This window comes from Myotis myotis, unplaced genomic scaffold, assembly GCF_014108235.1.
Source record: "Myotis myotis isolate mMyoMyo1 unplaced genomic scaffold, mMyoMyo1.p scaffold_m19_p_6, whole genome shotgun sequence".
NCBI lineage: Eukaryota > Metazoa > Chordata > Mammalia > Chiroptera > Vespertilionidae > Myotis > Myotis myotis.
In genome coordinates, this window is record NW_023416368.1 from 37582482 (window position 1) to 37832785 (window position 250304).

General features: G+C 45.7%; 6 protein-coding genes and 1 pseudogene across 45 annotated transcripts in view; 3 read left to right on the forward strand and 4 right to left on the reverse strand.

The window, feature by feature from the left end:
• Window positions 1-3832, forward strand: part of SMURF1 (SMAD specific E3 ubiquitin protein ligase 1) — an 86258-nt gene extending 82426 nt beyond the window's left edge. For 4 of the 13 annotated variants that reach the window (XM_036315689.1, XM_036315690.1, XM_036315691.1 and 1 more), the window contains one exon: window positions 725-3832. In XM_036315689.1, coding sequence (XP_036171582.1) covers window positions 725-824 — 100 coding nt within the window. In that variant the 3' untranslated portion in view covers window positions 825-3832. Of the gene's footprint in view, window positions 111-724 lie in introns of those variants that run through there. The other 9 variants (XM_036315685.1, XM_036315693.1, XM_036315684.1 and 6 more) reach the window with 5 other exon arrangements.
• An 18022-nt stretch (window positions 3833-21854) lies between these two features.
• LOC118657633 (transformation/transcription domain associated protein) lies at window positions 21855-134669 on the reverse strand. 21 transcript variants are annotated; one of them, XR_004968062.1, is made up of 74 exons: window positions 134537-134669; window positions 132097-132257; window positions 131623-131672; window positions 129045-129155; window positions 126955-127059; window positions 125901-125984; window positions 124515-124571; window positions 122859-122984; window positions 120820-120897; window positions 120541-120629; window positions 119439-119535; window positions 118328-118466; window positions 113807-113885; window positions 111473-111707; window positions 110445-110811; window positions 110259-110356; window positions 109448-109642; window positions 108848-109039; window positions 106653-106818; window positions 103307-103563; window positions 100829-101029; window positions 98368-98519; window positions 96197-96396; window positions 94403-94620; window positions 94093-94290; window positions 93234-93494; window positions 92349-92510; window positions 90956-91052; window positions 88993-89114; window positions 88523-88693; window positions 84249-84317; window positions 81752-81805; window positions 81607-81627; window positions 79830-79949; window positions 79282-79401; window positions 78474-78638; window positions 78205-78386; window positions 77833-78031; window positions 76869-76997; window positions 73498-73764; window positions 71535-71741; window positions 70360-70518; window positions 70133-70267; window positions 68759-68869; window positions 66487-66633; window positions 64994-65207; window positions 64349-64474; window positions 63625-63771; window positions 61985-62184; window positions 60595-60716; window positions 60067-60280; window positions 56617-56796; window positions 55784-55930; window positions 54357-54476; window positions 53853-54140; window positions 53553-53690; window positions 52759-52871; window positions 52181-52316; window positions 48968-49159; window positions 46852-47080; window positions 45990-46255; window positions 44483-44583; window positions 40107-40308; window positions 38711-38875; window positions 35745-35835; window positions 34380-34579; window positions 33400-33661; window positions 30193-30418; window positions 28984-29201; window positions 26936-27120; window positions 25995-26198; window positions 25714-25908; window positions 22439-22870; window positions 21855-22361 (listed from the first exon to the last, which is right to left on the reverse strand). XR_004968062.1 is itself a non-coding variant. In XM_036311887.1 (73 exons), the coding sequence occupies exons 2-73, from the start codon at window positions 132194-132196 to the stop codon at window positions 22586-22588; spliced, it is 11655 nt and encodes a 3884-aa protein (XP_036167780.1). In that variant the 5' UTR covers window positions 132197-132257; window positions 134537-134669; the 3' UTR covers window positions 21855-22585. The 21 variants fall into 21 exon arrangements, 20 of the variants coding, with proteins under 20 accessions (XP_036167780.1, XP_036167781.1, XP_036167783.1 ...); XM_036311887.1 differs by having other exon boundaries at window positions 21855-22870; window positions 110259-110353; XM_036311888.1 differs by having other exon boundaries at window positions 21855-22870; window positions 92364-92510.
• Window positions 134670-138711: 4042 nt separating this feature from the next.
• LOC118657674 lies at window positions 138712-141134 on the reverse strand (annotated as a pseudogene).
• A 22-nt stretch (window positions 141135-141156) lies between these two features.
• HIGD2A (HIG1 hypoxia inducible domain family member 2A) lies at window positions 141157-142106 on the forward strand. Its single transcript, XM_036312003.1, has 2 exons — window positions 141157-141383; window positions 141715-142106. Exons 1-2 carry the CDS (start codon window positions 141230-141232, stop codon window positions 141879-141881), a joined length of 321 nt encoding a protein of 106 aa, XP_036167896.1. The 5' UTR covers window positions 141157-141229; the 3' UTR covers window positions 141882-142106.
• Window positions 142107-144501: 2395 nt separating this feature from the next.
• CLTB (clathrin light chain B) lies at window positions 144502-167251 on the reverse strand. Of its 2 annotated transcripts, XM_036312001.1 has the most exons (6): window positions 166659-167251; window positions 161754-161800; window positions 149939-150056; window positions 149637-149748; window positions 147486-147539; window positions 144502-144935 (listed from the first exon to the last, which is right to left on the reverse strand). In XM_036312001.1, the coding sequence occupies exons 1-6, from the start codon at window positions 166843-166845 to the stop codon at window positions 144764-144766; spliced, it is 690 nt and encodes a 229-aa protein (XP_036167894.1). In that variant the 5' UTR covers window positions 166846-167251; the 3' UTR covers window positions 144502-144763. The 2 variants fall into 2 exon arrangements, with proteins under 2 accessions (XP_036167894.1, XP_036167895.1); XM_036312002.1 differs by lacking the exon at window positions 147486-147539 and having other exon boundaries at window positions 166659-167228.
• Window positions 167252-183228: 15977 nt separating this feature from the next.
• FAF2 (Fas associated factor family member 2) lies at window positions 183229-223662 on the forward strand. Of its 5 annotated transcripts, none has more exons than XM_036312705.1 (11): window positions 183229-183384; window positions 199245-199313; window positions 202809-202943; window positions 204937-205013; window positions 208373-208511; window positions 210079-210164; window positions 210261-210352; window positions 213154-213331; window positions 214203-214386; window positions 215068-215211; window positions 220758-223662. In XM_036312705.1, the coding sequence occupies exons 1-11, from the start codon at window positions 183322-183324 to the stop codon at window positions 220938-220940; spliced, it is 1350 nt and encodes a 449-aa protein (XP_036168598.1). In that variant the 5' UTR covers window positions 183229-183321; the 3' UTR covers window positions 220941-223662. The 5 variants fall into 5 exon arrangements, with proteins under 5 accessions (XP_036168598.1, XP_036168602.1, XP_036168603.1 ...); XM_036312709.1 differs by lacking the exon at window positions 220758-223662 and adding an exon at window positions 219608-220072; XM_036312706.1 differs by having other exon boundaries at window positions 183230-183384; window positions 214215-214386; window positions 220758-220940.
• An 11417-nt stretch (window positions 223663-235079) lies between these two features.
• Window positions 235080-246195, reverse strand: RNF44 (ring finger protein 44). 3 transcript variants are annotated; one of them, XM_036313193.1, is made up of 11 exons: window positions 246021-246195; window positions 240440-240591; window positions 240053-240263; window positions 239496-239663; window positions 238955-239119; window positions 238695-238856; window positions 238486-238616; window positions 238135-238222; window positions 237927-238048; window positions 237689-237788; window positions 235080-237494 (listed from the first exon to the last, which is right to left on the reverse strand). In XM_036313193.1, exons 1-11 carry the CDS (start codon window positions 246024-246026, stop codon window positions 237432-237434), a joined length of 1368 nt encoding a protein of 455 aa, XP_036169086.1. In that variant the 5' UTR covers window positions 246027-246195; the 3' UTR covers window positions 235080-237431. The 3 variants fall into 3 exon arrangements, with proteins under 3 accessions (XP_036169086.1, XP_036169085.1, XP_036169087.1); XM_036313192.1 differs by having other exon boundaries at window positions 238955-239128; window positions 246021-246193; XM_036313194.1 differs by having other exon boundaries at window positions 238955-239128; window positions 240053-240233; window positions 246021-246191.
• Between the last annotated feature and the right edge of the window lie 4109 nt (window positions 246196-250304).

The window sequence follows — 250304 nt, forward strand, 5'->3', positions numbered from 1 at the left end:
ATGTGTGTGTGTGTTTAATATATATATATTTTTTTTAATATATTTTATTGATTTTTCACAGAGAGGAAAGGAGAGTAATAGAGAGCCAGAAACATCGATGAGAGAGAAACATCGATCAGCTGCCTCCTGCATGCGCCCCACTGGGGACGTGCCCGCAACCAAGGCACATGCCCTTGTCCGGAATCGAACCTGGAACCCCCGAGTCCGCAGGCCGACGCTCTATCCACTGAGCCAAACCGGTTCTGGCGTAATATATATTTTTATTGATTTCAGAGAGGAAGGGAGAGGGAGAGGGAGAGATAAAACACCATCGATGAGAGAGAATCATGGATCAGCTGCCTCCCACACGCCCCCTGCTGGGGATTGAGCCTGCAACCCGGGCATGTGCCCTGACCGGGAATCAAGCCGCGACCTCCTCATTCATAGGTCCTCACTCAACCACTGAGCCACGCCAGCCAGGCTGCTATGTGTTGATTTTTAAATCTTTGCATTAGAAGCAGAAAAGTACAAAGGGGAAGTGTCCACGCACCACTCCCCACCCCTCAGAACCAGGGAACAGGGCCTTCCCCTCCTCCTCACCCCACCCCCACCGAGGTGCACACTGGCATGAACTCACAGCTGGCTGGCGGCGAGGATGCTCTGCCTGCCTGCCCGCCCGCCCTTGCAGCAGGACCTAGGGCCAGACTCTCCCAGCAATGACTCTCGCCCTTTTGTCCTGTTCCAGCTTTAACCGGATCGACATTCCACCTTATGAGTCTTATGAAAAGCTCTACGAGAAGCTGCTGATAGCGGTGGAAGAGACCTGTGGGTTCGCTGTGGAGTGAAGAGCAACCAAAGGCAACAGATTCTAGCTCACGACCACCAGACCAAAGCCTGCCGCTTTCTGCGCGCCGCCTGCCAAGCGGGCTGAGGCACGGGATTCTCGAGGACCTGGGGGGGCGTCTCCCCGCCGCGGTGTTGGGGAGCGAGGGGCAGGGGACTTTGGTTCATGGCTCCCACCCACCTTTCCTCCTTATGACAGTACTCCCACCCCTCCATCACCCATCCAATAAAATGCAGCCAGGTTTAGCCTGGCTTCGCTCACACAGGATATTCTGCTCCAGTTGTAACATCTGGCCATAGGCTCACTGCCCTGTGGTGTTTACAGGAGGATCTCCCCGAGTCATGAACTGAGCTCAGCCTTCTGCGGGTTTGGACCTGGTAGCTACGCTAGCGATTCTGCCTCAGAACAGTCCTGAGGCCCCTTTCCAGTTCAGCAGCTCAAATTCCAAATCTCACGTCCTAGCAGCCTGCTCTGGTCACAAATTAACTCCCACCTGAAAACTTACTGTAATATACATGCTCCCTGCGACTCTGCCAACGCAGGAGATTCAGTCCCAAACGTGCTTCCCTTTTTGAAAGTAAAGGGACAGGGGCGGCGTTAGCTGGAGGCCAGGGCCTTTCTTTCCAGCGTGTCCTGGTTGAAAATTTTGTTTTGCGGAGAGAAAAATGACCTTTCCTTTTAAGAGTCCTTTTTGCCACATTATCTACCCAGTTTGAAATATTTTCCCAGTAGAAACACCACGTAACAGAGCTCCCAAGCTGTGGCTCCTGCCCCGCAGAGAGTTCAACTGGGCCATTCGGATACTAACAAACTATTATGCGGAAATTACTAACAGCTACACTAATAAAGCAAAATTCTGTTACTATAGCTGCTGGTTTGGTGCAGACGAGCCTAAAGAGGAGCGAGGGAACAAGTAACCTCAGTGACCGAAATCCACCCCAAGTTACTGTTTTATAAAAAGAGGGTGTGGGTGTGACCCTGACAGCAGAGGGAGACCCGCCCTGACCCATTTCCCACGCCAGGTGGTGCGGCTGACAAATGCCACTTGATTGACTTGCCCTGATGTCTTCATGTCATGAGCAAGGCCAAAGCACGCCGAGACCCGAAGTTCCTAGTGCCGTTTTCCAGTTTGCACAAAAGTCTGGACAGTGTTTTAACAAGCAGCTTGGTTCCAGAGAGCTGAGCTCCGTGAAGAACGGCAGCGGCCTCCGGTTTTCCCGTCTGGTTTTTGTTGTTTTTGTTTAGAGGCAAGTGCAGGGTCATGCATTAGCGAGACGTTTCCCTGTTGAAATTTCGCTGTTGAGGCTTCTGAATTAGCCGTTGGGATCCGGCTGTGGGTCAGTGGGTTTGGAAGGAACGTTTGGCCAGCTGTCCCGCTGTTCTGCTGTCACTGATGCTGGACCGTGGGGTGTGGAGGCACACTTGCTTCTGCATTTTGCGGGGTTCCCTTGGCTTGCCCTAGAGGCAGTCTGTCATTTGATGTGGGCATGCACAGACCCTCCCCCTGCACAGAGGTTTGTCCAGTTTATGGATTCTGAGAGCTGAGCCTCTGGGCTACTTTCTGGGCCTCAGATAGAAGGGATGTCACGTGTGACTTGCTGTAGAAGGAAAACGTAGTCCAGTCACTAAGTCCCGGCCGAACTGTGGGCTTTGTCTCCAGGAGTTCCGCTTGGTCCCAGTGGGGCTTGTCCTGTGCCTCATTTTCCACGATGCTTTCTGAGGGCATCCTAGACGCTCAGTGATTCCCTCCGGTCCTCGTAATCTTCTGGAAGGAGGGAATGGAAAGTACAGACCTCCCACCAGGTAGGTCCTCTCTCCTGTGAGCCTGCCCGGTGGGAGGAGGAGAGGACATCCGTCAGGGCTGGCAGGCCTGGCGGCGGAGGTAGGACCTTGCCTATGGCGGGAAACAAGGGTCCAGAGGTGCGAAGGACTTGGAGGCAGGAAGGTTGCATTTGACTCCTTTATAACCGCCTTCCTGCCATGGGAAGGAGCCAGGGGACCATCCTCCAAATCGGCACCTGCCGGCCCCGCCTGTTCTCACCGGTCAGGTGTCGCCTCAGTGAGATCCAGAGGGTCATGTCTGGTCCTCCAGGAGCTGCTTGGGACCCGTAAGGCCTGGGTCTCTGCTTTTGTACTTACACTTGCCCGTGGGCGCCTCGTCAGCTGTGCTGCGAGAAGCCTAGAAAGCAGACCTTCCCAGAGCTCCAGTTTACTCTTGCCAAACAGGCCTACCTGTCCGTGGCATTGCACTTCTAGAACCTTAAATATTGACAACTGTTTGGGCCTTTCGAACCACCCCAAAGAACAGTGTAGCACGCAGTTGGTCAGAGCTCCCACGACTACACTCTGGGTCTGCGGGAGCCCCTCACCCGCCCGCTCTCCTCTGTCCCTTCTCGGCTGTGCCTCTGCCCAGACGCTCCGCCCGACTCTCAGGCTGGCCCTCACCAGCCGTCAGCAGCCGACCCTCAGGGATGTAGCAGACCACCCCCTGCCAGCGCTTTAGGTGGGAAAGCGAAGGGGTTGCTGTGGGGAGAACCCGCCTGCCCGAGGGGGTGGTGGCCCCTGGGTCCCCATTCAGGTGCGATGGTCCTCGAAGCGGAGCGTCAGGAGGGGCCTGTGCAGAGCCAGGGCCCGCCCCACCCCGCAGCCAGGTGCGCGCCGCACGGCAGCCTTCCCGAAACATAGTATGAATTTTTAAAATTTGTTTATTTTTGTTTCTCAACCACTTTATAATGTATTTAATTTATTTTGTAATGTCTTGTTTTTAAGTATTGCTGCTATCCTTGTTATTCTTCCCACTGTTTTTATTGCTGATTTATTTTGTGAAAGTTGTACACTAATGTTCTGTTTTATGTCAAAATCGAAAGTATTTAAAGAAATACTAGTTCTATTTAATGTGGTTATGGAACCAGCTGGAAACACGAAACAAACAGCGACTGTACAGCAGGCTGGACCCGGGAGGGTAGGTCCATTTTGTTACATATGCAATAAACTCACGACTTTACATGATCGGCATCTGTTACTTTGCTGTGGAAACGAGATTCCAGTCTCCTGCCCGCCCCTCGAGCAGGGCGGTCAGTGGTGACGAACACGGAGGGCCGTGCTGAGCGCGCGGCAGGCGCGGCCGAGCGTCCCGGGCTGTTGACTTCTCTTTCACAGCTGGTCGGGTGTGTTGGTTTGGGTTTTTATTTTTATTTTTAATATATTTTATCATGATAAACTATGCATCACATAATATGTATCAATTGAAGCATAAGTTCATGAATATATGACCCAGTGGCATTACATACATTTCACAGTGTTGTGTAACCATCACCACAACTATTCCCAAAGCCTTTTCTTTCCTTTTTATTGAACTGATTGGGCTAACACTGGTTAACAAAATTACACAGGCTGCAGGTGCACAATTCCACACACACCCCCTGCTCCCTGCACTGTGTGCTCGCCACCCCAAGGCAAGTCCATCACCCTTTGTCCCCCCTGTGCCTCCACCTCCTCTCCCCTCCCCCAGCAGTCACCCACTGCGGTCTGTGTCCATGAGTTTTTCTTTTTTCTTTTTTTTTTAAATATATTTTATTGATTTTTTTACAGAGAGGAAGGGAGAGAGATAGAGAGTTAGAAACATCGATGAGAGAGAAACATCGATCAGCTGCCTCCTGCACACCCCCCACTGGGGATGTGCCTGCAACCCAGGTACATGCCCTTGACCGGAATCGAACCGGGGACCTTTCAGTCCGCAGGCCGACGCTCTATCCACTGAGCCAAACCGGTTTCGGCTTTTCTTTTTTCTTAATCTCTCCATCCCTGACCCCAAAACCTTCCTATCTTCTCAAACTGAAACTGTGCCCATTACCAATAACACCCCTCCTCTCCTCTCCCCCAGGCCTCGGTAACCTGTGTTCTACTTCCTGTGAGTTTGCCTGTTCTTCATATAGGTGAAATCATACAATATTTGTCCTTCTGTGTCTGATTCATTTCACTTAGCATAATATTTTCAAGATCCATCCATGTGAGAGCATATATCAAAGTTTACTTTTTTCATGGCTGAGCAATAAATACTCCATTGTAGGGATATACCACATTTTGTTTTTCCATTCATTTAATGAACACTTGGTGTGATACGTTAATTTTATGTGACAACTTGACAGGGCCATGGTACCCAGAAAAGATTACAGACAGATATCTTGAGTCTTCTTTAATTTATTTTAGCAATGTTCTATAGTTTTCAGTGTATAAGTCTTCTGTCTCCTTGGCTAAATTCAGTCCTAAGAATTGTATTCTTTTCAATGCTAGTTTAAATTGAATTGTTTCCTTAATTTTCTTTTTGGATTGTTCATTGTTAGTGTATGGAAACAGCTGATTGTGGTTTGCTGATTTCATTTGTAGTTGTCAAGTGGATATGTATGTTCTTTGGGGTTTCCTGCAGAAGGATCATGTCTGTAAACAGACCATGTCATTCCTTCCTTCCTAATCTGGATGCCTCTCGTCCTTTCCGGCCTAGTGGCTCTGGCTGGCCTTCAGCACTGACAGTGCTGATAGAAGCGGTGAGTGTGAGCACCTGCTCTTCGGAGAGCTGTCAGTCCCTCACCCTGGAGTGTGATAGCAGCTGTGGGACTGTTCATCTGTGGCCTTTCTTGTGTTGAGGTAGTTTCCTTCTGTTCCTAGTTTGTTGGGTGTTTTCATCGTGAAAAGGTGTTCAATTTTGTCAAATGATTTTGCTGCATCAATTGAGATGATCATTTGTTTTTCCCCTTTATTCATTTATATGGTATGTTACATAGATTTATTTCGTATTGAATAATCCTTGCATTCCAGGAATAAATTTTGCTTTGTCATGATGCATTATCCTTCTTATGCTGTAGGATTCAATTTGCTAATATTTTATTGGAGATTTTACATCAATACTCATGAGGGATAGTAACCTATCGTTTTCTTGTGGTGTCTTTGGCCTCATAGACTGAATGAGGAAGTGTTTCTTCCTCTTCAAGTTTCTGGAAGAGTTTGAGAAGGGTTGGTAGAATTTACTAGTGAAGGTCCTGGGCTTTCTTGGTTGACAGGTTTTTTACTACTGATTTAATCTCCTTGCTCATTGTAAGTCCATTCAGATTTTCTGTTTCTTCATGATTCAGTCTTGTGTGTTTCTAGAAATTTGTCATTTGTTGACCTATAATTATTCATAGTACAGTTGACCCTTCAACAAAATGGGTTTGAACTGCATGCATGGATCTACTTCCTGAATAAAAACCACACATTTTATTGGATAAATATATTGAAAAAAATTTTTGAGAATTCCTTAACTACCATGAAGCAGTTGTATCGATTACACTAGAACATTATAAAGCAATCATATTGCTGCTTCTTTGTTATCAATGGATAAATCACCATACTGTCAGTGAATATAAATTTTTTCACATTACCTTTTCATTTTTATGTCTAATGTTAGTAATACCTATAACATTTACAGTATTTTACATGACAATATAGATGTGGTTACTACTCATAGATAATTCATCTTATAAGCAGACAATGTAAACTTAGAGTATTGATAAATATATACAGTAATGTAAATGAGTTTCTCTTATGGTTTTCTTTTTCTTCTTTTTTTTTTTGGCAAAGCTTCCCATGTAATCTTTCCTTTTTTTAGATACATTTTTTTAATATATTTTTTATTGATTAAGATATTACATATGTGTCCTTGTCCCCACGTTACCCTCTACCCCCCCACCCCACCCACCCCCGCTCATGCCCTCACCCCCCCGTTGTCCATGTCCATTGATTAGGCCTATATGCTTGCATATAAGTCCTTTGGTTGATCTTTCCCCCTTACCCCCACCCTCCCCTACCTTCCCTCCAAGTCCCGACAGTCCAATCAATGCCTCTCCGTCTCTGGATCAGTCCTTGTTCATCAGCTTATGTTGTTCATTATATTCCACAAATGAGTGAGATCATGTGGTATTTATCCGCTCTCCAGTTCCATCCATGCTGTGGCAAATGGTAAGAGTTCCTTTTTCTTCTTCCTCTTCTTAAAGAATACCTTTCAGCATTTCATATAATGCTGGTTTGGTGGTGATGAACTCCTTTAGCTTTTTCTTATCCGTGAAGCTCTTTATCTGACCTTCTATTCTGAATGATAGCTTTGCTGGATAAAGTAATCTTGGTTGTAGGTTCTTGCTGTTCATCACTTTGAATATTTCTTGCCAGTCTCTTCTGGCCTGCATGGTTTCTGTTGAGAAATCAGCTGACAGTCGTATGGGTACTCCCTTGTAGGTAACTGTCTTTCTCTTGCTGCTTTTAAGATTCTCTCTTTATCTTTTGCTCTTGGCATTTTAATTATGATGTGTCTTGGTGTGGTCCTCTTTGGATTCCTTTTGTTTGGGGTTCTCTGCGCTTCCTGGACTTGTAAGTCCATTTCTTTCACCAGGTAGGGGAAGTTTTCTGTCATTATTTCTTCAAAAAGGTTTTCAATATCTTGCCCTCTCTCTCCTTCTGGTACCCCTATAATTCTGATGTTGGTACGCTTGAAGTTGTCCCAGAGGTTCCTTACACTATCTTCATATTTTTGGAATCTCTTTTCTTTTTTCTTTTTCGGTTGGGTATTTTTTGTTTCTTTGTATTTCAAATCTTTGACTTGATTCTTGGGATCCTCTTGTCTGCTGCTGGATCTCTGTAAATTATTCTTTATTTCAGTCAGTGTATGCTTAATTTCTAGTTGGTCCTTTTTCATGTCCTCCATGGTCTCACTATACTTATTGAGGGATTCATTAAATTTATCGGCGGTTTCCATAAAATTCTTGAAAAACCTTATAAACGTGGCCTTGAACTCTATATCCAGTCATTTGCTTTCCTCCATTTCTGCCATTTGTGACCTGTTTCTTTGTCTCCGCATTTTGGCAGCTTCCCTGTGTTGATAGAGTGGCCCTGTGCGCCAGGTGTCCTGTAGGGCCCAGTAGCTCAGCCTCCCCAGTTACCTGGGGTGGACACTCTTGGTGCACTCTTGGTGCCTTGGTTGTTGTAGAATCACTGGGAGGAATTGACCTCCAGGCCAATTGGCTGTGAGAATCAGCTGTGTCTAAAGTGGGAGAACTTCTGTGCTGAAGACACCCTTCTGGGGCAAGACTTGCTTCAGTGGGGCTTTGGTGCTCACTGAGTCTGCTCCCTGAGTGTGTCCCTTATGGATCTGAGGAGTTGCAGTCTGGATGGTCCCCCTCTGACCACTGGGTACAGTGGCTCCTGGATCTAAGGAGGTGCTAATTCAGCCTCTGCCTGAGGCCACACAGCAGGAGCCACGAAGAGGCTCAGCTGTGAAGCAATGCAAGCCGCTGCGGGGCCTTGGGCCTTCTCTTGGAAGTTCCGGGTCTGCCTGGCTCGGCTGCAGTTAGGTACATTCACATGCAAAAGCCTCTGCCGCAGCCTGGGTGGGGCGGGGTCTCAGGGAATCAAAGGGCGGATCAAGGAGCTATGGCTGATTCTCCGCCCGGAGTCGCGCGTCTCAGTGTCCCAGTAACGGCTGCAAGCACCTCTGAGGGAAAGCCGCCTTCAAGTTCGCCCGCTGCCGGACAGCCCAGCTTCTCCCCGTATGAGTCCTGGGTCCCCAGAGACTTCCCGGAACCGGAGTTCAGAGCAGTCGGGAGCTTGTGATTCAAAAAGACAGCCGCGTCCTCAGGTGCCACCCCCTTTCCTCGCGCGCGCGCGAGCCGCCGTACCTCTGCACTTCACCTCTGCAGCGCCTCTGGCTCTCAGCGTGCTTTTCTTTCCTTCTAGTTGTAGAATTTACACTCAGCCAGCCTTTCTGTTGTTCTGGATGATGTTTGCTCTGTCCTTTGCGGTAATTTTCAATTGTTGTGTGAGGCGACAATTTCCTGGTGTTTACCTATGCCGCCATCTTAGTTTCTCCCCCTAGATACATATTTTTATTGATTTCAGACAGGAAGGAAGAGGGAGACGAGATAGACATATTTTTTTTAATTAAATCTTTATTGTTCAGATTATTACATTTGTTCCTCTTTTTTCCCTCCATAACTCCCCTCCTCCCAGTTCCCGCCCCACCCTCCGCCCTCACTCCCCACCCACTATCCTCATCCATAAGTGCACGATTTTTGTCCAGTCTCTTCCCGCATCTCCCACACCCTTCCCCCCCCAAGAATAGTCAGTCCATTCCCTTTCTATGTCCCTGATTCTATTATGATCACCAGTTCATTCTGTTCATCAGATTATTTATTCACTTGATTCTTAGATTCACTTGTTGATAGATGCATATTTGTTGTTCATAATTTGTATCTTTACCTTTTTCTTCTTCCTCTCTTCTTAAAGGATACCTTTCAGCATTTCATATAATACTGGTTTGGTGGTGATGAACTCCTTTAGTTTTTCCTTATCTGTGAAGCTCTTTATCTGACCTTCAATTCTGAATGATAGCTTTGCTGGATAAAGTAATCTTGGTTGTAGGTTCTTGGTAGTCATCACTTTGAATATTTCTTGCCACTCCCTTCTGGCCTGCAAAGTTTCTGTTGAGAAATCAGCTGACAGTCGTATGGGTGCTCCCTTGTAGGTAACTGAGTTTCTTTCTCTTGCTGCTTTTAAGATTCTCTCTTTGTCTTTTGCTCTTGGCATTTTAATTATGATGTGTCTTGGTTTGGTCCTCTTTGGATTCCTTTTGTTTGGGGTTCTCTGCGCTTCCTGGACTTGTAAGTCTATTTCTTTCACCAGGTAGGGGAAGTTTTCTGTCATTATTTCTTCAAATAGGTTTTCAATATCTTGCTCTCTCTCATCTTCTGGCACCCCTATAATTCTGATGTTGGTACGCTTGAAGCTGTCCCAGAGGCTCCTTACACTATCTTCGTATTTTCGGATTCTTTTTTCATTTTGCTTTTCCGGTTGGGTGTTTTTTGCTTCTTCACATTTCAAATCTTTGACTTGATTCTTGTGCTCCTCTGGTCTGCTGTTGGGAGTCTGTATAATATTCTTTATTTCAGTCAGTGTATGCTTAATTTCTAGTTGGTTCTTTATCACAACATCGAGGGTCTCATTAGATTTCTTGAGGATCTCACTATATTTATCGGCAGTTTCTAGAAAATTATTGAAAGACCTAAAAAGTGTGGTTTTGAGCTCTATATCTTCCATTTCTGATATTTGCGTCCTGTTTCTTTGTCTCTGCATTTTTTTATGTTTTCTTGGTGCACCCCCTAGTGGTCTTTGTGCGCAGTCTTGTAGTTAAGCCTTGATTGTTGTAGGTAATACTAGGGGGGATTTGACCTCCAGGCCAAGTGACTGTGAGAATCAGCTGTGTCTGCAGTGAGAGAACTTCTGTCCTCTAGGAAGGTGCTAATCTAGCCTTTGCCTGAGGCTATCGGACAAATGCCTCTGTGCAGGGCTTGGTCGGGGTGGGTCCCAGGGGATCTACAGGGTGGGTGGAGCGAGCAATTATGGCTGCTCTCAGTCCTGTCCCCAGGGGCTCTGCCTCTCAGAGTCCAAGCAACCGCTGCAAACCTCGGAGAGCCTTCGAGTTCCGACCGAAGCCAGACAGTCCCGCTTCTCCCATTTGAGTGTGGGTCCCTAGAGACTCGCCCGGATCTGGAGCTCAGAGTCTGAGACTCCCTCCCGATTGAAACAGACAACCGCGCCCTCAGCCGCCAGCCTGCTCCGCGCGCACCTCCGCACCTTAGTATTTGACTTTCAGCACTGCGCCTCCTCTGAGTCTCGGTATGCTATTCTCTTTCCTCCTAGTTGTAGAACTTCCACTCAGCCAGCCTTCCTGTGGTTCTGGATGATGTCCGTTCTGTCTTTTAGTTGTATTTTTGAAGTGGTTGTTCGAGGCAGCAAACTCCGGCGTTAACCTATGCCGCCATCTTGGTTTCCTCCAGAGTCCTTCGAGATAGACATATTAATGATCAAAGAAAATCATCAATTGGCTGCCTCCTGCATACCCCACACAGGGGATCGAGCCTGCACCCTGGGCATGTGCCCTGACTAGGAATCGAACTGAGACCTCCTGGTTCATAAGTTGATGCTCAGCCACTGAGCCACACCAGCCAGGCTCCTTTTTAAAGATTTTTTATTGACTTAGAGAGGGAGAGAAACATGCATGTGAGAGTAGAACATCTATCGGTGCCTCCTCCACACTCACTACCTGGGAATGAGCCCGCAACCTGGGCATGTGCCCTGACCAGGAGTCAAACCAGCAACTGTTCAGTGCATGGGAGGATGCCCAACCAACTGAGCACCACTGGCCAGGGCCCTTGTGATTTTTTTAACACTTTCTTTTATCTGGTTACTCTTTTATATGACCACAGTATATAAGACATTTACAAAATATGTGTCAATTGACTGTGTTATTGGTAAAGCTTCCAGTTAAAAGTAGGCTATTAGTAGTAAGTTTTTCCACACTGCTCGGCTGGCCTGGCTCAGTGGTTGAGCGTCAACCTATGAGCCAGGAGGTCATGGTCAGGGCACATGCCTGGGTTGCAGGCTCAATCTGCAGTGTGGGGCATGCAGGAGGCAGCCAATCAATGGTTCTCTCTCATCATTAATGTTCCCCTCTCTTCCTCTTCCTCTCTCTCTCTCTCTCTTTCCTCTCTCCCCTCTCAAATCAATAAAAATATATATATATTTAAAGTTATCTGCAGATTTTCAACTACACAGGGGTTAGCGCCCCTAACCCCTGCATTGTTCAAGGGTCAACTGTGCTCTCATAATCCTTTTATTTCTGTAAAATGTATAATTACTGTCCCCTCTTTTCTGATTTTAATTTTTCTTATTGGCTAATGGTCTGTCATTAGTCGATTTATGTGGGGGGTTTTTAAGAACCAACCCTTGGCCTCAGTGACTTTTCTGTTGTTTTTCTCCTCTCTATTTTATTTATCTCTGCTATATTATTTCCTTCCACTGCTCGCTTAGAGATTTAGGGTTTTTTTTTCTTTTTTATCTAGTTCCTTAAGGTATAAAGTAGACTGATTTGAGACCCTCTTCTTTTATAATGTAAGTAAGCACATACAGCTATAATTTCCTTCTTACTACAGTTTTTAGTTTTGATATGCTATAACTGCATTGTCCTTTATCTCAAGACATTTTCTATTTTCCCTTGTAATGTGTTGCTGAATTTACACATATTTATGAATTTCCCTTTCATTACTGATTTTATTCCATTGTGGTAAGAAAAAATACTTTGTATGGTTTCAATCTTTTAAAACTTCTTGAGGCTTGTTTTATGGCCTAACATACATTCCATCTGGAGAATGTCCCATGTACATGTGAGGGTATGTGCGTTGTGCTGCTGTTGGGTGGAGTGTTCTGTGTACTGGCCTGTGTTATTCGGGTCCTCTTTTCCTGACTGATCTGTCTGGGGTTCTAACCTATTAAAAGTAGGGTATTGAAGTCTCCTACTATTATTGTAAAGCTATTTTGACCTTCAGTTTTTCAGTGTTTGCTGTGGGTCTCTTTGAGTTTATCTTAGTTGGAATTTGAGTTTCTTAAATATGTATGTCCGTTTTCTTTTCTAGCATTTCTTGCAAGGCAGGTCTGTTGGTAATGAGCTCCCTCAACTTTTATATCTTATTTCTCCCTCATTTTCAAAGAACAGTGTTGCTGGGTATAGAATTCTGACAGGTTTGGGTTTTTTTTCTTTCATCAATTTGAGTAAATCAACCACTGCTTTATGGCCGCCAAGATTTCTGATGAAAAATTTGCTGGTAATCTTACTGACAATTCCTTGTGTGTGACAAGTCTTTTGTGCTGCTTTTCAAGAATCTCTTTGTTTTAGCCTTTTGACAGTTTGATTATAATGTATCTTGGTGTGTCAGTGAGTCTGTTCTACCTGAAGTTTATTGAACTTCTTGGATTTGTAGATTTGTGTCTTTTACAAAATTTTTAAAGTTTTCTGTCATTTTATTTTTAAGTTGTTTCTTTCTTCTGCCGGCTTAAACATGCTTTTGAACTCCTCTAAGGAATTTTCATTTCGGATTGTTTTCCTGTCATTGTCTGCATCTTTCTTTAGTTCTTTGAGCAGCTTTCAGATAGTTGTCTTAGTCTAGCAAGTCTGCTGTCTATGCTTCCTCAGTGACGATTTTTTGTGACTTTGTTGAAAAGTGAACATTTGAATCTTATAATGTAACTCTGGAAATCAGATTCTCCCCAGATTTTTTGTTTGTTTATTTTTTCCCTTGTTAGAAGTGTCTCTGAACAGCCAAGGTGAAAAAGCTTAAGGTTTTCTCGGGTCTTTCCTGTGCCTGCATCTCTCCCTGGGTATAGGAGGTTGCTAACACACACACAGTATCTCGCCGTCTCATAGATCAGGATCCTGGCACAGCTCCGTTTGGTCCTGCGCTCTCAGGGCTGCACCAGGGAAGACCCTCTCCAGCCCTCGGGTTGTTGGCAGATTCATTTTCTTGCAGGTTTGTGACAAGGGTCCTGGTTTCTTACTAGTTTTTGGCTGTGAGCCCACCGTCAGTTCGTAGAGGTTGTCCGTGAAGTTGCTTTTGAATATCCTGATCCTTACATGCTGGGCTCCCCAAAGGGGAAAAAATAGAACAGCCGAGGCTGCTCTTTTAAACCCCTTGGAAGCTTCTTTACCTGGTGGGGGAGCAACACGGCTGCCTGTCTCTGTGTCTGCACCTCCCTGGTCAAAAGCAGCGACCGGAACACAGAACCAGAGGCTTGGAGGACAAGGTCCTTATTTTCTACCCAGGCTCCAGCAAGGTGGAAAAGGTGGGATGAGGAACCTCTTCCTCCTGGTTCCCCCATGTTTCTTGAGCCCCACCTTCTCCTCCCCTTTGGGGAGCCCAACATGAAGGATTAGGATATTCAAAACGCTCTGGCAGGGCTTTCCTACTGTCGCAGCCACAGTTAAACAAGTCAGTGTGCCTGCCCGTGCCCACGCCTGCCCTGCTACTATCTTGATGACGTTTTAAAAGCCTGCTCTCTTGGGACTCTCTAGTCTGTTCCTCCATCCTCTCCCCACCACCATAAACCCCGGCCCTCGCACAGCTCCCGTCGTCTGTACTTCACCTGGCGATGAGGTGCAGCTACGTGCACACTGCACATACACCTATAGATTGCTTTTCCTTGCCCATGCCCTCAAGAGGGCAGAGATAGGACCTGGGACTGAGCTCTGGCTTTGTACGGTGGCCTTGCACATGTGGCCTGGCCTGTGCCGCAGCTTACTCTTCTGTAAGATGTGGACCACAGCACCTCTCTCCCAAGAACACTGCGCCACTTCAGTGTGTTCTTGAGTGAAGTGCGGGAACCGGGCGTGTTTGGCAGGGCTGCTGGGCGGGCACTTGTCAGAACCAGGGCTCTGGGCAGAGACGCAGCCCTGTGCCCTGCTGTTTGAGGTGATGCGTCTGGCAGAGGCCTGAGGCCCAGTGGACAGTCCTCAGGACCCAGGTTCCTGAGGAAGGAGCACTGAGCTGTGATGGGCCAGGACCCAGGGTGGGTGCCCAGGATGGACCCACGGCCCCGCAGGCTCAGGTCCTCTGTGTCCATCACCTGTGTCCCCAGTGGCCAGGCAGAGCCCGGCACTGAGGCCTGGTCCTCCCCTCCAGACACCGTCCTTCCCGACATTCAGGACCTGGACTAGGCCCCCACCCCCAGGAACTCTCCTTCCACGGTCTCCTGGGCCCCACACGCTCCCCCACCCACAGAAACGACTACACCGGCGCTGGATTCCACTCTGTCCACACAGCCTTCCACGGGCCAGTGACAGACCCAGAGCCTCTGGGCCCCCTCAGCAAACTCTGCATGAAGTAACTGGGAGGTTTCTCCTCTTTCAGCTTCATGGCTTTTAGTTTAGAGATGATACAAAGGTTCAAATTAGAATCTGGGTAGAATTTTTCTAGAATAATGATAACAGCTACAGAATGTGAATCTTACAAGGTAATTGTGTCCACTCCATTCCATTTGTAGGTAGTGCTAATACAGAAGTGTTACTATTAAGTCCACTAAAGCAATCCATAATACAGCAGTAATTTTTTGTCTTCTGAAATAATTTTGACCATTTTCTCTTTTAGTTTTATTGCTGTTATTGAAGTGATTACACAGTAGCTCAAATGAAAGCTTCATAATGCTATAATTTTTAGGAAATGATTTATAAATGTACAGTTATAAAATGTGATCTTATTACAAACTTATTTCCATCTTATTTGGCCTCTGGCTAGTATAAAAACAATACTTTTGTTTTGCTACGTAAGTATATTCTGTTGTCCCAGAAAAGAGCAATTTCTTGTCTCTCTTCTAAAATAATGTTCATTTTCTCATTTCGTTTCACTTGCCTACACAGCAGCATCATTTGGGGAAACTGGCAACTTGGTCTCTGTCCCCTTTCACAAACCAGAGAGAGCAAAGCGGACGGAACGTAAGCTCATATACAGAAAGACCTAAAGAAGTGCATATCAAAAAGCTGTTAGAACTAATAAATGAATTTACACCACACCTTCCTAAGGAGCCTTTTTATGCATTTTCACCTATTCACTCCCCGTGGCAAGGGAACAATAAGAACACATAAGAAGAACACATGTTCTGGTGGACCAGGTAGCTCAGTTGGTTGGTGCATCATCTCGTACACCAAAAAGGATGTGAGTTCGATCCCCGGTCGGGGCACCTATGGGTGGCAACTAATGAATGTTTCTCTCCTACATTGATGTTTCTGTCTCAAAAAAAAAAAAAAAAATCAATAAACATAGCCTTGGGTGAGGATTAAAAAAAGAATGTGTGGTCTGGTATAAAAATTAATAATACTGTAATGTGTTATAAGTTCATAACAAAATATATATTAATAGCACAATGGTAAGAGAGAGATGGAAGGTTACTGTTGTCAGATTCTTACATTGTAGGTGAAGTGGTAAAACATCATTTGAAGGTAGACTGGTGAGTTCAAGATGAACAGAGTAACTAGATAATTCACTAAAAAGAATGCAGCCCGCCTGGCGTGGCGCAGCGGTGAGCACCGACCTGGGCACCAGGAGGTCACGGCTCGATTCCCAGGCAGGGCACATGCCCGGGTTGTGGGCTCAATTCCCAGTGTGGGGCGTGCAGGAGGCAGCCGATCAGTGATTCTCTCTCATCATTGTTGTTTCTATCTCTCTCTCTGAAATCAATAAAAACATTTTAAAGTAAAAAAAAAATATGAAAGACAAGAATTTATATGTTATCCAGAAACATGTAAGAAGTTTAGTACATCATAACTAGGTTTCCTCACACTACGTTCACAAGGTATAGGAGCAAAAATAGATCTGAATTATATTTGGTGGTATTTTATTTAAGATTTTCATCTATATGTGTACATGATATAGGTCCATACTTTTTTTTGTTTTGTTAATCCTCATTCGAGGATATTTTTCCATTGGCTTTTAGAGAGTGTGGAAAGGAGGGAGGGAGGAAGGGGAGAGAGAAACATCAATGTGAGAGAGACACATCGATGGGTTCCGTCCTGCACCCGCCCTGGCGGGGCAGGGGGATCAAACCTCAGGTAATTAGGGGCTAATTTCAAAAATATATAAGGAACTCATACATCTTAACAAAAGGAAGACAGACAATCCAATTACTGGTAAAAATGGGCAAAGGACCTAAGTAGACACTTCTCCAAAGAGGACATACATAAGGCTAAGAGTCATATGAAAACATGCTCACAGTCACTGATCATCCGAGAGATGCAAATCAGAACAACAATGAGGTTCCACCTCACACCTGTCAGAATGGCTATCATCAACAAATCAACAAACAGCAGTGCTGGCCAGAATGTGGAGAAAGGGGAACCCTCATGCAATGCTGGTGGGAATGCAGACTGGTGCAGCCACTGTGAAAAACAGTATGGAGTTTCCTCAAAAAATTAAAAGTGAAACTATCATTTGACCAGTGATCCCACTTCTAGGAATATATCCTAAGAAACCAGAAACACCAATCAGAAGGAATATGCACCCCTATTCATAGCAGCACAATTGACAATAGCTAAGATCTGGAAACAGCTCAGTGCCCATCAGTAGAAAAGTAGATAAAAAAGTTGTGGTTCATTTACACCATGGAATACTATGCAGCAGTAAGATAGAAGAACCTCTTACCCTTTGAGACAGCATGGAGGGACCTGGAGAGTATCATGCTAAGCAAAATAAGCCAGAGAAAAAGATAAATACCCCATGATCTTATATGTGGTATCTGAGGAACAAAATAGATCCAGAGACACAAGCATGGAACAGACTGAAGAATCTCAGGGGGAAGGCAGCAGCGGAGGGTGGAGGGCCATTGACTGGGGAACTTAACATGCATAGCCCACGGACACACACAGTGTGGTGAAGGCCTGGGAGGGGTGGGTGAAGGTGGAGGGGGTCAATGGGGAAAAAAGGCGGGACATCTGTAATACTTTCAACAATAAAGATAAATTTTTTAAAAATTAATAACAATCGTCTATATCATCAGCATTTAATTTTAAAAGAACATTTAACATCAAAACTTTTCATAATAAAATAGTATAATTTTGATTGTCCTTTCTGAATACCTCACTTTGGTAAACTGATTTTTTTCCTACTGATGGATAAAAACTTTAGCCCCAGCTCACAGTGGTTCATAATCCAGTCTTTGTTACCCCTGGTTTGACCCTCTTCCCTCCCCCACCCCCCCAATTAGCGGTTCATTAGCCAGGACAGCCGGTGCCCATCAGTACACCTTCCTCTTCCCTCCTGAGGTGCCCACCAGCCTGTTGCAGACTGCCTCCTGTTCCCCCATGTTTCTTGAGCCCCACCTTTTCCTCCAGACCCAACTCATCTCCCATATCCCCTTTTTTATATTATTTGGTTAATCCTCACCCGAGGATATTTTTTCCATTGATTTTTAGAGAGTGTGGAAGGGAAAGATCGAGTAAGGGAGAGAACCATCGGGGTGAGAGAGACACATCAGTCGGCTGCCTCCTGCATGCGCCCTGACGGAGCCAGGAACTGACCCTGTAACCCTTCAGTGCGCAGCCCGCTGCTCCAACCACTGAGCACACAGGCAAAGGCTATTTAACAGGCTTAACTCGCTTTACTTTTCTTGTATAAAATACAGCCCCGACTCGGCACAATTCTCTCCGGTCCATCCATGCGGTCCCCTACGAGCGGGTGGTGCTTGCTCACCCTGTGAGGCCGACCACTGGCACCTGATCTGACTTCCAGCCTCCACCACTGTCCCGGGTCCAAGACGGCACCAGGAGAGAACCCTGGACTCGCCTCCTCCCCTGTCCTGGGTCCAAGACGGCACCAGGAGAGAACCCCGGACTCGCCTCCTCCCCTGTCCTGGGTCCAAGACGGCACCAGGAGAGAACCCCGGACTCGCCTCCTCCCCAGCACACGGAGTCAGCAGCTACGCCAGGAACAACGTCCCGTGAGAAAACCTAATGGCTGAGCTAGGCCCGCTGGCCCCGCCGCCCGGCTCAGCCACAACCATCCGTCCGGGGGAACTGAAACACTGTTTCTCCTGAGGAGCCAGGGGTCTGAACCCCACATTGAGTTCCCCAACTCTTAACACCTGCACCTGAAAGACCAGCCCCCAGAACACCTAGGTTTCAAAACCAACATCTCCGGCCCATGAGACAGCGAGGCACATAATGAACTAAGAAGTGGCTCCGCGGGGCCAGGCGTGCACTTACCTGCCAGCGCCCCCCAAGGTGTGCAGACTTGACGAACAGGCTCCGTCTCCAGGCATCAGCGTGGGGCTGAGGGGCAGGCACCCAGTAACACATCCAGGGCTGCTGGCCTGCGGCACCTCCCGGCTCCCCCACCCCACCCCCAGGCTCCTCAGCAGGTGGGCGCCTCCCTCTCTCAGCGCCAGCCGTTCGCCACACCTGGGCTTAAGCAAGCAATTTGCTGACCATCAGCTGCGTTAAACTGGGAAGGAGCCTCCTCTTACTGGACTCAAGGCTTCACCAACTGTTCTTAAACTATTTCGTCTTATTAAGTCTAGAGAGACTGAAAGAAATGATTTAAATAATTATAAAAATCCTAAGGAACTGATTTCCGTAGGTTCTGCTGGGAGAGAACAGGGTTTGGTTGGGACTTTGAGTCTAATTGTAGGAACTGGGTGAACGGGGATCAGCGGGTCCATGGCCCAGCGTGTATGCGGGAGCTGCTTGTTCCTGTGGCTTTGCCAAAGGCCGGCCTGGGTCAGCGCTGGGGGAGATTCCTGGGGCCAGAGACCCTCCTGGCTCCCTCACCTTTGCCCATTGTTCCACGGACTGCTTCCTTGATGTGGGAACTGCTTTTTTTCCCTAAATGCAAATTGTTACACTGCAAATTGCTAATTTCATTAACCAATGTCACCCCAATTAACTTAATAAAAAATACTCAATTAAGCCCTAGCTGGTTTGGCTCAGTGGGTAGAGCATCGGCCTGCAGATTGAAGAGTCCCGGGTTCAATTCCAGTCAAGGGCACATGCCTGGGTTGCAGGCTCAATCCCCAGTTGGGAGTGTGCAGGAGGTAGCCAATCAATGATTCTCATCATTGATGTTTCTCTCTCTCTCCCTCTCCCTGCCCCTCTGAAATCAACAACTATATATATATATATATATATATATATATATATATATTTTTTAATCAAAAATGTTATAGCCCTAGCTGGTTTTGCACAGTGATTAGAGCATCAGCCCACAGACTGAAGGGTCACAGGTTTGATTCTGGTCAAGGGCATGTACCTGGGTTGCAGGCTCAATCTTGGCCCCAGTTGGGGCACCTGCAGGAGGCAGCCAATCGATGTGTCTCTCTCACGTGGATGTTTTGTCTGTCTCTTCCCCTGCTTTCCACTCTCTCTGGAAATCAATGAAGAAAATATCCTCGCATCATCTTCATGTCCTTGGCCAGGCGGCCCGGCCTGGTGATGGGGACCACTCCTTGTCCTCAGTCATGCCTCTGTGAGCTCCGTGGCCTTGGCCCCAACCCAATTGTTACCTTGGCTGGCCACAACCTCTCTCCCTCTCCCTTCTTCTCCCTCTAAAATCAATCTCTAAAATCATTTTTTTAAAAAGTTGGTTAGAGCATCATCCTGATACACCAAGGTTGTGGGGGTTCGATGCCCAGTCAGGGCATATGTGGAGGCAACTTATCGATGATCCTGACATTGATGTTTCTCTCTTTCTCTCTCTCCCTCCTTCTCAAAAAATGTAAAAAAATATATAGATAGATAGATAGATAGATAGATAGATATAATCACATAACCTTGGGTAAGGATTAAAAAATAACCTTGGGTAAGGATTAAAAAAATAAATGTCTATGCCCTGACCAGTTTGGCTCAGTGGATAGAGTGTCGGCCTGCGGACTGAAAGGTCCCAGGTTCGATTCCGGTCAAGGGCATGTACCTTGGTTGCGGGCACATCCCCAGTAGGAGGTGTGCAGGAGGCAGCTGATCGATGTTTCTCTCTCATCGATGTTTCTAACTCTCTCCCTTCCTCTCTGTAAAAAAATCAATAAAAAAAAATATATATATTTTTTAAATGTCTAATAACAACAGTTAACACCTTGAAATCGTGTTTGGAGAATCAGGCATATACTGTGTGTGGGGGTCGCCCATCAATGAGCCGTTTTCCTGACCTTCCTCATCCCTGAGGCCCAGCTCCCAGCGACGCCATGTTCAGGTGAGGAAGCTGCGGCTCACAGTCCTGGAGCCACTGGCTCAGATGCGACTGCAGGTCCTCGATCCTGCCACTTACAGATGGAGCCCAGATCCCCCCGCCCCCGCCGGCTGTTCAAAGGTTGCTTTTCCCAGGAACCAGAGTCAGCGTCCCCGGGCAGGTGTGGGCGAGCCCTTCGCACCAGTGCACGGACTCGACTCCCTTTACCCGAACGCCATTCCGAAACCACCACGCTGCGCGCTCCTCCCAGAGCACAAGGCACACGGGACCCCAGGCTCGCAAAGCCCGAGCACAGTGAGGACCGGAGGCACCTTCTCCCCGCAGCCTGCCGCCCGCATGGCACCTACTAGCTGCCAGTCTGCAGTCACCTGTCATTCTAGATACCCGACCGGCTCCTGTCATTCTGAATCCAAGACACCTTCTCACAAAGACAACTCTCCAAGTAACTGTAAAATAGTTTACAACTAGCTCCACAAATAAAGGGAAGAGTCCAGTCAAATGGACACCTGGCCCCTTGACCTCTCCCATGTTCAGGTAGCTCCGTGACTGCTCTGGGACGGTGGGTGAGCTACACATGCTGAGCTGGAAGTCCCTTCTCTGTAAAGCAGGGGCTGCCACCTGGGGGCTGCTGGGCCCCCTATGTCTGAGGACTGAAGACATACGTCTAAGGGCACCCGCCGCTGAGGATGAGCTGGCATCCCAGGTGCATGGATTATGCTCCTTGGACTGGATTGTGGTGAGATTTGAGTGAACACAGCTGCAGGCTTCACCCCACCCCGGCCTGGGGCACGGGGACTGCCTGGGAGTCTCTGGCCTGAGGCGGCCGAGTCCTGGCCCTGAAGGAGGCCTGGCTGACTGGCCCGCGTTGTGTGGCACTTCCTCCTGGGGCAAGTCCTTCTAAATCCAGAATCATAATTTTAGGACTAAAGTAGCAACCACCAGGCCTCTGCCCTACTGCATATTTCTCGTCCTGTGACATTCCAGCCTCGCCCTCTGCGTGCTCCAGGGAGCAACTCCTCAGCTCCATCCACTCCCCACCCGAGGTGCTGACACACGGGGCGAAGGACAAGGTCTAGTGGAGGTGAGCGCAGGGAGAGGCTTCAAACAGGGAAACAGCCCTGCAGGGGCACAGCGGAGGCCTCGGCACGGGGCGCTGCTGTCTGCAGCCATTTCCCCCGCTGCACACACAGGTTGTGGCAGCCTGAAGCATGGAAACAAAGCTGAAAGAGACCAGATTCCTGGGCACACCGGTCAGGACCAGCATGCCTCAGGGCCATCACAAACATGCGCAGCGCCTGCTTCAGACCCGGCTCCAAGCCGAGAACCTGCCCAGGAAGGACGCGTGGAGCAGGCGCGCTGGCCGGGAGCGCCAGCCCCAGGGGCCAGAGGAACATCCGGGCACAGGAAGCACCTCACAGAAACAGGCATCTTAGCACATAAGGGACAACACCTCCTTTTATAAAATATTTATTCTAAAAAAATCACACTGTACAAATTTAGATAGAACATTCTCAATACTCATATTTATAAAAATGTGAACACAGACGAGCTAACAAACTTCTGTTGCTGCTTCTTTTTAAATTAGGAAGAAGTGATTTTTTTTTCAGGTACAATGATAGCAAGTGTCTAGAAGACATTCAAAGAGCTGGCCGACAGAAAGCGGAAGTCACCTGCCGGCTCCCCCGGGGGCTCGGTGAGGTTCCCAGTGCTGGCCACGCAGCATGGAAGTTTGTGCTGGGGTGAAGCCAGCAGGGTGTGTTCATAATTTCCCGTGGCTCTAACCAGGCGGGTTTCTGTGCAGCTGTTACAAAGGTCTGTACAGAGCACGAGCTCCCGCCAGGCGTGACTTCTGAAAGTTAAAAAGGACATTCCGAACTGCTTCCTACAGTTCAGTCTGTCCGCCCGCAGACAGAGGGGCGATGCTTTCACCTACTCCAGGCCAGGGAATCTTGGGTTTCCTGAAAGGTTATTTTAAAAGCTTCGAGTTTCAGCTCCAGCATTTCAAGTGGCCTCACCTCCCTCGACCCTGACTCACCCTCTTTCTCACACCGCGAGCAGGGCCACGACTGTACCGCGGAAGCCTGGAGGACCCAGCATCACATGGACAGGGCAGAGGAGGCGCGGGGAGGCCAGTGCGGGAGCCTGAGCGGCGGCCTTCACCTCCGAGGTGGGAGTGGCCGGGTCACAGCCAGGGGTGCCAGGCGGGGTCCATGCGGCACAGGTTGTCCAGGCTGTTGGCGGCGGCCACCAGGGTGTTCACTTTGCTCTCCCCGCCTTCAAACTGGGCGAGGTTGTGCAGGCGGGTCATGATGGCGGTGACAGCTTTCTGCACCAGGGAGACCAGCTGCTGACTGTCCATGTTCTCGGGCTGCCCGGCGGCCGAGAGAGGAGAAGAGGTGTCCTCCTGTGTCTTTTTGTGCCAAGCGATGATCTCGTCCCGAAGCACAGTTTTCAGGATGCCGTCCACCTGTGCGAGAGAAAGAAACGCTCACGTTCAAGCACGAATGACCAGCGGGCAGCTTCCCGCTGAGAGGCAGCTGGACCCAGCGGGCCTGCATCCCAGGAGCGGAGGAGTCCGCAGCGGGCTGGGCTCTGCCGACGCTGGCTTTCCGTCGGCAAGTGTAGTCCAAGCAAGCCTGGTGGCCACCCGGGGAGTCAGGGCTGAAGAAAGAGGGCACGGGAAGGAGGAGCCCACATGGCAGCTCTGCCAAGGGCATGGGGCCACTGGAACTGTGTCCTCAACGGAGGTGGTGTCTGAGGTGCGTAAGGCCGGAGGGAGAGCGAGTGCCTGGGGCGAGGAGACCAGAGGCAGGCCTTCGGTACTGAGATCACCAAGAAAAGACAGAAGGCAATTCTAGAGAGGGACTGACTACGAAGCCTGCACACCTTCCTGAACTGAGATATCCAACAGTAACCCACTGTCACAGTCCAAAGAATGCAGAGCGCCCAGGACTGTTCAAAGCAACTTCACACGAACATGTTGACGGTTTTATCCCGCGGTATTAGGTGCTAACAGCATGTGTTTTAGAGGAGATTCCCATACAGAATGGTCTGTTTTACTCACTGCAAAGGCATTCACTACATTTAGGCTGTGGAGACATTTTGCCGAGTTTGGAGAAGGCCCAATTTCTTCCCATCTACACCAGCACAGCCTATACACTGAGCAGCGTGTGGCGTTACTCCAAGCTGTAACAGGCCTTTAAAATAAGGAGCGCCTTATTGCCAATTAGTCAGCACGCAACAAGTGCTGGCGAGGATGTGTTCTATTGGTGGGATTGCAAACTGGTGCAGCCAGTATGGAGCTTACTATTTTCCTCCAAACATAACAGATAGATCTACCATATGATGTAACAATTCCATTTCTGGGTATTTATCCAAAGATATCCAAAACACTAATTCAAAAGTATGTATGCACCATTGCATGTATATATGCATATATAGATGTTCACTGCAGCATTATTTACAATAAGCCAGATATATGATGCAGCCCAAGTGCCATTGATAGACAAGTGGGTAAAAAAGTAGTGGTGCATATATACAGATTATTAGCCACAAAAAAGAATAAAATCTTGCCATTTGCAAAAACACTGATGGACCTAGAATGTATTATGCTAAGTGAAATACATCAGACAGAGAAAGACAAATACCACAGGATTTCTCATATATGTGGAATCTAAAAAGCAAACAAAACAGAAACTAACAGATACAAAGGACAAACAGATGATGGCCAGCTGGAATGGGGGTTGAGGGGCTGGTGGAAAAGGTGAGAGGATTACGTAGTACAGGCAGGTAGTTACAAAACAGTCACAGGGATGTGCAGCACAGCATAAGGAATGTGGCCGATAATACTGTAGCTGTGTATGTTGCCAGGAGAGTACTAGACTGACGGGGTGATTGCCCCGTGGGTTATGTAAATGTCTAACGGCTATGCTGTACACCTGAAACTCACATAATAGTGTCATTTGTAACGGAAAAATAAATGTAAAAAGTAAATAAGGACTCTTCCTTTCTAGAGGTTTCAAACTGAATGCCATTCCCAGGAGTTCCCTACATTGGTTTCCAGAGGACAGCCTTTCTGTCTACCCGAGAGCTTCACATCTCAAGCCCTAAAACATAAATGGATAACAGTGAACTGCTATTCACTGCATCAGAGCTCCAACTCCTCACCAAGAAGAAACCGAAAGGCCATTTATATTTATTCATGTTCATAAGAGTTCACCACGACATCCCAAAATCGCCTTCCACACGTTGGATGTGTGCAACGGCACCTCAGAAAGACGTGTGGAAATGTGAAGTCCTTGTTCACAATGAAGAGCTTATTCAATAGCTAAAAGCTGTCCTGAGTAAATGTGTTGGGAAAGCAGTTAGAGTCTAAAGCCTCCTCTAGGCACAAACTGCTTATCTGAAAAAAAAGGAAGAAAGGGAAAAAAGATATGGCTGGTCTCAGAAGTTAAAAAAAACAAAACAGAAAAAGTAAACTGTGTTCTGTCCTCTCCTGGCTGTACAACCTCTGACATGCCGCTCCCCTTCCCTGGCTCAGTTTCCCCACCTGCACAATTGCTGGGAGAACACGGTGAGAACCCACCAGGACAGCCAGTGCAGCACCAGGAGCCGACAGTGCCTGGGGGAGGCAGACGTGCTGCCGCCCTGTCACACGGGAGCTGTCACACACCCGCACGAGGCCCGGGCACCGAGCCCCACCTCACCTCACTGGGGGTTTACAAGGGGCTCACGTGCCGCATTCATTTAGGCCCCATCTCCACGGCCCTCCAGAGAACACATCTGCTCTTTCAGAGAAAATAGGTTTGCAAAGCGAGAAACAGAAGGCAGCTATAAAATGGAGTAAACCAAACTGACATGCAGTGCTAACAGTTGGGGGAGGTTACCCCGCAAAGGCTCCAGGTTCCGCACCATCCTAACACCTCTTTTTAAAGCCCTTTTCAAGTGAAGGAGTTTTCACTGTCCAGCAACAACACGCCCTCTTAGCTCAGCGCTCCTCCTCACAAGCAGATCAGCACTTCCTGTGGGGTCACACGTGTACTGCACGACCCTAGCCCAGCCGTGGGCAAACTACAGCCTGCGGGCCGGATCCGGCCCGTCTGAAATGAATAAAACTAAAAAAAAAAAAAAAAGACCGTACCCTTATATGTAATGATGTTTACTTTGAATTTATATTAGTTCACACAAACACTCCATCCATGCTTTTGTTCCGGCCCTCCGGTCCAGTTTAAGAACCCATTGTGGCCCTCGAGTCAAAAAGTTTGCCCACCCCTGCTAGCCTGTGCTTTTCGCAGACAACCCATGACCTACCTTAAAGTTTGGCTGAGCAAAGCACCGGGCAACGGCAATCATGGAGGCGGTCAAGGGGCCAGAGACGCCGATGGTGGTCAGAAATTCAGAAATATTGGGCGTGAGGCGAAAAGGAACTGGACGGTTGGCATCTAGGTCTCCAGTCGCGTCGTTGATATCAAAGCGGAAGTAGGCGACGTTCAGTTTGCCAGTGTCCTAAGTTTCAGAAGGAGGCATTTTAGAACTTAAACAGCAGAACGCAACATCTAAAGGAGGGGGTCTGGCTACTCACACCACACTACCTGGGCGATCTGTAACATCTCGGGGTTGAGCCGGTTTAAATGCAGGACGAACTCCGCGAAGCCAATCAGTGCGAGCTGGATGGTGAGCATCTTCCGGAACGTCCAGTAGTCCGTGGCGTTGGGGAAGGTGTGCAGAGCCCACTCCTTCAGCATGCTGCGCGGCACCATGTTGCTCTGCACTTCCTTGAGGATGTCTCGAAGGACCTGAAATGACATGCCACCCCATGACTCTCCCATCCAACTCACTTATTCTTTTCCTCAAAAGGAAAACTCTCAAATTGTAACTTCTTACGTGGCACCAATAGAGCTAATTTTGTCAATAACATATGCAGTGTCCTCTGACTGCACGGGGATGCACAGATTGGTCGGTTTCCGCCCGGGGATCCACCTGTGGTGCTCTGAGCAACAGTGGAGCCGTCTACTCGTAAATAAAGCCCTGGTGCATGAGGTGTCCCTGGGCTTGCCACCTCCCGTGTTTTAGGAAGCACATAGAGCACAGAGGGTACATTACCTAATGCCCCAGCAGCAACCCTGATAAACATGAACATCACTTAGAAGAGGTTTGGCTGCCATGAGTTTGCAGTAAAGTTATTTTTAAAATTCTAACTCCTGAGCTGCTTTGTAAGTGCAGGTAAAGAATTAGGAACCTCTCCAAGGTTGAAAACTTACCTTTTTTCCTGTTATAACAACCAATCTGCAGCAAATGTCACTCAGTGGGCCTCTCGTTTCTACCAACTCACAGGTCCAAAACGGAACCTCTCACCCACCCCCCAACACACACACGCACACATACACATGCACACACACAATGCTCACACTCTCTCACACATACACACATGCGCACACACACTATTCTGAGCACACTTGTCCTGGAAGCAGAAAGCAGCCGTTTCTGAGGCCTCGGGTGGCAGCTCGAACGCCTGACTGTCCTGAGTTAGTACCTGGTGGCTGGCTTGCGTCCCACGCGCCTGCACCGTGGCCAGCCTGTCGTAGTAGCGCGAGATGGGGTTGTCATGCTCGATGCCCTTCTTGGCACAGCGCTGCTTGTAGATCTCCACGAGGGAAAGAGAAGAGGGGTTGTCTTCCACGAGGCGCATCTGTGGAGACACCGCCACAACTCGCGGAACTGAGGAGAAAGGGGAGAGAAACGGGACAGCTGAGAGAGCATCACCACAGGCCTGCACTCGCTTCGGCCTCGATGTCCTGAGCAGAGGAAGTGGGTGTGGGGCACATGGGCAAAGCTGGAAGGACGCCGAGCACACACCACGTACTGATGTAGCACACGTGGCACAGAGCTCAGTCGACTGGTGACGGAGCCTGAGCTGCCACTACCCTGTGTCTAAGACACAGAGGGACGGAAATGCTTTAGAAGGCAGTCTTTAAAAACCGTGAAGAGCCCAGCTGACCTATAAGCACCGACCTGTGAACCAGGAGGTCACGGTTTGACTCCCAGTCAGGCACATGCCCGGGTTGCAGGCTCAATCCCCAGTGTGGGGCGTGCAGGAGGCAGCTGGTCAGTGATTCTCTCTCATCACTGATGTTTCTCTCTCTCCCTCTCCCTTCCCCTCTCTGAAATCAACAAAAAACATATTTAAAGAAGAGAAAAAAACACACAAAACAATAAAGAGGCTCTGCCAAACGCACTAGTGCTGCTGAGCAGCCAAGCAGCAGCTATGAGCCTGTGCCCATCGCTAGGCCCTGTGACCACCTGCCCGTGGACTGCCGGCGAGGTGACCAGGGGCTCTGCCTGCTAATGGACAAAGTCATTGTGGCCTAATGTCAGATAAACCACAGCTTCTGGTTTGCTTCCATGGCTTCAATCCATAAAGAAATCCAAAGGATCCCAGGGCACTTGGTGGTAGTCAAAAGTTTGTATCTTTAGCCCTGGCTGGTGTGTTCCGTGGTTAGAGCACCGGCCAGTGCACCAAAGGGTACAGGTTCGATTCCTGGTCAAGAGCACGGACTTGGGTTGCAGGTTTGATCCCCAGCCCTGGTCGAAGCACTTGCAGGAAGCAACCAATCGATGTGTCTCTCTAACATTGATGTCTCTCTCCCTCTCTCTCTGATCCTTTCTTCCTCCCTGCAACTGTCTCTCTAAAAATCAATGGAAAAAAATATCCTCAGGTGAAGATTTTAAAAAAGAAGTTTGTATCTTTGGAAGAAGAGCAATCTATTACCCACAGCCGGGATCAACACTACGATCACATGACACGGTGTAAACACACACACAGCTCTCTACGGACTTGTTTCTCAATCTACTTCTTATTTGGGCTATAATACATTTAAAGGTAAGAAATTTTAGGTCAAATTGGGTTAGATCACACCTTAGCTATCAGAAGAAAGTTCCATATACTATGTACTGCGATGGGCTCCTAGCCTTGGATTTAATACTAAAATGACTTGACAATGGCTTTCTTCTCTGGGTGGGATGGTAGGTGTCTCATCTGTTCCCATTACAGACAGAAACAGGTCACTCATGAGCCACCCAGGACACCTCAGTTATGGAAAGACCTCACTCAGATGCTGCCACCTGACCAAGATCCCTGCCACCCGACTTCCCGAGTCTTGTGTTTCACTCACTGAAGGCAAGCTCGGGCCGTGCCCACGTCCTGCAGTGAGTGGCCCAGGAGTTCAGAGGCCTCGCTTCACAATCAAGTATACTGGTAACAGACCCATAACAAGCCCTCCACTCAGCCCAGGTTTCACCAGAGCATGGGGGCTCCTGGGGGCGTCAAGGTGGCAGGGGGCACAGACCTAGCACCTCCATTCCCAAATACTTGACAGAGCACCCATCTTGCAGTGAGGAGCCTAAAGGCTGGGGTGGGGGCTTCTCCAGGGCAGGGGTCCTGTCGAGGGACCGGCTCCTCCTTGCAAGGCCTGCACTCTTGGCGAAGCTCAGTGCTTCTCAGTACTGACACACGGAGCACGGAAAGCCCTGATAGGCTGGCCAAAGCGCACTGCGAGGGAGCCCCAAGTGCGGCCCTCCTACCTGTGAAAAATAAGTGCCTCTTTGTGGTTTCCTTTCTCTTCTCTAAGCAGGGGTTCAGCAGGCGAAGCAGCTGCAGCACGCGCTCCTCCCTCCGCGACTCCGTCAGGCAGGCATCGTTCATGACCAGGTACGGGTAGATCTTGCCGTTGTGCCCGCGGATGTACAGCCTCCTGGCAGCGGTGTTGTGCTTCTGCACAATTTCCACCCTGGGCATAAACCTACCAGACACACAAACGCTCTCAGTCTCAATTCCCAATCCTTTCCTTGGAAAAGAAAAGGGAGCTTTCCAAAAGCACCGGTAGAACTGTCATGGGAATTAAGACGCGCAGTTGCCACATTTGTTCACTCACACCCGACCCTTGTTCTGACAAGGTGTAAATAGTGCAATTATATCAAAAACCAGGGAGAAGCCACGGCAGAGGGAAAACAAAAGCAGAAAGATGAAGCTGGAGCTTCAAAAGAATCAAACCTGGGGTCCGACTCCAGGAGCTAGCTGTGGGTCGCTGCTCTGGCCCTGAGCACCGCAGCGGCACGGGGGAGGGCCGGCCCTGCCGGGCACACGCAGGTGCCCCGAGGAGCAAGCGAGGGACTGACACACCCCTGCCTTCACCTCCTCACCCTGGGCCTCGGCCCCGATACAGGTCAGAGAGGAGGGCACTGGCCAGGCCCCAGGCAGGTCCGGGGGAAGGAAGACTGAATTCTGACGGTGGAAAAGCAGAGCTCTGTGTCTGAGTTAGAAATAACAGGAAGCACCTGACTATTTGTTAAGGGAGCCTCTCCACAGAACTCTTTACGTTTCTAATGAGATGCAACACACTCCACTGCATTCCACAGCATCTGGTGCTGTTTGAACACTGGGCTGTAAGTGTGAACAAAGACGCGGGAACTTAATTTCGTCAAGTTCTATGGGGAGTCGGAAAAGCTTCTTTGGAAACAAATACAAACTTGACTCAAACAAGACATTGAAGCCATCAGTCAGACCCTTTCAGGGCTGGTCACTGAAATCCTAGGACAGTCTTGTTTTCTGAGCGCGGCACCAGGCCTGCCTGCAGGGGATGTGCCATGATAGAGCCAGACCCCGCTCACTCACCGAGGGATCAGCCAGGCCCCGTCACTCACCGAGCGATCAGCCAGGCCCCGCTCACTCACCGAGCGATCAGCCAGGTCCCGCTCACTCACCGAGCGATCAGCCAGGCCCCGCTCACTCACCGAGCAATCTTGATATAATAGTGCGTTGGCTTTGGCATCAGGAACTCCCCTGGGATTTCCACTTCAGCTGTCTGTGCGGAGAAATTGCTCAAAAACCGACACTTTTCTTCTATGAGGAAGAATTTTGGAAGTTGCTTGGTTTTGGCCTCCAGAATTTTGATCCACTTTTTCAATTTAGAAATGAGGTTATGAAGCTTCATGGATCCTGGAACACTGAAGTCAAAATCTTCAAGATAAAACATGAATAAGCATTTCAGTCATCGGGCTCTTCCAATTCATCCCTAAGCCACTGCTCTGCGCCTCCCAGCTGGGAACAGTCTGCATCAAGCCCCAGAAGCCCTCTTGCTCTTTCTCGTGGAAATTGGGGCCTGAGACAGAGCGAAGCCCTTGGTGTGGCCGGCTCTCCAGTGCCACATGGACCTCACCCCAATCATGACCTGTCCTCTTCAGGAAGGATGGGGGGACCCCAGGAGGCCCCTGCATAAACGTCTCAGCATGGAGCCCCCCCCATCACCACTAAAAGGTGCCGGAAGCCTGCCTGCCACCACTAGAGGTCACCTCAGGCCTGTGTGAACGTGAACGCAGCACCAGGCGGCCCGAAGGAGACAATAACCAGGAGGAGAACGAGTTATACATCAGTTCCTCAGAAGGAATGAAGGCAAGAAATCAAAATGACAGAAATGGAAAACATGCACTTTTCACTTAAGCAAAAACACTCTGGTTCTCAGAGTTTATTAAGACTCAATAATAAGAAGTCAATTAGCCCTAACCGGTTTGGCTCAGTGGATAGAGCGTCAGCCTGCAGACTGAAGGGTCCCAGGTTTGATTCCAGTCATGGGCATGTACCCTGGTTGTGGGCACATCCCCAGTAGGGGGTGTGCAGGAGGCAGCTGATTTCTCTCTCATCAATGTTTCTACTCTCTATCCCTCTCCCTTCCTCTCTGTAAAAAATCAATAAAATATTTTTTTTTAAAAAAAGACGTCAATTACATGGAAAGTCCTTCTTTAAAATAAACCTCATTTCCCACCCAGATTAGCACCAGTGGTAGAGGGGGTTCTCGACAGCCTAACCTGCCAGAGCTCAAAGGTCAGGAAAGCCAACGATTTCTGCTGGAAACGGGTCCGTGAGAGCCACAGAGAGGCACTGTCCGCGTGCTGACAAGGACCGATGGATCCTGAGGCCAAACGAAGCGGCCCGTGACAGCAGAGGCACCTTCACACACAAGCTGGAGGCAGCGAGGGTGCCAAGTCTCTCCAAGCCTCTCCCAAACACTCTCCTCTGCCCCGTTAGGTCATGTGGGGTGAGCTGGGCAGGGCTGCCCTTCACTCTGGGGGAACGTGATGGGCTGTGTCTAACTTTCTTCCACCCCCTTACAGATGAACACAGAGCTGGAACAGAGACGGTCTTCCCCGGCGCAACGAGCAGAGCGACGACCTCTGTGCCAGGGCCTGAAACTCACTATAGTTAAGGTGGCTCAGAGCCTGACAGCCTCCTTTCAGTTCTTCTCTCCCCCTGCCCCCCAAATCCAGAAGACTTGTCCCACTTCACATCTTTATTTCAGACTGCAACTGATTTAATAATCTGGAATTTTAAGATGAAGACATACTGAATATCACCTCTTTTAAGTAAAATAGGACAGCTTCCATGAACTCGAACCTCAAACCCTTCCTTTCCTAGAGAAGATGGCAGACCACACGTCACACGGACTTTACAGAGAGCATCTAAGAGGATGGGAGCCCGTCAGTGTAAAAGCTCTGAGAGGGCATGACTCTTATTTTCCAGAGAGCACTTTCCTCCAGAGGTTGGTTCTTCAGAGGAAGCTCTCAGCCGTATGCCCAGCTCACACCTCGAGAGCAGGACACCAGCCCAGGGCGCCCGGAGTGATGATGGGACAACACACGCTGGGCTTCCCATGGGCCTCAGGTCAGTCCTGCCTACAGCTGCACAGTGTCCTTTGCAATTAGTGGGGCAAATGGTTCCTTTTATATCTATCACTGCAACCTACTTTACAGATATACATGTTTTAACTATGCTCTCTAAGATATAAATCTTTTAAAAAGATACTTAAATATCTAAAAAATGTGAACCATTTATTCTATGGTTTAACATATCAATTAAGAAAGAATTTCTTGTGTTTTGTTAATCCTCACCCAAGGATATTTTTTCCATTGATTTTTAGAGAGAGTGGAAGGGAGGAGGGGAGAGAGAAAAAAAACATCAATGTGGGAAAGACACATTGATTGGTTGCCTCCCGCACATGCTCCGACTGGGGCCAGGGATCAAACCTTCAATCCAGGTATGTGCCCTTGACTGGGAATCAAACCCACAACCCTTCAGTGCACCGCCAACACTCTAACCACTGAGCAACATTGGCAGGACAAGAAAGAATGCTTTAAAGATGGTTACAAAAGCAATAATTAAGCTGAAATGTTTCTTTTGGCTTTGGGAAATTTTACCAGGCAAGTCTTGTTTTCGTGTAACTCATGGGTTGACACTCAGGACTTACAAGCCTGCAGAAGTTCCTCAGGCTCAAGTCTGGGACTGGTGCTCCCGGGGGGAGAGCGCACCCCAGACAAGTGGGAAAGAGGCAGAGCAGACTGGGAACGAATGCTCTGAGATCCAGGGGACGCATACCTGTACGTGCTGAGGGACGAGGACCCCAATCTGACAGATGGAGACAGGCTAAGGGAGATTGGACATTTACCTCAGATCACACAGAACATGGTGGAGCCAGAACTCATGCTCCCACAGGTCTGGGAAAATGCATGAATCTGAACAACCTCCCTATCACTGTCCACCAGAATGCCTACCAGTGTGAACTTTACTTGTCACCCTGAGCCTTGCACCTTTGAGTCTCACGGTTGAGTTTTCCCACAAAGACCAAGTGGAGGGAGGGATCGAGGAGCAGGAGAAGGGTCTGCCTGAAACCATCCTACTTCTAACCCCAGAGGTGGAGCCTGGTGCTCTGGCTCCAAACCACAACCCTTCACTAGAAAGAAGGACACGCAGTGGCAGGCTGGTGAGCCTTAAGCTTTCTTGCGATGAGTCTAAACATTGTAACCAGCTCGCCCAGTACAGTGACAAGACAATTAATGAAAAATGAACAAATAAAAATAAGATGAATGAATGCAATCATCGATGCTAAAGCCCAAGGAGAAACAGTGCGTGGAACGTTCCCAGTGCAGGAAGAACAGAGTGAGACTCACCGGTGGTGAACTGGCCCTTCAGCTTCTGGAAGACAGGGTCCTGCGCAGTGGCCTGCGCCCGCCTGGCTAGAGACTCGGAGGCCGCGCTGGAGAACATGGTGGAGACGTTGGAGACGTTCTCCAGGCCCACCCCGAACGTGCTCACCAGCTTCTTGACGAAGTTCAGAGTGTGGGGGGTGATTTTGGCATCGGACACCGCTCCACTTTTCTCAAATGCGACAGAGTAGCATTTTGCCAGGCCCTGTTGGAGCTGCCTGAGAACCTAGTGGGAAGAGACCAAACACCATTCACAAAAGAGAGCTCCTGATTCGAGCAGCTACCCCCCACCTCCAGGGCGATTTCTGTGGCACAGTCGGTGTAAAATCATGTGAGCTCCACACACTGAGCTGTGTTTTTTAACAATGCGGAGTGTCCTGAACATTTTTAAAAAACAAAACAAAAAATACTTTTTGAGTCATGTCCATCCCCTTCAGTTGGATTAACCACGGGAAAACCTCATTCGGATGCTGTGTCACTGCCGCACGTCTGTGTGTGCACACAAAACAACACTGTGATAACAGCTAGAAAAACACCTGGACAATAAAGGCTGATTACCTTATCATCAGTATACAAACACCACTGAGGGGTGGCCCGCTGCTGAGAAGGTCACTGAAGAACCACCTTCTGCCTCTGGGGATTACTGCGGTCAGTTACCTAACCACCATGCTCGCACCGCCACTGCTGCCTGGCAATCAATGGCCTTTAAGTGACTGAGCTCATATGAATGAGCAAAGTAAGCACTGTGAGGGCAGAAGGTTTTCTCAATTTCACCCTCATCTGAAATCTCCCACTTCAAATAGTTAAGGCCACACTAGTGCGCAGACACTAACTCTTCGCCAACTCTATCATTCAACTCAACAACAAATATGACCAGGCAGCTAACTGACCATCATGTGGCCACGAAAGCATGTGGAACGACATTCAAGATCACATCCACGTACCTCTTCGTGCCAGTTTTCTCGGAACCAGACCATCTGATCGACGATGCCTTCCAGGGAAGACAGAAGGGTTGGGTGCAGTTCCCGCTGCATGTGCATGATTCGGCTGCAGCGCCACATGGGTGCTGTTGCTCTTATGGGCCCTGGATCTGATGCAGAATGGGACTGGTTACCCACTGAACTTGGCTGCTGCTGTCCAGAATCTGAGAGCAACACACACAACGCCAATGTCAGCGCAAAACTGACCGATGCTAGAGCTTGGTGCTCTAGAGGACCCCCCGGCCAAAGGAACACTGGTTCCTGCCGACGCTGACACACGAGACGTTTCCCCAGGACTATGTGGGAGGATGCCCCGGTTCTCAGGAGAGGTGCTCTGAGGGGCTCCGTACAGAGAATGTGACTGTCTACAGTCTGGCCTCAACTGGCTCGGCAGAGTGCATCCATGCTGGTGAGAAAGCAAACGCGGCAGCATGCTGGCTGGGGAATCTGTGAGGCCGCACAAGTGTGCACTGTCCTCCCTCTTTTAACTTGACTCTAAGTATAAACATTTTTGTTTACAATACATGCCTTGTACTGTATGTAGCTCAAGAGTAGTTAAAAAGCAAGTCTACATTCTTCACCTGGGAAAGCCAAACCACATATAAAATGGTATTTTTGAAAAATATCATCACTTGCTATATGAGAAATGTTGTTAAAACCCACGAGCCCCATTTACCGAAGCTTCAGCTCACTTAGAATAAAAACATCTTAATTTTCAAATGATCAACACATGAATCTACCGAGGTGGGCCCAGGAGGTCAGGGCAGAAGTGTGCTGTGCAACCTCCTACCCACCCAGCTCGCTGGCAGGCGATGCTGCTGAAAGACTCTGGTCTCGCAGCATGCAAGTCTGGGTAGTAAAAATATTCTGAAGCAAACGATCCTTTAATTGTTTACAAAGCAGCATGCTTAGTGGGCAACTGGAACCATCAAATAAGTTATTTCTTTATATACAGCGACTACTCAATATAGATTTAAAACCTTATAGTAACTAACATTTACACTGCTTACCAGGATGTAGTTATACTAATTAGGTAAGTTACTTGTAATTATCTATAGCTAAAAATTTCATATACGATTTCTACTTAAGGAACAAATCACTCAGGTAAATGGACACCCAATTACATTATGGTAAAGAGGAACCATAAATTTCACTCAAGAGGATCAGGCTCTGGTTCTGGTCCCAAAATATTCTCTCTCACTGGCTAAAGACTGGCCCACGTGCTAGGAAGTCTGCTGTGGGGCAGGCGTGTCCACAGCCGACTGGATGGGAATGCCCCGTGGAACAAGCCCTCCACAGCCTGGCCAGCTGGCCCCGCCCGAGACATACCACTCTTGTAGCGTTCCCGCTGCTCTATTTTCAGAGTCAGGTACAGGGTCCGGATGGGAAAGTAGACTGCCTGGGGATACACGCGTCCGACCTGCTCAGAGACAGGGAGTAATGAAGAACACTGCTCACTGTTCTTCTGGATGAAGACACTTCGTATCAAAATAACTGATATAAATCATAAACGGGTGGCTGATCTACATTTGGACCAAGGAAGCAAATACTGACCTAACAGATGAGGCCAGATTAAACAGCAGGTAAAACATCCAGTTAGCTTTAAAGACCCAGGAAAGATCAACACGGGGCATGCATTTCAGCAGTTCTGCATGGGGACCATTAATGACACAGAAACCATACTTTCACTTGATTCAATAAGTCTCGGGAAGGCAAAATGCGTAAGTCCCTGAAACTCATTCAGGCAACCAAAGGAAAACACAAAAAGACACCAACCAATCAGCCTTCTATTTGGCACAGTTCACGGGACGTGTGAAATGATTCTAGCTGACAATTAGGCTTACCAGTGAATAACTTTACTCTGCATAACTGTAGCAAGGAGGAGATTTAAAGTTTTCTATTTACAGTTAGAAAAACCAGTTTTATCAAATTGGGGTTCCAGGACTCCTTCAAAGAGCTGAGTAGATATTATCTCACTCCGGCACAGCCATGGGGTGGTTCGGCTAATGTACATTAAGAGATGCTCTATGAATGATAACACACATAGACTGAATCTACATCCTGAGAGATAAACCCCAAGCAAAATGCCAGTTTCCAGAAACACAGCTACCTCCTCTCAAGGGAAAAATAAAACCATTTCTGGGTAAAAAACAGATGATGCACCACATGTAAAAAGCCAAGTAAACTGACAAAATTATGAAATTATGAGTGGCGTGTTCCTAAGTGCTTGTTGACGATGCTCCTCATTCATGAAAAGTTACATGACTATCCTATATAATAAAAGCCTAATATGCTAAGTGTCCGGTCAACCAGTCGGCCGTTCAACCAATCAAAGCATAAAATGCTAATGATATGCTAAGGCCACTCAACTGCTATGATGGGCACTGACCACCAGGGGGCAGATGCTCTGACCAGTAGGTTAGCTTGCTGCTGGGGTCTGGCTCATCAGGACTGAGCAAGAAGGGCCGGACACGCCCTGGAGCCCTCCCACGGTCCCTTTCCTGCTGGCCAACCTCCTGCGTCTCTCCCTGGCCCTGATCATGCTCCAGTGGGTTCCCTCGGCCTGGCCTGCATCTCTCAATATCCAGGACCCCTTGAGGGATGTTGGAGAGCCGGTTTTGGCCCAATCCTGCAGGCCAGGCCGAGGGACCTCACTGGTGACGAATTCGTGCACTAGGCCTCTGGTAATTTTATAAAAGGAAGCACAAAAGTACTATATTCCAGACTGAGGTATCTTTAAGTTTCTACTGTTTGGGTCCTTCCCCTAATGTTTTCTCAGGCAGGAACATTCTGGAACCATTCTTAAATAATGGTAATGTAAGCCACCTGCCCGATGCCCTGTCACCAACCTCAGTGCACCCAACTTTAATTCTCTAACAGCCACAGCCAAACAACTCTACCAAGGGCAACAACCTCCACATGCATGGGAGAGTTTTACTCTGAGGGAAGCTCTCAAGACCTCCCGGCACAGACAGGAAATCGGTTATAAAATAGCAATCAGACACACATTTCACTGTGACCAGCTCTCAGCGTACTCACTAGTAATCTTACATTTTAAGAGAATCGTTATTCACAGTGGAGCCTTAGTTCTCGAATTTAATTTGTTTCTGAAGGCTATTTGAGAAGCAATTTGTTGAAAACAGAATCATTTTTTCCCATTAGAAATAATATAGCCGAAACCGGTTTGGCTCAGTGGATAGAGCGTTGGCCTGCGGACTGAAAGGTCCCTGGTTCAATTCCGGTCAAGGGCATGTACCTGGGTTGCGGGCATACCCCCAGTAGGAGATGTGCAGGAGGCAGCTGATCAATGTTTCTCTCTCATCGATGTTTCTAACTCTCTATCTCTCTCCCTTCCTCTCTGTAAAAAATCAATAAAACATATTAAAAAAATATATATAAATTAATTTGCTCCAGAGCCCCAAATGATTCCGTACTTTAACCTTTCTTATATACAGTACATATCTAATATACTGTTTAATCTATAAACAAACACTTCTTTTCTTAGATTAATAGAACCACTCCTATTACCCTTAAATCACTTTTGGCACTCATGACAGGGGTGTCTTTCAGAAAGTCAGCATGTAGCATCTTCGCTTTTTCACATATCACTGCCTGTGAAATGCTATCACATGCTAACTACTTTTCATTTATCCAAATCAACCAGTTTTTCTACCTCTTCAATTGCCTGTGATCATTTAGCAACAGTAGCACTTCTGATGGCCTATATATGTTTTAAAGTTGTGCTAATCATCCATTTCTAGCAACAAAAGCAATACATATACATATACATATACATATACGTATACGTAGCATAAGTTACTGGGATGTTTAGCGGTAAACTGACTCGCATTCCCTCCTTTGCTCGTGGCCTGAGAGATACTTTTTGTCATGCTGAGGTATCAGCAAGAAAAGGTTGTCAGGTCTAGAACTGAAGTTGTGTTCAATAACCAAGACACTTATTCTGTGAACAACTTGGTCAAGAACTGAATTATTCAAGATGGGAGATATTCAAGAACCAAGGTTTGACTGTATTTGCATCTTACGTAGCAGCATGTTCAAGCAAAGGAATTACCACCTTAATACAGCAATGCTATAGCAGATTATTTCATTTCAACCCTGATATATTCTTCAATCACATTTAATTATGTTTTATTTAAAGTGATAGCTAGATGTGTATATGTTCCCACCACTTTGACTTATTTCCCATGCTTTGAGCATGCACATTTTCTTTCTGGAAAAAAAAAAGTGAAACAAAGACAATTTTTTTGTGAACAAAGACACCTTGTTATTCTGACCTGGCTGATGAGGTTCAAAAGCAGCTTTCCTTCTGAGCCCACCAGGCAGGTGAGCAGCTGCGGGATCCAGGCCAGCCACTGGATGGGTGGCACACCAATGCAGTACTTGTCGACGGCATCTGCCAAAGTGTTTTTATCATCATCGAAACTTAAAAGCCACAGCACCTAGGGTAGAAGAAAAAATTCTAGAGTCGAATAAAAATTCTGAGGCCTTTAAAGTGACTTTTTCCAGCATTAAAATACCATATAGAGTCGTTTTGCTGGAAACATATCACCAAAGGGCCAACAATATTGCTAAACTTACCAGATAAATAAAACCAAAACCTAAAATAATTTTTGTTTAGAGTCAGCTTTAATGCCAATTATTAACTGATCCAATCAACTAGCTGGCGGTGGCCAGTGACCCTGAGGTGGATGGTGAGGGCCTGCCACCCTGCTAATTCACACCCATGATCGCACCAATACAAACTGGACTTTTGCTAAAAATCTCAGAGGAACGCCACCCTAGCATCAGGTAGGCCACAGGTTGGCAGCCCCGTGTCCAAGGATGTCTGAAACAATGACATCTAGAATAAGCAAATTTGGAGTCAGATATTTGGGTGGTTTCTTTGCCTCATGGAGTTTGTTTGTTTCTATAGTTGGCTGGAACTACTATGTGCTGCTGTACATTCCACATTTTGGCATCACCTCAAGGAATTCTAAAAAAATCCACACCTTTAACAAACAAAACAGGAAAGAAAAATAACTTATTCTTCAGTTTTCTGCAAGAATTAATCCTGGGCTATATTTATATGTTTTGTGGCAGGGATGAGGGACAAGAGGGAGCAACACTGAAGGACTCTCAAGCTGATGCCCATCACTGGGCACATGTCAAACTGCCAATCCTGTGCCCAGCACTATGCTGAGGCAACGAAGGATGAGAATGCCAGCAACCAGGATCTCGCCCTGTAGTGTGCGCAGAAACCATGGGACTCACCATGACCTGCGACTAGAGCTGACAGGCTCTATGACATGTGCACTGTCCCTGCAGGCGAGAGCAGAATCTAACAGGTATCTAAGCAGGTAAGGTCTCCTTGCAGACCCCTCCCTCATCAGTCGGCAGGAACCTCTGTCTAGTGTGAAATCCCACAGTGAACACTGGACTTGAGACCTAAGACCCAGGCTCCGGGCTTGGTTTTGCTGCTTAAATGTCCTGGGATCCTGAGCATGTCCAGGCCTCAGTTTTCTCAGCTTTAAAACTGAAATAGGAAAGGTACTTTGAAGAGTTATAAAAATGGAGAGTTAAGGCATGAAATAAGCCTCTCACCCAGCATGAATTCGGAAGTAGCTGAATTGTCATCCAAACTTGAAGGCTACCAGACTGATCTCTGGTCAGAGCTAATTCTTTTGGCCTCACCTTGGCTAAGTATTTCCTTGATTTGCTCTCGTTCTGATGCCGGCATGCATGCAGGTAACAGGTAATGGCAGACACTCCGAGATGCAGCTGCCGCTCCTTCACGAAGATGTTCTCCAGGTAATCGCCCCACATGGCCCAAGCCTTCACCAGCACATCATGCATCTGCACAGCTGCAGAAAAGGCTTTGTTTGCTTCCTCAGACCTGTGAGGACACAAATCAAAACATTAATTTGGTTTTCTTTCCAGGTGAACGTCACATAAAAAAACCAACCATTTAAAAGTGAACAACGATTCAGTGGCGTTTAGTACAGTCACGCACTTTGGACATACAGGTCATGCAGCTACCACCTCCATGTATGTAGTGCCAAAACGTTTCACCACCCCAAAATAAAACCCCAGCCATTAAGCAACCTCTGGGGACCACCAATCTGCCTGCTGTCTCTATATAGATTTACCAATTCTTCATATTTCATGTTAAGGGAATCACACATTATGTGTCTGGCCTTTCACTTAGCATAGAGTGAAGCATGTATGAGTACTTTATTCCTTTTTATGACTAAATACTATTCCACTACCTGTATATGCCACATTTTGTTTACCGGTTCATTTGAGGTGTTTTAACATTCTAGCTACTTTAATAGTGCTGCTGTGAACATTCATGAGTAAGTACTCATTTTCAATTATTTTGGGTACTATACCAAGGAGTAGAACTGCTCCTATGTTTAATCCTATGTTTAATTTTTTGAGGAACTGCCAAAGTGTTTTCCATAGTGGCTGCACCATGTTAGTATCAAACCAACAATGTACAAGACATTAAAGAGAACTACGCATCCATATCCCTTACTAATACAGATGCAAACATCCTCAGCAAAATATTAGCAAACCAAATCCAACAGCATATTTAAAGATTATGCACAGTGACCAAGTGGGATTTACCAGCAATGCAAGGAGTGATTCAATATACAAAAATCAATCCATATACTACACCACATTAACAGAATGAAGGAGAAACACATTGTCTCAGTTGATGAAGGAAAAGCATTTGACAAAATGCAACACCTTTTCATGATAAAAATGCTCAACAAACTAGGAACAGAAGGAAACTACGTTAATATGATGAAGGTCATATATGAGAAACCCACAGCTAATAGCATACTCAATGCTGGACAATACAAAGCTTTCCTCTGAGAACTGGAACAAGACAAGGATGTCCATTTTCACCACTTCTACTTCAGCTTAGTGCTGGAATTCTTAGCCAGAGCAAACAGGCATGCAGATTGGCAAGGAAAATGCTAACTATCTCTATTTGAAGATTACATGATCTTATATACAGAAAAACCTAAAGAACTATTATAGCAAAGTTGAAAAATACAAGATCAATATTTAAAATCCAGTTGTATTTCTATACCTTAGCAATGGACAATTTGAAAATAAAATTAAGAAAGCATTTTATACCATCAAAAGGAATAAAATATTTAAGAATAAAATTAACATAAGAAATGGAGGACTTGTACATTAAAAACTATAAAATATTGTTAAACGAAACTAAAGATGACCTAAGTAAATGAATCCTGTGTTCATGGATTGGAGATTTAATACTATTACCGTAGCAATACTGCCCCCCTAAAATTAATCTACAGATTCAGTGCAATCCCTGTCATAGTTTCAACTGCCTCTTTTTGCAGAAATAAATAACCTAAAATTAATATGGAAATGTAAGGGACCTCAAAAAACAAAAACAATCTTGAAAAATAGCAAACTGAGAGAATGCTTCCCAACTTCAAAACTTACTACAAAGCCAGCAGCAATCAAGGCAGTGTGGTCCTAGTGTAAGGGTGAAATACACACCAATGGAACAGAACTGTGTCCAGAAATAAAGCTAAACATTTCTGATTAACTGATTCAAAGTTAAGGCCATTCAACAGGGGGAAAGAACAGTCTTCTCAACAAATGGTGCTGGGAACAACACGATATACACATGCAAAAGAATGAATTTTGGACAACTACCCTCATGCAATATTAAAAAATTAACTCAAAATGGATTAAAGAGAGAAATGTAAGAGCTAAACCTGTAAGACTCATAGGAGTAAATGCACATGACCATGACCTTGGGTTAGGCAATGGTATCTTAGATATGAAACCAAAAGTACAGGCAACAACAACAAAAATTTGATAAATTGGACTCATCAAAATAATAAACTTTGTGCATTAAAGACACTATCAAAAAAGTAAAAAGATCGCTTATACAATATGAGAAAATATGATGTATTTGAAGGAAACATATCCAGACATGTAATAATTAGAACTCAACAATAAGTCAAATACACAAATAAAAAATGGGAAAAGTAACTGAATAAATATTTGTATAGAAAAGATATATAAATGACATAGAAGCACCTAAAAGATGCTAAACATCCTTAGTCATTAGAAAAATGCAAAGTAACCATAATGAGATTCCACTTTATACTCAGTGGGATAGCCATAATCAGAAAAATGGAAATTAACAAGTGCTGGCAAGGAGGTGGAGAAACTGGAAACACAGACTATCCTGGTGGGAATGAAAATGGAGCACCTACTGTAGAAAACGGGCAGCTTCTCAAAAAGATAAAGAAGTACTGCCCTGGCCAGTGTTTCTCAGTGGTTAGAGTGTTGGCCCATGTACCAAAGGATTGTGGGTTCGATTCCCAGTCAAGGGCATGTACCTGGGTTGCAGGTTCGATCCGCCACCCTGGTCAGGGTTCGTGCAGGAAGCAACCACTCAGTGTGTCTCTCTCACATTGATGCTTCTCTTTCTGCCCCTCTCCCTTCTACTTTCTCTAAAACTCAATGGAAAAAAATATCTCCAGGTGAGGATTAACCAAAAAAAAGATAAAGAAATACCATGTAACCCATCAACTCCACTCCTGAGTATATACCCAAGAAAACTGGAAACATGCTCATACAAAATCTTTTACATGAATGCTCACAGCAGCATTATTCATAATAGCTGAAAAGTGGAAACAACCCAAATGTCAATTGTTGAATGAATAAATAAAATGTAAGAATATACAATGAAATCGTATTCAGCCATGAAAAGGAACAAAGCACTGAAACATGCTATAACATGAATGAACCTAAAAAACATGTGAAAAAGCCAGATTCAAAAGGTCACATTATATATGATTCTATTTATATGAAATGTTGACAATAGGCAAATCACAGAGACAAAAAGTAGATTAGTGGCTGTCAGAGGACAAAGGAAGAGACTGCTAACAGGTATGGGGTTTCATGTGAATTTAAAACAGATTTTAAGAGGATAAAACCCTTTTATCTTGACAAACTCGCTTTTATTTAAAAACTAGAGGTCCGGTGCATGAAATTTGTGCACTTGGGGGGGGGGGGTGTCCCTCAGCCCAGCCTGCACCCTCTCACATTCCAGGAGCCCTCGGGGGATGTCCAATTGCCAGGTTAGGCCCATTCCCAGGGAGCAGGCCTAAACCGGCAGTTGGGCATCCTTAGCACTGCCATGGAGGCAGGAGAGGCTCCCACCACTGCTGCTGTGCTCGCCAGCTGGGAGTTCAGGTCAAGGCCCTGTGGGAGTGCACTGACCACCAGGGGGCAGCTCCTGTGTTGAGCATCTGCCTCCTGGTGGTCAGTGCACATCATAGCAACCGGTCATTCCACTGTTCAGTCAATTTGCATATTAGCCTTTTATTATATAGAAGAATAAGCTTAATGCAACCCCTATAACTGAAAATGTGAAAGGTGGGTTTTATAGCTCTATATATGGCAACAGGTAGCATCTTGTAAGTATACGTAATTTATATATTTTATAAAATTTCACCTGATATTCATTTCTCTAAAACAGGGTTTAGCTACCTTTTTCTGTAATGGACCAGTAAGAAAACGGGTTAGGCTTTGCAGGCCATATAATTTCTGTCACAACTCAACTCTGTGGCTATATTGTGAACAGCCATAGACACGTCAGAGGTGTGGGTGTGCTCCAATATGTCATTTACAAATCCAGACACTGGCTGGATTTGGCCTGTAGGCCATAGATGACTGACACCTGCTCTAAAATAAGAAGCATCTCCATAAAAGGGATCAACTCTGTGCCCCAATTGCATGCTGAGAAAATGGAGATATGAATACATGTTATCAGCCATTCTGTTTTCAAGCAACTCCTTTTTAAAAAGCTTTTAAAGTACACATCAAACTGGCTTATCAATCAGTTGGAAGTTACTCTCTCTGCAGAGATAGAACACCTGAAACATCACACCTGACAACTATCACCGAATCATACCAATTTCAAGCTTGACATTCACATCGGCTTCAAGTAATAAATAACCAAAGTTGTTGAGTTTTACTCTTACTTTCCTCCCATGTAACATACATACTTGTTAATCTGAGCCAAGAACATTCCCTTCAGTGCATAAAATTCAGCTGTCATCTCTTTTGTGAAGTATTTTAAGTTTGTAGATTCTATAACTTCAAGTCCCTGTTTTAAAAAAAAAATGTAGAAAAAGTCCTTGAAATTTTTATACAATATAACAAATTCATTAAAATATTAATCTAACTAATATATCCTAAAGGTCATTGACAAATGTACTTTAAATTGACAACAGATTTGCCTACCATGAATATCTATTGACAAGTAGTATTTAAACTGAATCACTAAATGCTAATTCAGGTTCTAGACCAGGGGTGGGCAAACTTTTTGACTCGAGGGCCACAATGGGTTCTTAAACTGGACCGGAGGGCCGGAACAAAAGCATGGATGGAGTGTTTGTATGAACTAATATAAATTCAAAGTAAACATCATTACATAAAAGGGTACGGTCTTTGTTTTTTTTAGTTTTATTCATTTCAAACGGGCCGGATCCGGCCCGCGGGCCATAGTTTGCCCACGGCTGTTCTAGACACATTAAGGGTATTATTTTATACTAGAGATCCAGTGCATGGATTTGTGCATTGGTGGAGTCCCTCACCTGGCTTGTGCCCTCTTGCAATCCAGGACCCCTCGGGAGATGTCAGAGAGCCGGTTTCAGCCTGATCCCCGCAGACCAGGCTGAGGGACCCCACCGGTACAGGAATCTGTGCACTGGGCTTCTAATATGCATATAAGATCTTTAATCTCTTCTGCCCCCACCCCCTTCTCCCTGAGATTCATCAGTCTGTTCCAGCTTTCCATGCCTGTGGTTTCCACTTCTGCACTGAGCATCTGCCCCCTGGAGGTCAGTGCACATCATAGCTACTGGACAGTCGGTTGGTGAGTTGGCCGGTTGCTTAGGCTTTTATATATATAGATGCCTAAACAGTTTATTGATTTTATTAATATTCCTCTGAATATAGCCAATATCTACATTACAATATCCTACTTCTACAGTCTAATTTTTTTCCTTAAATACATTAACCAAGTACACGATAGCACGGAGATGATAAAATGTAATTCAAATACTCTAGTGGTGCCCTGGCCAGTGTGGCTCAGTTGGTTGGATCATTGTCCTGTACACCAAAAGGTAGCAGGTTTAATTCCCAGTCAGGGAACATTCCCAGGTTGCAGGCGCAGGTTTTTGATTCCTGGTTGGGGCGCATACCTGAGTCAACATTCAATGTTTCACTCTCACTTCAATGTTTCTCTCTCTCTCTCCTCTCCCCCTCTCCCTAAAATCAATAAAAGCATGCCTCAGGTGAGGATTAAAACATATACATGTATTCACTCAAGTGCTTTCCTTTCCTTTTCTTGTTCAGGAAGATCTGCTTCCCTACTAAGGCTGTATTTGTTGGAAGTTCTAACCCTCCTTCCCTACTGTCTGAACCAGGAGTTCCATGTGGACACTCCTACCCTTCTTTACTGGACCTGCTGGGCACAGGGGCAGGCACCAGGCACTGATGGCACTCTACCTGCATACACTCGTTTTTCCCCATGACTCCGGCCAGTTGGAGGTAGCATTTGACTTGCTGTCGGATCTTCTGGAAGCAATCCACGATAGGAACAGTTGGAATAGTATGAATACGACTTAATATATCCAGAGCTACATTGACCAGTCCTTGTTTCCGGGCAATTTTTCCATACTGGATGATTGCTGAAGCTGATGCATGAACTCCAAGCATAGCATTATTGGAACTTGGATCATGCTGAGAACTATTTTCATACGCAGTTACAATAGCTAGAGAGCAAAGAAATGAGTTATTAGTCCATGCCAAACATTTTCCAAGTGTCCCACAATAAGGCTTAAGTAAAAAATGAAAACAAACACACACGGCTTATGAAGATGGGAAGCTCTGTAATAAATTCTTGTTACTTTTCCTTGTATTTTATATCAAAAGGAAGATATAAAAAGCAGTAACTATTGAGTGTTACCATCGTGGCTAACTAAATCATGAAGGCTGCTCTAAACAGATGTCCGGCAGGTTTAGTGTATGAGCAGAGGGGACCAGAAAACTGGAGAAGGCTACACACACAGCCACCTAGGAGCAGTTCTTCGTGGGAGGTAAGGGGTTGTGTTCAAAACAAAGAGCCACAACCCAGAGCTCTGATCACACTGGCCTGAGCCCCTAATGCAAGAAGCAGTGTCAAGCAGCACTTCCGTTCCAGCTAGAAAAAATTTAACAGGTAGAAAAATCCTTCCCATCTTTCACTACCTTCACCTTTGTCTCACCATACCACCACCATCTCCCATACCCACCAAAAATCAGAAAATCTGGTAAAAGAAATAAAAAACCAAGACATGAAACCAGAACAGTGGGGTGTCTGGGAAATTACATGATGAATGCATGCCGGACCAGGTAGGTTTACCCTGGTAATGATGCTGCCGCCACATGAAGACGCTGCTCCAGTGGGACAAGTCGTCAGACACAATGGGCAGCCTGTTCCTCCAGGTCTTTACCACCGTCTTCATGTCGTGCAGGCTGTTGTTCCTTCCCAGGTTGGTCGGCTGTAAACCTGCATTTATTTGCGCAGCTTCCTGAAGTTCAATGATTTGCTGGGCGGCCTGAATGAAACCAACATAAGATTCCATAGTAAGCGTTATATCAAAGATCACATGAGAAAATAAACCAGAGTCAATCAGGAATCAGATTGATTGTAAAGATCTCACAAATCTATTATGAAAGAAAGCACTCTGACTTCTACAGACACCTTAGATTGCACATTTAACTCATTTTTCACCTCCAACACTGCTCTCCTGATCCCAATTTTAAAACCTCAGCTCTGTGGCCACTGCGAGACAGGAGATGGGAAGAAGAATGGTGTAGATACCAAAGTTGCTGGTTCTATTTTCTCTTTGAGCTGGTACAGACATTTTCAATCACGTGTCTTATGAGTCTGTATAGTTTACTACTTTTTAAACCTTAGATGTGTTGCTAGCTCCAAACTTCTGGTGCCATCTCCTTACTGAGAGAGCCCTGGCCACAATTTTGAGTCTATCCAAATTCTACCCATTAAGATCCACCTTCCCCTCCCACAGGAATTTAAAAAATAAAAATTAATAAAATAAAAAGCACTTCTCGCCCTGACTGGTGTAGCTTGGTTGGTTGGAGTGTCATCCCATGTACCAGAAGGTCATGGGTTTGATTCCTGGTCCGGGCACATACCTAAGTTGCGGGTTTGATCCGGGGTATATATAGGAGGTAATTGATCGATGTGGCTACATAAATTGTGGTACATTTACACAATGGAATACTATGCCGCTATAAAAAAGCTCTTACCCTTTGAGACAGCATGGATGGATCTGCAGAGTATTATGCTAAGCCAAATATGTCAGTTGGAGAAAGACAAATATCACATGACCCATTTATATGTGGAATATAATGAAATAAACTGACAAACAAAAAAGGGCCAAAAAAAAAAAAAAAAAATAGGGCCAGAGGAATGGATGCATGTAACAGAATAACAGATCTCAGGTGGGGATGAGGAGGACGAGATTAACCAAAGAACATATATGCATATATGCATAACCATGGACACAGATAATAGTATGGGGAAGACCTGGTGTGGGGTGGGGTGGAGGAGGGCAAAAAGGGAGAAAATGGGAGACATCTGTAATACTGACAATTAAAAAAAACAAAACAAAAACATTTGAGACCCATTTTGAAGGAAAACAGAGCAAGTCCTGATATTGAGGAGGACCGAAGGGAATGAAGGAGATACTCTGAAGTTCTAAGCCTGGATACATGAATTAACCAGATAACTCTTTTTTGGTTCACTACTGAAAGTATTTTTGTCAAAATTCATCTTTCCTACACTACAATTTGACAATCATTATTAAAATTAAAAATATTAATAACAAAAAGCAAATAAACAAACCAAAAAAATATATCCTCCGCCTGGCTGGTGTGGCTCTGTGTTTGAGCATCAACCTACAAAGCAGGAGGTCACGGTTCAATTCCCCGTCAGGGCGCATGCCCTGGTTGCATGCTTGATCCCTTGTAGGGGGTGTGCAGGAGGCAGGCGATCAATGATTCTCTCTCATCATTGACTCTTCTTTCTCTCTCTCCCTACTTCTCTGAAATCAATTTAAATATATAAAAGTTTCAGAGAATGACAGACCTTTTGAACTGAACAGTGGCATCACACTGATGGTGGGATAGTGGGCACTAAATAAAATTCGTAAAGCAAAAATTCAAATTCATCAAAATCACTCCTGAGGATATCTTCTGTCACTTAAATCCCTTGGAAGTTCCAAAAATGAGAAGCAACATTTTAGTCTACATTTTCACTCTGCCTTCCTTCCACTGAGGATGAGTTTAAGTGGGAAAGGACAAGACAAGAAGTAGTTTCCTCTCTGCCATCCAGTTCAGTTTACAGATCTACGCCTGGACAAGCTGTTCTCTGCTATGAGAGCCCATGAGGCTGCTCACATTAATGTACCATAACCCACCTGGAGAAGAGGCGTGTGCACATGGGACACCACGTGAGGCAAGCGCCGCCACTCCCGGATGGCCAAGCTGCTGGCCATTTCCACCAGGCGTTCGATGAAGCTGAGCTGCTGCTCCTCAGGATGGCAGATAGCCAAGTATCCACGGTACATGTTGACCTTCCAAGCCATCTCCTTGGGACAACTTACTTCTACCTGGTAATAAAGAACATTACATAGGAAGCTATGGGTATTCTTCCTCTCAGCAGAAAGAGTCAAAAAGGAAAGTCAATGTATTTTTGTAGTCAAAGCAATAAGCAGAAATTAAGCTATAAACAGACATTTCTTTTATTTAGAGAAGTCATACATTTCAACTACTTTTTCTGGATACTCTCCTTTTCCAAATACCAGTCCGTGGCCAATCTCTCTAGCTACGAAAATATGCCACAGGCTCCTTGTTTTAAGGTATCAGTGGTGCCAAAAAGGGCAAACTGATCACCACTGCTACTACAGATGAGATTAGCCACCATCACTTGGCTACAAAGTTACCCAGTGAAGTCCAAAATATTAAACACATGTTCATCTCCACTCTGACAAATACTAGTGAAATTATGAACTTTTCCTAATTCAACCCTTACTCTGGGAAGTTAATCTGTAACCCTAACCCTTGCTCCCGCACACACAGCTACAGCTGGGTAAAGGATCCTCGTGAGTCCCTAAGCCCATGTGCTTGCTCACCACCTTTGAGAGAAAGCATTAGAACTCATCACATGTTATCAATCTCATATAGAGCATTTAAATGATAAAAAATTAAAGTCTCAAAAATAATCTCTGTATATAAGAAGATAAAAGGCTATCTCTGCTGAAGGAATTGCATACGACTTGCTGTAACAAGATCAAGAAACATTCATTGTTAAGCACCTTTAGGAAGTAACAATAAAAATTATACACATTTTAGTGCCTTAATGCTCTTTGCCCAAATGATGTAATAATAAATGCCGTCCTGTATTTTATACCTTGGCTTATTTTGACTTCTTACTCTTTCAAAAATCATTCACCTTCTTGAGCTGGCCAATGGTTCTCAGTGGTTAGAGTATCAACCCACACACCAAAGGGTTACAGGTTCAATTCCAGGTCAAGAGCACATAACTGGGTTGCAGGTTAGATCCCCAGCCACAGTTGGGGCATGTGCAGGAGGCAACCAATCAATGTGAGACACACTGCCGTTTCTTTCTCTCTCTCTCTTGCACTCGAGTTCTCTCTCTCCCTCCCCCTCTCTCACTCTTTAAAAGAATCAATGGGAAAAAATATCCTCGGGTGAGGATTAACAAAAAAATTAAAATTCACATTCTTGACCCCTCAGATCTCAACAACCCAGTGATGAAGAAATTCAGGAAGGCAAACTTGTGAACACATCTGCTTCTAACATGATCGTCTAAAATTATACCAATCTCACATTTTCTGGACTTAAACACTAATTAACAGGCATTTTTCTTTTTTGGGGGCAATTACAACACCTATCCTCTGTAACACTAATAGCAAAGGCATCTCTTTTAATTTCTCATCACTGAAAAAAATTAACCCATCTATTAAATCACACCAAGAAATGGACTATTGCAAGAAGTCCTATAATCGGAATGCACAGGAATAAAAAAGTAAGTTGTTTTTTTCCTTTTAAATATTGGCAAATAATCACTCAGAATGTTTGTATCCTTTGAGCTTTTTTCTAATCAGCAAATGCCTTACAATTTTGGGAAAATAATCAAGATTTTTTTCTTGAAAAAGAAATTCATTTGTCAGACCTATTGGCAGTATAACACTGCACATATCCAACTAAGTGAAACCTTGAAAAGATTTTATTTTTTTGTTTTCTGATTAATCCTTACCCAAGGAGATTTTTTTCCATTGAGTTTTAGAGTGGAAGGGAGAGGGAGAGACAGAGAGAAAAACATTGATGTGAGAGAGACACATCGATTGGTTGCCTCATGCACTCAGATTGAGCCTGCAACCAAGGTACGTGCCCTTGACCGGAATCGAACCTGGGACCCTTCAGGCCAAGGGCCAACGCTCTAACCACTGAGCCAAGTGACTGGTTATTTCTCAGAGTAATACAAGCTCCCTGCATCAGATGAGTGATTTCCCAGATCCCAACCTGAAAGTCAAGACTTGGCCTCTATAACCACAATATGTTTAGCAGTTTGTGACTATTTCAGTTCTTCCATCTTTTGCATTTTGTTAAAGGAATGTTAGTCATGAAATAAGTGCTGTAGCCTCAATAAAGTTTAAAATGTTAGGTTCATCATTTCAAAGAAAGGGGCCTACGATCTCAATGTGTTTCTGTGGCTTCCACGTTAAGAGTAAAGACAATCGCTGGCATGAATGTAAGAAAACCCAGTGAGTAAAGGGGTAGGCGAGAACAGGATGACACCATTTCCTTCCCCTAAGCTCCATTACATGAACACCACACAGAAAGACCAAAAGCTGGCAAGGACAGGGGCTGAGGGAGCATACGATGGACAAGCACAGAGGCAGGGAAAAATAAAGAGCAATCAGAATGGCTGCATCCGAAGACAATAATAAGGCAGCAACAATGTGTTGTGGGGTCAGATGGTACACAGGCTACACTGTCCAATCGCTTTTGATGCCCAGTGGGAGAAAGGGAACTATACTCGTGTGCCACTCTCCCATCATGCACCCAATCCCTCTGGATGGAGTTTAAGTTTTGTAATGTGGAGCTCAACCAAGTTAATAAATCAACTTCACTTACCCTATACCACCATCACTTCCACAATACAAAACGTGCTTTGAATAGGAGACTGGTTCATTCTCCAAACTTTTACTGACAGCCATGCCCTGGAGTTGTAGGAGTCCCCTTTGCTATACTCAGTTCTACAGCTGTGCTTTGGCCCATCAACTCCACCAGTAAAACTGACTCTTCTTCCAGATTTCTCCAGGTTCTATTCATTTACACTTAGAATCCAAGGCCTCCACAACTGATACTTATTATTATAATTGAATGATAAACTAACAATTTATAATTTAACTCAAATTCAGAAAAGGTGTTAGAGATATCCAAAATGCATTCTTGCTTCCCAAAAGTTATCTTGATCTGCCAAAATTCCCAGGTTGTTCTAAGTGAAGAGAAATCTCTACAGAGATGCATGGCTTTGGCAAAAGGAACCCACGCAGCTGTGGGAACATAACCTGAGACTGTAGTAGTCAGGAGGGAGGTCTCACCTGCACCAACGCCTCCTTCATGGCTGTCCAGTTAGACACGCGCCAAGCACACTCCAGGACAAGGTAAGGGTTTATGTGACCTTTGGACTGGCCGTACTCCGTCAAGGCTTCCCACTGGTTCAATTCCTTAGAGCACCTGGAAGACCAGGGATTTGGGAAGTTCATTTACCAACAAACCAACAGATTCAGAAAGTACGGGGATAGCCGTTTATTTCCATTCCACAGAAGAAAAGCCTTCTTCCCCCAAGAGAAGAGTGGGCTTCTGTGGGAGGAAGGCTTGGTCCACTGCATTCCCACCTGCCCTCTGGAAGAAACTGCTCCTGAAACTCCAGAACCTCCCACTGCACAGCCGAGAGCTCAGAGCACCAGAGCAGGGGAGAGGCAGGAATCAGTTTCTCCAACAGACATTTTTAATTACTCAAGTCTTTAAAAGTGTTGGTAGATTTGTTTGTTCTTATCTCGATGGAGCCATGAAGAAAGTAGCAAAGTTCCCTTTTAAAAACACTCATTATTAGAACATTTCAGAGATCTGTCACAGGTTCCCTTAAGTGGCAAGAACACATCCCTGTCCGGCTTACCGAATCCAGTGGTCCTCCCAGAGCTGGTATTCTGGGAAAATAGCAGGGGATGCGTTGCTCCTCTCATGCTCTTTTTTGGCTTTATCCATTGCCTTCTCATAGGACTCTTGAGCCTAAAGAAGTTGACAATGCTGTCAAACTGTTGTTCGGGCAACTTCCCACAGCTGGTGCTCAATGGGCAAGTTGGGTCACAGACCCAAGAGCACCTGACACTCTCCTCTACAATCACTTGCCCCGGGAATCTCCTATTCTCAGAGCAGAGAGGAGGGAAGGAGGAGAACGGAGGGTGCGCCGCTCCCACACAGAATGGAGAGGAAGGCTGCCGGCCCAGGATGAGCCACTCTGTCCTGCAGCAATAAGAGCAGAAGCCACAGCCCATACCTATGCTTCCAGAGTTCCTGTGGCTCAGTGTCCTATGCAAGGCTGACCACCGTACTGTGCCCTTGGCCCGCCCATGCCACATTGAAAGGACAGGCACGAAGGTTAAAATTTAAACACAGAAGGCCATCCGCCTTCCACTTCCAATAGGGTCAATGAGTGCCCATAAAAACCACCCACATTAGCTTCTACTGGCAAAGGATTTAGGGCTGAACGTTTAAGTAAGTTCCTGTCATATACTTCCTGTTTCTCTAAGCTGAATCTTCAAAGGGCTTTTATGAAGCACTTTAGAACAAGTGCTTCAAGTAAAACAGTAAACCTCTTATGTGAATGTGAACTGACTTGAGGACACTATAATATTGTAATATTACAATATATAACATAACCATGCATCCCATTCACTGGACAGTGGCTACCTGCTCAAAGAATCCATGCTGTTCGTAAGCAATAGCAGTTGCTGTCTCGGAATACTTGCAACGCTTCTGCCACAAACCAGCCCACATATCTTCCTCTTGTAACAAAGAGTAAAGTTCTGCAAGGGAATCCAGTATCTCCTGAAAACACAGATCATGGTTTTTAAGAACACATGACAAATACTTTTTTTCCAATAAAGCAACTTCACTGTGCTAGAACTTAAAATCACTTGGGAGATGTATATTGAGACCATGATGTCATTGGCAAGGAAGATGTAATTAACACATTGGGGGTGGCCTCACCTGCTGAGGTGGAGTTATGCTCTCCTGCTCATAAAATTCCGTTGTTTGCTTTGGCTTAATCTGCAGACTCAGACCTTTTTCAAAAGCCTGGTGCTCTAGCATTAATGTGGAGCGGAACCAAAGGTTGTGTGTTTTCCCCAAGTACTTCAGAACGCAGGGTCTGATGGGGATCGGAGGGACACACTGGGACATGGCTTCCACGAAGCAGTTCAGTGCGCTGGGCTGACAATCCCGCTGCACCTGGTGACTGCCACTGCACAGGAACGGGCTAATCTCACCAGCTAGCGCCTAAAACCAAACATCATGTTAATTCAGGTCTCCCTTCAAAAAGTCAAAATGTTTTGACTCACACAGCATCTGTAAATATTTTTAATAATTGACTCTTAGATAACAGCCAATAGTTTTTCTTCATCCTCTGAAACATAATCAAGATTACTTTGTCAGAAATACTTATTGAAAGCTAAGACTATATTTCCCAAAACAGAAATTTAAGAATATACTCACATGCTGCTGTCGGTCAGATAGAATTTTCCACAATCTGGGAAAAAGCTGGACCCAGGTCTTCTCGGCCAGGGTGGTGGAAATGTGGCACAGCTGGACGAAGGCGCTGAGCAGGGCCCCAGTCTACAAACAGTAAAGAGGTCAGTGAGCCCGACATGGCCTGTGCTAAACCTCCGGCCCGCAGCTGCCTCACACACCCACGCTCAGGAGGCTCTGCAGGCCCACTGCTCCACTTCCAAACTCCCCACGGTCTGAGCAGTATCACGTCACAGTGAAAAGATTCTCAGCACAGCGACCAACCCATCTGGCCTCCGCAGCCAAGCACAGACATGGGTGAGGGCTCATCAGTGACACGCCTTCATTTTCTAACTTTAAGGACATTTCCAAACATGCTAACACTGAAAGTACACGTGAGCGGTGCACAGGTGCATCAAGCAAAGGCCACTGAAAATATAAAAGGGGAAATACAAAAGGCACACGCATATGAGGTAAGTTATATGCCAATGGTACAATTCCGAAGAACAAATCAAGGGCCCGGAAAGTTCAGAGTCTCTGCAACTGACAGCAGCCAAGAGATGAAAAAGTGACTGGAGCCCTAGTTGGTTTGGCTCAGTGGATAGAGCGTTGGCCTGCGGACTAAAGGGTCGCGGGTTCAATTCTGGCCAAGGGCATATGCCTGGGTTGCGGGCTTGATCCCCAGTAGAACATGCAGGAGGCAGCCTATCAATGATTCTCTCTCATCATTGATGTTTCTATCTCTCTCTGTCTCTCTCCCTTCCTCTCTAAAATCAATAAAAGTTTAAAAAAAAAAAAAAAGTGACTGGAATGACGAAACCATGAAAGGGCCTAGAGTGGGAATTCGAGGGCCCAAAAGCTATCAAATCCACAGATGGGTTGATTTTGTCCACAGCTTTGTTGTTTTTTGAAAATCTGAATTAGCTGCCAACATTTCCTCTAAAATAGCCAGGCTTCTAGCCTGCGTGAAGCCCATGGGGCACACCTATCTCCTGATATGACCAGAAACATCTCTGTTTCTTTGTAACACTCATCAAAAGTAACTCAATATATGGAGCCATATGTGATTCACCACATATTCTCATTTTCTTCTTTTTTATTGTACGTGAAATATAATCCAGCAATGTCTCATCATATATATTTAGTAAACAATTTTAGCATTTCTTTCAAGGGACAGTAATGGGGAGTTAACCTCTTTTTATTTTTTCCCATAGGACAATGTAAGTCCTTTCACGAATCTTTCCATAAAACATCCACTTTAGAGTCTCACAGAACAATAATGGTTCCCATTGAGAAAGGAAAGAAAGTGAAACTTGTAAAGGAAAGTATTACATGGCTGTGGAATAATATTGATTTAGGATTCAAAATATGAAGGGGGGAGACCCACAACTATTCTTCCAAACCTACACACAGACCTTCACTTCTCGGAGAGTATCAAGAAATTTGTCATGTCTGTTGGTTAACATATGCAGCTGGTTTCCAATGTCCTTTTCAGAAAGTTCTTTGGTTTTGGGTGTGCTGGTCTGATCTCCAGGAGCCAGTTCAATATCTATCTCAACATCCTAAGAAACAAAAACAAACACAAATAAGCAATACGAAAGAGTCAAATAATTAAAATCCAACAAATATAACTCGTATAAACTTCATTACATTTTTGGCAAGTAAAATTTTAGTTCATTTCCGGAAGTTTACAATTATTAAAATAATCTTGAATTCTAAAATAAACAACATACAGATTAACTTGATCAGACCTATTTCCTTCTCTTTCTCTCTCTTTTTCTTTTAGATGATACCATTTTGCATTCATATTTGGATTATGGAAAGCAAAATAAAGTTCCAACAGTAAGAATAATAAAGATTGGAGCACTGGCTGGGCAGCTCAGTTGGTTAGAGCATCGTCCCAATACACCAAGGTTGTAGGTTCAATCCCAGGTCAGGGCACATGTAAGAATCAACCAATGAATGCCTCAATAAGTGGAACAACAAATCAATGTTTCTCTCTTTTTCTCTCCCCCTCCCTCCTCCCACTCCCTCTTAAAAAAAAAAATCAATGGAAAAAATATCCTCAGGTGAGGATTAGCAAAAAAATAATTTTTTAAACTTGAATCTAGGTTATCACATTTAGAGCTTTTAAAGTAAACAGGTTTCAATTCATTGCTCCTGCCCTAAAGAAGTATAACCCTGATGTAAAGGTGGAGAAATGGGCCTTCTGCTGTGAAAAGGAAGCACCACGCAATCCAGACATTACCTCCTCTTTGGACTCGCTGTTCTCTCGCTCCCGAGGCTCCTGCTTGACATGTGTGACCATGGCAAAGGCTGCTCGATCATGGCTGTCGGCCAGGTTGATGACATTGGTGATGGACGGGAGCATAGCTCCTTGGCAGCTGGTACCAATGGGAGTGCTCTTCTCACACACGGCCAAGAGAAGCTAGAGGGTTTGAGAACAGAAGTAAACCTTGCATTGGGGGCTTGTGGGACCCTAGTCACTCTCTAATCATTTTGACAAGCATGCCCATTCTGACGGCTCCAGACCCGTGACTGCTCTGCACATCTCCCTAGCCTAGACACAAAGTCTAACCTCGCTGCACGTTCCTCACTCAGGAACTTCGGACTCTTGTCTAAGAGCAAGCTCAGCTCAGCATCTTTCTCCCGTCCCAGACGAGCGTCCTCGCCTAGACTAGTAAGACAGGTTTCTTTGCTTCAGCCACCTAATTTTTTCTTTTCTCTCATCACGCATGCCACATCACCAAGTCCTGCCAATGTCACCTCCTGCCTGGACATAACTCCCTAAATCATCTTGACATACTCTTCTCAAATGCATCTTCTTCCACACAGCTGACCCCCCAATGGCTTCCACAGTCCTCAGGGAACAGTACAAGCTCTTTATAGCGAGGCTCACAAGAACTTTCGTAATGTAACACTCCCCACCTGCATGTAACACTTCCGTGCCTACTCCCCACAACCCCAATATGCTTCAGCACCCAGCCTTGGCTCATGCCACCTCCCCCCCGACCCCCCAGCATTCTCTTGGCAAATATTTACTGAGCACCCACTAAGGTCTATGTGAGGCCCTGGAGGTTCGTTTGTCAACTTCACAGACATGGCATCCCCTACCCTCGTGAAGCTAAAGTGTCAGAGGGAGGGACAAGACCAACATCAACACATAAAGAAACGCATACTTCTGACAGCAGCCAAGGAACAGGAGACTGATGGAGAAAAGGGTGCCCACTTCAGCTTGGTGTCAAAAATGTGGCACATTTGAGAACACAGAAGGCTGAGTGAGGGAGAAAAGAACAGCACAGGACTGGAGAGAGTGACAGGGGTCTGGTCACTCAGGGGCTAGCAAGACCGTATCCTACAGGCTGGATTTTGTGCCAAATACAATGGCAAGGAGCAACACAATCGACTTGGTTCTTTAAGAATGATTTTGTAACAATAAAACTGTGGTGGGTAGGAGGGAAGGTTGGTGAACACTAAGAACACAGTACCCATCATCCTTATAAGCGATGATGGTGGCTGCAAGAAGGAGGAAGGAGATGGAAGAGAAGCGAGTGATCCTAAATTGGCAACACCTGGTGATAGACTAGATACACAGGATGGAGAGAAGGAAGGGAGGATTCCTGGCTTGTGCCCTACAGCCTGCTTTGTCCTCTATCAATTCCTGTGTACTTGTCTCAGGAAATGTCTTCCATCTCTGTATCTGTAGTACCTGACCAGGGCCTGGCACCTAATAATAGCCATCAATAGATCTCTTGAAGAAATGATGAATATGTCAGGGAACTTTGTCCATTCTGTTGCCATGAGCAAAACTCCAAATATATGCTATATTCAGCATTAAGAAAACATAAATTCAGCACAAACTGAAACATGTCAGTTAACAAGCTCTCACTGAAACCCAGTGCCACAGTTTCCTTCTTTTCCCTCAAAGAGAATTCCACAACCTTCTGTCCCATTAAAAAAAAAAAAGTAATTCGGGCCTTAACCGGTTTGGCTCAGTGGATAGAGCGGCGGCCTGCGGACTGAAAGGTTCCAGGTTCGATTCCGGTCAAGGGCATAAACCTTGGTTGCAGACACATCCCCAGTGGGGAGTGTGCAGGAGGCAGCTGATTGATGTTTCTCTCTCATCAATGTTTCCAACTCTCTACCCCTCTCCCTTCCTCTCTGTAAAAAATCAATAAAATATTTTTTTTTTTAAAAAGTAATTCGGTAACTTTCTAGTTTCATTCATGCTGGATAAGAATCTACAATTGACTGCATCATAGCAAGTGCTACAGGAAACCTAGATTTCCTGGTTCAGTTAATTGGTTATTAATAAGCAAAAGAATAAAGAACAGCCCATTAAAATCACAAGGGGCCTGGCCGGGTCGCTCAGTTGGTTAGAGCATTGTTCTAATACAATATGGTTGGGGGTTCAATCCCTGGGCAGGACACATACAAAAATCACTAATGAATGCCTGGCCCGCTAGTGTGGCTCAATCTATGAACCAGGAGTTGTTCATGGGTTTGATTCCCGGTCGTGGCATGTGCCTGGATTGCAGGCTCGATCCACAGTGGGGGGCTTGCAGGAAGCGGCAAATCAGTGATTCTCCCCATTAGTGTTTCTCCCCCTCTCCCTTCCTCTCTGAAATCAGTAACAATATATTGGGGGGGAGGGGGGATTAACCAATGAATGCATAAATAATAAACAACAGGTAGCTGTCTTTCCCCCAAACCCCCCTTCACTTTTCTCTCTCTCTAAAAGCAATAAATAATTTCTAAAAAAAAACAGGAAGTCTCACTACAATCCTGTTAGAAATAGCCAAGCCCAGGCCAGTGTGACTCAATTAGCTGGACATCATCCCATGCACAGAAAGACTGCTGGTTCAATTCCTGGCTAGGGCACATGCCCAGATTTTGGGCTCAATCCAAGTAGAGGGCATGCAAAAGGCAGCTGATCAATGTTTCACTCTCTTATCGATGTTCCTCTCTCCCTCTCCCTTCTTCTCTCTCTAAAAGTCAATAAATCTTTTTTTTAAAGAAATATCCAAAAATATCTGACTTTCCATCCAATAAAAAATCTGACTATCAGACTATTTTACACAGGCCTTTATCCCCAGCACCCTGACTCCCCCACACAGGGATCAGAGCCCATGGCCTGGCCTGGAGGCCCCACTTTCCTGTTTTAAGAATTAGGAGAGCTGCCGAAACCGGTTTGGCTCAGTGGATAGAGCGTCGGCCTGCGGACTGAGGGGTCCCGGGTTCGATTCCGGTCAAGGGCGTGTACCTTGGTTGCGGGCACATCCCCAGTGGGAGATGTGCAGGAGGCAGCTGATCAATGTTTCTGACTCTCTGTCTCTCTCCCTTCCTCTCTGTAAAAAAATCAATAAAATATATTTAAAAAAAAAAAAAAAGAATTAGGAGAGCTGACAGTTATAGACATTCAATCTTCTAGGGCATATAGACAGAATTTACAACTTTTATATTTGAGGGGAAATGAATCTGTAGCTACAAACTAAGGAATATTATTCAACTTTCTCATTAAAGCACTTAAAATCACCCCAAAAGAGCTTTGGATAAAAGCTTGACTTTCAGTCTTTTTTTTCTTCCTATTAGAGATTAAAAGTGGTTGAATAGGGGAGATTTGTATTCGTCTTGGTGTATGTGAACACTTCCTGGCTTCAGTGCCCCAGCCACAGAGAGTGAGCTGAGCTTTTCCTACCTCGATGCACTGCTTAATCCAAAAGTGGTTCCCCATGGCTTCCCAATTCTGGGAGCAGGTCACATAAAGCAGACGCTCGTAAACCCGACGTTTCATAGAGTTGTCAAAAACCTCGAAAAACTTCGCCCTGATGAGTGGCTGGGCACAACGCAGCCCAGAGAGAAAGGCAGGCTCGAGTTTTGCAGTCAGCTCACTGCCAGACAGTGCCTCATCCCTGTAATCGAAAGAATAATACTAAGATGAAAGGGCTATACCCAAAGGTGAATGCCTCAAGCCATAAGCAAACAAGTGGGTACCAATTTCCCAAAATGCCTTTATGTAAAACAAGAGTATGCTACAAATCATCATAGACGGATGCAGTATTGTTGCAAAATGTTCAGTAATGATGCCAAAATATGTTACATGATTTAGAATTTAAATGAATATATCTTGGGTGTAACAAAAAAATTAAAATATCATGTAATGTTGCTTAGTCAGAGAACACACTATAGATTGATACACAAAATATTTGATAATTGCTGTAATTACCTGTAGACATAGTTAACAAGGTCTAAGAACTGTGCGTTTAACTCAAGGTCTTCTGGAAAACGCTTTTCTATGTAGGTCATCATTTTCACAAGCAAAATGGACTTCTCCCGGAGAGTAGGTGTCTGTATGAATTTTTTTTTTTTTTTTTTTTTTTTTTTTTTTTTTTTTTTTTTTTAAATATATTTTATTGATTTTTTACAGAGAGGAAGGGAGAGAGATAGAGAGTTAGAAACATCGATGAGAGAGAAACATCGATCAGCCGCCTCCCGCACATCTCCCACTGGGGATGTGCCCGCAACCCAGGCACATGCCCCTGACCGGAATCGAACCCGGGACCCTTCAGTCCACAGACCGACGCTCTATCCACTGAGCCAAACCGGCTTCGGCTGAATTTTTTAAAACAAAAGGTCAATTACTTCTATCTAAGAGAAAACATGTCCAGAAGTACTTCAGCCACCTGCTCTACCACTTTTTAAGCTCCTACAATTTTGTCAAGTAATTTAAGACAGTCATTTCTAAACAAACAAAAAATTATGCTTGAAATCAAGATGAGTGCCAATATAATTTTCCTAGGAACTAGCAATTAAATTGTAAAACTAATCAGAAGTTTGCAAGCATCCTATATAATAAAAGCCTAATATGCTAAGTGTCTGGTCATCCATTCAACCAATCAAAGTGCAATATGCTAATGATATGCTAGGTCGCTCCACCACTTGCTATGATGTGCACTGACCACCAGGGGGAAGACAGTCGACCGGTGGACCAGTCACTATGACGTGCACTGACCACCAGGGGGCAGATGCTCCAACAGGTAGGTTAGCTTGCTCCTGGGGTCTGGCTGATCGGGACTGAGTGAGATGAGCCAGATGAGCCGGACACGCCCTGGAGCCCTCCCTCGGTCCCTCCCTGGCTGGCCAACTTCCCTCGTCCCTTCCCAGCCCCAACTGTGCACTGGTGAGGTCCCTCAGCCTGGCCTGCGCCCTCTCGCAATCTGGGACCACTCGGGGGATGTCAGAGAGCAGGTTTTGGCCCGATCCCACAGGCCAGACCAAGGCACCAGGCCTCTAGTCTTATTATATTAACTAATAATCCCTCATTTTTTTTCTTCGCTTACCTTCATCATCATACAAAGACTAACAAGTAAGGTTCATTTAACATTTTAACAAGTAAAACCACATTATGATAAGTGGTTTTGTCTCAAGTTCCTATTTAAAATCTGTTCAGCACAGTGAGAAAAACCATCTTTTAAAAAAGATACTGTGAATGCAAATACAGGAAAAAAAAGTTTTGCCTGATTGAAACTTCCAGAAGAGCTGAGAAAGAGAGGCCTGAATTCTCTTTTACATATAAAGGTCACCTAGCCAACTTGCAGCCCCTCTTCCCAGCTCACCTGATTGGCTGCCATTGGGGAATTATTTTTAACCCACTCTTCCACAATTTTAACCACAGCCCGGAGGATTTTGGCATCAAGTGATTTTTCAATGAGGGAGGTCAGGATGGCCTGAATAAAGTTCTTCCTCATCTCCAAGCTCATCACAGCCAGGCGTGTTTTCACCAGCTCCAGACTCAGCATCACCAGCTCACTAGTTCCTGCTCATGTGGAGAAAGAACATAGCTCAACAATTTCTATAAGCATGCATCAACAGGCAACCACTCTGCACTACATGGCACATTAATTCTGCCCATTTTTCCCAAAAATATTTTCTCCAGTCTCATCACTTTCTTGCTATTGCACCACCACCTTGCAAGGGTGGCCCTGTAATAAGCTCCCCATGAGGAAAAAATGGTGGAGCGGTTGGAACCAGTGCAGGTAACCCTGGGGTATAGCCAAGTCCCAAAGTCACATCCATAGCACTTGTGTTCCAAGCTGCATTGAGCAGCTGTGCCAACCAGCCCCCCGCCAAACATATCACCCAGATTTTTGGAGCCCACTCCTCAAATCTAGAACCTACAATCTAATTCGTCATCAGGTGTAACAACTCAAGCAATCTCTGCTTTACAGCAAAATGATTAGATAACTCTCATTCAGTGGTGCATGTTCCACATAAATGACCAATCATTTAAAAATTTCTTCAGCCCTAGCCGGTTTAACTCAGTGAATAGAACATCGGCCTGTGGACTGAAGAGTCCCAGGTTCAATTCCAGTCAAGGGCACATGCCCGGGTTGCAGGCTCGATCCCTAGTCCTGGTTAGGGCTTGTGTGGGAGGCAACCAATCGAGGTTTCTCTCACATAGATATTTCTCAATCTCTCTACCGCCCTTCCACTCTCTCTAAAAGTCAACAGATGCCGAAACCGGTTTGGCTCAGTGGATAGAGCGTCAGCCTGCGGACTCAAGGGTCCCAGGTTCGATTCCGGTCAAGGGCATGTACCTGGGTTGCAGGCACATCCCCAGTGGGGGATGTGCAGGAGGCAGCTGATCGATGTTTCTCACTCTCTATCTCTCTCCCTTCCTCTCTGTAAAAAATCAATAAAATATATTTAAAAAAAAAAAAAAAAGTCAACAAAAAAATATCCTTGGGTGCGGTTTAAAAAAAAAAAGATAAAAATTCCTTCACTCTCACAATCACAAATTTTAAAAGCAATTCATTTTAAAAAGAAGTCTCATTTTGGTTTTAAATGAACCACTTAGAAACTCTTTGTTAAGAGCAACTAATAATAAATTGCTCATGAACAGCAGGCATTAGTGTTCACTTTAAAATTCAGTCACAGTCCGGTCGGTGTGGCTCAGTGGTTGAGTACTGACCCATGAACCAAGAGTTCACCAACTCGACTCTAGGTTAGGGCACATGCCCAGGTTGCAGGCTCGATCCCCAGTGGGGGAGCATGCAGGAAGCAGTCGATAGATGTTTCTTTTTCATCCATGTTTCTATCTCTCTATCCCTCTCCGCCCCCCTCCTCCTCTCTAAAAATCAATGAATACATTGAAAAAAAAAAAAAAAAAGAAAGAACGAAAGAAACATAAAATTCACTGACAGAGCCAGCACTGTTTAGTCTAAGGAAAAACTGGGGACCAAGTCAAGTGTGTCACCTGAGGTTGCCTCTGTGCTGCCGGAGGCTGCCTGCGGGTTGAGGTGCTCTCGGACCATCTTCTGCAGGGAGCGCATGAAGACCGAGATCAGCCTGTCTATGTAGCTCGGGTTGTTGCTGCAGGCAGACTTGAGGATCATAAGGGTCCCTAAAAGGTAGAAATTCAGTGGGTTTTTTTAGAAAAATTTTTAAAAGTAATTGTCAAACAGAGTGAGTATTTATACATTTGACTTCTGGGTGTCTGGAAGCCAACATTACCCAGCTGCCCTGATCCAAGAAACCAACTTTCTTTTCACCTGGGGCAGCCAGAGCCTCACCAAGAAGTTGGGAAGGCGTTCTTGGCTTGTGAGTGGCTGACAGGTGACCATATCGTGAAAGGCAGTGATTCTACATACGTGTACACCATTTTTAGCAGCATCTCTACGCTTGGTGTAAAATGGGGCCAGGAGTATCCATGCAACCTGGGGCGATTCCCCTCGCAGCCAAATCTGCATCTCATGATGAGGCGGAAGAAACAAGGAAGTGCTGGTGTTGGTTGTGGGCGGTTCACCTCAAAGACCAATGGGGACCATGGCCTGGTATGCGCCAAGCCACGCACCGACACCCTCAAGGACCCCCGGACGGCCTGAGCCTTTCCCTTCTAAGGAAAGCTTGTCCAGGGAGCACGAACAGAACAATGCCAAACTGAACCAGTGCTGGGAAAACGAAGCCTGGCACTTACTCACCAAAGAGCTGGGAGGGATTCGCATTGGTGGCCTTCTCATAGTTGGTGAGTCCTTCATAGATGACCTTGCCTACGGCCGCATAGAGGCATTCCAGCTCTTCGTACTTGGAGGCCACACTGGACGTGCCTGAAACATAAGCCAGAACGTGGGCTCTGTGGTTTGGGTTCTTAGGCCTGTCCAGGCCCTGGGACGTTAACGTCCCTCACTCTTAGGCTGAGCTTTAGTTATTTTGGCACCTGTGGCAACTTCTCTCCCACTGGTGCTCACCTCTGGGCAGGGTTCCTACTTTACAAAGCTGACAAACTTTTATCTCACCTCAACTCACTCTAAATATGCTTAACAGTATTTATTTTGTCAATTGTTCACCGTTTGACAAAATATTTTCATCTAACTTCCCTTTAATAACTTACAGAATCAGCAATGCTCAGCTGATAAAGGACTGCATTTCCAAAGCAGACAAAAAATAGGATGCAGTGACTACTGCTGTTAAGTTCTCATGCCAATTTTTTTTAAAAAGTTGAAAATATAAAGAAAAGTGACATAATAAAATGCTCCATATAGTAACTGGAGGATGAGCCCTCTCCAATAACAAGCTTTGTGACCACCCATCCACTCAGAAAGGCACCCGTGGGAAAGGTGACATACTTGGCTCTGTTGGGAAAATGCTCATTAGGCGTGAGAGAAGGCTATGGACTGCTCGTAAGACTTTGGTGTTTCCACACGTCATACAGGCAGCGATTCCGCGCTGCAGGGGTTTAAAGCTACTGAGGATGGCTGGAGACTGGAGAACAGTGAGCAAGAAACTCAGCACTTCCAAGCCCGTGCAAATATTTCCATAGTTAACTTGATTAGGCTGCTCCTGGAAGGGAGAACACAGGTCGCACACGGATGAAATACTCTAGTGCAGTAAGTTATATAGTCAACCAAAACTTAAAGCTACGTGCTACCAAGTACTTAGAAGTGAAGTAAAAAATTACTAAAGAATGAACACATGATATGTATAAAAACATGTGACCACCATATTTTATTAATACAGTAGGATTTTGTTTCTTTTAATCAATTTGCTTTAAATATTTAGTTAAGACTGTTTCAAAAGCTCATGAAAAATATTCAATATTAAATGTTAAAATTTTGAAAATCACTAAAATCTGGTCTAAAAAGGCAGTTATTGCAATGTATATTGCTTGTCTCCTTCCACCTTTTGTTAAAACGCAAATATTCTTCCAAAAGGAAATATCTTTGAAACTCTATCATGAAATCAATCTAAGAGATGATGCCAGAATTAAAAACAAAAATAAAAATAAAAAACAATAAAACAGAAAACAGAGTCCATGGTTTGCTTCGTGAAACTTCTGTCTCTGTGGTTTATGCCTGTATGTATATGCACAGGGCTGTGAGTAAAAGCTCCCTGACTGTGCGAGAGGTGCGAGTCACTGTGAGCACAGCGCCTTGTGCTATGAAACTGCGAGCCTGTGTACCGGCCGCGGCTGTCCATTTATGACTGAGCGTGATTGATTCAACTGTGACTGTATGTGATAGGAAAGAAACTCTACCTTATTACTCCAGCAGGAAGAGTTCCTTCCTTGCCCGGCAACTTAGCCAACAAGAATCAATCACCACCCTAAACTCTCGATCTCCTCCATCCCAACAGACTTTTGTTCAAAATAATCCCTCTCATTTTCCTCTAGAACAGCGGTTCTCAGCCTATGGGTTGCGACCCCTTTGGGGGTCGAACAACCCTTTCACAGGGGTCGCCTAAGACCATCAGAAAACGCATATATAATTACATACTGTTTTTGTGATTAATCACTATGCTTTATGTTCAATTTGTAACAATGAAAGTGGGGGTCACCACAACATGAGGAACTGTATTAAAGGGCCGCGGCATTAGGAAGGTTGAGAACCACTGCTCTAGAAAGTCAAGTTCCTCTCCTTTGCTTGCTGGACTTGACCTATGGTTTTTGCTACAGCTTGCAATTCCTCTGCTATTCTCTGGTAAAACAACTATTTTATTTTTAAGGTCAACAGCAGCCAGAAGACAAAGTGGAAGAGGCTACAAGTGGACAAAGGAATGGAAGATTCAGATTTTGGTGGCCCAGCCCCAAGCCCAGGCAATAGCAACAGACCCCCACACTTACCACACTCATCAGCAGCTTGTCGAACCACTGCAGTTTGAGCTCAGACTTGGACCACATGTCTGGTCGCAAGGCAGTTTTCAAGAGGGTCACACATCGGCGAGAAAGCACCTCCCCAGGAGACCCGGCAGTGTTGGTGTTGTCATTAACCTGGAAATTCATTCATTCAAGCCCACAGTTCACTGCATACATGTTTAGTCATTCCTGTGACACTGCTTCTTGCCCATGCCCCATGCCCTTGCATCCCAGCTGTCTACCTCACAGCCCCCTCCGCTCCTACCTGACTCAACTCAGCCCTCTTGGCTGCAGGGACCCTCCCTCTCCATTACATTGGGTCAGTGGTGATTTGCAACCATTTTTGTGATTGACTGATTAGTGTCAAGAGGCTCCCTGAGGGCAAGGATCCATGTTCCTCCCTTCTGGATCACCTAAGCCAGTGATGGCGAACCTATGACACGCCTGTCAGAGGTGACACGTGAACTCATTTTTTTTGGTTGATTTTTCTGTTAAATGGCATTTAAATATATAAAATAAATATCAAGAATATAAATCTTTGTTTTACTATGGTTGCAAATATCAAAAAATTTCTGCATGTGACACAGCACCAGAGTTAAGTTAGGGTTTTTCAAAATGCTGACATGCCGAGCTCAAAAGGTTCACCATCACTGACCTAAGCTGTGCCCAGCACACTGCAACAGGCAAGAAAGTAGTGATTGAATAGTTCAGTACATCGATTTTCAACTGGTGTGCCACAAGAATTTTTTAAAATGTTTTTATTCATTTCAGAGAGAGGAAGAAACATCAATGAGGAGAGAGAATAATCTATCGGCTACCTCCTCTACCTCCCCTGCTGGGGATCAAGTCCGGAAACCAGACATGTGCCTTGACGGGGAATCGAACCATGACCTCCTGATTCATGGGTGGACACTCAACCACTGAACCACACCATCCAGGCAAGAATCTTTAAAACATGCAATATCTGACTACTTAGTAAGGAGCACTGAACTGTTCTCCATTAGACTGTCAAATAAAAATATGACAACAGCCAACACAGCAACAGCCGTCCGGTATGACCAAATCAAAATTATACCTAATTTGTCAGATTGGCAAAAAAATATATTTGTTGGCGTGCCACAGAATTTCAATGTTAGTTTATGTGTGCCATGATATGAAAAAGGTTGAAAATCGCTGGTTTAGTAGGTTCCTTTCAGTACTTGGAATGCCTCAATACTCAATAGTATTGCAATTTTGTTTAGTAGTTATAAAAATGTAAGATTGCCAAATTTTAAAAAACGCAGGAAAATTTCATTTGCAATGTTTGTTTGAAATATAAAAATGAAGTTTCAGAAATAGATCCCCTAAAACTCCATGAAAACCGGTATTGATATGAGTGGTAAATAAATGCTTGCATTTATTTTTTTTATATTTTATCTATTGACTTGAGGGGTGAAGAGAGAAGGGGAGAGGGGAGAGGGGAGAGGGGAGAGGGGAGAGGGGAGAGGGAGAGGGGAGAGGGGAGAGGGGAGAGGGGGAGGGGGGAGGGGGGAGGGGGGAGGGGGGAGGGGGGGGGGGGGGGGGGGGGGGGGGGAGGGGGAGGGGAGAGGGGAGAGGGGAGAGGGGAGAGGGGAGAGGGGAGAGGGGAGAGGGGAGAGGGAGAGGGAGAGGGGAGAGGGGAGAGGGGAGAGGGGAGAGGGGAGAGGGGAGAGGGGAGAGGGGAGAGGGGAGAGGGGAGAGGGGAGAGGACATCGATTTGTTGCTCCACTTATTTACGCATCACTAGCTGCTTCTTGTATACGTCCTGACTGGAGTCTGAACCCTCAGCCATGGAGTATCGGGAGGATGCTCTAATCACCTGAGCTACCCATCCAGGGTGTAAAAGCATTTAAGTTACTAATGTTGTGTTGGACTATCCCAACACCTTTATGAGCTATGTAACTTGAAAGTAAAAATAATTTGCCCAAGATCATTGAACGACTACCATGTTTCACTAATACCACGATTCCATTAATTATTAGACATACCATTATATTATCACTGCTAAAAGAAAAAATATTTCTTAAATATCATATAAATTATAAGACAAGGCAGACTTCAGAATTATCAGCATGTCATGAAATCTGGTATGAAAGTGTCAGACTACCTGTCAGACTTTGGTTTGTCTATTTCTTTTCTTTCCTTTTTTTTTTTTACTAAACTGTCACAGATAACATTCTATAGTTGACCAAGTAGACTTTATTCTGAAAAATCCTTAATATAAGACATTCAGAACCCGCACCTGACAAGCCACTCGGATGAGGAAGTTCACCACGGTGTCCGTGTGCTGTTTATCAATTGGCTTGGCAAGAAGGGAGTCTGCTCCAGGCAGCGACTGGCTCCTCCCAAACACCTACAAGGACAGGAAGAGCCTCTCAACAATGCATTCCAGGGGACAGCACTGGCCTGTGCAGCCCAATAACAGGGAACAGATGCCATTCTGGGTAGAGGGACACCAGAGGCAGGACAACTAATAAACAAAGTAGCCACAAAGAAAGCAATGGGTCATTTGCAAGACTGGAAGGGAGCGTGGTCCAGGAAGTGAAAGGATGCTATCAAGGTACCTTTCCAACTGAGAAAAAGCCAGCCATGAGAAGATAGAACTGAGCCAGTGAGAGGTAATGGAGCCAGTGCACACGTCCTAGTGAGCACAGAACTGGCGTTTCTGAGGTGAGGAAAGGCCTGCGTGGCTGCAGCAGCATGAGCAAGTGCAGGGCATAAAGGCCATCAGAAGGGCAGGTCACGCAGGCACTGAAAGCCAGCGTCAAGGGAAAGGATTAGTGAGGGAAAAGATAGTCTGCTTTTTTTAAGTGTTTACATGAAATGACTATAATAGTCCCAAGAAGTCATGAAGATGTAGAGGTGTCGTGTACCCTTCATCCAGCTTTTCCTAGCTAGGATTTTGGAAAGAGTGTTTTTTGGTACTCTGCTCTGTTAAAAGTGTCATGAAGAGAAATAAAAGTGGAAGGTCTGAGAGGAACTGGGAGGCAGTTTCAGTAATCCCAGTGAGAAGGGACCAGGCGTCTGCTTGCACCACCATGGTGGGTACAGAATTGAGCAGAGGGTGAGGTATTCATGGCTGGGCTGCCAGGACTTGCTCTTGATCAGATGTGTGGAGAGAAGGAAATGGACAGATGGCAGATAGTTCCAGGTTTCTAATTTGAGTACAGGGTGAATGCAGGGCCACATGGTCCAGAGAAACAGAGGGAGTGGGAAGTAGAGTTCGCACCCACGGGCTCTTTTGGTACCCAGCTGCCCTCCAAACAAAACAGAACATGCTATCTTTTCTAAAACTCAATGCACCATGGGTGCATGTCCTCAATCAATTTTCTTGCCCCAAAGAGTTTCTCTTGATGCCTTTCTGCAAGTAATTAACTATGATCATCAGCACTCTAGTGATATTAAGTGGCACAAAGAAAACTGCATCTGGTAACTGGGAAACGCCTTGAGTCGGTAGCATGTCACTGGGTTTCTCTCTGTTGGGTGCAGCCTTTCTCTCTGGCACGGTGCTGAGCACTTAGCCCACGCTCAGAGTCCGTGAGTAAGTGACCACACTCCCACAAGGAAGCACAGAACCTATAACAGGAAGCACACGCCGTGTGTGCAATGATCTTACTGCGCTGATTGCTCCTGTGGCCGTCCTAAAGCGTTTCACTTCCTGGGCGGAATCCACTGACAGGCCTCTTTTAATGGAAGATGACACAGAGTTGACTCCTTCTCCACTGGAATTTGGATCCATATCTGAATCCGGCTTAAGAAACACACACATTTGACTTTACTAATTTCTGCAGAGAAGCGTAAGGAATACAATCAAGGATGACACAAGAGGGCTAACATCTCTACCTGCTGGTCCTTGATCCTCTGGAGCTCCCACTTGATGACAACCTCCGACAGGTCCACAGCCAGCCTTCTCTGCTCAATGGTGACGCTGGGTGTGAAGCCCAACCTCTGCATGGCACTGACCATGTGCTGTACCAAGTGGTGCCGCACGGGGTAGTACACCTGTGAGCACAAGGCTTGTGTCACACCGGGGACGTTGTGCTGTGACCACACACATACAACCTGCCTCGGTCCCAAAATACTCACATAAGCCAACCATAACTTCAGTGAGGAAATTCTCATTACCTTAGCTATGTGTTTATCACTTCCTCTGTCTCTGGTTGAGTCCCAATACAATAGTGTAACTCAGTGACTTAGTTCCATTTTTTTAAAATGTTGAAACACTCACCCGGCCGTGTGGCTAAGTGGTTGAGTGCTGACCTATGAAGCAGGAAGTCACAATTCGATTCCCGGTCAGGGCACATGCCCAGGTTGTGGGATCGATCCCCAGTAGGGGACATGCAGGAGGCAGCCAATTGATGTTTCTCTCTCATCATTGATGTTTCTATCTCTCTCTCCCTCTCCCTACCTCTCAGAAATCAATAAAAAAAATTTTTTTTTAAATGTTGAAACACTGAGTTCTCTTTAGGTAGAAAAGTCTAGTCATCTGTATCAAACTTAACACTTGCTATCATAATAGTTTAGCCATGCCAAGAAACAAATTCCCAATTTAAAAGCTGTAACAGCTTTCAGCTCAATACTACTAAATCCTTTCTCCTCTACCCAAAATTTTACAAAAATTATTTTCATATTTATGTAAATCCAACAAAGTGGGCAATTTAGCTACAGAAAGGAGATGCCAGCAACAAGAAAACTATTTTAGCCGAGTTACCAAAATCTAGAGTTAATGATGACTCCTCCCAAAGTTATCAATTTATGTGTATCCACTGTTAAATGAGAGTACTAACAAGAAAAATGCAGTCTAGACAGAAATACATCTAACACATTCTCTAAACTATAGCAATTTCCATGTTGATAAAGCCATACACACACACACATATACACACTAATCAATGGATCTGAAATACCTCTACTAAAAGACTGACCCCCTATTACTGCAGAAACTGAAAAATAGGCAAAATGTTAAAGCAAACGCCTGAATGTGCATCACACATCCATCTGCAGTCCTTCCTGTGTACCTTAAAATGCTGCACTATCAAGTGCAAAATATGAACCAGCTGGGGAACTGTGTGCCCCTCCTCCACAATGATCTTCCTTGTCCAGTGGGTCAGCATCTGGTGACCATCCTCCATTCTGGCTGGCACTGCCGGCGTCAAAATGGCCATCGCTTGTCTGACAATTGCTCGAGCTTCCATTGCATGGGCCTTGAGAAGACTGTGAAAAACCTAAAACGGGAGAGAAATCCTTACCTAAGATAAAAATAAAGGCTTTCAAAACAAGATAAAAACAATCTCTTAGAACCAAGGCATATTTTTTAAAAATCCCTCAGAGCTCTCTTATTGGGAAACAACATAGTTGCTTTCTCCTTCATTAAGTTTTGATCAATGAATACATTCATTGTAATACTGATTGCACACCTATTAGGGGCCCATGCCTGGCTAGGGTGGAATATTCCAGGACGAATGAGACCTAGCTCCCTGTAGACATCAATGTCTACCATAACCTATGGGAAGTCAGTCATTCACTCTGGCCACAGTATAAAAAAATGGAGTGAAAGGGGCCACGATCAGAGGTCATCTTACAACAGTTCAAGTGAGCAGTGAAGCACTTATATCAGGGGAACACAAAGACCACCCAATAGTACTGAGGGTGAAGGGACAGGAAGGGTCTTGGAAATCAACAGGACTTGCCCATGCCTCCATGCTGGGCAGAAGGAGAGGGTGTCACAGATGTCCCTCAGATCTCCGGCTGGGAAACTGGGGGAGAGCAGTGCCAATCACAGAGACTGTATTTATATCTCAAGTGCCTGTGGGAGGTGATGTCTGAGAGGCCACTGGCTTTATTGGGGCCGGGGTTTAACACCACAGATATTCACAAGAGGTAGTTGTCAGAGGGAAACAAAGAATGACCTCACAGAATCGGACAAGAGCGACTGCTTACCAAATGCTTAAAGGGAAAGATAGGCTGAGCACTCAAGTCTATTATTACATTGAATTCTTACACAGAGACAGTAACCAACTCACTCAGGGTCATGGAACTCCTTAGTAGAAGAAACAACTCAAACCCAGGGCTATCTGACATCAAAGCCTAAATCACTGAGGGGCTCAGGGAAGACAGGTCAAGATCATCAGCACAGTGGAGGACTTACACGATGAGGGTTCAAAAGTACCCACTATCTATAGCAGTGATGGCGAACCTATGACACACGTGTCAGAGGTGACACGCGAACTCATTTTTTTGGTTGATTTTTGTTAAATGGCATTTAAATATATAAAATAAATATCAAAAATATAAGTCTTTGTTTTACTATGGTTGAAAATATCAAAAAATTTCTATGTGACACGGCACCAGAGTTAAGTTAGGGTTTTTCAAAATGCTGACACGCCGAGCTCAAAAGGTTCACCATCACTGATCTATAGCAAAGTAATGGGCTGGGCCCTTGACCAAAATATTTTCTTTTTCTTTTTTTGTACAGATTTCAGAGAGGGAGGGAGAGGGAGAGACAGACAGAAACATCAATGATGAGAATCACTGATTGGGTGCCTCCTGCACACACCACACTGGGGGTTGAGCCTGCAACCTGGTCATGTGCCCTTGACCGGAATTGAACCTGGAACCCTTTGGTCCAAAGGTGGACGCTCTACCCACTGAGCCAAACAGGCAAGGCCGACGAAAACATTTTCAACGGAATGAAGAATTGAAAGCCAGAATGCAATAGGTGAGGAGCATGAGCTGGACAAAGAAGACACTTTGTTGTTTCAAAAGCAAGGCTGCAGAGGAACTCAAGCAGAGCAATAACTGGGGAGGAAGGAGAGAATAAAAAGTCATAGGAGATTTCAGAGTTTTTAAGAGATGAGCATTCCGAATGGCACTGGGAAAAGTCAACAGAAAAGGAGAGGTCACAATGGTATAGGAGCAGCATATACAAGTATGGAAATGCATCCAATTGTTGGGCAGACATGAGGGAGCCTCGCAAAGTACCTGTAGGACAATTTTCTTATGTATTGCAAATTTGGCAATAATGTGTGCCAGAAGTAAGTGCCCACTGTATTTGCAAGCCGGGTCTACACAGGCCTTGGAGAGCAGGCAGGGCCAGGCGAAGGTCATCAGGCGGCGCAGCTTGCTGTTGCGGTTCTTGTTGTTGTCGTGGATGTGGTGGGGGGCGTGCTCCACCAGCAGCGTGGCATACTGCAGGAGGTAAATCCTCAGCGAGTCCAGCATGTCCGCCTGCTTCTCTGGGTCCAGGACCTGTGGCAAAGGCAAGCAGAAAGGAATTCCTTTCTGGTTTTGAACTGTGTTACCTATAAAGGGTCATACACGTTTAAACCTTAAAAGCACACATACTTACATTTATCTATATTATTAAGTTTTCCAATGAGGAACCCAATAAAGACATATCAAGTTTCCTTTAACACATATGGATTAGAAATTCACTGAATTTATTTCAACCTGCAAAAAAGGGGCAGGCTTACAGTCAGAATGCAGTGAGCAAAGTGGCTTGATGTGGGAAAGAACTTCCTCTTTGATACAAGGTGAGTTAGGACTGAGTTTCTTATTTCCAGCATTTGAGATTTTTTTCTGGTCAACTACTAATTATCCAGCCCTTATTTTTCAGTATGAGGATCAAAAAACATTATCTGGGAAAAAATCTCTATTTTTTTAAAAATTGTTATGGTTTTCTATGTAATCAAGTATCTGATAGATTTTTGTGTGTGTTTCATGGATATAAGATTAAAAATGTACACTCTTTAAGGAATATTCTGCATGTCTCTATTGAATCAAGTATTGTAACTGCACTATCCAATTCAGCTAAATACCCTTACCTACTTTCTGCCTACAGACACATCTAAAAGACTGAAATTTTCCATCACAACTGTGTCTTCACTCGGGTCCCTGTACCCCCTAAGTCTTCCTTCCCCTGAATTCACTGCAGCCCCTCCCCAGGGCTCTAGCCTGACCAAGGCCATTTATCCTCATACAACATTCAGAATCTCCTCTTTGTGATGAGTCAGTAGGGAGTCCAAAAATAATTCCTTGGGCTCAGCTCGAATTACCTTGGGAGGATGGAAGTAGGGTCAAAACTGGAGGAAGAGACAAAGGCTACTTACAGACCAATAACCTGCCAATAGGAACAAGAGTCCACTCTACCTGGACCCCCGAACAGAACAGGCAGCAGAATGAGTAAAAACACTGCATCCTTCCAAAGAGCATCAATGTGCATATGGTGCGCTGCAGCCCTGGAATGGCTGTCGCTCACAGCAGGCCAACAAATAACCCACACACGAACACAAGCTAACACCCTCACGGCAAACACACCTGCCCATGAAGTTCAAAGGCCTAACCTACAGAGGACAGCCCAGGCTTCGTGAAAAAAAAATAGGGCAGGCATTTCTCAAAGAAATATTAAATCCCAAAATTCTCTTTAGGGCAAACTATAAACACTCATAAAAATGTAGACCTGAAAGCCTAAGCTAAGTTCAGACATCATCCTGCCACAAAGATGTTTCATTAAGTTGGCAATAAAGGGTCACAGCAGCAACTGTATCCAGTCTACTATTCTCACTGGCTTTTATAGAGTCCTTTGCAAACCTTAAGATGAGAAAAGTGAAACAACAACAACATTAAAACTTGCTGGGCCATCACAGCTCAGAGGTTGAGCATCAATCTATGAACCAGGAGATCAGGGTTTGATTCCCGGGCAGGGCACATGCTCAGGTCGCGAGGGCTTGATCCCCAGTAGGGGGCCTGCAGGAGGCGGCCTATCGATGATTCTCTCTCAATGTTTCTCTCTCTCTCCCTCTCCCTTCCTCTCTGAAATAAATAATACTTTTTTTTTAAAAAATCAAAACTCTACGGACCAGCAGTAGGGGTTTTTATAAAATTACTTTGAGGTCTGATTTTTCATTGAGATACATTGTTTCTCACTGGAATCTATTAATGTAGGGAAAAAAAGTTAATTTATTCCAAATGAAGCTGCCTTAAAAAATTCACTAATAAGAATTATAATACATGAAGGCTGGGGCTGGGGGGACGGGGCAGGCTGGGAGAGGACAATGGGGGGAAAGGGGGACATATGTAATACTTTCAACAATAAAGAATTTAAAAAAAAATTATAATACAGTAGGTCCATCCTCTCCCCCATGGTTTCACTTTTCCCAATATCAGTTACCCACAGTCTACTGTGGTTTGAAAATATTAAATGGAAAATTCCAGAAATAATTCATAAATTTAAACTGTGTGCCCTTCTGAGTAGCATGACAAAAATCTCTTGCCAGCCTGTTCCATCCCACCCAGGACATAAATCATCCTTCTGTCCACACTATATACACTGCCTGCCCGTTTCACTTAGTAGCTCATCCGGTTATCAGATCAGCTGTCAGAGTATCCCAGTCCTGTGTTAAAGTACCCTTATTTACTTAATAATGGTCTCAAGGTATAAGAGCAGTGATGCTGGCAACCTGGATATGCCAAAGAGAAGCAGTAAAGTACTTCCTTTAGGTGAAAAAGTAAAAACTCTCAACTTAGTAAGGAAAGAAAAAAAAATCATATGCTGAGGTTGCTAAGATCTTCAGAAAGGAGTCTTCTGTGAAACTGTGAAGAAGTAAAAAGAAATTCATGCTAGTTTTGCTGTTGCACATCATGCAAAAGTTTTAGCCACAGAGTGTGGTAAGTACTTATTTAGATGGAAAAGGCATTAAATTTGTGGGTGGAAGAAATGAACAGAAAATGTGTTGTTCCAGAAAGCATTCAGCCTATACGAAGACTTCAGCATGGAAGCCCCTGAAATGACACCAAGCCATATACTGCAATTAAAGATGGTGATTACACAGATCAAGCATAGGTCTCACATCATCATGAGAAGAGTGTGCAGTACAATAAGATATTCTGAGAGAGAGAGACCAGATTCACATAATTTTATTACAGCATATTGTTATAATTATTGTATTGCTGTTAATCTCTTACTATGCCTAATTTATAAATTAAACTTTATCACAGGTATGTATAGGAAAAACTATATATATATATATATATATATATATATATATATATATATAAAACTATATATATTTTTCCTATACATACCTGTGATAAAGTATATATATATGGTTCAGTACTATCTGCGGTTTCAGGCATCAGATACTGAGGGCTTAGAACCTATCCCTCCATGAATAAATAATGCTCTGCTATAAGCTAATGGAATCAGGAAAAATAAAAGCCTTAGGAAAATAAGCTTGTTTCAATGAACCCATCGCACACGTGTATGTGTACACACACACACACTCACTCTCTCTCTCTCTTTCTCTCTCATCTGCCAAGTTACTTTTCAAGCCAATATACTGCTAGTCAGTCACCTTGGTTATAAACACACTGGTGATGCTTTCTGGGTTATCGCCTTCCGGATTGGGAGGTCCTAAGAGCTGCTCTCCTTCCCCCTTCTCAAAGCTGTATAAGAAAGCAGGATTCAAGATATGCTGCAGAACCTACAAAAAAAAAAATGATTTACAATAATGGAAAAGGAAAACAAAGCCATGTTCTTTTATTTCTTTAATAAGGTGGGCAGGCCCACCAGTTTGGTCATATTGTAACCCATAAAGTTAGAACTCAATCAAGGTTACAACTGATAATCTTGACTTTTATTCAAACGGTCAATTGGAAAGGTAGGTTGAAAACTTGAGGAAAAGAGACATCAGTTTGTTTTACTTTTCTCACTTCCAACAAGTCATTTTCTAAAACCAAAGTAACCACACCTAAAACCTGTATTATTTTATTAACTAACTAGAGGCCTAGTGCACAATTGGGGATGGGGAGAGATGCGTGAGGTTGGCCAGCCGGGGAGGGACCACGGGAGGGCATGTCCAGCCCGTGTCACTCAGTCCCAATCAGCCAGACTCCAGCAGCAAGCTAACCTACTTGTCAGAGCGTCTGCCCCCTGGTGGTCAGTGCACATCATAGCAACAGGTCGACTGCCCCCTGGTGGTCAGTGCACTTCATAGCGAGCGGTTGAGCGGCCTTAGCATATCATTAGCATATTATGCTTTGATTGGTTGAACAGCTGACCAGTAGACCGGATACTTAGCTTATTAGGCTTTTATTACAGGATATCACCCCAATAAATTCAATTTAAAAAAGTAAAAGCTATGTTACTAACAAACTTCTTTCCAATACTGGTTCACTGTTGAATCTCTCTTATGGTTCTCAACAACGGCATTTTCCTCATAAATAGTCCAGATTACTATTTAAGTGTCAACAGAGACACAACAGAACATAAACAGTGTCCTCGGTTCCCTAGAATATAAGCTCAAACCCATGACTCACCTTGGCTTTCAGTTCATCTCCAAAGTTGGGGTCACTGAAATCCACAAAGTGAAAAAACAGGGCACGTTTTTGAGCAATGCTATAATTTTTGGGAATCTCTTCCTCCATATACTCTTTTAAGAATGTCATGTTGCAGAGAAAACGACCAGTAAAGGCTCGGAGCAGCTGGAACAGCAATTCTATGTCTCCATAATTCCTTCTGAAGGGTCAAATAAGAATATAGGTTAAATTGTGGAAAACCTCCTAACTTGTTTTAAATAGCTAAGTCATAACCATTCTCTATATCAACGAACCACACTATATGCAAATTAGTAAACACTGCTTATTGGATAAATTAAGTCACTTGATATAAAGCACAACATATATACCCACTTGCAATAATTCAGCAGACAATAGGCCAGCAGCTTGGGCTCCTTCCAGTTTGTGGCAGCCATGTTCTCCTTCCGGTGTCTTTCTTGAAAGGTTTCACTGATCCACACGCGTCTCAGCTGGCTCACCAGAGAATGCTGATTGGCCAGCCAGGAGTCATTGTTTTTAACTATAATACTTATGATCTGTCAAAGAAGAGACAATTAGGGAACTGGCAGGGCTCTCTGTGTTTCAACTTTTAAGATTTCAGGTATCTAATGGAGAGACACTACCTTGATGGCCTGAAACTGAAGGTCCAGGCGCATGGTGCTGGTGCTGGGCGAGCCAGGGCGCATGGCGGTCTGAGCGCCGCCGGGCAGCAGCAGGGTGATGAACCTGTTGGGGTTAGCAGCCAGCACATCTCGCAGAGGTCTGGCATCTTTGTGTTTTAAAAAACTCTGAAAACAAAATAAAACAAGCTGTTCTAAGCTAATAAAAAAAATCACAACAGATTTAGGTATTAACTCTAAGGTTCTTTCTAAATCTTTCTAAGCAGGCTAAAAAAAACAACACTGTAAATACCCTTTTTCAAAAAAAAATACTTTTTGGTGCGAGCGCTCCCTCACAGCGCACTGTGCACCTTTCCCCTCCCACAGGCATGCATTTCCTAAACTTGCATCCAAGGGAGGAATACGCCGCAGCAGTTCATCCCAGGCAAACCCCCTGACCCTGTCCCCTAGACCCCCTTTTCTCTGACTTCTTAGTGAGCCAAAGCAGCCCAGCCTAGGCTCATTTCCCCAGCTTTTAATAAATGTACTCTAAAATTTTTTTAAATGCTTTTTTACCAGTAATTACACTTTATGATTATGATTCTGATAATCCTAGCAGCTCATTCATTTGTTACCACCACCAAAATCTACAGAGAGGGATTCCTGGACTTGAGCTCTTTATATATACAACAGTGATGTTTCTAATATTCAAATATATTAGAGGAAATGAAAGCCTGACATTGAACAGTGAGATATGAATTTCAGATTCTGATAGTACACTGGTTGACAAAAATTTGCAGGGACACCCAACTCCAGCTCCTCGCGCTCCTACCATAAACATTCTGCTCCACTGAGGATCATTCAATGTTGCCTCCATCATGAACAGCTCCACTGTCTGGGAAGGGTGCCGAGTCAGGAACTTGATCAGAGGCTCTCTGAAGGGACTGCCAGCCTAGAAAATACATGATTAAAACATCTTCTCAGGGCTTGAGGCTTCTGTTGGTCTACCAACCTAACATGGTAGGAGTATACATTTCTTTTCCTTTTTTTGGGAGGCAGGGGGAGAGAGGTAGAACCATGGACTTGCTGTCCCACTCATACATGCATTCATTGGTTGATTCTTGTATGTGCCCTGGTGGGGGACTGAACCCGCAACCCTGGTGTATTGGGATGACACTCTAACCAACTAAGCTAGCAGCCATGGCTAGAAGTATACATTTCTCCCCCTTGTAACTGTTTATATACTAACAACCATAGCAAATAGTAATATCTAACATCTTTATATTTTTAAGATTAGTCTATCTAAAATATAACAAAGTGAAAATATTATAAGCAACAGACGGAGGAAGAATCAGGATTAATCCTATATTTGACCATTACCTCAATCAACATAGCCCGTTCTGTTTTCATCACAACCTCTAACAAAGGCTTGACCAGAGTTTGAGGTGCAGCTGGGATCAGATGAAAAAGGTTTATAATTGCTGAACAAATTTTCATTTCCTAATGAAGAAAATCAGAAATTACAAAATAGGCCAATTAATTTCACTAGCTAGAAATATCAAAATTACTACAGACCATACTATGGTCTAATTGCATCTGCAAGGCTAGCCACCAGAAGCAAAGAATTAACATGTAAAAAGCACAACTTACCAATCCCACATTATAGCTGTAGCCTAAAGAAACTAACTGCCCTTGGTCTTCATATTTCATCTCGAGGAGATGGGGGGGGGCTGACTGTGCACCCGGCGTGACTGGGCTGTTTGTCTCTCACACTCTGACTAGTGTTGGAAGTGGCCTGATGATTGCCTAGGCCCCTCATGGAGGAGGGGGTGACCATGCCTATGGCTGTATGTGGAAGGATTCCCTCAGTATGCTGTGACATCATGGGGTCTTCCCAATGTACTAAGCTCTGAAGGCAAAGACTTATTTTGCCCTCAAAACTTAGCACAAAGTCCTCAAAAAATACTTAAGTATTTACCCTGGAAACCAAATATCAATGTAAATAAATGACTGGCCATGGCACTAATTATTTGTCAACCAGGCATAAAATAAAGCTGACAACTGCTTTTATTGAATCTTAGTGAAAAATGTGAAACACCAAGCATTTTGCATTTTTAAATGTGCTAACAGCTCGGTGGCCGATTACTGAGTGCCAATCCAACTTTCCCTTCTCATTTTCAGTTCCCCCAATTTCGTGTCTGCGATTCTAGGGAAATCCCCATGAGCACAGAAGGGAAGACGCCCCGATGCACCCCCCACGTGGTGTGCAATAGGTTGTCCATTACTCTAAGCACAGTAAAATGGGGATGATAAACACTAGTCGGGAGGGACCACATCCCACAGCATTTGAGATATTTTTTCTAAACCCTCTTTAAACCAAAAGGCAAAGCAGTGAGATGGGTAAGAAATGAGAAAAATCGGCTCACTGTCACCTCATACCCATACCATCGCTAGAGTTCTTGTCTACAGTCTTCAAATCTTGGGACAGAACAAGTTCTATCCTGAAATTAGAATAACATTCTAGTAATGGTCTTATACTATAGTTTTTTGTTTTCAAAGCACTGTTACAAAATCACTTTTTTTGGTCCTCCCATTCCATCAGAAGATAGGAAATGACGTATTATCACTCATCCCCATTTTACAGAAGAGGGAAACCTTAGAGTTTGTCTATTCAAAGTCACAGTGTTGTCACTACATCAGTGTGGTGTGTGTGAACAAGAGATGCAGGGGACTGGGTGCAGGGGAGCAAGGAGGTTCTAAAATTCAAGACAGTGCGTCAGTGTAACTGTATCACACCTCCCAATTTCTAGCAGGATTATATATTCTTTGTGGAGTTTCCTCTCCAGAGGTTGTTAGATGTATGAGTTCAAACGAACTATGACAGCAAAATCCAACAAAATCTTAAATATTGAGATGCTGATATTCTAACATGTAGAAAACCAAAGAACTTAGAATCTTGCTTAAAACATCCTAGAAGAAAACATGCGTGACACCCAGACAGTTCACAGCAATGATACTAATATAACTCTGCCACAGACAGACAATACGGCTCACTGCACTCAAAGGCACAATGCACTCTGTCCACCACAGAACCACAAGTCACAGCAAAACCAAATACGACCACGACCCCCTCCTGCGTCTCCACTGAAATTCTCACCTCTACCCCTTCCATGGCAGGCTGAACCAAAACAAAAATTACAGCATGAAAAAATGCAACAGAAAGGTAAAAAGAAAAGAAAAGAAAATATAAACTGTTCTTCACATTGCAAGTCATAAACTGACTTTTAATAGGTTGTTCTCACCTCAAACTGACAGAATGGAGACAAGGAACATCTCCCGCACTCTGAAATGCTTTCCTGAGGATGGGGAGGAAAATCATCTTTTTTCTATTTATGTTATTTACATTAAAAATTCCCATATACTCATACACAGTCAGGGTTATTGGGGTAAACAAGACAGTAAAGATACAATTATCAGAAAGCACACAATAATTAGTAAATGCTCAACAGCACAACAAAAAAACAAACAAAAAACACCTTCCACCCTTCAGATGTCAAACACAGCCCTCTGACAGTGTCGAATAGAGTGTATTCCTTCCATACATCAAATTTTAAAATACAGAATTTTTAAATTCTTGTCTAGAGGAGAAATTGTAAGACTTTGCTGTGTGCAAATACATTTAAATAACTCTTTTGTTTAGGGGGAATATTTTAAGCTTTTTTGTGAAGTGCTAAGAAATTTTTAAAAACCTCTTTCCCAGCTAAAGTCTTCTAGAAGAGTACCAGAGGGCTTAAGCCTCGTCAGTAGGCATGTCTGAGACCCCCACACCCAGGAGAACCCACAGGCTACGACTGGATACCTGAGCAATCTTGTCAAGTAAAGATTGCATGTATGCGTACATGTTAGATGTATGTGTACTGTGCATGTTGGATGTATGTGTATGTGTATTGTGCATGTGTGCATGAGTGTTGGGGGGGGGGTGGAGACATGGCATAACATGCCATGAGTTCTGCCCTGTAAGTTCAATGCTAAACAGGCAAGCCTTCCTAAACATGATGATGTACAAATCTCTAATCACTGGGGTGCCCAGCATTACAAAGCTTTATTTTTAGTCAACTATTTAACATGTCTTCAGTTATAGTTTTTCAATGAGCCAATATTACTTGGTGATTTGACCAAATAGGAACAAACTACTTTCCAAGATCTACTGCCAATCCTGGGCCGCATGCATAAGAAATAACCAGGGCTCAAGAGCAGAAAGGCAAGGCTTGGCCCTGGACTGAGGTGATGGAGCCATGGCCATGCTGCCTGTGGATCCCAAACACCATGTCCTGGGTTCACCTGGGGCCTCTCTCACACAGCTGGGTGTTCCCAAGCAGCTCAGGGAATACACTCATCCGACAACCAACATGTTTCATTGAACAGGAGCAAAGACTTCCCAACACCCACCGCTCCGTCCCCTCTGCAGTGCCCCCACCCCGAACCCTTCCAAACAACTTGATGTAAAAGTTTGTGGAGTCCTTTTGATCTAACATAAGTCATTCATCTACCCACGAGGTTTTTTTAATGTTCATTCTGGAATGGCTGTGTGTTTCAGATAATTAACAGTTTACTGTGAAGACAAATATAAAATTTACAACAAAAATACCTAAGAGATGAAAGATGGGAAGGAAAAGCACAGAAGCACTTGCACCTACTTCCAAGAGCTTAGGGTTTAAAAATACACTCTGCTCTCCCCCACGAAGTTTCCCTGACTTGATTCCTGTTTATATAAATAACAAACCTTCAAAGAGGTCACGGATGGTATACCAATCCTAAAAAAGTTAAAAATCCTGGTTTAGTTTTGCTTAGTTTGCTCTTTAGAAGCAGCAAGAAACAAATAAGACTTACACAAATAAAACACTTGACACAGAATGGTCAAAACAAAGCATATAAAGCCAAAAAAAAAAAAAATCAAGTTGGGATGAAACACAGCATCCGACAAACAGGCACAGGAGGACAAAAGCCACGTTAACTATGCCTCTGCAGAGCTGCAGAGTTCCCTCCTCAGGACACAATGGCACCAGAAAACAGAAACTTGGCAAAACACAACCTCACTGACAGGACAAGCACCAACTTAAAAAATATTTTAAAGAAATAGTAACATGTACAAGTAAAATTATAGTCAAAACAACAAGAACCATTCATTTTTAAGAGGCAAAATCTTTAATGACTAATATAGAATGCTCGAAAAGATTTAACTAAGTGGTTTTCCCTCAAAACCATAAATATGGGTTTTGAAGTAGTAGCCATTTGACTTTTGCCAAACAACTGGGATGGGATATTTAGACCTAGAAAACATAAAATTGTTTTATTTTTATGTAATGTCTTATTACAATCTCTTTAATGCTTTAAATCCTAAAATAACTCCTTGATTTTATGAGGCAATGATGATGGAAAGCGATGGAAAACAACAGCAGAGGAGGGCACCACCATGCAAACAGCAGCTGCCAAGGACAGTCTAGAACATACACTTAGTTCCCTTTAACGCAAAAATAGTACAATTCAAATACTAACATTCAAGCTTCCGAGAACTCTCAGCAACAAAAACGTCATATTAAAGTGAGCAAAGGGAGATTTTAAGGAAGCATTAAAAAAGAATGTTTTCAGCAATCAAGAGAAATTTTTTAAATGTAATGCTAATAAAATGTTTAACAATTTAAATGGACTACAATCATATAAAACTAGATTCCGATATGAACACTGACTGTGGCAGGGGCCGACAGGGTGGCCCTTCCCAGAAACAAACAAGTCACTCACGTTTCCGTCGCTCCTCTGGCCCCCTTTATGGGTGAGGACCACCACTTCCATCCACTTTCGCAGATGTTGCTGTTGAAAAAAATACATCCTTAGACACTTCTTCCTCACAACAGGAGCATTTCAATTCCAAAATGCTGCTTTTAGTGAAAACACATATATAATCATTCATTTCCATCATATTTAATGTGAGAACGGCAGTGTTTCTGTTACTGAAATAGCCCAACCATTCAACTAGTGATGGGGATAACTAGCATTTGTTTACGTTCTATAAAGAAAGGCTGAAACCACCCTGCTACAGAAGAAAACACCCTGAAACCTGCCATTCCAATATCAGGATGTTTACTCCTGTCCATCATTCCTGCTGTCACCTTATGATGCTGGTACTTTGTGTCACAGCTGTTCACGGAGTGCTGCCATGCACCCAGCACCATGCAAGGCACGGGGCAGAGAAGTGAACACGCAGACATCGCCTGTCCTCATGGAGTTCGGGTTGCAGTAGGAAAAACAGTACAGCACCCAGGAGCATGGTGTGTGGAACGAAGATGGTAAGATATGTGAAAGCTTTGGTCAGGTCCCTACTGAGGCACACGAGCCAGAAGCACAAGGAAGAGCGTTCCAGGCAGAGAGAGGGAGGGACAAAGGCCCTGGAGCCAGAAACAGAAAGGCGGCTGCTGTGGGAGGACAGGGGGGCAAAAGGGGCCCAAGCGGAAGGACTGGAGAGAATGAGTGGGTCCCATTTGGGTCAGAGGCTGTGCAAATTAGTGCTGACAGGTAGCAATTCCCTTCGGTGCAGAATGACGGCAGTTGTTCTGTGCAGATTCTGTGCAGAGCAAGAGGAGAGAGTCCCTGAGCCCAAAGTGACTGTGACCTGACTTGAGCATGTGGCAATCAGGGTCCCACCACAGCAAAACCTGGCAGACAAGCACTCAGAGCCCACAGCTAAAACCACAAGAACATCCAAATACGAGATGTATCTTCATTATCCGACACTGACCAAACATGTTCTTCAAAACACTGATGCCCCCCAGGAAATTAACAAGTTGCTTAAAAAGAACTTCATGGTAAAATAGGCTTGGGGGCAGATGGTTTAAATGCATCTAAACACTTTTCTGCCCTAGCTGGTTTGGCTCAGTGGATAGAGCATTGGCCTGCTCCCGGGTTCAATTCCGGTCAAGGGCACATGGACAGATTTGGGCTTGATCCTCAATAGAGGGCATGCAGGAGGCAGCCAATTAATGATTCTCTCTCATCATTGATATTTCTCTCTCGCCCTTCCTCTCTGAAATCAATGAATCCTATATAATAAAACCTTAATATGCAAATCGACCAAATGGCGGAATGACCGGTCCCTATGATGCGCATTGACCACCAGGGGGCAGATGCTCAATGCAGGGGCTGCCCCCTGGTAATCAGTGCACTCCCACAGGGGGGGCACTGCTCAGCCAGAAGCCCAGGCTCACAGCTGGCGAGCGCAGCGGCTGTAGCGGGAACCTCTCCCGCCTCCACCCCAGGCAGGCGGTAAGGAGCGAGGGGTCCCGGACTGCGAGAGCCCGGACTGCAAGAGGGATGTCTGACTGCCAGCAGGCGGACATCCCCTGAGGGGTCCCAGACTGCAAGAGGGCACAGGCCGGGCTGAGGGACAACCCCCATCCACCCCTACCCCCCACCCCCCAATGCACAAATATTGTGCACTGGGCCTCTAGTAAATAAATAAACACTTTTCCATGAGCCTTTAATGTAAACTTCAAGAGGAGAGTACAGGAAGTTGTGTTTCCCAAACTTACCAATGGAGGTTTTTTCCCTACAAATTGCAGGGCCAATGTTCTAAGAATCATATGTTGAGAACCCCTAAAACAACACATTTCTTTAAGAAACTAAGTACACTAAGCTAACAATATTTTACCAATAAAATTCCTTGAAGGAAGTCACCAGAATATATTTTCATAAAACCTACACTGTTAGAATAACTATTTATACCAAAGACAGAAAGTGACACAATTAAAAGTGCAGTAAGTGACCAGCTATGTCATTCTGTTTTTGGATTCCCCAAAGGAAAGAAATGAATGCTAACTGGTATATAAAATCCATGTCTAGTTAAATAAGGAAGTACCCAAAATAACTAACCACATTAGAGGCTTCAAGACCAAATGTCAAGCAGTTCAAATTTTAACAAAGGAAAATTTTCGGGGTTGTTCCCACAAATGCCCCTCTACAAAGTAAGGTTTCTTATCTCTTACACTGAAGCCTTACGCTGTTAACCTCAAAAGCTAATCATGAGGGAAAACAAAGGCTCCGAGTCTGGGCACAGTTCTGAAGGACATGAGTAAGAAGGGCAAACGTGTCCTTGACCACACCTGGCACAGCCCGGTGGACCTGGGACACCATGGGAAGACCCAAGCCAAACACAAAGGACCAGCCACACACGCCCGGGATGGACTCGGGCAAGATGGTGCCAGATGGAAATGGCTGAACAGACAGTAACTTCAATCATTCTTTATCCAAGTGCATCAACTCTCTCTGCTTTTAGAGGATTTTTAACCACTCAGAAAATGTCTATATTGCCAGAGAAAGGAAAAAAAACCCTAAACCTACGTAACTTTGTTTTATTGGAAAAGATTCCTGAACTTAGTCAGAAACCACAGACTGGAAGGCAGTCTCTTCACACTGTTTTAAATATCGGATAACAAATCACTGAAGGAATTCCCAGCTAACAGCAAATCTGAAGGGTTAGATTAGGGGTAAAAAATGCAAAAAACAATAATATTGCTTCAGGCAGGCAGCAAAGACTGCAACAAATGACAGCTGACAGAGTTGGAAGAGACAAATAGTAAAAAAGGAGGCAAATATAAAAACATTAGGACATTGAAAAGATATGCACAAATCTCATATATGAAAGCACCAATAGTTGTAATAGTCTATAAGATAACGTGTATACTTGTGCTCTGACTAGGAAGTGATTAATATCACTTACTTTAACCACACTTGTGAATGTATGAGTATAAACTGGTAGGTATGTATGTGCATTACATATATTTGGAATCTTAAACAGAAGGGTTCTTCCAATTTGGAAAATTCACTTCCACATAATATTGCTTCCCACTCACACTCTTCCATTAGGGCATCACAGTTTCTAGGGCCAATCACAATATTATTATCAATTCCCAATTAGGTGTTTGGGTCACTGTTCATTTTTTAGGTGTCTATAAAGAAGCTAGTATGTGAGGTAAAAAGTTGTGTGGTTTTCATATACACATATATCTATACTCCGTAACGCACTATATCTATATCTAAATCTAACTATCTGCTCACTCCTGTTTACATCTGAGGGAAAGGTATATCAAACAAAACCAAATTTTTAAAAATACCCACCTCTAGTATCTTAAATATCTATATGGCCAAAGGCTATTTATGAAAAATACATGCACATTAGCAGTATTTATAAGTGTCTATTTACCAGAAACAAAATCAAATACTAAGAAAATTAATAGCTGAATCTCCTTCACCTGCTTACACTTCAAATTTAAACATTGCCGAACAGATTTTATTTGCATCATTATTTCCTTGATAATTCTAAAAACCCAAAGGATTTCTAAAGTTCTTACAAGTTTTCCACTGTATCATCGTCTGTAAATCAAAAGACTGGGAATAATCTAGATCAGGTGTGGGGAACATCCGGCCCTCAGGCCATACCATGGGCCCTATAAGGCCTGTGAAATCATTTGGTCTGGCCCCAGCAAGGCATTAGGGGGGAATTAATTAAATGTTTGATCAAATACAGCAGGTTAATTTTTAAGCTGATAATTTTGTGTGGCCCACTAATGATGCTATAAATATCCAAATGGCCCCTGGTAGAAAAAAGGTTCCCCACCTATAATCTAGAAGGTCATCAGTGGGGGTCAGGTTACATAAATGAGGGCATGGCCACATAAGGATTATTGTCATCACAAAGCAGAATGAAGAAGCACTTTATGTTCTGATGAAATGGTGGGGTAGTAGATAGGAAAAGTAAGAACTGTGATTATATCATCCTTCCTTTTGTGGGAAACAAAAGAATATACACATATCCTATTACAAATGTAAAAGCCTCCAGAAGGACACTGTTAACACTGGTTGTCTCTGGGAAGCGGGTGGAGAGTTGGAGGACAGGAGGGATACTTTCACAGCATACCCTTCCATAACCTTTGAATTTTAAACCATGTAAATATTACTTACTTAAAAAAATAATTCCAATTTTCAGGTTTATTATAGAATATATTTACATGCATTTAGCTTACCATCATCTGATCACAGAATTTATCATTGAAGGAGTTTGGGAAGAGCCTGGTAACCGAAGTCAGACGATTCACAACATTCAGCGTCAAACTTCGATAATCCCCCAGCATCATCAACAAAGGTCGCATATGTGTGTGGATTTGATCTACTTCTATGGTAGCACCTTCTAAAAACTATTTTAAAAGAAAGGTTACAATGAAAACAGATAACAGACTATACTTTAGAATAGAATAGAACTTATATGCAACTCTACCAGCAAGTTTCTGTGTTCCTTGAAAAAATGAAACATTAAACGTATCTATTGACTAGTCATTGCTGTATAGTATTTTTAAAGGTTTGGTATGACTACGGAACCAGTAGAGACATTATTACAATCCAGTGGATATTAACGGGCAGATTTCCAGGCACACAGACAAGGTAAGCAGAACTCCTAAACAGAATTCACACACACACACACATACACACCCCTCACCTTTCGCATGCAGGCTTCTCCAGCCTCCTGGAGCTCACTATTTGTGGAATTAAGTGCTTTGAAGAGTGCAGCAATGATCTTCTCTCTGGACTGAGGAAGGTAATTGCAGGCAGCAAGTGCATCTTTAGGGAGAAAAAGTAATATAATCTCATTATTAACCTGAAAATACATGAACATATTGCTTATCTAAAGGCTCTTACCAGCCCTGGCCAGTTTGGCTTAGTAGACAAGAGCACTGACCCTTGGAACAAAAGGCCCTGGGTTCAATTCCAGTCAAATGTATGCACCTGGGTCATGGGCTCGATTCCCAGTAGGGGGCATACAGGAGGCAGCCAATCAATGATTCTCTCTCATCATTGATGTTTCTGTCTCTCTCCCTCTCCCTTCCTCTCTGAAATCAATAAAAATAAAAGGTACATCTTTAAAAATAAATAAATAAAGGCTCTTACCCACAAAAATTATGTGTCACTAAACCTCTTTCCTAGTATCTGACCTTGAGAAAGACAAAAAGACCACATGATCTTCTACTGACATTATCTAAGGGTGAAATCAACAGCCAGAAGGGCCCTGACAAATTTTACATTGTCCAGATAGGAGGGAGAGGGCAGAAGAGGGAAGAAAGAAGGTCCCCAATGACACTGCTGCCCCCACGACATCTTCATATAGGGTGAGCATGGCTGACCTGTGGTCAGATGCTTGCTGAATTCATGAAGAGGGCATGGCCTTGATGAAGGAACAGACACACACACAGCCAGGCTTCGCTCCACTATTCATATCTAATCAGGCAGCCTCCTCCCAACTTGAGAGACTTTGAAAATACAAATATTCTGAGGAAAGGAGACACACCTCAATCGTATGCTCATTAGGAGAGAACAGCCTAGCCTTGGCTGGTGTGGCTCAGTGGAAGAGCACCAGGCCAGTGCATCAAAGGGTCACAGGTTCAATTCCTGGTCAAGGGCACATACCTGGGTTGCCAGTTCGTTCCCACCCTGGTTGGGGCATGTGTGCGAGGCAACTAATTAATGTGTCTCTCTCACATCTCTCTCTCTCTCTCTCTCTCTCTCTCTTTCTCTCTCTTCCTCCCTCCCTTCCTTCCACACTCTCTAAAAATCAACAGAAAAAATATCCTCAGGTAAGGCTTACCAACAACAAAAAGAGAGAGAACATCCTAGCAAGAGGACCATATTGCTAACAGGAATGTCAAAGGGCACCCCAAAGAAAAAATCCCAACTCAGAAAAAGTGAGAAGCTGGCAAACATCCCTGCTCTGCACCTCCCTCACTCTGGCTTACTTTGTCGTAACACCCCACCCAGCCCCACCCTCAAGCTTGGATATTATATTCTCTGTTTCTCAGATTCTCTACCGCTAATTCAAGGATTCTGACAATAATTTATTAAGGGTATAAATATCAATAGATCAAGAGACAAAGTCAACTTAAAAAACCTGTATTGGGTATTACCAAAAAGGGGAGGAAATGACTGTTTCTAAGCACAAGGGTGAGTACTGACCTAGTATATTTTTTTAAACTCAACACAATTCCTGTACTAAACACTGATAGCTAAAATTCAGGAAAATCAGCAGGATTCTCAGATGCTTCTGAATCATTACAAAGTCTATAAACAATGTTGTATATCTTACTAAATACTCTGTTGGATGAAAATGGTAATATATGAATGGTATGACAACTCTGTTAAACAAGAATATTAGGTTCATAGGAGAACTATAAATAGTTTATTAAATAGTAAAATTCAATTTACTATAGAATAAGAAATTATTTAAATCCTAACAATCTATATAATCCACTGACATCTCATTATCTAGTTTGATAAATACACACATAGTTTTTGATCCCACCTTAAAAACAACACAAGAAGCCAAAAAAAAAAATTTAAACAACATAAAAGGCCACTGTCCCCTTTCACTTTTATCCCCAGTAACTTGTTTCAGATTTATATGAACTTACTTAGTGCTGCAATTCTCAAAGGCACGAGTGATGGAAGACTTTTGTAACAGGGCAGCTTTGTTAAAGCTGAATCTTCAGCCTCACACAAATTCAAAAGCTGCAAAAGATAAAGCAATGTAATTTAGCCTGCTCTTACTGTAATGACATAATAACCTTACAAATAAAAGAGCACAGCAATCTTCCACACACCCCACAACACAATTAACTGACAAACTGAACTCAAATTCTAAAGAATTTTATTCCAGGTCAAGGGCATGTACCTTGGTTGCAGGTTCATCCCCGTCCCCGATCAGGTGTGGGAGGCAACCAATCCATGTGTTTCTCTCACATCCATGTTTCTCTTTCTCTCTCTCCTACTTTCACTATAAGTAAATGGAAAAAAATATCCTCAGAGGTAAGCATTAAAAAAAAAAAATTAGCCCTAACCGGTTTGGCTCGGTGGATAGAGCGTAGGCCTGTGGACTGAAGGGTCCCAGGTCCGATTCCGGTCAAGGGCATGTACTTTGGTTGCGGGCACATACCCAGTGGGGAGTGTGCAGGAGGCAGCTGATCGATGTTTCTCTCTCATCGATGTTTCTAACTCTCCATCTCTCTCCCTTCCTCTCTGTAAAAAATCAATAAAATATATTTTTTAAAAAAAATCAATAAAATATACTTTTTTACAAAGAATTAATGCTTATAATCTGACTGTATCTAAAGATTAGTTTCTGTTTATTACTGTAACCTGGGAAGTTTACGTGGCAAACACTTGTAAGATGTCATCTGCCTCTGCCCATTATCTTGAATCAAGGGGCAAGTCAAGTCCACTAAGCGGCACGAGAACCCGGCAGGACAAGGCTCCAAAGTAAGTCATGGTTCCCACCTATGATCTGCAGCTTCTCTGCTATGACCTTAGGTGTATACCAAATGCTCATGCTCAGTTTCTGTATCTTCAGGAGGTCAGAGCTACAGAGGGCATTCATGTGAAGTAAGGTCTCAACAGTGCCTGGCACGTTTAAGTGACTAATAAACTCAATAAGCTGGCACTTGCTTGTGCCATCTTATTCTGAGCACCAGCAGATGGGACAGTGACTAAAGTAGATGGTACAGTCTTAGCTCTAGATTACAACTTGAAGGCCCTGAAGAGCAAGTTTCCTTGGTAGAGGGCTAAGAGAGTTCAAAAGACTCATGAAACACCCACCTTTTGTTGAACATCTGCAATCACTATGCCCACCTTCTCCCCAATCCCAGATGTACCATATGTGTGCCGAGTGCTGTGCCAGGCAATTGCTGGTTCCCTGTGGTCACCTCCCAGGCCTTCTCTGAGTGCTGCCTAACCAGTCTTCGTGCACAAAGACAGTTTACCAGACACACGTCATCACCATCCACACCACGCGTACCACCACCCCCCTACCTCTGTGTAGAACACCTTATGCTCCACCACGTTAAGATCCATTGTGAAGAGCCTGGGCTGCAATGTGGTACAGAACGTGTTCCCCTCCATCAGGCCGATCTGTGCATTGGCAGGCTGGTGTCTGAGCAAATGCTTCTTAGGTGGGACCATATCCTGGAGGACCTAGGACAGGTAAGGAGGAACTGCAACTAAACACATGCCCCTCAAAAAGGCTCTCATCACAATATTCTAAAGCAATTACCAATTTGAAAATCATAAGAGATTAAAGGTTATTACAGATGCCTTTTAATTAAGTGACAGAGAGATGCTTCATGTGCTGAAACTGGGCCATGGGTGTCTGATATACTTCATTCCTAAGGCTTCAGAGTAACCTCTCTTAAAACAAACAAACACAGCCCTGACCGGTTTGGCTCAGTGGATAGAGCGTCAGCCTGCAGACTCAAGGGTCCCAGTTTCGATTCCGGTCAAGGGCATGTACCTTGGTTGTGGGCACATCCCCAGTAGGGAGTGTGCAGGATGATGTTTCTCTCTCATCAATGTTTCTCTCTCATCAATGTTTCTAACTCTCTATCCCTCTCCCTTCCTCTCTGTAAAAAAATCAATAAAATATATTTTTTTAAAAAAACACAAAACTACCAGATTGTGCTATACTGATCCAGGAAACCAACCTTCTATCCTCTTGACACTGGCCATTACCAATAGAACTATTAATATAAGCACATTGATTTTCACATATCTGAGGTTAAAAACAGCATATGTAATAGTATTCTGTAAAGTGGACACAAAATTATAAATTATGTATCCTCTAACTCTTAGATTTAAAGGGAGAAAAAAGTCTCAAAAGTTTTGATCATGTTACCTTCGTCCTGGTGACGGAAATCTCACCTCTTTATGGGGTTCCATTATCACTGTCACACTTTTTCCAGTGACCTGGGCCAAAACTTGCAGTGAATGCATAGCCTGTTTCCTCACAGTGGAATTTGGAGAGGTGACTTCTCGAACCAAGTCGTGTGTCACGTGGTGAAAAGACTTTTCCTGAGCTGCCACAATCTCTTCCACTCTCTCCTCCTCTTTTAAAGGTGTCGCACACCTCATCAGAAGCTGCTCCAGCGTGGTTTTGGCCATGGCAACGGCCCCATTGGAAACCTGCAGGCCAAGGACTCCTTCGATCAAAAAGGGAACAATGCTGCCCAGGACAGCCATGTCTCCTGCGCAACCTGCCTGCCATAAAAACTGTCTCTAAGGGGGGTCACGCCCCTCGTGCCAACTACTTTAATAAGACTACTTCATAACTTCCATTAGGTACTTATAGGTCATTCCTGTGTCACTCAGAAAGGAAAACGTGGTGTAGACAGGATCTTTGTATTTACCAAACAGATACGCTAGCGATGCCCAGATATTCTGCCTGCATATACGTTCATAAAGAATGCAGCGTCTGTGGAAATGCTGGACCATGTGCACTACCGAGCCCCAAGACAAGACTGAGGAGTGGTGCTTCCTTCACAGGCCACAGATGTTCTGTGATAAGTTCTCTGGTTTCTGACTGCTCCTTATGAAGACAGACAGGTATCTGATAACCAGAGAAAACCTAGGGGGTTCTGATCTGTCCTTTTATTGAAGGTGTTGTTATAAAACCTAAGCTTTTAGGAGAGCAAATTTGCAGAACTGACTCTTGCTACCTATTCTCCAGCAAATCAGCTTCTTGAGACAGCTGAGTTATAGGTTTGGAGCCACCATCACCTACCTCTCCAGTTAAGTCCATCATGACAAAGAGAAGTGCTTTGAGGAATGTCTGCTGGTTCTGCAGAACCCAAGTGAGAGGCAGCCGCTCCATGAGAAACTTAATGGACACAACACCCCCCAACTTTGCATACCAAGCCTGCTCATAACAACACGCACACAAGCGCTCCACAATGTAAGAAAACAGAGGCAGCTGGCATGCCTAGAGAGAAAAACAAACACAAACCTTAATGTGTTACTGCAATTCTTAAACTACCAGTTTCTAGAATGACACCCTCAGGTACAAACCCCACAAATAGGAGATCCAGCCTTACCCTCTCCTTTGAGCCCAGGATGATACTTGCAACATCAAATATCACAGCAAGAGCCACCTCTCCAATCTTGCAAAGTTCCTTTTCTTCATATGCCATACATATAGCTATGGCATCAATGAGAACCAATGGATCCATTCCTTTCGACCCGTTTTCTTCACTGTGAAACATGGCTGTGCTGGGCTGGCTGCCCACCTGGTAGCAAGGCAGCAAGAAAGGACCTGGAGGAGAGCACAGGGCGCATGAGAGAGAAGAGTATCCGCCTACCAACATTCTTGTCCCTCAAACTGCAAAAGTACCTCATTTTCTTTTCTTTGAGGTTAGGAACTTAATACTTTAGACCAACTTCTATTAAACTCAATATTTTTAAACTAAGGAGTCTGATTTACACTAAGGTAATTTTTCTGAATGTTTTTTATTAAACATTGTATTACTTTCAGATTTCCTCAATCATAAGTCAAAAATGTATTAATTTAAAATAAGAACCACTCGCTGGTTTGGCTCAGTGGATAGAGTGTTGGCCTGTGGACTGAAGGATCCTGGGTTCAATTCCATTCAAGGGCACATGCCTGGGTTGCAGGCTCAATCCCCAGTAGGGGTGTGCAGGAGGAAGCTGATCAACGATTCTCTCTCATCATTGATTTTTCTATCTCTCTCTTTCCCTCTCCTTTCCTCTCTGAAAGCAATAAAAATGTATTTTAAAAAATAGTTTATTTCTCCTAAAATATTCTCATGGCCAACTTTAAAAAAAAAGAAAAAAAGAGAGAGAGAACCACAATCGGGTACCTTCTTTTTAAAAAGTCATTCAACAGGCCAAAGGGCAGAGCATGCCAATGACTATGGATTACCCTCTGTACATTCCTGACATACATATAACAATCAAAAGCAACAGTTCACACACAAAAAAGCAACAGCACCCAGGTATGACACCCAACATACACACAAAGAACAATCTGCCAGCAACTATTAATGCCTCACAGCTGCCTAGGACCCATAAGTTGGGAATTATCAAAAAAGTTACAGGTCTGCTGGAAAGTTAACATTAACACAGAAGAAACACTGAGAAACAATCTAAGTGCTAAATTGTACAGTATCAACTGCCCAGGCCGAGTTACGAGGGGAAAGTCCACGTTCTACAGCCTCAAGAAAGCCCATCATCGTTCTCCAGGGCGAGGGCTCTGAGGACATGCCCGAGTGCAGTGCTCCTCAAGGGCGTGCACTGGCCAGCACTAGTCTGGGAGGAGTTACACCAGTTGGGAGTAAGTGTGCAGACACTTACATAGCACTGGGCAGCCCTGACGGTCCTACTGTCTTCTACCAAACCACCAGTCTGTAGTGGCTTAAGAATAAAGCCAAGAAGACAGACTCTGTCCTTCACACCCAGAGCCTGAGAACCCCTGCAGCAGAAGCAAGTAGCTATTCCAGGCAGAGAGAAGAGAGGGGCGAGCATCCCAGGAGCAGAGATGAGCACCGCAAGGGAGCCTTCGCGGAGCTGGCTGAAGAGCAGAGAGGTGGCGATGGAAAACACATGGAGGAAGGTCAGCAGTAAGTGTGACTGCAAACTGTCTCTGTTTACACAGCCAAGACTAGTCAGCCCCCTTTTGCATTTTATAGCTAACACTTGGAAACAATTTTCACAATGCAGCACCCATCGCTGAAATACCAATGATCTTTTCCAAGGGGAAAATTAGAAAACAAAGGCCAAAAATCAATCAGCCAACCTCAGCTTCTCTGAAACACCACCATGTCCTGACCAAGTTTTTGAAGTCAAATAACCAGTTCCTTGGCCCCACTCACCACACTGCTGGGCAACTGCCACCATTGTGTAGTGGCGGATCAGGCTGGCTACAAAGGGCAGGGCGCTGGGCCGAAGATCTTTAATGACTGCAGACATGAATGCCCCGGTCAAAGCCTGCTCAAATGTCTTCCGAGCTGGAGTATCTTGTGCTTTGTAGCGATGTGATATGATGACATTAGGTATGGTCTTTTCTGTAAAGCTGGAAGACAAAATTTAATCCACCATCATAAGACCAAAGTCCTGAGCTGATGGCTTCACCATGACTTTTTTTTTTTTTTTTATTTCAATCACCCTCCTTCCTCATTCAGATAGGACCAAGTAAATTAATTTCTCTGCTTTAATTTCAGTATGAACACTTGAAACCACTGATTCATCAAATATGTTCTACCTGATAGCAGCACAGGAAATGGATCAGAGGGAAATAACAAAAGGGCAGCAGATTCAATTTTTTATAATATTTCATTTTAGGTTTGAATTTACCTTTTATAATTAAACTAGTGGCCTAGTGCACGGATTCATGCACATTGAAAGGAAATTAATAAAAAGAAATATTTTAATATCGCTATTCACCCTTTCTCTATAATAGAAGTGACAGAGATGAAAGAATATTAGTAAAATGTATATGACAATATATAAGTTGATTAATAAACAATATGATATAAAAACAGACATGATATAAAACTAAAAACATGATATAAAAACAACAAAGACATGATATAACAACATTGATAAAAACAGTAACTGATAAATTGATTAAACTTATTCTAGCTGAAACCGGTTTGGCTCAGTGGATAGAGCGTCGGCCTGTGGACTGAAAGGTCCCAGGTTCGATTCCGGTCAAGGGCATGTACCTGGGTTGCGGGCACACCCCCAGTAGGAGATGTGCAGGAGGCAGCTGATCAATGTTTCTCTCTCATCGATGTTTCTAACTCTCTATCTCTCTCCCTTCCTCTCTGTAAAAAAATCAATAAAATATATATTAAAATAAATTTTTTTAAAATAAATAAATAAAATAAACTTATTCTAATATTACCCTGTATACCACATTAAGAGTAAAAAACACTTTCAGAGTGCTTGAATAATTTCCCTTGTCAATAAAAATATTTTTAGCCCTTGCCGGTTTGTCTCAGTGGATAGAGCATCGGCCTGTGGACTGAAAGGTCCCAGGTTTGATTCCGGTCAAGGGCACATGCCTGGGTTACAGGCTCAATCGCCAGTAGGGGCTGTGCAGGAGACAGCTGATCCATGATTCTCTCATCATTGATGTTTCTTTCTCTCTCCCTCTCCCTTCCTCTCTGAAATCAATTTAAAAAAAAAAAAAAGAAAATTCTCATTACTGAGTTATTTAAATATATGTATGTATTTTTAAAGTAAGTTTGAAATACCTAAATGATTTTTTTAAAAATTTGCACGTCAAATTTACTTTTATTAAACTTCTTGTTTTTTTTAATATATATATATTTTTTATTTTTAGATTTTTATTTAATATATTCCATAAAACTCCGAGTTGGGTTTTTTTTGCTCAATTTTTTTGCACAAGTATTTAGCTCAATTTGACGTTTGTTCTTTTCTACTATGATTCTTAACAGCTTTGAGAAATAAGATACATAGCATAGAATTCATTTATTTTAATTATATGGTTCAATGAGTTTTACATTTCTATAGTTGTACAACCATCACCACTATCCAATTTTAAGACATGTCACCCCAAAAAGTCAATCCCTCTCCCACCCCCATGCCAACCACTGACCACAACCTAAATTATAGGAGCAAAATACAAATATCACATGACAAATATCTGGAGAAAGAAAATATCACTATGGACTGGAAAAGTAAAAGATCCACTGAGTGTGTATCACGTGATAGGCGCTGTGAATATAATGGTGGGCAGAAGAAAGAGAAAAGAGTATGACCCTTGGTTCTTGAAACTTCCAACTTAATGAGGAGTCAATCATAAAGGCAGATCACAACTGATAAATTCTAATACTCAAGCACCCAAGTTCTCCCATTTTCTCTAAAAGCCAATGGAAGCATTATTAGGCAAATAACATGTCGTTTTCCTAACTAGAAGGAACATGCTCATAACATTAAGATATCTTAAAGGTCCTCTCTATCCCTCATTCCTGAAGCAAGGTATATTCAATTGCAGAGAATTAAATTACCAACATACTTAGGGTGTGCAAGGAGCTGGTAGAGAGCATGTTTATTGTCCTCTAGACTCATCATTGCCACCAGGAAGCACTTGATCACTTCCCACGCCTGCCTCCGGTAGTAGGGCTCAGTGTTGGCACTTTTCAGGCAGTCCAAAGCGGTTTCAATGGCCTATGACAACAAATAAACAAAAGTTATAGATGGTACCAAATTACAGGTCCTTAAAAGTCTTTCACTGAAAGCATTTGCAACACCCAAAAGAATCTTTTTTTTTTTTTTTTTAAATATATTTTATTGATTTTTTACAGAGAGGAAGGGAGAGAGAGAGAGAGTTAGAAACATCGATGAGAGAGAAACATCGATCAGCCGCCTCCGGCACATCTCCTACTGGGGATGTGCCCACAACCCAGGTACATGCCCTTGACCGGAATCGAACCTGAGACCTTTCAGTCCGCGGGCCGATGCTCTACCCACTGAGCCAAACCGGTTTTGGCCCAAAAGAATCTTAATGCGTATTTTTTTCTCTTGAAGTGAGCAGAGTGGGACTACACAGGGTAGCAAGTACTCCCTGTGTAAGACCTCCAGAGAAGGCAATGAAAGTATCATGAATAAGGAACTACACAGTTCAAATTAAAATGTAAAATGGAGTTTACTAATTTTGTGCTTAAACAGCCAATGGGAGATTCCAGAAATTAAATGAGCCTGTAAAGAGTCCTTGTGGTAGATTTGCTGGATTAAACTAGACACTGGGTCATCTACACACTTACCAAGGTCCTCAAGAGAATAATGAACTTTCTGCAGACCACAGACTTTCCTGTGTCTAAGTTCAAAACTAAAAGACAACTTTCCTAAGCTTTCACTAAATTCCTCTTCAAAAGAGAAAAAGGTTTACATCTTTTTTATTTTTTCAGAACACCTATATAGCTACACTCATATTTTTATCCTTTTCATTTCAATGAAATTGACCAGAAAGGCAGGGGAGGAACAATCACACAGAAAAATAATTTGAAGCCTTTAACAGCTAAGATATTAACTTAATGATAATTATATACATATGTATCAAAGAACTAAGCTGTATCAAAAATTAAACATTTATCCAGGCTCTGTGTGAGGAGCCAGAAAAAGAGCCGACAGGGACAGGGCCCTGCACTCCAGACCCAGCCAGGCGGCAAAGCACACAGGGCCGCTCAGCGTGACACAGCTTCTCACCACGTCACCCAGCCATGTGTCTGAGTCTTCTGAGGCACGGCACAACTCTCGTTTCTCCTACTGCCTCTAGTCTGGTCATTAATAGGTAATAAGTCATGTGAGGATGACTTTAGAAATTTTATTTTTAAGAATCAATGTAAGCTATGAGCCAATTACCCACTGAAAAAAAATAAATGACTGTTTTAACTGAAATTTACTGGCACTGGGGTTGGCTTCGCTGGTCATTCCCTTTGCCTAATCGACTCCTTCAGCTCACTGGGCATGCCACGGCCCTGAGGATGCTGTCTGCTGGGAAAGGAGCTCCACAAGCACAATAAAGTTTCCATAAAGGTGCAGGAGGACTGTGGAAGCCTATCTTCAAAACCTGGGTTCTCCCACCCTAGCTGGTGTGGCTCAGTTGGTGGGAGCATCATCCCATACACCAAAAGGTGGCAGATTCAATTCCCAGTCAGGGCACATAACCAGTAGGGGGCGAGTACGAAGCCGCTGATCAATTATTCTCTCTCATCATTGATATTTCTATCCCTCTCTCTCTCTCTTCATTCCTCTCTCTGAAATCAATAAAAACACTAAAACAAAAACAAAAACAAAAACAAAAAAAGAAACCCACTAAGTTCCAGGGCCAGGTGGGCAGGGCATCACCTTCTGGTCCCTCAGGAAAGATGGACCTGCTCAAAGGTCCAAAGCCTCAGGGGTAACACCCCTCCACTGGCCTCCTGGTGGTATGAAAGCTCCCTCACCCACCCATCTGGTCTCCAAATAAATCTCATTCTTCTTTGAGTTATAAATTCCCTCACAAAAAAGAGTACATGTTTTATTCACATATTTTCAAATAAGAATTCTTAAAAAGAAACTTATAGTATCACTAGAGGCCTGGTGCACAAAATTCGTGCATCCCTCAGCCCAGATTGCAAGAGGGTGCAGGCCAGGCCAAGGGACATCATCGGTGCATGATCAGGGCCAAGGAGGGACCGCAGGAGGGCTCCAGGGCGTGTCCCACCCTTCTTGCTCAGTCCCAATCGACTGGACCCCAGCAGCAAGCTAACCTACCAGTCGAAGCGTCTGCCCCTGATAGTCAGTGCACATCATAGTGACTGGTCGACTGTCTGCCCCCTGGTGGTCAGTAAATGTCATAGCAAGCGGTTGAGCGGCCTTAGCATATCATTAGCTTATTATGCTTTGACTGACTGGAAGACTGGACGACCGGACACTTACCATATTAGACTTTTATTATATAGGATTAAGAAGCTCCCAGAGACTTCCAAATTTACCTTCTCCATTGGAAGCTGAAGAGATGCTTTACAATCGGAGAACTCCACTGTAATACTGGGGCCTTGAACTTCAGTCAAAACATAGTGCAGCTTCTGGGATTCCTTTAACATCTTCCTGTTACTGCCACCAAATTTACCAAGTACACGATAGGCTACATGAGAAATGCTATCAGCAGGATTGCGTAAAGTACGCCATAAAGCCTAGAAATCAACACATTTTCATTAAAATCCTTCCAAGGTAATGCATTCACATGGCTCACAAATTAAAACCCAAAAGTTATAAAAGACTATACAGCAAAATTTCTTCCTTCTCTTTCCCCCAAACTAACAAATTCCCTTTCTTGGGAGAAGCCAATGTTGTTGATCTTGTGTATTCTCCCAGAAAAAGTTTATGTCTTTACAAAAATGCATATATAAATATAAACATTCTTCCATGCTCCTGAAGCACAAATGGTAGCATAGTAAATACTGCAGAGCTGAAAAGCAAGAAAACAAAGCAATATATAGCTTAGGCATCTTTACAAAATGGGATTGGGAGGAGCATAGAGAGAAATGTGGTTTACTGGTAAGTTCTCATCCTGAGGTTAAATGGTAAGTCCTCAGATTTTTACTTCTATTAGGTTTTATAACTTCAAAACCTGATATATAAATCATCTCATATATTTAAATTATCTTATACATTAGGAAGGATGGCAAAGGGGGAAAATGTGGATCATGTTGGGACCTGTATTATTAGGAAGAATAAATAATGTGTACCTTGTACACACATACTCAACTGTTGCCGGAAATTTTCCATTTTCCCAGATAAATTATCGTATCTTGAAAATTACCATAGCTCATTATTAAAATCTACTTCTTAAATCACCTTCTGAAACAATGCCCAATATTAGTGTCTAGCAATAATCAATAGAAAATCTTGGTACTTTCCTCTAAAGCAAAATTCCAATTTCTCTTATGTACCTGTAGGTCCAAAGAGGATTCTCCTTAATAACTGCTGAGAGGTGCTGTCTAAGTCTCCTCACCTCTACCCCCTCTACCTGGCCTACCAAATCCTCACTTATCTTCAGAAGTGACCTCTGCTTTACTCCCCGGGAGGGGCAGGTAGTGGGAATTAGTGTTTCTGTGCTTCTGATCTCCAAATACTCACGTAGAATTACCTGGTTGATGGAGCTAAAGTGAGGCAGCTTATCCCACCTGCCCAGTAGATAGGTTACTGCGCCTCCAAAAGCAGCCAGGGACCTGTCTCTCCCTGGGGCTGTCTGCCTCACAGAATGGCAAAAGGCTGGAGAACCCCTCCCTGCCTCCTCCTCCCACATGGTGCCCTCAACAAACATGGGGATGCCGAAACCGGTTTGGCTCAGTGGATAGAGCGTCGGCCTGTGGACTGAGAGGTCCCAGGTGCGATTCCGGTCAAGGGCATGTACCTGGGTTGCGGGCATATCCCCAGTAGGAGATGTGCAGGAGGCAGCTGATCGATGATTCTCTCTCATCGATGTTTCTAACTCTCTATCTCTCTCCCTTCCTCTCTGTAAAAAAATCGATAAAATATATATTTAAAAAAAAAAAAAACATGGGGCAGTTCTTCCAAGTTGCCATCTCCAATCTATTCTGCCCAAAGACTTCTGTCCTTTAGGGGTTACTGAGTCCCCATCATATAAAGCTGTCAGAATTCTGATCCCAGTGTGGGGTCAAATACCCTATGCTAATGGGGCACATGAGTAAGTAACAGGTAGCCTAAATCTCTAACAATTACCAACCACATTACAAATCAATAACAGCAGCAAAAAATGAAGGAAAAACCTGATATCTGACATATGAACTCTAATGAACAAAAAATACAAAATGTTGCCTGGCCAGTGTGGCTCAGTTGGTTGGAATGTCATCCTGTACACCAAAAGGTTGAGGATTCATTCCTGGTCAAGGTACATATCCAAATTTCGGGTTTGATCTCTGGTCAGGGCACATGTAGGAGGAAACTGATCAGTGTCTCACTCTTTCTCTCTCTCCCTTCCTCTCTCTGAAAACAAATCAAAAAATTTTAAGACTGTTAAAAATATCTATACATAAAATGTTTGCAGACAGCTATTTTCCCTTAGTAATCTGCACCTCTGTACTGTGTAGCTCAAGATCTTTTGTGAATAAAGAAAGGATCTCCTGGAAGCAACAGTGACCATATACCTGCCTTTGTAAGTCACCAACTAAAGGAACAAGATACCTGTAAAAGCCTCCAAAAAAGAGGGCAGTACTGCAAAACAAATAGTCCCTCAATACTTACAGTATTTCTTTACATATTGTCATAGCCAGAAGATGCACAAAATAAGTTGAAAACTTCACCACTTCATCCTGCAGACAGTCCACCACAGAGCATGGAGAGCTCAACAGAGGCCTGTCACTGCCAGCCAGATGGCCTAAAATCTTCAGTAGGAACTAACATGAGCACCTAGCGCCCTCTGCTGGCACTTAGGAAAACAGACTTACCTGCATGAGCTCTGCGCGTACTGGCTGAATGTGGTCATACAGGAAATCGGGCTGCAGGTTGTCCACACACAACTCCAGAGTCCTCAGGCCTTGGCTGACCAACGTCTGAGAGCCATTGAGAGCAGACACCAAGGGATCCATTAACATGGGCAAATACGGCAAGAGAGAGCTCAGCCGTACAGGCACCGTGAGACACAGCTCCACGAAGAGATCCTTCATGTGCTGCTTATGCAGGCCGCTCTGCAACATGTTCAGCCCTAATAACAGGGTGTGGGACAGTCAGAGGTGAAGTTGCCATCCAGACACAGGCGAAAGTTAACAGTACAAAATAACTGGTACACTTTTCATTATATACATCAATGTGATGATAGGAAGCCTTCTTATGCCTTATAAGCTACTATATTAATTAGCTAACCCTATTCTATAACTGCATCCACGACCCCCTTTGTCTGTGCTAGTCATAGTGACAACAGCAAGCTGCATATAATTATTATATACTTAGTTATAATTATAATAACATGTCTTGTAATATATTACACATCAACCTTTTTAAAATGTTACACTATTAATAAGCCCAATCTAAAAACAGAGACTTCTGATATGATACATTCATCTCGTTTGAGGTTTACAATCTTATATCTCAAGTTTCCAGTAGGTCAGTTGATGTTTATGCTCTAAAATATAAATATTTTTCCAAAAATCCACTTTTGTTTCTTATAGAGAGGAGCCTCCTTCTTATAAAATCAACCTCCCCACTCTTCATGAGGGTAACCAAGTATTTACTGAGCTCCTTCCCAACTAACACGAGTCAGGTCAACACTAGCTCAGAGCACTTAGAGGCAAGCTAGAAAGAGAAAAGCATGTGACTCAGCAGACCCACCACAAGGTGCATCCAGGTACTGCAGGTTGAAGAGAGCTCAGTGAAGAGTTGACAGGCAAGTCACCATAGGGTAGGAGAAGGAGGATAAAAAGAGGGAAAGGCTAAGTCCCCAGGAGATATGCTTGAACAAAGCAGGGTAGGGAGAGATGAGCTTGGGGACAGCAGAGAGTGTACAGGAAGAAATCAGACTTATCAGAGCAGAGGGCTCAAGTTAAAGAATGACCGGAGATGGGTTTAAATACGAACAAAGGAGCCTGATTATGGTTAAGCACTTTGCCTGGTAGACTTATGACCATGTTACATTTAATATCCAAATATGTATTTCCCAGTTGCCTTCTGGGTATACAATGTTGTAAATGGCTTTTCTTTAAAGAATTTACAAAGAAAATTTAGATTTAATCCTTTGCTAAAATGCCAGAAGCTCACACTTACAAAAATACAAATTCCTAAGATAATGTTTCTCATCAGTTCACACCCACAAACACTGGATGGACTCAAGATAGATCTTCTTTAGCTTTACATTTTGAAAGCATTTCTAATTATACAGGAACTAGTGACCTGGTGCGCGAACTCATGCACATTTAAAGGAAATTAATTAGAAGGTGGTCAGCGGGTGGGACTGGGCGAGAGGGGCCGGACACGCCTTGGAGCCAATCTTCGGCAGTCCCTCCCGGCTGGCCACATCTTTGGCAGCGCCAAGGCTCAAAGGACGTCTGTGGAATGAGCAGGGGGTCCCTCCAGCAGGTGGCATCCCTAGGCCTGGCCTGTGGGGATCAGGCCAAAACCAGCTCCCAAGGGGTCCCAGAGTGTGAGAGGGCACTCTACAAAGTTGCTGTGTCGCCAAAACCGGTTTGGCTCAGTGGATAGAGCGTCGCCCTGCGGACTGAAGGGTCCTGGGTTCGATTCCGGTCAAGGGCATGTGCCTGGGTTGCGGGCACATCCCCAGTGGGAGATGTGCAGGAGGCAGCTGATCGATGTTTCTCTCTCATCGATGTTTCTAACTCTCTGTCTCTCTCCCTTCCTCTCTGTAAAAAAATCAATAAAATATATTTAAAAAAAAAAAAAAGTTGCTGTGTTGAGTGTCTGCCCTCTAGTGGTCAGTGTGCTTCATACCAACCAGCTGGTCCGATGGTCGCTTAGCCTTTTATATATAGACTAGAGGCCTGGTGCATGAAATTCGTGCACAGGAAGGGGGATTCCCTCAGCTTGGCCTGTACCCTCTCCAATCTGGGAACCCTCAGGACCTCTGGCTCCTAACTGCTCACCTGCCGGCCTGATCCCCCTAACTGCTCTCCCGTACCTGCCTGATCACCTCTAACCACCTCTGCCTCTGCCCCTGTGGGTTTGTGTCTCCGATCCGGCCCCCAGCAGCCCCAGTACCAAGGTGGTGGGGCTTGGGGCTGCTGGGTGCCGGCCTCCCTGCGTGTTTGTGTCTTTGATCTGGCCCCCAGCAGCCCCAGCACCGCGGTGGTGGGCCTTAGGGCTGCTGGGTGCCAGACCTGCAGGTTTGTGTCTCTGATCCGGCCCCTAGCAGCCCCAGCACCGCAGTGGCTGGCCTTGGGGCTGCTGGGTGCCGGACCTGCGGGTTTGTGTTTCTGATCCGGCTCCTAGCAGCCCCGGCACCGCAGTGGCTGGCCTTGGGGCTGCTGGGTGCCGGGCCTGCGGGTTTGTGTCTCCGATCAGGCCCCCAGCAGCCCTGGCGCTGCAGTGGCTGGCCTTGGGGTTGCTGGGTGCCAGAGCTGCTGGGTGCCAGTCCTGCGGGTTTATGTCTCTGATCCCCCCAGCAGCCCCAAGCACCGCGGTGGCGGGGCTTGGGGCTTCTGGGTGCTGGGCTCTGTGTGTTTGTGTCTCCCATCTGGCCCCCAGCAGCCCCAAGCACTGCCTGGCCGCTATGGACAGGGCCATTTTTGTTGGGTTAATTTGCATACAGGCCCTGACTGGCTGGTGGGTGTAGAGTGATGGCCAATTTGCATGTTTCTCTTTTATTAGTGTAGATTGTTGAATTCTGGTTGTGTAAAGCAACTAAATAAAAATATAAACTTATAAATCAGCTTTATAACTTGTTTGCCCTTCTTGTTCTGATTCTCTTTCAAATCTAGGGATTCCTGCTCTTACAAAACCACTAGAAACAACCCTCTAGACTTGCTTACCAAATGCTATAAAAATACAACCAAGTCCTAACTGAGGAAACCAAAACCTTCCAACTCTCATTCAACTCTGAGTATAAAGAAAGAGACCAGAACTGAATGGGGAGAGGGGGCTCCTTTAAAAGTCCCACTGACTTTAAAGACAGTGGAACACAGGGACTGAAGGGCGTCATTCTCATTCTCCCTCTCCCTCTCTCTCTGTGGGGGACATACATATATCTCCTCACGATGACCTTCAATGGGTACAGAGGATGAACCCCAGCAACCAAGGGCAGCCACACACACAAGGCTAAAAGTCAACCAAAATCATTGCTCTGACCTTGCAAGAGGTTTGGAAGAAGAGGCAAAAATTCCTGATACAGGAGATCATGGCTACCGCCCCCAATAGAGCGGAACAGGGCCCGAAGCAGCAGGAAGTAGTTATAGGGCTCTTTGGCAGTCTGTGCAAGCTCCATGGAGCTGTTCACAATCTTGTGCAGGTGGGGCTGCAGGATACAGAAAAGGCAAGTTAGTAGGCTCTAAATGAGGCAGATCCACATCCCCAACAACTGTGCTAAACATTCATTGCAATCAGACAGGAATGGAAGGTAATTCTTTTCTTTTCTTTTTTTTTTAATTGATTAAGTTATTACATATGTGTCCTTATCTCCACGTTACCCCCCATCCCCCCCACTCATGCCCTCACCCCCCTACTGTCTGTGTCCATTGGTTAGGCCTATATGCTTGCATATAAGTCCTTTGGCTGATCTCTCCCCCTTATGCCCACCCTCCCCTACCCAGAAGGTAATTCTTATAAATTTATTGAAAAACAAAACAAGAACTTGCCAGCTTTTATTTGACTCAAATTAATTTCTCTTAAAATATATGTTCATTTCCACCAGTTTGGGTGTGAAAGAAGCATTTAATAGGTTCCTATCTGTCAACTCTGCAGTTCTCATGAATATAGTCACTCATGTATAAGACTAAATAATCAAACAAGATGAAAGGAGCCTGTTTCCTATGACAATCTAAATGCAACAAGTAATCTAAAGGAACTAAAATTCCCTAGCAACCAAATATGTAAAGTTTGGAAGAGCCTCAAAAGACATTTATGATAAGGTTTTGGGAGACTTGATCGGAAAATGGGTATTTCTTTTTAATAAAAGAAGCACTTTAATAAAAAAGCACTTTATTAGCTTACAGTACCTTTAGTTAACATTTTTATCTTGTACTTCAAATCCTAGTTTTGACATGTGACAGGTTAAATTTAACATGATACTTTCTTGCAGGTATATTTAAAGTGAACTGTGAACTGTAAACTGTTGGTATAATCACTAATACAATTCCAAACTTGTTACTCTAAATAGCATATTTATTTTACAGAATAAATATGTTCTCTAGGTAAAAAGTTACATGAATTTATGATTTCAATATTTTTCTTGAACATCTTCCTATCAGTCTTTCCCCGCCCCCAATTAGGTTTTATTTTTGTTGTCATTCTGTATAGTTATATCTAATGTCGGTACAAATAGAATTATTTGACCATACCAAGTTATTTGGATACATTACAATTAAGTACTTTTTTTTAAATCAAGTATTTTTCTTCCATATTGACAGAAAAGTAATGTTAAGGTTAACAGATTACTATATAACTGAAAAAGACTAAGAAAAGCATCACATAAAAGCACAGATTACTGCTGCTTTTTATCATTATCTGTACTTTTACTCTAGAAAAAAAAAGGATCTTATTTACAGCTTCAAATTTTCCCCATCTCTCTTCAGACTCAACTGGTGGTAACATTCAACTTTCTATAGGAATTAAAATTTTGCCCTAAGTGGAAATGAATGTTTACAAGGCATTTGTTCTGTCATCTGCCACTTTTAAAGGGTGACTTAACCATGGGTTCATTTTTACCCCTTTTCTACATTCAACCAACTGATTAAATCAAATTATACAAGATTAGTAATCTATAAAAATGTTGGAGATACACTCCTCCAAGATGATCTGAATTAAGGAACACAAATGGTTAGAATTCTTGATCTAAACATTCCATTCAGGAATGTTTATGTATTGCCACAGAGAATATGAACACACAACAAAGTTAAAGTGGAAAATGGCTGATATATCTCATCAGATTTGAGAGATAAGTGAAGACATTTTTTTCCTTCTATAATCTTTTGCATCACTTAACTTTTAAAATAAGGATAATATGCTTCTAATTTTACTTGTGTAAACCAGAAAAAAAAAACTGAATTTAAAAAAGAAAACTAGTGGTAGAAATATTAATGATAATCCACTGCCTACCATAGGAGTTATGAAATTTTCATTTTAAATCACCAGATAAATTAAGCTCTGCTTAGAAATACATGAAATGTGTTCCATACTTGGCCCTTATTTGTTGCAAATATTTTAACTCTAAAAGCACTTTACAAATATAAAAAGAGCCATTCCGGTTTTTGTTCAAAAGTGAAAACAAGACTTAAACAATAACAAACCCTAAAACAAAGTACTACTTGAATCTAAATAAGCTTTACCTTTAGCATTTGTTCATTTTCAGCTGCAAAGAGGGAGACTGAGCCAAAGACCAATTTAAACAGCTTGAGGTACAGGTTGGAGAGCTCCACGTTGGAGCCCATTTCTGGCAGGCGATCAAGGAGATATTCCACCAGAATTGTAGCAAACAGAGCAGAGGTAGTAGGATTTGCCAAGAAGGAATTGGCAACAATCTATCAAAACAAGAAAAGAATGTTACAAAAAATAATCCCTTCCCCAAAACAGCTTTAAGAGAAATATACTCCAAAAACACAAAATCAGACACTCCAAGAAATTAATTACTCACCAAAAACAAAAAAAGAAAAGAAACAGATTTACTGAGCCTTGAGTGGAACAGTTCAAGTACTTAATCTGTTATTCTGTCCTTACCATCAAACACCAAGAGCCTATACCTAACACATATTGAATTTCCACTAATGAAAACTGGTCCAAAGCATCTTGAGATTTTGAGAGGGAAATTTTATATTTCTCTAAATTTTGCTCTAAAAGCACATTCTTACACATATTTAGAAAATCCTCCAAATAAACAGAGTACCAAGAATTCATGTATGTTGAAAGTATATAAGAAAGGAGTTTTATACCTGAAGAGCATAATTCTTTGAGATTCTTTCCACCATATAAGGAACTGTAGTTTGAAATATTTCTTTAAATGTTAAGGGATTCATCATTGTGAACACACCAGCAAAGTGTTCCAATACCTCCTTCTCTTCCTTCATTCTAACAGTCTGGCAGTTTGCTACTCGAATGTATGTTTGTCCATTTCCTGCTATCTGGACCTAACATAGGAAAAAAAGAAACCATGGGCATTAAAATCAAACATCTCTGAATATAGTATTCCATCACCTAATCAGATTAGCTGTATACTTAAAACAGAGCACTTGAATTAGGTAATAAATACCCCTCTGAAATCTTTCAAATTCTCTATTCTTAGTTTTTTAGCCCTCACACGAGGAAGTTTTTATTGATTTTTAGAGAGAGGACGGAGAAGGAGAGAGAATCACTGATCAGTTGCCTCTCATACATGCCCCAATTGGGGACTCACAACTTTTTTTAGTGTACGGACAACCCTCCAACCTAGCCAGGGCTAGAAAATCATTTTTTTAAAAAACAACGATTTTCTTAGGCGTTCCAAAAAGGAACAAATTTAGTAAACTTAAATCTTATTTCTATTACATTCCATTTGTACCACCTCCCCCCAAAAGACACCCACTGAGACTTATAAACAGAAATTCTCACCATAAATTCAATGCTGTGCTACAAAACAAAAGCAACTTGGACGCAAAATACTGTAGACCACCCAAAAATAACAGAACTCTCAAGATCTGTTCCATCACTAACATCTCTAATTCTAAGGGATAATTTCAATAGACTGGCTTAAGGGCACTGCCTTACCTGATAAATATCTAAAGCCTGCATTGCATATTTCACAAGTTTTATGTAAATCTGAGTTTCTTTGGGCTGTAACTGCTTGTTAGGAATGAACTGAGCTTCTGGAAAAGAGATAGCATAGTAAGTCAATGTGAATAAAACCCACTCTGCAAAACACTGTTCGTCTAAATAATTCAAGAGCATAGTTACCACCAGGCGCTTTACATGATGTTATGCCCCACGTGATTGTCTTGACACCACAGACCAAGGTTTTTACCAAACTTCGGCAATCTGTGACTTGAAATGTCTGCTTGTCCTCCTTGTCCTTTTCTCCTTGCTTCTCAAAGGAAGGCATAGGGGCTGGGGTCACAGGGGTGGCAGGGGGAGGGGGAGGAGGTGGGGCTGGGGCTGGGGTGGGAACAGGGGCTGGGGATGGGGCAGGGCCCGGAGCTGTGGGGGCAGCGGGCACTCCCGGCAAAGCTGCTTCCACGGCTCCGAGTTCTGACTGAGGCTTGCACTTCTTAAAAATGGCAGAGAGCTGGTAGCGAGCAATGGTGTGGAATTTGAGAACAAAAACCTAACAGGATGAGAAAGTGGAGAGATAAGACAAAAATCATTCTTTTAAAATGGTCAACAACCCTATCAGAAGACAGGGTAAGAAACACTCTCTGAAACCATCTGCTGAAATCATTCTGCTTTGTATAAGACAAAGTGTGCTATTTTTCCTCTCCGGTAACTATCAATGTATCACTATGTCCACTACACCGGTGAAGACCCCACTCAGGACAGCTGACAACTGGCCGGACAGGCAGGATACAAACTGCTCCATGGCCCATACAACTGCCTGTTGGCAGCAGGCATCACACTTTACCCCTCACCCACATCCCCAATTGGGCACCTCGCCAGAGATGCTCTCAGCTATCTGAGCACTATGCTATGTGGTGTCCCAGGGCCCTTGCCATTCTGTACTCAGAGGTCTCACGTGCTGTTTTATTTGTCTCTCATAAGAACCCTATACGACAGACAGTGAGTATCCCTGGTTAGAAGAGACGTTCAGCATCCCACTCACACACACTAGACTAGTTAATGGGGGAGCAGGGATTTAAACCAAAGTGATCAAATGCCTAGGGTCACGCCAGGCAAACTGGCGGCTCCATAAACTTGCCAGTAAAGCACTGGTACAAGCTCAGCAGCAAGTGGGATTAAAGAGCATGGGGACCTGTCTGGAGAGCTGGTACCTCCAGCATCCGCATCAGGACATCTCTCCCGTTGCCACTCTCCTGTTCGCTCTTGGAGCGGATGCAGTCCACCAGGTTCAGCAGGAGCTTGCAGGACATGGTCTGGATGCTGCTGGGCAGGGACTCGTCATCAATGTTCTTGGCAAAGAGCTGGACAGCGAGGGAGAGGTCACTGAGGGGCAGATGCTGACGAACGTGGTGCACGAGGTCAGCCAGGGTGCTGTAGGCGAGGGGCCTGTAGGAAGAGACGTCTGCTAGTGTGCATCTCAACATTCCCCCAGGACCACATCTCCAAGCCACCCTCCCTACCACTACCTGCCCAGGAACACCACCACTGGGATAGCACGTTTGGGGCACACTTTATAGCAGTGATGGCGAACCTTTTGAGCTCGGCGTGTCAGCATTTTGAAAAACCCTAACTTAACTCTGGTGCCGTGTCACATATAGAAATTTTTTGATCTTTGCAACCATAGTAAAACAAAGATTTATATTTTTGATATTTATTTAATATATTTAAATGCCATTTAACAAAGAAAAATCAACCAAAAAAATGAGTTCGCGTGTCACGCGTGTCAAAGGTTCACCATCACTGCTTTATAGCGTTCCGGTTTCCCCAGCTACACAGCTGACACTCTAATCTTGGTGTTTAAATCTTTACTTTCCAAATTCATGCATGTCATAGCAACACTAGCACATGAGCTCAATTATGCACTGAATGGATTTTGTTGCTCAAAGATAAATAGTATGTATCAATTAATACCTTATATACAGGGCAGGGCAAAAATAGGTTCATAGTTGCAAGTATGTAAAACAGTTTATTTTGTATTATGATTTATTAATTATTGTATTACTTTCCATAAGAACAACTGTAAACCTACTTTTGCCCTACCTGGTATGGGGCCTTTTTATAGAGACATCCCCAGTAGGAGATGTGCAGGAGGCAGCTGATCGATGTTTCTCTTGCATCGATGTTTCTAACTCTCTATCTCTCTCCCTTCCTCTCTGTAAAAAATCAATAAAATATATTTTAAAAAAAAAAGAAATAAAGTATATAAATTGATTAGTGCTTGGGAGATGTGAAAAGAGCACGGTAAGAAAGACAGGTGGGAAAACCACTCTAAGATAGGATGCCCGACAAAGTCCCTTTGAGGTGACATTGACACTGAGACCTTAAGGTCAAAAAGCAGCCTTAGGGCAAAAAGCTAAGGACATTTCCAGATGGAGGAAACAGGGAAGACAAAGCTCTGAATGGGAAGAGCCTAGAATAGCCAAGGAGCTAAGAGGCCAGTGTGGCTACAGCAGTTTGAGTGGGGAGGGAAGAGCCAAATCCCACGGGAGTTGCACACCACAGTCAATAGTCTGGGTTTTGCCCAGACAGCATGGCTCAGTGGTTGAGTGTGGACCTGTGAACCAGGAGGTCACAGTTTGATTCCTGGTTGGGGCACATGCCTGAGTTGTGGGCTTGATCCCCAGTATATGGTGTGCAGGAGGCAGCCAATCAATGATTCTTTCTCATCATCAATGTTTCTATCTCTCACCCACTCTCCCTTCCATTCTGAAATGTAAAAATATATTTAAAAAACAAGAGTTTGGATTTTGTCTTTGTCTAATGGCAACAGAAAGCCACTGGAGAGTTTCCAGCAGCACTGACATGATCTAATGTCCAACAACAGGAAGGTTCCACCCCAAGTTATAAAGAATGTCTTACTTACTATTTTATAACTTTTATATAGAAAACAGTGAATGGTCTACATCATATTCATAGTGTACTGCATGTTTTTCAAAAGATCCATCACACATCGTTTATTAAAGCCAAAAAATTAGTACTGTTGATTAATTTTACATTTTAAAGATGACTAAATGTTAATTTTCTCCTTGAGAAACAATAAACATGATCATAACTACATTTGTCTAAAATGCCTAAAATAAAAATTAAAAGGAAATACATCAAGATATTATTTGTGTTACTTGAGCTCCTAGAGCAGGACCAAAAAGTTTTCTTCCCTTCTTTTTCTTGGTAGGTTATAAAATATTATTTTATGATGAAAAGATTAATTTATTATATAGGAAGCAAAAATAAAACAAAAAGGGGAAAAAAAGGAATGCTAGCCAGATAAAGTTATACCTATGTTAAAATCTAAATTACTCTGATTTTTCCCTTTAAGCTAAAGCACAAAAAGCAACTGAAGGCATTTCAAAAATTCCTGCAATTCTAAATTCAATGAGAGTGAGGGCCCAACAGCCAGTGCTTGTTGAAACGCTTGCAGCATAAAGTGCCAGAAATCACCCCTCCCTCGCATTCCATCAGCCGATTTCGTGGGTTTAATCTCATACCTGAGCGTCTCTCGAGCAGTATATCCTGAACCAATTAGTATGGATTCATCAAACAGCTTGTCCATGCAAGGGATGAACTCTAGAACACAAACACCCATTGCATATATCACCAACTAAACCAATTACACATTACATAACAGTACTTTCATAGTAGCCAACCTGCAGTCAATTAGCAATCCAGATTTTTAAAAGGGTGAAGAGGAAAGCACGTACAATGTATTTTAGTCACACTGGCTTTACTGAGCCGCATGAGCCATCTGCTGTCAGAACCACATTCAGTGTCAGAATAGACTAAGAACACCAGTTTCATATGCCCCCGTAGAGAACTCGCCCCCAATACTTCACTGGAGGGACATTCCTTCATTCTTAAAAGCTGCCATCATCAACCGAAACCTGTCTAAGAAGGGGGCAATATCTCCTAAATGCCCCTGGGGTCGCCCTTCTTAAACATTTTTTTTTAATATATTTTATTGATTTTTTACAGAGAGGAAGGGAGAGGGATAGAGAGCTAGAAACATCGATGAGAGAGAAACATCGATCAGCTGCCTCCTGCACACCTCCCACTGGGGATGTGCCCGCAACCAAGGTACATGCCCTTGACCGGAATCGAACCTGGGACCCTTCAGTCCGAAAGCCGATGCTCTATCCACTGAGCCAAACTGGTTAGGGCCCTTCTTAAACATTTTACTGTTAGTCATCATGGAGAATAATAAATTACAAAGACCTGGGAAATTTCAGTGTTCTCAAAGAAATGGGCTTAGGGGTCCCAACTCCCTGGATGAAACTGACTAGAAACTGATGGCCCTCCTCTGTTCCTCCAGTCCTGCAGAGAGAACCATCACCAACCCTTCCCTCCCTCCTCCCCCTGCAGGCCTCAAGACCAGAAAGACTGGTCACTCAGGGTCAATTCACATTTCTGAGGATGTGCAAACAGGATAGCAACCTGCATTTTCTAGGCCTCTAGTCCATATGCCCTTGGGGAACTCGGGCCACAAACATCCAAAGGACATTTAGATTCTGGAGCAAGCCTGCCATTATGGCCAGCTTCAATCAAAAAAAAGTACATTCTTGGGGGGGGAAAATGTGCTAATCACTGTAAAAAAAAACAATAAAAATAATAAAGTACATTCTTCACCAGAAAACAGCTGAGAGTCAAAGATATAAAAGAAATATGTACATTGGAGAGACATAGTGCACGTCTCCGGTTAATAACCAAGTACGGCAGCACAGGGAGTCCCTCCCAGGTCAGAGGAGGGAACATCCCTGGACTGTCTTCAGTGAAGTGGCCAAGAGGAAGGAGGCACAGAGGGAAAGGTGCAAAGGGCACAGATGTCTCATGCTGGAGGACTGGCTAGGGCAGTGGTTCTCAACCTTGGCTGCACATTAGAATCACCTGGGAATCTTTTTTAAAATCCTGATTTCTGGGCCTCATCCTCTGGAAATTCTATTTCTTTGTTATGGGGTGGGGCCACAACATTAGTAACAAAGAAACAGAATTTCCGGAGGATGAGGCCCAGAAATCAGAATTTTAAAAAGATTCCCAGGTGATTCTAATGTGCAGCCAAGGTTGAGAACCACTGGGCTAGGGGATAAGTTCAAGGAGAAGGGATAAAAAATTAAGTGGCACACAGCATTGGTTTCCAGATCCCCCTCGTGACCAAGAACCAGAATCTCTGGGAAAATGGGTAACTTTATTAAACCATCCGGTTTTCTAAAACTACTGCTCTTCAGAATTGGAGCAAATGTGTTACCATTTGATATCATCTGAGATGCCAAAACATTAAGCTATGTGAAAATGTTAGTGGATTTGTGAAATGTAACTACGTGCGTACATTTTTTCATCCTATATAATACAGAGGCAGAGCAACATCGAACAGACTGTCAAACTACAGCGGGAAGGCTGGGGAGGGTTGGGGAGGGGGGGGCGGTAAGAGATCAACCAAAGGACTTGTATGCGTGCATACGAGCATAACCAATGGACACAAGACACTGGGGGGCATGGGAGGCTAGGGAAGGGTCAAGGGGAGAAAAAAAAGGAGACATATATAATACTCTTTGTAATACTTTAAGCAATAAAACAATTTAAAAAAAAGAAAAAAGAAAAAAAAAAGAGTAATATGCAAATTGACCATCACTCCAACACACAAGATGTCCACCCCCATGTGGACACAAGATGGCCAGCAGGGGAGGGCAGTTGGGGGCAACCAGGCCTGTAGGGGAGGGCAGTTCGGGGCAACCAGGCCTTTAGGGGATGGCAGTTGGGGGCAACCAGGCCTGTAGGGGGCAACCAGGCCTGTAGGGGAGGGCAGTTGGGGGCAACCAGGCCTGTAGGGGAGGGCAGTTGGGGCGACAGGGCTGGCAAGGGAGGGAAGTTAGGGGTGATGGGGCCAGCAGGGGAGCAGTTAGGCATGATCAAGCTGGCAGGGGAGTGGTTAGGGGGTGATCAGGCTGGCAGGCAGAAGAGGTTAGGGGCAATCAGGCAGGCAGGCAGGTGAGCAGTTGGGAGCCAGCAGTCCTGGATTGTGAGAGGGATGTCCCAGATTGGAGAGGATGTAGGCTGGGCTGAGAGACACACCCCGCCCCCATGCACGAATTTTGTGCACCGGCCTCTAATTTTATAATAATGTGGTTAATATTTAACAAGAGTCTTTCCATGTTTCTTCTAATAAAATGTAATGCTATCACCTATTAACTCCAGGAGCTACCATGGGCTTTAAAACAAAGTATCCTAAAGGCTGAATTCAACAAGGCTAATGTGATCAATCCCTGGAGAGTAGCATTTTGGAAACCCGCTGATCTTTGTGGAACAGGTTCCGTAAGACTGAAACCAAGCCGTATGACCTCAGAGAGCCTGGCTGTGCGTGATGGAAAGCATGAGTTGTTTTTCATCCATCGGCACTTCAAGAAGTAGAAACCTCTTGCTACAAAACTCCCCAGATGCACCTCCAAAATCCTTTTACTTAAACGGCAGAATACCGAAAGTTACTGTGAGAATAGTACTCAAGGCACAACCCAGTAACTTCAGTAGATTTAAAATGTTTCTTTTAAAAATTCTTCTATTTTGCCCTGGCTGGAGTGGTTCTGCTGGTTGAGCACCATCCTATGCACCGAAAGGTCACTGGTTCAATTCTCGGTCAGGGAACATACCCAGGTGGCAAGTTTGATCCTAGCTGGGGTATATACAGGAGGCAACCAATCAATGCTTCTCTCACATCGATGTCTCTCTCTCTCTCTCTCTCTCTCTCTCTCTCTCTCTCTCTCCTCCTCCTTCCCTCCCCTCCTCTACCTCCCTCTCTTCCTCTCCCTTCCTCTCTCTGTAAAAATCAATTAAAAATTTTTTTTATTTTAAAAATAAAAGTAAATAGAAAATAAAATTATTCTATTTTGCTATTCAGAGATGAACACATAGAAAAGGCAAAAAGCAAAGGAAGCTGCCACCAGACAAGTCCCAATGGCAGTCAGCTCTCAAGGCGAGTGGGCTGTGAGCACTGGCAATGCTCAAGTTCTCAACCTGGGTGATACTTGCACGTATGTTTGTTCCATAATTTCTGGTGAAATCATACATTATTTTTGGTGCACTTTTCTATGTGTTACATTTCAAAATAATGTTTAAGTCTATCTTCCTTTCAACATCTACATACAAAAGGCACACTATAATTTGTATTTTAATGACACAAAAATATCTGAGCTTTCTTTACTGTGTTAATCCAAGTGTACCCTTGAAACACTCAACTGTACCCTTAAAAATTATATAAGGAAGCCCAATCTCAGTTTTACCCATGCTCTAATTTACAAGCATATAAAGCATTTAACATTTAAAAAATTACTGGGGGAAATGATTATCATAATAAAACAATTAGGATGTAACTTCAACCTAATGATTTGAATATATCAAACCTGAAAAGTATTTAACAATTAAAATTCAATAACTGATAGAAAAAGTGTAATTAACAGATTAGCAAAAAGCAAGTATCAGTCTTGTGCACTGAAACAAAACCAATTCATTATTTCACGGCGTGGAGAAAGAAATCATTGCTTCCTTCTCATATTGTAAAGTCTGAGAGCAAATGGCTATTTGCAATTTTGAAAGATATTCAGTTGAAAAGCAAAAAGGTACCAAGGAAGACTCAGAGCATAAGTAAGCGATGCTGAGGATATCATCACGTTCATTATGAGATCGTTGACAAAATAAAGAGAGGACCCTGGTGGCAGGCTCAGAGGTAGAAGGAGAGGGAAGCAGACAGACAGAGAAAGGGGGTAAGAATAAACTCGGGACAACAATAAGAAAAGGACAAGCTGAGCCTAAAATATAAGCACTGGAGTGAGCTAAATACTTCCACAACAAGGAAGTATCAGAAGGATACCCATGTCGCCTTCTGCTGCCCAAGACACATCTCCTATGTAAGTTCCCTTAACAAACTTTTAATGTAAAAACAAAGAACAATGGAATGTCAGCAGAGTGCCGGCCACCCCCAAAGATGTGGACGGCACTCATGTCAGAATTCCAGACAAAAGACATACGGTTTCTCAGCTCTGTCGTGAGGATGTGCTTTGCAGCAATCAGAAGCTCCTTTCTGAGGTGTGCAGTCTCTGCTGGGCAATTTGAAAGCAACTGTAACATTCCTTTTACCATTTGCTGAGAGTATTTAGTCACCAACTCCTGTAAAAACAAGAGGAAAACAACAGTTATATTGACTGGTGGGTATTAAGAAAAACCCAAAATTTATAAACTTCTTAAAAAATTCAGTAAAACTAAACTTGGCTCAAATGACCCCCAGGAATTAACAGGCCTAATAAACAAGTACTATACAAAAATTTTTAATAGTTTGTATGTGCATACTGCCATACTAGAAGGATGGTTAGAAACATAAATAGCAGTTTATTTTACATAATGGGGTTATAGACGTCTTTTTTTGTACTTTTCTCAACTTTCAACAGTGAATATACACTATGTTAAGGAGAAGGAGGGAGAAATATTAAAATTTTTAAAAAAGATACTCTTTAATATGTCATCCCATTACTGTAAGTTCTCAACGACACCCAAAACATGTTTAATCAACTCAGAATAAGTTCTAATCACAATCTCTTTTTGAGGTGTTTTAGCAAGGCAACTCACCATAGTGACTCAAGCTGACTAAAATATCAAGGGGTACCTAACTAAAATTTCTAAAACCAAAAGCTCCATTTTTAGTGCTTGATAGAGCCTGAAAGTGGGAGGAGAAAGTGGACTACAAATGTACAAAAGAAAAATTTTGAGGGGTTGATGGAAGCATTTTATATTTTGATGTGTTGGTGGTACCAAACTATATGCATTTGTCAATCATAGAACTGTTTACCTATAAAAGGTGAACTTTATTGTACGTAAATTATAGCTCAGGAAACCTAACTTAAAACAAGTCATGCCCGGCTGGCATGGCTCAGTGGTTGAGCATCGACCTATGCACCAGGAGGTCACGGTTCAATTCCCGGTCAGGGCACATGCCCAAGGGTTTGGGCTCAATCCCCAGTGGGGACCTGCAGAAGGCAGCTGATCAATGATTCTTTCACGTCATTGGTGTTTCTGTCTCTCTCTCCCTCTCCCTTTATCTCTGAAATCAGTAAAAATATATATTTTTTAAGTAAATGAACTTACCTGGTAAATTCTGATGATATAAGCTAAAAATGACAATGTTTTAATCTGAGCAGCAATAAAATCAGCATACAACTCCTTGTTGTAAAGCTTATGTTGCCTGAATGAGAAATAAATAAAATTTGCATTATTAGCTCTTAACTCTTTAGGTGACATTAACATTAATTAAAAGCCTATAATAATTACTGAGCCCAAAAGTCTGATTTCTGCACAGACCAGAACAACATAGCAGCAACAGTTACACTCTTCACTGTTATGCATTTCCAAATAATATAAAGGGTTTAGAGGCATAAAGCAAGCAGTTCTCTAAATCATTCATTCCATAGCAGTTACAATGTTTACCCCATAAAGCCACTCATCCAAACAGTGTTAGGCTATCTATTTACTCAATAAGAGCCGATGCTAGGGCCACAGAGGATGCTAACACTCATTCACCCTCAGATCCTGCCCTCAAATGACACAGAGCCAAATAGCCACAAGAAGTGAGTGTTAAAGGTCTTAAGAGGAAATGTATAAAGTTTGAGAAAAAGTTTCACTGAGAGAATGAATATGGTTCACCTAGAGCAGTGGTCGGCAAACCGCGCCTAATGAGCCACATGCGGCTCTTTGGCGCCGTGGCATGGGCCACAAAGTTTCAATTGCACTGAATGTGCGCACCCACACGTGGTATTTTGTGGAAGAGCCACACTCAAGGGGCCAGTTTGCCGACCACTGACCTAGAGTGATGGGTGGGGGAATTAAGAGGGTAAAGAACATTCTAGCACTCATGCTGAAAGGAACAGCAAGAACAAAGAAAGGCTTAAGGCGAGAAAGGTTTAGAAATCCCACAGACAGAAATCTAGAATATAGTAATTCCTAATAATAGTTCTAAATTTATGAAACACCAAAACCAAGGTTTAATACCTTTACCTCATCTTTTTAAATAAGGAGTAAAATAACTATTACTATCATCATTGAAATACAAGTTCAAAAAGTAAAAAATATAATTTGCCCAAAATTTTATCACTTAAAAATTTTATGTCTTACGAATAATTACAGCATGTATTTTTACTTGGAATTAAAGCAATGTGACAGTCAGCTTTGTCACTGTCCAAAGAAATCTCACCTGGCCTGTGCAGACACCTGAATTGCAATGGTATTCATGATCAGGGGCACAAATTCAGCAACAACATTGTGGATATTCAGTTTGTAGAGCTGAAAGCAAACACATCAGATTTTCATGCTTTCACACTTCCTGCATAGCAAAATAATTTGGCATACCAAAGAAACTACAGGAGTTAGCATGTGTGTATCATACACATCTATTTGCCACAGATTATTAGATGTGAACTTTATCATAAAATAAGAAGCCAAAAACCCAAGAAACTAGTAACAATACACATACCTGATACATTAAAACAACAATAATTGGCAATTCTGCCAATACTTTCAGAGAAAGAGATCCTCTTGGAATGATGGAATGCTGAAAGAGAAAACAAGCAGGACTGTGGTTATCCTGGTGGTACTTAAAAGAGCCCCAGTCAGTACCCCACTACTGAGCATTGCCCCACTGAAATAAAAGGAATAGAAAATGCTGATACATCTTTGTAAATATCTGTGGGAAAAGAATCAAACTATTTTTAAAATAAAGTACATAGAACTATGATTTAATAGAGGTTTTTATATTTTCTAATGTAATCACCTGTAGTAAATAACTTTGGGAAAATTTGTCAAAACTTAGAAATTCAAATCACGTGAGAAAAATTTATATATACATATATATATATTTTTTTAATCCTCAGAAGATATGTTTTTATTGATTTTTAGAAAGAGAAGAAGGGAGAGAGGGAGAGAAAGAAACATTGATCAGCTGCCTCCTGCATGTGCCCCAACCAGGGAAAAGAACCTGCAACGTTTTTGGTGTACAGGATTACGCTCCAACCAAGCGACCCTGCCAGGGCCATCTGAGAAAAATTTTAAATTAGTACCTAGTATTTTACTTAAAAGAGCAATAGCAGAAAGTGCATATTTACCCGGTTTTATTAAAAATACTTAGAAACAGAAAATGCTTGCTATAAATTTAAGAAAAAAATTTAATAGTCCTAATATAAAAGAATTCATAAAACAGGTAAGGAAAATGTCACACTCATACAAATGGGCAATTAACAGGAACAGACAAGCAAAACAAAAACAAAGACTCATAAACAGAAAACAAGTTTGTAATTCAAGAATAGCAAAGGAATGAAAGCCTTATTTTTATTCAAAATGCAGTTTCTTATTTATCCTAGCACAAATTCAAACATTCTGCAGCCCTAGCCAGTTTTGCTCAATAGTTACAGCGTCAGCCCACGGACTGAAGGACCCTGGGTTCGATTCCGAGTTTGATTCTGGTCAAGGGTATGTAGCTCGGTTGTAAGCTTAATCCTTGGTCCTGGTCAGGGCATGTGCAGAGGCAACCAATTCATGTGTTTCTCTCATATGGATTTCTCCCTCTTCCTTCCAATCTCTCTAAAGATCAATGGAAAAAAATATTCTCAGGTGAGGATTAATAAAACATTCCGTAAAACCATTGCAGTAAAGCAAATACAAGTGATATTCTTAATTCAATCATAAAAATATAGTCAACAAATGCTCAATACACATTACCTATGTGGCAGATATTACAAATACATTACCTGCAGACAATGACTAGCATTACCTTCAAAAAATTCCACAAGAGGCCGAAACCGGCTTGGCTCAGTGGATAGAGCGTCGGCCTGCGGACTGAAAGGTCCCAGGTTCGATTCCGGTCAAGGGCATGTACCTGGGTTGCGGGCATATCCCCAGTAGGAGATGTGCAGGAGGCAGCTGATCGATGTTTCTCTCTCATCGATGTTTCTCTCTCATCGATGTTTCTAACTCTCTATCTCTCTCCCTTCCTCTCTGTGAAAAATCAATAAAATATAAAAAAAAAAAATTCCACAAGTTTTTCAGATAATGAGAGGGAAAATTAAGGCCAAAACAAAGGTTCATGAACTTTCCTATATTCAGAAAACCCAAGTGCTGGGGCCAGAACATCATCCCAGCACTTCTGTCCCCAGAGCCCAGGCTCCCAGGGACTGAACTATAATTTATATGTAGTTTAAAGGGACTCATAAATATCAATACTAAGGATGGAACGGAGACTGGTCAGCTGCTCTTTCCAACAGGTGATCTGGACTTCCACTACAATTTTGTTTATACCTTTGCATGAAAGCAAGAGTTCACTTTCACCACTCAGAGGCTGCACAGCAAAATCAGTGATGCTCTCTCATGCACACACATTTGTTCATCTTAAATGCCTCCAAGTGTTTAAGGAAAAAAACAAAAAACTTAAGCAGTTTAAAACGTCACTCTCTCATATATTCATCTACCAAGTAGAGAGACCTAGTTAAAAACAAAAGCAAAACAATTGGAAAAACTTACTGTTCTCGTCTCACTGTCCTCACGCTCAGGATTGACCTTCACAGCAATTGCTGTAATCATACCAACCATTTCTGGGGGAGGGACTGTGTTCTCAGGGATCACCTGAGGATTCTCAAAGTAGCGGTTCTACATAAGAACAAGAGAAATGGTTTTTCCTACTAAAGTCGTACACAACATTCCTTCACAAAATAGCCCTGACACATGTGGTGGAAGAATCCAAATGTCCTACATGTATCCTGCTCAATCCCATAATACTTGAGATCCACTCTATTCAATACCAAAAAGACAACGTGGCAGAGACAGCATTTCTCCCCCTTCCACAACAGAAAATAAAAACTTGTCCTAAGTATTTTTTGCTCCTTCCTGGCTGAGAAAAGATGAAATGCATGCCAGGTTACATTAAACCTCCGTGAGGCAAGGAGAATGGCCCCCATCCCTCCAGTGATAAGAAACTAGGAGCTAGTCCCTCTTGAATTAACTTTTCAAATAGTCTCCTAAATAGAGATCAAAGATGGGACCAGAAGCAAAGAACAGAAGACATGTTTAAAGGCCAGGACCTCACTGTCATCCCTTAGTTCTCAGTGGAGTTTGGACCTCATATTAAACAAAACAGCTTCGCATGAAAAACACTGACTGAAATGGTAGGTGACACAATTTGATAACTCGAAATGTAATTAATTTTGTTTGACGCATTAGCAGATTAAAATCCTTAAAATACCTAAAAGTTAATTTTACAATATGTTCATTTAAAAAATTTTTTTAAGCTTAAAAAAATTCTTTAAAGTAAAAACAGATTTATGTGCAATAAATTTTTACCAAAGCATTATTTGTGATAGTAAAAAATTGGAAAATGAGAAAACCAGCAATAGAGAGATGACTGAAGTACATGCATATGATAGAAAATTATGGGGCCACTAAAATTACGACTGCCAGAAAAAGATCTTGGATGTTCTAAACTGTTAATAGCGATGCCTTCTAATAAGTGAAAATAAAATGGAGAGCAGATGTTCCTGTTCTGATCCACACACTTTTACATTGTTGGCATTGCTTGGGAAGAGTTCGTTCAACAGAAAAAAAAATTAATAATACAGAAAAATGCTGAAAGCATACACTACCTCCCCGAAAAGGCTTTATAATTGTGAGCACACCCATCTTTTTTTTTTTTTAGAGATTTACAATTTATTTTATTTTTTTTTATTTTTTTATTGCTTAAAGTATTACAAAGAGTATTATATATGTCTCCTTTTTTTCCCCCCGCCCTTGACAATCCCCTGGCCTCCCCTACCCCCCAGTGTCTTATGTCCATTGGTTATGCTTATATGCATGCACAACCATCTTTAAAGAGCACAAAACATCAATGTCAGTGGTTGCTTACAGGTCAAAACATTATGGATTTATCTTGCCTTTTTTTGCAAAATTTCTACAATAAGAATATATTAAAGTATTTAATTTAAACAGTGAAACCAAAAGAACTACTTTTTTAAATGACTGATTTATCAACCTAGATTCTAAACATTCCCTACTCTAAAATTAGCATTCTAAAATTAGCATCCCCCAATTAATTATTCCTCCAACGCAAGTGCTCCAAAATCCCTTTGGAATAAGAAAGTAATAAATAAATGTAAGTAATAAATTCAAATAATATTAAAACCATACCACTACTTTTGGAAGCTCCTTATAAATCTGTTTCACAAAATCCAAAAAATGATGAATCTAAAAAAAAAAAAGATATACAGAAGATATTTATAAACAGAAAATGCTTACAATAAGTAAGAAAAATGTTAATAGTCCTAATATATAAGAATTCATAAAATAGGTAAGAAAAATGTCAGACTCAAAACACAAACAAGCAATGAATGTGAACACAAAAGAAATACAAAAGACTGACAAACAGAAAACAAGCTTTCTAATTCAGAAGGAGCAAAACAAATAAAAATTAAAATAAATGCCACTTTTTGACTTACAAAAAGTAATACTACACCATGCTAGAGAGATTGCCATGGGAGGAAGACTCTCATAAACTACTGAAACCTTTCTGGAAATCAGTTTAATACTATATTTATCAAGAGCATGAAAACATTAACACATTTGACCTAGAAATTCTGTCAATAACTCTGGTTTATGAAGTAATTTGAACTAGAAACAGATATTCAATCAGATGTCATAAAATAAAAATTTTTCAAATACTTTAAATATCCAAAAATGAGGGTACCCATATGTAAGAATATTATACATCCATTAAAAATTAATTTTATAAAGAATCTGAGTGGGAAATGCTTATACATAATGTGAAGGGAAATGATCAGAACATAAAATGTCGTATACAGTATTATTGCAATCATGTAGAAAATATTACATATATAGAAGGTGGGAAAAGTGAAAGGCAATCAATATTGTTTTTAAGATGGGAGGAATTCTATTACATCGTTTTGCTTCTAATTTCTAAATAATCTATAATAGGTATTTACTAAGCTTATCATCAGAGAAGACACTGTATTAATTACTGCTAACACAGAGTATCTTATACTTACTCTATAGGTGCTAGTCACTGTGTTAAGAACTTTAACTTTTATATTTAATTCTTCAAGCAATCTTTGAGGATATACTGTGATTGTCCCCATTGTACAGAAAAGGCTCCAAATGGCTATAAGTTTACCCAGTTTCACAAAGCTACTGAGTTGCAGAGCGGATATTCAAACCCAGCTGACTTCAAAACACATCTTAACCCTTGAATAACATAAAATGATCAGAGCCTTCTGGCACATCAGACATTTCTGAATACCAGAAGCACCCAAACAGCTCTGCCCATCTGGTTAGTTAACACATATCCACACGACTAAACAAATTCAGTTAAATACTCATACACACATTCAACATAGAAAAGGTAACTGCTAAACCTATAAAGACTTTTCCCCAAAAAGGCTACATATTTTCTACACTTTTAGCACCATGTGTTCTGTCAATACTAAAGGAGAATAAAATTTTACACAGCACAAAGAACTGTCAGCAAGCACACTACAGAAATGCTCTAAGGATACTTACTTCTTGTGTAATGGGCGGCCTGAATTGTTTGTGTAGCTCAATAATTATTCTTAGACAAATAAGGACGTTTTCTTCATTTTCCGTCTTTTAAAAAAAGCATTTAAAAGAGTTACAATTCTGAGGACTTATTTTAATCTAAAGATTAAAGACTATTTTCTAAGCATTTTTCTTTATACACACACTGCATCCACCAACTTAGATTTGATTTATTGAAAATTCATGAAATCATAAAACACCGCTGCCCAAACAGGAAGACTTCATGGTTTTTGGTGGGCCATCTGAAGGGCAGCACACCAGTGAGTTCTGGTCAATAACACTGACAGATAAGTTAACTGACATTTGTGGCAAGTCACACTATGAACTAAGGTCTAATGGCCCCACTGACACTTATCATTGCTTGAAAGTATTGCCAAAAGAATGAACAATTACTGAGCACCCACCGAGTATTGAACCCTGTGTTTAACACTTCACACATACTCTCTATGTATGAGGTGCCATCCACACTATACGGAGAGGAAGCTAAGGCTCAGAGAAGATAAGCAACATGACTAACGTGATACAGCTAATAAATGAGAGCCAGGATCTGAATCCAACTCTCTCCCCCCTCCAAAGCTCATCTTTCCAAGGGGCCCAGAAACACAATAGAATTCTAAACACTTCAAGACAAGTACAGCAAGAAAACAATTTTAGAGATTAACTTAACAGGTACCAGATGAATTAGCCCCAAGAATTGGAGAGACTCTTTATGAGCACCTACTGTGCTTCACACACACAAAACTAGAAAGCAGGAAGCCAAAGAACCCTGTACTCCGAGTCTGTCAACAACCACCCAACTCACTTTGAAAGATTTCTACTGTGTAGAGTCAATTTCTCAGTGACTCAAAAATACGAAAACAAAAGAAAACTTTAATAATCTTTCATGGTAATTTGGTTGGGAAAATGGACATTAGGAACTTTAGTGAAGGGGAAACAGTTGTATAACACTAGATTTTACATTAAGAACCTCATTTAAAGTTTTTAATATTGCAAAATAACAAGAATTCCCAAAGGTTACCTCTAAAAAGCGAAACATCACGGAGAGAACATTTTTGGTATGAGGACGAAGATGTTCATTGGTTGGTATTCTATGAATGATTTCAAGAACTAGTTTCCGCAATTGCTGGTGAAGAAAAATACAAAATGTAAATATAAAATCCTCCCAAGAGCTCCAAAGTAATTCTTTTGCTTTCTACAAGTGTCACCCAGCTGTCCGTACCCAGCACTGGTAGCCTCACCCCAGCATCAAGCCCATTTTAGAAACACTCCTATATATCATTCCAAAGTAATCCAAAGCAAGTACAATATTTCTACAATTGCGTAGCAAATCGAGTCACACTTTTCCTTTCACACCTTATTTTCAGCAGAAAGGGCACTAGTGTGTGAATGCAGAGTGGATTTCAAATGAAAGAGCAAAACAAACAGAACTTCATTTGAGATCTCCCTCCATAATCTCAGTTTAGCTTCTATAATGTTCTCCCCAATTACCTTGGGCCTGATGACTAATTTCATCATAAACTGAACTAATCATTCATGATTCTAACTATGGAGCTGACAAGTGAAAGGTAGATCAGCCCTAGCCGATGTGGCTCAGTTCCTTGGACATCGTCCCTTGTACCAGGAGACTGCCAGTTCCATTCCCAATCAAGGGCACATGCCCAAGTTATGGGCTCAATACCCAATAGGGGGCATGCAGGAGGCAGCTGATCGATGTGCTCTCACATTGAGGTTTCTCCCTCTCCCTTCCTCTCTCTAAAATCAATAACTAGCCCTAGCCGGTTTGGCTCAGTGGATAAAGTGTCGGCCTGTGGACTGAAAGGTCCCAGGTTCGATTCCAGTCAAGGGCACATGCCTGGGTTGCGGGCTCGATCCTCAGTAGGGATGTGCAGGAGGCAGCCGATCAATGATTCTCTCTCATCATTGATGTTTCTATCTCTCTCCCTCCCCCTTCCTCTCTGAAATCAATAAAAATATATTTAAAAAAATAATAAAATAAAATCAATAAACTATTCTTTAAAAATAAATGGTAGGTCAAACATATATATGCACATATACATACATATATATATATATATCTTGAGCTAGTACAGCATAAAAAGCTTTATTTAGCAGTATATTTTCACTGGTATTATGGTAATGTTTTTAGATATTTTTAAGAGACACATGCTGAACTATTTATAGAAAAAAAAACCGATGTGATGGGATTGTTTTAAAATAATAAAGACAAGCAGGAGGTAAAAAGATTGGGTGGAGGTATAAGTAAAACAAAATTAGCCATGAATTACAGGAATTGAAATGAATAAGAACACAGGTGGGCGAGTATGGGAGGGTCAACAGACTACTGTTCCTTTTTTGTATATATGCCAATTCATTTGTAATAGTGTACATCAAGCATGTCAAAGTCACGGAGGCCCACAACGAATATTTTTGCAGCCCAGCCAATATAACGGTATATAAGAAACATTTTTTTTTTTTTTAAATATATTTTATTGATTTTTTACAGAGAGGAAGGGAGAGAGATAGAGAGTTAGAAACGTCGATGAGAGAGAAACATCAACCAGCTGCCTCCTGCACATCTCCTACTGGGGATGTGCCCGCAACCCAGGTACATGCCCTTGACCGGAATCGAACCTGGGACCTTTCAGTCCGCAAGCCGACGCTCTAGCCACTGAGCCAAACCGGTTTTGGCTATAAGAAACATTTTAATAAAAATTTCATAACTTAATTTTTACAATATCCTGTTATACATAATTACTAATAATAAACTACAACTGGGAATGGGCCTAAGCCGTCAGTCGGACATTCCCCTGAGGGCTCCCGGACTGCTAAAGGGTGCAGGCCAGGCTGAGGGACGCCCCTCCTCCCCCAGAGTGCACGAATGTTATGCACTGGACCTCTAGTTTAAACTATAAAAGAGATGGTCTTGATAAAATAAAACCAAGACATTTAACTAAGCAGGCAAAAGCCCTAGGCAGAGTTATCCTTCTGTGACAAAACCACTTTCATTTGTAAGTGAAACCATGGGTTTATTTAAGTGTTTTAATTCATAAATGCTTGCAATACTACTATGTGACACTTTTTTCTCACTGACAGTTTTAAACAAATTACCTGGGCTGGTTTCTCCTGAAGAAACTGAACTTCTCCATCTTGAAGAAATGTAAGAAACCGAGGGATGATATGTTCCAGGAATGTAGAATATTGAGGAGATGATGTTACATTCTAATTATACAAAAATAAAAGAAAACCTCATTTAATTTGTGTATATATTTTCACTTCGAATTCACCGAGTATTATAATAATCTCAAAAGACTATAAAACATTTTGCCTGGCTGGTGTGGCTCAGTGTTTGAGCCTCAACCTATGAACCAGGATGTCATGTTCAATTCCCCATCAGGGCACATGCCCAGATTGTGGGCTCAATCCCCAACAGAGGGCATGCAGGAGGCAGCTGATCAATGATTCTCTCTCATCTTAGATTTTTCTTTCTCTCCCTCTCCCTTCCTCTCTGAAATCAATAAAATTATTTAAAATTAATAAAAATAGCTCTGGCTGGTTTTGCTCAGTGGATAGAGCATCGGCCTATGGACTGAAGGGTCCCAGGATTGATTCCAGTCAAGGGCACATGTCCAAGTTGCAGGCTCAATCCCTAGTAGGGGGCATGCAGGAGGCAGCCAATCAATGATTCTCTGTTATCATTGGTATTTCTCTCTCTCTCTCTCTCTCTTCCCTTCTCCCTTCCTCTCTGAAATCAATAAAAATATATTTTAAAAAAAATAATAAAAATATATATGAAAATTAATAAATAAAGGCAAGGAATCTGCAGAGAAGTGACATCTATCAAGAACCACATGGAGCCGAAACCGGTTTGGCTCAGTGGATAGAGCGTCGGCCTGCGGACTGAAAGGTCCCAGGTTCGATTCCGGTCAAGGGCATGTACCTGGGTTGCGGGCACATCCCCAGTGGGAGATGTGCAGGAGGCAGCTGGTCGATGTTTCTCTCTCATCGATGTTTCTAACTCTCTATCTCTCTCCCTTCCTCTCTGTAAAAAAATCAATAAAATATATTTTTAAAAAAAGAAAGAATTATAAAAAAAAAAATAGAACTATATGGAGCCCTAGCCTATTTGGCTCAGTGGATGGAGCGTCAGCCCTGCAGACTGAAGGGTCCCAGGCTCAATTCCGGTCAAGGGCACATGCCTGGGTTGCATGCTCAATCCCCAGTAGAGGGCATGCAGGAGGCAAATCAATGATTCTCTCTCATCAATGATGTTTGTATCTCTCCCTCCCTCTCCCTTCTTCTCTGAAGCCAATAAAAATATATTTAAAAAGAGAACCACATGAAAATTCTATAACTGAAAGTACAATAACTGCAATTTTTAAATGCAAAAACTAAATATATAAAACTGAAATTTAAAAATAGCATCCCAGCAGACTAGAGATGACAGAAAAATAGTCAGTGAACTTGACTGCAGTGGTTAGAAATTATCCAATCTAATACACAATTGAAAAAAACTGAAAAATGAATAGAGCCTGAGGGACCTAATGGACAATATAATTGTAGTTTGTAAAGCGCGGGGGAAAAAACTGCGTGATCAAGATCACAGAAGTTATAATAGAGCCAAAACTGATATCCAGTTCTCATTCCATAAAAATGTATCACTTATGGCCCAAACATAAATTCACAGCAAAAGTCTGAATGCAACCTGAGGATATATGGGTAAAAGAGCTACTAGATTTAAAAATGAAAAAAATGTGCCCTCACCCTAGCCCAGCAGTGGGCGCGGGCCAGATCCGGCCCGTTTGAAATGAATAAAACTAAAAAAAAAAAAAAAAAAAAGACCGGACCCTTTTATGTAATGATGTTTACTTTGAACTTATATTAGTTCACACAAACACTCCATCCATGCTTTTGTTCCGGCCCTCCGGTCCAGTTTAAGAACCCATTGTTGCCCTTGAGTCAAAAAGTTTGCCCACCCCTGCAGCCTAGCCGGTTGCTCAGTGGTTAGAGTGTTGGCCTGAAGACTGAAGAGTCCCGGGTTCAATTCCCAGGCAAGGGCACCTACCTCGGTTGCAGGCTCGATCCCCAGTACTGGTTGCATATGGGAGGAAACCAATTGATATGTCTCTCTCAGATCAATGGTTCTCTCTCTGTCTCTCCCCTTCCCTTCCACTCTCTCTAAAAATCAATGGAATGACTATGCTCTGGTGTGAGTAAATAAAATACACTTAATTTAAAAAAAAAAAAAAAAGTGCCCTGGCCGGGTAGCTCAGTTGGTTAGAGCATCATCCCAATATGCCAAGGTTCCAGTTTTGATTGCCAGACAGGGCACATACAAGAATCAACCAATGAATGCATAAATAATCGATGCAACAAATCAATGTTTCTCTCTCTCTCTCTCTCTCTCTCTCTCTCTCTCTCTCTCTCTTCCCTCCTCTCTGTAAAATAAAGAAAAAAAGAGAAAAAAGAAAATATTAAACAACCAAAACCAAGGCAAGTATCACTAGTATGAACAAGTTGGACAACACTGTGTACAAACTTGCAAATTTCACTTTTAGAATACAATAAAGTACATTAGCAGAGATAATGTTTTTTTGTTACTATAGTAGAAAGATTGACAGAAAAGCAATAGAAAAGCCCAGGACAATATTTAGCTCAAAATGAAAAGCCTAAAATATAGAGATCATACCTCAAAATTTTCGCTAACTTCTTGCATCATTTTTAACTTTGTTTCATCAGCTGTAAAATAAGCAAAAAAATATCAGGTAATTGAAATTATGTTAAGGATGATCTCAAAATTACTGGATTTAATAAGAGAAGCAATCAGATCTTATCAGTTTGACTGTCATAGTCCAACAGAAGGCACATAACTAGTTCCCTACAACCAGTCACGCACATTCATACTCTCAGACACATGTGTACATGCACAGACAAGGACAGATACACACACACACACACACACACACACACACACACACACACACACAGTGTGCCTCTTCAGGGCTCCAGCCAGTAATGATCATCACTTTGCTTCTCCACAAGGCAGAGAAAGGAAATTCGGGTAGAAGTTAATGTTATTATTTATCTTCATGTGCACATTCTTTGAACTGAGATGAATGAGTCAAATTAATGCATTTCTTAATGACAAAAAGGATCAACTCACGGGTATTTACGTCTGTGAGAGCTGCCACAAACTGAAGATATTTTTTCATCAGAGTGGTTTGGTCAACCACTGTGGCCCCTTGTGTTGCAACAAATGCCATTTTTCTTTTGATCTAGTTTATTTCTCAGGAGAAAAGTATCAGGTCCATGAGTCCACCCACTCTATGAAAAGAAACATAAGTTACCAATTTATTAAGGGCACAGGTTCACAATCTCTATGAAAATCCTACTTAAATGCCTAAATTTATCTAAATGCTTTGCATTAATCTAGAATACACCATTCCCTGTTTTTATAAAAATAAAATTTACACCCTAGCCAGTTTGTAGAGTGTATTATAATAACCTCAAAAGACTATAAAACATTTTGCATTATAGTGGATAGAGCCTCAGCTTGTGGATGGAAGGGTCCTGGGTCCAATTCCAGTCAAGGGCACGTCCCTCAGTTGCAGGATCAATCCCTGGCCCCACATTGGGGTGTGGGAGGCACCCAATCCATGTGTCTCTCTCACATCCACGTTTCTCTCTCTCTGCACCTCTGCCTCTGCCCGTCTCTCCCCCTCCCTCCCTTCCAGTCTCGCTGAAAATCAACGGAAAAAAACGTCCTTGGTGAGGATTAGAAAAAATATAAAATAAACTTTACCTAAGCCCATTTTATCTATTAATTTTTTAAACACAACTTTTCTAGACAGATGCTTTTTTTCTACCATATTTCCTCCTTTCCCTAAGCCAGAGGTCGACAAACTTTACATTATCTACAAAGAGCCAGATAGTAAATATTTTAGGCTACTCGGCCATGGACACCATATAAATCAGTGATGGCGAACTTTATTTAAATCACCAGGTATCAAAAGTGGATTCCCAAGCATCACCCAGAGACAGTGGTTCAGTGAGGAGTCCAGGAAGCTGTAAAGTGTTTGCAGCTGGCACACAGTAGGCACTCAAAAAATGCCCGGCCAGTGTAGCTCAATGGTTGAACATCAACCCTTGAACCAGGAGGTCACGTGAATTCGAGCACATACAGGGGTTGCAGGCTCGATCCTCAGTAAGGGCCATGCAGGAGGCAGCCGATCAAAAATTCTCATCATTGATGTTTCTCTCTCTCTCCCTCCCCTTCCCTCTCTCTGAAATCAATAAAGACACATTTTTAAATGCTCATTTAATAAATGAAAAAAAAAATGCTCTAACAAAGCACCTCGGTGAGCCGGGAAGAGGCTGTTGCCAATACTTTGAGAAGTGCCACTTCACACTGGAAAACAGAGGGAAACTTCAGGCTCTATTTTAAAAGTCCTCACAAAAGTCTCCAGAGAACCTGGGGAAATCGCTTTTACTCGTCCTCCTGGTATATATCTTATCTCACTGCCTCAAGAGCAGTTTCCTGCCTTTCCCAACAGGCACACCAATAACCCTTCCGCAGCCTTTGAGAAGTTCTGCCCCAAGCGATGGGGACACCCTGACACCACAAAGCCCCGCGGGCCGCTCTTCCCGCACCCAGCACCGCCCCGATGGGGGACACCCACAGCCGTCCCGCCAGCACAGCCCCCAGAAGCCCGCTCCCCGGCCTCGAGGCCGGAAAAGGCCCAGCGGGACCCAAGGGAGGGCGCCTGTCAATCCCACGGGATGAGGACCGGACCCTCCTCCAAAGGTAGAAAGCCCCACACCCCCGGCCCAGCCCCGGAACCCAACACTCAGGGTCACGGCCCCTCCCTGCCTAAGAAATTTCTGGTCCACCCCATATTTCTTAAAAGCTTGGATCTCCCCCTCCAACCCCCCACTTTTTTTTTTTTTCATCGAATTCGCCAACTCTTCCATTCCCCAGGGCCCAGAGAGGCCTGGCTCCGCTTTCGGGCCTGGGAGGGACCCCACGGTGCAAAAACGCCCCATCCCGCAGGTCCGGAGGAGAGCAGCTCCGAGAGCCCCCGGAGGCCGAGGAGCCAGGCCCGGCGCCCGGGGAGGCCCCGCGTCCGGCCCCCGGTGGGAAGACCCAGCCGGGCGGCCCGCACCCGCACCCGCACCCGCACCCGGGCAAACGGCCCCGCCTCCCACCACCGCGCCGGACCCGAGGCGGTGCCGCCGGGCCAGAGGGGGCGCTGTCCTCGCCGCTACCTCCGCTCTGCGAGCCCGGGCCGGCGAGCCAGGTGCCCGCTGGAGGCCGGGAGGGGGCAGGCTCGCCGGGGCGCTCGGGGAACGGCGCTCCCGCCCCACGCTCTATCTTCCCGGGCTCAAACGCCCCTCCGCTTCCCTCCTTTTGTCACCGTCCCCAGACGCCGAGCGCCCGCCTCCCGGGGCCGGGCTACGGCGAGCGCCGAGGGCCAACTTCCGCGCCACGAACCTCCGCCTCCCGCGGAGGGTGCTGGCGCGGATCGCGCGAGGGCTGGCTGGGCCGGCCTCCCTCCCGCGGAGTCCTCCCCACGCCTGGATCGCGCCGCACCCGTCGCACGCACCTCCCGGGGCCGATCCGCTCCTCGCCCTCGATGACTCCGATTTCGGCGGGCGGCCTCCTGCAGCTCGGCCCCACGGCCACACGCGAAACTCAGGCCGCCGCTCGCGGTCCCGCCCCCGCTTAAAGCCGCTTCGCCCGCCGCGGGCGGAACTGGCTCAGGCGCCCGCCCCGAGTGGGTGTGGCCTGGGCGCGGGAGCGGTGGGCTGTGCGGCGCAGGTGGGCCCGCCCGGCCCTTTAAACCTCGCCTCTGTGGGCGGAGCCGCCGATGGGGCTGGAGCCGCCGGCTGTCTCCGTGCTGGTTTACTGGGCTCCTGTGGCCCTCGGTCTCCTCGCAGGAGCCAGGCCCGGAGGGTGTGGGGGACGCTCGGCCGCTGCTGGCGGGGGCGGGCAGCGATGGGCTTCCCTTCGTTGGCGGCGGTCTGGTCCCGGAAGAGCCCCCCGCCCCCGAACCGGGGTTTTCTCTCCCGCTGCCTTCCTAGGGTCCTTCGTAGCCCGGGACCGGGTGGGGGAAGGGAGGGTCTGCGGGGCGTGGGAGGCTGAAGACTGACGGATACCCTGTAAGTGAGCAAAGGGAAGTCCTGGTGTTCTGCCTGGAAGTGGCGACTCACTCGTCCGTTTTGCTGCTGAATCCCCCGAGGCTGGAACTCAGAGGATGTTGGGGTCCAGCCCCAGCAGGTCCAGGGGTTCCCAAAGGTGTGGACAGAATCCACGGAGAAGGAATGACACGGAGACAGCGCATTTAGTTGATCAGCAGCCTAGCCAGGTCCTGTCTTTACTCTCCTGTTACATCTGTATTTATACCAGTTGATTTTAATCCTATCCATTCTATTCCAAAGGTTAGGACGTTTGTTATCTCCATTCCAAAATCACTACTCTATTGTTCTGTTAAGCTACAAGGAAGTAATTGAAGATTATCCTAAGTAAAGATTATGTAGCTTAAGCGTGATTGTTTGTAGTTAAGGTGGTTAACTACCCACCTGGTACTTAGTTAAGGGGTTTTATTCCCTCCCCAACTCCAAGGAAAAATACCCACCTGGGGAAACAACCTTTCTCGGAGAGGTGACCTTGGTTAAAACACATAGCGCTAAGAAGGGGAGCAAACATTAAGAACAGTATGCCATATACACCAGGTCCCTTGAAACATATGCTGTGCAGATGTTTCTTCCCTGCAGCGACTGTGTCAAGCAGCAAGGATGGACCGGCTTCCAGCAAGAGGACAGCTTTCTGTCCTTTCCAGCAGGCGCCTCGGCCTAGGCCAGAACAAGGATGAGACGGAGGGGGGAGTGTGCAGACGCCCTGATGCTCAGGGGCGATGGCACGGGCTGCAGGGTAGGCTTTGGAAGGGAGTACCCTACAACAGCACAAAGCTCTAAGGCAGCGGTTCTCAACCTGTGGGTCGCGACCGAACAACCCTTTCACAGGGGTCGCCTAAGACCATCCTGCATATCAGATATTTACACTGTGATTCATAACAGTAGCAACATTACAGTTATGAAGTAGCAACAAAAATTTTATGAAAAAAAAATTTATGGTTGGGTCACAACATGAGAAACTATTTAAAGGGCCAGAAGGTTGAGAACCACTGCAGGAAAAGATCTAAGGAGAGACCCGGGAAAACCCAAAAGTGCCCATAGGTGCAAGGGTGCCGAAGGAACTGCAAACCACCAGCAGAACAGTGATGGGGGAGGGGTGCGGGCAGGTGAGGAGAATGAAATTAAATAGGGGAGGACCTGTGTCGCCAGGGGTAACCAGGAAGAGAATGGACCAGAGAAATGGCGAAGGCTGGACCAGCGATGAGGGCAGAACCTCATTGGAGCAGGAAAACTGACCTGAGAAGGAGAGGACTTTGTCAACACCAGGAACCCTGCCTTGACCAACCTTTCCTATCTAAGCCCCACCCTACATCACTGGCGTGGCTCAATGGTCACTTATTTTTTTAATCTATTTTTCAATTACAGCTGACAACTTATGTTTCAAGTGTATATGGTAGTGATTAGACATTTATATACTTTATGAAGTGATACCCTAATTAGTACCCATCTAAACCATACATGCCTATTACAATATTATTGACTTCCTATGCTGTATTTTATATTCCTGGGATAGTCATTATTTTTAATCATTTTTTACTTTTCAATTACAGTTGACATACAATGTATTCTTTTTAGGTGTACACCCCAGCGGACTATACATTATAAAACTATTAAGGGATCATCCCAGAAAAATCTCATACCCATCTAATAACAATTAGACTATAGACTATATTCCCTAGGGCAGGGGTGGGCAACCTTTTTGTGAGTGCATACCAAAACCAGCAAAATCTCTGACTCAAAATTCTTCTGCGTGCCAACCCTAATTTTTTGAGAACATGTTAAGCCTACTTGATATCTCTTAAGGTGTACGTATGTGAAGAACCTTGAAGAAATAATAAAATTCATTCGAGCGACAAAAAGTATATGATGATGAAAAATACATTTATTTTAATGTATACATGTACACTGATAGTCCGACAGAAAACTTTGACTCCGTTTGATATTATCAGTGGGACTTTTGCTGCTGCATCACTGATGACAGAGATTTTACATCAGGTTTATATTTCGTGACCTTCAGAGATATACACAAGCTACTACTTTCATCCGTCAGGCTACTCCTATTATGAGACTTAACAAAATTCATCACTGAGAACAAAGATTCACAATTGTAAATGGAAGATTATAAGAGAGGGTTTCACATGCCAGCAAAAATTACTGACGTGCCATATTTGGCACACGTGCCAGGGGTTGCCCACCCCTGCCCTAGGGCCTAAAGCTATATTCTCATTTTATACCCCCATGACTATACTGTAACCAATTTGTACTTCTAAATCCCTTCACATTTTTCACCCATTCCCCTAACACCCCACCCATTTTGCAACTGTCAAAATGTTCTCTATGTTCTGTTTCTGTTCTGCTTGTTTGATTTTTAGATTCAATTGTTGATAGATATGTATTTATTGCCATTTTATTGTTCATATTTTTTAATCTTTTTTTTGCCTTCTTCAATTCAACATTTCATGTAACACTGGTTTGGTGGAGATGAATTCCTTTAACTTTTTCTTATCTGGGAAACTCTTTTTCTGACCTTCAATTCTAAATGAAGGTAGTGATCTTCATTGCTGGGTAATAATCTTGGTTGTAGCCGAAACCGGTTTGGCTCAGTGGATAGAGTGTCGGCCTGTGGACTGGAAGGTCCCAGGTTCGATTCCGGTCAGGGGCATGTACCTGGGTTTCGGGCATATCCCCAGTGGGAGATGTGCAGGAGGCGGCTGATCGATGTTTCTCTCTCATCGATGTTTCTAACTCTCTCTCTCCCTTCCTCTCTGTAAAAAATCAATAAAATATATTTTTTTTTAAAAAAAAAGCAAAAAAAATAATAATAATAATCTTGGTTGTAGGTCCTTGCTTTTCATCACGTTGAATTTTTTTTTTTAATTTTTTAGGTAGATAAAGGCTACTTTTTTTTTTTTTAAGTTTCTTTCACTATATATTTTTTTTAAATATATTTTATTGATTTTCCACAGAGAGGAAGGGAGAGAGACAGAAAGTCAGAAACATCGATGAGAGAGAAACATTGATCAGCCGCCTCCTGCACATCTCCTACTGGGGATGTGCCCGCAACCAGGCACATGCCCTTGACCGGAATCGAACCCGGGACCCCTCAGTCAGCAAGCCGACGCTCCATCCACTGAGCCAAACCGGTTTCGGCAAGGCTACTTTGATTAAATGATTGAGCCATGTAATTGCCAAGGCCACTATGTACAGGTAAGAGCTTTATTTCTTAAGTCTCTTTCTCCTTGGACATTATTTTTTTAAAGCAATCATGCCCTCAGGGCTCATCTCCTTTAAGACAAGGGAGTCACACTAATGCTGGCTCCTGACTGGCTCTGAATTTTTTTTTTTAATCCTCACCCGGGGATATTTTTCCATTAATTTTTAAAAAATATATTTTATTAACTTTTACAGAGAGGAAGGGAGAGGGATAGAGAGTTAGAAACATTGATGAGAGAAAAACATGGATCAGCTGCCTCCTGCACACCCCCTTCCGGGGATGTGCCCGAAACCAAGATACATGCCCTTGACCGGAATCGAACCTGGGACCTTTCAGTCCACAGGCCGACGCTCTATCCACTGAGCCAAACCGGTTAGGGCTTCCATTAATTTGTAGAGAGAGTAGAAGGGAGAAGGAGAGATAGACCACCAAGGTACATGCCCTTGACCTGGATTGAACGCTCTATCCACTGAGTCAAACTGGCTAGGGCTGCTTGGACAGGCTTGATGATTTCTCCTTCTTGGCCTGGAGCTGCTCTTCACGGCGCTTGCAAGCTTCCTTGGTTTTAGACCTCTGGGCCTCAGCCTGGTCAGCCAGAAGCCACTTGCAAGCCTTGTCTGCCTTCAGCTTGTTTTTGAATGTTACCCTTCACTTTCAGGTACAGGCTGTGGTACATGTGACAGTCAATCTTCTTAGGTTCACGGTATCTTCTGAGTAGCCGGCAAGGAATTCTCATCCACCTCAACCAGGTTACTTTCTCAGCCATTTGAACATTGGCAGTACCCTTTTGCTTACTTAATCCCATATGCCTGCTCTTCCTGCAAGCCAAGGTGTTTTTCTGTCCATCGGGAATGGACAGTCACAGGCTTCCAAATGATCAGCCTACCTTTGATCAGCTTCTGAATCGACTGACAGGAGTTGGCATTGGCAATTTCATTGGTCTCCTTGGGGTCCAACCAGACCTTCTTTTAGCCACAGCAGAAGACACTGGAGACAAGCCTCTTTTGAAGCCTGATCATACTCATGGCTGTTGCCACAGCAGCAAAAAGCCACGTTGAATACTTCTTGCTGTGGTGGGCTGCATATCTGGCACTTTGGCCAGACGGGTCATGCTGTGCTGTCTGTTCCTAAAACACATAGATAGGAAGGTACTGACATCAGGCCAGGCCTTGAGATATTGTCTCATGGCCCCTTCCCAGCATGCAGGCCTTCTTTCTCAGAAGGCCTGGAAGTCTCATTCCAAATTTGGGAGACATAGGACTGAAAAAAGTATAAATAAAGAGAGTTTCCTCCATATTGTGGGGCCCAGAATTTGAAAGACACATTTTTCTCTGGGCCTCCACAAAATTTAATAATAAAATGTAACCCCGCCGAAATCGGTTTGGCTCAGTGGATAGAGCGTCGGCCTGCGGACTGAAAGGTCCTAGGTTCAATTCCGGTCAAGGGCATGTACCTGGGTTTCGGGCACATCCCCAGTGGGAGATGTGCAGGAGGCAGCTGATCGATGTTTCTCTCTCATTGATGTTTCTATCTCTCTCCCTTCCTCTCTGTAAAAAAATCAATAAAATATATTTTAAAAAATAAATAAATAAAATAAAATAAAATGTAACTCCTCTACAGTGCTTGCTAGAACATTTTGGAACGGTTTGAGGCCTTGCCCTGCTGCATCTGGAGCAAGGTTATAGAAATTTCAGACAATCGCAAAAATAAAATAAATAAATAAAATGTAACTCCTGCCCTAACCAGTTTGGCTCAGTGGATAGAGCGCCGGCCTGCAGACTGAAAAGTCCCAGGTTCGATTCCGGTCAAGGGCATGTACCTGGGTTGCGGGCAACATCCCCAGTAGGGGGTGTGCAGGAGGCAGCTGATTGATGTTTCTCTCTCTCATCAATGTTTCTAATTCTCTATCCCTCTCCCTTCCCCTCTGTAAAAAAATCAATAAAATATATTTTTTTAAAAATGTAACTCCTGTAGTCGGCACGGCAGTTCAGCCTCTGCTTCGGCAGGGTGCTGTAACTGTAGTCGCTGGCCAGCTCAATAAATCCTCGCTTGCTGTTTAAGACTTAATTGGAGTCGGTGGTCTTATTCTCGCAAATGACACTCCACAACACTTGCCACTCCATTTTGGCCTGCAAAGTTGCTACTGAGAAATCAGCTGACAGTCTTACAGGTACTTACTTGTAGGTAACTAACTGCTTCCCACTCTCCTGCCCAAAGCAGCTGCTCTGGGCCACTTTCTCCCACTCTGTGCCTGGGGTTTCCTCCTCAGATGCTCTGCAGGTGGAGGCACAACAGGTCTCAGAGCTGCCTGCCTTTCCCCTGAACTAGTGATGCTCTGCTGCCACTGAGCAAGCCTGCTTTGCCCAGCCTACTCTGGGGTACTTTGATTCCATGGGGGTTTCATCTGTAGTAACATACCCCGCCTTGCTATAAATCCAGGCTCCAGGAAGTCTCAGTCAAGGGCAGGCCCCGTTTCCTGAACCCCGGCTGCCTCACTACCCGAGCCATGGCGCTGCCATCCGTCTAGCATTTCGGTTAAGACGCTCCAGTTAACACTGTAGCCGAACTTCTGCCTCCGGGTCTTCCCCTTCGCCTTTGAGCATCCCGCTGACCACCGCACCCGCAATTCAGACTCCGCACCTTCACTTCCAGCACCTCGTGTAGCGGACTCCTTCCAGCCGGCACGCGCTGGGCTTCGCAGGCTTTCTGGGAAATGTAGTCCTCCCCGAGAGCGATACCATGCTGATTACTACAGCTCCCAGAATGCAATGAGCGGATACGCCTGTGTACAACGCTCAGTAAAGTCCTTTCCTCCGCCCCCTTTCATGACTTCATCGGGAGGCGGGATATAGTGTCCGCATTTTCTCCAGCTGCCGTTACCCCAGACATGGCGACTCCTGGCCCCATGACTCCGGAGGCACCCTTTGAACCATCGCAGCCCCCAGTTATTGAGGGTTTTAGCCCCAGTGTCTATAGCAATCCGGAAAGCTTCAAGGAAAAGTTCCTTCGCAAGACTCGCGAGAACCCAATGGTACCCATAGGTAAGCGGGTACAGAAGGAACTGTAGATGGAGAGGACAGAGCTCTCGGGGGAAGTGAAATAGTGAAGGACCGGGGACGCCAGGGGGACACCGGAACGAGAAGGGGCCGGAGATGTGGCGAAGAGGCCGGGCGGTGGTGAACCTGATTGGTGCAGGAGCCGGTCGAGGGGGCGGGCTCTGTAACTCCGGGACCCTGCCGGGACCAGCCCCTCCAGCCTCCCCCCCGCCCCGCTCTGGTTCTGAGACCTCAACTCGGGAGACAGAAGGTCCAAAGCGGGGAGGGGCCTCTGGGGCCGGGCCTGCCACCCCCACCTGCTTTGTACCCTCCTCAGGCTGCCTGGGCACGGCGGCCGCCCTGACCTACGGCCTCTACTGCTTCCACCGGGGTCAGAGCCAGCGCTCCCAGCTCATGATGCGCACCCGGATCGCCGCCCAGGGCTTCACGGTTGCAGCCATCCTGGCGGGACTGGCGGTCTCCGCGCTGAAGTCTAGACCCTGAGCCCGGGAAGCCCCGCGGAGATGAGCCCCAGCCCCGGAGCAGCCAGGGGCCCTGCCACGGAACTCCTTCCCTCCTCTCCCCCGGCCAGCGCCGGGCCCGTGGGGGAGGAAGCGGCCAATTGATACTTGTTTCTGGAATCTGGTTCGGTTCGGTTTGGGTATTGCATACTTAAGTTTCTGCCGCACTTTCTCCACTTCCTACTTAATAAACTCTAATTCACTTGTAGTTTTGTGAATTCATTCTCAATCTCACCCTCAAGATTTTAGGAGAAAAAAACCGAAAGCCTGCAGGGGCCCTTAGGAAATTAGAGATTACGGAGAGGTAATATTTGGGGTGGGGGGAGGATGGGGAATCTTTCCACAATTTCCGAGCTTTTCCGTAGAAAACCTGCCCTCGGATGAGGCTTGTCACGTGCTGTCGGGGGGCAGGGCTTGGGCCTCCCTGCTCCTGCTGCTCACGCACTGCCACCCCGGGAGCACCGGAGAGCGCCCGCCCGCCGGTGGAAGGGAGCCCACTGCAGCGGTCTCGTCGCCCTGACCCCGCCGGCGGGTGCCTGGCGCCGAGGGAAGGAAGAAGGGAGCACCGGGCCCTGAGCAAGCAGGAGAGGCAGCGCCCTGACTTCTGCTCTCAGGTGCACCTCACGCGGGTGCTCCTGGGCTGGGCCAGCTCTAACGTGTGGATTCCGACCAGGTGTCTTTCATGGGCTCCACCTGCACCTGGTGCAGGTGCAGGCTGCCGGCTGCCGGAGGGATAAGGGAAAGTGAAGACACATCCACTTGAGCCCAACACAGCCTTGATTTCTAAACGGAGGCGTGTGAGCAGGGCCGGCTAATCCGCTCGCCCCCACCCTGGTCTCTCCCCGGAAGAGCAGTCCATGTGGTGTCCCTGGGCCTCAAGGTTCAAGGGCAGACAGGGATTGGTGAGGAAGGTGGCACTCCTAAAGGGGATGGCAACTGCAGGCATTATTGTATCCCTCCAAAAAGATGCATTGAGCCCGTGCCCGTGTGGCTCAGCGGGCAGAACATCAGCTGTGGACTGAAGGGTCGCATCCAGTCAGGGACATGTACCTTGGTTGCAGGCTCAACCCTGCCCGGCTGTGTATGGGAGGCACCAGTGATGTGTTTCTCTCACTTCCATGTATCTGTTTCTCTCCCTTCCGCTCTCTCAAAATCAATGGAACAATATCCTCAGGGGAGGGTTAACCAAAAAATAAACTAATTTTAAAAAAAGATACATTGAAGTCCTAACCCAGCACCTCACATGCGACCTTATTTGGAAATAGGGTGTTAACAGAGGTAACCAAATTAAAATGAGGCTAAGGTGGGCCCCAATCCATATGACTGTGTCCTTATAAAAAGGGGAAGTTTGGACAAAGACGCACACGGAGGACAGGCCATGTGAAGATGAAGGCGGGATTAGACGGGTGCATCTACCAGCCAAGGAACACCTGAGGCAGCCAGAAGCCGGAAGAGAGGCTGAAACACATCCCCCCCTGGTGCTGGGGAGGGACCTGGCCCTGCTGACACTGATTCAGATTTCTGTTATTTCAAGTCAGACTCTGACGGTTCTAGGAAAACATATAGCTGTCAATTAAACCATTTAGAACACTATGCAGGTCCCAATATTTTGTTTCTTTTTTCTTTTTTTTTTTTTCGAATTAAAGAGTCACATTTATTGCAATCCGGGACTATGAGGGGCCAAGGGGAAACACGCCCTGCATGTTACAAAGCGCTCCTGCGGCAGTGGGTTGGGTCCCAGGCTCCTGCCATCGTACCCATCCCCTGTGACAGAGCAGCAATCAGGCCTCTCCCAAGGGAGTGCACTGGAAGGGGATATCAGCCCCTCCTCTGCTAGCAGCAACAGGTACCGAACCCTTTCAGTACAATTAACCAGCTTCATTCCCAGGCACTTTTACAGATCCCAGGGCCCGTTTTCTTCCTTTAACCAGCAAGCCAAATGACACTGGCCCGTATTATTTCCTATTGTGAGTTAGAGGAAGACAGTTCATTCTAAGACAGTCGAGTTTGAGGAGGAGCTATTACCCATGTTGCAGGGAGGGACCGGGTCGCCTCCTCCTTAAAAAATACCTGAATCGGTCCCAATATTTTGAATGTAACCTGTTTGCAGCCTCTGCTGGAGAGGAAGAAGGTGTGGTCCATGATTTTCATCCCAAATCCACAGAGGGAGTGCAGTGGGCCGCCCTGTGAAGAGGGCCCCAGCCAATCACAAGGAAGGGGGTTTGGCGGAGGCGACCTTCACCAGCCTCAGCCTGGCTTAGCCTCCACGGGAACCTCTGGCCTGGCCTCCCTCCTGCTTCACGCCCCTTTCCCTCTGGGTCTGTGGCTGATGAGAACAGAGCCTTATCTCACAGGCTTGTTCAAGGATCCGGAAGGATCAAGGCTGCAAAGCATTCTGTGAGAGGTGGTCTTTCTTCCTGGAGTGGAGGCAGCAGACAGGCAGCCAGGGACACCCACTTCCAGCTGGAAGCTGCTGGGTTCCCAAGGGAATAGCCTCATCTCTCAGGGCCGTGCTGGGAAAGTTCTAAGCCCAAACGGAACCCTGACACCATTTGTGGCTTCCAGAAAAATGAGAATGGTAAAAAAAATGAGTGTAAAAAGAATTAACAACACACCCTTTAAGTCAAGAAAAAAGTACATCAGAAGGACAGTCACAATTTTGTGGACTTAGAGGCGGTGTGAGAGGCTGGGACTTCAGAGGGAAGGAGGGTGAGAGGGGCGAGTGTTCCCTTCCCAGCCTGGGAGAGGGGGAGGAAGGGAGGAGGCTGTGTGGAGCAGCTGCCCGAGGCCTTCCACCCTCCTGCCCGAAGCAGCTCCTCTGCCCTGCCCCTGCCCGTGCTCCGTGGCCAGGCCTGTGGCCGGCACCTAGCGGGACAGCGGTGTCTGCTTCAGGGACATGAGCACAGAACGCAGGCGGGACACGTCTTTGCACTGCTTGCTGCTCTTGGGGTTGAAGTCACACAGCTGGGCCACTTTCTCCCACTCTGTGCCTGGGGTTTCCTCCTTGGATTCCTTCACGAAAGCTTCCTCAGATGCCCTGCAGGAGGAGATAGGACAGAGGTCTCAGAGCTGCCTGCCTTCCCCCCCGAATCAGTGATGCTTTCCCTGCAATGAGCAACGCTGCTTTGCCCAACCTGCTCTGGGGTACTTTATCCAGAGGTCTCCTCCCCGGCCCTGCGCCCTCCGACCTTGGGCCCCAGGAACAGCCTTGGCATCAGAGCAAACCTAGTTTGGGACTGAGTGCAGGCCTCGCCTCCTCAGAGAGGTCTTCCCTTGCCACCCTAGCTAAAGTTTCCTCCTGGATCTCCTCCTCCCCTGCTTCACCCTTGCACTCTCTGGTCATTGCCTCTCCATCAAGAGTTCCCCGCTGGGACTCCTGGCACCTAATGGCCGTGGAGAAACTAATGTGGTACCTCAGCCATTTTCAATGTTTCCAATAACTTGGCAGAGACAGGACACTGATTAACTAGATAACTAATTGGAGTGCCTGGTTCAGCATTGCCTCAATGTTCTGTGGACCCTGTGTGTTCTCCAGAAAAGAGTTGTGGTCCACCACTCATAGAAAACTCCGTTAAAGGGGACCTTCAAAGCCTTGCATGTGCTAACATGCATCAGTGGGAAAGTGATGGCGATAGAATCCACCGTCTCCCCAGCATGTTTGATGGCAGAGCTCTTTTTAGCCCGGAATATCTATGGAGCCAGGGCATGAGGACTGCTCCATTCATTTAAGTCTTAGCTTTTGGTTAGAGTCCAGTTAGGGTGACAACTGGTGGCTTCTTCAGTTCTAGCTGACCGGTATGAAAGCCACTGATGAAGGAACAATGGAGAGGCAAAGTGTAGTCAATACTGTTCGGTGGACAAAACCTAAACGTGGGCATTACTAAGAGAAAGACATTAAAGGATTCTTAGGTGAAAGGGCTGGGTCTTTGTCCTGTTTGGCTATCGAGCCCAACCATGCGTGACCAGGCACTGGCGGATGGTGGGGAGCTCTCCAGTGGGTCCACGCGGCCGTGCCAAGGGTGATCTGGCCCTCCCTGCTGCGTGTGCTGTGTGCTCGTTACCTAACCTGTAAAGTGAGGGTCAGAGCCTCCACCTAGAGATCCGAGTGGCTGAGGATCTAAGGAGATGGCAGGTGTGTGCGAGCTTGGGAAGAGGCCCCCGCTAAACTTGCAGCTCAGTGTGGTAGGTGGTCTTGCTGACGGGCACCACCATGGAGCTTGTGGGTTATGCAGAATAATGGCCTCAGTCCTACTGAATTAGAATCCTCATTTTAACAAGACCCTCTGGTGTCTCACAGGCACATGGAAGTCTGGGAAACGCTGGTCTGCACTCTCCCTCTTCGGGATTCCTTTGTATGATCCGTGGGCCATTTTCTGGGGTGAAACAGGAGCACTAACTACCCCCAGCACCCATGTCCCACTGCCATCCCCACTCTCTGCTGGAACTCTCCTATGGCCCCCTGCTGCCTTCAGGATCAAGTCCAAGCTTCTTGGCCTGGCACAACAGGCATTTCTGCAGCTGGCCGCGAGCTGACCTTCTCCACACGCCCCCACCTCCACCACCTACAGCCACCAGGCCACTAGGTATGTCCTATCTCATCACCTTTGCCCAAGCAACTTCTTCCACCTAAGATGTCCTTCCCCTCCTCTTCCCCTCCCCATCCATTCATTCCTCCTCCCACTTTATGGTCCAGTTGAAGGTCCTGCATCGCTGAAGCCTGCCCCGGCTCCCACAGCAGAAGGTGGCTTCCAGAGTGTTGTGTGTCCTTCCACACAGCTCTTATTACCACACACTCCGGTCTGACCAGAGACTGGCACTGGGTAAGTACCCATGAGGACTGGACAGCCGGGAGAATGGACGGAAGGTAGGAGTGAAAGGCTGTCACCCTGGGGTGTCCTGGGCACTGTGAGAGAAGAGTTAGCCACAGGCCTGCCAAGGGTGTGGGCGGCACGCAGAGCAGCCAATACTTGGCTGACCTCACACACTCATCACTGTATTTTTCCCTTCAGCTTTACAATCCCCAACACAACTCTAGGTGTCGCTGTCAACCAACTGAGGTGACGTGAGAGGGAACCTCTACCATCTCTGGTCTAGCTTAGTCACAGTGCCAACTTGGGTAGAAGCTCTAAGGAGGAGCAGTGCACCTGGGGGTAGCCGAAGGGGATAGGTGTGCTCCTAGCTCTCTTTTTGTACCTCCAGAAACGCACTCAATGTTTGCTTCGTTCAACAGAAGACCTCTGCACCCTACCTCCCACCCCCAAGAGGCATCTCTTTGGGAGGGAGTTGGGCAGCTTTGCCACTCGCCCCTCCCACCCGGGCATGGCCAGTGCATTCTTTTCTTTTCTCTGCCTGTTTTAGCAAAGTCACCTCCATGCAGAAAAGACCTCCATAAGCATTTGCTGGAGTGGCGGAGGTGCTGCGCTGGCTGGGGATTCACCCCTGCTCTGGTCATAGCCTTCTCCCTGCCCTCGCCCAGCCGCACTCTTGTACCCCACAGGCAGGAGACTCAAGAAACTGTGCCAGCCACACACAGGGGCCTCGCCCTCTCCAGCTCCCCCAGACAGAGGAGCAGAGGAGACACACGTACACGTAGCCGATGATATCAGCATCTGGCTGCTGGTAGAATGCTTTGTCAGCGATCCTTAAGGGAAAGGGGTTAGGTGGGGGAAGACGAGATGGCAAGACAGACAGACAGGCAGAGGGTTAAAGAGAAAGAGAGACAGTGTTAGTACCTCCAGGTCGAGAGGTGTTAGGAAGCACAGCTCTGGGAGGCTCAACCATCCACAGCCCAGAGAGGAGAGCAGGAATCCTCCACCCGCCCACCGAGAACTTGGCCCTGATCAAATTACTCCTCCTGTTCACCACCCATGTCTGCCCACCACTCCCAGCCTCCCTGCTGCCCCCCTCTGCCACCACTCCCAGCCTCCCTGCTGCCCCCCTCTGCCACCACTCCCAGCCTCCCTGCTGCCCCCCTCTGCCACCACTCCCAGCCTCCCTGCTGCCCCCCTCTGCCACCACTCCCAGCCTCCCTGCTGCCCCCCTCTGCCACCACTCCCAGCCTCCCTGCTGCCCCCCTCTGCCACCACTCCCAGCCTCCCTGCTGCCCCTCTCTGCCACCACTCCCAGCCTCCTTGCTGCCCCCCTCTGCCACCACTCCCAGCCTCCCTGCTGCCCCAGACACAAGGTCCTTTCTTTCTTATCATTCTGTCCCCTGGTCTAGATTTCCCTCCCCCACCCCTGCCCTCTTTTTCCTGATGAACTCCTACTCATCCTCCAAAGCCCAGTTCCCCAGATACGAAGGTTCCTTCCCCACAGCATCCCTTGTTTCCCCCTGCAGAGGCCCTACTGCTGAGTCCAGCTGGACATGTGTTTCTCTCCTCTGAACTCAGAGGATACAGGTTGGGTCCTTCTCATCTGTCTTCCGGTACCCAGCCCAGAGCCTGGCATGCAGCAGCTTCCTGAACACAAGTGTGGCGGCTTCCTGGCAGGCCTAGTGATTTGAAGGGATGAGCCTCAAAGGCTGGACTGCTGGGCAGCATCCCTGAAATGCTCTGAGACCTTTTCCACAAAGGTGTTCTCTATGGCATCTGCTGTCCTTGCCTGCTCAGCATTCATTCTCCTTCTTCCAGGAAGGGCACCCTGATTGTCCTTTGCAGTTGCCTCCTGTACACACACCAACTGGGGGCCAAACCCACAGCTGGGGCATATGTTGCCCCCAAGTCAGTCCCTGTGGTTTGGGTAGGACTGACCCCATGCCCAACCCCAGGAATGGAATATTACCTAAGCTGGGTCCATCAGGGAGTCCCTGCCTCTGTGCCAGTCACTGGGCCTGACCCATGCCCCACCAATGAGGGTCAGGTCAAGGACTTATGCTGGAGCTATTGGGAGCAAGAGATTATTTTATTTTCATTGAAGTTGCCAAGTAGATAGAGCAGAAGCCTGGAGCTGCTGGTGGCCACCTTCGCGCCCATCCCAGGGGCGGGGGGTTCCCAGAGGGAAGGCTCCGTAGAGGAAAGAAGAGCTTAGAGACAGTAAAAGTGGGTGCCAACTGACTTTGTTTCCGCCCTTGAGCCCACTGTGCCTGCCGTCCTACACCTGGCTTTTCAGTTCTGCGGGCCACTCATTTCCTTTAGTGCTGAAGCCACTCTGGGTCAAAGCACTACAAGCAACAAAATCCCGTACCCAGGCTGGCTCTTCACTCCCAGCCAGGACTGTGCTTTCCGTGACACTAACCGTGGCACAGAGGGCCCAGGCCTAGCTGTGGGGCCCAGCACAGTCTGGCTCACATCCCAGGGACCTGGGACCTCAACTGCTGACTGCAGAACTTGCTTCTCACTGTTGTGGTGAGGCGGTGAGAGCGTAACAGTGTATCAGCCCTTCCAAGTTCAGGGCTCTGAACTCCACAGGCAACCAAGGAAGTAGTCCTGGGCATTCAGCTTCTCCTCCCTCCATGTTCTTGCCACAAAATCACCCATTCTCAAGATGGGCCTCCAATACCATAGCCCCCTCATGTCCCCACAGCCCCCTCATGTCCCTATTGCCCCTCCTGTCCCTATAGCCTCTCATGTCCCCATAGCCCCCCATGTCCCTCTAGCTCCCTCATGTCCCTGTAGCTCCCTCATGTCCCCATAACCCTCTCATGTCCCCATAGCCCCCTTGTGTCCCTCTAACCTCCTCATGTCCCTATAGCTCCTCTCCTGTCCCCATAACCCCCTCCTGTCCCTAAAGCATCTGTTACCGGTTGTTGATCTTGTTCTTTTCCACTTGTTCGCTCTGGCGCTGGTTCCACTCCTCCAGGTCCCTCTTGGCCTTCTCCCGCCACTCCTGTTCTGTCACCTTGGAGGCAGCATCTGCAACCCCAACCGGAGGATGAGTGGCAGCTTTCCAGTAGGGACAGGAGGGACACAACCGCCCAGCTGCTTCTCCCCTCGTCCCCAGTGCCCATTCTCACACAGTTCCCACATTAGAGGGGGTGCATATACCTTAAAGTTCCCCACCCCCACCATGTCCCAAAGCAGCCCGCCTCAGCCCTGCCCTCACCCAGCTCTTGCAGCCGTTTCCTCTGCTCCTCTCTCCATTTGCGGATGCTCTCGGGCTCCTGTGTCAGCCGGTCGGCCTGGGCAATGGCAGCATAGCCGTCAGCGGGGCCATTAGCCTCCTAGGACACAAACACACAGCCATGTACCCAGGCCATCCGCCTGCCTCCCGGTGTCTACTGCCCAAGGATCAGGACATCCCCTCACATTCTTTTTTCTTACTTATTTAACTTATTGGGGTGACATTGGCTAACAAAATTCTACAGGTTTCAGGTGCACAATTCTACAACACAGCATCTGTACATTGTATTGTGTGTTCACCACCCTAGTCAAGTCTTCCATCACCATTTATTTATACCCCACCTTTTTTTTTTTCTTTTTAGAAAAGCAAGAATTTATTGACCACAGCAAAAGCACACTTAGGACAAGGAAGGGCACAGACGAAGCAACAGGAGAGCCTAGGCCCGTGGTCAGCAAACTGCGGCTCTCGAGTCACATGCGGCTCTTTGGCCCCTTGAGTGTGGCTCTTTCACAAAATACCGACTTCTGCGCATGGGCCACGAAGTTTCAATCGCACTGTACGTGCGGACCCACACGTGGTATTTGGTGGAATACCTAGGCTAAGCTGCTTTGACTCACTGGGAAGTCAGAGAAAAAGGGGCCTTAGAGATAGGTTTCGGGGGGCAGGGGGGAGCTACCACTGCCCATTGCTCCCCTGGTTGCAAGTCTCGTGGGGTCCCTTGGAGTTTAGAAGATACGTGCCTGTGGGGGAAGGAGAGGGGAGAGAGAATGGCACAGGTGTACTCCCTGAAAGGAGAGTGCCCACTGTTATTTGTCTGTTTGTTTGTTTTATAATTTATTTTTAGAGAGAGGAGAGAGAGAGAGAGAGAGAGAGACATTAATGTGAGAGGAAAACATGATCAGTTGCCTCCTGTACACACCCCAACTGGGGGCCAAACCCACAGCTGGGGCATATACCCTGATTGGGAATTGAACTAGCGACCTATTGATACACAGGACAATGCTCAACCAACTGAGCCACACTGGCCAGGGCTCACCCACTATTTTTTTAAAGATATTTTCATTATTTTTTAACATATATTTTTATTGATTTCAGAGAGGGAGAGAAAGATAGACACATCAATGAGAGAGAATCATTGATTAGCTGCCTCCTGCACGCCCCCTACTGGGGATCAAGCCCTGGCGGGGAATCAAAACTGTGTGACCCCCTAGTAGTTCATAAGCCAACGCTCAACCCCTGAGCAACACTGGCCAGGCACAAGCACTATTTTTTTTTAAAATATATTTTATTGATTTTTTACAGAGAGGAAGGGAGAGAGATAGAGAGTTAGAAACATCGACAAGAGAGAAACATCGATCAGCTGCCTCCTGCACATCTCCCACTGGGGATATGCCCGCAACCCAGGTACATGCCCTTGACTGGAATCGAACCTGGGACCCTTCAGTCCGCAGGCTGACACTCTATCCACTGAGCCAAACCGGTTTCGGCTCAAGCACTATTTTTAACAAATTTTAGTGAATAGGCCATATGTTGGGAAAAAATAGTAATTTCACCGACATAAATAAATATTACATATCTATAACTATAGTTTACATATATATTTAAGTCCAAGAGTTACCACTCATAAACAATGTTCAGCGAATGATTAACACGTGATCACATCGCACTGTGCGAAGTAATTGGTTCTGTGGTCCCTGGCAGGAGTTTCTGCAGCGGTTTTAACTCGTGCCAGCAATGTTCCACATGCTAAGGCACACCCCAGCCTTGTACATTTGTTTACTCCCAGTGACTGGTGAATGCACGTATTTACTAGGCTTACTCAGTATAAATTTAAAATTATAGCACTATATATAGAAAACTTTTCTGAGAAATTAAACTTTTCATACATACTTGATTTTTTAAAATTTTTTAAATATATTTTTGTATTGATTTCAGAGAGGGAGAGAGAGAGAGAGAGAGAGAGAGAGAGAGAGAGAGAGAGAGAAACATCAATGATGAGAGAGAATCCTTGATCAGCCGCCTCCTACATGCCCCCCACCAGGGATCAAGCCTGCAACCGAGCGTGTGCTCTGACCGGGAAGATCCTGGGACTGGTTGCTGTGTGGGATGACGCTCAACCAGCTGGGCCACACCAGCCAGCTTGTTTATTTTTGTTTGTTTGTTTGCTTTCCTTGCCCGAGGACATATATCAGAAAAAATACTCCTGTGAGAAAGGTCTGAGATTTTACTGCCTGTTTTCTCCTAGGATTTTTATTGCTTTCCAACCATAAACAACCTTAAACAATCTCACATCTCAAACAACTTCATACCCACTGTCTCCTTTGCACTTGCTGTGCCCTCTGCCAGCAAGCCTTCCCCTTGTGTGACCCTGGGCAAATAAGAGTGCCCACCCCTCTGGGTTGACAGAAGAATGAAAAGAGCCCTAGCTGGTTTGGCTCACTGGATAGAGCGTTGGCCTGCGGACTGAAGGGTCCCAGGTTTGATACCGGTCAAGGGCATATGCCCAGGTTGTGGGCTCGATCCCCAGTAAGGGACGTGCAGGAGGCAGCCAATCAATGATTCTCTCTCATCATTGATGTTTCTATCTCTCTCTCCCTCTCCGTTCCTCTCTGAAATCAATAAAAATATATTTTAAAAAGAATGAAATAAGTTAGCCCTGGCCAGTGTGGCTCAGTTGGTTGGAGCATTATCCGTGCACTGAAAGGTCAGGGGTTCAATTCCCTGTCAGGGCACATACCTAGGTTTGTGGGTATGATCAATATTTCTCTTTTTCTTTCTTTCTCTCTCTCTTCCTCCCTCTCTAAAATCAATTAAACACACACACACACACACACACACACACACACACACAAAATGTCATTTTTTAAAAAAAAATAATGAAATTAGTTAACAAAATGTCAAGAATTTCTTTTTTTTTTTAAATATATTTTTATTGATTTGAGAGCAGGGAGAGGGAGAGAGAGAAACATCAATGATGAGAGAGAATCACTGATCGGCTGCCTCCTGCACAACCCCTACTGGGGATCGAGCCTGCACCCTGGGCATGTGCCCTTGACTGGAATCAAACCCGAGACATTTCAGTTCACAGGCCGATGCTCTATCCACTGAGCCAAACCAGCCAGGGCAAAATGTCAGGAATTTCTAACACTTCTTGGCACACAGTGAGTCCCTTGTGTTCCTATCATTAAAGGCAATCTCTTACAGTTTTATTTACCCAACAGTGCATACACAGTCCGAAATGACCTCACTTTATGTTTACTTGTCCATTGTCTGTCTCCTCCATCAGAATGCCACTCTGTGACAGGGACCTTATCTGTCCTGTTCCCTGCTGCGTCCTCAGCACCCCACACAGTGCCTGGCGCATAGTAGGTATTCCACACATATTTGCTGAGTGACCAAGCAGCCCTGAGACAGGCAGGATGACCACGGCTAGGAATGTGGTAAAGAACTTGGACTCTGCAGCCAGAATGTCTGGGTTCAAACCCCACCTCTGCTGCATACTAGATGTGCATGTAGCCAGGGCAGGGTGCTTAAGCTTTCTGGGCCTCAGTTTTCTCCTCTGAAATGGGAATAATAATAAAACTACCTCTAAGACCTGTTGTAAGGATTTGGTGCAACAATATTTGTAACACACTTAGGAGAGTGAATGGTAGTTGGCATTATTATTATTCTATTCCCATTTTATAGAGAAGGACGCTGAGGCCAGGAGAAAAGGCATGATGTATGTCTGACTCCCAGACCAAGGCTCTGCCCACTTTGCTAGCCCCCCTGTCAGAGGTGGGGACTCCAAGAGTTGGGGTTGAGAGCTCAGCCCAGTAGGATGCGGCTCCCCTCCAGTCTAGCCAAGCCTTTTACAATCCAGCCCCATCTCCCACCACTCCCTCTCTGGCACTCAACACGCCCCACGCATTCCTGTCTACACACATCCCACCCACCCCTGTGGCTGCCTTTGCTTTCAGCCTGAAATTGTCTTCCCTCCCTTCTCCAGCTGCTTAAATCTTACTCCATCCCACAAGTTTCCAGCTTAAATGTCACAAGCTCTGGGATAGCTCCCAACCCCAAGCAGATTTCGTACCCCTTCCCCTCTGTGCTCAGTCACAGCCTTTGCCTTCTAGGGATCTTGTTTGTAACTTTCTAAAAAAAAATATGTATAATATATATTTTTTTTAATATATATTTTTATTGATTTCAGAGAGGAACGGAGAGGGAGAGAGAGATAGAAACATCAATGATGAGAGAGAATCATTGATCAGCTGCCTCCTGCACACCCCACACTGGGGATCGAGCCCGCAACCCGGGCATGTGCCTGACTGGGAATCAAACCATGACCTCCTGGTTCAAAGGTCGACACTCAACCACTGAGCCACACCGGCCAGGACTGTTTGTAACTTCTAAATTGCTGTTCTGTCCTTTCAAGGCTCCCATGCTCCTCCTTCAGACACTCTTCAAAACTGTCATGAAGTCGGTGCCATTCAATGTCTTCTCCCCACACAAGTGTGCTCACCATGAAGGTTCCGGAGCCAGCGTGTGCCCGGCTCAGAGGAAGTGCTTTGTAAGTGTCTGCCCAAGGGGTGCAGGCAGCCAGGGGGAAGGAACACACACCGGCTCTGGCTGTCTGGGGAGAGGGAGGGGCAGGCCCAGGATGGGTGGTGTAGCCCGGCACCTCGGGTCAGGTCCACCCTTGGGTGGGGCGCTTTGGGTGGAGCCCTTATTCCTCTTTCCTGACTTGAGTTTAGAGCCTCATGACATCCCGAGGGGCCTTTCCAGGGCACATGGATCACTGTGTTGGGTGAGCCCCACCCTGGTCACGGGGGGGGGGGGGGGGGGGGGGGAGAACAGCCCTGCCCTGAGGCCCAGCGGCCAGGATCCCTGCCCAATCCCTACAAGTCCCATCTGCAAACAACTGCAGTTTCTTTTGTGAATGTGTTAGTGCACGCGCCATATTTTATCTTCATGCTGGTACCTATCGCAATCTGAAATGACAGGTTTGTTTAGCGTTCACTATCTCTCTTCTTGCAAGAAAGTGAGCTCCTTGAAAACAGACTGCCTTGTCTGTATAAAGCAGGGGTGGGAACCTGTTTTCTGCCGCGGGCCATTTGGATATTTATAACATTATTCGAGGGCCATACAAAATTATCACCTGAAAAATTAGCCTGCTAGTCTTGCTGAGGGCTCCACGGCACCTGGGGACGAGTCCTGGGACAGGTGCTGCTCAGAGCCTGGGTCGGAACTCTGGGGCCACCCCTACTCCTGTCACGTGAGAGTTTTTGGGAAAGGGCACTGGGCTTTGTTTCTATGTAAACAAAGGCCAGTGAGGAGAGCAGAGGTTGTCTTCATCCTTCACTGGTAAGCCGACCTTGGCCTCCGTGGTAGCAGGGAGCAAAGGGCCACTTCCTGTATCCTGCCAGGAGGCCATAGCATATGGGCGATTCCCCCCCACCCCACCCCTTTTTTAAATATATTTTTATTGATTTCAGAGAGGAAAGGAGAGGGAGAGAGATACAAACGTCAATCAGAGAGAATCCCTGATCGGCTGCCTCCTGCACACCCCCTACTGGGGATCAAGCCTGTAACCTGGGCATGTGCCCTGACTGGGAATCAAATCTTGACCTCCTGGTTCATAGGTCGACGCTCAACCCCTGAGCCATGCCAGCCGGGCTTTTTCTTTTTTTCCTTTTATACCTAGTTGCTCAGAAGACATTTTTATTTTGCTGCTTGGTGAGTTATTTGCTAGTCATATTTTTAAAATCCAATCTACGAAAAATTCCTACTGCCTTAGGAAATTATAGTCAGAGCCTAAAATTCTTAAAATGCTTGGGTTATCACTTATAATTACTGAGTTTGTTTTCAGCAGCTCAGCAGCTCGTTTGGAACTGGCGGAATTACTTGTCAAATTACAGCTGTGCGGTGAGCGCCCTGGAAATGGGAACTCTGGAGGGGGTGCCCCGGAGCTCCACCAGGAGGGCACCCTCCGTATCTAATAATCCCGACTATCGGTCTCTCGCACTACTGTGGTATATTAACCAGGACACACATGCTTTCTGTCAGCGCCACAGGGTAATGCAGCGGTTCTCATACTTCTTTAGTCTGAGACCTATTTACACTCTTAAAATTATCCACCCCACAGACCTAGTATTTATGTGGGTTATATCAATATTTCCTACATTAGAAATGAACACAGATTTTAAAAGTATTAAGTCATTTAGAAATGACAATGATAAACTCATTTTGTGTTAAAAATCATTAGCCTGCTATATTTGGTCAAACATTTAATTAACTCACCCCTAATTCCTTGGCAAGGCCAGACCAAATGATTTTTCGGCCTTATACAGCCCTTGGGCCAGATGTTCTCCAACCCTAGCGCACAGTCTCCAGAACAGGGAGGGCCTGGGTATAGGAGGAGTTCAAGAACATTTACTGACTAAATGAACATGTTCAGGCTTGGGGACAGGGATGAACAAGGCAGCCCATCAGCCCGGAGCTTGGTAGGGGGAGACCCTAACCAATGAGGAGCATGGCTGGGATACCTGCTGTGACACAGTCAGGGTAAAGAGGGGGCACAAGGAAGGGCATGGCCATTCTCGCCTGAGGGCAGAGAAGGACTGGAAGAGATGGGGCAGGGCATTTCATGCCAAGAGCAGCATAAGGGCCACGTGGGGCAGGTGCCTTTGGGAAACTGAGTGCAGAGAGGCCGCCAGGTGTGGGATAGGTGGGCTGGACGGATCCTCCGGGCAGGAGTCTCACCCTCCTGGCCTTTAGGGCCCACCATCGCCACAGCGCCTGCCCTAAAATGAAGACTCCTAGGTTATAGAGCATTAAAATTGGCAGAGCATTTGCAATTAAACGGTTCTCTTTTATCTTTACCACCACACACGGTGGGGTTTATTGCCTTTGTTTTATAGGTAGGGAAAGTCTAGCACCAAAGTCCCAAGGTCAGCCAGCCAGGAGGTAGCAGAGCCAGGATTCAAACTGAATTTCTGGGTGAACATGGTGGCCACATAGTAGCCAATGGGGACCAAACTCACTTCTGGTTCACATGATTTGCGTGCCTTCTTTTTGTCTCCCAGGTTAATCTGTCTTCCCAGGATTCCTGCCTGTGCCACCTCCTCCCCCTGCTCCACCCCCATCTCTCTCACACTCGCCTGGGCTCGCTCTGGCTAGGCCAGGAGCGGATAACAGGTTTCCTGGGCTTCAGAGCACTTTTCTCCACAGACCTGTGGGGGCAGCAGGGCAGGGCCTCTAATCCCCATTTTACACACGAGATCTGGCTCAGAGCAATGACTAGTGGAAGGCCGTCTCGCTGGGGAAAGCCAGAAATGAAGCCCAGGCTGTCTGACTCCATCCAGATTCTTCCCCACAGCCTGCCCTGGTCTGGGTCGGGGAGCAGCCTTGAAGAGCATCTGGACCCCCCAGTACTCCTCTCAGCCCCCGGAGCAGCTGCACATCCAGGGGCATATTGTACCCTGAGGTGGTTGTGCCCCAGGCCTCAGGCCCTGGCCAAGCTGGGCCTGCCTCTGCCACCACTTCCCATGGGCAGTGCGGCCCACTAACCTGCTCTGGCTGGCAGCTGTGCCTGCCCCACACCTTGAACCTCAGACTCCCCCAGCCCCCTTCTATCTGCAGTGGGCCCCAGGCTCTGGGCAAGTCCTGGACTCAGTGTCTAACCCGCTGTACCTTGAACATGCTGTCCCCCGAGCCAGGCCCACCCACATCCCCTCAGGCAGCCTCGACACCACTTTCAGCACCCCTCCCTGTGGCACTGCCTGACTCAGTGCAGCACCTGGTTCAAATCCCAGCTCTTCCCAGCTGTGTCAGCAGAGTGAGCTTTTACCCTCCATGCGTCCTCCTCATCTGTAAAATGGGGACAATGACAGAACCTACGTCGTAGGGCTGTTGGGAGGATGAAATGAATTATAGCACGTAAAGCTCTCTGTGGTGCCTGACACACGGTAAGAACCAGGCTCAGCTCTTCATACTACCCAGTCTCTGAGCCCTTGCTGTCCTGCACGACCACCACTTCTTCCCCGGGCTCTGTGCTCTGTCACAAGCGAGCTCTTTGAGGACAAACACACATTGGATTTGCCTCTTCATCCACTGCCCCAGCACAGTGCCTGGCACTCGGGGGCCAGGAGTGACTCCATGCAGGAGCAGTGGCTGCCTGCAGAGTGATGTGGAGGGCAGGAACAGCCTGGGACTGAGCATCCGGGGGACTGGGCTTGAAGTCCTTTCCTGCCCCTCACTGGATGTGGGACCTTTTGAGAATCACTTTCCTGGGCTACTTGTGCTTCATCACCTGTCAAATGGGAGGGGCCACATCCCACTCAGGATGTGAGGTGGGGACCCTGTGTAACACATGATGTGCACCCCTGTAGCCGGTAGAGGATGTGCATGGAGAGGGCCAGCAGGCTGTTGCCACGCTGCACCATGACCAGAAGAGCACAGTGGTGTTGCCGGCAGACAAAGCCCCGAGAAGCTGTTTGGCGGCAGTGAACTTGTTTTCCTGGCCCCACCTCTGCTGGTGGGTGGGGTGGGGGGAGTAAGTTACAGCAGGAACGGCCCAGTGAGGAAAGCAGGTCAACTGCCAGGAGGGTTGGCAGCCTGGGAGGACCCACCAGTGGCTGCAGGAATGCTCTGAGCCCCTCCCAAGCTGGAGAGGGAAGGGGTTGGGAATGGCCAGGACCAAAGGCAAGAGGCTCCATCAGTTCAGCTCCCTGACACCCCTCTCCCGTGGGACCCCTCTACTGGACCCCATAGGAGCATCTCCGTGGGCCGTGCTGGCTGAGCCCGTGCTGTGACTCCAGAGACAGCCAGGAGGATGAGGAAGATCCGTCTTTGGGATTGACCGGCTAAAGCTAAACTAAGCTGAGCTGTTTCCTCTAAGTAGCTCAAAGGGGGATGATGGAAGGGGTGGGGGAAGGGATACAGTTTGTGCAGGTGGAGGGAGTGCTGCAGGGGCCTCCTACCCTTGCCCCTGGCAGTGCCAGATGGAATTGGAATAGGTGTGGCAGGCTTATCCTTAGGCCTTGTTGGGGATCAGGTTTGTAGCTGGACCCCCTAGTGGCCCACAGGCTACCACCAAAAAAAAACACCCCCAAGCCGAAACCGGTTTGGCTCGGTGGATAGAGCGTCGGCCTGCGGACTGGGGGGTTCCAGGTACGGTTCCGGCCAAGGGCATGTACCTGGGTTGCGGGCACATCCCCAGTGGGAGATGTGCAGGAGGCAGCTGATCGATGTTTCTCTTTCATTGATGTTTCTGGCTCTCTGGCTCTCTCCCTTCCTCTCTGTGGAAAATCAATAAAATTAAAAAAAAAAAAAAACACCCCCAAAACACACAACAATAACCGTAAGAAAGTTCTGCCCGGGGCCCTTGAAAGTTGGGTATGCCTACATCTGGCCGTGTGGCTCAGTTAGTTGAGCATTGCCCCAAGCACGGAGAGGTCACCGATTGATTCTCGGTCAGAGCACATGCCCCAGTTGCAGGCTCCATCCCCAATAAGGGGCGTGCAGGAGGCAGCTGACCAATGGATATTTCTGCTCTCCTTGATGCTTCACTATCTCTCTCCCTCTCCTTTCCTCTCTCTCTAAAAAAAAAAATCAATAAGAACATTTTTAAAAAAGAAAGTGTTGGGCATGTGAGGCTTTCCTCCACCTGCAGCACAAGCCAGATCCTGCTCTATGTTTGATTCTAAAGAAGGTCTGGAGGGTGGTGGTGGAAGGGCACCCACCTTCGACCTGCTACAAGGATGAGGTGCAAAGGGCACCAGATCAGGGAGGGAGGTGTGGACAGAACTGGCTTCTGAGAGACGGGCCTCATCTGTGACCCCTTCTAGGATGGCACAGATGTGAAGCAGTTTACAAAGAAACATGCCTGGGATTATTACTGGGATCAGTGAGAATGGGAGTTCACACTGAGATCGGGGAGGAGCCACCCAAGGTTCCTCAGATCTGCCAACACAAAGTGAGGGTGTGGAGAGAGAAGGCCGCCGACCCTCATCTATAGGAAGGAGACTTATCCTCCTCATAGTGTTCTAGCTACTTCTGTGGTTCCAAGTGTATCTCCAGCTCCAAGTCCACTGGAGGACACAGACCATGGGGTCTAGCAAAGTCCTTTTGAGTGTTCCCAGCACAGGGGCAGCCCGGGTCTCAATGATCTACCAAGCCGAACAGGAGGCCATGCTGATTATTTGCGGCTCTCGGACCCACGGAGACACGAAGTTCTAGAGCCCTGGGAGACTGACTTCCTAGCCTGCAGACAGTTGAGTGCTTTTCCAGAAATAGGAATTGGCCAGGCTCCCTGTGTAAGGTGCCAGCCCAGCCCTCTTACATAAGAAAGTATTGTTTATTCTCACCAAGGGTCAGGAGGCCAGCTCCTCCACAGCCACAGGGGCTCAGCAAATGGCAGAGCTGAAGCTGAGGGGGCAAGGGCCTTTGACCCTTTTTCCCAGTGGGAACCAAGGCTCATCCACTGAAGGCTTCGCCCCACCCAGGCCCCTGGGGGGGATGAGGGGGAGGTAAAAAGTAAAGGGGTTGCGGGGGTGAGGACAGTTGCATCTGTGGGGTCCTGGGGATGCCATCTGTGAGCCAAATTCTCTAAGTCTCAATACTTTTCTAAAATTAAAGTATAATTGACATATAGTATTATATGAGTTTCAGGTGTGCAACATACTTCTTCATCAATCTAAGTACTTTTTTTAAAAATATATTTTATTGATTTTTTTACAGAGAGGAAGGGAGAGAGATAGAGAGTTAGAAACATCAGTGAGAGAGAAACATTGATCAGCTGCCTCCTGCACATCTCCTACTGGGGATGTGCCTGCAACCAAGGTACATGCCCTTGACCGGAATCGAACCTGGGACCTTTCAGTCCGCAGGCCAACGCTCTATCCACTGAGCCAAACCGGTTTCGGCCAATCTAAGTACTTTCAAGCCCATTTATGTCTATATGAGGGGAGGAGGTTAGGTGGACACAGCGAGAGGCAGTTTTCAACTAGGAATGTCCTTACTAGGTGTTTTGGCGTGTGCATGTGTGTGCAGTATGGGGCCACTACAAAGGATTTTTAAACAAGGAACGTGAAAGCTCTCCTCTTATCCCTCCCCACCTCCCACGTTGGGGCTAACACTGCTAATAGTTAGTAGACTTCCTTTCAGATTTTGTGTGCAAACATATTTCTAAAATGAAAAGCAGGACCACACTGAGCATACTATTCTGCAAGCTGCTTTTCCACTTACTATATTGCCGGGTTCTTTTCGTGTCCATACAGTGTGGGTTTCCAATTGGCCCGCCCAGGCCCCCCGTGCTGGACACTTAGGCTGTTCCCGTTTGTCTGCTATTCTACATAATCCTGCAGACAATCTGGGTGTCCTCGTCCAGTTATTTCCTTGGGAAAAATTCTGAGAAGTGGAGTCTCTGGGTCAGGGCCTACCCAGGTAGAGACGGCCACTCAGTTCAGTCGGGAGGGACAATGTGTGCAGGTCCCTGTGTTTCCTTCAGTCCATGCCACTGTGAGCCCCTTTATCCCTCCCTCTGTAAGCAGGACATCACCATGGGCAGCCTGAGGCCACACCCCACCAATCCCTGCCTCTAGTGGTCTTTATTCCTCATCCCCTTCTCCTACATGAGACACACAAAAAAAAACAACACCAAAAAACAACATGTCAAAACCTCTGTGTTCCCATCCCAATTAATCAGACTGGAGTGACCAGAAGACTGAAAGCCCTAATCCTATTGAGGATGGGGCCGTACGTTCGTGAGATTCAGGCTGTTGGTTCCTACCACTGCTAAGGCAGAATTGCTTACCTGAAACACATCTCCATTGATCGTGGTCCCCATGTCCTCAGGACCAGCTAGAAAGAGAACAAGGAGACAGCATTACTCATTGCTCAGCTTACAGCAAGCACGGAATGGTCCTACGTTAGTGCCCCAAGCCGGCTTCTGTATATGCCCATGCGTGTATTCTCCCCCCAACACAGACATGATGGATACTTGGGCCCAATCCTTTGACTGCTCACCATGCCTTCTCACAGCCTTTATCACATGTGATTTTCACCACAGCCTTGTGATGAAGTTGTTATCAATCCATTTTGTAGATTCTCAAACTGAGGCTCAGACAGACTATGTAATTGCCCAAGGTCGTCCAGTCAGTAATAGCTCCTCTCCTACCCGAAACTGATTTACCTTCCGCTGCAGCTGGGAATGGCCCAGTAGAGCCTGTGCAGGCAGAGGCACTGTAGGCTCAGGGCGGGGTCTGCGAGGGCTAAGGAGGAGGGACCTGCAAGTCTCTGCCTGTCCCTGCAGTGCCTTAAGCAACTAACTGCTCCACCTGGGACAGCAGGAACCACAGCCCCCACCAGGCAGCACCTGCCCTATTTTTCCTGCTTCTGCCCCTCCCAGAAGGATTTCATTTTGCCCTCAACTATGACTCCTCCTGGTCCCTTTCCCTGACATTTGATTAGTCACAAATTCCTGTGGCTTCTGCTGCAACAGTGACCCTCAAAGTGGCCCTCCGCTCTTTGCCCTCTGCCCAGCCCAGCCCCGGCTCTCCCCCTGCTAGTGGCAAATACCTGGAGGGCCCCCTGTGTCCTTTCTCCTCACTACTGTCTTCCCTGAGCCCTGCAGGGTACCTGTGAGTAGTAAGAGCCAGAAACTATGTGTTGAATAAACAAATTACAAAATGCATTAAAGAAAGGAAGAATGAATGACTGGCTTCCCCGACTCCAGCCTCACCCTCTCCCAACCCTCTTTCAAACTCAAAGTTGCCCTCTGCTCTCTACCCCGTGCCCTGCTCCAGCCCCACCTCTCACCCATACAGTGTGCCCATAAAGCATACACTTACCTATGTCATTCCTCTAATTTAAAATATAATAAAAACAAACCCAAAAGAAATCCACTTCCCCTGGACCACAGCGGCCTACAGGGCCTGCTCCTGCTTCTGGGACTCAGCAGGTACTGTTCCCTCTGCCTGGAAGGCCTCCTTGCCCATCTCCACATGGGCTGCTCCCTTCAGCCTCTGGTTGCCTTAGCGTTGGCCTTCCCTGACCACCCCCGACATTCACCGCTCCCGCACCTCCCCTCCCTGGCAGTATTTTCTCACAGCACTTAGCACAGGTGATATGTCTATTTGTGTGTGTGCTTATTATCTGTCTTCCCCACTAGAACGGACCCCCCAATAGAGCAGAGACTTCGTTTTGTCCATTGCTGGGGCCCAACACCCACAATCTGGCGCATAACAGAAATTCTGTAAATATCTGTCAAATTCTGGACCATAGCACTTGAGGGTCTTTACAGCCTGGTCCTGTCCATTTTTTCCTACCTCGCTACCCACCAGTCTCTCCCACAAACCCTATTCTGGTTTCCTCCTTCCCCAAACACATCCTGTACCCCATGCCTTTCTTCCTGCTTCCCTCTTTAAAGAATGCTCTTAGATCCAGTCATTCTCCAAGACTCGGTTCATGAGTCACCTCCTCTGGGAAGCCCTCCACTACTGCTGCTTCCCTAGGCACTGATGGGCGGTCTCGCCTCTGGGGTAGTCCAGAATACTGAACAGCATCCCCTGCCCTCTGATGTAATTACTTGTGACCTCTCACGGGTCATGCACTCCTTTATCAGGCTCTGTATCCTACTCAGCTCCTCAAGGCTCCTGCACAGAAACAGTGAACAGTAAGTGTTGGCTAAATGGAAACTGAATTGCTCTTTGGGGGCCGACTGCTCTCTGCAAGGCCGCTCTGCAGCCTCTCAGAAACTGCCTAGCAAAAAGCCACAGGAGGCCCCACAGGAGGAGCACAGGCGGACTGGTAGCCCTTCACCAGCCGGCCAGCGCCGTGAGCAGCAGCAATGCTGCTTTCAGCCTGCGGACTGACGGGAGGGACATGTAATCCATGGAAATAATCCCCGGTCGATATAAATTATAATCAACGCTGTTTTCAGACTCAAACAGTGATTGATTCTGATCAACTATGTCAGCTGTCATCCCTAGGCGTTCAGATAGGGCTTCTCTGGCTGAGTGGCAGCATCTTCCCCCGGGCACCGCCTCTACCAGGGCCTTACGTTACCAGGGTCCATTCAGGATGATGCCAGTCTGTGCACCTGGCCTCTCTGGAGTGGGAGTTGCACCACCCTACTCCACCCTGACCAGCTCCCGGCGCAGGCCCCTCATCCACAGGCCCGGCCCACGCTGGCCTTCAGAAAGCCCCTCAGCCCGTCTCTCAGGTCCACGAGTGTTCCTCTGGAGATGAAGTTTCAGCCTCTTTGGGAACCCACACACACCCACACATAGAGTTAGGAGTATTTGCTCCCACAATGCTTTCTGGTTTGTGTATTGCACATTTATAATCACGTGTCCATAGTCAGAGGCCGGCAGAACAGGGGCACAGGAGACACGAGTTCCAGGCATCACCAGTGAGTGTTGTTTCACTCAGATCCTTGACCCCTTTTGGAACGGGGGCAGACAGGGTCCAGAACATTCCTGGGAGCTTACTGAGGCCCAGATGGGGAAACAGGCTTGCCAGGAACCGACTCGGTGAGTCAGGAGCAGAGCCGGGCTGGGCGGCTCAGCAATCTGGGTGTGAAAAAGTAAACCTTCTGGGTCCTGCCCAAGGTGATGAATGGAAACAAAGTGTCCATTGCTCAGGCTGGCCCAGCCCCAGCCCCAGAGGAGAGACAATGTGGCTCAGGCTCAGGTCTACACCAGACACCTCTTTCCCCAGGGGCACCAGGGACCCAACGTTAGAGCACTCAGCACAGGGGTGTCATCTAAGACAGCGGTCGCCAACCTTTCGGACCTCACGGACCACCAGATGGGCGGCGGTGGGAGCCAGCATCCGCCCAGTCCCGGAAGGCCAAGGCACATGCACCCCATCCATCTTGGCTTCTGACACTCTGGGCTAGTCAGGGGGGATTACTTGATCAGCACCAACGAGGGCTAGAAGGGCAGATCAGTTCCATCCTGCATGGCCACCTACGGAGCCACCATCCTACAATACCTCCTGGATCCCCATGCCCCGCTCAGGACGGCAGCTGAGCACTTGCAGCTGTGGTGGGTGTGAGAGTCCAGGAGGATCTCAGAGGGCTGTGCCCCACCCTGTGCCCCAATCTGTACCCCACCCTTGCCAGAGAGGGAACCTCCTTATCCAGGCTGTCAGCCCCTGGAGCCCCACTGTTTGGGGAGAGGCTCAACTCCCAGAGGCCTCTGCTACCCCGGCTGACTTTTACCTGCTTCTCCCTCAGGAAGTTCTAACTTCGGGTCTTTTCCGCAGGGCCTCCCTCGGGCCAAGCCAGACCAGGGAAGCTGAGGGTCTCAAGGAAGAGGTGTGGACAAATGAACACTGGTGCCTAACTGTGGACAGGCATTTCCCTGAGATGTGTGAAGGTCCGTGCTGAGCTGCTGCTCTGAAAGGCTTCCATGGCTGGCTGGGTAACAAAAGACTCACTGCCCGCCTCCCCCCCAGCCTATCACCTCCCAGTGACTGCGGAAGCATCTGAAAGCGCATGGAGCTCAGACTTGGGAGGCCTGGGATTGGATCAAGCCCCAGATTTGTCACTCACAGCTGTGTGACTTTGGGCAAGACACTCAAGCTCTCTGGGCCTCCAGGTTCTTATATGTTACAGAAGGCTTGTTACAGTTCTCATAGCAAGGGGCTACAGAGATGCTTCAAGCTCCTTACCACGGGAACTGTCTTAGTCATAGCTGCATCCCCGGTGGGCCTGGCATACAGGAGGTGCTCAGTAAATGTTGAATGAATACAAACATGCCTATAAGGAGCCTTACTTGTAAACATTTTTTTTTAAAATATGGAAGCTACCACTTATTCCAACAGGGCCATAAAACCCCACCAAAATGACAGCATTAACAGGAAGCAAGGGCAGTTTTGGATGCGCCTGTGAAGGTGCTACTTTTTTACCAAATATTTTAAGAAATTATTCTCTCAAGCCAGAACCACAGCGGGAACACTGGCAAACATGCTGTTCTGAAGCTAACCACAACAGTCTTGGACCACCTTTGGAAAATGCCAGAGGGCAGAGCCACATCTGACCGAAATCCACGATGTCCTGGTATCTCACTCAGAGTCAGGCATGTGGAAGACAGTGTGGTCAGGTGGACAGGGCTTAGAATCTTCCGGACACAGGTTTAAATCCTTGCTCTGCCGCTTGCCAGTTGCTCTAGTACTGTACTTTTTTTTAGCCTCGATTTTGACACCTCTGAAATGGGTCTGACACTGAGTATCCAATGATGACATGTAAGTATAAAATGCCTAGCCCAGTGCCTGCAGGTGGTCCCAAGGGAAAGTCTGTTTGTTTCTGGACACCCTCCTGCCTTCCCAGCTGCAGGAGTGGGGTCTGCTGTCCTGCCCACACCTTCGGGGCTCGGCTCGGAGCCCGAGACAGGCCTCCCTGGAGGCTCAGGGGACACTCCGGGGCGAGGCGGTGGAACTGGCTGGGGAGGAAACGTCCGGAGGAATTCTGGTCCCGGGAGTACCCGGCCCACCCAGGCGGGGCCTCTAGGAGGATCTCCAAGGAGATTCCTCCCGGGTTCCCAGACCCCGGGTTCCCAGACCCCGGGTTCCCAGACCCCGGGTTCCCAGACCCCGGGCCCCAGACCCTACACGCACACACGGCCCCAGGCCCGCTCCCGGCGGCAGACCGACGGCGGGCCCTCTGTCCCCCGGGCGCCCCCGCCCCCGTGCCCCGGCCGCCGCGCTGACTCACCCCCGCTCGCGGGTCCCGGCTGCGCCAGGGCCGCGGGGCCGCCCGCCGGGGCGCCGAAGCCCTCGTCATTCTCGATGACCGCGATCTCGTTCTCCTGCTGCGCCAGGAAGGCGGCCGCCGGGTCCTCCTCGGCCGCCTCGGGGCCCCCGCTCTCCGACGCCGAGAAGAAGCCAAAGTCATCAGCCATTTTCCCCGCGTCTCCGCTGGGCGTCCGCCTGGCGCTCGGCTCTGCCCGGCGCGTGCCCGGCGCTGCGCCCGGCGGCCGCGACCTGTCACCGGAGCAGCAGGCGGACCTCGGCGGGGAGCGGCCCGCGCACCGCCCGCACCTCCTCTCCGCGTCGGCCCGGCCCCGGCCCCGGCTCCAGCTCCGGCTCCAGCTCCGGCTCCCTGTCACCGCGGCGCGGGCGGGAGCAGCGGGACGGGAATGCGGTGATGTCACCGCCGAGGGAGGGGGCAGCCGGAGCGCAGGTCGCCTCCCCGCGGCCACCGGAGGGCGGCGCAGCCCGGGGCGCGAGGCGGGCAGCACAGCGCGCCCACCCGCGCCGCCAGCGCTGGCGCCCGGGACACCGCGAGGCTCTGGCCGGTCCAGGGGCGAAACGGGCGGGACCGAGTCGTCGTAGCGACCGGCCACCGCGGTGCGCAGCCCGCGCCGGGAGCAGCTGGGGGCGGGCGCTGCGCAGACCTCACCCGGACCCATTCTGTACAGTTTCTTCACGGACCTGGGCAGGTCGTAGGAATTCCGTTACTGCGGATTCCCTCCTCTGCAAAAGGCGGGAGACGGGGCTCGGAGAGGTGACCTTCAGTCCCAGGCCTCCCGCCTCTTTCCTGCGGGGCCAGCCTTTCCCACCGGGCGCGTAGCTTCGGGGCATTTCGTGCGCGTTTCTCTTCATTGAGGAGGCTTCCGTTCAGGCTGCCAGAGTGTGCATGACCTGCCTGGACCACAACTGGCAGCGGTTCTCAACCTGTGGGTCGCGACCCCTTTGGGGGTCGAACGACCCTTTCACAGGGGTCGCCTAAATACATCCTGCATATCAGATATTTACATCACGATTCATAACAGTAGCAACATTACAGTTATGAAGTAGCAACGAAAATAATTTTATGGTTGGGGGTCACCCCAACAGGAGGAACTGTATTAAAGGGTCGCGGCATTAGGAAGGTTGAGAACCACTGAGTTAGAGGCTGGGACCCTTAAACGTCCCTTAGGTCTGAACCGGCCTGAGAAAGGCAGACCATGTATCAAGGCAGCCTGCGACTCCTCCACCCGTCACCCTCATCAGAGTGTCCCAAGGCCTCCTCCTTGCCAGTGCTGTGCCAAGCACCCGTGCAACAAAATGTAGCAACACCCAGCCCTGGCCACCAGGAGATTACAATCCAGGAGACCAACAGATGGCAAACGGCTAGTCGCAGCCCGTGGGCAAGGTGCTCTGGCCTTAAAGCACAGGGTAGAAAGAATGATATAATGCAAACTGAGATACTAACCCCCAAACCTCAATATTACCAACATAGTCAGTCTGGTTTCATCTACATCCTTTACTCATCCCCACATGTTATTCAGTTTTACCTGTAAATAATTCACTATGTTAACCTCTTTTTTAAAAATTTAGAGCTACTTACATTTTTTAAAAATGTCCAATAACAGTTGACATACAATATTATATCAGTTGCAGGTGTAAAACAGAGTGATTAGACATTCATATATCTTACGAAGTGATCATCCTGATAAGTCTAGTACCCATCTGGCACTATACATTGTTATTACAATAGTATTGACTCTATTCCTCATGCCATACTTCACATTCCCATGACTGGCAATTTGTACTTCTTAATCCCTTCACATTTTCCACCCGTCCCCAACACGACTTCCATCTGACAATCATCAATTTGTTCTCTGTATTTATGAGTTGGTTTGTTTTGTTTTTTAGATTTCACTTACCAGGTATAAGTGAAATCCTGTGATATTTGTCTTTCTCTGTCTGACTTATTTTACTTAGATTAATACTCTCTAGGTCCACCCATGTTGTTACAAATGGCAAGATTTCATTTTTTATGGCTGAGTAATATTCCATTGTATATAGAATGTACCACTTCTTTTTTTTAGAAGGTATAATTTTTAAAAACATTTTTATTGATTTTAGAGAGACCACTTCTTTATTCATCTATTAATAGACACTTAGGTTGCTTCCATATCTTGGTTAATGTAAATAATGCTGCAGTGAACATAGGGGTGCATGTATCTATCTTTTTTTTTTAATCCTTACCCAAGGATATTTATTCTATTGATTGATTTTTAGAGAGTGGAAGGGACAGAGGGAGGGGGAGACAGAGAGAGAGAAAGAGAGAAACATCAATGTGAGAGAGAAACATCGATCAGTTGCCTCCTGTACATGTCCTGAACAGGGATCGAACCCTCAACCTAGTTATGTGCTCTGATGGGGAACTGAACCCACCACCTCCCAGTGTATGGGTTTTCCTTCTGGTGGCTCTAACCAACTGACCACACCAGCCAGGGCTACATGAGTTCTTTATAAATTTGGATATTGACCCCTTATCAGATGTATCATTGGTGAATATCTTCTCCCATTCAGTAGGTTGTCTTTTCATTTTGTTGATGGATTCCGTTGTTATGCAAAAACTATTTAGTTTGATGTGTCCCATTGTGTATTTTTCTTTTGTTTCCTTGCCCAAAGAGTTATAGCCAAAAAATATTACTAAGAGGGATATCAAAAATGCTTACTTTTTCTTCTAGGAGTTTTATGGTTTTGGGTCTTATATTTAAGTCTTTAAACCATTTTTGTTTTGCTTTTTAATATATTTTTATTGATTTTAGAGAGGAAGGGAGAGAGGGAGGGAGATAGAAACATCAATGATGAGAGAGAATCATTGATTGGCTGCCTCCTGCACACCCCCAACTGGGGATCGAGCCCGCAACCCGGGCATGTGCCCTTAACCAGAATCGAACCTGGGACCCTTCACTCCCCAGGCCAACGCTCTATCCATGGAGCCAAATCAGCTAGGGCATCTTTAAACCATTTTGAATTTCTTCTTGTATATGGTATAAGACAATGATCCAGTCTCCTTCTTTTGCATCAATCTACCCAGTTTTCCTAGCACCATTTATTGAAGAGACTGTTTTTACCCCATTACATATTTTTGCCTCTTTTGTCATAGATTAATTGACTATACAGGTGTGAGTTGATTTCTGGGCTCTCTCTTCTGTTCCATTGATCTATATGTCTATTTTTATGCCAGTACTATGTTGTTTTGATAACTATAGCCTTTGTAGTATAGTTTGATGTCAGGTACAGGGAGGGAGAGGGAGAGAGAGATAGAAACATCAATGTGAGAGTGCATCATGGATTAGCTGTCTCCTGCACGCCAGTACTGGGGGATCGAACCTGCAACCCAGGCATATGCCCTTGACTGGGAATTGAACCAACAACCTTCTGGTGTGTTGGAAGCCAATCCACCCTGGCTGCTTGAGGCAGTCCCTGCAGGGATGTTTCAAGGGACCTGGCGTATATGGCATATTGTTCTTAATATGTTTGCTCCCCTCTTAACAGCTATGTGTTTTAAACAGAACCACTCCCTGAGAAAGGTTGTTTCCCCAGAGGGGTGGTTGGTCGCTTTGATCTTTGCTTGGAGTGACCTCCTTCAGTTACTTCCTTGTAGCTTAGTGGAGCAATGGAGTAACCTTTGAATGGAGATGGGAAGCCCCCTGGCCTTTTGTATAGGATGGATAGGATTGGGACCAAATAGTATAAATACAGATGTTAGATGACAAAAAAAAGAAGAACCTGGCTATGATGATCACCTAAACACTGCCTCCGTGTCATTCCTTCTTCGCCGACTCCGTCCACACCTTGGGGAACCCCTGGACCCGCTGGGGCTGGACCCCAACACTGGTGCACAGGACAATGCCTAATCAACTGAGCCACACCAGCCAGGGTCTCACTGAATCATCTTTAAAATGTTATGCTAAGTGAAAGAAGCTGAACACAAAGGCCACAGATTTATGATTACATGTATATTAAATTGTAGAGAGCACCTGGGAAGGCACATGAGCTGATTGTTGGCTGAGTCCAGTGGCGTTGGCAGAGCCACATCCTGGAAACATACCTTGCCAGAGGCAGGTATGTTGTCAGCCTGACCTCATACTCAGGTGCCAGGGGGTGGGTTTCATTATCTAAGTTCAGTCAGGTGCCAGGAATGAATGCAATTATCTGAGCTTAGCCAGGAGTGACAATTACAAAGAAACCACAAGAATGAAGAATTGCAGCTTGACCTTTAACCATAATTTCCCATAATTTCCTTTGTCTTATACTGTAGTAAAACTTCTGGTATCATGCTGTATATAATAAGCGCACTGCACTAGCTCTGGATCACTGTCTCTCTATCCAAGGGCAGTGTCCCACCTGGCCCCAGCTTTCCCTACTGTCTCTGTGTCTGTCTCTTTCTTTTTCTCAATCCCCACCCACCCCTACTCAGGACTCATCCACTCTCTAGCTGCGCTGGTCGCAGCCAAGAGAGAAAACTTATATCTGGCGCCCAAACAGGGACCTGAGTGCTGGGGTCCAACCCCAGCAGGTCCAGGGGTTCCCAAAGGCGTAGACGGAGTCGGCGAAGAAGGAAGGACACGGAGACAGTGTTCAGTTGATCAGCAGCCTAGCCAGGATCTCCAGCCAGGATCTCCAGCCAAGTTCTGGTCTGGATCTCCAGAAAGGTTCTGGTCTGGATCTCCAGCGAAGTTCTGGTTAGGATCTCCAGCCAGATTCTGTCCTATCCATCCCGAGTGCAGGGAGCTTACCTGGGGGTCCCTGTTCGGGTGCCAGATGCTGGGGTCCAGCCCCAGCGGGTCCAGGGGTCCCCAAAGGTGTGGACGGAGTCGGTGAAGAAGGAATGACACGGAGACAGCGTTCAGTTGATCAGCAACCTAGCCAGGATCTCCAGCCAAGTTCTGGTCTGGATCTCCAGAGAAGTTCTGGTTAGGATCTCCAGCCAAGTTCTGTGTCCATGTTCTCTTGCTAGGTTCTCCAGCCAGGTTATACAGGTTCTCCAGCCAGGTTCTGTCCAGGTTCGCCAGCCAGGTTCAGTCACCAGGTTCTAGTCAGGTTCTCTTGCCAATTTCTGTAGTCAGGTTCAGTTCAGGATCTTTTGCCATGTTCTCTCCAGCGAAGTTCTTCTGTCTCTAGGTTCTGTGTAGGTTCTGTCTTCTAAGTTCTGTCTTGTTACATCTGTATTTATACCAGTTGATTCCAATCCTATCAATCTCTATTCCAAAGGTTAGGGCGTTTCTTATCTCCATTCCAGGGAGTAAAGATTATGTAGCTTAAGCATGATTGTTCGTAGTTAAAGTGATTAATTACCCGCCTGGCACTTAGTTAAGAGGTTTTATTCCCTCCCTAACTTCAGGGGAAAATCCCTACCTGGGGAAACAACCTTTCTCAGAGACCTTGGTTAAAACACATAGTGCCAAGAAGGTGAGCAAACATATTAAGAACGGTATGCCATATATGCCAGGTCCCTTGAAACAGCAAGGATGGACCGGCTCCCGGCACCTGAGTACAGGGAAAATCTCAAAAGTCAGGGGCCAAAAAAGAAAAAAAAGTCAGGCGAGGGGACAGCTCTGAGAAGTGCACCCCACAACAAATTCAAGAAGTAAGGTAGAGAGAGAAACTAAGATGGCGGCATAGGTAAACACCGGGAAATTGCCGCCTCTCACAACAACTGAAAATTACCGCAAAGGACTGAGCAAACATCATCCAGAACAACAGGAAGGCTGGCTGAGTGTAAATTCTACAACTAGAAGGAAAGAAAAGCACGCTGAGAGCCAGAGGCACTGCGGAGGTGAAGTGCAGAGGTACGGCGGCTCGAGCGCACGAGGAAAGGGGGTGGCGCCTGAGGACGCGGCTGTCTTTTTGAATCACAAGCTCCCGACTGCTCTGAACTCCGGTTCCGGGAAGTCTCTGGGGACCCAGGACTCATACGGGGAGAAGCTGGTCTGTCCGGCAGCGGGCGAACTTGAAGGCGGCTTTCCCTCAGAGGTGCTTGCAGCCGTTACCGGGTCACTGAGACCCGCGACTCCGGACAGAGAATCGGCCATAGCTGCTTTCTCCGCCCTTTGACTCCCTGAGACCCCGCCCCACCCAGGCTGCGGCAGAGGCTTTTGCATGTGAATGTACCTAACTGCAGCCAAGCCAGGCAGACCTGGAACTTCCAAGAGAAGGCCCAAGGCCCCGCAGCGGCTTGCATTGCTTCACAGCTGAGCCTCTTCGTGGCTCCTGCTGTGTGGCCTCAGGCAGAGGCTGAATTAGCACCTCCTTAGATCCAGGAACCACTGTACCCAGTGGTCAGAGGGGGACCATCCAGATTGCAACTCCTCAGATCCATAAGGGACACACTCAGGGAGCAGACTCAGTGAGCACCAAAGCCCCACTGAAGCAAGTCTTGCCCCAGAAGGGTGTCTTCAGCACAGAAGTTCTCCCACTTTAGACTCAGCTGATTCTCACAGCCAATTGGCCTGGAGTTCAATTCCTCCCAGTGATCCTACAACAACCAAGGCACCAAGAGTGCACCAAGAGTGTCCACCCCAGGTAACTGGGGAGGCTGAGCTACTGGGCCCTACAGGACACCTGGTGCACAGGGCCACTGTATCAACACAGGGAAGCTGCCAAAATGCGGAGACAAAGAAACAGGTCACAAATGGCAGAAATGGAGGAAAGCAAACGACTGGATATAGAGTTCAAGGCCACGTTTATAAGGTTTTTCAAGAATTTTATGGAAACCGCCAATAAATTTAATGAATCCCTCAATAAGTATAGTGAGACCATGGAGGACATGAAAAAGGACCAACTAGAAATTAAGCATACACTGACTGAAATAAAGAATAATTTACAGAGATCCAGCAGCAGACAAGAGGATCCCAAGAATCAAGTCAAAGATTTGAAATACAAAGAAACAAAAAATACCCAACCGAAAAAGAAAAAAGAAAAGAGATTCCAAAAATATGAAGATAGTGTAAGGAACCTCTGGGACAACTTCAAGCGTACCAACATCAGAATTATAGGGGTACCAGAAGGAGAGAGAGGGCAAGATATTGAAAACCTTTTTGAAGAAATAATGACAGAAAACTTCCCCTACCTGGTGAAAGAAATGGACTTACAAGTCCAGGAAGCGCAGAGAACCCCAAACAAAAGGAATCCAAAGAGGACCACACCAAGACACATCATAATTAAAATGCCAAGAGCAAAAGATAAAGAGAGAATCTTAAAAGCAGCAAGAGAAAGACAGTCAGTTACCTACAAGGGAGTACCCATACGACTGTCAGCTGATTTCTCAACAGAAACCATGCAGGCCAGAAGAGAGTGGCAAGAAATATTCAAAGTGATGAATAGCAAGAACCTGCAACCAAGATTACTTTATCCAGCAAAGCTATCATTCAGAATAGAAGGTCAGAGAAAGAGCTTCACGGATAAGAAAAAGCTAAAGGCATCACCACCAAACCAGCATATGAAATGCTGAAAGGTATTCTTTAAGAAGAGGAAGAAGAAAAAGGAACTCTTACCATTTGCCACAGCATGGATGGAACTGGAGAGCGGATAAATACCACAGGATCTCACTCATTTGTGGAATATAATGAACAACATAAACTGATGAACAAGGACTGATCCAGAGACGGAGAGGCATTGATTGGACTGTTGGGCCTTGGAGGGAAGGTAGGGGAGGGTGGGGGTAAGGGGGAAAGATCAACCAAAGGACTTGTATGCAAGCATATAGGCCTAATCAATGGACATGGACAACAGGGGGGTGAGGGCATGAGCTGGGGGGTGGGGGTAGAGGGTAACGTGGGGACAAGGACACATATGTAATATCTTAATCAATAAAAAATATATTAAAAAAAAAAAAAGAAGTAAGGTAAGGAGCAGGTTGTAGTATTAGCTGGGTGTAAAACATGGGAAATTCAGGGTCTCAGGAAAGAGATCTCTACTCTCAGATGCTTAAAACTAGCAAAGCTCCAGGATGCGCTGTTAAGCGTAGTCAAATTCTTGATTTCTTACGTTTTGCTAAACCAAGCCCTCCTTGGTTTCCTGAAGAGGGAACGGTCAACTTCCAAACCTGGGAAAAGGTTGGAAAGCAGTTGCGTGACCGATACACAGCAGAAGGTCCAGAGAAGGTTCCTATTTCTACATTCACACTATGGTCTTTAATTCATGATTGCCTTGATCCAGCGCAGGAGAGTTTAAGAATGTCTAAGCAGGGTGCGGCCATGGCTTTACAGCCTACAGTAGAGGGGTGCGAATCTCTAAAAACACCACTTCCCCCCTCTGTGCCACCTCCTCCTCTGCCCGCTGCTCCTGTGACTGCAGTCAAGAGCCCACCTGATAAAAATTTACCTCCTAAATATGATCGGGAGCTAGAGTTTGAGATGGAGTGGGACAAGCGTTACCATGATTGGGGTGACTCAGATGATAAGATTTTGCTTGCAGCCACCCAGCCTTTATGGGGATTAGGCCTAAGGTGTCAGGCAGACATCCCCCGAGGGCTCCCAGACTGCAAGGGGGCGCAGGCTGGGCTGAGGTACCCCCCTGCCCGAGTGCACAAATTTCATGCACTGGGCGTCTAGTACACTATAAAATGATTAGAATTGTAAATTTTACCACAAATTTTAAAGACTCAATGTAATTTATCAAGTTAACAAACCAAAAGAGAAAAACTATATAATCATCTCAATGCAGAAAAAGCCTTTGACTAAATTCAACATTGATTCCTAATTAAAAAAAAACACAAAAAAAAACCTCTCAGCAAACTAAAAATTGAAAGGAATTTCCTCAACTTGATCAAGGACAGCTCTGAAAAACCTTCAGCTAACATTAAATTTAATAATGAAAGACTGAACATTCTTCTTCTAATATAGAAATAAGACAAGGATGTCAGCTTTCACAACTTCTACTCAACATTGTACTATTGGTTCTAGCCTGTGTAATAAAGAAAAGACAGAGACATGCGGGGGGGGGGGGGGGATGGGGGGGGGGGGAGACAGAGGCAGAGAGATAGCGCAAAAGGGAATCCAGATATAAAAGGAAGAGGTAAAACTACATATACACACAACATGATTGTCTTATGTAGAAATCCATCTCTTCCATTCTCTATAAAAAAGCTACCAGAACTAATATGTGTTTAGCAAGGTCATAAGAGGTAAATGAGCATACAATAGAATTGTATTTTTTTTATTGATTTTTTTAGAGAGAGAGGGAGGGAGATAGAAACAGTTAGAAACATCGATGACAGAGAAACACTGATTGGCTGCCTCCTGCACCCCCCCCCCCCGCCCACTTACTGGGGGTAGGGCTTGCAACCCAGGCATGTGCCCTGACCAGGAATTGAACTGGTGACCTCTTGGGGCATGGACAACACTCAACTGAGCCACACCAGCCAGACTATGAATTGTATTTTTATTTATTAGCAGTGACCAAGAGGAAAAGTGAAATTTTAAAATGCCATTTACAATAGCATCAAAATATAAGTATCTAGAAATAAATCTAACAAATGATATGATTCATACCCTAAAAACTACAAAATATTGCTGAAATTAAATTTTTAAAAATGGAGAAATAAAAAAAAAAAATGGAGAAATATACCTTGTTCATGGATTAGAAGACCCAATATTGCCCAGCTGTGGCTCAATTCCCCAGTAGGGGGTGTGTAAGAGGCAGCCAATTGATGATTCTTTTTTTTTTTTTTTTTTTTTTTTTTTTTTTTAAATATATTTTATTGATTTTTTACAGAGAGGAAGGGAGAGAGATAGAGAGTCAGAAATATCGATGAGAGAGAAACATCGATCAGCTGCCTCCTGCACATCTCCCACTGGGGATGTGCCCGCAACCCACGTACATGCCCTTGACCGGAATCGAACCCGGGACCCTTCAGTCCGCAGGCCGACGCTCTATCCACTGAGCCAAACCGGTTTCGGCTGATGATTCTTTCTCATCATTGATGTTTCTATCTCTCTCTCCCTCCCCCTTCCTCTCTCTGAAATCTATAAACACACACACACACACATTGTGATTCAATTAGCTGGCTGTAAATTGCTCAGATTGTTTTGCCTTATTTAATTATATTGTCTGTTTTCTTTATTCTACTTGTCAAGGAATCTCTCTAGCCCAGCAGTTCTCAACCTGTGGGTCGCGACCCCTTTGGCGGTCAAACAACCCTTTCACAGGGGTCGCCTAAGACCATCCTGCATATCAAATATTTACATTACGATTCATAACAGTAGCAACATTACAGTTATGAGGTAGCAATGAAAATAATTTTATGGTTGGGTCACAACATGAGGAACTGTATTTAAAGGGCCAGAAGGTTGAGAACTACTGCTCTAGCCTCTTAATATCCTGCCTCATTATCACTAGCCTAGGGGCCTAGTGCATGAATTCGTGCATGGGTGGGCTTCCTCAGCCTGGCCAGCTATCAAGGGCAATCGAGGCTGATTGGGGCCAGCCGACTCGGGGGAGGGACCGCAGGAGGTTGACTGGCAGTGGGAGGTTGGCCATGGGAGCGCACTGACGACCAGGGGGCAGCTCCTGTGTTGAGTGTCTGCCCCCTGGTGGTCAGTGCACATCATAGCAATCAGTCATAAGGGTCACTTAGGGTTTTACATATATAGATGATATTTTACCTGCTTACCGTTTCTCTCCCAGCTATGCCTTCCATGAAGGGAACAGAGACCAGGTTGGTTTGACCTACCACTGAATCCCTTGTGCTGAGAAGTGCACTGGGCACAGAGTACAAGGTCTGTAAATACTGGGCCTGGTTAGATCCTTAGAGCAAAGGCCTCATGTATGGGAATTAAGCCATGGAAACTAAAGAGGGAAATACAGCTAATGTCTGTGGGATAGAGAGGGTTGGTCTTTAATTAGAGCATCTCAAATTGGTACATAAAAGGGCCACTGATTTTTGGACAATGAAGAAAATATGCTGATAACAAATGTCCTTTAAAGTGGAGATATTTTGCCCTCGCTGCTTTGGCTCAGTGGATAGAATGTCGGCTTGCAGACTGAAGGGTCCTGGGTTCAGTTCCAGTCAAGGGCATGTACCTCGGTTGCAGGCTCTTTCCCGGCCCAGGCGCTGATCAGGGTGTGTGCAGGAGACAATCAATCAATGTGTTTCTCTCACATTGATATTTCTATCTTTCCCTCTCTCTTCCATTTTCTCTAAAAATCAATGAAGTAATATTCTCAGGTGAGGATTTAAAAAATAAAATAATAAGGTGGAGATATTTTATTGCTCTTTTAAAACTCCATGTTCATTCAAAAAAAAAAGGAAAAAAATTAAATCCATGTTCATAAACAAAATTTCCATGATTTGTGAACAAGTTCAAACAACACCTTGGCAGGATGGGAAAGGGGGAAAGCAGATCTATTTACAGATGGTTTAAATAACCTAGATGCATTTAAATTTTCCCCATAATCTTAGAGCATGTGTCCCATGCTGTTACCTGAAAGGCACTGTGCCTGAGCGGGCCTGCCTCAGGCCGGTCTGTAGTGTGCGTGTTCTTGACTTGGGGCAGGAAAGTTTTCACAAAACGGGTCCAGGTGGTTTTGAAAGTGTGGTAGGCAGTTAGACAAGAGCAGATCAAGGACGATGTGCCAGGTACAGAAGGTCGCCAGGGCAAAAAGCCCTGGGTGCCTGGCAAAGGACAATTGTAGGGTGGGAACTTCGCCACCAGGGTGACCTTTCCTCCCCTAGCATATGGCTGGGCCTGCGGTTTGGACCCCCTGACCTTTCCTCCCTAGGCCTCAGTTGTATTTCAGCTCCAGGCCCAGAAAAACACCAAAAGCAGTTAAGAAACACCACGGCTGACCCCAGGACCAGCTGCACTGAATAATGACCCCTGTCTTGGCACCAACCAATCAGTGGAGACCTAGACCCTGAAAAGACACACCTGGAACGCTGCTGAGCATGCTACTGAGATCTTCCCCTGGGACCTTCCCTAAACTCTCCACCCTTAAAACCCTTAGGACAGAGGACCCAGCATGCTCTCCCTCCAGAGAGAACACCCCCGCCTTTCCTTTCCTCCTCCCCGTCCTCCCAGAGGTGTTACCAAAGGCCCTTCCTTTGCCTCTGTAACCTGTTTCCTAAGCCCATTTCTTCTACAAATTACTTCTGTCTCTGTGATTTTCCAAGTAAACGGTCTCTTATAGTTTGAGCCTTGGCTCTGAATCCTTTCCTAGCCGGAATTCAGGCACTGAGGTTGCTGAACCCAGGTCTGGTCTGACCCCACGGGTTTAACACCTGGTGCTGTTCCAGCCATACAACTAAAGTACATTTATTAAATTAAAGCTGGGGATCAGTGAAGCAAGCAAGAGCTTAGGACAGAAGAAGCAATAGGAGAGAGCTTAGGCCGGACTGCTTTGGCTGAGAAATAAAAGTGAGAGTAAAGAAGTGAGCCAAGGCAGGGCTGCTGTCAGCTCATTCTCTCTCTCTCCCTCTCCCTTCCTCTCTCTGATATCAACACACACACACACACACATTGTCATTTTATTTATTTTTTAAATAGGCAAGCCAGGCGCTCTCCCTCTTGGGAGTATGCCTGTACTTTTCTTCCCCTACAGGTGTGCATCCCCTAAAGCTAAGGGTCCCCACACGACTTGCGACCGGGGGAGCAATGGGCAGCAGCAGCCTGTCCTGGATTAACCCCCTAAACCTGTCTCCAAGGCCCCAAAGCAGCTCCACCCAGTCTCACTCCTGTTGCTCCTTCTATCCTTGTTTCAATGTCCCAGCTTTCATAAACGTACTCTCTCTCTCTCTTTTTAATGTTTTTATTGATTTTTTAATTTAAATTCTTTATTGTTTAAAGTATTACGTAAGTCTCCTTTTTCCCTCATTGACTTCTCCCCAGCTGCCCTCACCCCCCAGCACATGCCCTCACCCCTCCCTTATAGATTTTTTTTTTTAAAGAAAGGAAGCGAGAGGGATAGAGGGATGGAAACATCAATGAGAGAGAAACATTGATAAGCTGCCTCCTGCACATCCTCTATTGGGGACTGAGCCCATAACCCGGGCATGTGCCTGACTGAGAATCCACCTGGTGACCTATTGGTTCATGGGTCAATGCTCAACCACTGAACCATACCACCTGGGCTTTCTCTCTTTAAAATTTTTTATTTATTTATTGCTTTTATAGAGAGGAAAGGAGAGAGAGAGAAACATTGATGTGAGAGAGAAACATCGATGGGTTGCCTCCTATAGGCACCCTGACTGAAGATCAAACCCTGAAACCTAGGTCTGTACCTTGATCTGGAATTAAACCCAAAACCTTTGGTGTACAGGACGGTGCTCCAACCAGCCACAGGGCAGTTATCACCATTTTAAAATGGGGAGATTTGCCGTAGCCGGTTTGGCTCAATGGATAGAGCATCAGTCAGCCTGGGGACTGAAGGGTCTTGGGTCAGATTCTGGTCAAGGACACAGACCTCGGTTGCACGTGCGGGAGGCAACCAATAGATGTGTCTCCCTCACATAGATGTTTCTTTCTCTGTCTCTCTCCCTCCCTTCCACACTCTCTAAAAATCAATGAAAAAATATCCTTGGGTGAGGATTAACAACAACAACAAAAATAATAAAATGGAGAGATTTCACATGCAGATCCAAATTTGTAGGCACTCTCTAAAAATGAGAAGTTCTGACAATACTGGTCTTACACGGAAGCCATCAGCTACACCTAAAAGCAGAAACCACCTTTGCACAGGAAAAGGACTTTCAAGTTTGCCATTTTGCATGCTCCGCAGTGAGGCAAATTCCTAATTGAAGTGAAAAAAAGTAAAATATTTCTTATAACTATGTCTTTACTCAAAGACAAAAAACAGAAATGTAGACCAAGAAAGTGCATGTGTCTTTGAGAACTTGAAAAACATTCAATGGTGTTGAAAGCTTACATCTTAAATCAGAATTAAGCAACAACCCCAGAGGGCATCCGACTTTGCCATCCCTCCCCTCATTTGTCTGAATACAGCATTATCGGAGACGTTGAACAGTAACACAGTCTCCCCTGAGCTCTGAGTTGATGTAATAAATTATTTAAAGTCACAGTTATTTCCTTCCAATTGTACCTTAAAGGTGTAAGAAAAATTCCAGGACACTGTGGTGAAGTTTGGGCAGACCTGGTAATGGGGGGAGGGGGGCTTATAATCTGATAGAGCACCTGAGTTAACTGAAAGATAATCATATTATTGTGAAATTCTGAAGTACATATAGATATAGGAACAGAGGGTTACGTTATTTTTTAAGTTTTTTTAAATTTTTTTTATTTTCTAAGTTTCATTTCTCGGGCCAGTGCACCTGCATACTCCCTTTGATCCTGGCGATGGAGGAGGCGATTCAGCTGGGGACAATGTATACTGTACCCAGCAAGCAAGTAGAACTGTTAAGCATGACCAGGCCGACCCCACCAGGAGCCAAGCCGTCATCTCATCGCCTGACAACCAAGAGCGATGGCTGACGTCTGCCGACGTCCAGGACTGCATGCGATTGCATTCTGTTCCCAACCCCACCCCAGCCCATTGTGCCTATATAATCCTGTCCGCTGCACCTTACTGTAAGACAGGTTTTGGATGCTCTAAGCTCCCTGTCTTCTTGGCTGGCTGGCCTTCTCAATAAGCGCCTTGCCTTATATGATTCAACCCTGCCTTCCTCATTGGACATTTTGAAAGGCAGCCGGAGCCCACCCGGGAGGTCGCCGGTAACAGTAAGACCTGATACAGGCCTGAAAGGAAGAAGTGACCCAAACGGAAGTCCTTCCATCCTTTAATGTGCTTCTCACAGGACTTCAGCTTTCAAAGCGCCTTCTGTCCTTCCTGTCTCACCTGGTCAGTCCGGTGAGGTGGGCAGGGGCGGGATTCTGCAGCAGGGGAGAATACTGGGGCCTTGCTAAGGGTCACAGGGAGAGTCTCTGAAAAAGTGTGCCCCAGAACCCAACCGCTCTGCCTCCCCAAGGATGGTGGCAAGAGGAGGCAGATGGCAGGAGAAAAGAAGTGAAAATGCAAAAGGGAGCTCTACAGGGAGGTGGCAGGTCAGAACAAACAAGGGCAGCCACTGAGGGGTGTGGTGAAGGCCTTGCAAAAGGTGAGGGACTGTATCCAAGGAGAAGCACTGAGGTGCCACGTAGGGGGCTATCGGGGCACCTCACCCCACCACGGCAAAACGGAGCCCAGAGGGAAGATGATGTGCACGCTGCCTGGTGGCCACTAGCACCTGAACCCTAAGGGTCTTCCTTCTGTCGGTGGTGGGGAGGACGGGCCAGGGGGCAGGAGACTCCAGGCCTGAGGCAGCAGGAGCAGAGTCGCACGGGAGTGGACCGTGTTAACATAAAAACCACTGAAACCTGTAAAGAATTTTTGTGAGTTTATTTGAGCCAAACTGTCGACATATGCCGGGAAGCAGAACCTCAAGGAATTGAGATAATGCTCCGGAGAATGGCGGGGTTACATTTGTATTTATACATTGCAATCAAGGGAGGGACATAGGTGGGTTACATGCAATTCATTGGTGATAGATTAAGGAGGAGGGATAAAGCAAAGCAGGGAAACCTCTGTGATAGGATAAAAAGTAAAATGATGGGCACATACTTAGGTGGGTGCAGGATCAATTAACATGATAATGAAGGAATTTGTGGTATCTGTCCTGGCGCCCAGCACCTTTGGTTGTGCCCCAGGGGCTCCAGAAAAAGGGAAGTTACAAGATACCCAGACATTTCAAGGGTGTGTTATCATAGATGCAAAAAGACAGATAGGCCCAGTTAAGGTAAAGGTTGACCTTGTCAGTGAAGATACACTGGCCTAGGACGTAACTGCCCACCATAACTGCTTTTAGTTAAGGTTTAATTTCAGACCATCCTTTGTGGTGACTTTAGGTCTCTGAGTTTGCAAGACTGCTATGCAGGCCTCCCCTGAGCTTGTCAGGTCAGCATGTGGCCCCTTTCGTTCACAACCGAAAGCTTTGCCCAAGGCTGGTAGCGCCATTAAACATCAAAGACCCAGGTCGCCAAGTCCAAACAATCTTAACCAGCGACTTCAAAGCTGAGACGTTCCCGGGGCCACAGCCTTCCACAGTTGCCGCCTGGAAGGCGGCGTGGGAAATGCCCGGCCAGTATTCAGAGACTGTAGGAACCTCCCGAGAGATGATCAGGATCTTTAGGAAATGCCAGAGCAGGTATCAAACATCAAACGGCCAATATTTTGGCAAGTCCACAATTTCCTAAAATAACATTCAGGAATAGCGTATGTTTAAGGAACAAGCGGAAAACAGCCGAGTGGCTTTCGGGAACTTCCGGAACTTCTCGATCCGCATTCGGGACTTCTCGGCTCTTTGGGATCTCTTCAGGAGTCTTAGTTTCCTATAGCCGATCCGTTCTTGGACGAAATCCTGACGGGTACCGACAGTCCCTCGGCAATTTCCGTAAGTATTCGGGATCTGCCCGAGAGTGGCGCCCTCTGGCGGCGCGAACGATCACGACCACTACCACCACTACCACCACTACCCCGGCTAAGCCAGCACGCGCAGGCGCAGTTGTGCGTCGGCTGCCGTTCCGACCGGACGTAGTTGCTGCTGAGATCAGTTCCGGCGGGTGACGGTGCGGACGGGTCAGAAGCGTAGAGGCGGCGGCAAAATGGCGGCGCCTGAGGAACAGGATCTAACCCAGGAGCAGACAGAGAAGCTGCTGCAGTTTCAGGTAGCAGCGAGTACTCGGCGCAGCACATGCCGCCGCGGGCTGGGGAGTGGGCCTCCAGAGGAGCCCAGAACCCTCCTGAAGTTGGGCGCGAGGTTCGCAGACCAGCAGGCGGCCCCCTCCCCCTAGACGCCAACTGCCCCGCTGCCCCGAGCCTGTCTGTGGCCGGCCTTCCAGAGGCGGCAGCTGCCAGACCCGCCTCCCCCTCTCCAGCTTCCCCGGGGTCCTTTAGGGGCGCCGGTCTTCAGACATCCTTCCCAGATCGGGTCCTCTCCGCCCAGCGACTCTGAATCTACCGCGGATGCTTAATCCCCACCGTGGGGTTGGCCTCGTTTCGGGTCCCTGGAAATGCTGCCGGCACCCCATGCTACTTGCATACACATGTCCTGAGGGCATCTTGGGTGCCAGGGCTTGTGTGGGGCGACCTGGTGGGGGAAGGGCAGGCCTGGCCCCCGCCCTGAAGGTGTGGGAGGACCCCGCGTTGTTCGGAAACAAATGCAACATCATCAATGTCGTCAGCGGCCCCGGGCGAGGTGTGGTGCCCTCGGCCCGTTCCCGGACTCACGTGCGTGACCGAGCCGAGGAGGGTGGCAACTTGCAGGAGTCGGCCTTCTTCGAAAGGGGGTGTGGGGCTCAGAACTTGGGCTTAAATAAGCCCTTATGTCTGAGCTGGAGAGTCCGGGGGGGAGGAGACCGCTAGGGTGGGTAATCTTGACTCTTGGTTACTCTGGTCGATACCAGTTTCCTTATGGATATAAAATACATGTTTTAAAAAGGTTTACCCCCTAGTGATATTGTGGGAATCAAATCAGAACGGCTGTCTGAAGGGCTTTGTAAAACGTAAAAATGCTCCCAAACAGTATTACTGCTTATTCGTCATTTTTTTGACTTAGGGGAGAATGAAAGTTAGTGGTACACTTGTTTCCTGACATAAAATGTGCTATGTATTTATCCATGTCAGCAGTCACCAGGAACCTTAGTGCTAGGTCCTCCCAAGTTAGAATGCCCTTTATTTATTTATTTATTTTTAAAAATAGATTTTATTGATTTTTTACAGAGAGGAAGGGAGAGAGAGAGTCAGGAACATCGATGAGAGAGAAACACCGATCAGCTGCCTCCTGCACATCTCCCACTGGGGATGTGCCCACAACCCAGGTACATGCCCTTGCCCGGAATCGAACCCAGGACCTTTCAGTCCGCAGGCCGACGCTCTATCCACTGAGCCAAGCCGGTTAGGGCGCCATTTATTTGAGTATGATGTTGTAAGTACTTGGCTAAACACCGAGCACACGTTATCGGATTTAATACACTGTGAGATTCGTACTGTTACAGTCCCTGTTTTACAGGTGAAGGATATGAGGCTTAAGAAGGAAGGTGCTTAAGTGGTTACACAGCTAGTAAGTGGTGGTGTGAGATTTAAGGCCAAGTCTGTCTTTTCAGAACCTTTCCCTGAGCCCTTGACTGGTGTGCCATACAACCTGTGTATCACCGATAGTGGAATGCAAGTGCTGTGATTTGTCTTTTTTATTTTAGCAAGTTCTCGCTTTTCCAAAATTTCCTTGATTAGATTTCACTGTAGTTAATTTTGGAGGTTGTTTTTTTTTCCCCTCTTAAATTGATCAGTGGCACCGGAAACTAACAGGATTTTGTATGTTTATTATACATCAACTTAAAACGTTGAGCAGTGGGTTGGAACTGTATAAAATGGAAAAATACTATCATAGAAGTTAGTTGATATTTAATTGGAGTTTTGAGTAGAGAAACTGATGACACAGCAAATTAGAATCAGAATGAATACACAGCTTCCATTTCCTGGTAGACCACTAATTTCAGAGTTTTGTTTAACTTTGGCAGACCATTTTAGCCCCTACAGCGCTTCAGGGTTATCCCATGGTGTTTAAATGTAATGAAGTGATGTGAGTCATGAGTCATGGTGTACTTAGTCTGGTCCTGGAAGAACATGAATATGTGGTAGCATTTCTGAAGTAAAGTGCATAACAACCTCTGTTTTTGTCTTCATTGGACATCTATAGCAGTAAGAGATGAATAGCACATTAAAGTTGTATTAAGATTGCTTTATGAAATTGGATATACTAAGGCAAATGTATATGGCATTTATGTGTTCTTTAAGTAGTTTCTGGATCAGTTTCATCATCTAGATTGCCATTATACATTCTTTGAAACTTACTAGGTGTCAAGCATTATGCCAGGTATTTGATATACATGAACTCTTTTAAACCTCTTACTAATACTGTAAGGTGTTAACGTCCATTCAACTTATTTTTAAAAAATATATTTTTATTGATTTCAAAGAGGAAGAGAGAGATTTAGAAACATCAATGATGAGAGAAAATCATTGATCGGCTGCCTCCTGCATAGCCCCTACTGGGGATTGAGCTCGCAACCTGGGCGTATGCCCTTGACAGGAATTGAACTTGGGACCCTTCAGTCTGCAGGTGGACACTCTATCCACTGAGCCAAACCAGCTAAGGCCCATTCAACTTATTGATGAAGAAACAGGTTCTGAGAGGTAAGGTAACTTACACAGGTAGTAAGTGGCAGAGATTTAGAAGTCCATACCCATAACCATCGTATCTATAATCTAATGGAGAAGCCAGATACATACATGAATGAGTATCCTGCAGTTTGTTAATGCTAATAGTGTGGTACTGTATAGACAGTGCAGTGGGAATTTAGGAAAAGGATAGGAGGGGGAGAGAAGGATGGCTCTTAGGCATGGTGCTAGATACTAGTTTATAACCATTATGCTTAATCCTCCCAGTAACCTTACAGAGCACCATAGCTGGTATGCCTGCTCCTAGGTGAAAAAACAGATCTATTGAAGTATTTGCATAAGGTCATTAAGCTATTAAGTAGTGGAAATGGAATTAGAGTTAGAAATCTAGTGGGTCTGGATCTGGATTTCAAGTCTGGGCTCTCCACTGTACTTTGCTACTTTGAAGGAGGAATAGAATTTCAATAGGTGGTGGAGAGGAGGCTGTTCAAAGGGGATGAAACAGCTCAAGCATGGGATGGAGGTGGAGTATAGAGTGTGTTTGTGTTGGATTTAGAGAATTGGAAGTGGAAAATAAGACTGGAAAGATAGAGATACAGCCTCCCCAAATCTTTAAAAGCTGTGCACAGTGGTTTAAATTTTAAGGTGTAGGTGTGGGGAGCCATTAAAGTTTTTTCAACTAGGGTGTGACATAACACTAGGTTTCAGGTTGCTTCACTAACAAACCATATGGAGCATGTGCTTGAAATTTCCACCGGGTTCAGGACAGAACAGGGTGACACTGCTAGGAGCTAGTTCTCCTCCACCATCCCCCTACCCTGGGTTTATGTGTACAAATAGCACAGGAGGCAGCAGCGCCATGCAGACAGCAGCCCAGGGGTCACACCACCTGTTCCGTCCTCACATGGACTGACAGAGGCCAGTACTGTGGAGCTGTGGTGGGGCCTGGGCACCTTTGGGAGCCTGGACTGCAGCTTGGAAACCACATCCTGGGGCTTGGTTTGAACCTTGTCCTTGGACTTGCAGAGTCTGGGACTCTTGGTGATGTGGGCAGGAGCACATTTCCCAAGCTGGGGTGAGTGATGTAGGCAAGCAGATTGAACTTGTGGCTGTTGCTCTTTGGGATCTTGGGCTTGACCTCTTTCGGCTTTATGAGGGCCTGAGAGCCATAGCATGTGTGCTCATGGCCTGGCATTGTCAGCCTGCATCTTCTTCAGGCCTTGCTTGTGCTTCTTGGCAAAGCACATGCTCCTCAAGAACTTGGGGTCCACCCCATTAAGGGATGGGTGTCTTTGTGATTGAGGTTTCTTGATTCTGTTTCGGTGCCATTTTTGGGACTGGTTGTGCCAGGTATGGTCCCTAGATTTGGCCATATCTGCACTGAAGCCCGCGGCTCCCAAAGCGCCTGAGACTGGGGAGAGAGAGAGTGGGGCTATTTCTCAATGTATTGCTTCATTTGTTATATTGAAATTAGCAAAAGTAAAATATTTTAGAAATCTCGGGTTTCCTCTATTTCACTTTTTTTGTGAGACGTGATTTGATTGGAATCCCTAGGGTATATTTTTCATGCTTCTCAGTCTGTTTGCTATCTTCTACGATTTTTGTAGTTATCTTTTTCTACTATGTATTTTGGAACTGGTTGAGTTATGAATAATACAGACATTTGTTTTAAGCTGTTTCAAATGGGAAAGAATAGGTTCTTGTTGTTGTTTTTTGTTAATCCTCATCTGAGGATATTTTTTTCCACTGAGTTTTAGAGAGAGTGGAAAAGGGGTGGGAAGGTGGAGAAACAGAGAGAGAGAGAGAGAGAGAGAGAGAGAGAAACATCTATGTGAGAGAGACACATCAAAGTCAATTTTCCCAAATTCCCAAATATAGCAAGCTCCTCTAGTGCCTTGGTTTGCTGCCTTTAGGTTGTTTGAACACCTGGAGAAAGATGATATGACAGAGAGGGAAGGGACTAAAGGAAATATGCACGGCCAGTGGAGGAGGAAACGGTCTTTTTGCTTACACAGGAGTAAGAGATTTCTTTCTTCTCAAATGGATATTAGGGTCTTTGTTCTCTTAAATTATAGAAAATAAAGCCTGAACTCTGGGCTGTAGAATCAAACTCATTTTGAAAATCTTCCCTTTTGGCTTCATCAGACTCTTTATTGCCTAAAGGAAAAAATACATGATGCTTTTTGTTCATGCATTTAAAAAAGAAATCATAGAGTGATCTGTTTGAAATTTTTTGCCAGGAAATTTGGTGTTGTAGAGAAAACATGAGCTTTGAAACTTGAAGCAAACCAGAATTAGCCTTTTGAGTTAGCTTCTGGTGAGTTATTCGACCTTAGGCAAATTCTTCTTTGAAGCTGTTCTCATCTACAAAATGGGGATAATTTTATCTGATTCACAGCTTTTTTTCTTTTTTCTTTTAAATCTAGCAAGTTAGTACATGCTTATTGTGCAAGTCAGCAGCATAAAATTGTGTAAAAAGGTAACTAAATCTCATCTTTCCCCTCTTATCCTCATAACTGGCTATGGTGTATCTTTGTATATACTCTTCTTCTGCATGTACAGATATACAAATGCTTAATATATAAGCTCTCTTACCCTAACCTTCACTTAACTGAACAGATGTCCTCCATTTTCTAAGGTCTATTCTCTAATACAGCCAATTACTTTGTTTTTTTGTTTGTTTAATCCTAACCCAAGATATGTTTACTGATTTGAGGGAGAGAGAAAGAGAAACATTGATGTAAGGGAGAAACATCGATCAGTTGCCTCTGGGATGCACCCTGACCAGGGATGCAACCTGCAACTTAGGTATGCGCCGTGACTGGGAATCGAATCAAACCTTTTGATGTATGGTATGATGCTTCAACAAACTGAGCTACACCGGCCAGTTGGGGGTGTGCAGGAGGCAGCTGATCAATGATTCTCTCTCATCATTGACGTTTCTCTCTCTCTCTTCCTCTCTGAAATCACTAACAATATATTTTTTTAAAAAGGGTAGGCTTTCGCCGAAACCGGTTTGGCTCAGTGGATAGAGCGTCGGCCTGCGGACTGAAAGGTCCCAGGTTCGATTCCGGTCAAGGGCATGTACCTGGGTTGCAGGCATATCCCCAGTAGGAGATGTGCAAGAGGCAGCTGATCGATGTTTCTCTCTCATCGATGTTTCTAGCTCTCTATCTCTCTCCCTTCCTCTCTGTAAAAAATCAATAAAATATATTAAAAAAAAAAAAGTGTAGGCTTTCATCAGAAGATTGATGCATACATGTCTATGCTTTATGTTTAAGTGAAGTATTTAACTGACATGGATGTTTTTATTCTCACTCTAAGCCAATTGTTTTTAATACCTCCTAGTAGGGTTTGAGCATGCTACCTGGGCATGTGCTCTTAACTGGAATCGAACTCAGGACCCTTCAGTCCACATGCTGACGCTCTATCCGCTGAGCCAAACCAGCTAGGGGGGGACTTTTTAAATATATTTTATTGATTTTTTACAGAGAGGAAGGGAGAGAGATAGAGAGTTAGAAACATCGATGATGAGAGAAACATCGATCAGCTGCCTCCTGCACATCTACTGGGGATGTGCCCGCAACCCAGGTACATGCCCTTGACCGGAATCGAACCTGGGACCTTTCAGTCTGTAGGCCGACGCTCTATCCACTGAGGAGACTTTTTAATTAATTGGCTAGTTAGTAGATCCCATTCTCTCTCTCTCTCTTTTTTTTTTTTTATTAAATCTTTATTGTTCAGATTATTACAGTTGTTCCTCTTTTTCCCCCCATAGCTCCCCTCCACCCGGTCCCCACCCCCCCCCCGCCCCCCCCCCCCCCACTGTCCTCATCTATAGGTGCACAATTTTTGTCCAGTCTCTTCCCGCATCCCCCACACCCCCCCCCCCCAAGAATAGTCAGTCCACTCCCTTTCTATGCCCCTGATTCTATTATAATCACCAGTTTATTCTGTTCATCAGATTATTTATTCACTTGATTATTAGATTCACTTGTTGATAGATGTGTATTTGTTGTTCATAATTTGTATCTTTACCTTTTTCTTCTTCTTCCTCTTCTTAAAGGATACCTTTCAGCGTTTCATATAATACTGGTTTGGTGGTGATAAACTCCTTTAGCTTTTCCTTATCTGTGAAGCTCTTTATCTGACCTTCAATTCTGAATGATAGCTTTGCTCGATAAAGTAATCTTGGTTGTAGGTTCTTGGTATTCATCACTTTGAATATTTCTTGCCACTCCCTTCTGGCCTGCAAAGTTTCTGTTGAGAAATCAGCTGATAGTCGTATGGGTACTCCCTTGTAGGTAACTGAGTTTCTTTCTCTTGCTGCTTTTAAGATTCTCTCTTTGTCTTTTGCTCTTGGCATTTTAATTATGATGTGTCTTGGTGTGGTCCTCTTTGGATTCCTTTTGTTTGGGGTTCTCTGCGCTTCCTGGACTTGTAAGTCTATTTCTTTCACCAGGTAGGGGAAGTTTTCTGTCATTATTTCTTCAAATAGGTTTTCAATATCTTGCTCTCTGTCTTCTGGCACCCCCATAATTCTGATGTTGGTACGCTTGAAGCTGTCCCAGAGGCTCCTTACACTATTTTCGTATTCTTTTTTCATTTTGCTTTTCTGGTTGGGTGTTTTTTGCTTCTTTGCATTTCAAATCTTTGCCTTGATTCTTGCGCTCCTCTGGTCTGCTGTTGGGAGTCTGTATAGTATTCATTATTTCAGTCCGTGTATGCTTAATTTCTAGTTGGTTCTTTATCACAACATCGAGGGTCTCATTAGATTTCTTGTAGATCTCAATAAGTTTATTGGCGGCTTCTAGGCAGTTCTTGAGAGACCTTAAAAGTGTGGTTCTGAACTCAATATCCTCCATTGACAATTTTGTCCTGTTTCTTTGTCTCCACATTTTTTATGCTTTCTTGGTGCACCCCCTAGTGGTCTTTGTGCGCAGTCTTGTTGTAGTTAAGCCTTGATTGTTGTAGTTAACACTAGTGGGATTTGACCTCCAGGCCAACTGGCTGTGAGAATCAGCTGTGTCTGCAGTGGGAAAACTTCTGTCCTCTAGGGAGGTGCTAATCTAGCCTTTGCCTGAGGCTATCTGGCAAATGGCTCTGCGCAGGGCTTGGGCGGGGCGGGTCACACAGGATCAACAGGGCGGGTGGAGGGAGCAGTTATGGCTGCTCTCAGTCCCGTCCCCAGGTGCTCCGCCTCTCAGAGTCCCAGCAACCGCTGCAAACCTCGGAGAGAAAGCTGCCCTCGCATTCCGACCTATGCCAGACAGTCCCGCTTCTCCCGTTTGAGTCTGGGTCCCTAGAGACTCGCCCAGAATCTGAGCTCAGAATCTGAGACTCGAAGAAAACATGGCCCGGCCCCGGTGAGGTAAGGACAGCCCCGGTGAGGTTGAAACGGCCCTGGTGAGGTCGGGACAGCCCCGGTGAGGCTGAAAGGGCCCCAGTGAGGTCGGGACGGCCCCGGTGAGGTTGAAACTGCCCCGGTGAGGTCGGGACAGCCCCAGTGATGTTGAAACGGCCCCGGTGATGTCGGGACGGTCCCAGTTAGGTTGCAACGGCCCCAGTGAGGTCAGGACAGCCCCGGTGAGATTGAAACGGCCCTGGTGAGGTCAGGACGGCCCCGGTGAGGTTGAAACGGCCCTGGTGAGGTCGAGACGGCCCCTGTGAGATTGAAGCGGCCCCAGTGAGGTCGAGATGGCCCCGGTGAGGTTGAATCGACCCCGGTGAGGTCGGCATGGCCCCAGTGAGGTTGAAACGGCCCCAGTGAGGCTGAGACGGCCCCAGTGAGGTTGGGACAGATAATGGGGACCAGTATAGACTGATGAACAGGGGTAGATGCAGAGGCAGAGCAACATTGAACAGACTGTCAAACTATAGTGGGAAACCTGGGGAGGGTTTGTGGGGGGGATTAAGAGATCAACCGAAGGACTTATATGCATGCATATAAGATTAACCAATGGACACAAGACACCGGCGGGGGGGGGGGGGGGGTAGGGGCCGGGGGAATGTCAAGGGGGGGAAAAAAGGAGACATATGTAGTACTCTTTGTAATACTTTAAGAAATAAAAATTATATATAAAAAAAAAAGAATCTGAGACCCTCCCGATTGAAAATGACATCCGCGCCCTCAGCTACCAGCCCACTCCGCGTGTACCTCCGCACCTTTGTATATTCCGCACTGTGCCTCCTCTGAGTCTCGTATGCTGTTCTCTTTCCTTCTAGTTGAAGAATTTCCCCTCAGCCAGCCTTCCTGTGGTTCTGGGCGATGTCCGTTCCGTCTTTTAGTTGTATTTTTGAAGTGGTTCTTCGAGGCAGCTAACTCCGGTGTTTACCTATGCCACCATCTTGGTTTCCCTCCGACAGTCTTGATTTGAACCCTAGTTTTTCCAATTACAGTAACTCCTCACTTAATGTTGTTAATAGGTTCTGCGACTTTAAGTGAAATGATGTATAAGGAAACCAATTTTACCATAGGCTAATTGATAGGAACAAGTATTAAGTTCCTGCAGTATCTCATCAGCTGTTATAATGAAAAGAAGTTGCATGAAATGAAGCTGTTTGACCTGTTGTACTAACTTTGTGACCTTGGGCAAATTACTTAACCTCTCTGCCTTAGTTTCTTTATCTATGCACTGATACTACCTACCTCATGTAGTTGTTTCAGTAATTAAATGTTAGTATATCTCAAGCACTGGCAAATATGAAGCACTTTAATGTTACACAGATAGTACAGAGCTCTGTATATATTGTGTGTGTTTTCCTATGTGTGCATACCTTTTCACTTGAAGTACCATATTTTTCCGTATATAAGATGCTATCTATACTAATAAAAGGGTAATATGCTAATTAGACCAGACATCCTTCCAGACAAAGCCATGGTGGCGGGGTCACTGCAGAAGCAATTAGGGGTGATCAGGCCGGCAGGGGAGAGCAGTTAGGGGGATTAGGCCAGCGGGGGAGAGCAGTTAGGGGGATCAGGCCGGCACGGGAGAGCAGTTGGGGGATCAGGCTGTTAGGCAGGCAAGCAATTAGGAGTCAGCGGTCCCGGATTGTGAGAGGGATGTCCGACTGCTGGTTTAGGCCCAATACGGATGTTCCCGAGGGGTCCCAGATTAGAAAGGGTGTAGGCCAGGCTGAGGGACACCCCCCCTCCTGTGCATAAATTTCACGCACCAGGCCTCTAGTTTGTTTCTAAAATCATTAGACTGAAAATCGAGGGGCATCTTATACACAGAAGTCAGCCGAAGAGGGAGCCACGCAGGTGCATTGCTGCCCATACCTTGTCAAACAGACTTCCTCCAATCATAAGCCTTATTGTTACTGACCTCAGCTGATGCCATAATTGGAGGTGGAGGTGGAGGTGGAGAGTGCATAGATGCAACAGAGACTGGAGTGTTCTGAGCCCATAAAGATGTCAAAAAATAAAAAGATAAATACTGGTAAGCGATTATCTTACTCTGCAAAATTCAGACTGAATGTAATCAGCTATGCAAAAGAGCATGGAAATAGAACTGCAGAGAGACAATTTGGACCTCCTCCCACTGAGTGTATGGTATGACCAGACATGGAGAAAACAGGAAGAACAACTCCTTAGATGCCAAAAAAGAAGGCCTTAAGAGGAAAACAAGCAAAATGGGCCAACTTGGAGCAGAGGCTTAAGACTTGGATTATGGAGCAGTGCCAGAGTGGCTTATATGTGTCAACCAAGCTTATTCAATGTCAGGCAAGAATGTTTGCAAGTGAAATGAACATTGTTGATTTCACAGGAAAGGCCAAATGGTGCTTCAATTTCATGAGCAGAGGAGGGTTGGCCATGAGAACAAAGTTAGCTCAGAAAATGCCACCAGTTTATGAGGATAAAATGCAAGTATTTCACTCCTATGTCATACAACTTCCGAAAAAATATGATTTTGAGCCAAGTCAGATTGCAAACATTAATGATATGCCTCTCAATTTTGATGTGCCTTCCAATAGAACTGTTAATGTGAAAGGAATCAAAACAAGTGGCCATGAAAAGACACACTATACTGCTGTGCCTTCATGTTGTGCAAATGGTACTAAACTGTCTCCTATACTTATTTTTAAGAGGAAAACCTGTCCTAAAGAGACCATACCTCCTGGCATTATTGTGCAAGTTCAAGAGAAGGGATGGATGAATGAAGACATTATGGCCATTTGGTTTGCAAAGCTTTGGTCCAGAAGACATGGGGGGCTCTTAACACATTGCGGACGGATCACAAGAATTCTCGTGTTTTCTGTCCTAAGGCTTGTGGCCAGTCATACTTTTAAAAGATATTAGCTTGTAAGAACATGTAATAAATACAGTGGGGCCTTGACTTACGAGTTTAATTCGTTCCGTGACGGAGCTCGTAACTCAAATTACTCGTATGTCAAATCAACAGTGAACGAGTGAGACACGTGATGCTGGGCTGATGTGGCGTTCACTGTGACGTTCGCTGCGCCAACTAGCGGTGGGGTATCTGAAGCTGGCTCCTAACCTGAATTTTAGCTTGCAACTCAAAGCAAAAAATCGGCCGAGAGACGGCTCGTATCTCGAAAAACTCATTAGTCGGGACTCTCGTAAGTCAAGGCCCCACTGTAACTTCAAAATGCAATGGGTATTTAATTTTAAAGCGTGCCTTTAACATTTATGTAAAACGTTTTTTTGTACTAGTTCAATAGAAACTTATCTGGCCACTGGGTAAAACTAGCAATAAAACTACTGTTCCGCAAGCCAGCTCTTCTTGTCTTTGATCAGTTCCAAGCACATTTAACAGAAAAGACAAAAAGGGTTGCATCAGATTTGCAAACAAACCTAGCAGTTACTCCTGGTGGACTTACAGGTCAGCTACAGTCACTAGATGTTTCAATCACCAAGCCATTTAAAGCCCTGATGAGAGAAGAATGGAGTAGATCGATACAAAAAGTAGGTGATACCTTGACATGGACAGGACGAGTGAAAAAAACAACCATTACTGAGGTCTGCATTTGGGTCCTAAACTCGTGGTATGGCATCAAACAATAGGTGATTGTGAAGTCCTTCAGGAAATGTGGAATCAGCAATGCCATGGATGGAATTGAGGACGATCTCACATATATAGACAGTGACTCAGCAGTCAGCAGTGATACAATAGAAGTTGAAGAAATTGATATGTCTGGAACCAATAGTGATGAAGAAGAGAACAGTGATGCAACAGAGGCTGAATAAAGTGATATGCTGCATAATATCATAGTACTGGTATGTGAACATTACCTGCAGTAATTACTAAATAAAAATATGTTCTGTTTTATGTTCAAAATATTGATTTTTTAAATTTTGGGTTGGAAAAGTGGGAGGTGTCTTATACATGGGGGTATCTTATACACGGAAAAATATGGTACTTTACGGCTTCTCTTTGGCATCCGAATTGCCAGCTTCATACTTTTCTTGAGGGTTACTTGGATACAAGCACTGTGTTACTGCAGAGAGGGCTTTAAATGACCAACATATACAGTGCGGATATACTGGACAAAGGAATGATTCATGTCCCAGGGGGGACGAATGAGACAGTGCAGGTTTTCATCATGGTACTCAGAATGGCACACAATTTAAAATTACGAATTGTATGGAATTTTACATGTAATATTTCCTGATGTAGCTAAACCTGGGATAAAGGGGAGGGACTGCTGTATACATAAAAGAGAAAAGATCAGAGGGCCCTGCTCTGGAGCACTTCAGTCTTTAGCATCCTGAGGATACAGTGAGGACCTAGCAAAGGAAACAAAGTGGCAGGCGAGGCAGGAGGAAAACCAGTGTATTGTCCTAGACTTCAAGTCCTTGAGAAGTGGGAACAGATGTTTGGATTTACATTGTGGGGGTCATTTGTGACCTTGATTAGAAGTTTTGTTGGAATGTTGGGGAGGTGAAGGCTTGATTGGAGTGAGTTCAAGAGAGTGGCATGAGAACTTGGAGATTTCTGCAGGTTTTGCACTAAAGAGGAAAGAGATTGGGCAGAAGCTGTAGTGGGAAGGGATTTTTATTTTTTTAGGATATATCAGCATGTTTGTATACTGATGAGGAACACACATTAGAGAGAGAAAATCTGATGCAGAGGAAGGAGAATTGCTCTTGCGATACCTTTGAGTAAGTGAGAGGGGACAGGACCGGTATACAAGACAAGAGGAGGCATTGGCCTTTGCCAGGAGCATGGATAAGTTTGTCTATAGTAAAAGAAAAGATGAGTGTAGGTAGGTTGACATGCAGATTGGAACTTTTGATTATTTTCCCTGTGAAATAGGAAACAAGATCTTGAACTAAGAATAAGGATGGTGGAGGTGCTAGAAGTTTGAGGAGAGCGAAAGTCTGGTTATGTAGGAGAATAGGAGTGAATGGACTAGGCAATTAGGATGAAGGCCAGGCAATATTACAGATTTACTTGAGGTTAGTGATCATATATTTATTTAAAGTAAGACCAGTCAGCCCCCTTCAGCTGTGAAGATACAGGTGCAAAGTAGACAGATTTGGATTTTTTTTTATTTTTTTTTATTTTTATTGATTTCAGAGAAGAAGGGTGAGGGGGGGAGAGAGAGAGAAAGAGAGAGAGAGAGAGAAACATCAGTGATGAGAGAATCATTGATTGGCTGCCTCCTACTGGGGATCAAGCCCACAACCCAGCATGTGCCTTTGACTGGAATCGAACCCCGGGACCCTCAGTCCACAGGCTGGTGCTCTATCCACTGAGCAAAACCAGCGAGGGTGAGATTTGGAATTTTAGAAGATTGTGGTTTAGCCAAGGGAATATGATTGTGATAGAGGGCAAAGGAGTTGAGGATGTGTGCAAGAAAGAGTGATTATTATATTTGACTCTGGAATTTATGATGAATAAGATGGGAAATGAGGATATGAGAGGTTCTGAGGCTCAGTGAAAAGGTAGTACGGTCAGTGGATTGTAGGTCCTGGCAGAGTTGAAAAATTTAGAGACGGCATTAGATGGAGGAAGTTGAAAAGGTAGAAGAATATGGAGGGAGAGTGTGCAGGGGTTTGCAGTTATGATTATAGTGAGATCTAGAGTTTGACCTCAAGAGTGAGTAGAGGAACAGTAGGCAAGGAATTGAGAAACCAAAGTATTAGAACAATTATGCAAATAGTAAAATCACCAGGACACTGATAGAGTTGATCACTTGGCCGAGGTAGTTTGTCAGTTCTCTCCACTATACAGTTATATCAGTATGGACTCATGGATGTTTATTTTGTAATTTGGATTATAATTCATGACTATCCAATTATTGTGGGTGGTTGTTTTTTTTTTTAACACGTCCTTACTTTCTGTCACTACACGATTCTCCAGGCTCATTTTGTATAGTTCCTGTCCCTGTCCTAGAATCAGTTACTTCTCCAAGGAACCTAGTTTCTTTTTTGGACAATGGTATTAAAAATGGAGGTCTGGCCCTGGCCGGCATGATTCAGTGGTTAGAGCTTTGTCCCGTGCACAGAAGTGTCATGGGCTGGATTTCAAGTCAAGGGCATGTACCTGGGTTCCAGGTTGGACCCCCCAGTTGGGGCCTGTGCAATCCATGTGTCTCTCTCACTCTAAGGAGAGCTAAGGATTTTGGAATTCATTATTCAGTCAACATATAGGAAGAAGAGTTAGAAGGAGGAAAAGAAATTAAGTTATTTTGACAGTTCACTGGAGGTGTTACAAAAGCTTGACTAAAGATGCTGGCTGTGGGAATGGAAATGTGGTTGCAGATGTAATACAGAAAATGGTCAAAACTTGATTATCGATGAAGTGTGGAGTTCAAGGATAGAGTACTTAAAGATGAAGCTCAGATTCCAGATGTACCTGAGCCAGGATATTTGGGAGGGTGGTTGTGTGTTAACACATATAGTGTTTGTTTGTGTGTGTGTGTTTTAATGTTTTTATTGATTTTTAGAGAGAAAGGAAGGGAAAGGCACAGAGAGATAGAAACATCAATGAGAGAGAAACATCTTCACTCGGCTGCGTCCTCCACACCCCCCACTGGGAATCTAGCCAGCAACCCGGGCATGTGCCCTGACCAGGAATCAAACTGGTGACCTTGGTTCTTGGGCCGATACTCAACCGCTGAGCCACACTGGCCGGGTACATATAGTAGTTTAATGATACACTTGAGGTACCGGTGCCACATTTGGTGGAAGTATTGACTAGGCAATTGGAAAAATGCTCCTAAACTTCAGAAGAGATGGTGGGTCCAGAAATTAAATTAGGAGTCATCTGAGTAGAAAGGGTGGTTGAAGGCTGAGTATTAAATGAGATTGCCAAGGAGGGAGGTGTAGAGAGTGAAAAAAAAGAACTACGGACTCATCCTTAGGAAACTTCCTGTGTTGACAGGTATGGAAAAAGAGGGAGCCAGAGTAGGAACTTCGGTTAGAGACAAAGTGAAACCTGAGAACAGTCCAAGGAGAAGGGAGTAGGGAAAATACTTATTGTAGGGAAACATTTGAATTACAGACTCTATTTAATAAAAAGTTGTACATAATTTATATGTACAACTTCATTGTAAGTTAGGTTATATGCCAATAGATAAAACAATGCAAGTTAATGAAACTCATTATTTTGCAGGAAACCTGCATTATTATATATTATAAATAGAACAGTTGTTTAGCATTGAAAAATATTTTGTTGGACTTAGAGATTGAAGAAATCTTTTGATAGTAGAATATTAATCAGTTGTCTTCTTTTTTTTTTTTTTAATATATTTTATTGATTTTTTACAGAGAGGAAGAGAGAGGGACGAAAAGTTAGAAACATTGATGAGAGAGAAACATTGATCAGCTGCTTCCTGCACACTCCCTAATGGGGATGTGCCTGCAACCAAGGTACATGCCCTTGACCGGAATCGAACCTGGGACCTTTCAGTCCGCAGGCCGACGCTCTATCCACTGAGCCAAACCGGTTCTAGCTCAGTTGTCTTCTTAATTGGAAGTCTGGAAGGTTTTTTTTGTTGTTTAATCCTCACCTGAGGACATGCTTAGAGAGAGGAAGGGGGAGAGAGAGAGATCAATAGGTTGCCTTCCGTACATGGCCAAAGTGTGTGCTCTGACTCGGAATTCAGCGGGCAGCCTTTCAGTGCATGGGGTGACACTGCCTTGAAGGTTTAAAAGATAAGGAATTTTCATTTGTTTTGTTCTGTGGGAAAAATCTCTGCTGTAACTGATTGGACAAATTCTGAATAGTGAAATTTTACCGAATTTGACCATGTACCTTCAACACTTTTTTAGTATATTTTCGCAGAAGTATTCATAAGTAGTCTATTAGGGATAAAAATATCTACAAATGTACTGTTGCTTTTTCCCTAAGTAACTTTTCGATTTTATCCTTTCCAGGATTTGACTGGCATAGAATCTATGGATCAATGTCGACATACCTTGGAACAGCATAACTGGAACATAGAGGTACAACAGGATTTATTCTGAGCTTCTTTCTTTTTAAAATATATTTTTATTGATTTCAGAAAGGAAGGGAAAGGAAGAGAGAAATAGAAACATCAATGATGAGAGAGAATCATTGATTGGCTGCCTCCCACCCCCCCCCCCCCCCCCCCCCCTAAGGATTGAGCCTGTAACCCGGGCATGTGCCCTTGACCTGAATCGAACCTGGGACCCTTCAGTCTGCAGGCCGATGCTCTATCCACTGAGCCAAACCAGTCAGGGCTGAGCTTATTTTTTTTTCCATGGTCTAATAATGATTCAAAGACATGTATTTTTCCACAGCTGTAATCTTTTCTTTTAGTAGAGCTGGTTTTCAAATTTCCAACTCTTTAAGTCCTTAAAAATGAATGTGTGGACCCTGACTGAGTAGCTCAGTTGGTTAGAGCGTTGTCCCGATAGCAAGTGTAATCCCTGGTCAGGGCACATACAAGAATCAATCAATGAGTATATAAATGAAAGCATAAATAAGTGGAACAACAAATTATGTTTCTCTATCTCTTTTTTCTGTCTCTCTCAAATCAAAAAATGAATGTGTAGCGCGGCCGGCATGGCTCAGTGGTTGAGTGTTGACCTATGAACCAGGAGGTCAAGGTTCAGTTTCCAGTCAGGGCACATGCCCAGGTTGTGGGCTTGATCCCCAGTGTGGGGCGTGCAGGAGGCAGCCGATCAATGATTCTCTTTCATCGTTAATATTGCTATCCTCTCCCTCTCCCTTCCTCTCTGAAATCAGTAAAAATATATTTTAAAAATAATGGGTAGAAAAAGTGAAGCTTTATGATCAAAGTTTATAAAATAGAAAAGGTAGTGACCAAATTCCTCAATATAGTGCCTACTTCTTGTGTGTGTGTGTGTATACTGAGTGGCCAGATTATTATGACCACCCCATCAGTACTTCGTTGGGCCACCTTTTGCCTTCAATACTGCAGCGATTCTTCTTGGCATTGACTCCACGAGATGTTGAAAGGTGATGCGAGGAATCTGACACCATGTCTGATGAATAGCACCGTCCAGTTCTGTGAGATTTGATGGTTGTGGAACCAGCTGCCTGATGGCCCTTTTAACTTCGTCCCACAAATGCTCAATTGGATTGAGATCTGGTGATTGTGGGGGCCACCTAAACAAGGTAAAGTCTCCCTCATGTTCTTGAAACCACTCCTGCACAATACGAGCACCGTGGCATGGCGCATTGTCTTGCTGGAAGAAGCCATCACCATTGGGGTACGCCATCTACATGATAGGATGAACTTGATCAGCAATGATACTTAGGTATGTTGTGCTGTTCAGACGTTTATAATGGTCTGGCCCTCTAGCAACTTCAGAGCGAAATTATACCTAATCTGCCTACAGATTAGGTGGTCATAATAATCTTGCCACTCGGTGTGTGTGTGTATTTAATGGCTCTTTGGGGGAAAACTATTGTTTTTTTCAATGTCAGTTAATAATGGTGATAGCAAACATCTTGTCTTCACTATAACATTTCTTGTTTTGTTATTACTGTGATTACTGTGATATTGGTGGTTGTTTTGAGATAGATCCATTTGAGTAGAGATATTTGTTTTTACTGGTTTTGTTAACTAGTATATTCCCCCATTTCCTCCCTTCCCTTCTCTCTAAAAAAATCAATGGGAAAAATATCCTTATATCCTTGGGTGAGGATTAACAACAAAATAGAGTGGATGTTGAATTTTATCAAACACCCTTTGATCTCTTGAAATTACTGTTTCAATTATGGTATGTTACTTGAATAGGGTGCTGGATTTCTGAAAATACATGTATTCCTGAATGAACCTGTTTCTGATCCATTAAATTTTAGGCTCTGGCATCCTACCAATGAATGAAACTAAGTCCCTACTCTCATGAAACTTAAGTCTAGATAATTTGTGCTCATAATAAGTGCTATGAATGAGTGTAGGAAATGTAATAGGATCTAAGAACTTATTTTGATTTATTTTCTTTTTTTGAGAAATTATTTTATTTATTTATTTAATATATTTTATTGATTTCAGAGAGAGGAAGGGAGAGAGAGATGGAAACATCCACGATGAGAATCATGGATTGGCTGCCTCCTGCACGCCTTCTACTGGGGATTGAGCCCACAACCCAGGCATGTGTCCTGACTGGGAATTGAACCGTGACCTCCTGGTTTATAGGTAGATGCTCAACCACTTAGCTATGCTGGCCGGGCAAGAAGTTATTTTAAATAGGGTGGTCAAGTAAGGCTTTTTTGAGGAGGTTAAATTTGAGCTGACGCCTGAATACAAATGAAATGAATGTGCCTGAATGTGAAAATTTTGAGGGAATTGCATTTGAGGCATAGGGAATAATGTTGCTTTACAAGATATTTTTGTACTATCTCCTCATTAGATTTTCACTTCAAGCATATGCTGGCTTTATAAAATGACTTTACTTGATAAAATGAGTTGAGAAGTATAAATAGCATAGATTTGAAAGAAAATACTTGTGCCCGGCCAGTGTGGCTCAATGTGAGCATTGACCCATGAACCAGGAGATCAAGGTTCGATTCCCAGTCAGTCACATGCCTGGGTTGTGGGCTCAATCCTCAGTAGGGGGCGTGATGATTCTCTCTCATCATTGATGTTTCTATCTTTCCCTCTCCCTTCTTCTCTGAAATCAATAAAACCCTATTTTTTTTAAAAAGGAAAGAAAATACTTGTTTCTGCCTTTCTCTATGTTTTCCCCCATCATTCATAATCTGTTTCCTAGATCTTTCTTGGTAAGCTTTCTTAGAAAATGCTTTCTTTTTAGAGATTTTCAAGTTTTTTAGCATAGGCTATACAAAGTAGCATATCTTTTACTTTCTTCTGTATCTGTCCTGTTATCCCCTCTTCTGTTTTTTTTTCAATGTTTATTTTCCTTTTTTAAAAATGAGACTTGCTAGGGACTGGTTTATTTTCTTATTTTTTTGTTTATGAAAAATCTCATTTCAGTTATTTTTTCTATGTTTTTATTTATTAAGAAAATTCTATCTTTAATCTATTTTCATGCTTTTGTAGGGTTATGTTCTTTTTTTTAGGGGCATTGTCTACACTGTATTCTCTTTCTTTCTCTCTCTCTCTCTCTCTCTCTCTCTCTCTCTCTCTCTCTCTCTCTCTCTCTCTCTCTTTTTCTATGTTGTATATTCTGTAGGTGGCTCTCCTTAGGCTTGTACATTGAAGCACCTTACTTCCCAGCCACCCTCAATAGCACAGGCTATCTGAATAAAAGCAGTGTGCTTGCTGCACAAATGGTGCTTCCAGACAAGTTCTTTGTATTGCTCTGTTGTCTGTGGATTCTGGAGTCATACCACACATTATCTCCCACCATAACAAGTGAAAGGTCCAAGAAGATAACACTTCTCAGGTTACCTGTTTTATAACACTAAGCAACAGTTGCCTCATCTCTTCTTCTGAGTTGATTTGAGCATCACTGAAATTCTTTCTACACTTTTTTCCTTCTCAGGCTGCTGTACAGGACAGATTGAATGAGCAAGAGGGTGTACCAAGTGTTTTCAACCCACCTCCATCACGACCCCTGCAGGTGAACACAGCTGACCACAGGATCTACAGCTATGTTGTCTCAAGACCGCAACCAAGGGCAAGTGACTTCATCACTGGAATTCCCCCCTTTATAAGTCCATTCACGTGGTTGTGTTGGTCTCTGTGTGATAGGAGCAAGAGAGATACTCAGAATGGATAGCTGGACCTGGCTCCTTGGTAGATTTATTAGGTTTATTATTTTCCCTTGATTCTTTTTTCCCCTTGAGCCCACATTCCCTCCCACTTCCTTGATTCTTTAATGAAGTGATATAGTAACTGCCCATTTTGTGTGTGTGTTGGGGTAGGGGTTTTTTTTGCCAGTTATTTGAAACAGTTTCTGCACCTTGTTTTTTGAGTAATTGTATTTACATGTCTAAAAATGTTTGCTACATGTTGACTAGATATTCCACTTTTTTGTTTTTTAATCCTCACCCAAGAATATGGTCTTAGTGATTTTAGAGAGAGAGGAGGGGTGAGGGAGAGAGAGAGAGAAACATCAGTTTGAGAAACATTGATCCTTTGCCTCACACATGAACCCCGACTGGAGATCCAAGCTGCAAACCTTTTGGGAATATGGGACGACACTCCAGCCAACTGAGCCACCGGGGCAGGGCTAGACCTCCACTTTTAAGTTAGAATGTTTACTGAGTTCTTTGTTGCTTTATTTTACTTAATTTTAAGCTAATTCTAGGGAAATGCTTGGAATCTTTGTTGAGAGCCTTCACCATATCTTTAAAATTAGTCTTTAAGGGTTAGTAGCAAGGAAGTGGTACAGTTAAATTCAGCTTTAAGAGCGCTCCAGTGGACCTGGTATTTGGCTGCTGGGGATCCAGAGATGAATGATGAGCCAGTTCTCCCTTTCACATTGCTCACAGTCTAATTAGGGAGGTCAGATGTGAATACAGTACTGGTAATGGACTCCAGAGAACTTTCTGGACTTTCTCTTTTTAAATATATATTTAAAAATATGTATATTTTAGAGAGGAAGGGAGAGGGGGAGAGAGATAGAAACATCAGTGATAAGAGAGAATCATTGAACAGCTGCCTCCTGCATGCCCCCTACAGGGGACTGAGCCTGCAACTGGGCATGTGTCCTTGACTAGAATTGAACCTGGGACCCTTCATTCTGCAGGCCGACACTCTATCCACTGAGCCAAACCAGCTAGGGCATGGAGTTACTCGTAATTCTTGGAGTTACACTGACCTCTTGTACTTGGATTTAGAATTCCAAGAGAGTACTCCCTTTAACTTTGTAGCAGTTAGAATTTCTTCCATCATTATACCTTTTGTGAGCACTTGACAGTGTTTTAAAATGGAGTTTCTAAGTAGTTGTTTTGGGGTATTTTGAAGTAGAAGAGCAGATGGATTCCTATAGCAATTGTATATCCCAGTGTTTCCTTTGTTTTTGGCTTGTCTCAGTGTTTTAAGCCCTTATGTTAGCTATGAGGCTCCAGAGCTCCCTGGCTATGGACACAGGGAGGGTTTCAGGTTAACACAGTATGATATATAAGAAATGCTTTGTAAACTATAAACCTCTCTCTATATATGCTAATTACAACAGCAGCAATAATCAACATTGTTAAAGTAATAATTAGCATTATTACTAAGATTAGCAGCTATATGGAGATTTATAATTGTGGTTAATATAATTGTCAACTGTATACATGTCCAAGGCAGTAAAAGTTTTCTTTCTTGCTATTTCTGCATACCATATTTTAATACGTAAATGTGAAAAAAGGAAAGAAGGAATAATTGTGATTTGGGGAGGAAAACTTGCAATTGAGTTTGTCAGCTAATATAAGTAAATGCAGAAAAATTGTTGGAGCAGATTTTAATTCAAAAATTGTGTGATAAAAGAAAAATATATGATAGTATTAAATGAAATGAGATCAAAGATGGTCTTTAAGGAGACTGAGGTGGCCAGGAAGAGGAACCATATTGCAAAGGGAGAAATCACATGAAGAACAAACAGAGTAAAAAATTGAACTAGCCTTGTTGTAAGATATTAGTGAATGAATGAGTGGTATCTAACTTTATTTTTGGAATTCCAGGGGCTGCTCGGATGGGGTTATTACTTGATAATGCTTCCATTCCGGTTTACCTATTACACAATACTTGATATATTTAGGTACGTACCTTTGTATTTATGTGTTAGCAATAAGGTAGACTTTGAAGCGGAAAGGTAGACCAGAATAAAATTTATACTCTATCAATTTTGATTTGGCAATATGACATCAGATTGAATATTCCTCTTAAACAATCTTTTTATGAAGTATGAACATATTTTAAATTATTCAAACATAACAGATGATGTGAAATGAAATTGTTTGAAACTAGTCTTGCTTATCGTTTTCAAGAATCTACCACATTTATTATTATCTTCCCTCCTCCCACCATGTTTGTCACCTCAACATTCTCTAGTTAATTCACCCTTTCCTTTCTAACCACCATATCTACTAGCTTCAGATTACTTGTAATTTTTACCCTAACCCATCTAGATAACTCCATCTGACTACTGATAATCCAAAAAAATTATCCTGCTCTCAGATTATTCACTTTTCTCCAGACTCCCTTACAAGTTTCACCTCTCTAGACACTCCTATACAATTCCTTCTGTTCAGGCTGATAATACTGGAGCCTTTGTGTATGTATACCCCCTTGCTTCACACTTAACCTTTTTTCTTGCTTCCTTCATGTACCATTTGGAGAGCTCAGCACTAGAAGCTACAGAGGAGCCAGGGCTAGAAAATGTCCAGGGGCTCCAAATTGCTGGCACATTAGGTTTGGGCGTCTGGTCTAGAGCTGAGTAGTAGACGAACCCACACCTAGGCTTTATAGGGAACTAAAATGTTTATGGGCCAATAGGTAGAGCTTGACTCTGTGGTCTGGACCTTGCATATAGGATAACTTGGACCTCCCTCAAATGTGGGATAGCCTTTGCCTGGCTCTAGGGCAGCGGTCGCCAACTGGTGGTCCTCGAGGTCCGAAAGGTTGGCGACCGCTGCTTTAGGGAATAGAGGTCTTACGTGAGGCCCCAGCAGCTGTACAAGTGCAAGGTTCAGACAACACCTTTTACCTTGGTCATTTAGTGTCTTTTTGTTGTTGTTTTGTTAATCCTCACCTGAGAATATTTTTTCCATTGATTTTTTTTTTTTTAGAGGAAAGGGAGGGAGACAAGGGGGGAGAGAAACATCTATGTGAGAGAGAAACACATCGATTGGTTGCCTCCCACACACACCCAAACTGGGGTGGGGGATCGATGGAACCTGCAACCCAGGTATGCCTTTGACTGGGATTCAGTACTCTGGCCAACACTCTAACCATTGAACAATGCTGGCCAGGGCCATTTAGTGTTTTAGGAGCCTGCTTGCTGAATGGCTTTCTTGCTTTAGCAAAGTTTTTATAGATCAACAATTAACCAATTAGTACTCTTTTCATCCCTGTTTATTTAAGAATGAGCATGTAAAAACCTTTAAAATCTTAATGAAGACCAAGTTGATATCTCTATTTTTTTAAGCTAATTGTCCTAAAGTATCCTTTATTATAAAACCCTAATATGCAAATCAATCCAACAGTGGAATGACAGGTCGCTATGACACTCACTGACCACCAGGGGGTGGACGCTCAACATAAGAGTTGCCCCCTGGTGGTCAGTGCGCTCCCACAGGGGGAGCGCCGCTCAGCAGAAAAGCCGGGCTCGGGCTCGCAGCTGGCCAGTGCAGCAGCGGTGGTGGGAGCCTCTCCTGCCCCTGAGGCAGCGCTAAGAACCCCTAAGGGGATGCCCACCTGCCGGCTTAGGCCCACTCCTCTCGGGGGAACAGGCCTAAGCCGGCAGGCAGACATTCCTGAGGGGTCCCAGACTGCGAGAGGGCACAGGCTGGGCTGAGGGACACCCCCCCCCCCCTCCTCAGTGCACGAATGTCGTGCACTGGGACTCCAGTATATTATAATGAGAAACAAAAAAGGTAAATCCTTTATCCATTCATTCATCGAAATGGAACTTAAAGACTATTAAGATAATCCTAAAACTAATTTCAGAGAAAGTTATCAAACATCAATCTTCTACAGGATTTCTACTCACATAAACAGCTTTTTTGTTAATTAAATTTATTGGGTGACATTGGTTAATAAGACTATATAAGATTCAAGTGTATGATTCTATAATATATCTGTATGTGCATTGTGTGCTCACCACTTAAAGTTTAGTCTCCCTAATGTCATCATTTATTTGACTGTACACAGCTTCTTACATTTGTTTTTAATTTGCTCTGGAATGTTTGTGTCAGTCAGTTTGATTTGATTACTCAGGAGAAATTCCAAGTGAAATTGTATACTACTACACATTAGGAGTTTGAGGGGGTAAGGAATTGCAATTGTTTTAAGATTTGGTAAGGAAAGTGTCATAGTTTAGTCACCTTTTCTGTGCTGAAATTTTCTCAAGTATATGAATATTGTTTGTTTTCCGTGGAAAAAAATATGCATGGCATGTGTTACTAATTTGAAAAATATATGTTATTTTTATTAATTTCAGAGAAGAACGGAGAGGGAAAGACAGATAGAATCATTGATCGGCTGCCTCCTGCATGTCCCACACTGGGGATCAAACTCGCAACTCAGTCCTGTCCCCTAACCAGGAATCAGACTGTGGCCTCCTGGTTCATAGGTGGAGGCTCAGTCACTGAGCAATGCTAGCCGGGCATGTGTTACTAATTTTAAGAAAACTGTATCATCTAAGCAACTTGTTTAATGTTATGTAACATTGCCTTCTATGGAAATCCAAAGGACAAATAAATGGTGCTATGCAAATAAAATAAGATGGGCTCTTTAGAAACAGACCATCCTTTATCTTACAATAGCTGCCAGGCCCCCAAATCTGCCAGTGCACTCTAGATCAATTCAACAGTCTCCTCTGAGGATGCCATCAACCATAAATCATCATGCAGAATTTACTTGCCCCTTTGAAGAGCAAGTAAATCATGACTACAAGTTCAGGTTTCAAGTTCCTGTCCATAATTCGAATAGCTTGGGAGTATGCACTAAAAATTCAAAATTCCTAGAGTGACTGGGGAACTGAAATTTTTGTTGTATTTTACTTAATTTAAATTTTGGTAGCCACGTGCCTTGTGCCTCCCATATAGATGGTGCCCATATGGAGAGTCTGGGGCACAGCTTGATCCATGATCTTTTGGATACTGTGTCTTTCTTTCCCAGTTCTTCTAGCTGTAAATTTTTCTGCAGAGAGCACTCAGGGTTTGTTAGGGTCAGTATTGAAATTTATAATCCTCGTAGTTCACATTCTTCTTGAATAGGTGATGGAACAACACTTGCTGCTTTGCAGCTTTTGAGCCAGGCTCTCATCTCAGTTTTGAGGTCCACTCCCCACCTCCGTTTGCTGCCTTGCCTCTGGTACAGGAATCTTTACAAACTGGCCCGTCCACATGCACTACAGTAAGCCAATTCATGTGATATTTATTCCTTCCTCCCCAGGTTTGCTCTTCGTTTTATACGGCCTGACCCTCGCAGCCGGGTCACTGACCCCGTTGGGGACATTGTTTCATTTATGCACTCTTTTGAAGAAAAATATGGGAGGGCACACCCTGTCTTCTACCAGGGAACGTACAGCCAGGTCAGTGCCACAAACCATATAGATGCCAATTTATTGATATGATTCTCTCCACAAAGGAAAGGAAAGCCCAGCACTGATCATGTCATGATCATTCTTTTACTGAGAAACCTTAAATTGCTCTTAACTATTTACAGAAAAAAGGACCAAACCTTCTAGCTGGGCCCTCCTTGATCTAATCCTAACCTCCCTTTGAGGTCTTACCCGCATAACTTGTTTCCCCAATATCCTAGGTTCCAGCTAAACTGCTTCCTGAACAGTCTGTACTTTCCCACCTCTGTGCCTTTGCTTTTGCTGTTCCCTCCACCTGCAATGCTGTCCTCACATTTTTGCTAATTAGATCTTACCCGTCCTTCAACCAGCTCATGTCATTCCCTTCTTATGCCCTGTAGTGATTGTTATGTCCTACCCTGGCCTACTTTGCGATTTAAGTAGTGCTTTCATAGTGTTGTTTTTAATCTTATAGTAATTTCACGTTTTTCTCTGTATTTAGTTATTTGTGTCAGTGTCTTCTTTCCTATACCTTTGAAGGCAAAGCCTGAAGTCTTCTTTGATCCCTCACAGAGTTGAATAAGGGCATAGACCATAGATTCAAGGCAGCACATCTCAGTAGCCCAAACCTCACCGACCTTTGACTTGTTACTTCGGGGTGAAAATGAAGAGTTCTATGGGTTTTAAGTGTATTTCTAGTTTGCCAGAGAAAACTGTAGAAATAACACTATAGGCATAGGCCAAAGGGTAGTTGTATTCTATAGCCCCCAGGATTCCCAAATCTATCTGGAGAAATAGAAAAGTGCTTACTCTCGCTTCCTGCTTTGATTCTCTCACATCTGCTTTTTCTCAGTCTCCCTCACTGGCTGCTCCCACCCCACTGGATAAGCATTAGGCACCTACTATATGCTAGTCATTGTGCTCAGTGCTGGCGATACTGAATGAGATAGGCACCTCTCATACACTCTCTCTGCTGTGATCCTGATGTGGAGGGTAGACCACGACTGCTCATTCAGGAAATCTTAATTGAATTGTAATGGACTACGATTATGCAAATGCAAAAGCACACACGGGAATCTTGGACACTAGCCTGGTCTTTGAAGATCTTTTCAACCCCATGCTCTTTAGAGCATCTTTGGGTCCCACCGTCCCTCATTCCTGCTTGGTAGATAGCCTGGGATCCTCTTTGCAGTATTTTTTATTTTCAAGGATGTCGGAGCTGTAAAGTGGCAAAATTCTCACCTCCCTTTTCAGGTGGTCAGACACTCCTGTTTTTATCTTCCTTTAGACTGGCAACAGCTGACGTCTGTGATTTGTTGGGGACCTTTCTTTGTCAGCTCTCTACTCTCAGGTGCCTGATACAACTAAAATGTTTTTATTAATGCTTGTTAGCATGGACTTTGCATAGGGAGATAAACTCCATGGGTGTGAGAGTAGTAGTCCAGGACTTTTGATTTTTTGCTTACTTTTTTTCCTCATTTCTCCTTTTGTTCCTAAATGTATCCATTAGGACCATTAGCCTAATTAAAAGCTCAAGGTACAGTCATCCTAATAATTAGTGATCTTCTGTTTCCCACAGGCACTGAATGATGCCAAGCGGGAGCTTCGCTTTCTCTTGGTTTATCTTCATGGAGATGATCACCAGGACTCTGATGAATTCTGTCGGTGAGTGGATTGATCATTTTCTTTCTCTTCTGACCTTATCTGCTGAGAGTTTACAGTAAGCAAGTTCTCTCCTGTCCTTTTTATCCCTCTCCACAGCAACACCCTCTGTGCCCCTGAAGTTATTTCACTAATAAACACTAGGATGCTCTTCTGGGCGTGCTCCACAAATAAGCCTGAGGGCTACAGGGGTAAGTTGTGTTTCTTCTGCCTCATTGTGATTATAGGGATATCTTTGGAATAATCTGGAAAGACTTGCCATTTATTGCATGATTATTCTATGGTAGACACAATGTTAGTTGCTATTTATACATTATCTCATTTAATCTTCTCAGCAGTCCTGAGAGAGAAGGTTGTATTACACCTCCACTTCCTGGTGTAGGAAACAGGCTTAGAGATTGAAGCCTGTCCACAATCACACAGTTAGCAAGTTTTGGAGTAAGCTCAGGTTTTTTAGACTTTAGCCCATGCTTTTCTTTCTTTTTTTAATTAAAACATTTTTTTAAAATATATTTTATTTATTTTTTACAGAGAGGAAGGGAGAGAGATAGAGAGTTAGAAACATCGATGAGAGAGAAACATCGATCAGCTGCCTCCTTCCTGCACATCTCCCACTGGGGATATGCCCGCAACCCAGGTACATGCCCTTGACCGGAATCGAACCTGGGACCTTTCAGTCCGCAGGCCGACGCTCTATCCACTGAGCCAAACCGGTTTTGGCTTAATTAAAACATTTTTTTTCAATTACAGTTGACATTCAATATTAGTTTCAGGTGTACCGCATAGTGGTTAGACATTTATATAACTTATGGAGTGATCCCCCCAATAAGTCTAACACCACCTGGCACCCTACATAGTTAAAACGATATAATTGATTATATTCCCTATGCTATACTTTACATCCCCGTGACTGTATCTGCCAATTTGCACTTCCTGATCCCTTTACCTTTGTTCATCCAGACCCCCACTCTGGTCCATTCTAATAATCCTCACCTGAGGATATGTTTTGGTTTTTTTAATTGATTTTAGAGAGAGCGAAACAAAAACATAGTTCTGTTGCCTTCCACAACATGCCCCAGCTAGGGATTGAACCTATAACCTGCGTATATTCCCTGACTAGGAATTGAAGCCATCAGTTCCTTCTGGTGTACAGGATGACTCCAACCAGCTGAGCCACATCAGTCAAGGGCTTGCCTTTAATCTTAATGGGCTTCTTACTGAAGAGCTTATTCTCATCATCCGTAATTTTAATAGAGCTTCTTGCACAATGAGTTAGTTATTTGAGTACCTTGAGTGCCGATAGGGATTCAGAAAGTTCAGCTCTTTGCTGATAATGACTCTTACAGTATTTTTAGAAGTCAGTATGAAACATAAGGGCTTCCAGTGGGGAAAAAAAATGTAGTTATAGTGCAGCTACTTCTGTTCAGCAACTTTTGAGTGAATACTAGCATATCAGCCACTATGCTAGATCCTGAGAACCAAAGCTGCAACAGATGTTTGCCTACATCCTGGAATCTGAATCTTTACTCCCAATTGGTTTTTAAACGTCTCTAAGTTCCTACAGCATGCATTTGCCATGCTAATTAATACAGCTTTGGAGGGTGGATGGTGGATAGGAGACTAAAGATATATTTTTAAAAAAATATATTTTATTGATTTTTTTACAGAGAGGAAGGGAGAGGGATAGAGTGTTAGAAACATCAACGAGAGAGAAACATCCATCAGCTGCCTCCTGCACACCCCCCACTGGGGATGTGTCTGCAACCAAGGTACATGCCCTTGACCAGAATTGAACCCGGGACCCTTGAGTCCGCGGGCCGATGCTCTGTCCACTGAGCCAAACCGGTTAGGGCGAGACTAAAGATTTTTTTTTTTTAATATATTTTATTGATTTTTTACAGAGAGGAAGAGAGAGACAGAGAGTCAGAAACATCGATGAGAGAGAAACATCGGTCAACCGCCTCCTGCACATCTCCTACTGGGGATGTGCTCGCAACCCAGGTACATGCCCTTGACCGGAATCGAACCTGGGACCCTTCAGTCCGCAGGCCGACGCTCTATCCACTGAGCCAAACCGGTTTCGGCGAGACTAAAGATATTTTTATAAAAACTTGCAAAATCTCTTAAACTGTAAGGAAATCATAGGTAAAACTTGTGGTAAAATCTTGGTTATTTAGAAGCCAACTTTACAAACGCCTTTGAAACAAAAGCTAGCTTTTTTTGCAGAGTGAAAAAAGACATGGTGAAAGGAAGGGATTGGATAAGAGAAGAGAAGAGAGAAGATGGTGATGGAGATCAGCACCAGTAGCATAAGGCTAAGACTTGAAGCCTTGTTCCCTATAGGCTTGACCTCTTCCATAGGGAAAAATTATGCTAAGTAGTAGTTAGAGTTTTATAAATCCTTTGTTACCCATCAAACAGACATTGTCCTTGAACTCTGCAGCCTTCCCTAGCATCATTGTGACCACCACACCCCCACCAGGAAAGCCTCATCTATTCTACTATAATTACCTGGGAATAGGAACACAAATATATAAGAACAACCACCACCACCAAAAGAAATCATTTAAGAAATAAGAGGGAGCCTGGCCAGTGTGACTAAGTGGTTGAATGTCAACTCATGCACCAAGAGGTCGCTGGTTCCATGCCTGGGTTGTAGGCTCGATCCCCATTAGGGGACATGCAGGAGGCAGCTGATTGATGATGTTTCTATCTCATCAATATTTCTCTCCCTCTCTCTCTCTCTCTCTCCCTCCCCCTCCCCCCCCCCTTCTCCCTTCTCCCTCTCATTCTCTCCATTCCGCTCTCTCTACAATAAAAAAAAAACACCTTTTAAAGAAACTAAGGGGGAAACGAGGCAGAGAATAAATGACACCGCCCTCTTCCCCAGCTGGGATTAAAGCAGTTCTCTCTTGCTCATTGTGGAAAGTCTAAGTTGATGTATTTTATCCCAAAGTCCTGCCCCTGACCTGTTGGGCCTTTTTTCTGTCAGTTTCACAGGCTTTACGAGAGAACACCTATCCATTCCTGGCCATGATTATGCTGAAGGATCGGAGGATGACTGTGGTGGGACGGCTAGAAGGCCTCATTCAACCTGATGACCTCATTAATCAGCTGACATTTATCATAGATGCAAACCAGACTTACCTGGTGTCAGAACGCCTAGAAAGGTACAGGGAGTTCCTCTCTAGAACTGAGAGAGAGACCAGCTGACCTTGGGCTCCACAAATCATGACTTCTCTCTCTAAGACAACTTTAAAAGCTTTGTCCATTTAGTGTTAAAATAGTTAAGTACTTTGACCTAACTCTCCATCAGATCATCTGTTCTTAGAGATGTGAATCAAAATACAAGCCAGGGTTCTGTGCTCAAGAATATAGATTGTGTCATTTAGAATATCAGGGCCTTGATATAAAGAGCTTAAATGTAGAAAGAAATGGTTGTAACTCTTTTTCCCATTTTATAAGTAATATATATTAGTTTTAGAAAATTTGGAAAACATAGAAAAGCTCAAAGAAGAAATTTAAATAATCCTACCACCACTTTGAAAATTTTGGTATATTTTCTTTTAATTATATAGACACACAGACTCCTAATGTACAAACATCATTTTTTGGAGAGAAAATAGGAAATACACCAGAATGTTACAGTGTTTTCTCTTAGTTTATTAGAACTCTGAATAAGACGTTTCTATGTTTTTCAAATCTTGTAAGATGTATGTATGTGTTTTTTTGGTTTTATGAAAGCGACATATACAAAAATGTGTGGCCCAAAGGGTTCTTTACCTGTAAAATATGCTCTGATGATCATTTTATGACAATTATACTGTGTTACTTTTGTTAGAATTTGGAAAAAATTCTTCTTCTGCCAAATGAAACTGGGAAAAGAGACGGCTTGTTCAGATTCTACCAGACTCTGCTTTGGAATCCTTTATAGTAGTGTGAAATAGTCCTCTGCCAAGATTGTAAAACTCTTTACCCCCAAAAATGTCAGTGTAAGAAAACACAGCTTGGTGAGACTGCCCTTTTCCTTCTGTGCTTTTGATCTGTCTGCAGGGAAGAACGAAATCAGACCCAGGTGCTGAGGCAACAGCAGGATGAGGCCTACCTGGCCTCTCTCAGGGCTGACCAGGAAAAAGAAAGAAAGAAACGCGAGGAGCGAGAGCGGAAGCGGCGGAAGGAGGAGGAAGTGAAACAGCAAAAGCTGGCAGAGGAGAGACGGCGGCAGGTGATGAACCTGTCTCTACTCCTGGTGACTCCCAAACCGGTCTTTTCTATCATTTTTATTGATTTTAGGGAGAGAAACATGACTGGTTGCCTCCCACTTGTCCCTCCAACCAACTGAGCCACAGCGACCAGGGCAAACCGGTCTCTTCTTGAGTGTGAAAGGAAAAATACCAGAAGATTATGGGATTGTGGGTGATTTAAACTCTCTTTGCCATTTATATGTTCACTACACTTTCACCAAAAGTATTTTAAAATTTATAAAAATTTTAATTAAAAAATACAACAGCGAGTAAAAGGTGAAACAGCGCGGTTCCATGAAAAGTAAACGTAGGTAATAAACAGGCCATGGTGCTGTTTACTCACTGCAGCAGTTTCAGGCGCACTTAGCAGCAGTGTTGGCTCATTTGGCATCGTGTGCGGTCCCGTTTCATTGTGTATTACCACTTGGCTATAGCCAGTGTTCCTCTGTTCATTCCCTTCTTTGGAAGAGGTAACCCCCAAATACAGTCAATAAATAGTGTATGTGATGCACTAGTACTCTGAATTTGGTTGTTCTGACTCTTGCCAACAAGTTTTTCTCATATTAGTTACTAATTTTTCTTTGGATGCACTAATATATGGTGATTGTATTTCTTGTTTCCCAATCGGAGCCATACCTCACCTTTGCTTTGTGTTCCTACAGAATTTACAGGAGGAAAAGGAAAGGAAGTTGGAGCGCCTGCCCCCTGAGCCTTCCCCCGACGACCCTGAAAGCGTCAAGATTATTTTCAAATTACCCAATGATTCTCGAGTAGAGAGACGATTCCACTTCTCACAGTCGTTAACAGTAAGGACTGCTTAAGCTGTGTGATGTGGATGTAGAGTCTGGCCTGTAGACTTGGAGGCTTTTAAGGAATTGCTAGAGTGGTGTTGTATCTGCTGCTCTGATGAACCGGGGAGGAAGGAGAGTAGAGAGGGAAGGCGGGCAGGAGGAGTGCAGTGAACTGTAGGTGCCTTCAGTTCTAGCTACCAATTCAAAGCTGTATTAAAGGTTCCTTTCATCAGATTTGAACTCAGCTAAGAAAAAGGGTACCTTACCAAGAAGTCCCCCACAAAACTGTGTAGAGGTGAGAGGCTCGCCACAGAGCCCACGCTGCTCTGTAGAGAAAGCTCTGTGTCCGCTGACCTAGGAGCTCCGGAATGACGCATCTGGATATAAAGGCATGCGCACTTCTCACTCAGTTGCCAGCCTCCCTTGCAGGCCATGTGAAGCCCCACTCTGTGGGGCTGCCTTGTAAATCTGGCGTCCATAGGTAAATAGTGTTTGTCAGTCCATAAGGAAGTACTTAAAAGCAGAGACTCTTATTAAAGTCTTACAGAATGAGGATCAAATTCTCATTCTTCCAGAGTTATTAGATAAGTTTCTTTTTTTGTTAATCCTCACCTGAGGATATTTTTCCATTGATTTTTTAGAGTGAGTGAAAGAGAGAGGGAGAGACAGAGAGAGAGACGTCAATGTGAGAGGGACACATCAATAGGTTGCCTCCTGCACACACCCCAACCAGGGCCAGGGATTGAGCCTACAACTGAGATATGTGCCCTTCATCGGAATCGAACCCAGGACCCTTCAGCCCGTGGGCCGACGATCTATCCATTGAGCACACTGGCTAGGGCTTAAATGTGTTTTTTTGGTCAGTTGTCTTAATTTCTAAGCCGCAATTGCTTCATCTGTAACGCAGGTGTAATAAGCACTCTCTAATAGGATCGTTAGGATTAAATTCATATGTGTAATGTTGAGCATTGTGCCTGGCTCATCATAACTCGAATGCTAACTTCTTTTTGGTATTTGTAACCAAAAAGAATTTTCTGTTTATATTGAGAGTTGATTTTCCAAATTTATAATTGCAGTAGATTCTTCCATTTCCTTAATCACTGGAAATAGTTAGGGGTCATTGCATACTAGAAATGAGGATGCATACTAGAAATGTAGTTTGCTAGCACATTTATTACTTCTTCTTGTTTAACTGGAGAAGAGGACATGTTGCAGGATCTTTTATAGAGCTTCAGATAGCCCTCTGTAAAACAGAAGTAATAATCTGCCCTCTGATAACTTTAAACTGAAGACATGTCAGGCACTGTGCTTGTCACTCTAGGGCAGCGGTTCTCAACCTGTGGGTCGCGACCCCTTCACAGGGGTCGCCTAAGACCATCGGAAAACATACATATAATTACATATTGTTTTTGTGATTCATCATTATGTTCAATTTGTAACAATGAAATTGGGGGTCACCATGAGGAACTGTATTAAAGGGTCGCAGCGTTAGGAAGGTTGAGAACCACTGCTCTAGGGGTTATCCTGATGAGTGAGTATGTGGTTCTGGAATTCATGGAACTTTCTGGCCAATAGGGAATGTAAGATTCAGAGAGCTAATATACAGTAAAAAATTATGAGCCAGCCTGGTGAGTGAGAAGCAATAGCTTCCTCATTTTATTTCTCATTTATGTATATGGGGACAAGTGCTCACGTGGCTGACTTTGGAGTTTTTAAATTGGGATAAAATAAACAAGCTTCACACAGCACCTACCATGTAGTAGGTGGTTGCTAAGTGATATCCTTTCCCTGGTGTTTCCTAACCGCTGGTTTGCACATGGCGTTTAGCTTGCAGCTGTGTTCACTAACAGCTTCCCTGTGGTGTGCGGGAGCTCCTGCTCCCAAACTCTCATTAGGAATGAGACAGACCCAACCAAGACTGACTCTCTAGGGAGTTTTGCAGGCCAACCTGTTGTAGTTGTGGAACAGAATAGGCTTGTGGCAAAGGGGAAGCCACCTATTTGTTAATTATATTTAATCCTTAACAGGTTCTCAGTAAAAATTATTTTAAAAATACAAAACAAACTCCAGACTGAGAAATACTTGGTTGTAAATGGGGACAAGGCTCAGGGGTGGGAAAGAAGTGTAGTGGCAGTTCTGGCCTTTAATTGAACACTCATCTAGTTAATAAGCTACAGCCGAATAATTGGTACTTGTGTCATCTTCCTGTGAGCTCTGCCCTTCATAAATAACCTCAAGGAGGGGTGAATGTTCAGTGAGATGGTCAATTTGACCTTAATGTCCAGCTCTTGATAGTGGTAAAATGCTAAAATAACAAAGGGTAAACTGTAGAATAATCTCTAGGCCCCATGAGTGGGCAGAAAAGTGGCAGCCGACTTGCTATTAAATGATGCATCTGCAAGAGAATCCAAATTATACTCAGCCCAGAATTCATTTTTTACCAATTACAAATCCAAAGGACCTCTTGTGGTGGTGTCATACGTTTCCTGTTGCCCATTGTCAGTGGTAACAAAAAATGCCAGTTTTGTACCAAGGTTGAGAACGATAGTCCCCCTTTATCTGTTGTTTCAGTCACCCATGATCAATTGCAGTCTGAAAATATTAAAATCCAGAAATAAAAAATTCATCAGTTTTAAGTTATATACTGTTCCGAGTAGCATGATGAAATTCTTCTCTGCCCTGCTCAGGACATGAATTATCCCTCTGTCTAGCATAGCCATGCTGTGTACCTCCCTGCCCCATTCTTGGTTGTCAGAGAGAGATAGAGACCACATTTATGTAACCTTTATTACAGTATATTGTTAAAATTGTTCTACTTTATGATTGTTGTTAATCTCTTATTGTGCTTAATTTCTAAGTTAAACTTTATCATAAGTATGCCTGTATAGCATGTATAGGGGTTCAGTACTATCCACAGTTTCAAGCATCCATTGGGGGTCTTGGAGCATATCCCCCAGGATAATGGGACGGCTGCATTCTCAAACAATGACTGAAAAGAAGCAAAATATTATTTCACCCTTACATAAAACCCATGTTGGATTCATACCAAGAATACTTGGTACAAGTGTGATTGCATTTCAGAAAAGATAGAGTGAATGCTAAGAGAAGGGAATGAAAATGATTAATGTTGACAGACTAAAATATAAAAAGTTGAAATTATGAAGGAATTAGAGGACCATGGGTTTACTCCTAAAATCCTGGAATTACAGCCCTTTCATTGCTCTAAGGAGGTGAGTTTAAGACAGATGAAGGCAGAACTTTTCACAGAGCGGAATAAGCTTATGAGAGGTGGCACAAAAAATAGAAATCGATTCCCTCAAAAAGTAAGAATAATTTGAATGTTGTGTTCCTGATCTTTGGGATTGACCTGAAGGAGGGGAGCAGTGGCTTCATGGCATCTCCCTTAGCGTCTTTGTTAGACACAGAACGCTAAGAGGGCCGTAGAGAATATCTAGGGCAGTGTAAGTCTTTGTTTTACTATGGTTGCAAATATCAAAAAATGTCTATATGTGACACGGCATCAGAGTTAAGTTAGGGTTTTTCAAAATGCTGACATGCTGAGCTCAAAAGGTTCGTCATCACTGATCTAGGGTACCTGTTCTTAGTGGCATACAATTACCTGTGCCTCGTCAGAGCCAGAGCAGGGTGAGAAGAGCATTCCCACAGAAGAAAGGTTGACATGGAGGATCTCAATCAAATTAAGGAGGGTGTCCCTATGTGGGGGCAGCCAGTGCAGAGAAGTCAGAGTCCCAAGTGGCCCAGGGTGGGTTGGGGTGTTAAAGCCAGAACCAGGTAAGGAGTGGGGAGAGCTCACGGTTTTCGATATATGTGTACAGCAATCTAGCATAGAGATGTAGATGCGTAGTATACATATATTCTCCAGCTTTCTCCAGAGTGCTTGGGAGAGGCAGCACCCCAATAGCAACGAACATACCTAGCACCTAGAATGTGGCTTTCCATACCATTTTCATTAAGAAGAATCAGGGATCGTTGGAAAATGGCTGATTCCAGGGCTGGGACAGGGAAAACGCAAGATGAGCCTGAACACTTTGTGCCTGAAAGCAAGTAATTATCCAGAGAGCAAAGGAGACATGTCACCAAGACACAGAAGCCAGTTTAAATGGGCTCCTTCTGACTCCATCTAGAATAATTTGAACATTAAATAATGATTGTAATATTATAACTTACTGAATAAAATAGGAAATCATGACTCTATAAGAATAAATAGAAAGTGTGAGGAACAGAATGTTTCCATCATTTCAAAGTACTGCCCCACAAAATACTCATTAAATACAAAGGGTAAAAGAGTATCTTCAATAGGGAAGCCTGGCAGGTGATCTAAGTATCACAAGGAACAGAACCAGGAGAAACTGCTCCACCGGAGTAGGACAATTGAGTGGAATGCAGTCAGGTTATCCACGACTTCTTATTCTCCTTGAAAGAAAGGCATAACTGAAATCTTATAACAGAATAACGCCCGGTAATCTTCAGATGGGTCAAGGTCAGAAAAGACCAAGAATTTGCTCCAGGCTAAAGGAGATAGGAGATGTGACAGCTAAATGGAACACACAGTTCTAAACTGGAGGATTTTGCTATAAACGGCAGCTGGTGAAACTCGAATGGGGCCTGAATAATAACTAAATCAGTTAAATTTCCTGATTTTGAGGGCTGTGTTGTAGTTATGTAGGAGTGTCCTGTTTGTAAGACATACACAGTATTCTAGGGTGAGAAGACATCAGGCTGGTTGCTCGCTCTCAACTGGTTCAAAGGAAAAGCACCTCTATGTCCTATACTTTCAACTTTTCTGTGAGTGATTTTTTTTTAAAATCTTCACCTGAGGATATGTTTTTGATTTTAGAGAAAGAGGAAGTGGGGGGGGAGAGAGAAACATTGATGTGAGAGGGAAACATTGGTTGCTTGCCTCCCATACTCACCCCGACTGGGAATCGAACCCACAACCTAGGTATTTGCCCTGACCAAGAATTGGACCTGTAGCCTTTTGGTGTATGGGACAGTGCTCTGACCAACTGAGTCACCTGACTAGTGCTTCGATGATCACTGAGTAAACATTTTTTTAGCTTTGTATCAGACAAGTTGTCAAAGAAGAAACAGATGAATCAGTTCAGAGTAGGACTAGCTTTGGGCTGTGTAATAAATCTCTTTAAAAAGCTGCCCTATTGCCCAGCCAGTGTGGCTCAGTGTGTCGACCTATGAACCAGGCACGATTCCCAGTCAGGGCACATACCCGGGTTGTGGGCTTGATCGCCAGTGTGGGGCGTGCAGGGGGTGGCCAATTAAGGATTCTCTCTCATCATTGGTGTTTCTATCCCTCCCTCTCCCTTCTTCTCTGATATATATATGTTTGTTTGTTTGTTAAAAAGCTGCTCTATGAATTTGCTCTGTGAAATGGCAAGACCTTGAAGTAGAATTACAGTGTAATGTGATTACTTCGTGTCTCAGAGTCATCCTAGGGATAGCTGGGGGATATTTGATTTCGTGGTGGTATGTGTATATCTATGTCTTTTTCTCACTGCTCTTCATTTTCTGTATGACCTCTTCAGGTTATCCACGACTTCTTATTCTCCTTGAAAGAAAGCCCTGAAAAGTTTCAGATCGAAGCCAACTTTCCCCGGCGGGTGCTGCCTTGCATCCCTTCAGAGGAGTGGCCCAACCCGCCGACGCTGCAGGAGGCCGGACTCAGCCATACAGAAGTTCTCTTTGTTCAGGACCTAACAGACGAATGACACCTTTTCTTCTTCTCCCTTCCCACCCCAATTCCTAAAAGAAATGGAAAAGAAACAAAAAAAAAAAAAGAAAAATTCACATTATTATTATTATAATACAATATTTTTTTTAAAGACTGCTGCATCCTAAGGAAGGATCAGAAACCATGCTGCCTGCAAGAGTCACCACCTGTGTGCGCGCGAGGTTAGTGATGAACGTTCCGCCGGCAGCCACCTTCCCCTACTGCCTTCGCACCACACACCTTCCAGCGAGAGGAGGCTCTTCACCTCCACCCCCGCCATTGTCCCAGCGGGGAAGGGGACATTCCCACTAGTTCTCATTCATTCTTGCTTTTATGGAAAATAAAAGTGACAAACCTCCATCAACCAGCTACTGCAGCATCTCTAAGGACTTGTTTTCCTGCCTCCAGGGAAGAGAAGGCACAGAGCAGAGATGTTCTTTAACTTCCCACAATTTATGAATAACTTCTACTTTTTTTTTAGTTGCTTTGTAATGACCAAAGGAATGAGGCTGACATGGGTGTATTTTTCCCCCCTTTATTTGATAACGCGCCAATTTTTAAACCCATGACATGATTCATCCCCTGGGCTTAGCCCACAAGAGTATAATAAAGATGCCCTGGGCTGGTTTGTGCTTATTTCTGCCATTGCCCTCGAGTTCCCAGAGAGGTCGTTCTTTTTGGTCCAACTCTTTTGCTGTCCTTTCTTGCCACCTATGCACCCCACGTGGAGTAGTGAGGGGAAGTCTGGGTTTGTAGCCCTTGTGATGTACAGATGTATCTACATGTGCGGTGTGAACTCCATGTGTACTCACCTGTGCACACCACTGCAGCTTTTCCTTGGAATCTGTACTGAGTGGTTATTCCGGGGTCTGAACCAAAGGATAGTAGCCCTTCCTTCCTCTTCATGCGCATGCTGTTCCTGCCCCGCCCTGAGCTTTCCTGAATTGCCAAGCTTGGTGCCTTCCAGAGTTATAGCAGGGCCCGTGATGGAACCAGCAGACCCATGTGAGAGTGCCCTTCCTGCCTAGTGGGTGTGTGGTGATGGTGGTGGTGGTACTTTAAGGGGAGAAAGAATAGAGGCCTTGAGGGGAGCCAACTCTCAGGCTGCGTGAACTCTTAGAAGGCAGATTTCAGTTTCTGATGTGTCCACCTGCCGGAGGCAGTTTTTATCCTCTTCCTCTATTGCTGTGTTAAAGTAATAGGGTTTTTGAACCTCTGGATGTCTCGTCTGTGGTTGAGTTCATAGTAATGGGTACATGGGTCAGGCCATGTATTAACAGATGCCAGCATGAGCTGACAAGTATTCCAAAGTGTTCTATGGCTAGACTGGTGCACTCGCAACACTGCAACCTCCTGAAGTTACGCTAGTTCCTAGCATGCTGTGAGACCAAGGGGTTCGTATCAAGATACAGCATAACCTGCTGGATCTGTAGTCTCCAAAGGCTTTCTCTGTTGCTTACCTAAAACCTGAGGACCACTCTTAGGTAGCAGTAACTTGGCTACTATTCTCTTCAGCCTCAATGGTTGGGGTGCACACCCAGGGGCAGGGTGAGGAGCCTCATGGATATCACCTAAGGAGCCTGAGGATTTTCCAGTGGTCTTGGCACGGGTATCTAAAACATCATCTCTAGAAAATTTAATTCTGCTCCTGGCTGCCTATTCCACTTTTTCCTGCTGTTCTGAGGCCATATGAGCGGGAAAGTGCTGTCTGTTGTCATAAAATGTATCTGGAGTGAATACCTGGATAAACCATGTTCTCCTCTCAACCTCGGGTGAATTCTGCCTCCTGCTCACAACTATGCAAAGAGGAACTTTCCCACTTCACTAAGCGCCTCCCTCCCCAATGAGTTCACAGCTGATTCCCTGCCAGTAGGGGCGGGGGCGGGCAGGAGGTGTCTTAGGACATTGGCCAGGCTGGTGGTACTGTCTTGTCCATACCTCTTTAGGAAGTTGTAAATTTTTTTCCTTAATAATTCAATCTGCATCTTATTCTACAATGTGCACTTTATGCCTCTTGCCTTTTGATAAGTTGTTCAGTGAAGGAGGTCAGATGCAAGAATATTACAAAGTTTCAGTTTGGTCGGTACAATTCTTGGTACAACTCTTGAGACAGCCTATGCCTTTAGGCTTCGAGGCTTCTGAAGCACATGCTTCTTTCCTAGTCCTTGTTGCAATAACCCAGACTCCATTCCTGTCCCCTTGCTGGCCCTAGAGCTGCTGCCCAGGTGCCCTCTCCTCCTCCCTGAAAAATGCACATTTTGTCAACGTCAGTACAATCTGTATATTACTCCCAAGGATCTCTGGGAACTCGATGGGACCTGCAAGGGAGAAAATACTGAGAAGCCAGTGATCTGCAAGCATTTGCTCTTGTTTCACATCACCTCTGGGTATTAACAGCTGTTGTTTCCAAATGGCAAGTCGTCAACTAAGTGAAAACACTTGTTTCAAGTTTCCTTCTGCACTCCCAAGACCAAAGTTGTAGATTCAGCTGCATGACCATGGAAATGACCAAGCGAAGACACCCGGTCGGAGTTAGTTGAATTTCTGCAGCTCAGTGGGGGCCCTTCCAGTGTTCTCTTCTACTTCTGCAAAATTTCCTGCAGCAAATACTTCTTTCTCTTTGCTTGCCTCCACTATGATGTTTGGATAAGAGATGGCCAGGGGAGAATATTTATCTTTAAAAAAAAAAAAAAAAGGTTAAAAAGAACCTAGGAAATCTTCAACTGAGCAGTTATGAAAATTGCTAATGGTGCCAAGGCCAAGGAAAGAATTGCAGGAAATGACAATGGGAAGGAGTGGTAACCCCCCAGAATGCAAAATCGGGGGAGTATTTCTGGTGCTTGAACAAGAAGCTCCACTTCACAACCGGTTTTTAGGACTTGTGAGGAAAGCAGCAACAGGAAATCCATCCACAAAGGATGCAGTGCCCCAGCTCGGACTGCACCTGAATAGTTACGTGTAATTTACTGAAGAAATCTAGTGTACTTTAAATTTTTTTCATAAAAGTTTACATTGTATTGTAGGTTAACATTAAATGTTTTATAACAAAAATGTTATAAGTCGTGGGTCTTTCTGTCTAGGAGAGAGGTGGTAGGTAATTTTCTATGTGAAGGAACGGTGGGGAAACATTGGGAGGGAACAGGGCATTGCGTTGCCAAGAAGCATGGACTTTAAGTGGACCTAGAGTGCATTCCTGTGAAAAACAGCAGCTCGGGCAGAGTGGTGTAGCGGGAGAGCAGACAGATCTGGCTGCAGGTGTGGGCTCCTTTGTCAGCTTTGTTCTTCAGCTTCCCTGAGCTTTAATTTCCATGAAGGTACGGCCATCTTCCTTGGTGTAGGATTGTAGATTAAATGAAAGAAATGTGCATGGAGCACCCGTCCCAGAGGTGTTCCTTCTCCGTGGGAGTATATTTTGAAGGACTATTTTCATGCAGCAGTAACTGTCAGTTTCTTGGGGGTTGGGGGGGTGGGGTGTCATTTTTGGCAGAACCGACCTGTGTCCTTGCAGAGGAGTGACTAGAGAGTCACTTTTTTTTTTTTTTTTTTATTTTATTGATTTTTCACAGAGAGGAAGAGAGAGAGATAGAGAGTCAGAAACATCGATGAGAGAGAAACATCGACCAGCTGCCTCCTGCACATCTCCCACTGGGGATGTGCCCGCAACCCAGGTACATGCCCTTGACCGGAATCGAACCCGGGACCCTTCAGTCCGCAGGCCGACGCTCTATCCACTGAGCCAAACCAGTTTCGGCCAGAGTCACTTTTGATCTAACAAATTCTGGACTAATGGAACTCCCCTCCTAAGGTGTTTTTGCATTTATTTTCATTTCTGAGAGAAAATTTAAGCCTCAGTTCTTCGCCTTTTCCCCATTGTCCTTTGCAAAGAACCCATTCCTGTGAGTTACAGGTTCTTGTCACCTTCAGGGCCTGCCCTGTTGCTTATCCAAAGATGTGCGGCCTTCATTTCGTAATGTACATCTTCAGTGTAAACTAGAAGGTCTTCTGTGAACCTTACATGTAAAAATTTGGCTCTCAATTAACAGAGAACAGGAAGATTCAAATCCTGATGCCAGATACTCCTGGTCCCAAATCCTGCCTGTGGCCATGATTTTAGCGAAGTGACCTCAGTATAGGCTTCAGTGTCACGTAAAATCGGGCCGATTGTAGCATTGCTGTTGATCACTGACTCCCGAGGGCCTGGCACGCAGTAGGCATTAGGTAAATAATCCCTCCCATTACTGTTTCAGATCAGTTTGTAGTTTGCCCACTGCTAATGGTTCACCCTAGATGTGGTTAAGTGGAGGGGAGAGAAAGCTTGGCTTGCAGTGGTTCTCAACCTTCCTAATGCTGTGACCCTTTGACCCCCAACCATAAAATTATTTTCGTTGCTACTACTTAACTGTAATTTTGCTACTGTTATGAATCGTAATGTAAATATCTGATATGCAGGATGTATTTTCAGGGGTCGCGACCCACAGGTTGAGAACCGCTGGCTTAGGGGGAGCAGCGTATGCCAGACACTTCTTGACATGCCTCCGGTGTTGCAGGTGGAATTCCTTGTGTGCTTTTACCCCGATGGAGCCAGGCTTCCCCACAATCCCTCCCTCCCTCAGCCTGTGGACTCAGCTAACAGTGCCGAGCCTCTCCCACCTCCTGTCCACCCCCTGGCTCACTCTCAGAATGGTGTCTAGAACGCCCAGGTTTCTTCCCCTTAAACTGAAACATGGTTTCCCCCTGAAGACACCACTTCAAAAAACCCTTAAGCAGGTGCCACTCATTTTCCCACGAACCTTGGCACCAGGAGGCAGGCTCTGTATTTCCCTCCTGCCACCTTGGTGCACTGTCCTGCAGCACGTGCTATCTGCCGGCTCCCATTCCCTTGCTGCTGGCCAGTCCCCAGATGTTGGCAGTTGACACTCGACCACAACCTACGAGACACATCTCGGCGTGTGGGTTCTCCAAACGGCTCCTGACGTGACTGGCAGCTGAGTGTGGTGGGAAGAGGCTTTGGCGTCAAATCTGGCTTTGAAACATCCCTGCTGCTTGCTGACTGATGAGGGCAAGTCTCGTCATGTAAACTTCATGGGACTAAATCCTTGCAAGGTTCAGGTGCCCTTAAATGGGCTGGTCTCTGAAGTGCCTGACGGTGGGCAGGTGGGAGCTGAGTGAAGGTTGACTTCCTTCCCTCTGTCCCCAGCAGTGCCATGCTTTGTGTGGCCTTCACTTGGAACTGCTTCACCTCGACCTCAGAACCAACCCTCGCTGACATCGGCTTGATGGTTCTAATTCTGTCCCTGCTCTACCCTCAAAGCCTTTGTCCCTCCCGCTCACCTCAGTTCTCTGCTAGAACTGTCTTGGACTCACGCCCCTCTCCACTATAAGCCAGAACTCAGTCACAGTTTCTGAAGTCAACTGAGCTGTTAAGGTGCAGACTCCTAGCACCTATCAGCGAATGAGGAGCCCTGGGTTGGTGCCCGCAGCTTGGATCCAGCTCTAGGGAACTCCCTGAGTGTTTCTACTACCTGGGTGCCGCTCCACTGTGCCCCCCACCCCTCAGGTCCGAGCCACCTGCATCCTTTTACACCAGCCTGGTTACTACAACAGCCTACTTCCTGAGAAAACCAAAGTCTTGTCACAGACTTCTCTTTTTTACCTTAAAATTGTTCTGTGAAGTCACCTGTTTCCTCTTTCTCTTGTGGGTAAATTTTCTTTTAAAACAGATCATTTACACACAGTAAAATGTCCAGATCTTAAATCTACAGCTTGATAAAAAGTTTTTTTTGTCAATCCTCACCAGAGGATATTTTTTCCATTATTTTACAGAGAGAGTGGGAGGGAGAGAGAGGGAGGGGAGGGTCTGAGAGAGAGAGAAACATCAACTGGTTGCCTCCCGTACACACCTCCACCAGGGGTGGGAGCGAACCTGAAACCCAGGTACGTCCCCTTGACTGGGAATGAAACCCAAGACCTTAACCATAGAGCAACACCAGCCAGAGTGCTTGATACAATTTTACCTGTGTACCCCAAAACCAAGATGCAGAATGCTTCATCACCCCAAAAGTCCCCTCCCATGTCTTCTCCATCAGTAGCCCTGCAGAGAGCCACTATTCTGACTTCTCTCACCATAGACGTTTTGCCTGTTTTTTTTTGTTTTTTTTTTTAATATATTTTTTATTGATTAAGATATTACATATGTGTCCTTGTCCCCACGTTACCCTCTACCCCCCACCCCCCCAACCCCCGCTCATGCCCTCACCCCCCCGTTGTCCATGTCCATTGATTAGGCCTATATGCTTGCATATAAGTCCTTTGGTTGATCTTTCCCCCTTACCCCCACCCTCCCCTACCTTCCCTCCAAGTCCCGACAGTCCAATCAATGCCTCTCTGTCTCTGCATCAGTCCTTGTTCATCAGCTTATGTTGTTCATTATATTCCACAAATGAGTGAGATCATGTGGTATTTATCCGCTCTCCAGTTCCATCCATGCTGTGGCAAATGGTAAGAGTTCCTTTTTCTTCTTCCTCTTCTTAAAGAATACCTTTCAGCATTTCATATAATGCTGGTTTGGTGGTGATGAACTCCTTTAGCTTTTTCTTATCCGTGAAGCTCTTTCTCTGACCTTCTATTCTGAATGATAGCTTTGCTGGATAAAGTAATCTTGGTTGCAGGTTCTTGCTATTCATCACTTTGAATATTTCTTGCCACTCTCTTCTGGCCTGCATGGTTTCTGTTGAGAAATCAGCTGACAGTCGTATGGGTACTCCCTTGTAGGTAACTGACTGTCTTTCTCTTGCTGCTTTTAAGATTCTCTCTTTATCTTTTGCTCTTGGCATTTTAATTATGATGTGTCTTGGTGTGGTCCTCCTTGGATTCCTTTTGTTTGGGGTTCTCTGCGCTTCCTGGACTTGTAAGTCCATTTCTTTCACCAGGTAGGGGAAGTTTTCTGTCATTATTTCTTCAAAAAGGTTTTCAATATCTTGCCCTCTCTCTCCTTCTGGTACCCCTATAATTCTGATGTTGGTACGCTTGAAGTTGTCCCAGAGGTTCCTTACACTATCTTCATATTTTTGGAATCTCTTTTCTTTTTTCTTTTTCGGTTGGGTATTTTTTGTTTCTTTGTATTTCAAATCTTTGACTTGATTCTTGGGATCCTCTTGTCTGCTGCTGGATCTCTGTAAATTATTCTTTATTTCAGTCAGTGTATGCTTAATTTCTAGTTGGTCCTTTTTCATGTCCTCCATGGTCTCACTATACTTATTGAGGGATTCATTAAATTTATCGGCGGTTTCCATAAAATTCTTGAAAAACCTTATAAACGTGGCCTTGAACTCTATATCCAATCGTTTGCTTTCCTCCATTTCTGCCATTTGTGACCTGTTTCTTTGTCTCCGCATTTTGGCAGCTTCCCTGTGTTGATTGAGTGGCCCTGTGCGCCAGGTGTCCTGTAGGGCCCAGTAGCTCAGCCTCCCCAGTTACCTGGGGTGGACACTCTTGGTGCACTCTTGGTGCCTTGGTTGTTGTAGAATCACTGGGAGGAATTGACCTCCAGGCCAATTGGCTGTGAGAATCAGCTGTGTCTGAAGTGGGAGAACTTCTGTGCTGAAGACACCCTTCTGGGGTAAGACTTGCTTCAGTGGGGCTTTGGTGCTCACTGAGTCTGCTCCCTGAGTGTGTCCCTTATGGATCTGAGGAGTTGCAGTCTGGATGGTCCCCCTCTGACCACTGGGTACAGTGGCTCCTGGATCTAAGGAGGTGCTAATTCAGCCTCTGCCTGAGGCCACACAGCAGGAGCCACGAAGAGGCTCAGCTGTGAAGCAATGCAAGCCGCTGCGGGGCCTTGGGCCTTCTCTTGAAAGTCCTGGGTCTGCCTGGTTCGGCTGCAGTTAGGTACATTCCCATGCAAAAGCCTCTGCCGAAGCCTGGGTGGGGCGGGGTCTCAGGGAGTCAGAGGGCGGAGAAAGCAGCCATGGCCGATTCTCCGCCCGGAGTCGCGCGTCTCAGTGTTCCGGTAACGGCTGCAAGCACCTCTGAGGGAAAGCCGCCCTCAAGTTCGCTCGCTGCCGGACAGACCAGCCTCTCCCCGTATGAGTCCTGGGTCCCCAGAGACTTCCCGGAACCGGAGTTCAGAGCAGTCAGGAGCCTGTGATTCAAAAAGACAGCCGTGTCCTCAGGCGCCACCCCCTTTCCTCACCCGCGCGAGCCGCCGTACCTCTGCACTTCACCTCCGCAGCGCCTCTGGCTCTCAGCGTGCTTTTCTTTCCTTCTAGTTGTAGAATTTACACTCAGCCAGCCTTCCTGTTGTTCTGGATGATGTTTGCTCAGTCCTTTGCGGTAATTTTCAATTGTTGTGTGAGGCGACAATTTCCCGGTGTTTACCTATGCCGCCATCTTAGTTTTCCACACATACCTTATTTTTCAAGACTTATATTTTTGATATTTATTTTATATATTTAAATGCCATTTAACAAAGAAAAATCAACCAAAAAAATGAGTTCGCGTGTCACCTCTGACACGCGTGTCATAGGTTTGCCATCACTGCTCTATGGAGAGTCTACCTAGAACCAGGTCACATTTTGATCGTTTTGCCTGTTTTTAAAGTTCATATAAATGGACTCGTGTGTAAATGATTTTATAAATGTTTTCCTGATTCAGGTACTTTCCTATTTATGATAGAAAAATTTAGAAAATGAGAAGAAACAAAACATTTCATAATATCACACTGCCAGAGATGTCCATTGTTAATGTTCTTCCTAGACTTTGTTGTATATAAAACTTCACTTTTTACAGAAATGGAATACTGTAAATATTGTATTATCTCTATTTGACACATTTCTTTTATATCTTTTTAATGCCTATGCAGCATTTCACTGAATGGATATACCATAAATTGATAAAAATCCTCTTGTGACATTTAGGTTATTAAACTTTTTTTTTTTTTTTTTTTTTTTTGCTTTTCTAAATAGTAGGCTGATAATCTTGCAGTTAAATGTGCATGTCCATGCTATTTTTTCAGGAGAAAAAAAATCCAGGATGTGAGGTTACTGAGTCAAATAGGAATGGGAATTTTTCCTTTTTTATTGATTTTAAATATATATATATATTATCAATATATATATATTGATTTCAGATAAATCTGGAGAGATAGAAACATCAATGATGAGAGAGAATCATTGATTGGCTGCCTCCTGCACGCCCCCTACTGGGGATCGAGCCCACAACCCAGGCATGTGCCCTTGACCGGAATTGAACCTGGGACCCTTCAGTCTGCAGGCTGATGTTCTATCCACTGAGCCAAACCAGCTAGGGCTTGATTTTTTTTTTTTTTTTTTTTTGAGAGAGAAACATTGACCAGCTGCCTCCTGCACGCACCGCGACCAGGGATCAAACCTGCAACCTGGGTATGTGCCCTGACTAGGAATCGAACCGGAGACCATTTGTTGCACAGCACGATGTTCAATCCACTGAACCACACTGGCCAGGGTGGAAATTTTTCCTTTTTTAAATACTTGTTTTGTCTCCAAATTGTAGTATAGAAAAATTATACTCCTGCCAGCAGTGCTCAGTCTCCTATCTGTGTCACCAAAGCCTTCACCAACAACGATCGTCCCCTTTTCAATTGCTTGGATCTCTTTATCTTCCATCTAAACATGTTTGGCATCTCTCCCTTACAAAACCTTAACCTTGCTATCCCCACAGGTCACCGCCCTGTCTCCTTCCCTGACAAAGTAGTTTGCACAACCAGCTTCTGCTTTCTTGTTCATTTCATTTCCACTGACCATCTCTCATGGTCACCTGTGACCTAATTGCCACTTTCCTTGGCCTCCTTCAAGCCTTTTCTGACTGTAGTTCCCCAGCTGGTGTCTGACACAGAGTAAGTGTCTCCCGTTTCTTTTCCCACAGGCTGAGAGTCAGATGATGTGAACTAGGTGAAGAAATTGATATTTTCTCCCGAGGGCCACTCGGGAGCTCTCAGCAAGGGAGACACGTCAGATTTGGATTTCTGAAAGCTGATCCTGTCCCTGTGGAGGGACTGGATGGGAGGGTCACGACTAAGGTGGCCTGCTGGGTGAGTGTTGGATTAGGAGTCACGTGGGAGGGAGAGAAGCTAGCGGTGGACATGAGATTATAAGGCACAATGACCAAGAACCGGACGGAGGCTGGCTAGAGATGCACGGGGAAGAAGGGAGAAAGTGGATAATGCCCAGGTTTCAAACAACTGGATTTAGGAGCAAACACCGTCACTGGTGACCTTGACAGGTGCTGTTTCAGTGGATACAGTGTAAGAAGGGCAAGTAGTAAGTGTGAATGCAGGCAGCTCACAAAGCCGCCGGTGAAAGGTATGGGGCACATAGGACGAGTCAGAGAGGAGTCAGGACTGAGGAAGGGTCCTTGTTTGTTCTAAGGTAGGAGAAGCTTCATTATGTTTAAATGCTAAAAGCAATGGCATTTTAGAGAAAGAGGTTGAGATACACAGAGAAAGATGTCACTGGGGTGGGAGGTGCAGGCCTTAGGAGGAAGGACGGGAGCAGAAGCCGGTGCATTTGTAGGTTTGAAGGCAGAAGTTGAGGGCGTCCCCGTATGATGATGGCCTCTTCTCTTTGTCAGGTTCCAGAAAGGTAATGGGGTCAGAGGCCTAAGAAGACTGAGGAAGATTTAAAATAGCTGTTTCAGAGAGCAGGAGAGACTGCAGGAGGCCTTAGGACAGTGGTTCTCAACCTTGGCTGCACATTAGAATCACCTGGGAATCTTTTTAAAATCCTGATTTCTGGGCCTCATCCTCGGGAAATTCTGTTTCTTTGTTACTAATGTTGTGGCCTCACCCCATAACAAAGAAACAGAATTTCCGGAGGATGAGGCCCAGAAATCAGGATTTTAAAAAGATTCCCAGGTGACTCTAATGTGCAGTCAAGGTTGAGAACCACTGCCTTAGGTGGTTTTCTGGGCAAATTGAGGGCCCAGGTGAAATTGAGACCAGAAACATGGTGGGGGTGGGCACCTCACTGGTCAGCCGCTATCACCAGTCCTCATGGCTGTCAGTTTCTTTCTGAAAACAGGGCATTCAGAGTTCTCAGTGCCTCCTTTGTCCAGCTCCCCAGCCCAGAAGCCCGGGTCCTTGGCTCTGGGGCCCTGGGGAGCTTCATAGCTTCATTTCCCTCTGTTCCTCCACATGGTGCACTCAGTCACACAGGCCTCTTGATTGTTCCACAGACACATCATGTACTTTCCCACTTAAAGCAAGACTGAGACGACTGATACTCAAATACATAGTTCAAAGCAGCAGTCGCCAACTTTTCAGACCTCACCGACCATCAGTGGTCCACAGACCACCGGTTGGCAACCACCGGTTGGTTTAAAGGATGTGCTGTCAGTTTTTCAAACTCCTCTGGTGGCCAGAGAGACAAGTACCTACCTATACAGTATGATTCTAGTCTTTCAGAATTACAGATAAGACTGGCTTCATTATAACCCAGGTGCCAGCGAGTAGAGTCAATATAATCACTATTGGTAAGGTATACCAATTAGGACACCTAGAACGTGCACACACCTGATGTTCTCACATAGCTCTTACCTTTCAGTGCTTTTCTCAGAGGGCTTTAGTTGGCAAGCAACAAACAGGAAACCCACTCTAGCTAATTTAAGGGGAAAACTGATGTGTTGTCCTAGCTCCGTGGTCGGCAAACTGCGGCTCATGAGCCACATGCGGCTCTTTGGCCCCTTGAGTGTGGCTCTTCCTAACTAAGCCTTAGGAGTACCCTAATTAAGTTAATAACAATGTACCTATGTATATAGTTTAAAAAATTTGGCTCAAAAAAAATTTCAATCATTGTACTGTGTTATTTTTTAAAAATCTTTATTTTTCAGATTATTACAGTTGTTCCTCTTTTTTTCCCCCCATAGCTCCCCTCCACCCGGTTCCCACCCCCACCCTCTGCTCTTACCCCCTCGCCCCCGCCCACTGTCCTCATCCATAGGTGCACGATTTTTGTCCAGTCTCTTCCCGCATCCCCCACACCCCTTTCCCCGGAGAATAGTCAGTCCACTCCCTTTCTATGCCCCTGATTCTATTATAATCACCAGTTTATTCTGTTCATCAGATTATTCACTTGATTTTTAGATTCACTTGTTGATAGATGTGTATTTGTTGTTCATAATTTGTATCTTTACCTTTTTCTTCTTCCTCTTCTTAAAGGATACCTTTCAGCATTTTCAATTGTTGTACTGTTGATATTTGGCTCTGTTGACTAATGAATTTGCTGACCACTGCACTAGCTGGTTTGGCCTGCAGACTGACGGGCCCCAGGTTTGATTTTGGTCAAGGGCACATACCTTGGTTGTAGGCTTGATCCCTGGTCCCAGTTGGGGTGCATGTGGGAGGCAACCAATTGATGTGTCTCACATCAATGTTTCTCTTTCTCTGACTCCCCCCTCCCTTCCACTCTCTCTAAAAATAATGGAAAAATATCTTCGGGTGAGGATTTAAAAAAAAAACCCACAAAAAAAACTCACACTCCTGATGTGTTGGAAGAGGGGGTAGGTCCTAGAATTGAACACCAGGCCTCAAAAAGGGTGGGTCAAGGGCAGTTGTGGGTCGGGGTTGTCAGGATGCCCACCTTTGGGATGGAGGAGAAGAGGCTAAAGAGAGGCCTCCATTACAGCTTTTCAAAGTGGAGTTGCTGACTTGGAGAATGCAGGAGTGGAGAGACAGGGCTATCCTGATTCTCCCATTTTCTTTTGTTAATGATTTCAGAGAGGAAGGGAGAGGGAGAGAGATCAAAACATCAATGATGAGAATCATTGATTGGCTGCCTCCTGTATGCCCCCTACTGGGAATTGAGTCCACAACCCAGACATGTGCCCTGACCAGGAATGGAACTGTGACCTCCCAGTCATAGGTCAACACTCAACCTCTGAGCCACACCGGCCAGCATAGCTTGCTGAGTTTATTTTTTGGTTGCTGAGTTTTTATCATGAATGAATTTGGGCAATCTTCTTTTGCATCAATTGATATGAACATGTGATTTTTCTTTCCCAGTATTTTGAGGATTTCTTGAAGTACTGAAAAAAGCTGAGACTTCCTCACCTGACAATTTTCTGTCCAGGGCCTAGGGAACTCAGTTGCTACCACTGGTCTAGTCCACGATGTCCCAATGTGTTCCAGATAATGCAACTTGAGCCTTGCATGTGGCCAAATGGAAATGCTGCCCACAGGATTTAATGCTCCCAGAGATTTACAACACATGCCTGCACAGCCAGGGCTCAGGAAAGCCCTGCCATTCAGGCCCGCTACCTTCAACGTGGACTTCCCCAAACTTAGTTGATCAGAGCCCCCCACCCCCTTTTTTTGTACAAACTCCATCATGCTTTCACAGGACTCCCTCTGAAACACACTTAGGATATCACTCAACTGACTCTGTCCCCAAAGGCTCAAAGGGAAGTGCCCTGACCAAGGCCACAGAGCATGGCATCACAGACACAAGTTCCCAGGTCTTCAGAGCCCAGCTCACTGCTCCTGCTCCAGACCGTGCTACTTCCTGCAGCACCAGTCCACATGGTAGGAAGAGTGCATCATCCCACCACCCCCTTGGCTCTCAGGCCCTTGTCCCCACTGAGCCTGGGGATGAGGGGCTCTAGTCCATGTAGCCTCAGTGGGGTCAGGTTAGGGTGGTGGGTGTGGAGCGCAGGCCAGGCAAATGATGCCGTTGTAGCTCCCTGACAACTAGCCTCCATCCCAGAAATAGTTAGAATCCCAGGATAAATGATTTTCCCATGGAGATTATGCTAACCTACAGAAAACTGAGCTAGAGCTACCAAGAACCACTACACAGAAAGAACTTCTTTGAAACAGTTCTAGATGAAGGGAGCCTTGACCCAGTCATGTTTGAAGAACCTACCTCCAGAATTTAAATGACAGATCAAAAGGGAAGCTTTCCTCACACCAAACGGAATCCTGCCCCTTGTTAACAGACTCCGGCCTCATGGCGTGTGCGTGAGTAACCACTGAGCCAGCGGGCAGACCTCACCAGGAGGTACCCTCAAGAACAACCTTCTCTGCCCAGCTCATCCCCACCCCGCCCCACTCTCAGAATGACACCCGCCCCCACTTCCCACCAAAAGAACACAGGCAGCCAAAGGCAGCTTGGGCAATACTTGATATACATCATACATTTATTAGTGAATATCCCTCTGAAATCAGCAACAATATTAAAAAAAATAATGATTGCACTACTTGGTCAAGCAGAACTAGCAACTTTCATTTTAAAAAAAGTACAAATCTGTTAAAAATTTCAATCAGTATACACATATATATATTACAACATACTAGTTATGTTAAATGCTACAAACCAATGTGAATCCAATGGAATGGAAAAAACCACACATTTAAGCTTTAAGAACCATTTTTTTCTCTATATATTAGCATTTTCTCAAATACATACATGGGGAAAATGAGGTAACTGTAAAATGTGCAAGGAACAGGCCCCCCAAATTACATATATTTATATGCGTGTGTATATATATATATGTATATGTAGTTACATATATATATATATATAAAACCCTTCTAACACAGAACACAGGTGCTGGGCCCAGCCAGGCTGGGGGATGCTGCCCACTGTCATGCCTAGGCCAGAAGTTGGTAAATAAGAGTAAACATTAACAAGCCCCCACCACAGGAAATCATTGGTAACATGGCATCTAGAGCAAGGTCAGCAAATCACAAACATCCTAAATAATTGTTTTATAAATCTTTTTTAAAATGATTTTTTAAAACATTGTTTCTCCTCCCACCCCCCCTCAATAGCTGCTCATTGGAACCACTGTTGTAGCCTATACAATCCGAGAGCCTGTTCTGCCTGCCCCAGGAACCACAGGGTTTTGGAAACCTTTTTTGGGGTGGGGAAGGGAGGGGTTGGAAAGGATGGTTCTCTGTGTAAAATACGTGGGGTTTTGACACTGCTATAAATATAGAAACATCACCTGGAGTTATATACAGTAAGACTTTGGGTTCTCCATGGGGGTGGGGCCAGGCTGATGGGGCCCCATGGCAGGCCGGGGAGGCGGGAACCAGGGCCGCTGCGGGAGAACGAGGGTGGTTGGAGCATCCCTGAGGCAGCAGGCGCCAGGGGCTGCCTGCTAGGATGTGCCGGCCCCACACGCAGTTCGTTCTGGGCAGCAACCTCGGCTGAGGGCAGGACAGCAAAGGGACCAGGAGGGAGAGGGAGGGAAGCTCAGCCAGACCCTACGGGGGCCTCCCCCAGACCTTGGAGGGCAGGGCTCAGGATGGGAGGGGGCCCCTGGAGGTGAGGCCCACGCCCTCCCTGGTCCCTGTCCTCCTAGGACTTCCATGGAAGAGACGTGCCCCAGTGGGTGGGAGACAGGCCCTGGCTGGAGAGGGAGAAATGCCCTGAAAAGCAAACGGTCCCGGTAGGCTCTGGGGACGTGTGCAGTACAGTGCATGGCAGTTATCAGCTGAGCACAGACCCCTAACTCCGCTTGTGACCGCCGGCCGCCGGGCCCAGCCCCAGCCGCACACATGCATGTGGACCAGGCGGCACCACTGGACCATTCCCTGCCCCCTGGGCACTCAGTCCTGGTTGGTCCCTAATACCCCCCATTTAACCAAAAGAAAACAAATTGTTTAAAAATCCACATCCCAAAATCCCACACGTGATTTTGGGCCAAATGAATAAAGGAACACTGCTACTCTTCACGTTCATGCAGAATGACAGAGGGGAAATTGGGCATGGGTCTGGACCCCGTCATTGCCAGGGAGCAGTGGCTGCCAGAACCTAGGCCACTCTCCCTGGCATAGCCCAGGCCCCACAGGGTATGTGCTGCCCAGGTTCAGGGCCTGTCCCCCCTGCACAGGAGGCTGCTGGATCCGAGGCCCTCTAGCCCGGAGGGTGTGGCTGGAATGTTGTGCCTGGGGTGAGGGTCCTCTGGGGAGCCAGACCCACCCCTCACAGCAGGCTGGGTAGGGCTGGCTGCCTGAGTCTGGGGTCAAACCCAGGCCCGGGTTTCAGGAAATGGCCCTGTGCCACTGTCTGTCCATGCCTGTTGGTGCCACCTGGGGAGAGGGCATGCTATTTCAGTGCAGGAAACCAAGTGTCCCAGGACTGTGACCCCTTTGCCCATCCGGGGCCAAGGATCTCCACCAGCCACAATGGGGGCAAGACCCCGGGGTCCCAGTGCTGTCAAGAAAAGGAGACGGAACCAAGGGCCAACGGGAGGGAGACGAAATAGGGACACTCAGGCAGCTCCGTGGTGGGCGGACTGGCAGGCAGACTGGGGACGGAGTCTTTGGAGCTTGGCAAATGCAGGGGCTTATTGCAGGGGCTTCTCTTGGGCCTGACCCTGGCACCAGCTCTGGATATACAGGTGGGAACAATGGGACAGGCCTGGGCCCTACCTCCCCATCCTCCCTGGGTCCTCCCCTTCCCCCCTGAGTTTCCAGAGCTTCGGGCAGGGTTCTCATGGGCAGCTGTGGGCCTCACTCAACTTCCCTGGGCACCTCGGAGGCGTCGGCCCGGCAAATGGGACACGTCCGGTTGGCCTGAGGAAGAAACAGCTGGCACGTCAGAGCCCGCTCGCACCTGTCCCCATCCCACCCAGGTCTGTCTGCTGCCTGGTGGGGAAGCAGCCCCCTGAATAAGCCAGAACTTCTGGATGATGAGGAGGGAAGCCCCCAAGCCCACCCTCCTCCCTCACCACCTGAGGACCACCCGGGAGCGGCCTGGGCTGCATTACCTTCAACCACTTGTCCACACACTTGGTGTGGAACTCGTGGTTGCAGGGGAGAACTCGGAGCAGCTGCCGCGCCTCGAAGTCGCTGAAGCAGACAACACACCTGGAGGAGGGCACAGAATGTCACCTCCATGCGGGGGCTGAGGGAAGGCTCATGGCAGAGCACGCGTCCTGCTCCCCTCCCCAGGAAAGGGTTCCCTGGCAACCCATCTGTGCTCGGCAGGTGGGGCAGAGCACGCACAGCGTCTGCTCCGACTGATGGCTGTCTGGGTTGAAGCGGTAGGCTGGAAGCTGCTCGATGTCCGCTTTGGTGAGGCCTCGAGGCTTGGCATCTCCCAGCCGCTCCGCCAGGCTCAGCAGGGCCTGCAGACGGGCAGGAGGGGGGGTCAGCAGTGGCCTGAGCTGGAGGTCCCCAAGCCCCCACCTCCCAGGACAGGGTTCCATGGGACCTCATAGTTCTCCAGCTCCACGTCATCCACATCGAGATCCAGGCTGATGGTGGGCCCCACTGCTGTGGGCGACATTGGCAGCATTGAGCTAGGGAAGACAAGTGCAGGGGTCGGGGGTCAAGGTCAGTAGGAACTGGGGCCCCAGTGTTTGCCCCAGGAGGCTGCAGGAGAGGAAAGCCCAGCTGGGGTGTGTGTGTGTGTGTGTGTGTGTGTGTGTGTGTGTGTGTGTGGTCTGCTGGGGTGCAGATAACCTGAGAGGCCCCAGGACCCCACAGCTGCGTTTGTCTAACCACAGGAGGCCCCAGGAGAATAGAGCACCATGGCTCTGGGGGCAGATGTGCAGGTACTTACAGGAAGTAGGGCAGGAAGCTGGGATAATATGGTGGCGGGGGTGGTGGTGGTGGTGGCGGCGGCGGGGGCAGCGGCTGTTGCAGGCGGTATCTCTGGGTGCTCAGTCTCCGTGGCATCATGTGGGAATAGGGCTGTGAGAGGGTGACAGGTCAGTCAGTGTACCTGGCTCCCATTGCCCCAGAGCCTGGGGGTTGGGGGGTGCCACTCACCACACCGAAGGACAGCTCTTGGTGCAGTGGGTCGTGGGGCAGGTACTGCAGGGGCACGGGTGGGGAGAGGGCCGGGCCTGGGGCAGAGGTGGAGTAGGTGAAGCTCCCCAGGGGGTACTGATCCCCCCGAAGGTCCACGTCGTTGTCCAGCCGCTGCAGGGGCTATAAGAGGCAGGGGTGGGTCAGCTGAAGCCAGTGACAGGGAAACCCCTGCCCCCCATGCCACCTCCTCTAGCATCGGCCCCATCGCCCAGACTCACCATACGCGGGTGCTGGGTCTGCAGCGATATAAACTGCCCCAGAGGCGCCATGTGAGCAGGCTGGGGGTGTGGGGCTGGCGGTGGGGGGTGCAGGATGTAGTGGTCACTGGAGATGAGGTGGGGGTAGGCCTGATAGGGCACAGGGAGCTGCTGCATGGTGCACGCCTGGATCAGCTGCCGAGAGAAGGGGCAGGAGCTGGAAAATGTTCTTCTGGACTGGACCTATGCTTGTGGTGAGGGCCAGGGGCCATCCCATACAGCAACAGGCCCCCACTGAAGCGCTCTGGACCACTGCCGGTTCCTGGCCTAGGCCACCCAGGCAGGACACAACACTCTTAAGGCCCACAGTTACTACCCCAAATGGGCTCTGTTGAGAGGCTAGGTAGAGCATCTGGGGGCTCCAACTGGCAGGCACTGGGGTACAGGGTTGTGGTCGAGCCAGGGAGGTGCTGACAACCTGCATGGTGTATAAGCTTGGTGGTTCCGCCACGGGCCTTTTGGTGGGGTGGGGGTGGGGTGGGAGGTGGAGGCCCTCACTCACCGGGGGCGGGAGGCAGCAAAGTGGGTAATGCTGCCCACTGAACATCACGGAGCATGCTGGGAGCTGTTGGGCACTGCAGGCAGGGATGTGCTGGCCTGAAGGCAAGGGGAAGGCTTGGGTCGTCACCGTGGTGACTGTGTAGGACAGAGGGACAGGTCCCTGGTGCACCTGTGGGTGGAGAGAAACCCGGGAATTGAAGGGAGGAAGCCCGGCCATGATGCTGCCCCAGGTGAGAAAGTCCTGCCGGGCCACGCCCTCTCTTCTCTAGCTGGGGCCTACCTAGGTACAGACCTGGCTGCCCCCCTGCCCCAAGTCCGAAGGGCAGAGAGCCTCTGGGAGCCTGGGAGGGGCTTCCAGCTCTACCACTCATCCACTGTGTGGCCCCGGACTGGCCCTTCCCTTCTCTGGGCCTCAATTTACAACCTATAAAACAGGGCTAAGAATGGCTCCCTAAACATGCAAGGAGTTAAGCAAAGGGAAGTCAGGGCTCTGTCACCTCTGTTTCACAGATGGGCTTGCCAGAGGCCGGGGGGCTGGAGAGGGGGTGTTCTGCCTACCTGCTCGTGGAGATCAACCATGAACGGGCTCTGTTGGGAGGCTGGGTGCAGCATTCGGGGGCTCCCGCCGGCAGGAGCCGAGGCTCGACGCTCCTCTACAAGGAGGTGTGGTGGTCGGGGCGGAGGCTGCTGGGAGGGTAAGCGCTCATCCTGGGCAGGCAGGCGGCCCTCTCGGCCAGGGCTGCACCACAGAGAGGAGGCCCGGGTAGGACTGAGGGGACACACTCATTCACAGAGCATGGAGAGGAGCCAAGGCCACTACCCACTGGGGAAGGAAGAAAGCTCAGGGCCCGTGCCCACCACCCCTGGCCCCTGTGCCCCGGCCCAAGCTGACAGCCCCAGTACCAGGAGCTCCAGGGACTGCAGGACTGGGAGGTTCCTTCCTACCTTCCCCGGAGCTGGGCCAGGGTGCTACCGGGTCCTGCAGACAATCGCCGCTGGCCCACAGGGGTGGAGGGTGGCCACCTAGTCACTGCCAGAGCCCATGGTCGCATCAGGGGTGGCAGAGGGGTGGAGGGGCTGGGCCCGGGCTCACAACCCTAGGAGTCAAAAAGAAAGAAACTGAAGCATAGAGAAGTGTAGCCACTTGTTCCATTAAGGGCCCGGGAGACAAAAATCAAACCTCTGTTGTCTGATTCTGGGGCCACCAATGTCCACTCCCACCCCTGTGCTCCCCAGGCACATGGACTCTGGGTGGGTCGAGCCCTCTCCTTGGCACTGGGGCTCAGAGCTGAGAGACGGGGTCAGGCTTGGCTTGCAAGGATCCCAGGCCTCAATCTTCTGCTCTCCAAAGTGAACCCGAGCTCCCTCAGGGTGCAGCAGTTTCAGAGGGCCGACCAGCCGGCTCCCGGGCCAGGTGCCTCGGTAAGGCTCCTTTAGTGCAGGGCCTTCAGGCCACACTCAGGTGTGAGGCTCTAGCTCTGGTCCCCAGGCAGGCAAGGTTCCAGGGGGGACTCCAGCTTCCTCCCTTCCACCTAGTTGGCTCAGGGGGGACTCCAGCTTCCTCCCTTCCATCTAGTTGGCTCAGGGGGGATTCCAATCAGGCGTGGGGCCCAGTTTTCCTTCCACTATTGCCAGGTAAGAGGTTCTGACCCAGATCCTGCCCTTGGGGGCTCCCAGTCTGCCCCCAGGAGACAAGGTCCTACCCGGCCACCTTCCTTCCTTCTCTCGCTGGGGTCCATCTAGGTACAGACCTGGCTGTACCTGTTTCTTTCCATAACCCATTCCCACAGTGCCTACCCATGTGTGACTTCTTCAAAGAAGGTATTGTTTGCTCCATTTTACAGAAGAGAAAACTGAGGCTGAGAGAGAGGAAGGGACTTGCCCAAGTGTCAAGGCTGGGAGGTGGGCTGACCACAGCCCCTCACTGCACCCTGCCCCCAAGGGAGGGGTCCAGCCCAAGGGCATCCCAGGAGGCGCTGAAAGAGGCCAGCCACCTTGGTTGGTCAGGTAGGTCTGGAATGCAGCTGGGGGAGGGGGGTGCTCACACAGCCTCCAAGAGGGAGGTGGGACTTGTTGAGAGGAAAAAAAGAGGAAGCCAGAACCTAAGGGGGGAAGTTGTGCAGGAATGGGGTGTGGCAGGTCTGCACCTTCCCTGGGAACTAGGGGTCCAGGTGGGACAAGTTAGGGGGATACTCATTAACTCCAGAGGCTGGGATGAGGCCCCGCAGGGAAAGCTTTGAAACCTGTCAGGCCCCCACGCTGAAGGCCTCTGCTGCTCCTGCTCCAGGAAGGCCCCCATCGCCCCTTCTCCATGTGACAAAACTCTCTAGAATCCTTGATACCTCCCTGTTGACACAGCCAGGGAGCAGTGTACTGTCCCCTCAGCACCCGTTCCTTCCTGCCAACAGTGGCTAAACATTTCTATCGTGAGGTCTTTGAAGCCCTGACTCTCAAAACGAACCTGCAAGCAAGGCTCTTCTCCAGCTGACAGGACAGCGTCCTGCCAAGGCCACCCCAGGAAGAGGCTGGAATTCACGCCTCCTGCTACTGGCCGGCCTAGTGTGGTAATAATGCACGCCGGAGACCCGACCATCCAGGGCCAAGGCCAGTCTGGTGTTGTGAAGCTAGTGCCAATAATTCAAAATTGGGAGGCTACATGATTCCGGCCTTTGGATGGTCAGGGGCCAGAAAATCTCGCTCCACTGGTCCCTCATTTATGCTTGGCCCCCCCTTACTTGGAGCATGAGTCACCCCAGGAACACTCCCCACCACAGGTGACCGGGTTTGCGATCCCTGGTGTGGGTCAAGTACACACCCTCACACATGCGTATAAATATACCACCTCCCTGATTCCCATTGACAATCTAGCCTTGCAAGCCAAGGCCGAGAGACTCAGTGGAAACCTCCAAATAACGGAGACAACAGGCCCCTGGACTCCTGGGTCAGAGTCGTTATAGGGCTGGGGAACAAGGGCAGCTAGACTTTGTAGCAAATTCTCCAGCAGCTTCTACAACACAGATAGGTTTGGGAACCTCTGCTCTCACTGACTTCAGAGATGCTGGGAGCCCAGTCCCACTGATAAAGAGTATCAACAGTAACTACAATACTCCCCATGTGTCTGTCATCTTGATCAGTCCTTACTGCAACCCTCAGAAGTAGGGATAGTGAAGTTCCAAGAGGTGAGGTCCAAGGCCAGTCGGCTGGAGTTATAAGTGCACTGGGACACGACCCAGGCAATGGCCTCCACGGTTACTCTTGTGGGAGGCTGTCTCGCTGAAGTCTGGGCAGCGTCAAGGCTCAGGGTGTGGACCCCACAGAGGCCCAGGCCCACGGGAATCTGTTCTGTGGCCAGCCCCTCAGACACCCCCTTCTCAGGAAAGGGAAGTAGCAAGGAGCCGAGTACCCAGAGCAGCAGACAGAAGGGGCTCTAACTGTGGACACAGGACACCCTGACTTCTGAAGCCAGGGTCTTAGGCATTTCACTTCTCCTCCCTGAAACTCAGCTTCTTCATCTGTCAAGTGGGAACAGCCTAATGAACACCTCCAGTGGACTGGCAAGTGCTGCTCACAGGCCCTGGTAAGAGTGGTTTGTAAAGTTTAGGTGTGAACAATCACTATCTATATATATATGTAAAGGTCTGAGCGACCATTACGACCGGTCACTATGACATGCACTGACCACCAGGAGGCAGACACTCAACGCAAGAGCTACCTCCTGGTGGTCAGTGCGCTCCCACAGTGGGAGCAGCGAGGCACCCAGCCCGGACTCAGGGGGCTCAGGGTTCCTCCCCGCCCCCTACTGCTCTGTGCACTACTGCACACTGCTGCATCCCTCAGGGGATGTTGGACTGCCTGTGCGGATTGCAGTCTGACATTCTCTAAGGCAGTGGTTCTCCACCTTCCTAATGCCACAACCCTTTAATACAGTTCCTCATGTTGTGGTGACCCCCAACTGTAAAATTATTTTCGTTGCTACTTCATAACTGTAATTTTGCTACTGTTATGAATCGTAATGTAACTATCTGATATACAGGATGTATTTTCATTGTTACAAATTGAACATAATTAAAGCATAGTGATTAATCACTAAAACAATATGTAATTATATGTGTTTTCCGATGGTCTTAGGCGACCCCTGTGAAGGGGTCACGACACACAGGTTGAGAACCGCTGCTCTAAGGGGTCCCAGATTGCAAGAGGCCGCAGGCCAGGCTGAGGGACCCCACCAGTGCACGAATCCATGCACTGGGCCTCTAGTTAGAAAATAAGAGAGGCTGACCTCCACTCCACCCTCCAAGCAGAAATCAGGGGCCACTTCAAGCTCTGCAGGTGGTAGCTGGGAAATATGCCTCCCTAGGGAATACCCCTGCTGACAATCGAGGGGCCCCTGATTCCCAAAGTCCTACTAGGAACAGAGGCAGCAAAGAGGGGACACACCCACTTCATAGTTGAAGAAACTGAGACCCAAAGAAAGGAAGTAACTTGCTCTAAGCTACAAAGCCAGAAAGGGACAAATTTGGTCATGGCTGAGCCCCTGGGCTCAGATTCCTTCAATCCCCGACCCAGTTGCATCAGTAACCCTAAAAACCACCTAATCCCAACTCTCTATTCCAGGCCCTACAGATCAGGAGAGCTTCTTGAAGGGGACTGTGACTTGCCCTATTGTGAAGAGAAAGAGAAGTGAGAGAGGCTTAGGTTGAGAGCTAGCAACTTGCTCAAGGTCAACAGCAAGGGTGGCCCCCCCAAACTGCTCTGCCTTCCCACACTCCTCTGCTGTCCTCTCAGTGAGGTCTGTGCAAACGGATCTTGAGGGTCCCATCCCTACCCGCAATCTTGCCTGGAACCAGGTACCACACCTTGCCTCCATGCCCACCCCTACTTGCCATGCCCTAGCAGCTACCCCATCTGGGTCTAGGGAGTCCCTTCCATGTCCTGTTAATTGGGCCCAGGTGCCGTTTTGCAGATTCAGCAAAGTCAGCCTGAAAGCTTGAGTGAACGAAGCGAGGTGAGAAGCCTCCAGCCCGGACTCCTAGGGTGACCTTGCGCAAGGAAATCTCTTCGCTTCTGTGAGCCTCAGTTGCCACAGCTGTGAAACGGGGATGGAAAGCTCTCCCTCCCAGAGTGCCCAAATGAAATCAGACGGCACAGGATGCAAGAATCCAGGCGGTCACATTAGGGGGGTAGGAAACCGGTGTCCCTGAGCGGCAGCCCCCCCAACGCGGGCCAGGTGCAGGCTGCGGGGCGATGGGAAGCGTCCTCAGCTACCCCTCCCAGGGATGGGATGTCAAGGTGCGGACCGCCGCCCGGAGAGGAGACTCCCTCGCCTCCATCTCACTCCTTTGTGCCGCGCTCGGAAGGACAAGGGGGCGGGAGGCCAGACTGCGGCGTCTGAGCAAGAGCGCTGTGACTTTAAGAGTCGAGGATCCCGGACCATGTGCTCCGCGTGAGACAAAAGCAACAACAAAGGAAGTGGCGGCGGCGGCAGGGGGAGGGGGCGGCTCCTTCCTCTCCAACCGCAGCGCTCAGACTCCGGAGAAGGGAGACTCGTCCAGGCACTGGGGCTCTCGGGGAGGGGGTGTTTCTGATCTTAGAGGTCTCGCTGCCCCCCGCCGGACCGCCCGTGATTAACCCCTGCGGAGCCAGCTATCTCACTGCCCCCAGTCCCAGGGGAGCGGGCAGCAGTTCTCAGGGATGCGGAAATCGGGAGTTGAGGGCTCTGGCCCCGACTCACCTTCAGCCTCCTGGACACACGTTGATGCCTTTGTTCCCGATCTGGGGCGGCCAAGACGGGCAAGGGGGCGGTGATGGGGTGGGGGGGTCTGCCCGGACCCTTTAAGAGCCCCCGCCCTGCGGCGCAATGTGCTCCCTCCCCACCCCGGTCCGGGAGCAGTCCGGCTCCTTCCGGGGCCCTCTCTCTTTGTTGTCCGTCCGCTGGCGTCTGCCTCGCGCGGCCCACGCGCGCTCAGCCTCTCTCAGCCCAGGCCCTCCGGCACTGAGAGGCGGCGCAGGACGCGGCAGGTTTGCGCAGCTGCCGGCGGCTGGCCCTTTAAGAACTGTCCGCGGCGCCAGCGGAATGTAACAAACCCAACATTTGATTCACAACATTCGAAGCGGCGGGGTCGCGCGCGGGGCGGGAGGGGGCCTCGCGGGGGCGCGCCGGGAGGTTCAGGCAAACAGTAGCAGGCAGCTGCCCGCGGCAGCCCCGCCCCAAGCTGCGAGCTCCGCCCCGCTGGGGCCCCGAGAGGCAATCACTCGCCGCGACTAGGCACGTGATGAATGGGCCGCCATCTTGATAAATTAAATAAAAAAATACTCTTCTCGCTCTCACCAACGCTCTTAAAGTGACAGCTGCCATCACAGGCAAGGGGCGGGGCCACCGGGCTAAAGATCAGAGACTCGGAGATGGGCAAGACCAATCAGCTGCAACTCGAACTTGCTATGCAAACTCGCGAGCCAGTCGCGCCTCTGAAGCTGGTTCCCTGTTGGAAAAATGGGTCCCGCCGACAGAACCACGGCCCAGACTTACTGTCATGATTCCCTCCTCGGAGACAGGGCACCATCTGGGACACTGAATTGTAACGGGGCCGATCTTCGACCAGGCTGAGGCGTCCTCTTAGGCCAGTCCAAGTGGTTAGGAAAGCCCTACAGTCTTGGGCCAGCAACTTCCCCAGATATGACGTCAGCCCCGAGCTCCTGCGCTGCGATGACATCATGTTCTGGCTTCCCCGCATCTTTTAAAACTACACGGCGGCTTTAAAAAGCTGGGACGGCCTGCATTTGCCTAACGGACCAATAGCCGGCAACCCATGTAAATAAGTTAGCGCCTGGCCTGAAGGGGGATTGGCCCCGCGCGCGCTGACGTCACAGGGACATTTTTAACCGCCCCGCCCCCAGCATGGTCAGGGAAAGGGGCGGGTAACAATTAGAAGCTCAAGCGGCAGTCGTGGGCGCTCCAGCTGCTTCTTGCCTACGGGCGTTGGGAAACAAAGCCCCACTAAGTCTTTAGTTTCCGCCTGCACTCCCAGAAGCTAGCTATAAGACAGAGGGATTACTACAGCCTGCCCATTTTACAGATGGGCAAGGAGGGGGGCGAACCGACCCCAGGTCACACAGCCAGGGAAGTGTGGCTGAGCAGGTGTATTTGAAACTAAGCCAAAGCCAAGCTTTTCCCTTTGTTTGGATGCCTTCTCCAGGCAGACATACAAAGTGGGATATTACCTCCATATTGATTATTTAAGAGGAAAAAATCAGTAATACCCTTAATATCCCAGAGCTGGGAACAGGCCCAATAATGGTGTATGAAAAAGAAGAAAAAAGATAAAAACAACAAAACAAAAAAAGAATGGTGTATGTATATAATCAATAACTGACTCCCCTGTATGGTGCTCCACTGACATTGGGCGACCTCCAAGAAAGCCCTAAGAGATGCCAGAGCAAAATCATAATGTGTGGTGGACTATGGGGTGGGGGGTGGGGGCAGCTGGGGGTGGTGCAATTCCCTATGCTTCTTTGGTATACTTCATAATCCTAAATTAAAAAATGAAAATTGAAAGCAAGATGCTGAACAGGGTATAATAATATTTATATTTTAAAATTAGATATATACAATATCTGCAGAATATTTCTGGAAGGATATACAGGAAATTGACAGTTGTCCTCAGGGGGAACTGGAAGAGACCACTGGGTCAGGAGGATAGACTTACTTATGCTTTTGCACATGTGCTCTTTTATTTTTTTAAATATTTTTTAAAAATTGATTTTTTGAGAGAGGAAGGGAGAGGAAGAGAAACACTGATGTGAGAGCAAAACATCAATCGGCTACCTTCTGCACACCCCTACTGGGGATCGAGCCAGCAACTTGTCCCATGCAACCTTTCGGTGCATGGGATGTCACCCAACCAACTGAGAGACACTGGCCAGGGCTACATTTGCTCTCTTGAAAAAAAACCCTATACAGTATAACCAACAGAAAAGTCTAAAGAAAATTACTGTCAAAGAATATGTTTTTAGACTTTTAAAGTCATAAAGACTTCTGATCCCTTAGAGTCAGAAATCCCCCTTTAGGAAAGGTAGTCAATGGAAAAACCCAGAAATTTGGGGAACAAACATGTTTATCGAAGTGTTGTTTAGCATTATGGATGTGCAGCCAGCAAGACAATGACTGAAGATGGTACTGTCTGCAGATCTCTAGGCACAGGAGATCAAGTTCATGATGCATTACTACAGAAGATACCTAAAAAGCCAACTCTCCATCACAGTTAACAGTATGCTCCAAGTTCCTCAATACACAGCACAACTGTCATCGCACTGTGTCAGGATGGCAGAAAGCTATCTCCTGGGGACTCCCCCTACCCTAGCCCGCACTGGGTTGTAAAGGTCCAAGGGAGGGGCTCTGGGTTTGACTTTCACCCTGTTTTCTTCCCCAGGGCCATAGGCCAATAACATGTCTCCCTCTAACCTGAAAAACTTTCCTGAGTGTATGCAGAATCACTCTGGAGCTAGTGGGAAAGAGGCTCAATTTTACCAGATTTTCCAGAGAAACTAGAAATCTGGATTCTCCTATGAAATCCCTTCTCAGGTTCAATGACAAATCTTATGCTTTGGAACCCCACGGTGGGGATGTGGCCACACACCTCTTGCATCCCCTATTCTCATCAGCCCACCCCACACACTTGAAGGCCAGTTCTGCTACTTTCGTCATACAGATGAGGAAGGTGGCTTAGGAAATAACTCCCCTTGCCACGGATCCCGGAAGTATGGCCCAGTGGGTTCCAGAAACCATAGGTGGGGGTGGCTCACCCTTGCCCAGGCATCTGCCATGAGGTTCTGTGGAGAAATTTGGGTTCAAGGGTCTCCTGCATGGTCTGGGCAAGTCCAGTTCTGGCCATTGGTTCACTGGTTTTTCCAATGACCTAAGAGCTAGGCACCAGCATTCACTCCATTTTATAGATGAGGAAACTCAGGGGAGAAGGACCATGACTCACCTACCATCATACAACTATCAAGGGGAAATCTGGGACCACATGCTAATCTCACTTTAAGTATGCTTCATGCCACTCAAATGCCAACACAGGGTTCCCAAGGGCTGTTCAATAAAAGCACAGAAGTCCTGGGGCAGGAGGAGAGACCTTGGAGGATCAGAGACTAGTGGGTGGCTCCGGATCACAGGGTGAGTAAGCGGCTGAGGGACTCAATCCTGAGAGCTCCAAGTGCAAAATCCTGGATGCTACATTCCAGCTTCCACCCCCAGGCCTCCTCAGCAGGAGATGGGAGGGATTCTACTTGGGCAGGAAGAAGGCAGGGTCATCTGTTCCTGCTGGGGCCATGCACTGCTCCACTGGCCTATCCAAGAGCCTGGATAGCTGGCTGCCACCCCCCACCTCCCTCAGGGTCAGGAAGTACCCCACTCCTTCCTCCCAAGGCTCCTCAAACCCTCCAAGGAGGCAGACACAGAACAGAGAGATTAAGGAGCCATCCAGGGACACACAGCACAGTCTGGTAGAGCCAGCTCAGGGCAGGTCTGAATACACCACCCTCACATCTGAACCCCAAACTTTGACTCACCTAAAAAAGAAGCACCCTTGTGCAGATGGGGGGGGGGGAGGGGAGTGTCTGTAAAGGTGTCACCAGGTTTGGGGCTCAAGTCTGCAGCACTCTTGCCCATCTTTAAAACCGTGGGTCATTTATTTGGCCTCTCTCTGCCTCAGTCTCCCACTTGTAAAATCAGGACATCATAACACTAGTGACAGATGACATTGACTGAGCACTTAGTATGTGCCAACAATGTTGTGCATTTCCTAGAGGATACTGAGGAGGCATTAAACCCGGAACCTCTGAAGCCAGCCTGTGTGGGCTTGGACCGTAAGCTTTGCCTATTAGCTCTACGCCCTTGAAGAAGTCACCACCTCTATGAGGCTCAGTTTGACGAGGTGTAAAGTGGGGTGAGAGTACACACCTTAGAGAGCCAACAGCAGCTCTCTCTCACTGTGTGCATCTCTGAGGGTACCTGCCAGACTTTCTAGGTCTGGGTCTGCGCTTGGGTGTGAGAGCTTTGTGGGTATGATGCTGGGAGCGGCTCTCCTTTCTGACTTCCTTTTCCCTGAAGCTCTCACCACTGGAAACCCCAGGGTCTGCAGAGGAGGGAGCAGGTACCATCACCACATCATATAGAGATGCAAACCGGAGGCTACAGGACTGCGGCGCAGCAGATCCAGGGAGATTGAGTCCAACCAAATTTCTGCCACCCCCCTCCTGCCCACACCGCTCTCCCAACCTCCAGCACCAGCTCGACTTGGGCTTAGTGGCCCTCGGGCAACGGAAGCTGTGTGACCTTGGACAAAGACTCTCTCTGGATCCCCCCCGACATCCTGAAAGCAGTAACGACGGCACTGGGGTGCAGTGATCTGTTCCCCAGACTCGCAGCCACTCCAGGGCAGGCCCCAGGACGCTCTGGCTCCCCAGGGGCTGGCACAAGGAGCGCTAGTAAAAGGGAACGGACGCGACGAGGCCAAGGGTTGCGGCTCTCTATCGCAGACTCGGCCCTAGATGAAGGTTAGGACCAGCCGGGGGTTACAATCGGGGCATGCGCGGGGTGCAGGGCACGCTGGGACTTGTAGTTCCCAGGGGCACCCTTGGACCTAGCGGGCGGGTTGCTGAGAGGAGCGGCTCTGGCTCAGGGTCCCGGGACAGGGAGCTTTGGCCCTGCGGGTGCAGGCAGAGGCCTCGCTGGAAGTCCTCGCGCTACTCTCCCAGCCCGTTGCCGCCCCCTATCGCTCCGTCCTCGCGGTCCCTGCGGCTGGGGCGCAGGGTC

Coding starts and splice junctions, on each gene's coding strand:
- CLTB (XM_036312001.1), bottom strand. CDS start 166,845: ATGGCTGATGACTTTGGCTTCTTCTCGGCGTCGGAGAGCGGGGGCCCC. Junction 161,801..166,658: donor GCCGGGACCCGCGAGCGGGG/GTGAGTCAGCGC, acceptor TTCTCTTTCTAG/CTGGTCCTGAGGACATGGGG. Junction 147,540..149,636: donor AAGAACAAGATCAACAACCG/GTAACAGATGCT, acceptor CTTTCCCTTAAG/GATCGCTGACAAAGCATTCT.
- RNF44 (XM_036313192.1), bottom strand. Junction 238,857..238,954: donor AGACCCAGCACCCGCGTATG/GTGAGTCTGGGC, acceptor TGCCTCTTATAG/CCCCTGCAGCGGCTGGACAA. Junction 237,789..237,926: donor CATCAGTCGGAGCAGACGCT/GTGCGTGCTCTG, acceptor GCCCTCCTCCAG/GTGTGTTGTCTGCTTCAGCG.
- HIGD2A (XM_036312003.1), top strand. CDS start 141,230: ATGGCGACTCCTGGCCCCATGACTCCGGAGGCACCCTTTGAACCATCG. Junction 141,384..141,714: donor GAACCCAATGGTACCCATAG/GTAAGCGGGTAC, acceptor TACCCTCCTCAG/GCTGCCTGGGCACGGCGGCC.
- FAF2 (XM_036312705.1), top strand. CDS start 183,322: ATGGCGGCGCCTGAGGAACAGGATCTAACCCAGGAGCAGACAGAGAAG. Junction 210,353..213,153: donor TAAGCCTGAGGGCTACAGGG/GTAAGTTGTGTT, acceptor TTTTTCTGTCAG/TTTCACAGGCTTTACGAGAG. Junction 214,387..215,067: donor CAGAGGAGAGACGGCGGCAG/GTGATGAACCTG, acceptor GTGTTCCTACAG/AATTTACAGGAGGAAAAGGA.
- LOC118657633 (XM_036311882.1), bottom strand. CDS start 132,196: ATGGCATTTGTTGCAACACAAGGGGCCACAGTGGTTGACCAAACCACT. Junction 119,536..120,540: donor CAGGTGTCTGCACAGGCCAG/GTGAGATTTCTT, acceptor TTTCTCATTCAG/GCAACATAAGCTTTACAACA. Junction 29,202..30,192: donor TATTATATCAAGATTGCTCG/GTGAGTGAGCGG, acceptor TGTGTCTGGTAG/GTTTATGCCCAGGGTGGAAA.